Here is a 288358-nt window from a genome sequence, read left to right as displayed (position 1 = left end):
AGAGCACCCAAAGAGAGGACCCTCAATAAAATGTGGCATACAGGCTGAAAATTCCTCTCTCAACCTGTCAGGATACCTGTGCTGGTGGCACTAACTGTTGGGCCCTGGAACTTGTGTAAAGCTCCAGGGAATCCCTACAATGGGGTGGACTCATGGGACAAAGGACAAACTGCATTGACAGCCTGATGCCCACATAGACCAAACAATCTCTAGCCTGATGCATATTAAAGCTCACTTTGCTCCATTCTCTCAATGCATCAAAACCCTTGCTGCATCAGTTTTTCCATTTCCCTCACCTTTGAAGCCAATTACCAACCTGTCCAAACCTATTCAATTTTTGTCGAAATGTTGAAATGATACATAATTCTCAAAATGGAAAATCCTTCATGTTGTAATATTTGCTACCATTTATAATGACCCATAATTGCATTCAAATAGATGTAGTCAACATTACTTTTTGATTATGGGTTTTTCTTGTTATTAGCCTTTCATATGATATGGGCGTCATTGGCTGGTCCAGCTTCTGTTGTCCACCCTCAATAGCTCAGGAGAAGGTGGTGGTGAATAGCCTTCTTGAAACTTTGCAGTTCCTGTGATGTATATGCAACCACAATGCTGTCAAATATTTTGATCCTGCAAAAATGAAGGAAAAGAAGTGTTTTTCTGTCAGATTGGGATGTGTCTAGGTGGTCTTTCAGATGGTTGTGTTCCCATGCATCTACTTCCCTTTCACTTCTAGATGAAACAGATTGATGTTAGGTACTTTGAGTTTCTCCAGTGTACTCCTGAGCTCATACACCTTTCTGTGGTAGGAATGAAAGTAATTGTATGCACCTAAACAGTTGACCAACTTTCTGATCCCTTTGGCTCCCAGGAATTATAGATGGTAATTATATGCAACAATTGAAAATGCTATTCTGGCTGAATTCTCATTTTAATTAGCATCATTGCACTTCACAATCCATCACTATCCACGCAATCATACAGCTCTATGCTGAAATTCTAAAATCGCAGTAAGTATTTTAATTCTTAACACAATACACTTTGTGCCCTTCATCTGAGAGAACAATATAAAAGACACTGAAAAACATCTGAAACATATTAATTAAATATTGTATTGGCACAATCACCTCCTGTGCCTTGATTTTACCACCCTTGTACATGTTTCTGTCATAGTTCAGTAATGCCTGGCTGCCTGCTGTATTTAGATACCCACTAAATGTCTAACAACACTTAAAGTTTGCTTTCCATACTTGCTATTATTTACTTTTCAGAACTGCTATCAGGATGTGGTTCGGTTTGTTCCTTTGAGCAGCAACTTCTAGCTCCGTTTGTATTGCAAGTTAGGTTTTGGGTAAACCTTCTTTTGTCAAACATGCAGATCCTGCTATATTCAAACAACAAAAAACAACAAGTATGTAATATTAACATAGGTAAGACTGAATGATTTGGGTTTTGATGCTTGCGATTCAAAAGCTGCCTGTAGTCTATAGACTCTGCTGTGGACAATCTGACTGACTTAATCAATGCAGGAGGAACACTGTTGGATGGTATTTACACTGAAACGTCAGAGTATTTTTAGATAAATTTTATATTTTGTGTCTTTACATAATTTCAAGCTATTAATTGCCTCAGGTTTTGTGATAGGGATTAACAATCAGGCAATCAGCACTTACTGATACTGAGGAGTAATTTAGCCAGCAATGTCTCCTGCCCCAGCATCACAGTAAAACCCAAAACTGAGCAAGTGGTTGTTTGAGCTTCCAGCATATTTATAAGCCTCTCTACATTGGTACCTCATCAAGAGACTTGGTATTTACATACAAGTATTAGGAAGGGTTTGGAGGGATATGGGCCGGATGCTGGTAGGTGGGACTAGATTGGGTTGGGATATCTGGTCGGCATGGACCGAAGGGTCTGTTTCCATGCTGTACATCTCTATGATTCTATGTAACAGGGTGAAGTTGCAATCCTTTGAATGTACATTCAGGTTTAAGTGTTAAACAGTAGTAACTATGAATTACAAAAAGCAACCTCTCTGACACTGCAATTGCTTTCATAAGCATGGAGTCTTACTTCTCCAGATTTTAATCATTGTTAGAGATTTTAAAAGAAATGAAATAAAATCATTTTTTGATTTAAACAGTGCATGTTTCAGTAATTATTTTTTCCCAATTTGATTGGTAAACCATCACATATTATTTGTGCTATTCACAAACATTCCAGATTTATTCCAAACTGTGCCACACAATTAAAGCTCCCTAATTACTACAAATCACAGTTTAAAAGCCCAAAAAGAAACACCATGCACAAATGCATGGACAGTGACCATTGAGTGCCATTTGTTTTCCACAGATTGCAAGATGTTCAATTATCAAGGGGAGATATCATTGTTATGTCACTTTAGGAAGAGCAGTATTCTTCAAACAATAACTTCTTGATTTATCCATTTAACTTGGTATCTGAAGTTTCTATCAAACTTACTGATTTCTGTTGCCACCATTAGTCTTACCATCACTTCCACCAAAAAGTTGAGCTCATTGTATTTTAGATATTTAGCAGTTTGGAATCCATATTACAGTCAGGAAGATATCATAAATGCTTCAGATCATTATTTTCATTGTGTCACTGTTTATAATGCAGAATCTAGAAACAAACAAAATGATTGCCTGACGGACAGGTCTTGCTCAGTAGTCCAAAGGTTAATTGAATTGAATTTGCTTTATTGTCACATGTACACAAATGAGAAGTCTATAAGTTGTCACTTGCAGCACCATCTCAGGTGCAAAGCTACCTAGATATTATCCTTAATTACAGGATAGAGAAATGAAGAAAAAAAAGTTACATTAGCTATACACAGCATAAACATAGGTCTGAGAAAACAAGAAGCAAAGTTAAAAAGACAAACATCACAGTTGTTTACAAAGCAAAATGGCTGCTTTCAGAAGAAAAAGCAAGGCAGCAGTTTACATCAACCTTTTTAAAACCTGTTTGGCTTCATGTGGGCAGCACGGTGGCACAGTGCCAGAGACCGGGTTCAATTCCCACCTCAGGCAACTGTCTGTGGGGAGTTTGCACATTCTCCCCGTGTCTGTTTGGGTTTCCTCCGGGTGCTCCGGTTTCCTCTCACAGTCCAAAAATGTGCAGGTTAGGTGAATTGGCCATGCTAAATTGCCCGTAGTGTGAGGTGAAGGGGTAAACGTAGGGGAATGGGTTTGGGTGGGTTGCTCTTCAGAGGGTCGGTGTGGACTTGTTGGGCTGAAGGGCCTGTTTCCACACTAAGTAATCTAATCTAATCTACACAACAATTTTGGATTATATGTCCAAAGTCTTATTCATTCAATTGCCTTCGCAAAGTATCTGTTGAATAGTAAAGGGTCAAGTTATTAATAACAAAGGAAGACTGAAAAGGTTGGACATTCAAAATAGCACATTATGCATTTGAAAACAGAAGACTGTTATAGAGCACAGAACCTTAATGCAGTCTACATTTCATCACAATTATGGACTTCCTAGTTTATTATATTTAAATTTAAAATTCACAAATTCATTACAATTTGGAGCAATGTGTCACTTATAATACCTCTTTCAATAACTCCTCACTTGTTATATATGCAAGTGTTGTAAATATCTCTATTTCAGATGATGACCTAATCACAACAGCAAAAGTGTTTGATTGTCAACTCAAAATTTGAGTAATTCATTTGCAGCTGCTCCAAATCTCAGGATACAACTACAGCAACATGAGACTCATACGAATTTAAATTGAAATATCAATGAGTCTCCCAAATGTGAACAGCCAGAGTTTGTGACAGGAACAGATGGATTTTCTTTTAGTTTTTGAAAGAAATGGAAATGAAAAAGGCAATAAATATAATATATATATCTGATTATACATTGTAAAGGAAGATGTGCAGATTTAAATTATATGTTTTGGTGTTTGAGGGGCAGAAGTTTAATGATATGAAAACCTTTTGAATTTAATGACTTCTGACATTGATACTGCCAAGGTATGTGAAGGAATACACAGTGCAGGGAATTGATGAGGTTTTCACCAAATTTAAATAATGCCAACAGATTTAGTTAGTCAACCGTCTCCCAAAGAATTCCGGAGTAGGACGTTGGGAACTTAGGACTTGGTGGCAGAAAGATGGGACCAGGTGACATGCTATGATTCCTTGTAAACTAACTGTCAGCGTAGCTTTTTACCACCTTTACAATAAATAAACAATTTAGAAATCTGCAATATCTTGTCCACATCCTCAGCGTAGATTCATTGCTGGGAACCAAACTCTTTAAGATAATAATTGGCAATGCTGACTATCTCTTCTCACATGGACAAACTGCTGTTCCATCACTCTGGGAATGAGGACTTTCACAACAAGGCTTCCCCAGTGCCTCACACGACCATTCTGACACATGAGGCTCTGGCCCAATCAAAGTTCCATCCCAGCTGCCAAAGGAGGCTGAGTCATAGCAAAGGCATTTGCTTAATTCACAGCCCCAATGTTCCCATGGGACTTAAAGTGAGAGAGCCATAGATTTTATTGCTTTTCTTCAACTGTGTACTTATTCATGGGGAAAGACATATAAACATGGGACCGAGGAGCAAGAGTAGGTCATTTGGCCTTGTGGCTCTACTCCACCATTCAATAAGGTCATGTAGATCTGCTCATGGTCTCACTCCTGATTTTCTCTGTACCCTCATAACCCTTGGCTGCACAATCTATCAAAATCAACCTCAACTAATTCAATGACCAACCTCCACTGCTTTCTGGTGGAAAGATTTCCATGTATTAATGACCTTAGAGAAGAAAAATTCTCTTCCTCTCTGTTTTAAAAGGAAGACCTGATATTCTTAAACTGTGTACTCTAATTTTATTCTCGCTTGTCAGAGAAAACATCCTTTCAGTATTCACCTTCTCAAGGTAAGATATCGCATGTTTCAATAAAATTACCATTCATTCTCAACTCTAGTTGGTACAAGCTGAAGCTGTTGAATATTTCTTCATTAGGAATTCTCTTTCCCCTCAGGAAGGAGATGATTGAATCTTCTCTGAACTGTTGCTCCAAATGCATCTCTTTTTTTCAGATAGGAGACTTTATACAATACTGCATTAATTAATTATAATGTGAATTTCCAACAATCAAAAACAAAGTACATTTTCTTACAGAATCTGACTCCTGTCTAGCTATAGAACATAGAACATAGAACAGTACAGCACAGAACAGGCCCTTCAGCTCACGATGTTGTGCTGACCATTGATCCTCATGTAAGGTAAACCTAATGTAAGAACCCTCAAATTTCTGTGACCATATGCATGTCCAGCAGACTCTTAAATATTCCCAACAACCTCGCTTCCACAACTGCTGCTGGCAAAGCATTCCATGTTCCCACAACTCTCTGCGTAAAGAACCCGCCTCTGACATCCCCTCTATACTTTCCGCCAAACAGCTTAAAACTATGACCCCTTGTGTTAACAATTTCTGCCCTGCGGAAAAAAGTCTGGCTATCAACTCTATCTATGCCTCTCATTATCTTGTACACCTCAATTAGATCCCCTCTCTTCCTCCTTTTTCCAATGAAAAAAGTCTGAGCTCAGTCAACCTCTCTTCTTAAGATAAGCCCTTCATTCCAGGCAGCATCCTGGTAAACCTCCCCTGAACCCTCTCCAAAGCATCCACATCTTTCCTATAATAGGGCGACCACAACTGGACACAGTATTCCAAGTGCGGTCTAACCAAAGTTTTATAGAGCTGCAACAAGATCTCACGGCTCTTAAACTCAATCCCCCTGTTAGTGAAAGCCAAAACATTATATGCTTTCTTAACAACCCTGTCCACCTGGGTGGCAATTTTAAGGGATCTATGTACCTGCACACCAAGATACCTCTGTTCCTCCACACTGCCAAGAATCCTGTCTTTAATCCTGTACTCAACTTTCAGATTCGACCTTCCAAAATGCATTACCGCGCACTTATCCAGGTTGAACTCTATCTGCCACCTCTCAGCCCATCTCTGCATCCTGTCAATGTCACGCTGCAGCCTACAACAGTCCTCTATACTGTCAATGACACCTCCAACCTTTGTGTTGTCTGCAGACTTGCTAACCCATCCTTCAATCTCCTCATCCAAGTCATTAATAAAAATTACAAAGAGTAGAGGCCCAAGAACAGAGCCCTGTGGAACATCACTCATGACTGACTTCTAGGCTGAATACTTTCCTTCCACTACCACTCGCTGTCTTCTGTCGACCAGCCAATTCTGTATCCAGACAGCTAAATTTCCCTGTATCACATTCCTCCTGACCTTCTGAATGAGCCTACCATGGGGAACCTTATCAAATGCCTTGCTGAAGTCCATATATACCACATCCACTGCTCGTCCCTCATCAACTTGTCTAGTAACATCCTCAAAGAACCCAATAAGATTTGTGAGGCATGACCTGCCCCTCAAAAGGCTGTGCTGACTGCATTTAATCAAACCATGCTCTTCCAGATGGTCATAAATCTTATCCCTCAGAATCCTTTCTAACACCTTGCAGATGACAGACGTGAGACTGGCCTGGTCTGTAATTGCCGAGGATTTCCCTATTTCCTTTCTTGAAGAGAGGAATTACATTTGCCTCCCTCCAGTCCTCAGGTACGACTCTGGTGGAGAGCGAGGATGCAAAGATCTATCTGCACTGACTGTTCTCCATAAACAGGTTCCACCCTCAAAACGGAGGAGAAAGTGAGGACGGCAGATGCTGGAGATCAGATTCGAGAGTGTGGTGCTGGAAAAGCACAGAAGGTCAGGCAGCATCCGAGGAACAGGAGAATTGACGTTTCGAGCATTAGCCCTTCATCATTCTACCCTCAAAACATTGAGCCCAAGTATGCAAACAAATTCCAATTGGTGAAGGATAGTTGGAGCAATTTTCAACTAGCCTTTAGCTGAATTTTCTCATTCCATTGAATTAATATTATCAAAAATTTAAAAGCAGCCCCAAGTTGACAGGATGGAGAGGTTATTTGTTGATGCGGGTGCAAATGATATGAGCTCCATTTATGTGTATGGCTGCATTTAAATTCACTCTGCATAAAATGTATGGTTTCAAATTCCTGTCCATATTTTACTATTCCTTTCAAAAGTGATTTACATTGTATCCAGGTATAGAACGTGGGTTGGGCAAACTTTGTAGATGAGGATGTTTTGAATAATAATACACTGATGGGCAGTAAGGGTTCCTCCATCTTGCTTTTTATTGTGTGGACTACAAACACAATGCAAGAAGTATAATATGCAAGGTAGATGAACTCAGAGCTTCAGTTAGTACTTGGAACTTTGACACAGTTGCGATTACGGAGATTTAGCTGAAAGAGGGCTGGTAGCTGAAGGTCCCAGGATTTGGATGTTGCAGGTGTAATAGAAAAGGATGTAAAAGGAGTCGGGGAGTTGGTTTACTAGTAAAGAAGGATCCTCACAGCTGTACTGAAGGAGGATACATCAGAGGATTCGTGCAGCAAGGCAATATGGGTGGAACTTTAAGGGCAGCACAATGGCTAAGTGGTTAATATTGCTCCCTCACAGAACCAGGGACCTGGGTTTGATTACCTTCTCGGTGACTGTGTGGAGTTTGCACTTGCACCTTGTGTCCATGTGGGCTTCCTCCAGGTTCTCCGGTTTCCTCTCACAGTCTCAAAGAAGTGCAGGTCAGGTGAATTGGCCATGCTAAATTGCCCATAGCATGACATGGGTCGGGTGGGTTACTCTCTGAAGGGTCGGTGTGGACTTGTTGGGCCAAATGGCCTGTTTTCACACTGTAGGGAATCTAATCTAATCTAAAATTCAGGAATAGGAGGTGAAATCACAATGCTGGGGGTATACTACAGGCCTTTCAACAGCCAGTGGGAGATAGAGGAGAGAATATGCAGACAGATTTTGGAAAGATATAAAAACAGCAGGGTTCTTGTCATTGGTGATTTTAACATCCCCTATATTGACTGTGATACACTTAGTGCTAGGGGCTTGGATGGGACAGAATTTGTAAGCACAATTCAGGAGGGTTTCGTGATACAGCATATAAACAAGGAAAGGGTTATATGAGACCTAGTTTTAGGAAATGAGCCAAGTTTTCTGATGAAGGGCTTTTGGCCGAAACATTGATTTTCCTGCTCCTCAGATGCTGCCTGACCTGCTGTGCTTTTCCAGCACCATTCTAATCTAGCCCCAGGTGAGTGAAGTGTCAGTGAGGAGCATTTCGGGAGTAGTGACCATGTCACAGTGAGTTTTAAGATACTCATAGATACAGATAATAGCAGTCCTTGGGTGAAGCTGTTAAACTGGGAGAAGGCGACCTGCAACAATATTAGGCAGGAACTGGAGAATGGTGATTGGAGGCAAGTTACGTGAACCTTGGATGACCAGAGATGGTCATAAAAGAAAAGGGAAGCATACATAAGTTCTGAGGATGGGAACTGATGAAGCCCTTGAAGTACAGAAGGAAAATAGGAAAAAAACCTAAACAAGGAATTAGATGAACTAAAATGGGTCATGAAATGTTGGTAGCAAACAAGGTTAAAGAGAATCTTACGGCTTTTTCTACATGTATAAAAAGATAGTAACCAGGGAAATCATTGGCCCACTCAAGGATGAAGGAGAATCTATGTGTAAAGCCAAAAGAGATAGGTGAGATCCTAAATGAATACTTTGTGTTGGTATTCAACAAAGAAGGGTTGTTTTTCAGACTGGAGGCCTGTGACCAGTGGAGTGCTACAAGGATCGGTGCTGGGTCCACTACTTTTTGTCATTTATATAAATGATTTGGATGTGAGCATAAGAGGTATGGTTAGTAAGTTTGCAGATGACACCAAAATTGGAAGTGTAGTGGATAGCAAAAAAGGTTACCTCAGATTACAATGGGATCTTGATCAAATGGGCTGAGGAGTGGCAGATGGAGTTTAATTTAGATAAATGCAAGGTGCTGCATTTTGAGAAAGCAAATCTTAGCAGGACTTATACACTTAATGGTAAGGTCCTAGGGGGAGTTGCTGAACAAAGAGACCTTGGAGTGCAGGTTCATATCTCCTTGAAAGTAGAGGACAGTGAAGAAGACATTTGCTATGCTTTCCTTTATTGGTCAGAGTATTGAGTACAGGAGTTGGGAGGTCATGTTGCAGCTGTACAGGACATTGGTTAGACCACTTTTGGAATATTGCATGCAATTCTGGTCTCCTTCCTATCGGAAGAATGTTGTGAAACTTGAAAGGGTTCAGAAAGGATTTACAAAGATTTTGCCAGGTTTGGAGGAGTTGAGCTACAGGGAGACGTTGAATAGGTTGGGGCTATTATTCCTGGAGCATTGGAAGCTAGGGGTTCACCTTATAGAGGTTTATAAAATCATGAGTGGCATAGATAGGATAAATAGACAAAGTCTTTTCCCTGGATTGGGGGAGTCCAGAACTAGAGAGCATAGGTTTAGGGTGAGAAGGGAAAGATATAAAAGAAACCTAAGATGCAACTTTTTCATGCAGAGTGTGGTGTATGTATGGAATGAGCTGCCAGAGGAAGTGGTGGAGGCTAGTACAATTGCAACATTTAAAAGGCATCTGGATGGGTATATGAATAGGAAGGGTTTAGAGGGATAGGGGCCAGGTGCTGACAAATGGAACTAGAATAGGTTGCGATATCTGGTCAGCATGGACGAGTTGGACCGAAGTGTCTGTTTCCGTGCTGTACACCTCTATGACTATGACTCTAAAAAGAAGGAATTGCTAGAGGATGGTATCAGGGAAGGGAGTGTTGAAACTCTAAGCCAAGTTGCTATTAAAAAGAAAGGTGTTGGTGTGTTTAAGAAGGGTAGCAGGGATAATTCTGGAAATTACAGGCCTGTGAAACTCACATCGATGATATGGAAATTATTGGAAATGATTCTCCATAGGCATTTAGATACAAATGGACTTGTTAGTGATAGACAGCATTATGTTTTTGTAGGGGAGGTCATGCCTCACTAACTTGATTGAGTATTTTGAGGAGATGACGAAGATGATTGCTGAGGGAAACATGGTTGATGTTGTCTACATGGATGTCAGTGAAGCCTTTGACAAGGTCCCTCATTGTAGACTGGTACAAAAAGATGAAGTCACATGGTATCATGGGTGAGCTGGCCAGATGGATACAGAACTGGCTTAGTCATAGGAGACAGAGGGTAGTGGTGGAAGGATGCTTTTCGGAATGGAAGGTTGTAACTAGTGCTGTTCCACAGGGATCAGTGCTGAGATTCTGCTTTTCGCGGTCAACATAAGTGATTTGGAGGGAAGAGTAGCTGGTCTAATTATTAAGTTTGTGGGTGATGTAAAGTTTAGTGAAGTTGCAGATAGTGAGGAGGATTGTCAGAGGATACAGCAGGATATAGATTATTTGGAGGTATGGGCAGAAAAATGGCAGATGGAGTTTCATCTGGACAAATGTGAGGTGATGCAGTTTGGAAAGTCAAGTATAGGTGTAAATTATACAGTGAATGGCAGAACCTCTCGGAGTGGTGAAATGCAGAGGGGTCTGGTGTGTGTGTCCATAGATTGCTGAAGGTGGGAGTGCAGGTAGATAAGGTTCTAAAAAAGGCTTTTGGCATACTTTCCTTCAATGGAGGGCACATTGAGTATAACAAATTATACTGCAGCTTTATAGAACTTTATTTAGGCCACACTAGGAATGTTGCATACAGTTCTAGTCACCACACTACCAGAAGGATGTGGATGCTTTGGAGAGGGTACAGGAAAGATTTACCAGGATGTTGCCTCGTAGGGGGGATTTTAGCTATGAAGAAAGGTTGAATAGACTGAGTTTGTTTTCATTGGAATGCAGGAGGTTGAGGGGGAGACCTGATAGAAGTTTATAAGATTGTGAATGGCATGGATAGAGTGGAAAGTATGAGGCTTTTTACCAGGGTGAAGGGGTCAATTACAAGGGGAGACAGGTTCAAGGTGTGGGGCTTTAAAAGAGATATGTGGAGTTTAAAAGAGATGTGTGAGACACGTTTTTCACACATAGGGTGGTGAGTGTCTGGAACACATTGTCTGAGGAGGTAGTGTGAACAGACACAATAGCAGCATTCAAGAAGCACCTGGACGAGTACATGAATGGGAAGGGAATAGAGGGACACCGTAAGTGAAGACAGTTTTAGTATGGAAGGCGAAAATGTGTCAGCGCAGGTTTGGAGGGCTGAAGAGCCTGTCCCTGTACTGTATTGTTCTTTGTTCTTAACTCCACTCAGCCCACGGGCATTTTTAAACGTCAGAATTTACATTATGCAAGAAATTTCTCCTACTTGTCTCACAAAGTGAGAGGTCCCTTTAGTTCAATGAACATCCCAGAAGGCCTCATAGTCCTGAGAGAACTTAGAGAGAACATTGCCTGGTAAAGCAGTACAAACTTTAAGGTGATTGTCAAAGCTACATTTGCATGATTGTATCACATCATAGTATATCAGCTTGCTCTGCATTAACTAACAGGTAACTCCATGATTCAGGGATTGGTCTCAGCAAGAATCTGTGTTTCAGTCCCTTTGTGAAATTGGATTGTGTCTGGATTGTCACAAAATGCACCTGCTATCTCACTGCTAGAAGTTGGCACCCAAAAGGCAAGTTTCAGGGTTTTTATGTACATCAGGATGGAGTCAGGAGAAAAATCCCTTCCTTTTCTTACCCTCAACTCATGATCCTGGTCTCCTGCTATGTCTTTGGCAGTGATCTAGTGCCTTAACTGGACTAACACACTCACATCTGGTCCCTGAGCAGAGACTCTGGGGTTGTGACTCATGTCTGCAGCTCTCTGGTACAGTCAGACCGAGACCAATGGATAAATTTCCTCAGTTTTATTCACTGGCCTTTAGATACTAAGCTGCATAAGTATCTTTAGTCAGTTGAGAGATCTGCCCTCAGAAATCACTGTTGACTAAAGTCTTGAGCCTGAAGATATTTTCATGTGTGATTCAATCTTTCTGGAAACAAATTGAACAGGAACACACTTGAAGTGATCAAATGTCTCAATAATTTTCCTGAGGAAAAATAGGATACTCGCTAATCATGCACAGGCCCTGTTAAGAGGGCATTTAATGAACTTTGAAGACTTTAGTTTTGAAAGAGTGAGGAAAATATGAATTATTTCAAGTTCGATGGTGATGCCTGAATTTTCTTTCACAAATGTCAGTAACAAGACACATTGGAACATCTTTTGTTGCTTAAAAAAGAGACTACTGGGAAATAAGATGGTTACAGCTAATTGCTGGTTTTGTTTTCTAAAGGTCACCTGACTTTGTTTTTGTCTGCTCTGTTTGGACAGTGTTTTGCAGGTTTGGAAACTGCTTTGGTTTACAGTTAGGAGGGAACAAAGCTGCTCAGTTCATCTCTCTGCCTTTGATGTTTTGAATTCAGTATGAATCCCAATTGTCCTCTTGGAAGAGCATCTAGCAAGCTCTTCAATACTGAGTCTTCGGAACAAGCTAAGTCCCACCAAGATCCCAGAAGTAGCTGCGCATGTACACTGACATGTCTATGTATGTTGATGCCAAATCAACAGTTATTTGAACAAGTCAAGCCTTATCCTTCAAGACTCCTTCAAAAAATTATCTATTATTTGACAAAAATGCTTTTCTTCCAAAAGAGAATCTCTGCAGATTTAAATCCATTTTCTTCTGCCTTCACCCAGTGTATGAATGTTTCTGTTTCTGTGTGCAGTTTTAGATTATTTAGAGGGGTAAACTGTAAGCATTATGTCTTTTTATTTTGTGTTTTTTTAAAATTGAGGATTGAAACTGGAAAGAGCTGTTTCTAAAGCAGCTGTTTGAAAGGGTGATTCTATGTTTTGAAAGTAAGTAACCCATCGTTCAGACCAAGCATCACATAAACAATTGTTAGAACAAGCAGTAATTGAAGATTCAGTTGCAGATGATTTGGAGCTAAGGGGCTGTACAGATGCAGCTCTGTTTGGCAACAAGAAATTGACTGGTCAATGGACTACTGACCAACTATCAATGTTAAAGACCTGCCTACCAACTGCGATTAGTTCTCAGCTAACCGAACATCTTGTGCAACGAGTTACACAGAGAGATAGAAGTGTTCAGTTCTTTCCCAGCTCTAGAGCAGTCTCTCTGTTCTCTGCAGTCAAAACTTACTACAAAGATGAAGAAAATCAGTTTACATTTCCGGCAACAGGTGTTGTAAGCTGTGACTTCAAATGCATAAATCAGAGACCTTTTAAAATTCAACCAGCCAACTCATGTCTCTTAGCAATGAATGCATCTGAGAAAGATGTCTGAAAGTGTTAGCCAGCAAAAGAGTCATAGGATCATCTCAGTTACCTCGAACAAAAACTACTGAACTGTTTAGGGAATTTCTCCCTGCCGTGATCTATTTTACATGTCTGTTTGCGAGTGTGTATAAGGAGGATTTTATAAGGGGATTAGAATTTGTCATGATATATTCCGATAGTTTGTAAATGTTTACCTGTAGCTAGAGTTTAACTCTCCTAATAAATAGTAGTTCTTGTTCAGTACAGAAATCTGGCCTGTGTTTTCTATCAATTTGGATCTGAAAGTCAGTTAGGTTGGGCACATTGCATACTTCGTAAAATCTTTAACTTTTGTGTTGACTTTGTGAATAGCAAGTCTCAATTTGCAGCATGATACCCCAATGAATTACAATGAGGTATTTTGATGTTGATATTACAAAATTTTGAAATAAAACTTAACTCTTGATGATGCATAATTGAATAACACGTGCAATTATTCAATTATGCATTCAATGTTATTCAATTTTCAGTGTTATTCAATTATGCATCTTCAAGAGTTAAGTTTTATTTCAAAATACATGAATAAATTTTTGTTTATTAGAGATACCTGGTTGAAAGATCACTTTATTCAAAAGTGTAATGTAGAGAAGGCGTGTGATTGGTCACACCTGGAAAAGAGTAAAAAATGTTAAATAAAGTTTATTAAAGTATCTTTAATACAATTGAATACAGAGAGATTATATTATATAATATCCATAATATATAATTATATGTTGCATATGGTGGGACTAGGAAGGAGAATGCATTGCTTCAGATTGCTCATGACATTATACAATGTGATAAATAGAAGCAGGAACAGCCACTTTCGCTTTCTCCATCATTTTAGTTAGAGCATTGTTGATCTTTCATGTCAACTGCACTGTTCTAGCATATTCTTTGATTTCTTTAACGTTCACAATACATTATCTGACATTTATTGTCTGCTCGGGTGGAGAATTTTAAAGATTTGCAATCCTCCCATTGAAGAGCATTCTCAGTATCGTCATTCTAAGTGGCTGTCCCCTTATCCTCAGATTATGCCTTTTGTTCTGGCCCCTCCATCCAGGTGAACAGTCTCTTTGAATTTGCCCTGGCAAATACTTGTTCATTTTGATGAAATCACATCTTATTCTTTGAAACTTCAAAGAAGACAGACTCAATTTATTCAGGTCCGTTCAAAGGAAAGCCCTCATTAACCAGGAATCAATCCAGAGAACATTTCAGTGAATATAGTTCTGAATAAAAGTCCTTTTTGAGTTGATGGACTACCTACTATTATAAATCTCCATTGTGCCATCTGAAGCAAGCTTACTACTTGTTCTTAGAACTGACAACTTTTGTTAACAGACTGCATTAACCCTTTACATGTTGGTACCAACAGCATGCAGATAATATTGTCATAGAAAAACCACAGATTATAAAAAGGTCACTTTGATATACAATGGGACTAATAGAGTCACAGAGTTACCAGAGTCCAAAAACAGACCTTCCTGTCCAACCAATCCATGCTGACCATAAGTCCAAACTAAAGTAGTCCCACCTGCCTGAATTTAGCCCATATATGTCCAAACATTTCTTACTCATGTACTTGTCTAAGTGTCTTTTAAATGTAGTAACTGTACCCATCTCCACCACTTCCTCTGGAAGTTGATTCCATGCATGAATCACTCTGTGTAAAAAAAATGCTTCTCATGTATTTAAATCTTTTCTCTCTCACTTTAAACATAAACCCTATGAAGGGTTGGAGTGAGGCATCTAACTGCTGGTTAGAATCTGGCATGACCCCTACTCACTTACCTTGGTCAGGAATTAGGAATTAGTCAGGGAGGATTACCCTGTCTGAAGAAAAAGCCTGCTTTAGGAGGAAGGTCGTGCATGCCTCAGTACAACTGAAGAACCAAGGGAAATATATGGGGACAAAAATGTTCCAAAGTTTATTTCAGACTCAAGCTTGGAAGCCTCAAGAAGCCTCAAGAGATGCCTAGTAGGAAGGAGAGGTGACGACCACTGAGCCTACTCCCTCCAAAGAGGGCATCAGTAGGTCTCCTACACTGATCCACAGGATGTTACTGATTTTCTGGCTGTTAGTTAATGAGATAAGTAGAGGCAATGGAGATAAAGAGGGAAATAAGTTATCTTATCATGTTCCTTTTCCATGTCTAGGGTAACATGAGTTTTTTGGGGATGGAGAACAAGGGGCCATAGTCTAATCCAATGTGGGTGGAGAAGAGATGTGGCTTTTGACAGAATATGGAACAGGAACTGATCTCAACATCTTTTGCTCTCTAGCAATATAGCAACATTGTCCTCAAGATTTGTTTGCAATCACGTAGTAAAATTCATTTCAACAGCTTAAGATACAGACATAACTGTGTTTATGACAAATATCATAATGTATCATTTTAATTTAATTAATGCTTTAAACAAAAGCTGAATAAATCCTACTGGACATTTATATAGATGATGCTCATTGCTAACTTAAATATGACTGAACTTAAAAGTTTACTATTTTGATATTTGATTGAAATAAAGATTTTACATATTGCCACTGTATCTCTGATAAAATGACTAAATTATTTTATTAGTCACTGTGGATATTGCTGAAAATGTTACCAAAGGTACAGTTTTCTATAATGTCCATGCTGAAGAGATGGATTCTGATAACAGTGTGAAGGTAGAAACGTTTTAGTGCTTAATTCTATTGTACAACATGGTTTTCATCAGCCTTAGTCATTATCTTATAATTGGGGAAAATAACACAATTCTTCAGAAACTTTGCATAAATCTTAGAATCAACACAAATTTTAAAATATAACTGTGTGTACTGCAATTGTTTGGATTGATGCAAGAATATTTTCACTTTGCAATGAAACAAGATTTCAAATAAATTACGACAAATACATACTTAATGTTTTAGATGGATATGACCCTTTGAGAATCATGGAGGTAAATCTGAAACATTGTTTTCTGACTTGTCAATTGTTGGAGTTAGAGTTAAAATGACATAAGGTGATGTGTTTATTTCAAATGTAAATTGGTGTTGAACTAAATTAGGTTTCTTGTAATATTCAAATTATCTGGTTAGTTGGCAGCCTGTGAGAACAAGAAAACTGTTCTTTGATCTAATATTCAAGTCAATTTTGTATAGTTTCTGAAATAGTACATAGCAAATGGGCTTTTGTTGGCTGGGTAGGTGTAAACATTAGCAGACAACTTCATGCAAAACATGACACCTTATTTGATTGGTTTATCACATATTGCATTTTGCTCATTGAAGTTGCTGAAAACTGTTAACCAATGCTATTACAAAGGTAGAGATTAATGAAATTTGTGGATTAGCAACTTCACCTAGCAGTGGAATCCATCCAATACCCAAGGGTTATGGAGCCACTTGTGGCATCTAAATGCTATCCTTGTCAACTTGTGAATCTGTAATGAAGGGTAAATCTTTCCTTGCCTAGACATTACTGCTTTTTGAATGGCTTGTCACCTTGTTAATGCAACCACAGTTGTTCATTATTCTTGGCATTTTTGTGGAGAGAAGTAGAAATATCTCTGAAACAGTAATGTAAAAATCTCAGACTGCCTGTTTTCCAAACTTCCTGGTATTCAAATGTACCTAAATCAGTGGAATTGAAAATTGGGGAGTCATATCACAGGATGGCTAATGGAACACTATGTAACTATACCACTCGCAAAAAGATTAATGATAATTCAAGACCACAAGTTTTTATTTTATCTGTGGGGGAGAAAGATATGCATGTTTTCATTATTTATTAAACTAGTACCGAGAGAAATGTGCAAGTATTGAAGTACTTGTTTTAGAATTTTAAATTCTTACAGTGTGGAAACAGGCCCTTCGGCCTAACAAGACCACAGACCCTCTGAAGAGTAACCCACGCAGACCCATTCCCCTACCCTACATTTACCCCTGACTAATGCACCTAACCTACACATTCCTGAATGATATGGGCAATTTAGCACAGGCGATTCACCTAACCTGCATGTCTTTGGATTGTGGGAGGAAACCGGAGCACCCAGAGGAATCCCACAGAGACACAGGGAGAATGTTTAAACTCCACACAGACAGTCGCCTGAGGCTGGAATTGAACTTGGGTCCCTGGTGCTGTGAGGTAGCAGTACTAACCACTGAGCCACGTGTTTCATGATTGCATTGTGTAACGTTTCATTTCAAATTAATTATTTGTTTCTTTTAAATATTAGTACAAGTTCAAAAGCAAACCCCCAACTGATTGGTCTGTTTCCGTGCTGTACATCTCTATGACTCTATGACTATGACTATGATTGTGGAAACCTTTTCAGCACTGATTCATTTTTTTGGTGCAGTGCTTGTTAATTCCACACTGGACAATGGTGTTGAATAGCGGATAAAATCTTTTCCGAATTGATTGTGTTACTTTCAGCATGTCCGGTATGTTAAAGTTGCACTGGCAAACAGTGCTGTGCATACCAAGTACAGCCTGCACCTGACTAGCTCGAAATCACATTCATATATAGTAACAAATCACAACTTAACAAACTGTAAAAGAAAGTGGAAGAATGAAAGTAAATCAGTCAGTCCCGGTGGATTTCTGCTGACTTGGATAAAATAACTTTTTCACATGGGATGCAACTCAGGATTCACTAGCAACTGCCAGTCTTGAAAGGTAGTTGGCTGGACCTTAGCAATTAGACTTTAATTAAAGAGCAGGGTGTTCCTCTTTAATGTAAGTCTCTATAGTGTTGAGCAGGGTAATGTTTTATGCTATTGAAGGGCAACTAGGGTAGCGACGAAACAGAGAACTGTCCTGAGGACAATAAATCCCTCACTGGCTTTCAGCATAACTTGAATACTTATTATTCACTGATCATGCACGTTATTTTAACTACACTCTGGAAGTTAAAAGATAACATATCTTTTAGCTAATAGTCACAGAAGAAACTTTAATAATTCTTGATATGTACTTACTATCTGCTCTTCCGTTAATACTTTATTATAAGAGGACCCATAATATTAATTTACATTAATCAATACATAAATTTATCTTATTATTTACTAAACCACTATTTTTTTTGCTCATTCATGGGTTGTGGGTGTCACTGGCTGGGCCAACATTTATTGTCCATCTCTAATTGCAGTTAAGACCCAACCACATTGTTGTGGGACTGGAGTCACATTTAGACCAGACTAGGTAAGAATGGCAGCTTCCTTCTCCAAAGGACATTGGAGAACCAGATGAGTTTTTCCAACATTCAACAAAGGTATCATGGTCATCATTAAACTCTGAATTCCAGTTTTTATTTTGAATTCAAATTCAACCATGGCAAGATTTGAACCCGGGTTTCAGGGACATTACCTGGATTAATAGACTAACAGCAATGCAACTAAACATGGTCTTCCCCAATACAAAAGGTAAAGTTGCTATAGTCCTACTGGATGATAGGCTACTCTCTCATTTGAGAGAGGTGACTAGTGGTGATTTAAGCTAAGGGTCACCACACCTCAAGTAAGGGGAGAAGTTGAAAAGGAGAGTCATTAATGATAACCAGTGTGGGAATTCAACCCACATTGTTAGCATCATTCAAAATTGCAAATCAGCCATCTAACCAACTGAGCTAACCATGCAGTAAGGACAGCTTGGTCCATTGTGCGGACATCTGCTCCATGGCAAGCCTATCTCAAACCAAAAAGCACCAGAAGAGAGGGCAAGAAATACATGGGAAAGGTAACACTTTTGCAAAATTGACTTGCACTGAAACAGGCAGCAACAAAAACAGAAATTACTGGAAAAACTCAGCAAGTCTGGCAGCATGTGTGGTGAGAAATCAGAGATAATGTTTTGGGTCCAGTAAACCTTCCTCAGAACAGCTGTTGATGTTTCATTCAGGAAACCCAGATCTGTGTGTTCAAATCAGCAGTTTAAACATATAAAAGTAGATAAATCCGCAGGACCTGATCAGGTGTACCCAAGAACTCTGTGGGAAGCCAGGGAAGTGATTGGTAGGCCCTTTGCTGAGGTACTTGCATCATCAATAGTCACAGGTGAGGTACCGGAAGACTGGAAGTTGGCTAACGTGGTGCCATTATTTAAGAAAGGTGGCAAGGACAAGCCAGAGAATGATAGACCGGTGAACCTGACGTTGGTAGCAGGCAAGTTGTTGGATAGAATCCGTGGGAGACTGGTTAGCAAGGTTAGATCTCATGGAATACAGGAAGAACTAGCCATCTGGATGCAGAACTGGCTCAAAGGTAGAAGACAGAGGGTGGTAGTGGAGGTTTTTTTTCAGACTGGATGCCTGTGACCAGTGGCGTACCACAAGGATTGGTGATGGGTCCACTACATTTCATCATTTATACAAATGATTTGGATGTGCGCATAGGAGGTATAGTCAGTAAATTTGCAGATGACACCAAAATTGGAGGTGCAGTGGATAGCAAAAAAGGTTACCTCAGATTACAATGGACAAAAGTGAGGACTGCAGATGCTGGAGATCAGAGTCAAGATTACAGTATGCTGGAAAAGCACAGCAGGTCAGGCAGAATCCGATGTTCATTCCTGATGAAGGGCTTTTGCCTGAAACATCGATTTTCCTGCTCCTCGGATGCTGCCTGATCTGCTGTGCTTTTCCAGCACCACTCTAATCTTGACTCAGATTACAATGGACCAATGGGTTGGGAAGTGGCAAATGGAGTTTAATTTAGATAAATGTGAGGTGCTGCATTTTGGGAAAACAAATCTTAGCAGGACTTATACACTTAATGGGAAGGACCTAGGGAGTGTTGCTGAACAAAGAGATCTTGGAGTGTAGGTTCATAGCTCCTTGAAAGTAGAGTCGCAGGTAGATAGGATAGTAAAGAAGGTGTTTGGTATGCTTTCCTTTATTGGTCAGAGTATTGAGTACAGGAGTTGGGAGGTCATGTTGTAGCTATTCAGGACATTGGTTAGGCCTCTTTTGGAATATTGTGTGCAATTCTGGTCTCCTTCCTATCGGAAGGATGTTGTGAAACTTGAAAGGGTTCAGAAAAGATTAACAAGGACGTTGCCAGAGTTGGAAGTTTTGAGCTATAGGGGGAGGCTGAACAGGTCTTTTTTCCCTGGAGCCCCAGAGGCTGAGGGGTGACCTTATAGATGTTTATAAAATCATGAGTGGCATGGATAGGATAAATAGACAAAATCTTTTCCCTGAGGTCGGGGAGTCCAGAACTAGAGGGCATAGGTTTTTAAGGTGAGAGGGGAAAGATATAAAAGAGACCTAAGAAGCAACATTTTCACGCAGAGGGTGGTATGTGCATGGAATGAGCTGCCAGAGAAAGTGGTGGAAGCTAGTACAATTGCAACATTTTAAAGACATCTGGATGGGTATATGAATAGGAAGGGTTTGGAGGGATATGGGCTGGGTGCTGGCAGGTAGGACTAGATTGGGTTGGGATATCTGGTCGGCATGGACGAGTTGGACAAAAGGGTCTGTTTCCATGCTGTACATCTCTATGACTCTATTAGAAACTTAGACAACTATTTAATGTCCCAAAAAGATATACCAGGATATTGCCAGGAATGGAGGGTTTGAGTTTTTTGGAGAAGCTGGATAGGCTGGGACTTATTTTCACTGGAGCATAGAAGTTTGAGTGGTGATCGTATAGAGATGTATAAAATCATGAGGCCATAGATAAGATGAATAGCAAAAGTCTTTTTCCTTAGGGTGCGAAAGTTCAAAACTAGTGAACATAAGTTTAAGGTGAGAGAAGAGAGATTAAAAAGGGACCAGAGGGGCAACCTTTTCACACAGAGGGTGGTTCATATGTGGAATGAACTGCCAGATGAAGTGGCAGGATACAGTTACAACATTTAAAAGGCATTTGGACAGGTACATGAATTGGAAAAGTTTAGAGGGAAATGGGCCAAACACAGGCAAGTGGGACTATTTCAGTTTGGGAAACTGAGTCGGCATGGGCTAGTTGGACCGAAGGGTCTGTTTCCATGCTGTATTATGAATGATTTTGACAAGGTAAAGAAGAATCTTCTTTCCCAGTCAGTAATTAGAGTAGCAAGATTATCAGTGAGGGAGCTAGGAGAGACAGGAGGAGAAACGTCTTTACTCAGAGGTTGCTAGGATTTAGAATGCACTGCCTGGGAGAGTGGTAGAGATGGATTCAATAGGAGCTTTCACAAGAGAGCTGTAAATATATTTGAAAGTGAACAATTTAGAGAGCCCTGAAGATAGGACTGGAGAATGAGACTAGCTGAGTAATTCTTTTGGGAGCCAGTGCAGACACAATAGGTTAATTGTCCTCCTTCTGTACTGTAAAATTGTATGATTCTATAACAGCAACCTCACATTACCTTAACGCTATCTCCTTCAGTTAATGTATCTTCATGAAACTCTTAAGGAAACTGCTAACACAGCTCACTTACTCCTTAACATGTGTTTCTTAAATTCCTGCATTTAACAGCCTTGTGGGATGTCTTCCACTGATGCCTTAAAGCCTTCTGTTTTGAACTTTTTCTTTTACTAATTTTCAGCTACTCAGGACTTCTCTTCTTCTGTCCTGGCTATTAGGACTCTTTAAAACTGCACTGCTGCTCTAAGTGACCTTTTCTCTTTGGAAAACAAACTTGCAAACTCACTAACTCTCTGGACAGTTCTCTCTTGTTAAACACAGTGTTTCTAACTTTGTTTCCTTGTGCCATTGAACACCTTGTTGCCAGGCAACAAGTCTTTCCTTCTCTCTCTTCCACCCTTATTTAGTAATGCACTAAATTATTCACCTTGAATTTTGGTTAAAGCACCATTTAAATGCACGCCAGCCAGTTTTTAAACAGCTTTGTTCAACTCTCAAAACTAATGTAAAATTAAAATAAAACCAAGCCTTTACCTTTTTAATCCACAGAATGTAGAAAACTAAAATTAATCTTAAAGCTATTCATGGTTTGTCCATTTCAGAACCCCCAAATTTCTAAATGATAAAGAAAATTATGAACTGTCATCAGACAACATTCTGCTCAACCAGCTTGTTTTGCCTGTCAAATGGATCATCGCTGATTTGTACCTTCAATCCATTTCCCACTTCGGTGCCAATGTTGTTAATATTGGCTAACAACAAGTTATCAATCTTGGCTTGAAGGTTTCCACCCTGCTTTGTGTGCGGATTTACTTTCTGACTTCACCCAATGTGATTTAAAAAATATATATAGAATTTCAACTATAGTTATCAAGTGACAAAAATGGAAATGATGCTCATTGGAAAGAATTGATTCATCATTGTGCTGGTGAGACAGAATGATCAGAGCACTGCAGCCTTTACCATTCTCTAGGATTTTAATATATAAGATTGTAATACCTATAAGCACAACAAAAACTATAATGGGAAATATTAATAGTAGAATATAATCTTGCAGGAATAGAAGGATTTGCATTGAAATTTAAGATTTTAATCATGACTCTTTAATGTATTATCACATCATTGATTCAATGAGCTACATCAATACATGAATATTTTCACTTCCTTTGTATAGAAAAGTTCTTAATGATCCAGTTCACATTCCTGAAAAAGATACTGTTAGGACAATCATTGTGGAAGTGAAAGCTCTTGAAAGAGATGAAAATGATATTGTTACTTATAGCTTTACTAAAACAGAGGATACATTTGAAATGGATAAATGTAAGTAACATTACAATTTTGTTGTTATAACATTATGCACCTTTTCTTTATAAATGAAGCTTAGAGATTTTAGTTTTAGAAAACTTTTACTGCAGCTTGATTGGGGTAGAGTATTTACTAAAATCTTCTAGTTCTGAGTTGAGAGTTTGAATGTGGAGCTATGTTGACACTTAGTAGAGGATGGATACAATAGACCTAAATATCAGATTTACCTGTCACAGGTGGAAATTTGAAGGTGGCTTAAATTTCAAGCAGTGAACTGACCCTACCTCCTGTATACAATGACATTAAAGATGGCACTGTCACCAAACTAGAAATCCAACAATCAAGGCTAATGGTTTTAAGTCAAACTGGAAAACGGTTGGCAAATTGAGAATTGAGAGCTAGTCGTCTGCAATGGTGACCCTGAAACTACGACTGATGCTAGTAAAAACTTTTCTGTTTCACTAATGTCCTTTAGCAAAGAAAGCAGAAGGAAATCTACTATATTTAGCTGGACAGGCCAACATGAGACTCCAGGTACCAACATGGTGAACTCTTGTCTATCCTCTGCAATGGTGTAGCAAGGTATTCAGTTAAATACCATTTTGAGGTGGGCAACAAATGTTGGCCTTGATAATGATGCCCTAATCCCATGAAAGAATAAATTACAAAAAGCATAATTTTTATGAATAATGGCCTTAATGATGCTGGAGATTGACTAATCCTCCAATTAGTGGTCGGGGGAAAGAGGGGGTGGGAGTGGGGGGGTGGGTGGGGGGGAAGGGAAGTAGACCATTAAGAAAGTGGCCTTTATGAATGCACAAATCAACAGCCATTCCTGTGTTTTGCTGTTCCAAAAATGAACAACCTCATGTTCAACATCACCAGGGCAAATGAATAACAAGAACCTGGAATGGCCTAGGGAATATATGATTACTAAAATGTGACGACTGTTCCATATAACCTTTCAACCACCTCATGCTGCTGCCCTGTTGCCACCAGATTGTGGCTGGTCAGCTCCACAGAGCCAGTAGAACCTTTGAAAAGCCTCAGGAAATCAGAAGGCAAGCTCCAAGATGGCCTCAAGCTGCCCACTTAACCAGGCGGGAGACAACATTCTCTTCATCAGAGTGTTTATCTGGCTTCCAAAAACCACTCATTCAGATACTAGACTAGAGTTTTACTGCAATCATAGTGGCATGTTGGATGTGGTCGCATTAATGGTGAGGTGGTTGGAGAGTGGTAAACTAAGGATGTTATTTTTGCCATGGAATGGTGTGGTTAGTTGAATAGTGAAGGGAGGAAATTGAAGCCATGCTAACCCAAACAGGGTTTGTGGGGTCACATGAAGTACTTATTGTTCTTCCCAACCCCACAAGAATGAGTAACTACTCATAATCCAGCTGTTCTATAGCTGAGCCACCATCTGATATTGCTGGAGAGTGAACAGTGCACATTCTACCAAGTATAGGTATTTCAAGTCCTATTAATGTCTCGAGACCTCAACTTAAATATCTCAGTAAGATGGAAGACCCTATAGATATCTGCTTTGGTAAATTTTCCTAAGGATCTCTGTAAACTCAGTTTTAAAATGCTGTTTTAAGGTCTATCCGTGCTCAATTCAACTTAGCAGGAAGCCTGTGAAGTCATCACTGTGATTCTGGAAAAATAATTATTGTATCACAAATTAAATCTGTACTGACAAGGATACTCTCAGAATGATATTGATTGCAGTTCCCAGAATGCATGACTCAGTGCCTGAAATGTTGCAAGTGCTAGCCATCTCACAAATTCCTCAGTGAAAATTATGTTGCAAAAGTGACTTGTGTCACATTTGTGATGTCAGTACCTGGGGTCAATGGGAAACAGCTGCAAAATGTTTCCTGTATGTTTTCATTTCCTCCTTGTTTTTTTTTGAACGCAAAGAAGCAATCCTCTTCAATTTTCGAGGGGTCATCAAGAAATGTATATTCAACATCTTTGCCCGTAATCAGATTGATGCACTGTTTTGAGAAAGGGAAGTGAAGGGAAATGAAGATCACAGAATAGTTCTGCCTGGGAGAATTAAGTATTTAGGGTACATCTGGACTTACGTGCTCACTAACTTAGTCAATTAAACCATTTAAGACCTAAACTATGTAGACTTGAAAGTTTGCATTAAGTTAGCTGGTCTCACTGAAACAGTGGTAAAAGCATTATTGTTGGTTGCATTGTCCAGGGTATCACAAGAGAAAACTCAATACTTTCCCTATTCCTGACAGCTACACACTGATAAATAGTGGAAATCTTTTTGTTTGTGGATTTCAGATGATGTTATGACCAAGCATTTCTGTGGTACACATTGTACCATTCCCTCATTTGTTTTCTAGATCCAGTTATTGAGCAGGTTTATGACAGAGGTCACAGTACATTTAAATAGAAGTGATTCTGGGATTGCAGGGAGAGGGGGGAGTGGGGTACAGGAGGAAGCATTCACAAGGAGCCCATTCCAGAATGGGCCTGATGGGCTAATTGGTCTACTCCTAGTCCTGTGTTGAGAGTTAGAAATGCAGATCTCTTTTAAGGGTCAAACAGAATAGCTCCACAATATATGAAAAGCAGACGATCCTCATTGGACTATATATGTAAGAGCTGGATTCTGTAAATAGACAGGTGATTATTGGTGGCAGCTAAAAGGAAAAATGAAAATAAAACAGACACGTGATTTTGGTGGTGGGAAAGTTACTCAGTTGTGTGTGCTTACACTTCTGGATATCAATAAAAATAAGGAAAAACGAGCTTGTTTCTTAAGGACCTCATTTTGGTCTGCTCCTGGGCCTGGTCCAGTTGGCTATTAACAGGTCCAGGCAGTGGGCTGTGGTGGGGGTCTTACTTGCTGACTCTCTGCCCTTCTTCTTCAGTTATGGTGCCTGAGTGTCCTTGCAGAAGGAGTGCGCAGTGTCCACCAACACACTGTCTCTTTCGAGGGTGACCACTGCAGGGGGTAGAGTGATTTATCTCCCCAACTCCATTTTGATTTAGCCCTTCCGTCTACTTCTCCTTCACCTTCTGATAGTTTGCATTGCCCTTAATGGGCTTTGCTTGTAAAATATTCAATTGGAAACATGGGTGGTTTCAACGTGGTGGTGAATTGAAGAAGAAAGAAGACTTGGTGATGGGGAAAAAGAAATGTCCAGTTGTGTGTAAGAGTACTTCTGGGTACAAATAAACAGCTGGGTTCTCCATCCCTCAACGCCATTTTAATTTAGTTCCTTCCCTCTGTTGCCTATTTTGTTGCACTGCTCTAGTGGGCATTACTTGTTAATTATTTGCCAAACAGCTGATTGATGATCACTTTAAAAGAAAAGTTGTGTTCTTACTGGTCATATGGTGCAGTGGTAATGTCCCTACCTCTGGGCCAGAAAATCCAATTCCTAGTTCCATCTGCCCTGGACTTGTGTCATAACACATTTATATTTCAAGCATATCAAGCTGGTTTCTCCCCTGACATTTTGCTTTCTGTTGGTGTTGTTTTGCTCCTGTTCTTTAAATGGGTGATTGGTTAACTTGGTAATGGGTTTATAAAGTCAAGAAGGAGCTAGTACAGGTAGTGAGCTGTGGAGAAGATCCTCATTCCCACTGGCTGACTCTTTTGTGGCTATGTTTGTGTCCAGATGTCCTTAGAGAGGTGACAGTTAATGTCCTGCAGTGGAAGGCCTTGAGGCCTTTAGACCGAGGTGGACACCTTGGAGACACCCCCACCAACTCAATTCTGATTTAGTCCCGCTCTATTGTTCTCCCTACCTATTTGGTTTTTGTTATAGTAAGCCTGCCTTCCTATAATTGAGAGCCAAAAATCTACATATCACTGCAATTACGCAAGTTAGGTAGTTTGGCCAAGCTAAAAATTGCTTATAGTGTCCAGTGATATGCAGGCTAGGTGGATCAGCCATGGGAAATGCAGGCTTACAGAGATAAGATAGGGGGGTGGGTCTTGGTGGGATGCCATTCAGAGGGTCAGTGCAGACTTGAATGGCCACCTTCCACATTGTAAGGATTCTATGATTCTAGTGTATGAGGACTTATCAAATGGTTATAAATATCCGTGCTTCTTTCTCCTCATGCAATATTTAAGCAGCCTCCCTAAATGAACAGATAATCTTAAACCTAGTTCTGTTAGTAGCTGAATATTATCATTATACTCAAACCTCCCACCCACTGATGAATAATGACACAGGACATTCCCCAAATCACAAAACACATGAGACTGAGCTCTTGTGACAAAAGCTTTTTTTATGTTGAAGAATTGACAGACACTTTGACATAATGAACTTCTCGTTATCTTTTCCCCTCAGATTCTGGTGACATAAGGTTGGTAACACCTTTGGATTGTACAATTCTGACTTGTGGAATATTTACCTGTTAGCTGTACTGGCATCAGACTAAGATCACAGACATACAACCACCTACACTCTGACAGTCTCCGTGGACAATATGAATGAAGCACCAGTCTGTCCTCCAGGAAGCAGGTACATTTCCTCAGATCTTATATGTATTTGGCCCTCACGTCAGTCAGCATGGATCCCGTACTTCCACTCATCAAAGTAACACTACCTCTGCCCATCCTGGGTGTTATCCCTGCCATTGTCTGGTAGCATTTAGAGTCATAGAGTCAGAGAGATGTACAGCACGGAAACATACCCTTCAGTCCAACTCGTCCGTGCCGACTAGGTATCCCAACCCAATCTAGAACCATCTGCCAGCACCCAGCCCATATCCCTCCAAACCCTTCCTATTAATATACCCATCCAGATACCTTTCAAATATTGCAATTGTACTAGCCTGCATCATTTTCTCTGGAAGCCTGTCCCACACATGCACCCCCTCTGCGTGATGAATGCAGAAAATAAGAGCAGGAATTCAGCTCATGGTGGACACCGTCAGCACTGTCCTGACCGTATGCAATTCCCCACAGGACTGACAGTCCTTCACTCGCTGGGATGTGCTCAGACATATACTAGACCACATGAGCATTCCGAGCGGATGGCCAAGCCCCTGGACATTGTGCAGACTGTGCCTGTGACTGATGCTACTGACCAACAATAACAACACCAATCCTCCCCCTACCAGCCCCTTCACTGGATTGAGGGCTGGCCATCTGGTTGAATGAATGTGCAGTGTCTTTGCTTGGCACATGCTGCAAATATTAAACTCAAGATTCAGTGAGCTGCTCACCAAAATAACCTTTGAACAGGCAGAACCTTACTGACCTGCACCCTGCCTGTGCGTTTGCATTAAAGAGCACCTCAGCAAGGAAGTACTGAGGGCCTTTGGGTCTGGCTGAAACACCAACGTGCTGACAGATACAGCAAGGCAATTAAGGGCATTTATGCTGTGAGCATGCAGGTAGGTGCAAAGGAAAGCTCCGAGGTGCAGCCTGGTTCAATGCTTGAGCTGGGAGCCTGTCCCTGCACACTGACTGTCCCTGCTGTAGCTTTCAATGCTAGTTGCCTGGGTGCAATTTGTGTTTCCCGAGCAGCCTGACATTGTTGGAGTGAGATGCCATAATGGTTGTGAGTCACTGGCAAATGTTTAGTCCCAATATCTGTGGATGAGGGGTGCATACAGCATACCGCTGTGGATCATACCTTGTGATGAAGTTTGGTCATAAACAACATGGAGATCCCTCGGAGCAAACATGAGCTGAATCTACTTGTTTCCTGCTCCGGTTTTCATGTTGATATCTAGTCTGTTTGGTTCATTTGCTAAGATTGGAAGCCACATATTAATGAGATGAATTTGTCTGTTAACAATGTGTTTAACAAGCAATAATTGATGAATTGCCGTTGGGCAGTGATAAACACCCATGCTGCTTTTTATAAGCTTACAAAATGCAGTGAGATGCTACTGACATTATAATTGGCCAGGGCCAGATTTCTTGTCTGACTTGACCACGAATCTCACCATAGCTCATGTCATTCAGACCCCTGTTTTATTCTGTCCTTTGTCTCCATGGTAACAGATTCACCCCTTCCAGATCGCATGACTCCCATGGTATTGAATCCACTTGCGTTTTCCAGTAATCAGTTTTGAAATAACAGGCAGTTTATGGGTCAGTTCAGAGCTGATCCATACAACATCTACTGATAGTATAAGTATCCTCTCAATTTGGGTTACATGGCAATGTCGCTCACCTGTCAACAAAAACAGCAAATATCCTGTACTGGTGTGTGCTGCAACTAAAACATCGTTTTGTCCAAACAGTAAAGCAGAAGTTATATTTCACCAAAACTCCTTAGATGATTTTTGAAGAGCTTTGAAGAGTAGCAAATGCTGACAATCTGTCAACTGTTGGCTTGTCAAAACATGATGCCAGACTGCTAACTTTGGTTTTGATCTTTTAGACTCCATCTTAAACTGCAAGGCCATTGTTAAATCAATATCCTTGGTTGTTCTCCACTTAGGCTGTTACTAACCGAATACTTTCTTTATTCCTTCTGATTCCATCTCACTGTTTAAAGTAAGGGGAAGTATTAAATCACAATCTGCTTATGGGTACTGGAGAAACTAAGGAGAGAGATTTGTCTTTTAATTTGTAAACTGTCCATGACAATTCGAATGAAGCGATGTTTAATAATGGTTCAATATATTGTCGACAGCCACTACAAGCTGGGACCTATTCTGGGCCAAGAGCTTTCAACACTACATCTGGCATTGCAACATTGAGCATCTGGTTCTAAAATAGTAGACAATAAGTTTTGAAAAATTAAGAGTTGTTTCAGATAAGTTATGGTTGGGAAATAATTGTTCTCAATTTAAAAAGTTAACATTGTTTTCTCTTCTCTGGAAGAGTAGTAATGGAATTGAGTAGAAAAACTACAAGGATAAATTAAGTCTGTGAAGATTTGATCCTCATATCAAACTATTGAGAATAGATTTAGTTTGGAAATTAACTTAACATGTTTTCTTATCTGGTCTGGACTAAAAATTATCTAGGGAAAAGGTTGAGTAAATTGCAGCCATAGCACACAGAGATCTGAAATGATCCTTTAGGCCATATTTTGTTTACAATATATAATTCAGCACGATTCCCCAAAGTTATTTGAAGAAGAGGTTTTGAAACAAATTTAATGACATAATTTAATCCTATGTTAGTTGGTTCCAGTCTGGCTGAACAAAGTGTGATGGGTGTTTGTTATACATTTTGAATTTATACTTTGAATGTTTTCCAGAGATAATTAATAATCTTAAGAAATGTCAATGCAATTGTATACTGAATTTATTATTTTAAGAGAATTAACTCTTGATTTCTAATTCTAATTTCTATTTTGACATTTCGATTACATGATGTGCATCATTATAGTATATAAATATTATGTAAAAATGTAGTACAGAAAAATGTTTTCCATAAATTCCAATTCTGATTTTATACTTGTTGTGTATGACACTAGTGTTCCCTTCTATCATTAACCAGAACATCTATACATTATAAGCAGGTGCCGCAACAACTATTTCAGAAGATTTCCCGTCCCTGGGACAGTGTATAGAATTATTGCAAAAAATCCTGACCTTAATAATGTCATTAAAGTGAGAAAAAAAATCAATTCTTCAACTAATTTGTGTGTTAAGTTTGAAACTTCTGTTGAGATAATGGATAGAATTTGCTTTCTCTCATGGTGAATTTCATGGAGATGACTGTTTGCTTAAGTGGTGCAGTAAGATCAGGTCTACACTTGAGTAAATGAACATTAACAGGATTTAGTCTGTGTTCAAGGGATGGTAAGGGTGGGATAGTCTGGTACCCTCTGGACTGGAATCCTAGTTGTTGTCAGTAGGACATAACTTTTAACACACTTTAGCTGTTTTGAAAGACACGGCTAATCCTTTGATCTACAAATCCCCTCGAGCTTGCTTTTCCCAAAACTGTTAAATACATGCATTATTTATAGTTTTCAGTGAGCTCCTGTCTACCAACAATCCACAGTCCAAAAATAAACCTGTCTCTTTTGTGTCTCAGTAATCTACAACAATAATCTTTGCCAGTTTGGAGAACTTGTACAATATACCTGCTTCCTTATCACTATCTTGGAAGGCAAATACATTGGTGGAAGGAGATGGAATCTTCTCTCAATGGCTAGTTCCTGGGTTGCACTGCAGTCAAGATCAATCAAGGAAAAATTATTTGATGAGGCAAAACTCCAAGACCTAAATTATAAGGTATAAACTGAACTTCACCCTCTCATGTCCATCGATGATACGTACTGAGCCATGGATGAATTAAGTGGATGATAAGAAGACCTAAGAGCAGTACAAACTTAAATCTGGAGACAAGATATTGAGGACTTCTGTACTAGCCCAACAGCAGAAGTTTCATTTTCCACAGGGAGTGCTCCTAGAGAAAAGGCACATTTGTGAAACTCCTTCCAAATATAGTCAAGCATCTGCATCATCAGCAAGAAGACAAGAGATATCTGGACCAGGATCTGTAAAATGGTCCTGTGTACAAATGTGGTCTGTAGACTGGATGGAAAGTTAGACAAAGCAAAACATTTAGAATGCATCATCTTTCCACCATCTCAATCTCAGCTAAATATGTGGATCAACCAGAAGGGTTTAAATTCTCTATTTTCTTTCTCATTTATTTCTAAACTTTCCTTCAAAAGACAATCGGCATCCTGTAGGTGATCTCCATCATTGACTTTTCTGTGATAGTCCATCCTGCCTCAAGCTTCTATGTCCATTAATCTGTGTCAAAGCCTTGAGACATCCTTCAAGCATGGCTGACAATTCGTATCTAACACTATCATCTGCGTCTTCTCCAATATTGATGGTTATAGAATAATTTGAGGTTTTCCTTAAGCTTGTTTGTGGTTGAACCATAATAAACTCTTCTTTGGCTGTTAGCCCTTCAAAGGTTAAAGCATCAACAATTGTGTCTGTGTGTGATGCTTAACCTAGGAGGTCCTTTGGTTTCAGCTGAGTTGCTAGCAAACTTACCATGGTCCCATTCTTTTCTAACTGATGAATACTGAGCACTTTCTGTTTCTCTGCGGTCCTCTAACCTTCATCATACATCAGGTATCCTTGTCTAACTGTGCTGCTGGTGTTGCTTCAGTGGCATGTCATAGATGGATTCCGTGGAATTAAGTACACAGATGTGCCTCTTTGTTACCCTCATGAGCAAAGGAATGATTCTCCTCAAAACAGACAGTACAGACTTCACAAACAATACACCCTGAATCCCAATGTACAGTAAAATTCGGGAGTTCCACGAATCAACCAGAAACTGGTAGGTTCATTCTTTGGTTTGCTCCTTGAAGGAACAAACTAAGAGCTAGAATGCCCTCTTCTGGCTGGTCACTTTCATTGTTAGCGCCTTTCTTTTCTGCCTTTAGTTCCATGGGTCAGGACACTGTTGTTACCATAGAGGAGAAAGTTAGAACTGCAGATTATTACCATGTAGTAAGATCAGGTCTACATTCAGGTGAGGCATCATTAGCAGGCTTTATTAAACATACAATAATTAAGGGAATACAAGAGAGGATGTGTCTGATATTTTACAGACCTAGGTCCCAGTTCCATATGATCTGATGTTACCATGGCCGAGTTAATTATGCACTACTCAGGAGCTATCTTTAGAGCAAGGGTATGTTTAACCCTTTACTGCACAGTTAGGAGGGTGACAGATGAGGACCCCACTCATGATCAGTTTTCGCATTCTGCTACCAACTGAAACCCTGAAATGCCCCATTAAAGCTCACTTAAAGAGCCTCGGCTCATCAATAATGGTGAGACCCTAGCAGTGGATGGGCTGCTCAACATATACAGGGAGCATATGAAGTAAACCCATTTGGGATTCCTTGTGAACAAGGGATAGAGGGGTGGGGAGTATTTCACTGGGAAAGCACAGCAGGTCAGGCAGCATCTAAGGAGTAGGAGAATCAACTTTTCGGGCATAAGATCTTCATCAGGAATGAGGTTTGTGGGCCGGTGCTGAGAGATAAATGGGAGGTTGGGTTGGGGGCAAGGTACCTGAGAAAGCGATAGGTCAGAGGGGAGAGTGATGGGACAGGTCCGGAGTTGGAGGCTTGGGATTGAGATAATGTGTGGGGGAGGGGAAATGAGGAAGCAGTTGAAATTCACATTTGTCCCGGATGGTTGCAAGGTCCCAAGGCAGAATATGAGGCATTATTCCTCCAGGGGTTGGGTGGTAATGGTTTGGCAGAGAAGGAGGAGGCCCAGGGCCTGCATGTCCTTAATGGAGCTGGAGGGGGAGTTGAAGTTGAAATGGGTAGTGGGGTTGGTGGGTGCGGATGTCCCAGAGATGTTCTCTGAAATGATCCACAAGAAGGTGTCCTGTCTCCCTGAAGTAGAGGAGACCACATTGGGTTCAATGGATGTGGTTGATGACATTGGTAGAGGTACAGGTAAATTTCTGATGGATGGGGAAAGATCCCTTGGCGCCTTGGATGGAGGTGAGGGGAGTGGTGTGGGTACAGGTTTTGCACTTCCTGTGGTGGCAGGGTAAGGTGCCAGGAGTGGGGTGTGGACTGGTGGGGGGTGTGGGCGGTTGGGGGGTGTGGACCAGATGAGGGAGTCACAGAGGGAATGGTCATTCTGGAATGCTGATAAGGCTGGGGAGGGAAATATATCTTTGGTGTGGGGTCCATTTGGAGGTGGCGGAAATGATGGAGGATGATGCGATGTATGCGGAGGTTGGTGGGGTGGAAGGTGAGGACTGAGGAGGTTTGTCCTTGTTGCATTGGGAGGGGTGGGTTCAAAGGCGGTGGTACGTGAAGTGGAGGAGATGCGCTGGAGGGCATCGTCAACCACATGGGAAGGGAAGTTGCGATCATGGAAGAAGGAGGCCATTTGGGGCTTTCTGAGGTGGAATAGGTCATCCTGGGAACAGATGCGGAGGAGGTGGAGGAATTGGTAATGAGGGATGGTGTTTTTTACAGGAGGTAGGGTGGGAAGAGGTGTAATCCAGGTAGCTGTGGGAGTAGGTTGGTTTGTAGTAGATGGCTGTGGTTAGTTGGTCACCAGAGATGATGATGGAGAGGTCCAGGAAGGGGAGGGAGGTGTCCGAGGTGGTCCAGGTGAATTTGAGTTCGGGGTGGAAGGTGTTGGTAAAGTTAATGAACTGTTCAACCTCCTCATGAGAGCACAAGGCAGCGCTGATACAGTCATTCGATGTAGCAGAGGAACAGGTAGGGGTGGTGCCGGTGTAACTGCGGAAGATGGATTGTTCCACATATCTGACAAACAGGCAGGCATAGCTGGGTCCCATGCGGGTGCCCATGGCTACCCCTTTGATTTGGAGGAAGTGGAAGGATTGGAAGGAGAAGTTGTTAAGGGTAATGACCAGTTTAGCCAGGTGGATGAGGGTGTCGGTGGAAGGGTATTGGTTGGGATGGCGTGAGAGGAATAAACGGAGGGCTTGGAGACCTTCATCATGGCAGATCAATGTGTAGAGGGACTGGATTTCCAATGTGAAGATGAGGCATTGGGGGCTGGGGAAACGAAAATCTTGGAGGAGGTGGAGGGAGTGGGTGGCGTCACAAATGTAGGTGGGGAGGTCCTGGACGAAGGGGTATAGGATGGTGTTGAGATAGGAAGAGATGAGTTCAGTGGGACAGGTAGATGCTAAGACAATGGGGTGACCTGGGGAGTCAAGTTTGTGAATCTTCAGTAGGACTGAGGGGTGGTCTCTCCTTCAGAGGTACACATTGCTAGATTGAGGGACCCTGACATTGAAAGGGACTGGGTCTGCTGGGAGACACCAACCTGTTATTGATGTTCTCCCACCTGTGAACCGATTCCATCCATCAATCACCTGCAGCTTGTAACCCAGCAATAAGCCAGTTGCCGCCCTAATGACACTGATAATCAACGGAGAATGATTTTACCTCCCTGACTGCTGCTCACTAAACGGTAGCTGCATTTGGATTGCATTTATAGGTTTATATCCCCATTACTGCTTGATTCTTATTTGTCACCAGTTTAACTGTGCAGCCGGAGCAGCTTGCTAAAAGCAGCACTGAATTTACTGAATAAAACTGAGTAAAGGTGGTTACCTGAAAATATTCAGAATTAATACTTAAAGGGGTGTTCTTCTGTGACTGTGCATTTCCACAGGAGAGTTTATCTTGAAGATTGCCCTTTTTCTATATTTATTCCATTACATACCCTTGATAGTCCCATAGTCTCCAGTGTTTAACCAGAACACCCAAATTACTCTGCGTGCTATCCTTTGCATTTAGTCCATATCTGAGAGAACTTCCTAATACTGCCCACTTCCTGAAGATGTTTGGTGGCCCTTATCAACATTAGAGAGAAAGTGAGGGCTGCAGATGCTGGAGATCAGAGCTGAAAATGTGTTGCTGGAAAAGCGCAGCAGGTCAGGCAGCATCCAACGAACAGGAGAATCAACGTTTTGGGCATAAGCCTGAAGCTTATGCCCGAAACGTTGATTCTCCTGTTCCTTGGATGCTGCCTGACCTGCTGCGCTTATCAACATTAGGCCTTTTATCCAGCACCTTCCAACAACCACTCTCTCATGGTTAGAGTCATACCTGACACATAGGAAGATGGTTGTGGTTGTTGGAGGTTATTCATCTCAGCTGCAGGACATTTCTGCAGGAGTTTCTCATGGCAGTGTCCCAGGACCAGCCATCTTCAGCTGCTTCATCAGTGACCTTCCCTCCATCATAAGGTCAGAAGTGGGATGTTCTTTGATGATTTTACGATGTTCAGCACCATTCACAACTCCTCAGTCACGAAAGCAGTCTGTGTCCAAATGCAGCAAGACATGGACAATATCCAGGCTTGGCTGACAAGTGGCAAGTAACATTTGTGCCACACAAATGCCAGGGTATGACCATCACTAATAAGAGACAATCAAACCACCTCCCCTTGAATGTCTGGGAACTATCATTGAACAGAAACTCAACTAGACTCACCACATAAATGCAGTGGCTACAAGAGCAGGTCAGAGGCTAGAACTACTGTGGCGAATAACTCACTTCCTGACTCCTGAAAGCCTGTCCACCATCTACAAGGCATATGTCAGGAATGTGATGGCATACTCCTCACTTGCCTGGATGAGTGCAATCCAACAACACTCAAGAAGCTTGACATCATCCAGTGTAAAGCAGCCCACTTGATTGGCACTGTATCCACAAGCATCCACCCTCTTCACCACTGATGCTCAGTAGCAGCAATGTATACTATCTACAAGATGTAAAAATTCACCAAATATCCTCAGACAGCACCTTCCAAACCCAACAACCACTTCCATCTAGAAGGACAAGGGCAGCAGATATATGGGAACACTCTAATCCACTAACCATCCTGACCTGGATATTGCCATTCCTTCACTGTCACTGGGTCAAAATCCTGGAATTTCCTTCCTAATGGGTCATACCACAGCATATGAGCGGGTCAAGAAGGCAATTCAACACCACCTTCTCAAGGGCAACTAGGACGGGCAATACATGCCAGCCAGTGACGCCCACATCCCACAAAGTGAATTTTAAAGAAAACTTCCAAAAACATTTGTCTTTCCACTCGTCTTTCATTGAGGACATGCTTTACTTTGCTGGATATTTCCACCCCTTTTCCCCTCACCCCACGCCTTCCAGTCACTGCTTCAGGCATGTTGCTTCCCTCAGAGGTCAGAAGTCATTTTGAGATTGGCTCATATGTTAATCCACCCAATTATTGCTGAGAGCAAATTTAATGTCGAGTTGGAGGGGAAAGCTTATCGATCCCTGACCACCCTGGCTCCTTTGCTCAAACCCATCTCTCAAATCCCTTCATGGTCCATATTGAGAAAGATAGCTGGGAATTGTGAAATAGCTGGAAACCACTATCAGTATCATAAACCTCATGACAAAAGTGAGGACTGCAGATGCTGGAAATCAGAGTTTAGATTAGAGTGGTACTGGAAAAGCACAGCATGTCAGGCAGCATCCGAGGAGCAGGAAAATCGATCGATGAAGGGCTTTTGCCTGAAATGTCGACCTTCCTGCTCCTCGGATGCTGCCTGACCTGCTGTGCTTTTCCAGCACCACTCTAATCTAAACTCAAAAACCTCATGATCTGTTGAGAAAGGAATCTGAAGATGACATAGAAAAGGACAACACCATCTCCAACTGTTCCTAATCTAACTCACCCCTACTTATTCTCCATTTCACCACTCAGACATTCTCTCACCATGCCTACCTCCAATTATCGCTCACCCGAGCCTTATAATGCTGCTTGAGCTGAATACACATTCTAGATATGAAGATTAACACTCCTCTTTCCTCAAAGTTTTCAAGTTTTGTGCCAACTGAAATTGTGTGCTATGGATGGAAATATCAGTGTGTATAAAGTTTCCTCACTCTATTTATAAACTACACATTGGAAGATCAGAGAAATGTGGGTAAAGGGAGGCATGGCAAGTCAATGCTTGCGTTACCACATGTTGGTTGTACATATGAACCAAATAAAGTCACAGCTGAGTTCATTAACAGTCATGTTATTTGCAGTTTGCTGCGACAAGTGACCAAAATTAAGTTTTAAAATACTTTCTTTTGAATGCTAATAGGGACAAATCAGTCAATTGATTGTGAGGATGGAATGTAGGTTTGAACAGATATTAATGGTTTGAAGATGAACAACATGATGACAAACATATTTATTCTCAGAGTAAACAGTGAATTTTCTTTGCAACAGCAATGCAAGATGATAATTTCTGTCACTGAACTGGGAAAGATTGCTCCAAAGTCTTGCACAAGTATCATCACTGTTGATATCTATGATGAATTCCCAGTCTACAGTAAGTAATATTTCACCATGTAGAAGCTCATAACATATTTATTTGGTTACATTTTGGTTAGTTCAAAGGGATGACAGAATTTGCCTCAGTTTGTCGTTTGGTTTCTACAACCAAGAAAAATCTAGCCAAGAGTCAAAATGAAAGAATTTAAATAATTCTCTCCTGTCAATTACTTAGAGCCACAACAAAGCAACAGACCACTCAAACACAAGTGGTTTGTGCCTCTTCTCATTCCACTGATCACTTTCTGCTCTGAATTTTTTGTTCCTCTGTTCAATAGCTCCTTTGTATACTCATCAAGCCTGTTTTAAATGTGAATTCTATTGGCTTTGACCACTCCAGGTGTTGGTATGTTTCACAACCTTAAAGGTCTTTGCTCACTGGCTGTCTTAGATGTATGCCCTCTTTGTTTAGAAATCACCCACAATTGGAAACAATTTGCCCACATCCACACTTTGTCCATATAAAGTTCAGACTTCTGACTTGAATAGCAAGATTTTCCTGGAACCTCTGCAGTTGGATCTCATTATATTGTTTTACTTTTTATTTTTTATTTTTATCATCTGGTTTCAGTTGTAGCTTCACTGTTCTTGATAGAGCACATTAGTCCATAATAATGAGCAAATGTTTGTAACAAGGTATAGCTATGACAATGTTTAGTACCAAAATACAGTACACTAGTTCTCTGTGCCTATTTCATGGTCAATATGTGCCTGAACATGATTTTCCTTTCTTTTTTGTAAAATTCATGCCCAACATATGGCACTATTGGCAATATCCAAACTTATTGCCCAGCTCTGAGCCTCTTCAGAAGAAATTGGTAAACTTGCTTTTTCTTGAACTACTTGATCCACTTATTCTTGCAGTATTCTTAGATAAAGTGTTTCACGTATTTGGTACCAGAAACAATCAAAGAATAAAGGAAGTAAAGCATGACAGACTGCATCAGCTTTCTTGTATTTTTGAATGGGACATGGCCCCATTGTTGCCCATCCCTGACTATTGTCAGGGATGGGCAACAATGACTTGCTTGGGTACTTCAGAGGGCAGTTAAGAGTCAACCACTATTCTATGGATCTGGAATCACATGTAGGCCAGACCAGGTAAAGATTCCTTCCTGAAGGTTCATTAATGAACTAGATAAGTTTTTTTTTACAACAATTAACAGTAGTTTCACAGTCACCAATACTGAGACTGTCCTTCAATTCTGGATTTAATATACCATGAGTAGAGTGAGGTAATAATCATAGTGGATATGATAGCTGAGTTCTAAAGTACATAATGCACAGGAACAGGCCATTTGGCACATTGAATCTCACTTTTCACTTCTGTATGAGAGTGCACTCTTCAGAAAATCTGGTCCAGAATATTTATTCTCCTGAGGTAATGAAAACCTTAACATTTTGCTGTGACTTCTCCTTGCCATGAAACTTGCTAAGAAGGAACAGACTGACAATCTGAACTGTTTCTCTGCTTATGATGATTTGCCATGTTTAGAATTAATCTCTTGTATCACACATACTTTCTATTCTAGGAAATGATATATTTAGATGTCTTGTTGTTTAATCATGTGTCTATGACTATTTGCAATGATACAAATTATAGAGATAGATAAGGTAATAATTAAAATGATCAAATAGAGCTTGCTCCATTTTCTTTTGTTTTCATCAGAAATCCTCCTGATGTTATAAACGTACCTGATGACCAGGCTGCAGAAATTGTTGTTGCTAAGTTCACAGCAACTGACCATGATGCAGATGACAAAGTCTTCTTATGAGTTTGCCAGGTTTCATGCTTGATGAAGGTGAGTGTTACTTTTTATATTTTTAGATCCACAATTTGGTCTTACATTCATTATTTTTAAATTTCTAAACAAGCATGGTTTCAGCCAGTTTCTGCTGATTAACCGTTACTATGGTGGCGTCTTCTTGCAAAAAGGATACCCAGTGTTCATGTCACTATCATGGGGACTCCTGCAAACAAACATCTAGTGCCCCTTTGGGAAAAAATCATGAGCTCCATGTCAGCAAAAAATGGCAATCTCCCAATCTCCCACCAGAGTTTCAGACAATTATAGAATCCTTGAGGAAATTGTGCAAATAGCCATTGTTGTCGTTGAAGCTTTGGGTGTTTCCGTGTAAAGGATTCACTTTTTTAAAACTTTAATTGTTTCATGTCAAATTTTGCCCATCTCAGTACCGATGGAACCAATCGTTTTCTATGTATTTTAACCGAACCTCTGATGATCTTGAAGATTTAAGGAGCGGAGATCTAATTTAGGTGTAGACCATGATGCTAAATGCTGTGAGGTTGCCAACCAATCAAAAGCCAGTGGTTTATGAGTCCTAAAGTCATTCGTTGAATGAACTATTGCAAATGTGGAGACAGAAAGAAAATAAAGATTTTGAAGAGACATTTATGAATCCTGAGGTGCCAGAATAATCTTGAAATTTAGAGGATGGGATTTAGTGTTCCCCCCCAAGGCAGTGGGTGGGAGAAGTTGGATGTATACTCATCACATTCCTAACTCCCGCCACCGATTATGTTCCTGCTGGGAAAGTTCGATAATTTTCTGCCTGCAGCAATTGAGGCTCTTAATTGTCCAACTTAGTGTTTAATCAGTTCATCATGCTGCTACTGGTATCCACAGTATCCAAATTGGAAAACATAAAGTAAACCCTAACTGATATGCCTGTTATCCAATAGTGGCTGAAGGGTGATGTGGGATATAGGTAAAGCAGTGTTACTTCTGCAATCATAATTGTTTATGCAAGGTAAATGAACTCACACCAGTGTATAATTGTTTCAGCCAAGAGCTGAGTTAACAAGAATAAAAACTATGTGAAGGAAATATATAATTGTTTTTGTATTAGCTAAAATGTGCATACAAGAATGAAATGTACCTGCAAGCAATGTTAGATGTTACAGACAAATAGATAAGGTGTTGTGAGGGGAGGGGGTTAAGCTGATATGCCTGTACAAAGAGCATCTGTGTATAAGCATCTGTTTCCCGTTTCTGCAAAAATAAGAACAAACCACAATCAAGAGGTCATAAGTTCAAACAAGTAAGGGAAACAGATGGTAGTGAAGGAGGAGATACCTAACAATGGACCACAGCGGGAGGTGGTCAAACGGCCTTGTTAGGCCAGAGACAAGGCCGGATAAGGCAAGAGATGAACAAGAGTAATGGGCGCCGGTCTTAAAAGGAGTGGGAGATGTAAACAGGGGAGGACCAATGGGAGGAAGGAAAGAAAACAAATTACATAAATATTGTGTACTTGTTGAATTCAGTGTGTGCGTGTCCCTGCCTTGTGGACAGTGGACATAACACCCCTCTTGCAAGAGCATAATAAATGATACGACTGATTCAGATCTTGTCACGGACTGAAATTATTGAAGTGCTTGAGCTTCATTTCTCACAGTGAGAAGGTAGGTATCCCTACAATATAGAAGCGCGTGCGTAACAAGATCCACCCAAACACGAAGAATCCAACTGTCCCATTAAACTGACATGCAAATTGCATCACCAGAGCCTCTCTGACTTGCTGCAGTCATCTCTGTTATCCCTGTATCTTCTTTCCTCGATGGCTCCAGTGGAAATCTGCAGGCTGGGCTTCCTGTAATATTGACAAGGATCTAGGGTTTCATGTGCAAAAATTTTTGCAAGTATTGAAACACTGACAGAGCAGTTACCAAAGCAAATGGGCTTCTGAGCTTCATACATCACCATACCAGGTACAGAATCTAGCAGGTTATACCGAATCTTTTTAAAGGTTTGATTTGCTACAGTATTATATTCAGTTTTGGATACCAATTGTGGAAGCATGAGGATCCTTGAGAAACCCCAGTCGGAATTTATCAGAATGGTTCCAGAGATAAAGGATTTTAACTGCAATGTTAGATTAGGGAAGTAAGGGTTATTCACTTTGGAGCAAATTTGATTCAAGTGTGATTTGATATGATAGATTATGATAATGATTGGTTTAGATTACATAAAAGAAAGGAAAGCTGCTTCCATTAGCCCATCATCCAATGCAAGGCCAATCTGATATTTAAGATAACAAGTACAGAGGGATTTGAGGAAGAACTTTTTCCTCAGTGAATGGTAATGATTTGGAAGCTGCAGCCTATATATGTGCTGGAATTGGAAATGATCAACTAAATCAAAAGGAAGTTGAATGGGAATTGAAGAAAATAAATTTGCAAGGCTTCAAGGACTGACTGAATTGTCATGGACTCAAGAGATGGAATAGACTCCTGTGTTATACTGAATCATAAATTGCAGCTGATTTCCTGTTGCACACTCTTGAATTTGTTGTGCAGAAAATAATAAGCATGAGCATCTGCAACTCTAACAGGAAAGCTATGCAAAGGCTTTCCATTTGTAACTTTTGTCTGATATTTATGTAGTAACCATTATCGTGCTGTGATGCGACACCATGCACAGCAAATGAATAATCCTTGAGGTATGAGGGATCTGATACAGTTAAATTGAAAACTATTCTATATTGCTGAAAGAAACATTTTGTTGAATTCATTCATCTCATCAGGACAGTTTGCAAGAATACTAATTCAAAGGGAAAACAAACTTTTATACCTTCATAGGGTGAGAGTGCTGACTGGTTGGCAAGTATACTCTGGTAGAGGCATTAACATGGAGAATGTACCCATTAATGCTGATTGTTAGTTAACTTGTTGGTTTTGTTTAAATGGTAAAACAGTGACAGATGACTTGGCAATAGGAAAATAAGCATTCAGTTCTGTGTAAAAGCACTTCTGAATAGAAATTAATAAAAGATTAAACCAGGTAGGTATTCTCTGACTACTCAGAGCATTGTTCTGAGAAATGAATTAGAGAATGGCTGTCTTCTATTTTGTTTAGTTGAAATAGGTGCAATGCATATACACTGATCTTTCTGTCTGCTGTTGGACTTTGGCTCAATCTACCAGCTTACTTTCCTCTATGTGTGAGCCGAGTCCTGCGTGTTCTTTAAATGAAGCAATAGGAGAAGATATTCGGTCTCAAACTCTTAGTTTATTTTAGCAGTAAGTGGATAAAGTATACAGAGCTCTGGGTCTAGGTCTTCCTGTCCCTGACAAACAGCAAAGTGTGTCAATTCATGAAGTCCGACGCATTCCTGTCCCTGACCCAGTCTTTTATACAGTACAGAACGTCATGCAATCACTGAGGTGGGATTGTCTTCTGATTGGCTGTAGATCTGACTCCACTCTCCGCCCCCTCACATTCCCGGATGTCTAACCCCATGTGGCCTCCTTCTGCCCGCGAAACAGAGCACCACGTGACCTCCTCTTGCGCGCGAAACAAATACATCATCTAAGGCTTCTGAATGCCGTGTGGACGAAGCCATATATTTACACTGCAAAGAACAGAGCCCTGTGCAACAATATATGTTGGTTCCAGCACACATGCAAACTGTGAATCCAACTGACTCCCCTAATTGGGTTATTTGGATAATCCTGAAAGGGTAACGCTGCATGATCAGGAGGATGAGTGCAAGATGAAAACTGTGTGCTTTTTGTTGCAATGCTGAAATTCTGTTTTAACATATGAAAATATTATACCGTTTCTAACGCAAGTACCAACTTTTGGCAGCATTGTGTATCTCAGGATACCAAAGGAATTTATAAAATCTGCATTATAAATGTACACAGATTGGTTCTGAAGGTTTAGATAATGATAAGGCAACATTCGAAGGTTTACATTTCAAACACAGAATAATAATCAGTTTCAAATAAATGAACTCCCACTTTAACAAGTAAATGAATGGTAGTTTGTACTTATCACATGTCGATCACTTATTTTAAGATTTGCAAAAGCCCTTATAATCAACTGCTGTGATGCTCTGACTTGTGTAGGCACAGATACATTGGTTGTACAAGTGACTCGTGAAAATGAATGGAATCCCAGATCACCAAATGACAGATTCACTGTTTCAGAAAAGAGCCCGATTGAAACAATAGGTTGGAGTTGTAAACTTCTCTGATGCTGTCTTCCTATTTGACAATAATGTGTAACATTGCCAGTGGAAATGATGATATCTCTCCTAAATTTTAGATGGAACCCAACACAGATTCTGTATAACTTTTAGAAAATATTTCCTAATAATTAAATAAATTTCTGACAAAACTTGGGTCGTGGGGGTTTCACTAGTTCACTGAAATGATTGCCTCCCTACAAATGGGGTAAATCAATGCTAGATTCCATATTACTGTTAAAAACTCTGAGTCCATTAAATAACCAAAATCTTTGGCCAGTTCTTACTGGGATGTTGAAATTAAAATACAAGCAGAAAATGCTTCTTCTGCACAACAGCTTGATTAGAAACAGGTTTCAGATGGGACTCTTCCTCAGAACTGGCTCAGAAAGCAGAGTTCTTAATTTCTGAGAAATCACTGGTTCACTTTTATTTCAGGTGCACATTTTTAATAAGTGAATGTCTCTTCAAAAATATATATATCCTGAAATAAGTTATGACTGATAAATGCTCCAATCACAAATTTTTGTATGTAAAATGCATGAAATAAACCTAAGATCGTTTACACATGTGATTAGCATTGAATTCCTTGAATATTTTTTAAAAAATGGCCCAAATCTTCTCATTTTGGGAAGTGTTATCCTCCAATGTCAGAGGACTTGTTATCAGTTAGGAGGTATGGGGGAGGGGTATGTGATGGGGTGGTGGAGAGGCAGGGATGGGAGACAAGAATGAACACTGTTACCCCCTCCTCAACCCCATCCAGATGCCTTTTAATTACTGTAATTGTACTAGCCTCCACCACTTCCTCTGGCAGCTCATTCCATACATGCACCAGCTACTGTGTGAAAAAGCTACCCCTTAGGTCTCTTTCAAATCTTTCTCCTCTTACCTTAAACCTATGCTCTCTAATTTTTGACTACCTTACTCTGGGAAAAAGACCTTGGCTATACATCCATAGCCCCTCATGATTTTATAAACCTCTGTAAGGTCAGCCCTCAGCCTCTGATGCTTCAGGGAGAAAAGCCCCTGTCTATTCAGCAGCTCTCTATAACTCAAACCCCTAGTTCCAGCAATATTCTTGTAAATCTTTTCTGAACCCTTTCAAATTTCACAACATCCTTTCTATAACAGGGAGACCAGAATTGAACACAGTATTTGAAAAGTGGCCAAACCAATGTCCTGTACAGCCACAACCTGACATCCCAGCTCCTATACTCAATGCACTGACTAATAAAGGCATTTGCACCAAATAAAAGCATACATACCAAATGCCTTCTTCACAATCCTATCTACTTGCAACTCAACTTTCAAGGAACTATGTACCTGTATCCCTAAGTCCCTTTGTACAGCAATACCCTCCAGGGGCCTAATATTAAGTGTATATGCCCTGACCTGATTTGCTTTACCAAAATGCAACACCTCACATTTATCTAAATTAGACTCTTTCTACCACTCCTCAGCCCATTGGTCCATCTGATCAAGGTCCCATTATACTCAGATATCCTTCTTCATTGTCCAATACACCTGTTTTGGTGTCATCTGCAAACTTAATAACTTCCTATATTCACATCCAAATTATTTATATGAATGACAAAAAGCAGTGGATCCAGCACTGCATCTCCTTAACAAATCCATAGTCAAGAGAATTTTATATGTCTTCACGTCACAAATAATTGTCCAGCTGAGAATGGTCACATCCTTCGATTATATGCTCCTATGTAGAATGTAAATGATAAGCCTCCAAACTGCAAACCAGCATACTATGAAACTAGCATGTGCTCTGCAATTAAAACTGTCTTCTTGTAATTTTACTGTTCAGACAAAGATTCTACAAGTGATCAACCTCATTATGTGATTGTGGGAGGTAAGAATAGGTTCAATGGTTCAAATTTTATTTGTGGTCCACTTTTTACCAGATGTCTTTTGGTACTTTTTGAATCTAGACAGTCTATTAAATCTGTTGCATTCAGATATAATGCATCCTTTATGCACCATTACTATGGGATAATTCTTTGTTACACATGGTCCAGATTCTGCTGTTTTATTGAGCTAACTGGAAGATGGATATCTCTCATGTGTGCTGTATTATCGAGGTCACATGACTGCAGGAAACCAGAAGGTACATTAGTATAGTATTGTGTTTCTATTTTAAACATCTCCTTTTTATAAAAAGAACATAAGAATATTGTAAACTTTCCTTTGGAAATTGCCTACCATATCCATTGTGCGCACGATTGTTCTGAGATATTATCAGTTTATTTTTATTTGTGTCTACACAAGCATTGCACGCTGTCTTTAAATCATGCCAGTCTTTTAATGGAATGTCTATGCACAATTGTTGGCTGTTAAGCTTGATGATGTTCCTTCCTTAAGTTGTTCATTAGTTTCTCTTGTGTCATTTGTTGTTGCTGCATTAACTGCTGTTTCATTTCGGTTGTTGAGGTGCTGTAGACCTCTGGGACAGATTGTTGATCAGTAGTCTCTTCAGAAGGTTAGGTAAGGTCTTCCTGATTGGCCACCTGCAGCTGAGGAACAGCTTCTCCAATGGTGCATGTGTGCCTGAAATTGTGATAATATATCTGGTCATTCAGTTCAAGATGAAAACTGCTCCACGCAAGCCCCAAGTTACCACTTGTACTCGCTCTTGTTGAGAGTGTTGAAGATTTATATCCTGACTGACTCAACAACGATCTGCAGCCTTGTTAAAATGACATATGGCTTTCTGCCTTTTTTAACCCTGATATTGTCACTCACTTTTGTTAGACTTCAGTGGCCTTTTGCTGCTGGCAGAATAGTGTGGTTGTTGTGTACTTGTACTGAACTGCTTCCCAGGCCTTCAGTGGAGTGATTCATCAGAATCTTCAGTTGATATCTCTCTAATGATCCTCAGTATCTGCTTGTGTTTCCTTCTCGCCATACAATTGGTGTACAAAACAATTTGGCTTCTTCAGTGAGTACACTGTTTTCCCCATGTTACAAATGCCTTCTTTGCCTTTGTGTAATGTCCTTCATTGTATTTCTAACCTTTTTATTTCTCGTGATCTTCCTGCCCTTTCAACTAGAATGTCTGTCAGCAATGTGTGAAGACTGCTCAGATCTGCCATGAATATGGTTTGCATCAGATTTACAACTTCTGCAGATGCTAATTACTTTCCTGAGAGCACACACCTTCTCTGTCAGTAGACGATCTTGCACTGTGGGATCTCATGCTTATAAAACATCGTAACTTTACTGAGATCACCTTTGGTTGCACAAATTCACTGAATTCTTAAAGCTATGTTACTACGGTCAAAAAATGACAGATTCTATTTCACTTTGGTTTCTAATATTAAACACATTCCATTCACAAGTTGCATTCAATTGACATTTGAAGAATGCCTTCAAAGCTTTAAAGTTTCTGCAGTTTTTTTTTAACTTTGGTTCTTTAGAGAAATTCAGGGTGAAATAGACATTGAAACAGTCTCTTCCCAATATGAATAATAATGTAGTTGTTAATTAAATTTGCTGTAATTCTGTAGTTTTGCTATTGCACATAGAGAAAAAAAAACCCTGCTATTTCTATTTCACATGATCTTTTATCTTGATTGGTGCAAGAAGGTAGAAACAGTTTCAGCTTTGGCCTATTTCTATGATCCTTTTCAGTCGTTTTAGCAGATGTTTAGCAGACTTCATGGCTCTTAACATTCCTGCATTTGTTTTCTAATAACTGTGTTTTTATACAGTTCTTCAACATTCAATCTCAGCTTCACTCTGACACCATGTTGTGAACTCATAGTGCACAGTGGTAGGTTCTTGCAGTGTCTTGATTGGACTGGCTGTAATGTAGATATCTCCAAACAGTGCCTTATGGTAGAGGTCACATGAGGCACATTAGTATAGTATTGCATTTCTATCCTAAAAATCCTTAATTTTTTTAATAGACATCTAGATTCAAGATAGATATATGACTAATTTTCTTTATAAAGTCAAAATTACAGACCACTACATACATTATTTATAAAATCAGTGTAAAATATTCTCATAAAGAAAGAACTCATTAGGATTTTCCTTTAATTAATCATTTCTGAGGAGGGGCTTAAATTATGAAGGGAACCTCTGATCACTCAAAACGCTACATAGGCTACCTAGGTCATAAGCAGTTTCAAAGTGTAATACCTTTTATAATTGTTAATTATATAAGTATGAAGTTGGTATATTAGCACATTGCTAATACCTAAGGTACATGCATAAGTATACAAAGTTATTTAAGCAAACTCTGCTGACTCACTGTAAGGAACTAGTGAGGAGTATGATGCAATGTCACTGTTTGCTTGAATGGGTGCAACTCCAACAACATTCAAGAAGCTCAATATTCTGCAGAACAAAACCAGCCAATAGGATTGATAACCCAGCCGCGATCTTACATAGTCATTCCCTCCACCATTGATGCATAACAGCAGCAGGGTTTTCTTTCTATATGATGTAATTTAGCAATTCACCAAGGCCCATTCAACAGAACCTTCCAAACTGAGAACCGCTACTATCCAGAAGGAATCAAAGCAGCAGGCACAGAGAACCCTCCAATCCACACCCTATCATGACTTTTAGCTGTGTCATCTTGTGTTCACTGTAACTGGAGGAAAGGAAACCTACAACTGCCTTCCTATCACATTACTATGGACCAGCCCAAACCCCCTTTTCTTATTTTTAATTTATTTTAAAGGCAAATGCCAGGCATTCGATTAGTCAAACGATCAAATTTGAAGCAAAACACACTTTATTTGTACACTATAGTTAAGATACAATAAAAGAAGAAATTGGAATAACTTTCTCTATTGGAAAACTTAACAGGATGTTAGATTATTTACCCACTAAACAGCAACTGTTCCAGTATAGTAACATCCCATAAGCACACCTTGCACAAAAGGAAATTCAGTAAAACAGATTGCCTCACATGCAATTCGATAGTCCAGCAGGAAAAAACATCAGTAGAAAGCTCTGTGAGCAAGAGACAGAGAGAGAAAGAGAGAGCAACAGGGAGAGATGTACAGCAGCTTCCAAATCTAGCTTCAAGACTTCAGCCGCTACGATTGAAAACTAAAACTAAAATCCTGGTTCTGTGGGTGCTTGATCCCACCTGCTTCTATTGTTTCAATTTAAAAAAAAAAACAAGGCCTCACAAACTATTTACTCTTGTGTTTCTGGGTAGACCGCTGTAAACCTCTCAGTCAACCTTTCTTCATTTAAAAATAAAATACACCTTTTAAAGCCATCGTATCATCACAACATTGACTGCAGTGGTTCACCACCACGTTCTCAAGGACAACTGGAGAGTACAATAAATTTATAGCATCCACAGTTCTTTTGGTCTTTAAATAAATAAATGCTGGCCTTGCTGGTGATTCTCCAATCCTGTGAACAAAGTTTTGAAAATTGAAGCTAAAATGCATTCTTGTAATGAATCTATAACCTTCTAATTTGAAAAATACAAATTATATTCTTAAGATTTCAATGTTTCTTCTTTTTTCTAAAACTCGATACCGAACATCCTTAATGCTTGGTAAAATTCTTCTATCTTCACTGTTGACCATCTTCAGTGTTTTAATATCTCCCTGCAAGAGAGCACTAAGTCATTGAGAATGTGCCTTAGTGATGTTTGGATAGGACTGGTCTATAGTGTAAAATTACGTTTTTAGTGCCTATGGACAGTATGCACATTGTGGTCTTATGCTGTTTTTAAATATGTCATCTTTGAAAATATAGCCTGGCAACAGAACTTCACTTTTACACACAAAGTTATATTGCCAACTTGCACTAAAGATGGAAACTTTCTGAATTGGAATGTCAGGCGTTTTATTTTGCATTCTGTTAATTTTTCTATCAATGGTGCTTACCCTTCAGCCTTACAAACAATTGTTTTATGCTGCACAGAACAAATTTCAGTCTACCATCTGTGGCTAGAACTCAGGACTTCCAGTTTGACATCTTGAGAGGCATACAGTGTCAGAATGACTATCAACTGTTAGTTTAAGTCAAGGATGAGCTTAGTGGAATCAAAGCACACCAGCTGACTGCCACAGGTGTTATTCATGTAATCCCATGGCGAACTACAGAGTCAACCACCTTAAAACCAACCACCCCAGTCAATATGTCACCACAATATGTCATTGATTTTTCTACAATAACATCATTATGCATTATGCTATAACAGTGTGCCACGATTTTGACAGTTTGAAGTAAAATTTAGCATTGGACTTCCTACTGTTTAAACCACCTTTGTTTTTTCAACTTGAATTGAAATAAGATTAATTCAACTGTAACAAACATGGGCCTTATGTTAAAAATGAAACAATTCATAAATAGAAAAGAAAGTTTATGAAGGTTTAAATGATAAAACAATTTTGAAGGGAACAAACACATTACTTTGTTTAGCTGCCTGAATGCAATGCAGCCAATTTGAGGCACAATCTTATGCTCAAATGGTTTGTTACAATAAAGAATAGTCACGGATCCTATTGTTACTGAGTTCTGTCACTGAATACTAGTTTCTTGAAGGAATTTCAGGCTCAATTGGTATCACTCCTGCTTCTAAGTTGGAAAGCAGTGAGTTCAGATCCCACTCAGGAACATTTAAACATAAATTTATATTGACACTTCAATGGAGTGTTGAAGGTGTGCTGTAAGTCAGAGGGGCCCTGACTGCTCAAACACACATTGATATGAGATGTTTATTTGTGTATCTTAAATAAACCAAAGTTACTTATTCAAATAGACAGTGCAAAAAGATAAAAATGAGGAATGCTGGTTTACAGACACCATTGTTCACAGTGCATTTGAACTTCAATTTGTAATGTATGAAAATCCATCCTTTAATTTGAATAATTCATACTGAAGAGGTGGATTCTGATAACAACAGAAGAATGGAATGGATTCTACAACAAGAACTTAAGTTTTATTGAAACATGCTGTGTAACTCTCAAAAAGTTAGATGGGTATTAATCTTAAAACAATAGTGTGTAGGGCAATTTTAAGTTTTCTTGGTGGAAATAGTCATCAGTGTCCTGAGAAATGGGAGAAACAAATTTGCTTTCGCACTCCTGTAAGAATTCCAAGGAGTGGAACACGCTGCTGGATGGCAGATGAGTCCAGGTGAGTCCAGCAGTCTGATCCTATGGCTTTATATCAGAATGAGGTGAAATGCATGCAAGTGCATCATCTGCCTAATGTGAGGAAGGAGTTTGACAGAATAAGAGATGAGCTGTTAAGTCTTCATTTATTTTTGGGAAACCTGAAAGTGCGGGAATGGTCTAATTCTTTAATTCTCTGTATTGCTAATAGTTTACTACTGATGGGCTAATATGGACAACAGATTCCTGGAATCCAGAGGGATGGTTTACTGCTTTCCTGGTTTTAATTGGACTGTTGGCACTCCTGTTCTATGGACAGGTTTGACTTCTCTTCAAAAAGTAAGAGCTGATTTTTGCTTGGACAAAGTTTAGCTTCATGTTGTAAATTCCTTGAGAATGTAGTTGGGATAATATGTAGTTTATGACCATCTTTTAGCAAATGCTTCATTTTCTGACAGCCACCCCAAATGTAACCAATTCTTCCCCAAATAGAAGAAAGCTGTAAAAATGCATTTAATTAATATCATTGAGGCTGGCCAAAACCAACTAAAGCTTGTTCTTAATTGATTTTTGAAAGTAATAAATGCTAGAATCACATAATGAATGACATATTTGTTATTCTGGCAAAGCAATTCAGCACCAGTTACTCAAGAATCAAAAATTAAAAGCAACTCAACATGCTCCCTAGCAATTAAATGAAGGCAATTAAATTCCAATTATGTTATATTTGTACTGTATTGGAGCTTTTCTTTTCGCATTTACATTAAAGACTCTTGCTGGTTTGCACTTTAATAATTCAGGGTTGTAATTTGGTGACTATCTTGTTGATGAAAACACTATCTGTATGTAGGAGATCAATTTCTATCATTTTTTTGTGACTTTTTGACAGTACACATTTGACCAGCCTATATACTGTCTGTATTCAGTCTTAATCTTTCTGGTTAGAAATGCTTTGAAAATTCCTGCCAGATTAATTGTCCCTTTTTGGAATTTGGATCTCTTTCAGCAAAGCCACATTAATCTTTTATGAAACTTCTGATGTCAGGAAGCTGGTCAACATTACAACACTCTCTGCTACCCTCTGCACACTGTTGATCTGTGCCCACCACCTTGAAACAATATTAAATGCATGGGCAATATTTAAATGAGCCAAATGTCATTAAAGTGATGCAGTAACATGGTTTGCATTTGTTACCTGTGAGAACTGTGCTACAGGAAAAATGTAAGGTGGCAAGTAAATGGATGAGAGCTTAGGGTAAATCTGAGGGTGTCCCAGTGTGTTGATTGGTGAGTTGGGGGGAGGGGAGAAATCTTCAGCATCAATGGGGTAGGGTATGGGTAGTTTGGGTCTGGGGAGATTTGGGGATGAGGGGGGTGAGTTGATGGGAGTGTTGTGGACGGACTGGGATAGGTGAATCTTTGGGAGTTCAGTGGTTGAGTTTGTGGGGGATTCAGTGCCCATGTGCAGGGGTTGGGTCAAGTGGGGATGTTAATGGGAGATGGTCTTCAGTTTTATATTAGTCGAGAGTTAGAGTGGGTGTGGATCCATCTAACTTTGCTGGCGAACTATTTAAGTGAGTGAGTACTACCCTCCACAACGTTGGATAGTTGTTCACTGGAAGTTTAAACTTCCTGAGCAATTCCCTCAGCTGCATTTGGATATCTACATGGTCTTGACACACAGTTTCAGTGCTATGACATTAAACATTGCCTGAAAAGCGGACACAGTAGATTGCACAATGCTAACTAAATCCACCTGGTTTTCCTCCCAGGAAAGCCCAACCACTCAATCCCACTAGTAATTATTCACTGCAATGTTCAACACTCTGGTAGTAAGGGAAAAAATCTATCCCATGTCATAGTAAGATAAAGCAAACAACAGGAATGCATTGTTATCTACTGAAGGCCATGAATTGTTGAAAATGAATAATAATCAAAGTCATTTCATTACATTTACCTCTTTCTCCTCTTAGTGCTAATTTTGCACCTCAGGAATATGTTGGAGCAAAACTCCCCTGGGGGCATTTAGAAATATTGAGAGGTGGCAAGTCCATAGCTATTTTACGCTTTGCCTTCATTTTATGAAGACAAAGATGAATAAGAAAAATCATACCGGACCTGAAACATTAACTCTGTTTTTCTCTCTCTGCAGATATTGCCAGAACAACTGAGTTTCTCCAGCATTCTCTGTGTGTATGCTTCAGATTTCCAGGATCTGTAATAATTTGCTTTTATCTATTTGGTTCTGAAATATTTCAATGGAAAAGTAAATTTGGCAGAACATGAAACAAGCTGCTGACTGTGTGCTTGTCCTGCCCTAAAACCCAAGGAGAATTTCACTGCCTATGGACCTCTTTCTGTTATAAGGTTATTTATTGCCCACTGCCTTAGCAGGTAAAACCTTGGGTAGAGATTTCTATGTCATCTGTGTCTTTACTGTTGTATACCACTTCTGTGTTTATTATACTGTACAAAATTTTAAACAGCAATTAAGATTTATCACTAAAAGCTATATACATATAAAAAACAGGAGATAATTCATCTTGTATGCTTCTCGTGTTAGCAATTTCAATAAATGTGTCTCAGTCAGGTAATTAACAAAGCAAGTGACTTCTATTAAATACTGTTGGATGTTGCATCAATATGAGCAGTATTTATAATAATTGTTACACTCCTGAAACAAATGTTTTCCAAATTCTAACAAATGGATGAAAACATCCATGAAATGAAAGCAGAATTATGCACAGACAAAGTTATTTATTTCAAAGTTTAAGCAGTTGTTGTATGTCATATTGTTCTTTGTTTAGATCAGGCCAACAGAATTGGATTACATTCCATACTTGAAATTGCCAGTATGTAATTTTTGCCATACATTTCTTTGTTCTTATCACTGAACTGGAACAGTTTTCCAACACTGGTTTTAGAATTCACACACTTCAGCAGAAGTTATGACTTCATTGCTGAAAATTAGACTTAATGTTAGGAGGTGTTTGACTCTGGTAAATTTCTATTTCCTTTCAGTTTGCCAGAACTACAGTTTTAACCTTGTATTTAAGACGGAATACTTTGCTGAATGAGAGACTATCTTGGAGTCAAGGACAGTTGGTGGGGGGCAGGGTAATTTTAAACCAGCCTCTTGGACCTTAAGTTTACAGTATCATGTGAAATGTCAATTTAAGACATTCACTATCTGTTAACATCCGATGGAAAGCAAAATGATTTAGTCCGCAAACTTCATGTAACACACGATCTGACCTGTTTTTCAATGGGCTAGTTAGGTTAAATTTTCTCCAATCGTACATAACACTCATAGTTTAATCACGTACTATCAACATTTCTGATCAATTGTCACATTTGATAAGAGAGCAGAGACTTTTCTCAAGTGACCCTTCTTCAGGAGGGTGAAAGTAAGAACTGCAGATGCTGAAGATTAGAGTCAAGATTAGAGTGGTGCTGGAAAAGCACAGCAGGTCAGGCAGCATCCGAAGAGCATTCCTGATGAAGGGCTTTTGCCCAAAACGTCGATTTTCACTCTTCAGGAAGGCTCAATTCTTCCTACTGAAGGTCACCAGACACAAAATGTTGACTTTGCTTTCTCTCCATAGTTGCTGCAAGACGTGCTGTGTTTCTTCAGCTATTTTTATTTTGCTTCAGATTTCTAGCATCCACAGTTCTTTGTCTTTTGCCATGTTTGATGAACCTCCTCTAGCCTTCGGCTTCAAGTCTACAACTCTGCACCTGTGGCCATATCAATATAAACTCAGATGCTGTGGGCAAAATCTATTGTTCAGTATCTGTTCAGTTGTATAGGAGGCATATCGTTAGTTACTGTTTAATATCTCATGTTGCCCTGCTAAAAACTGAATCACCACAATAGAATTAAAAAGTAACTCTCACTATAGGTGAAGCTTTCTTCAATGTGCCCAACATAGTAAAATATGAAACGTGCTTCATGTACAGGTTTACAATTTCACTGGATCTCAGTCCAGGAGGAGATCTTGCCTTCCATTCATGACCTTTTCAAAAACGAAGTTGTTACAAGGACTGATTAACTTTAAACGATCCCTTATGTGACACAGAAGTTTCCCTTAAATGGCTTTTACATCACTAATTATTCAAATTTTAGAGGGATGACATTCATTTGAAGGGCAAGTTCAAAGTGAAAATAGCCTGAACCCACATCACAAAGCAATAGACTAATTACCATTCAAGCTGCCTCCATTGGGACCTAACCACTAAGGGATAAAATATCCCATGCAAACACATCTTTCTTTACATCTGAATTTAATTATTTATCTAACTCTTAACATCTGGTGTAAACAGAGCATGAATGAAGACATGTGGAATGCTTAACTCCCATTAAGGTGCTATTTCAGAACACTGAGCATGAATTCTATCGTATGGATCTCAGCTAACACAGTGGTGGTTGATTTTTAAAATGTGTTCATTTGAACACAGTTCTAATGACATTCTGGAGGACATGTTTTGCAGCAATTGAGCTAATTGAAAAAACTGTTATGTAAGTTTGCTAATGGATATTGATTGTGAGAGGGGCTGTTGTTGTGCATTGGTAGTATTTTTGCCTCTGAGCCAGGAAGCCTGTGTACTATGCCACCTGCTCAAGAAATTTATCTGAACAGGTTGATGACCAAATATTGATATTGTTTGTTGGAACAGACGTTGTCTTGACTGATGATGTGTGTATCAATGTCTTCATCACAGGAAGTCATCAAGTAGTCTCAGATATGAAGAGTGAGCCCATCACTGGGACTGGTTTATTAATACATGTTGTTATTTGGCACACTTTCCGAATGAAAATGATCATACCATTGTTCGTTTAACTTGCAAATTGCATGTTGCCTATTCAAGTGTATTAAAGGGTGCCATGAATACTTCATTTAATTGTTCTTTATAATTTCAGGTTTTGGATCAATTCATCAATTTAAATAATAACACATTTTGCAAGCTTCTTCCTTGCTTTTAATGAAAGGGTTTATTTTTAATGGCTGTCAGAACAAGTGAGTGCAGAAGGTGACCTTCTGACATAATCAATGAGCTAAAAAATGCCCTGGGAAATGTAATGTTTGGTAGTGTTTCATATAAGGAATAAGTATTAGGTGTAATTATATAATGCCTAAGTACTGTTTTTATGCTAATAATTATCTTTGGCCCCTGATTAATGTTATTCTGTCCCTGTTGGACCAAATTAACAGTCACAAGATCTATTGTGTTCTAAATAAGTAAACCGAGATAGTTGAGTAGTCACTAAATTAACAAATTTGAAGAACCCATTTGTAATGAATTGCAGTGAAATGCATTAATATTCTAACAATAGTAAGAGGATATCCAAATCAGACCTAATGTTCACCAGACCATAAGAAATATAAACCCCAATTTTCAGGTGGTTATCCAGAGGTCCTTGGTAAAACCATTTGAATTCAGTAACAATTTCTACATTTTTTAAAAGCCACTTGATACCTCTTTAACCACCCTGTCTCTATGTGATGCAAACTTCAAAGAATTAAGGACTTGAACCCTTAGGTCCCTCTGCCCAAGGCCCTACCATTAATTGTAAAAGCCCTACCTGTGTTTACATACCAAAATGCAATACCCTGCATTTATCTAGATTGAACTCCATCTGTTATTTTTCAGTCAATTGACCCATTTGTTCAAGATACCTTTGTAATCTTAGAAAAACTTCTTCACTGACCACTATCCACCAATTTTGGTGTTGTCTGCAAACTTACTAACCACGCCTTCAATATTCTCATTCAAATCATTTATATAAATGACAAACAAAAGAGGACCCAGAACTGATCCCTGTGGAACACCGCTGGTCACAGGCCTCCAATCTGAAAAACAGCTCTTTACTCTGTCTCATGCCAGTAAGCCAATTATGTATTCAATTGGCAAGGTCACCCTGAATCCCATATGACCTAGCTTTACTAATTAGTCTACCATGCTGAACCTTGTCAAAGACTAAAGACCAAATAATGTCTAATACACTGTTATCATCAATCTTTTTGATAACTTGCTCAAAACTCAATCAAGTTTATGAGGCAAGATTTTCCTTGCACAAAACCATGCTGACTATCCCTAATCAATTTTTGCCTCTCTAAATGTCACTCATTAGGGTTCCCAGGTTAAGTATAAATGAAGAATTTGATGAGGAGCTTTTTCACCAATCTGATGCCCTTTTCCCCCCTTGTGCATTGCTGTAGGTTTACTGGTGAGCCTATAAGCAGCAATCATGCAAGAGAAGCAGTCGGTGATTGGAGTAGTAGTAAGCAGCCTCAGGCCTGGTGTGCTGGTGATGAGTCTGTGGGATGAGTCTGGGAATAGGAGGCTTTAGGGAGACTCAGATGGCAGAGGTGAACTGTGACATGGGCCATTACAGGCGGGGCGGATGCAGAAAATGATAATTGAGCCTCCAGTCTTTTATATTCTTTCACTAAATTACATTGAAGTCTCTCAAGGGAATTAAAAAAAAACTTGGCCACTTTCATTTCAAAGCAAGAAGTTTACTGGTGGAAATTTTGAGTACAGAGCCCTATGGATTATTTTCTTGAAGTTATCGGGGGAAAGAGAAAGACTAACAGAATGGGTTGGGGGGAGGGTATTGAGAAAGAGAGAGGAAAAGGGAAAGAGGGGGAGAGACAGAACTACTTATGAGAGGAGGATCCCTCAGGCTGAAAGTCAGCTCACGTCCAACCTCCCCTCTCATGTGAATTCTCACCAAGGCCTGCTTGGAGTGGGCCCCATCTGAGGTGACATTTCGTCAGTGTTAGTGAAATTGAACCCCTCAGCTTGGCCCCAATCACCATCCTACTTCCCTGGTGACCATGGACTGGAGCTGACTCTTTAACTCTCTCAAGCTCTGCTAACCTTTTTTGGTTAAGAAGCGGAGCTATAGAGAGACAAAAAGAGACAGCTCAAGTCCATGGTCACCAGGGAAGTAGGATGGTGATTGGAGCCAAGCTGAGGGGTTCAGTTTCACTAACACTGACGATGTGTCACCTCAGATCGGGCCCACTCCAAGCAGGCCTTGGTGAGAATTCACACGAGAGGGGAGGTTGGACGTGAGCTGACTTTCAGCCTGAGGGATCCTCCTCTCACAAGTAGCTCTGTCTCTCTCCCACATTCTGATCTCTTTCCCTTTTCCTCTTTCTCAATCTTCGTGCTTTATCCATACTCTTCCCCCAACTCATTCTGTTAGCCTTCCTCTTCCCCGATAACTTCAAGAAAATAATCCATAGGGCTTTGCGCTCAAAACATTTCCACCAGAAAACCTTTAGCTTTTAAATGAAAGTGGCCAAGTTTTTTTTTATTAGGAAAAGCATATTTCATCAGCCAGACCGGACAAAGGAGATGGGTAAATTAGATCAGGTTGACAAGAAATATGACATTTCCAGAAATAACTAATGTCATTGTTTGCATCTGTCTTCAATAAGACTTTTTTAAAGTCATTTGTCCTCCCACTAAGCTCAAAGACCTCACATTTAATTTACATGACAATAATATATTAAAACATTTTCTATGAAAAGTCAGCCAAAGTATGGAGGTCATTCACTGCTGATGTCAATAAATTTAAAACTGCATTACCCAAGATCTTTAAAGGAATCCTGGACTCATTTTGACATTATGCTGTCGATCACCTCTGGCTCAGTAGGCATTTAAAGAGTCATAGAGATGTACAGCATGGAAACAGACCCTTCGGTCCACCCCGTCCATGCCGACCAGATATCTCAACCTAATCTAGTTCCACCTGACAGCACCTGGCCCATATCCCTCCAAACCCTTCCTAATCATATACCCATCGAAATGCCTCTTAAATGTTGCAATTGTACCAGCCTCCACCACTTCCTCTGGCAGCTCACTCCATACATGTACCACCTTCTGTGTGAAAAAGTTGCTCCTGAGGTCTCTTTTATATCTTTCCCCTCTCACGCTAAACCTATGCCCTCTAGTTCTAGACTCCCCGAGCCCAGGGAAAAGACTTTGTCTATTTACCCTATTCATGCCCCTCATAATTTTATAAACCTCCTATAAGGTCACCCCTCAGCCTCCGACGCTCCAGGGAAAAACAGCCCCAGCCTATTCAACCTCTCCCTATAGATCAAATCCTCCAACCCTGGCAACATCCTTGTAAATCTTTTCTGAACCTTTCAAGTTTCACAACGTCCTAGTGATAGGAAGGAGACCACAATTGCACGCAATATTCCAATTTGTACAAGAATTTAAGAGCACTCTGAGATAGAAACACCTGAGATTTAGCTTCTATATTTTAAGTAAGAAGTGCACTCTATTATCCAGATCCACTCTGTTGCTAAATACTCTGTTTTAGACAGTGTCCAAGTTATGTAATCAGGAAAGAACTAGGTTTGGTTCTGGAGATTGTTATTAGCAGAATGAGGGAGATAAAATGGAAATTGAGAGATTCTCTCCTTTAATCAAATGTTGGATGGATAATTAGTGTGTGAGGGACAGGAAAATGGCCAGTCAGAGGTAGATTCCCCACTCAATCGTCACTCTAGACAGGGACACTTTGTGGCAGAGAGGTAATGCCCCGAACGAGAAGGCAGTCATGGCTACATTCTTAAAGGATCCCAAACCCCTCCCCACCCCCTGCCACTCTTGGTCACTTTATTTTTATTAAAGGCACAAATACCTTAAATTTGAGAAAATAATGCAACCCCGGCTGAATGCTCAAATTTGCAACGTCCTGAATGAGCCTGAATGTAAATACATTGCCCCCATGGGGCTTGGTGGATCAGATGATGGGCCTGCTGAAAGTGAGGTCAATTTGTGTGGTTCTAGCATAATGAACATCCAAGCATACTGCAGTCTGCACAACAGGAGCAGGCATAGAGGGGATCTGCTGGAGGCTGCTGAGCTAGGAGAGCAGGAGCCGTCTCGAGGAGAAAGTTGAAGCAATTGAAGAGGAACATCTCCTTCACCTTAAAACAGCAGTGCTGCATCAGGCACAACAAACCAGACAGGACTCAATTGACATTGGGTTCAAATAGATGAGAGATTAGTGAGGTCATCAGTAATTAATTTACTATAGATTTGTTGTTGATCAAGGGCAAATAGTTGCTGTTCATTTCCACAAATAAATGCAGCTTTTTGTTCGCTTTTTCTTCATTTTTTCTAATCAGTGAATCGTTACAATGCTGAAGGATGCTATTCAGCCCATTGTGTTTGCACTGGCTAACGAAATGAGCATCATTATCGAGCTCCCATCTCTTGTTTTCTCCCCATGCTTTGCACATTAATTTAATCCAGTTAATCATTCATTGCCCTCTTGAATGCCTCAATTGAAACTGTCTCCACCACAGCTCCAGGCAGTGCATTCTATGCCCCAACTACTTGCTGAGTGAAAATGTTTTCCACACTTCACTGTTGCTTCTTTTGCAGATTACTTTAAATCTGTTCCCTCTTGTTCTTGTTGCTTTTATGAATAGGGACAGTTTCCCCCTATCTGTTCTATCCATCCACTCATGCTTTTGAAAACCTTTATCTGATCTCTTCTCTGCATTCTTGGCTCCAAGGAGAACAGTGCATAATCTTCAATTTTCAACCTATCCTCGTAACTGAAGTTCCTCATCCCCAGAACCATTCTTGCAAAATGCTTTTGCAATCTCTCCAATGCCATAGAAGTGTGGTGCATCCAGAACAAGGTGAGCATTAGAGACTTGCATGAGTCCCCATGAGCGCTTGTGGAGCGAAATCCCAAATCACAGAATCCTCACAATGTGGAAGCAGGCCATTTGGCCCACTGAGTCCACAAAGAGTATCCACGAAATTGATACTTTTGCCAATTTTTTGTAAAATTCAGCCCTGCATTCTAATTGCTGGAATTTTTCAACCAAAAATTGTCTTGTTACTGACAATCCATGAGATAAGGTTATTTATGGAAAATAACATGTGTTTAATCATCTTTAGAACATAGTCTTTGAAGAGGTTCTTTCAAACGCATAGCATTTTTCTAGAATAATAGTAAACATTTACATAAAATATAAATTAAAGATAAAAAGCAACATAAGGCTCCATTGGCCTAAAGTTTCCCTCCAGATGGTTGATGAGGGAGTTTTTAACTGTACTGGGGCTGTCAAACTGAAAATTTGGTATTAGGTGCCTGTTATACATTGGGTGTAATTTCAGATCACAGAGGAGTGGAGGACAAAAACTTGGTGCCGGTTGGAATCTTTCACTAAAGGAGATCTAATTTTATTTATCTTCATTGATGAATTATGTTGCTGCTTGCAAGTTCTCCTGGAAGGAAGCCTGATGTCATGGCATTCCATGTTCACCTGCCTTGCGCTATCCTTACAGGTACAAGCTATAGTTTGTCTGTAGGAGAAAGTGAGGACTGCAGATGCTGGAGATCAGAGCTGATAATGTGTTGCTGGAAAAGCGCAGTAGGTCAGGCATCATCCAAGGAGCAGGAGAATCGACATTTCAGGCATGAGCCCTTCTTCAGGAATGTTTGTCTGTAGTTTGTCTGTAGCCATTCTGTGATGAATTACAGCAGCAGAGAAACAATCACTCTCAATAAATTTGTGGAAGACATTTACACAAAATGTCCAGAAATGAATGAGTAGTCTGAAAACATTGAGAAGGCTGCCACATTAAACACCAATCACTCTGTTCCATCGGCAAAAGTATAAATGAACATTGAACTTTTTATTGTGTATATAGGATTACATATCTTGAAACATAGTCTGAATTATAGAATAATCAATCATTAAAATGTTGTAAATTCATTTTAATGCTCACATGGGAGAAAATGATCTCATCACCCAGTAAATTCCATGGTGTTTACACATTGTTCATCCATTTCCGCTGCCCTGTCTCACTGTTATACATGTACCAGTTTCCTGAAACTGAGACAGACAAGTTAAATGTCTTTAATCTCCAAGTGAATTGATAGATAGAGTTGTTACTCATGTACAAAGTTACAGAAAATTAACAGTTGTAATTAATAGTTTGCATAACATGATGTAATTACCTGGGTCTTTTGCTTGTCCATCAAACAATACCTACAATTAAAAGCAAAAGATTCATTGTAAATTAAATCAGACTTGCTAAATAAACTGATCTATGTGCTTTTTAACTCACCAACATTTCTCTGGATATTTACATCTGATGGTGTGCATTATCAAAATTAGAGAACCATCCTCTCATGCTTTTTCTGCATGAATCATTTCCTATTGAACTGCCTCTAATAATGTAAATAAGGATCTGGTGGGGAGACATTGACTTGTCTGGAATTGCCGAGAAAATTGAAGATTTCAATGGGTGAATCCTCTATACCTGGAACCCTAGAAAAATCTCCATATAAATTGGAAAATTCTGAGAGAGCCAATGAAATTAGGTAAGTTACTCAGAAAAGGTTAGACTATTAAATACATAGTCAAAGCATGAGTAACTATTCAACTAACCCCATACTTACCACATACATCACTGAATCCACCAACAGATCATTTACACCCATCAGATCCTGACCATCGTTCCCCATCCTGCTCTATTCCTCACCTGACCCCTGACCTTCCCTTCCCTGTCTCCAGCTCTACGTCTGCTGCCGGACATGTTTCTACCCCTTCCCACTCTGCACTCAAACCCTCTGCTAGGCCTGAGCAGAGCAAATCTGACTCTCTCATGTCCCCTCTGCCACTTGACCGGACCCCATCACCCTCTCGCTCACCCCAAGACCCGAAATCCATTCTCCCTCCTGGACCAGGTTTGTCTGACGTATCCCAAACACTGCACCACTTGTCTGCCCCCCTATACATCCTGCTATGCTACTGACATAGCATTCTACCTCCTTCCCAGTGGCAGCCCACCCAGCTAGCACCCCAGCCTCCCAGCACCCCTACATCTCATTTACCTCATGTACAATGGTTTGACAGCAGCTGTCAGGTCCTTTAAATGTGAGACTGCTGTGATCATCTTGCTTTAACTGCTCTGCACTACCAATGGAAGTACGACTCCACATTACTGGGTGAGCCCTGAGCATAAACTCTCCCCAGGGATGCAGAGATCCTTTCTTTCATAAAAGGACTAGAAAATTCAGTCTATGTCTTGCCAAATCCTAAGTACATTAACAGGCCTCAAATAGATTACAAATGCTTGAAATTGAATCCAATTTTCCTACAGGTTATTTGCTGTTCCACAATCCATTTACTAGACATCCAGCTTTACTCGGGCACACTGATTGTATTCTGTACCTTTCTCCCTTCACATGTCTGCCTATTTGTGGGGTGCTGCATCCATTCTGGTTACAATCTTTGCCAAGCAGAGAGAAGAACAGGAGGGAACTGCAAATGGATCCTGCCACAACTTCTGCTTTGCCAACCTGGATATTATTACTGACAATGTCCCATAGCCCTAGGATTGGAAAGAGTTTGAGAGAATAGAGATTTTATGATTTAATAGAGGAAGGTCTGAACAAAATTCAGCAAGGAAGGATATGGTGATGTAAGTAGGTTACTTAAAGTATGAGCACAGAACCAGAACATATAACAATAGCAATCTTAAACTGAGCCTAGAAGCACTACTTTTTCAGAGGAAACAGCATTATTATTTGCTTTTGATAGAAATCTACTCTAAATTGCAGAATTAATATTTAATGCGCTTGATACATCTTTGAGACTTCTGTGCATTCAGTAGTGCATAATTAGACTGGTTCTTTCTTTATACACATATGCAGAAGACATTGTCCTTTATTGTAGAGAAATGAGTGAATTTGTTTAATGATACTGCACTTATAACATTACCTCGTCTTGTTTTTCTGGGAGTTGAGACTGCTTTAGAATAGATCTTGGTTGGTTTGTGACTGATTGAGCCCTGAAATACAAAACCACATTGAGCATTCATGAGAGCTTCATAGGTCAGAGTAAATCTTTCAGGGAAGACATGAACAGTAGTTGAATGTCTTTCAACATCCAAGATTTTATCACGAACTGAAAATCTACAACATCACACACTATTTACATAAACCATTGAAAATATTGCTATGTTAAAAAGGCTGTTCAAAAATGTACACTTTTCAAAGAGAAACAGGAAATCAAAAACAAGGAAGTCGTGCTACATCTTTATAAATTAATGATTAGGAATCATCTGGACAATTATACTCATTGAATTCTGTTAAACTGAGGTTAATCACCAAACCAAATTCAGTAGTGGAGGGGGGGATGTTCATGAAAGGAGTTAAGAATGATCCTTAATTAAAAATGGAGGAACAGTGGACTTGCACACACCAAGAATATTGAAGAGGAAGTAGTGTAACATGAGTTGAAACCTAGGCTTTGAGTATTGCTTTTTGTTTGTTGCATTTACCCAATCATACCTGAATTATGTTGTTCTCATGCCTATAGCTGTAATGAGCAAAATCTTACAGGGACTGAGAGAAAGTGAGGACCGCAGATGCTGGAGAGTCAGAGTCGAAAAGTGTGGTGCTGGAAAAGCACAGCAGGTCAGGCAGCATCCGAGGAGCAGGAGAGTCACTGTATCAGGCATAAACCCTTTATCAGGAATGAGGGGGTAGGGGAAGAGGCTGAGAGACAGGGGTGACCTTATAGAGGTTTACAAAATTATGAGGGACATCGATAGGATAAATAGACAAAGTCTTTTCCCTGGGATAGGGGATTCCAGAACTAGAAGGTATAGGTTTAGGGTGAGAGGGAAAAGATATAAAAGAGACTTAAGGGGCAACTTTTTCACTCAGAGGGTGGTACATGTATGGAATGAGCCTGTGACTATTGATGATACAAATATCTCAGCAAGAGGCCCAGCAATCACTTCTCTAGCTTCCCACAGAGTTCTTGGGTACACCTGATCAGATCCTGGGGATTTATCCACCTTTAACCATTTCAAGACATCCAGCACTTCCTCCTTTGTAATCTGGACATTTTGTAAGATGTCACCATCTATTTCCCTACAGTCTATATCTTCCATATCCTTTTCCACAGTAAATACTGATGCAAAATATTCATTTAGTATCTCCCCCATTTTCTTTGGCTCCACAGTTCCTTTGCAGTTTGTGATCATTTTCTGGGATCTCTCAACCGTTGAGCAGTGCTTGGACCTCCAGCAGATGTGACCAGCTCATTTTTCTGTCAACACTTGTCAGGTCATATGCACCAGGAAGAAGCAGATACACAGCCATTTTTCACCTTGCTCCATATATTTTGTCTGATTGAAATGGACTCACAGTAAAGAATTGGTCCCCATTTAGTACATTTGAACAGCTTCTCCACTGCAACACCACAGCTAAGTTATTCTGGCCACAGTTTCCGGACACCAGTTATTACGAATCCTGTAATGGCTCTCTGACTAATAAGAGGTTGACTTGGCTTATCTGTTTGAAGGTGTTTCAATAGGTGGGTCACTGCTGGGAGAATATCTAATTGGTGACCTGGTCACAAGATGATAACCAATGGCAACACAAGTTGACCTTTTGGCCCCTCAAACCTGCTTCCCCTCCTCCCCCCCCCAATACGATCATGCCATATCTTCTATCCCTGTTCTGATTTTTCTGCCCATTCTATACATCCCTTGTTTTCCTCAGAGATCGACAATTTTGCAATTTCAATGTTGAATCTATTTGTCAGTGGATTATTGATACTCTCTGGGGTACAGATTTTCTAAGATTTGCAACACTCTCATAAAGGAAATTCTCCCCGTCTCAAATCAAAGTGATTGATCTCTGACTCAGAAGGTGTAGCCCCACCTTCTAGATACCACAGCAAGGGAAAATAACCATGCCAACCTTGTCAAGCTCTCTTAAAATCCAAGTGAATCTAGGTTACACTGGGTGGAATACAACTTGGTTGACCACAGTCTAACTACCTTTTAGTGAAGGAAGAACATGGAACCTAGTATGCAATGGAGTATAAGTTATTCCATGCTGAATAGAGAGGAGAGCATTACCATCACAAACAATGATGTTCAGTTAACCTTCTTGCTCCTACCATAGAGTGTGATTAACACATGACAGTCTAATGATTGGGCTGGTTTGATAGCAGCACTTTAACAGTTCAGACAAATGATTGCACCAGACGTTGACCTATGCTTGCTCTTCAGATGCTGTGCATTTCCAGAATTCTCTGGACTCTCCAAACATTTTGCAGACCTGGAAAAAATATAATAGTGCAATACCTACTTTTGGTAGTATAGCCAGGCTATACCAGAAACAATAAGCACTGTCAGAGCTCCAACAAGAGTCAGCACTGCAACAAACCATCCCTCTGGACTCCAGTTAAAGGAGGTTAATGTCAACACTCTGTTGGGGAACTGAGGAAAAAATGAAGAGGACAGATATCAATTAGCTTGAATCCTATTAGGGATCACTGATTTTTTTTTTAAAATCCTGCAGCAAAGCAAAGTGTACCAATCTCTTGAAAATTTTCAGTTTGTAGTATCAGAATCAGTGATAAATTGAGAGGTTGAATCTGAATCTTCTGCTCTCAGACTGAGCGAACCTGCAAACTTGCAAAATGCTCAAAGTTTAAACTTTTCAAAAGTTTGCTAATGCAGTGAAAGTGTCTCAGCTCAATTAAGTTTTACGATTTTCCTTATATGTAGAAATAAATAAACTTATATATCCAAGTAGATTATTCAGGTACTTAAATTGCAAAATTATTTCCCGAGAAATGTCTTCAAAAGTGATCTTGTAAAATTGCCTTAATGTGGAATGGGTACAACTCTGCCGGTATTATCAGTAACCATAGAATAAATTTGAGTTTTAAAAATAGAAAATGTGGAAATTTCAGGAGCATACAGGGAATGATTTTAACATGACCTGTCCAATAGAGGCCCGATGACCATCCAGTTAAAATGATTCAATGATAAAGCAAAGTAATGGTGCACAGGTCATCCTTGAATCATAGAAATTTGCAACTCAGAAGGAAGCCAATCAGCCAATGAATCTGCAATGGCCAATCAGGAGCCACCCAACCCCACCTGACTTTCCCCACCTTGGTCGTTATCGCGCTGCAAATGCATATCCAAGTACTTTTTCAATGTCGTGAGGAATTCCGCCTCTTCAATCCTTTTAGGGAGTGAGTACTAGATTCCCATCATCCTCTGGGTAAAAGAAATTCCTGCAAGTCTCCTCCTAACTTCCTACCTCTTACCTTCAATCTTACATGCCTGGATTATAGACCCCTCAAACAAGTTAAAGAAGGTACTCCTATCCAGGGAAAATTCCACATCACACCATGGTAGTCTGCGTAGTGTCAAAATAAAATTATGGTGCAAAACAATAGCAACATCTCTCTGATAAGAAAAACTAGATTTGAACTCTGTTCAGAAACTTGGCAACTCGACAATAATCCTTGTTATCCCTGTTGACTTTGAAGAGTAATTTGAAAATGATGACAAGAAGGAGATGTTACCTCTGTAACGTTGGATGTTGTAGGTTGAGTGGTTGTCCATGGCACTACATGTATCACAACAGTTGCTGTCGAAGTCAGTTGCTGATGTTTATCCCGACCAAACTCATCTGTCACTTGGATCAGCAGGGTGTAGTCCCTGGGATGTTCAATGCCTTGAAAAACATTAAACTGAAATCTCTGCGTGGAGGCCACCTTTGCAGGATTGCTGTCTGGCCTCTGAAGCTCAAACAGATTTTGCATGTTTTCTGCAGAATATTAACCAAAACATCTCAGAGGTTGGAGAGAGACATGGATTTAGAATTTTTCTGGATACATTTTCTATTTGCTGCAGAGGTGTAAAACTAGCCCTTGCATCGTAGAAATCTCTCAATTTTGACTAAAATCAATGGAATGTAAATGGGCAGTTCGCATTTGGGTGGCTGATCAACATTACGGTTTCATACCCGTGTGGCAAATTGAAAATTGACTCCACCATGCCAGCATGTAATTAGAATCCTAATCATAGAATCCCTACAGTGTGGAAGCAGGCCTTTCAGTCCATTGAGTCCACACTGGTCCTTCCCTACACCTGTAACTCCTTTATTTCCAGACCCTACCCTATCCCTGTAAACCTGCATTTCCATTTGCAAATCCACTTCACTTGCATATCACTGGATACTATGGGTAACTTAGCATGGCCAATCTGTGCATCTTTGAACTGTGGAAGGAAACCAGAGCACCTAGAGGAAACCCACACAGACACGGGGAGAATTTGCAAACTCCAGACAATCAGTGGCCCAAGGGTGGAATCGACCCTGGGTCCCTGGCACTGAGGTAGCAGTGCTAACCACTGAGCCATTGTGCTGCCCTGACTCCACAATGCCGGGATGGAATGAGAGTCCTATTTCTTTTTAAACAGACCAGACGTGGCTTGTCTAACAGTTCTGTGTCACCCTCTGCACTCAAATTCAGTGCATTAGTGCTGCTCTGTCAAAAGTGCCATCATTTGGATGAGTCAAACCGAGGCCTCATCTGCTTATTCGTGTGTAAAAAAAAATCATGTGGCATCATTTTGAGAAGTGTGGGATCTTCAGTATCCAAGGCCAATTAATTAACATAAAAAACAGTTTATCTGGTCAGTATCACATTGTAGTTTGTGGGAGTTTTCTCCACTCAATTTGACTGCTCTGTTTCCTACATTACAACAGTGGCTGCACTTCACAAAGTACTCCATAGGCTGTGAAGTACTTTGAAACTTCCAGTCATCAAAAATGATACATTCAAATCTTTCTTTCTTAATGTTGCCAGAGTTTTAATAAGTTAATGCTCCTGAAAGGTGAATTGTTCCTTATCAGTTATTTTTTGAGATCCTGTATGAACTTGACAGAAATTAATATTTAAATGATGCCCAGAATTGTAGACTTTTCTATAGTCAAAGACTTATTGAGCTGGAACTTGTCATTTTAATCTCAAAATTTGTAAAATTGGTTCATGCCAGTTTTACATCAAATCACTAATATACACGTTTGCTTGAATGTTTCTAAGATAAGTTCACCAGAACAGCTTTATAGCTTCAATCATAAGTACAGAAGGTCTGCTGTGGAAGGTTTCCTACATTAACATCAGTAATGCATTAGCACAGATTATGCCCAAAAATGAAGGTGCAATTGAATATACAGTGACCTGGTAACAGAATGATTGATGTCTGAAGTTTGATTGCAATTTCCTGTACAATTTTGTGTGTGAAACCTGAACTAATTATATCTGAAGTTCTACTGTTTTCATTATTCTCAAAAATCTTTGCACCTCCTTGTTTTCCCCACCTACCTTTAAAGATCTAAGCTTTTAAAATGAGTTTCACAATAAGCATCATTTTAATATATTCATGACAAGAATATCTGGAAAAACAGATGTCCAGTCATTTGTTCAGCTCATTCTGTTGCTACGACTGCCAGATGTACTCAGTATGAATGCTTGGCTATACTCCAAGCGTGACTGATACATTTAGCCCAGCAGGGTTTAATGATACAATTGTACAGGAAAGTGTTAACTTTATTTGATTGCAACTTTATTACCTTATAATAATTTGAACTTTATTTGGAATGGTTTTTCAATGGCTGTGTTTATTTGGATGTGATTCAATGTTTTCTTTCAATGGGGATTTTACTGCCTATGATTGTCTGACCATTCTATGAGATAGTCAGTGCAGAAATATTTTTCAAAGGCATTTTTTGATAGTATTTGTTTATGTTACAAAAAATGTCTATTTCAAGAAATGTCAATGACTTGCATGTTTCATGAATTCTGCACCTGGTCCCAATTGAGTGATTGCATGAAGGGTATGAAAGCCATATGGGAGATGTGAGGGATTGTGGAGGGTGCAGGAAAAAATATGGCATGGAGGAGATGGGGGAGTTACAAAGGGGCATGGTTTATCTGAAAAGATATGGGATATAAGAAGGAATGGCAGGGGCATGGTGGATATGAGTGAGCATTGAGGGGCAGCGAAGGGTCAGAGAACTGAGTTTTTGCTGAGCATTAAGTGATTAGGGTTGGAGTGTCTAACAATAATTAATACAACTGGAACAATGCATCAAATAATAGTGATGGGTTTTCTAACCTGTCAGGTAAAAACAATGACTGCAGATGCTGGAAACCAGTCTAGATTAGAATGGTGCTGGAAAAGCACAGCAATTCAGGCAGCATCCGAGTAGCAGTAAAATCGACGTTTCGGGCAAAAGCCCTTCATCAGGAACCCTCATCATCCATCCAACTCCATTGCTGCCTTGAGCCTGTCTCAGGTAGCAGTAAACCTGTCTCCAGTCTACTGTCACCTTTCTGAATAAGAATAGGGCTCCACCAGAAGAGTTTCAATTGCAGAGTTGGGGAAATAGCCACCTCCTCATATCCATTTCCTTAAAAAACGTTTGACCCTAATGTGCTCAAAGTACCACTGCAAAAGGTGGGTGCACATTCATAATCACCCCTATTGATTGAAAATGTGCATTTGTCTTTTACTCTATGTTGGTTTTATATCTTATTGTAGCAATTTAATTCATTGGGAACATTGGGAGGATGTTTCCATCAACTGGATGAGTACTGATATACCCTTTCAAGTATATTTTGCTGTAAAGGGAATAAGAAAAACTTCCACACTACAAATAGATCCTTTGCCTTTAAACTACAATGTATGTTTTTGTAGATGTAGCATTTTATTAAACAAGGAGCATTAATCTCCAAACAGCATCTCTGAAATGAAACAAAGTTCAGGCTTACCTCCCACAATTGAGTAGGCGAGTTCATGATCAGGTGAGTCTTTGTCAGAGCATTGCAGCTGGATGAAGGGGACTGTGATGGTAGAGTAGACGGTTTGCTCATAATAATCTGGGTCACACACTGGTGGCTCATCATTCACGTTCTGAAATTCAAATAGCTAATTAGCAAAAGCAGCTATGACAGAGGGGAAAGAATTGGTGAATTATGGAACAGAGTTGTCTTTCAACATGGGTGAAGACAAGTAAATAAATCAAAAGCAAACTTTCTCTTTATAAAGTAAGTCACTTCACATCATTCATCTGCAATAATGTCATGAAGCAAAGAGCAGTTCATTAAGACATATTACATAACTAATCTCACAGGCTAAAGAGTGATACTTTGAGAGTCATAATGGCACAGAAGCAGGTTATTCAGCCCGTTGAGTCTGTGCAGGCTCTCTATGGACCATTCCAGATACATCCCTTGCCCATTCTATTCTATAGCCCTGAAGGCAAAATACCTGAACTGAATATATTATGGATTTTCAAATATAATTTATCCGACAATATACCATGAACTGCCAGTTCAAATTGCTAAACTTCCTCATCAGGGTAAAAAATTGTGTTTCAGAATACCTGTTATGAGATATTTTTGATTGCTACTAGAACTATTTTATATATGCTTGGTGCTGTAACTGCCGTTTATATAATAATTTCTTTAAGGGTGCACATTTAAGTATTTGAGGTCAATACAAATTTATTATACATGCTTTCTGTTCAGATACTATTTGACATCTAAAATTTTTGAATACATTGCTCAGGAAAACTGGATCATGTTTGTAACAATTTGCACTTGAAGCATTAACTGCTGTTTACAAATTCAAAATGTCACTTGAATTAGAACAAAAAGGGAGTAATTTTAGAAGGTGAGATTGGAGAGTCACCAGTTTGGTGCATGTCAATTATACAAGTAAAGGTGCAGAAACAAAGTCAAATAGACTTTCACAAGGAGAATGTTCAAATAACCAGATCAGTTAACCACAACAGGCTACCTCTATGCAAGCAAGTTTGGAACAACAGAGATGGCAATTTAGGAGCAAGTTCCATTCTCATCACGTAAACATGATTTTATAAAATGTCAGTGTGGACCTCTGAATGGAAAGAACAAATGTGGCTGCTGTGTTTTACATTACATCAGTGATTGTGCTTCATTGACATAGATAGATGTTTAGGAAGTCATAAGTTATAAAAGAAATGAATGCATGTCTTTCTCCTCTTGAGAAGGGAAAATATTATTTTTGGGATGGAAAACAAAATTTTCTGTTATTTTTCTTTCCTTTTGCTCCCTTAGATTCTCTGCATCATTTATTGCCCAGATGAGGAGGTGACACCTGGCCTTTGTCAACGTGTCATAATTCATAAATGTTGGGCATACTGGCTGAGATTCTTCTCTTTGTGGCTGGCCTCAAAGTTCCACTGCAACCTCGACCCATTTTCCTGGGAAGAGCATTATTCCCTGTATACACTGTGCCCCTGTCAGGATTTCTGTTGTTCAGCAAGAAGACTGAAGGTCAGGTATGTTCAGAGCATAGTTCCAACAGGTATGTAAGAGCAGTTTTCCAGTCAGGCAGCAATAGACTGCCCGTTGTCTAATTTTATTGCCATTTCTGTCACTGTCCTGCCCAATTTCCAGTGTGGCAGCAGAGTAAAACTCCAACTATCTTCACTTTCCAACAATGAGAAGCTTCTGTTTTTCGTTCAGTGTTTCCAACAATGATGCCATAGCTAAGTCCATTAACTCATCAGTGAAGTAACTGGCAGCAGAATCAAGCTTAGAAAACTTCAGCACGAAGTCTTTTTTGCCTACTGTTTTAGTTCCCATTTAATTCATAAACTGTTCCATTTCTCTGTTTTTCCTCAATACCCTTTGTTAGTTTTCTTCTTCAAAGGCATGTCAAACATCCTTGAAAACGTTATGTTTGATTAGCAGTGATGAGGCACATTCTATATTGTAATAATCCATTCCAATGCAAAGATTCTTTCATATCATCTTTTTATGCTTCCATGCATTTTTGTATTTGTCTTTGGGCAGTGGGTGACAACAGCATAACACTACTTTAATGTTCATCCTTAGTTTCCATGGCAACACCAAGAGTCAACATATATTGTTGACCAGACCAGAAACAGCAGGTCCCATCCCTTAAAGATCCCTAAAAGTTCAAGAGTCATAGAGATGTACAGCACGGAAACAGTCCATTTGGGTCCAGCTCGTCCATTTCGACCAGATATCCTAACCTAATCTAGTCCCATTTGCCAGCACTTGGTCCATAACCCTCAAACCCTTCATATTTATATACCCAACCAGCTGCCTTTTAAAAGCTGTAATTGTACCAGCCTCCACCATTTCCTCTGGCAGCTCATTTCACACACACCACCCTCTGCATAAAAAAGTTGCCCTTTAGATCCCTTTTAAATCTTTCCACTTTCCCCCACCCCAGGGAAAAGACCTTGTCTATTTACCCTCTCCATGCCTCTCATGATTTTATAAACCTCTTTAAGGTCACCCCTCAGCCTCTGACACTTCAGAGAAAACAGCCCTAACCTATTCAGTCTCACCCTATAGTTCAAATCTTCCAACCCTGGCAACGTTCCTGTAAATCTTTGTCTGAACCTTTTCAAGTTTCTCAACATTCTTCCAATAGGAAGGACACCAGAATTGCATGCAATATTCCAAAAGTGACCTAACCAATGTCCTGTACAGCTGCAACATGACTTCCCAATTCCTACATTAAATGTTCTGACCATTAAAGGAAAGCATACCAAATGCCGCCTTCACTGTCCTATCTATCTGCGATTCTACTTTCAAGTAACTATGAATCAGCACTCCAATGTCTCTGTTCAACAACACTCCCTACGACCTTACCATTAAGTGTATAAGTCCTGGTCTGATTTGTTTTTCCAAAATGTAGCACCTCACATTAATCTAAATTAAACTCCACCTGCCCATTCAGCCCATTGGCCCATCTGATCAAGATCCCATTGTAATCTGAGGTAACCTTCTTCGCTGTCCACTACACCTCCAATTTTGGTGTCATCTGCAAACTTACTAACTATACCTCCTGTGTTCACATCCAAATCTTTTATATAAATGACAAAAAGTAGTCGACCCAGCAGTTGTGTGTTTTCTAACAAAACAAATGCTTTTTTTCAAAGAAACATGCTTGTTAGGTTTTTTTTATTGCAGTGGTCAGAACTGAACAATTTCATTGAAGTCAGTTCCTTGAATTGCCATAAGGCAGTTCAAAGGCTGCAAATCTGAAAAAAAATGAATATTGGACATTTCAGCAGGTCAGAACTATCAATAGAGAGAGGAAAGTAGAGGGCATGCCAGGCAAACTCATTGACCCTTCAGTTTCTCCCTCCTGTATATGATGTCTAACATTCAGTAATTTTATAAATGACCAAGATGTCCACACATGGTTTTGAATACATGATCTCCACACATGGATTCACATACCCTTGCTATTGATTTACCTATCAGAATAAATAATATTTCATTTTTTTTACTCTAAAGTCCTTTTAGAAATAAAAGCACTTCCATTTAATTTGACATTAGTCTACAAGTTTTCTTTTCAGGATGCTTTAGTTGTGGTGTGAGGGAATCTCATTCACTAAAACGCTATTATTGTGCTTTAAACAGGTCCGTAAATCCAAAAGGTTCACTTCTGGCAGCTAGTCTGTGAAGACGGCAGTTCATGTCTCCCAGGAAAAAGCAGCTGTGCTAATCTGAGGCCTAGATCTCATTTAAATGAATCTGATCATGATTTATTTTCATTTTGCAACATACTACACCCTGTTCAGTAAACCATTAACATTGAAACAATGCTTACTGAGCAGTTGGCATGGTGTGCTGAGTTCTCACTAGATGGCACTGCAAGTACGTAATGGTACAGAGTTGAACAATTGAGCAGCTGTATATCTTTAAGGACTGTGAATGTAAAATTGATTGAGGAATATGTGTAGGGAGACGATTCCTCTTAAGAGGCCTTAATCTCTACCTTTAGCCTTATTTATATCTCTTGTAATTTATTGATGTTCTTATCTTTCATCAAAATCCTTAATTCCAGGAACTAAACTTCATGTTTTTGTTGCCAAGACTTAATTTGCAACTTCATCACATCTAAGTGAGTTGACAGATGCCTTAATGTACTTTCTCTCTCAAAAACCAAAGGCAATTTTTTTAATGTGCAGAATGATATGGTTGAGTATTTGTCCTATTGAGGCAATGATATACTCAGCTGTCACAAGGTGAATACTAACCCTGCTGACTATCTTGTCATTGCAGGAACAATCACATGTGGAGAAGACATATATATCAGAAATGTGCACTTAGCTCCTTCAGAAGCCCCAGTAAGTTCCTACATTCTGAACTAGGTTCAATACTGTTGATGTAAGTTCCTGATTGGTTTGTGTCCCTTAGCATTCTGTTCTGTAGTATTCACTTTATATGTTATAAGGCAATGGAGAAAAATATTCCAAAGAATCTCATAAAATCTTTGTAACAAACTGTTGTCACTAGAGAGCAAAATGGATTATGCTATGTAGAAGGAAACAATCCAGTGAATCCTTTCAGTTTAAATGTTTTATTTGAATTACCTCTGAAACTGTTATCTCAAGTTGAGTTTTGAGCGTGTGTTGTCTTACCATGACATTAACAGTTACTATAGTTGAGCCTTGTTTCCGCCTCCATCGAGCAGGCTGTGGATCATTATTCATGTCCTGTGCTCCAATTGTGAGGGTATAAGTATCTTGAGTTTCTCTATCCAGTACATTTAGAAGTCGTATCCGACCTGAAAGAGTAAAATGATAAAGGTTTAAAAGGTCAGATTCTCCATGGCACCTCCCCCCTATCAACATGCAGCAAAAAGATACAAAGAAACTACAAATAAACGAATGAATATTTCTGAAGAGAACCATGATTGGGTATTTCAGAACTGAACCTTGAGAAACATAATGAGGAGCGGTGATTTATCTGGAGATGGTTGCAATCCATTAACTTCCTGGAAAACACTAATGGTAAAAAGTTGTGACCGATAATGACTGTCCACCTCTTGTATCACAGCCGTGCATCCCATATATTACAAAATATGTAGGTAGCTGTCCCACTCTGTTCATTAAGTACAAATACAGAAGTTGCTGGAAAAGCTCAGAAGGTCTGGCAGCATCTGTGAAGAGAAATCAGGCTAAAGTTTCAGGTCCGGTGACCCTTGTCAGGACTGAGTTTGTAATGTCGTCTGGAATCTGCTTTCTAGTTCAGATTTATCAGATTTATCTTGAGCTGTACTCATTACTGTAATGTGGAATATTTCTTGAAACAATGGAATCAAGGCAAGATTTAAGGAAATTAGACATCCTGAAAGATAGGTTTCTATTTTTATCTGTTAGCTGCAGTGAAAGCTGATAATGGCTCTCTAAAGGTTCTCAGAATTAGTCTTTTTATTTTAGGACAGTCCGTTTAGTTGTTGGTCTCATCCTCTGAAGTTATGAATAATTTCAGGTTTAAATTTGACAGGTCCATTTGCATTGAAGTCTGCCTGCAACCTGTTACTAGCCATTCTGCTGATGAAACCAAAATATTAAAATCATGGCAGGACAGAAGGTCTATGTAAGAACGATAAAGTGTATAAAACTCCCAAAGACATCTTGTCTTTCTATTGGGATTACCAATTGGTTTTATACTTAACCCATAACCAAAGATGTTCATATCCTCACTGGCAAAGGATGTAAAGTTCTATTTGCTGAAATAAAAGCACAGAAACATTGCAATGAAATATAACAGTACCTGAGTTTGGTTCAATATAAAACTTAGGTGGAACATCACTGTTGCCTCCCACAATAGAATATTTCATTCTGTTATTTGGTAGGTCACCATCAGTAAATGTTGCTGTTCCAACCAGAGCTCCAATGGGGCTATCTTCAAAAATATTAAATATTCTTGAAAAAGAAAAAGGATACTCCTCATTCACTCGTATGACCTTCACTATAACTGTGGAGGTGCCTGAACAAATAGTTTACAAAATAGTTAGTGCAATGTCATATAACTTCATGGTTGCATTAGTAATCCACATTTTCTGTTAAGGAAAAGTGTACATAGGTAAAGACTTACTTGTTAATGGAGGGATGCCATTGTCCTCTACTTTAACAAGTATTTCATGTTGAAAATTAGCTGCGGCAAATGAGCTATCATCATATTGCAAACGTGACCTCCCAATCTGTAAAATAAGTAACATCAGGAAGCTTAATTATTAAAAGCAAAATATTGCAGATACTGGAAATCTAAAATAAACACAAAGGATACTGGAAAAGTTTAGCATGTCTGGCAATATCTGCAGAGAGCAATATAGGGTTAACGTTTTGAATTGGACATGACTTTTCCTGAGAACCCAAAACCCAGTCTGAAAATGATTCATACCAAATTTGAAACAATAATTATTTCTCTCTCCACAGATACTGCCAAACCTACTGAATTCCTCTAGCATTCTCCGTATTTACATATTCATATGGGTCATTGTCAGTGAATCGATATCTTATGGAATAAATTACACTTTTATTCGTTTTTTTTAATGTAACGTTTAGTTTCAGAAAAGTGATGAGTCAGTTTCAATTTAAACTTTGGGCTAGTCATTTCATTTTGTTGCAGTGAATTTAAAAGCAGTCTCCAAACTCATAGATACAGTGGAGGCTGGCAACATTTCTTTGTACACCCCAACTGAAAGGGGTTTTACTGTCAGAATAAAATTTTAATTTTCAAACCAGATACATTTTAATAAAGAAACTTCAAGAATTTGAGAATTGAGCAGTTACAAATGAATATTCACTGAATTTCTTAAATAACAGATGAAATTCCATTTTTTGATGTTGGGCATGAACATAATTAACTTCAAGATGATCCAAAAGATTTTTAAAAATCATGACTCTTTGCTCTCTGTAGTTATTCACAGTGACTCATTCTTCAAAATTTGGCTGGGTTGAGGATCAATTGTTTTAAGAACATAATTGTGTAATGGCATTGAAACATCTTTAGAGTCTTTTTAGATTACATTCTGTACAGTATGGAAACAGGCCCTTCAGCCCAACAAGTCCACACCGACCTTCTGAAGAGTAACCCACCAGACCAATTCCCCTATGTTTACCCCTGACTAATGCACCTTTCACTATGGGAAATTTAGCATGGCCAATTCACCTGGCCTGCACATCTTTGGATTATGGGAGGAAACCGGAGCACCTGGAGGAAACCGACACAGACACGGGGAGAATGTGCAAACTTCACACGGACAGTTGCCCGAGGAGGGAATTGGACCCAGGTCCCTGGTGCTGTGAGCCACCGTGCCACCCCCAATGTTGCCAGCCTTCACTGTATCTATGCGTCATTTAATGAGTTTGGAGACTGGTTTTAAATTCACTGCAATAAAAGGTACTGGAAATGTCAAACCCAAGAAGGCGAGATGCAAGGAGCAGGTCATGATAATCTACTGACAACTGACTTTTGTGAAAAGACTTTTTGGAATCACAGTGTCTTGGAATATTCTGGTGCCCAGGGAGAATATTCATGTCAGGACTGGAGAAACAATTCATCAGAAGGTAAACTGGGTTAGGTCAAATCTGTGATGCACCAGATTGTACTAGTTTGGAAGGAATGAATTTAATGGGCTTAGCAGAATTCATATTTTTCATTTCTCAAATAATTTATGAAAGTATGTTGTATAATGAGTTGACTAACACATTAGGGGAAGATTTTCTCTGCATGCATTTTTGACAAAATGAAAACTCATTCATATTTATTTTATTTGTATCTGTGTTGGAAAATACCCTTTAAAAAAAGTGCATTTAGTGCCCATCCTTTGTTGTTATCGGAAGGTGGTATTGACCTGTGCTTTGAATATTTCAATCCATGATTATGTTCCTATCATGAAGGTAGTTTGGGAGTTTTAGTCTCTTGACCCAATTATGGGTAAATGGAGATGTGGTGGTGGTGATCTAATTCATGACAATTCATATATAACTCAAATGGAAAATTGTAATTGAAAGGGTTTGTATATTTTGCTGGTTTTAACCATCTAGGTAGTAGCCAGCATTAGGTATTTGTATTAGAAATCTGTTCTACATTTTTTATTATTATGTGGAGGGGAAGCAGCAATTTTTCTAGTCTCAAGATTTTTACTAATTTGACTGCTAATTTTGCATTTTAAAACAAACCTGACATCCATATGAGCCATATTAATTTATTTTAAATTTTAAATTGAAGCATATTATTCTCATGAATTAGTTATGACGTTGTTTGTTGCTTTCGTGCAAAAGGTTTCTGCTTGACAGAAATCCTGTAAAGTTTAAGAATTAATCAATGAAACAGTAAATGAAGTGGAGTATTTGGCCAGCCTTATTAGGAGGTTTTAATGTCTGTCATTCAACAGAAAATAACACCTTTTAGCCTTTTATCATCTTAAGAAACGTAAACAGCTTTCAGTTCATACAGAGTCAGTCATAGAGACTTAAGTTGTACTTACAGTTCCAGTTTAATTGTACTTACAGTTATTTCATTGTCAGCAAGATTAAACCTTCCTGATGAATATTTATCTGGAATCATTGTGTACTTCAGGATATTGTTAGCTGCCGTTCTGTCATTATCCCAGCAGTTCAATGTCACAACTGGCGTATCTTCTGGGACGGTTTCCAAAAGTTCAAGACTGAAAAATGATTTTAAACAACGTAATAAATGTGTTTCTAATAAGATCAATAATATCTCACATTAAAACATTAATTAAAATACACATCAGAATCAGAAAAAAGAAAAAAAAGCTCTCATAGCACAAAAGCACTTGCTTAGTTACAGGGAAAGGCAGAATTGAGACTATGAATATGAAATAGTCATTCATAAATTTAATACAGAATTTGGGAATAACTTCTCTACACAGAGTGGATTGAATATGTGATTAGATCACTGAGATGCAGTCGAGAGGAAATACATGTGAGGGAGAAAGGAATAGAGGATATACAGATGGATTTAGATGAAGTGGTGTATGAGATGGGCAGAGGAGGCTCAATGGAATATAAAATCCAGTATGATCTGGTGGTACATTACAAGATCTGAGTGTTTTGTTATATTAGCCTCACTGCTGGAGAGGTGCTATTCAAGTTGGTCAATAATGGCCACCCTGTTCTGTGTCCAAATAATAGCCTTAAAGCAATGCATAGCAAATCTGTTGGACTAAGTTACCTCTTTCTGAGCTTTGTACTTTGTAATAACTGATCTACACCTTTAAGGTTCATCTTTAGTACTTGATCAGATGAGCATGATGTGTGCAGGAACAGAATATTAGATGTACAACCTCCCTATTCAATGATTGAGCAATAAAAAATAATGAAATCCCACTTTTTTTGGATTTCAAAGCAATCAGGACTCTTAGTTTTAGAACTCAAAGATTTGTAGCTTGAATTTATACTAGTTTAAGGTATACTAACGAAGGTTCCCATTTAGTTTTACAGTGCCCAGTTTTGTCCCGCAGGAACAGAAACAAACCGTATTGATTCAAAGGAGAGCCATATTATATGTACGAGGATATAATTCTGATTTCTGAGTCGAAAAGCAACAGTTGTTAACACTAACTTTTAATTTCCACAAGTAGGGACATTTTTACTGCTGGATTTACGGTTTCCTCAAAGTTTCAATCATTAGACCTACAAATATGCACCTCAGAGAACATAGAGTCATAGAGATGTACAGCATGGAACAGACCCTTCAGTCCAACTCATCCATGCTGACCAGATATCCCAACCTAATCTAGTCCCACCTACCAGCACCTGGCCCATATCCCTCCAAACCCTTCCTATTCATATACCCATCCAAATGTCTTTTAAATGTTGCAATTGTACCAGTCTCCACCACATCCTCTGGCAGCTCATTCCATACACGCACCACCCTCTGTGTGAAAACATTGCCCTTAGGTCTCTTTTATATCTTTCCCCTCTCACCCTAAACCTATGCCCTCTAGTTCTGGACTCCCCAACCCCAGGGAAAAGGTTTTGTCTATTTATCCTCTCCATGCCCCTCTTAATTTTGTAAACCTCTATAAGGTCAACCCTCAGCCTCCGACACTCCAGGGAATACAGCCCCAGCCTGTTCAGCCTCTCCCTATAGCTCAAATCCTCCAACCCTGGCAACGTCCTTGTAAATCTTTTCTGAACCCTTTCAAGTTTCACAATATCTTTCCGATCAGAATTGCACGCAATATTCCAACAGTGGCCTAACCAATGTCCTGTATAGCCGCAACATGACCTCCCAACTCCTGTACTCAATACTCTGACCAATAAAAGAAAGCATACCAAACGCCGCCTTCACTATCCTATCTACCTGCGACTCCACTTTCAAAGGAGCTATGAACCTGCACTCCAAGGTTTCTTTGTTCAGCAACACTCCCTAGGACCTTACCATTAAGTGTATAAGTCCTGTTAAGATTTGCTTCCCCAAAATACAGCACCTCACATTTATCTGAATTAAACTCCATCTGCCACATCTCAGCCCATTGGTCCATCTGGTCAAGATCCTGCTATAATCCATTGAAAGATTACAGGATTAATAACTACATTAGGCAGAGGTGGGTACTGTAGATGCTGGAGTTTAGAGTCAAGATTACAGGGGTGCTGGAAAAGCACAGCAGGTCAGGCAGCATCCGAGGAGCAGGAAAATCGATGTTTCGGGCAGGAGCCTGGTGAAGGGCTTTTGCCTGAGACATCGATTTTCCTGCTCCTCGGATGCTGCCTGACCTGCTGTGCTTTTCCAGCACCACTCTAATCTTGACAATAACAAAATTACCAACTTCCTTGTATGAATTATTATACTGCAGGAAGGTGTACATTAGATTAACTGGATAGCACACAGTTCAGAAATGGCAGAGATTTATTTCTGTTCTGGCTCAAATAGGACCAGCCCCAATAAGAGAAATTGCAGGAGAAACTCAGCATGTTTGACAGCATTGTGGAGAGAAAGCAGAGTTAATGTTTCATGTGCAGTGACCCTTCTTCAGATCTTTGATTCAGATCTTCAGCATCCAATGATCTTTGTTCTCCTTGAGGATCCGCTCCTTGTATTGTGCCTCAGAATAGGCTCAGGATGAATGTGAGTCGTAACTGAAACAAGGATCTGCTATTGGACTGAGCACTCAGAAGAAATACTATTGGAGAGGAAGGGATTGGAAGATGGAAGAACAGCTGTATTGCTGATATGAATGTTGCAAAACCCACTAAGTTACATTACATAGAATAACACTACCCTGTTCTCCACTGTACAGCTGTATACCTGGAAGTGAGGAGTTTATATACTAATAAATGATCTTAACTTTCCTGTTGCAACTGCATTCTTGGTCAATGGTCACTAGATTTAGCAAATGCTATGATGTCAAAGGAATCTATACCAAAGGAGTAAAAAAACCTCAGGAGTAGGTGGGACTTGAACCCAGGTCTCCTGAGTCAGAGGTAGGGACACTACCACTATACCCCAAGAGCCCCTCTAATATCAGAACTTTGAAATGGGAAAAAAATGTGAATCTAAGATCAGTAATATATTATCCATGTCTGGTTAGTCCATCATTAATGAATTGTTTTGCACTGCATGTCTTTTTAACATGCGTCAATGCCTTGTTAACTCCTTGTTAAAAGATTTTAATAGCTTCCCTCTTAACACACTATCAATACCTTGTTGATGTATTTTTGTATTGTATTAATGCATTGCTAGTGAATGTTCAGTGAAGGGAACAGCAATTTTTCTGCTGGGAGAAATTAAAATAAGTAGCTAACATTGGCTGGCATGGAGTTAATTCAATGTTGTAGCTTGTATACTATTTCAATTTGCTGTAATTGGCACTTTAGCTAGCTCAGTGTTGCCACGAGAGTACAAAGACTCCACAGAGAACATCAATTTACAGCAGGTTCCAAAACAATCTGCTGTGCTGCTCTACATTCAGCTGAATACTCCTGAGCTCAGAGCCACTTTGATCAAGTCAGCAGTAAATCCATCTGCTCAGATGCATCTCCTGCAAGGCCCCAAAATCTGAATGCTTAAATAAATAATTTCCAGAACGTGAATGACAGATTTAATTGCAAGGTAATTTTCAATATCAGCTACGCAAGAATGCTTGCGCACAATCTTCACAAGCTGAATTATGGTTTATGTCTGCAATTTCAATGTTTAGAAACAAATTGCATGCATGAAAACAATTAACTGATCTGCTGTTTACAAATTTTGGAAATTGCCATGGTCAATGAATTGGAAAGTACAAATTGTAGCTATACTTAAAGTCTTCGAACTCCTGCTCTCAAGCTTGACTAATATCCTTGTTAAATATTAGTAGGTGGTTTAAGCAGCTTGAGAGGAATGCAATCAGAGTTACTGGTAAGTTCTGGCTAGTAATCTTACCATTGGCACTATTTGTATCATTAAAGGACAAGATTCACACAGTGCAAAACTGAACTGATTGGTATTTCTGTCTGTTGTTATGATATGCGAAAAAGAAATTACAAGATTAACTCTTTTATTAGTATATTTGTATAAGTAGACACCATCATGGAAGATCTTTGGTTTTCATGTTGAATATACCCAAGTTATTTGCTTATAATGCAATATAGACCTTGTATTTGACACCAAAGAAGAGAAAATGCTGGAAAATCTCAGCAAGTCTTGCAGCATCTGTAAGGAGAGAATAGAGCTGACGTTTCGTGTCTAACTGACCCTTTGTGACTCAAAACGTCAGCTCTTTCCTCTCCTTATAGATGCTGCAAGACTGGCTAAGATTTTCCAGCATTTTCTCTTCTTTGGTTTCAGATTCCAGCATCTGCAGTAATTTGCATTTATTTAGACTTTGTATTTCTTGGTCACAGCTAGCATCTTTGAAGCTGAACTGTGATTTTCAGTATTTTCAGTTTAAATCAAGCAGAATTGCAAAGTACTAATCTGACAAAATACTGCATTCAGCAACATGAAATAGGTCATTTCTTGTTTCATGTAGAATCCTATAGATAAGTGACTTGAACTGATTTCTTTATTACATTTCTGGTACTTTACTGGTGGGCCGAACTGATTCTGTGTAATATCATCTTATGAGTTGCTGTGACTAAATAATACATTCTTTGGCAATATTGGGATGAGTTGCAAGGGATAACACACCAATAACCAAAAATCTGGAGGTTTACCCACACTGTTCATTTAGGTTACATTTAACTGATAGGTGGCTCAGTGGTTAGTACTGCTGCCTCACAGCACCAGGGATCTGGGTTCAATTCCCACCTCGGGCAACTGTCTGTGTGGAGTTTGCACATTCTCCCCGTGTCTGCGTGGGTTTCCTCCAGGTGCTCCGGTTTCCTCCCACAGTCCAAAGATGTGTAGGTTAGGTGAATTGGCCATGCTAAATTGCCTGTAGTGTTAGATACATTAGTGAGGGGTAAGTATAGGAGAATGGGTCTGTGTGGGTTGCCCTTCAGAGGGTCGGTGCGGACTTGTTGGGTCGAAGGGCCTGTTTCCACACAGTAGGGAATCTAACCTAATCTTCTGTAAGAGGTAGGCCTGTTCACCCTGTCAAAATCCTCATAGTCACATTTAATATTATTTGTTAATAAGTTATTGTTGTACTTCTTTCTCAATCTAGGTCCAATTTCCCTCTTTACACACAGTGCCATAGTGGTTCACTTTAATACTAACAAGGCTTATTGTTTAATTGACAGTAATACTGGAATTAAAACTCTGGCTTTTGAATGCAACATTGTTAAAATGGTACTCACATATAGAGATATCTGGAGCACTGAGGAGGATTATCATTAATGTCAGTAATGTGGACTGTCAGTGTGGCTGTGGAGGAATGAACCCTGTCTAAATCATAAGCTCTTATTTCCAGTACTGAAGTGGTCGGCGTGTTGGTATCATCATAATCCAGGGGATAAGCCATTTTGACCTCACCTGTGTCTGTAAAGGAATTGTGCAAATATTATTGCAATGTGGAACAAAAGCAAAAAATGTTAAACTGGTGGCAAATTTGTATAAAATAAACGGATCAGGGTTACTTATCTATAATATAGCATCAACATCCTGTTTGTCACATGAAAGGTGCTTTCTTCTGGGTACTACTGACATCAGCTGCTTTATTATGTGATGCATCAGTATCAATAGAATAATAAATAATTTGTTAATCTATAGGATTAACAGCACATTTCAAATTGTTCATCGAATTGCCTTTCATAGCAACCCTTCAATTATCCATTATTCAGAATGTTATTGATAATAATGAGGTACTTCTACAGACCTCCATGAAGAAATATAGTCTTCCATTTAATAAAATGAAGCAATTAAGTTTAATTTTAAAAAAAATCCTGCTTGGCAAACCTAAGTAGCATAAGGGATTCATGACTGTAAGAAGTATGTTGTTGAACTGTTTGTGTTAATGCAAACTTTCTTTGTTGCTTTGATAACACTAAGACAATATCCTTTATGAAATCATTAATTCTCCTCAAAATATTTAAAAGTATTAAAAACAGTTGTGACAAGATCAACAATAACAACATTGGTGACTACTGAGTATGGCAGAGGTCACTGTGGGGGCTGCTTCTGCTATGATGTACATCAGTGATCTAAAGGAAAATTTGATGGCGTTAAAAGCAGCCAGAACTCAAAAGTATCATGGTCAATCAATGAAATATTTCAAAATCAACTCCTCATTTCATGAAAAAGTAGTCCATCATGTTTTCTGAAAAACCCCAAAGAAACAGAAAATTGTATGTACATTCAGATGGTATGACACAGCCCAGGGCAAGTGACACTTAAGCCCAAAACTTTTGGCTCAGTGATAGAGAAACTCCTACTGCACCACAAGACTGCCTACAGGAATCTATAAACTCTAAAGCTTATTAAACATGGTTCAAAAAGGGTCATGAGAAAATGCATCTAAAAGATGCAAGAGAGGCTGATGAGGTTTGCAATGAAACCAATCACTCCATTGCTTCACATGAAAATTGAAAAGCTTTCAATAATTCAGAAATGGTGGTAAAACTACTTACTATCAATAAAACAGTGTCAAGATCATTCCTTAATGGTATGATCATTGAGAAGGAATTGAAATGTCAAATTTTAATGCTCAAAGTTTTAAAAATTATTATTAGACCTAGATAATGTGAGGGAGAAATGTAAATTACTTTGAAAAATGAAGTCTGGTCATTTGGGCACATTTTTAATCAGATAGTCAAATCTCTCTTTATTTGATTATCATTTTGTATCAATTAAGTGCTTTGTAAGGTTGATATAGACTTTGATTTAATGCCTACAGATGCATTAGGTCTTCAATGCCTATGTACGTCTGAAATGTTAACAAACATATTAGTAAATAACTTGTGATCCAAATAACTATGATCAGCCTTTTAAAAGTGAAAATAATAGTCAGCATTTGCCATTGTTAAAGTGTAAATTGAACAGTAATTTCTGATTTACCTGGGAAATAGAATGGAGCTGCCAAAGGTGATCTTTTCTCAAAGAATATTCATCAAACGCTTGCCATTCAAACAGTCTGCAATTATTATACTTAAATGATAACCACTAAATATTCCCAACAAAGTTAGAACCTGTTCATACAAGTGAAGTGAATTTTTCATGGTATAATGGTCTTAATTTCCTGCTCTTCTTTAAATTGTAACTATTGGTGGAGTTTTATATTGTTAAATAAACCTTTCATAACAACACCAGTGTAATATTTAGGTCAAATGGTAACAAGCTGAATTAACCTTTAATTTATTTATTTTAATATGATTGATAGCCCTCCACCCCCAAAACATATCTGATTGGAGATAGGGATGTGGGGCGGGGAGGGGATCAGAAAATCTAGCTCCTGATGTTGCTTGCCCTGCTTACCTGGGTCTCAGATCACTAGGACTGGCTTTGTGCTGAATTGGATTTCTAACTGCTGCAATTTCCAGTGTAAACACCCAAAGTGTTTTTAGGCATGTATGAAATTAAGGAACATCTGCTGAGTACAAATTTCAAGCCCTTAACTCATAATAAGGACTGCTGAACTTACAGAGTGACCTCTCTGTTCATTGAATACGCCATCTCTAATTCAACACTCTCCTTACTTGTGGGTCATTCAAATTAGTATGAATCAGCAGAAGTGTGTCACTGGAGGATCAGGGCACACAATGGTTTAACTCATATAGCTTGTTACCAATGCTGCCATTGCAGAAAATTCCTGCTGTTATTTTCTGAATCGGTTAGACCCAACAATAGATTATATTTCAATTTTTTAGTTCAAACAAACAACCAAACTATTAATGCTTTCTGCCTTAAATGTTGCTACATTTATCTGGTAATTCTTAATATTAATCATGAATTATTAGTGGAGATGCCTCATTAAAATTTATTAAGGCTCTGTCATACATCAAAGTGCAATGTGATAGGTTTATTGTTTAGCCTTACATTTTTGTTCAAATAATCAGTGTCGTAATGTTGTGCATTTAAAGTAATTTTATATGATCTTACCTTCTTCAATCAGGAAACCAGCATAGGTTTTCACAAACTCATAGTAAATGACATCATCTGCATCCTTGTCTGTGGCATCAACTTTTACTATCAATGTTCCTTTGGGTAGACCTTCATTAATGGTTAATGGATTTGGTGAGATTGCACTTGAAAGACATAATAAAATGGCTTGATTCTCCTATGCGTGGAATGGTGCAGCTAGACATTCGACTTCAATCAATTTTTATCATGAAACACTCTGAGAGGTAATACGTTGGACAAACCATTAGAATCACCATTATGATAAAGAACACAACTTGGATAAATGAAGTTTCTCCACTTATACGGAACATGCCTAGGTGGTTCATCACATACTCTCATTTTGTGTAAAATACAAAAGCTTTCCTTAGGACGACAGTAAAATAGAATGCACAATTCATTAACTAGATTAGCACATTTTATTTGATAATTTAACTGATTTGATACTTTAGTTTCTGATAATATCAAATAAATTGACTTTATTCTTGTGAAGAAATGTCACCAAAATAAAGAAGTGTGAGGAAATTACACCATAAAGGATAAACATTACTCAGGTGAAAATTTAGTTTTGAAAGTGAATGACAGTGGTTCAAAAGAGATCATGAAAAATAAATGCAAGTGAATGAGATATTGGTGAGCTGTCAAGGTTATATACCAGAACATTACCTGCTCCCACCAGTGGCCTAAACATTTTAGACCACTGCTACACCACTGTGAAAGATGCCTACCGCTCCATCGCCTGCCCTCAACTCTGACCACAATGCTGTGTTTCTTCTCCCGGCTTACAGGCAAAAGCTCAAGCAGGAGAACCCCTCATGGATACTGATCCAGTGTTGGTCAGAGGAGACAGAGGATCAACTCTGGTGCTGTCTGCAATCGGCTGATTGGGCCATGTTCAAACAGTCCGCAGGTACCTTGGACAAGTGAGCCACCACCGTCACAAACTTTATCACCAAGTGTGTGGAGGACTGCATACTGAGGAAGTCAATCCAGGTGTTCCCCAACCAGAAACCCTGGATGAATCAGGAGATGTAAAACTTGCTAAAAGTCAGGCGAGAGGCCTTCTGCCCATTTAAATATAAGGAATCCAAGTATGATTTTTGCAGAGTCATTAAGACAGCCAAGGACCAACACCAAATCAGACAGACACCCAGTGACTACAGGAAGGACTGAATGACATCACAGTTCTAAAAAGAGACTGTGCGAGATAGCAGACGATGACACATCTCTCCCAGATCATCTCAAGCCTTCTATGCTCGCTTTGAGCAGAATTTCAGCGGAGAGGTAACACCTATTCCAACAAGTCCTGACGAACCTATCCCAACAGTCACTGTATCAGAGGTCAGATCAGTTTTCCTTTGTGCGAATCCAAGGAAAGCGATGGGACCAGACGGAGTACCAGGATGTGCACTCAGTGCATGTGCAGATCAACTGGCAGAGGTCTTCTCAGACATCTTCAACCTCTCCCTGCAGCAGGCCACTGTTTCTGCCTGTTTCAAGAGGCCAACATCATCCCTGTGCCTAAGAAGGCTCGTGCAGCATGTCTCAATGACTACCGCCCAGTGGCTCTAACTTCGATGGTCATGAAGTGTTTTGAAAGGCTGGTCATGGCATTAATCAACTCCAGCCTCTCCACTACTCCTGACCCACTCCAATTTGCCTATCGGACCAACAGATCCACGTCAGATGCTATACACTTGCCCTTCACTCCTCCCTTGAACATCTTGACACCAAGAACAGCTATGAAGAATCCTACTCATTGACTACAGTTCAGCCTTCAACACTATTATCCCCTCGAAACTGATTACTAAACTTAGTGATCTCGGACTATGCCTGACTCTCTGCAACTGGATCCTCAGTTTCCTGACCCACAGACCACAATCAGTGAAGATCGGGGACAATATTTCATCCTCACTAACACTCAACACTGGAGTTCCCCCCCCCCCCCCCCCCCCCGGGATGTGTACTCAGCCCCCTACTGTACTCACTCTACAGTCATGACTGCGTCGTCAAATACAGACTGATACCATTTTCAAGTTCGCTGATGACACCACCATAGTTGGTCAAATCTCAGATGGTGATGATACAGACTACAGACGGGAGCTGGAAAACCTGAAAAAATGGTGCACTGAGAACAAGCTAGCTCTCAATGCTGGCAAAACCAAGGAACTCATTATTGACTTTCAGCGGGATGTTACGCATGCCCTCTACACATTAACAGCACAGAGGTGGAACGAGTGGAGAGTGTCAAGCTCCTGGGAGTGGTCATCCACAACAAGCTTTCTGGACTCTTCATGTGGACGCAATGGTTACAAAGGCCCAACAATGTCTCTTCTTCCTCAGGCAGCTGAGAAAATTTGGCATGATGGCAAACACCCTTGCCAGCTTTTATAGGTGTGCCATCGAGAGCATTCTGTCTGGATGTATCACTACCTGGTATGGAACCTCTTCCATTCAAGATCGGAGACAGTTACAGAGAGTGGTGAACTCAGCCCGGGCAATCACAAAGGCCAACCTCCCATCTATAGACTCCATCTACCAGGCCCACTGTCAAGGAAAGGCCGCCAACATTCTCAAAGATCCATCCGACCCTGACAATGTTTTTCTACAACCTCTACCATCGGGGAGAAGGTACAGAAGCCTGAACACATGCATCATCTGGTTTCGTAACAGTTTCTACCCTACTGTTGTTAGAATACCGAATGGACTTACAAACTCTTAGCATTCGCCTGTACCTGTGTTTTTGTTTTTGCCACTGTTTACCTATTATTTACTTATCTATGCTACTTAACTCTGTGATCTGCCTGTATTACTTCGAGACAAAGCTTTTCACTGTGCCTCGGTACACGTGACAATAAATTCGATTCAATTCATTATCTGTCATTGTTTTTCTGGCTGGCTGGCTGTTGCTCAGGCAGCAGAGATGCCTAAACAAAGGCATCATAATGACAAAGAACATCTTTCTACTAGTAATTATTTGGGTGCACAATCCTTATAACAGTTTTAAAATAAGCACGCTCGATGAATGTCTACCTCTACATTCATTGATGTAATACACCCACAATACAAAAGCAAAACCTCTCACCTGAATAAAGGTGATTCATCGTTGAGATTTTCGAGATTAATTGTAATGGAGCCAGTGCAAGAATTAGGGGTACTCTTTCCAATCTCAGCTACTATGACTTTCATCTGAAACCTCTGTTGTAGAAAGAATTTTAAAAGGTATGGCATTAATTTTCTTATCATTTCTATATGGGGAAGATGGTAGCACAGTGTCTGCTTTAAGATTGGTGATTCTTAATCCGATGCTGTACTGGGCAGGACAATCTCTGAGAGTGTTGTGTTCCTCAGGGATATGATCGTGTATGTGCAGGACAGGGAGTGGGTGGGGTGGACGCCTGCCTCATCAGCCTGGACCAGGCAAAGCCCTTTCACAGGATGTTGTGTACGTACGCATGGGATGTGCTATCCAAAATGAGCTTCGGGAAGGAAATACGTAATTGGATTCGACTGCTCTACTCCTGTATTGTTAGTGCAGTCTCAATCAATGGGTGGGAATCAGAAAGCTTCGTGGTCAGAGCTGGAGTCAGGCTGCCCACTCTCTCCTGCCTTGTTTGTTTGTATACAGTCTTTTGCAAGTCCTTCAGAAAGAATGTGAGCCTGAGAAGGGTGACTTCTGGTAGCAGACGCCTGCAGGTCAAAGCCTCCCTGAACATGGACGATGTCGCCATTTTCTATTCAGATCTACTGTCAGTGTGCAGACACCTGGGCATCTGGGTCCAGTTCCAACTGGCCTTGGGAGCCAAGATAAATCAAGGCAAGAGCAATGCCACGTTCTTGTGGAATTAGGCCAACCAATCCTTTATCCCCTTCACTATCAGGTCAGACTACTTGAAGGTACTACGTTTATGGCTTGGAGAGACCGGGATGTGCACTGAAACTTGGGAGGAGTGTATTGCCAATGTGAAATTCTGGGATTTACATATTAATCAATCGAAACCTGCATCCCCATTCCAAGTGATTGAAGACTTAACAGTCATCTCAGTTTGTCCAGCACATCACATCCGATGTCTTTGACTTTTTGCTTATAAATTCTGTGTCCTGCCCAACTAGCTACCTGACGAAGGAGCAGCACTCCAAAAGTTTGTACTTTTAAATAAACCTGTTGGACTATAATCTGGTGGTGTGTGAGGCAGAAACTGGGCAGATGGGAGCACTGCTCCTTCTCCATTGTGGGTAAAAACCTGGTCATTGGCTGTGAGGTACTCTTTCTCTTGTTGTACGTGGCACAGATCTGACCCACTCCACAAAACTGCAGTCACTCAAGCCATCTTCCACTTCCTCTGGAGGTCTAAGATGGGCCGTGTCTGCAGGGGCACCATGTACCAAGCTCCGGATAAGAGGGGCAAGGACATATCCAATGCCACCCTCATCTTGATGGCCACCTTTGAGTGTGACTGCATTAAGCTGTGCTTAGACCCTCAGTATGGAAACATCAAGTCACTATGTACTGAGATTCTACCTGTCACCAGTGTTGCAAAGGAGGGTTTGACCTCAGTTCCACAGAACACTCTGAGTAGTTGGACCATTCTGTATCACCAGTCCCTCATGGGAAAAATTCACAAAGAAGAACAGCCTTAACCACAAGTCAGTCAGGCAGTGCTAAAGAGTTGACCTCGAGCAAATGTTGCTGACTGGCACATTCCAAGGTCCAGGACTATGTGCTGAGGGATGTACTAAAGCTTGGGGCAGCTGTCGCCAAGGCTCAGTGGGGAAAGATCAATCTTTGGCAGTCTTTCTGCCAAAGTACAACCAGGGTCCATTCGGTTGTCAGAACCTCTCGCTGCCTCAGAATGAACATAAATAGTTTCCTGCAGAGGCAGAAAGTACCTTTGCATTTTTTTTGCAACTGTAGAGAAACTCTGAAAAAACTCAACTCAAAATTCCAATTTTATTTTTCTCTGCAAATATTGTACAGAACTGACTTAGAACATTTGTATGTACTTGGATGATTGTTTTTAATGAATAAAGGCATATATTTGAAATAATGTAAAAGCAATCCCTGGAATTGTAAACCAGAGGCTCAGGTTCATAGTCTTGGAGCATGAGTTCAAATCCCACTGCAGCAGTGGAATTTAAATTTAGTTAACAAATTGAGAATATGTAAATTAGCTAGTGGTGTCCATGACAACGGTCAGAGTTGTCATAAAAATATTAGCTGATTCACTAATATTCTTATTCAAGAAAGGAAATCTACTATCCTTACCCAATCTCAGACCCATAACTCTAGACATACATTAACATAGTTTTCTCAGAAATAGCCAAGCAACCCACTCCAGTCAAGAGCAGTCAGGGAAGGACACCACATACTGGCCTCAGCAGTAGTCCCCATATCACATGAAGAGAAATTAACAAGCTTTTAATAGAAAGTTCAATCTAACCAAGAACAGTACAATTAATGATTGCAATTGAAAACTCAACAACAACAGCTTGCATTTATATAGCATCTCTGACATAGGAACAGGAGTAGGCTATTCAGCCCCTCACATAATGTTCCAGGGAACTCAACAGCGTGGACCTGAATTGCTGGAACTTCATACTATAAATTTCCAGAAAAGAAGCAAAACTAAACCTGTTTAATCACAACTGTTGTTAGAATAGACAAGACATTTGCAAGACAATAAGTAGTTAAATCCCAGCCATTTACCGTCAAACCATCTTCATAATCTAACGGTGAAACTGAACTTCTGGAAATCAATCCAGTGTTGGCGTCCAGTGTGAAAAACTGAGCAGTTCCTGCAGTTTCATCGGTAATACTGTACTGGAATGTGAATATAGAAAAAGAATAAGTAAATGTTGCAGAAATTCAGAATATAATCTCATCGTCTGTGAATTTTCAAAGCTATAGTTTATTGGTATTTTGTTCAATCACAAAAAGAATAATGAGTTTAATAGCCATTTGACTTCTCTACGGAAGTGGAAGATTATCTAAGACTAGACAATCTCTTATGACCATTCACATAGATAATCAAAGAATTCACCGACCTTTAGCTTTGTTCCAACAGAATGCATGGTGACAATTCACTTTTTGCACAGTCACGCCAAACTTTACATTCCCACAGCATCACCCTGACCAATTAGAGTCTACCTGCCTTGGCTGAGATCAAAGATTGACAGTTAATTATTTTTGTATCTTCAGGCCCATGATGGTCCAACCAATCAACACGTTCTTCTTCCCAGCCTTTTAGCTTAGACCAAGTTTGAGTTCCAAGTTGCTCGTCATTGCTGGATCGTGATTGGAATTTGGAGGATCATCAGTTGAACTGAGCTGCTATTGGTGTTTCTTTATGCTGGCCTTTTCCTAATGGTAACTCCGTATACAGCTATGGCAATTACAAATGTCTACGCCACAAGCCAGGTGGTTCAGAACCCAGCATGACAGTGAAAACATTTGAAAAAAGAACTTTGGTTGATCAGGCCTTCTTCAGGAAGAGGATTCTCCTGGACTCTGGGCTGTACAGTCTGTTTCCCAGGACACACATCAACTGCGTCTGGCAGACTATCAAGATGTTTTTTGGTCTGCCTGAAACTTATTTTTCTTCCAGTGTGAAGAGTTGACTTCAAATGAGTGTTGCAGACTGTCACATTGTCCTTGACTTTGCAATGTGCTGTGAGATGGACTAAAATTTGGGGCAGCTGCTGCAAAGGTGCAGTGGAGATAGATCACTGTCTAAAATCCTTCTGCCAAAAGTATAACAAGAGTCTGTTCACTTATTAGACCCTCCCTCTGTCTCACAAGATAAATAAGTAGTATCCTGCATGAGTAGGATAATGCTTCTGCTTGCAACTGCAGGGAATGACAAATTTCAATTTTGTTTCTTATAAATGTAAAAACTGTACTGAATTGTTTTAGTACATTATGTAAGTACATAACCTTTTATAAAAACAATCAGCACCTTCCTCTCATGTTGTAGAAATTGGAGGCACCTTTTTCAAGTTTGCTTCTTGTATCCTAGTTTGGTCAGTTTAAGACAAAAAGCTTGACTACTTATCTCCTTTTTAAGTGGGCGTAATCCAGAAAATGCATTGCAGTAACTTACAAAGTCTCCTCCAACAGCACTTTCCAAACCCACAACCTCTGCTGCCTACAAGGACTTAGAGACACACTGCCACCTGCAAGTTCCCCTCCAAGCCACTCACCAACCCTGACTTGGAACTATACTGTGACTGGCTCAAAGTCCTGAAAGTCCATACCCAACAGTGATGTGGGCATCCCTACATCTCAGGGACTGCAGTGGTTTAAGAAGGCAGCTGACCAACATCTTCTCCAGAGCAATTAGGGATAGTAATTAATGTCAGCCTAGCCATGGACAACCCTGTCCTTTTAACAAGTACATTTTGACAAAAAAAACATGCATTCATCTCAGATTTATAACGCCAGTAGGTTTTTGTCCTGTAATGGGGAAGAAATCTTACAAATTTCATATTAGGGCGGGACTTCTATCAGAATTTAAATCTGACTTCAAGCTTAGTGTCAAGATTACTGTGGTGCTGGGAAAGCACAGCAGGTCAGGCAGCATCTGAGGAGCAGGAAAATCGATGTTTCAGGCAAAAGCCCTTCATCAGGAATCCTAGCTTAGTGTGCCCACCTCTTGCTTTTTACCAGCATTAGCCAATTAACAGCTCCCCTCTGAGCTCCCTGACTAATTAGGGTGCAAGCCTGGGAGATTCTATTATCGAATTAATTCTTAATTAAAGGGAATATGGTGAGTTTCAGTAAAGATCATGATGATTGGGATTTTTGATGCTGCTTCAAGGGCAGCAATGTTTGCCCCACTATTCCCATTAGGTCCTGTGAAATCTGAGGAAGTTAAGAGCCTCTCCAGCCAACTGAAGCAATGGAAAGAAGCTGCTGACAGTGACAGGCACTTTGTTGGCCATTGGGAATGTGTTCCCACCTGCTCCAAAAGGAAGGAAGTCCTGTTCCAGAGAGTGCCGATGATCTGCACAGACAGCCTGATACACTTGAGGCACTGTTGCTCTGACCTATTGAGAGAAGCAATAATCTGTCTGTACATTCTATGTTGGGGATCTTATTTCCTTCAAACTGGATCTTGCAGTGTGATATGCAGCCAAAGAGAAGACATGTTGCTGGAAGTGGTGAGGCTTGTGTTGCTGTCTTGGAATAAAGGTGGAAAATGGGGCTGATATGATGGAAGCTGGGGACAGCGCAGTGAAGTGTTTTCCAACAAGTTGACAATCAACTGTAAAACAAGTGATCACACTCACTAAAAGATGAAATGTTGTAAAAGGTAGCCTCCATTGGCCACTGCTGGAGCCCTTCAGTTTCTCTGATCCAAGCTTTTCCAGCCAATCAGTTTGAAGCAGCTCTTGCTAGTACACTCTTGTGTCAGTGACCTTGGCAAGTGGCTGATTGAGAAAGAAATAACTTCCACATTTGGAAGGCCAAGATCTAAAGCTGGAGGCCATCTTAACTGGCTTCTTAAATTTAAGAAATTCTTCATTACTTACCTCTCGTATCCAAGAGCGTTCCCGGTCAACTTCAATCTTCCCATACCCGCACCTCCCCAAAGAAAAGTCTGGAGAGGACAGGATCCCAACCCAATATCGTATCCTGTAAATTTCCCACTGGGTTCACCCCTGAACTCACTTCTGACAGCCAGGAAAAAGCTTGCCATAAATTTTGTTTGAGAGGGTACATTCAGTGTAAGACGTGAACATTATTAAGCATTACCATTCTTCTAACTGGCTTCTGTGGACTATAATGTAACATTTATTACTGGTGGTTTCTGTCAGAAAATTAATATACTCTGAGTTACTTTGTTACTTTAATATATCTGTTCATCAACTTTAAAGTAACCTGGTTAATAAAATTAAATTGGTTACATATATCACTGAAATTAATTACATCCAGTTTGGAAACATGAGCAACAACTTACATTTATATTGTGCCTGTGACGTAGCAAAATGTCGTAAGGTGCCTCAAATGTGCAATCATGCAAATATAGACACCAAACTAAAACATTAAGTTGGATACTGAAAACCTGGTCAAAGAACTAAGCTTTAAGGTTGATCTCAATGGAGGAAAGATGGAGGGATCCAGGGAAAGAGAATTATCTAAAGGAAGTAGGACCTATGGAGATCTGCACTCTCAAGTACTATATACACTTTTATTTTCTTCCCATAACAACCAATGAATAAACATAATTTCTTCATCCTAACTTAATTTGTATTTCCTTATTGTTCAAGTAAGAATATTAATCTGAGTTTACTCACTGTAATAGAATCATTGACATCTGGGTCAGCAGCAAGGATCTGATAGACTGATGCAGAAGTGGGAAAATTCTCAGGAATAACAAGAGAAACACCTGGTTTAAAAAGAAAAGCCATCAGATAATCTAAATGTGGAATACACTCCCATCTCATAGAGACGCCTTGAGCTTCATTTCATAATACACTGGAAATTCATCTTGTTCTTTCTTCAGTTATGTCTTTTCTCTAATTAGCTCTTTTAAAGAAGGTTAGTAAGGTTAACACAGGAGTTAATGAATTGCATAGTGTCGTTGCTCGGTCAATTCTATTTGAAGGTTGTCAATCAATTTTAATAAATTGTGGATAATCTATTGACTTCTATTTATTATACAGGAATCCTTAAACGTACAATCTGTACGTAAGGCAGTTAATCACTTCTTTTATGGATAAAGTTCTTCTGTTGATTACAATTTTAACAAAGATGGAATTTTGTGTTATGCTCATGTAGCTTTCTGCAAGACTATCGAAAGAAATTCACATCCTTCATGTACTCAAAAATTCCTAACCATGAATGGACAATCAATTTTAACCACAAACCTCCTGCACAATCAGCCAATTGTTGAATAGACTCAAAGTGAAGAAAATTGATTAGAGTAACAAAGGAAGCTGCGATGGGGCTAGATGGCATTGGGAGGGTGAGGGGAGGTGAGGACTATTCACCCTCCCATCAAAAAAGCCAGTCAGAAACTGATGACAGTAACACAACATGGAAAGGAATAACATGGGCAGCATAGCACTTTTTTCCCACACAAGTCAGCAAGCCCATAGGAGCTGCCACTTGATCTGATTACTATCAGCCCCACAAGCAGCACCATGAACTCAGCAGAAAAAACCCTGAAGGCAACCATGGAACCTGAGTTTGGGTATGTCCACACCATTAGTTGGGGGGCGGGAGAAGGAAGAGGAATTGAGGGGGGTAAGTTTTGGAGAACAGGAAGGTAGGAAGGTAGTGGGTTCCCGATTCGAAGGGAGAGTGGGAATGGGGGAGGTGCCTGTTGTGCAGAGAGTAACCCAATTCCTGTCCACCCTTTTACATTCTGTAATCCAAGGTCAGCTACTGCTCCCTTGACTGTATATCCTCAAGCATGGCTAGCATACCTTTTAACGAGCACAATGGATCCTTCGTTTATTTACGTGTTGCTGACATTGGAGCTGACACACTCTTTATTATGTGATTTGAGCTCGGATTGTTGAGAAGGTAGTGGGCTAGCAACCAGACCTAACTTATGTGCGCACCCATTGAAGCATGCCCAGTGGAGGCATTTCATATTGAGTCCTGTATAAAGGGTGGTTCATAGATATTTACACTGAAATCAAAATGTTGAACTGGGAGAACAGAGAGTTTAGCACAGTTACCAAATACTCAAAGTGGCAGTTATTAAGCTGTTTTTATTTTTGAATGAGGAAAAGGAGTCGCAAGGTTTAAGGGCTGTATGCCAGTGAGCAAAGTCCAAAGAGCTGAAATCTCAGCTGCAGTGATGGCTCGAAGGAAGGTCAGATTGCAAACAGGCCAGTGCCGCAGTGAGGATCCTCGGGAAGTGTTGAGCTGGAGTTAGAATGGGGCAATTCTAAGGAGTTAAAGCTGACAGTAAAGCAAGGTCATGCAGGCCAAATGAACAGTACGTCATACGGTGCTGAAAATGCGTTGCTGGAAAAGCGCAGCAGGTCAGGCAGCATCCAAGGAGCAGGAGAATCGACGTTTCGGGCATGAGCCCTTATTCAGGAAGAAGCCTGAAATGTCGATTCTCCTGCTCCTTGGATGCTGCCTGACCTGCTGCGCTTTTCCAGCAACATATTTTCAGCTCTGATCTCCAGCATCTGCAGTCCTCACTTTCTCCTAGTACATCATATGGTACAAGTTGCAGAATTTGGACAAGTTGGAACTTTAATAGAATTAGCATTTGGTTTGCCAGAAAGAAAGGAGTCTGGATTGTTGATTCATTTTATAGTAACTAATAGGCAGTTTCACTGAGATTGGCAATGATCAATCATTCTATAGACGACACTATACATAAAGGATATTTGACCTAAATTAAAATACATAAACTGGTTTAGCACAATCAGACAAAATCTTAATTTTAAATGGCAGAAAATTTCTACCTACTTTGCCAAAAGTAATCCTCTATTTTCTGCCTGGAAGAAAATATCTTCCTTTAATCACTTTAATTCTATTTGTAATTAATTTAGGTTTCAATCCAACTGTGTGACACTCTGCTAGCTTTTTTTCTCCCCACATTGGACTTTACAGGTTAACAGCTGGAATTTTGACCCAAATCTGAAATTCCAGATCTTCTCTTTGACTAATTATTGAAATTGAGATAGTTTTATTACTGGAATTTGCAAATTAAGAAATACATACCTGCTCCCACAGCGAATGCAGGGTCACAGACAGGTGCTTCATCCACATTATCCACTGACACTGTCAGAGTGTAAGTAGACGAGTGTGTCTGATTGTTATCGTATGCTCTAATGGGTAACAAATAGACTTTTGCAACATCAGGGCTGTCATAGTCTAGCCGCATCTGTGAAGTGATATCGCCAGAATCTGACAAATGAAAAGTGACATTTGTTAAATATTAAAATCCTAATCTTGCAATTCTTTAGGTAGTAATGAATGGACTGTGTGTCATACACTCTGCCCATTTGAACTCCTGTTGACCAATTTTTGAAGGCCCCCAGTGTGAAATTTGAGGGCAAATTTCAAAAAAAAATTGGTGGGGTCACAACTTATGCACAGCAAGATCCAACAAATAGCAAATAAATCAGAATATGTTTTATTGATGTATATATATTGGTCAGGACACAGGGAGACTTACCCAGTACTCCTGTAAAATTATATTTCTGGGAAATCTTTCTGCATGCATCTGCTACTATACAGTCAACCGCTAGAGCTGCCATTGACTGTATAGTACCCTAATCTTTGTAATTACTTGGCATCAAATGAGCATTGATACTCATGAATCACATTACTCAATTACGTACTAGGCAAAATGTCTTTTTGGCTTGACGGCAGCCTCCTATCAATAGAGAAAGCCACTTGATTTTACTACAAAGTAACAGTGTGAGATGGCTAGCATCACCTGCCCTTCAAATTTTTGAGATACTTCTTCCTGGTAATCTGAGGTGGACTCGGTCACAGCCAAAGTGGGTGTTTCATGAGTTTGTGTTATGTGCAGTGAATGATGGTTCGAGAATCAAATTTCTTCACTGTGACATTGACATGTCAGAAGTATGCTAGGGATAAAAGGTGAATGGTCATTTTATTAGAGATGCATTTTTTACAGTAACCAATGAAGATGTTAGCAAGGGCCTAGAGGGGATTTCAAGGCAACACCATTTCAGTGAAATTGAAATTGAAATTAACTGAATGAATTGTTAAGTACAATGAAAACAGATTTACACACCGTAACACATCTATATTGTTATGTTATACAGATAATCCCCAGGTTACAAAAGGGTTCAGTTCTTGAATATGCCTGTAGGTTAATTTGTATACAAAGTGAAATACTAAGATAAGAAATAAACTAGCCATTTAAATACAAGCAAATGTTTGCATATCAGATGTTTTAATGTTAATGTACCACTATATTGGGATTTTGTTTGTAAGTATGAGCATTCCCACTTTGGATATTGGTAAATCAGGGACTGCTTTTGGTAGTGTAGTGCAAATGTGAGTGATATAAGAACTCGTGGACCCAACCTGACTCTCAGCTGTTTGCCTTGTATAGTCTTTGTAAAAATTGAAGGAAAAGTGTGGAAAACTCATTTAAAGTTAATTTCATAATCATACGTGGAAAGGTATGTCACTGCATAGACAAAAGGAATTTGTCCATACATTGCACTATTTTTATTGAGAAAAAGGTTCATTATCTCTGCTGCATTGCATTTCCCATTCAGAGTTGACTTGCCTTGGTTTGAGTTTGTTTTAGTCAACTGTGAATGATAATTCCTGTTGCATCTCAGTGCCAATAATGGTGGTTGTTTTTGTAATGCTTTTCTCTTGTTGTTTAAGTTGGCGTTACCTCACCAAGTTGAATTCCTTGCATGTTAATCCAGATTAGTGCAAGACATAAAGCTTTGACTTTGTGTTTCTTTTTTAGCAATGTTTCAGTTCCTTTCCCTGTGTGCTTTGTTGATGCTCATGTTTTTGCTGCAAGCGAAAACAGACTTACCAATGTCTATTGAGAAAAAAGGTTGAGGATCAATAAACTCAAAGGAAACATTATCACTTTCATCCAGGTCAGAAGCTTCCATCTTCACCAGCAGAGTACCAATAAACACTTCCTCTTTTACATGAATTGTGTCCGAGGGGATTGGACTGTTAAAAGAAAAAGTTTCAAATGTTCTAAAAGTAAATATTTAGTAAAGTTAAACTTAATACATATAGCATGAAGACTCATCAAATGTATTGCTGATTTATCAATACTTCATTCTATGAAATTTCTGCTTAGAGTAGACTTGATAGCTCTCCAGCATGACTTATGGCAGTTTTACATTGCTACAAGAATTCCAGTGTCAGATTACCTGAAGCAACTCTTAGTAAGTGAAATTCAATCTATTTTGTATAATGTGCAACAGTGGACCAGATTTTTATCTTCTACTGGAGGCTCAATTTAATCTTAAAAAGCTGAACTTACATTTGCTGGAAAATCTATTTTCCTTCACCTTTCAACCTGGTACCATTTTTGTGTGGCCTTTCTGTAGATTGAAAAGGCCTTGGGTGCAAAATGTGAATACACCTCTTCTGAGGAGTGCCAGAAAATTGTATTTGCTTCTGCACACAACTTCCATGAATTGGTGCAGGTTGTGGAAGTGCTGAAAAAGACACCTCCGAAAAAGTGTTCGTGACAACTGGGCGAAACCATGCTGAGAAGTCAGACCATTCTGTCAATTTGAAACATCATCATTAAATGCTATATTGTCATGAAGATGTGCTTTCCATGTAATTATTTATTTCAGGCCACAGAAAATCCGGTGCAATTTGGCTGCATGTGACATAACTGACCATTGAGGCACTGATCTTGTGTCTTCTGTTTGAATATCTTTAAGTTTTAGCAAGAACTGACAACACGGTAAACTCTCTGCCATCACTTAACTGAGCCCTCAACAAGCTGTTTTCCTTCGTAATGGTGTATTCAGAAACAAGAGTTGGTTCTCAAGAGCTTTCAGTCATATGCCTGTGATATTACTGTCTGTCTGCTCATCCTTAGTCTCCAAAATGAGTCAAAGAAGAGTCGTAGAGATGTACAACACAAAACAGACCCTTTGGTCCAACTCATCCATGCCGAGCAGATATCCCAACCTAATCTACTCCCATTTGCCAGCACTTGGCCCATATCCCTTTAAACCCTTTCTATTCATGGACCTATCCAAATGCCTTTTAAATGCTGTAATTGTACCAGCCTCCACCACTTCCTCTGGCAGCTCATTCCATACACGCACCACCCTCTGCATAAAAAAGTTGCCCTGTTTTATATCTTTCCCCTCTCACCCTAAACCTATGCCCTCTTGTTCTGGATTCCCCCACCACAAGGAAAATACCTTGTCTATTTATCCTATCCATGCCCCTCATGATTTTATAAACCTCTATAAGGTCACCCCTCAGCCTCTGACACTCCAGAGAAAACAGCCCCAGCCTATTCAGCCTCTCCCTATAGCTCAACTCCTCCAACCCTGGCAGTAAACAAACTTTTTTTAAAAATCAGCCTCTGCTTGACTAAGGTATCTATGCATTACAATCTCTCTGATCAAAAGGTTGGTAGAAGCCGAAGATCTTTCCATATATAGAAGTACTCTGGATGTTTCCTTAAAACATTGTAAACTGCGTGGCTGCAAACCTATTGCAGGAAGGTGAGGTTAGGCTGGAAAGGTTGTTAGGGACAGGTATGAATGGACATGATGGGTTACAAGGCCACTTTATGTACTGTAAATTTTCTACCATATCTAATGATAAACAATTGATATGTTGACAGCCATCCTCTGTACAATTTAAACTTCGATTTATAGCTTTTCTCTAGAAAATTCACTTCTTTCATGTTCAGTACTTGTTTCTGTAATGTCAGTTCCTATAAACATCATAACATACAATAAACAGATCATACTCTGCAGAGTTAGGGATAGAGTTATGGCAGTTGTAGTCATTTCTATTAGCTGGTGAGTAAGCAACATTAAGATTATATTTGTTTTACTTACGTAAATATAGGTGCTTCATCATTCAAATTATTAACTGTTATAGTCAGAGTTCCTTTGCATGACATCTGTGGAGGGGGACTTCCTTCATCATTTGCCACAATCTTTAGTGTGAAAAGCTATGCAAATCAATAGGAAAAGAATAAGCAATGTATTTTTTTTTAACAATCTGCTTTTGTGGCTGTATTCCATACATCTGTTCTATCAATTAGACTTCTTTAAAATTTACAGCAGTTAAATTGATACCAGTCAAATTGAGTTATATTTGAGGTTCAACAATGCAAAAGATATTGCTGCTTGGCAATGAATCCTTGCTATATACAGCTTTTAACACTTTGCAGTTTCCAGTTCCGACATCCTGTTCATTTCCTTTTGAGGGAAAACAGTTGCTGATGCTGCCAGCAAAATGGCCGCTGTCTTACATGATGAGGTGCCTACCCAGCCTTAAATCCTGCCTTGGGGTAATGGCATTAAATTATGCTTGGGTCTCTCTGTGCTTCGTTAAATGCAGCAGTGCTGTGACATTGCACATCTGTGTCTTACTGCTGTTGTTGAATAGATTACAAAATAAATGGTGCTGTGATCTTAAAATTTTATTGTTTTATCAGTAGGGAAAAAGCTGGAGTCCATAATAGGACCATAACATATAGGAGCATAATTAGACCAGTTGGATCATTTGATCATGGCTGATATGTTTGTCAACCCTATTCTCTTGCTGTCTCCCTGTAATCCTTGATCCCCTTATCAATCAAGAACCCATCTATCTCTATCTCAAATATACTCAATGACTTAGCCTCCACAGCCCTCTGCAGTAAGGAGTGCTACAGATACACCACCCTCTGGCTGAAGAAAGTCCTCCTCATCTCAGTTCTAAAGTGTCATCCCTTCACTCTGAGATTGTGCCCTCAGGGCCTAGTCTCTCCTATTAATGGAAACATCTGCTCCATGTCCACTCTATCCAGGCCTTCAGTATTCTGTAAGTTTTAATCAGATTCCGCCACATCCTTTTAAACTCCATCAAATACAGACCCGATTATAAAAGATATAATCACTAAAGATTACTCCTCACTAGAGAGGAAGAAAAGGACAACCAACTCCCATTCCTAGACGTGATGGTACAGAGAACACCGAATGGAGAATTCACCACAAAGGTATACAGGAAAGCCATACACACAGACCAAGTCCTGAACTGCGAAAGCAACCACCCCAACACACACAAAAGAAGTTGCATCAAGACACTGTTCAAAAGGGCCACAACACACTGCAGCACACCAGAACTGCAAAAAGAGGAAGAAGAACACCTCTACAATGTATTCGCTAAAAATGGATACCCCCGCAATTTCATCAACAGATGCCTAAGGGAAAGACAATGGAATGAGGACATGCCACAACCCAAAGGACTAGCCACGTTACCATACATCAAGAACATTTCTGAACTGACAGCCAGACTACTACGACCACTAGGACTTATAACTTACAAACCAACAGCCACTCTCAGACAACAACTCACTAGGACAAAGGACCCGATACCCAGCATGAGCAAAACCAACATAGTGTACAAAATCCCATGCAAGGACTGCACAAAACACTACATAGGACAAACAGGAAGACAGCTAATGATCCGTATCCATGAACACCAACTAGCCACGAAACAACATGACCAGCTGTCCTTAGTAGCCACACAAGCGGATGACAAGCAACAGGAGTTCGACTGGGACAACACTACTATTATAGGACAAGCCAAACAGAGAACAGCCAGGGAATTCCTAGAGACATGGCACTCATCCACAGATTCTATCAACAAACACATCGACCTGGACCCAATATACCGGCTACTGCAGCGGACAGTTGGAACCGACAACCGGAAGCGGCAGAGACAAACCACTATAAATGCCGGAGGAAACAACACAGAAGCGCTTCACAGGAGGCTCCCAAGCACTGAGGATGTCACCTAGACAGGGGACGAAACGTCTGCAACACAAATTCCCAGCTCGGCGAATAGAACCACAATAACGAGCATTCGAGCTACAAATCTTCTCACAAACTTATAAAAGATATAATAGTGAAGCACTTAAAAAATAGTGACAGCTTTAGATAGAGTCAACATGAACTTCCAGAAGGGAAATCCTGCTTGACAAATCTATTGGAATTTTTCAAGATTTGATAAGGGAGAGTCAGTGGATATTGTTTATTTGGACGTTCAGAAGGTATTTGATGAGGTGGCTCAGTGGTCAGCACTACTGCCTCATACCATCAGGGATTTGGGTTCAATTCCAGCCTTGGGAGACTATCTGTGTGAAGTTTGCACATTCTCCCTGTACCTGCGTGGGTTTCCTCCGGGTGCTCCGGTTTCCTCTCACAGTCCACAGGCATGACGTTTAGGTGGACTGGTCATACTAAATTGCCATGGTGTCCGGGGATATGCGGGTTAGCCGTGGGAAATGCAAGGATAAAGATAGGTGAATGAGCCTGGGTGGAATGGTCTTCAGAGAATCTGTGTGGACTTGTTTGGCAGAATGGCCTATTTCCACACTGTAGGGATTCTATGATTAGAAATCAAAAGGTCCCAAATAAGAGATTGACATTACATTTGTGTTCTTCACCCAACGTAGGGAGTGAACTGGAAATTGAGAGGAACACAAAATGAGGTGTGATAATAGAGTGTATTGGACAGGTATTGCCACCTGGGGACACTGCCAACTATACCCTGGCTACCTCATTGAGGGGCTCCGATAAGGAACAGGCCACCTGAATGGGCAGCCTGTGCCTTACAGAGGGAGCCATCCCTTCAGTAACAAGGACTTTTCTCGGGGAAGACCATCCCACCTTTCGTATCAATGCCTTGCTCCCTCACTGGGGCCTGCAAGTATATTCCCATTGATACCCCAATTCCATTTAATAGGTCTCTGGGCCTCCTTTGACTGACCTACAAGACACCAAAAGCTTGCTGAGCCTCTGCCTTACGGCTGTTGGGAATGGACTAGCCTTTGTTAGAGGAACTAAAGTTGCAATGGTAGGCAATTAATTGTCGGGTGGTCAATGTTAAATCTAGATGGGACTTCCAGAGTCAACTCAGTTGAGGCTGCCCCTAATATTCCAGTCAGAGGAGCAGGGCCACCTTAAAATTCTGACCAGTGCTTTTGCCTTTTTATATTCACTCACAATTTATAACAAAAATAAAGCCTGGTCATGCCTTCTGCAGCTGTTTTAAATTATTTTTTTTTAACAAAAACAATGTAAACAGTTCTCATAAGTTATATACAGTCTTGAGGTTAAATGATAAATCTGATTGAGCAAGCGAGTGATTGTTCACTCCTGTCATTTAGTTTTAACTAATATGCAAATACTAAGAATCCATGGCCTATTTCGGGATTTGATCTCCTCAGTTCTGTAAATAATAAAACAGAAATAATATACATTGTTACTGGTCTATTAAACTTTCCTTACATGATATGTGTTGTCATAGTCTAATGCTATTGTAGAGTTTCTGAACACGATTCCAGTATCAGGATCAATGCTGAACAAATATCCTCCTATAACAGGACTAGACTCCTGGGAATCAATACTAAACTGAGAGAAAAAACAAAAAAATAAATACTCATTAGTTGTTATTCAGAATAAATCATGTTACTAACATTTCATCCAGATGTCGTTACGTGGTGTTTTCAGTATAAGTTCAGAAGATGAATCAAACACTGTCACTTTGACCTTGAGAGAGGGTGGAATAGAAGGATTGTTGATAGGGTGAAATGTGGCAAATGATGGGTTGTGGGGATCGGTGAGGGTCGTGGGGGAGCAGAAGTAGTATCATTGACCTAAGGCTTGAACAAGGTAGTTTTATGCTCAAAGTTTGGTTTGAAATTGCGTAAACTACTGCTTTAGATGCAAAATTTTGATATGCTTTTTGGAAGGCACACTGGGCCACATTTCCAAAATGGTCCTGTGTGAATATCTATTTGTACGATTCAGATATTAGGAAAAACCTACTGTCATTGAATCTTCTACATCAGGGTCTGTCGCAGTAACTTGGTAGATGGACTTCAGATTTGGGTAGTTCTCATCAATGTTCACTGTGGCTGCAAAATAACCACAATTTTTGACAATTTTTAAATGCATATAACATTTACAGACTGGTCATCATCTCATTCCTCTCACCACCACCACTACCTCCCATTGTCTGACCTGTCGTTAGTGAATTTCATCTTGCTGTTCTTCTTGCTTCACATTTATCAAGCGGATTCTTCACAGACTTTGCTTCCAATAGTTCAGTGGTTAGCACTGCTGCCTCACAACACCAGGAACCTAGGTTCAATTCCATCCTTGGTAAAAACAATGACTGCAGATGCTGGAAACCAGATTCTAGATTAGTGGTGCTGGAAGACCACAGCAGTTCAGGCAGCATCAGAGGAGCAGTAAAATCGACGTTTCGGGCAAAAGCCCTTCCTGATGAAGGGCTTCACTAATCCAGCACCACTAATCAATTCCATCCTTGGGCAACTCTGTATTCTCCCTGCATCTGCTCTGGTTTCCTATCACAGTCCAAAGATGTGCAGGTTGAGTGGATTGGCCATGCTGAGTTGGCCTAGAGTGCCCAGGGATGTGCAGGCTAGGTGGGTTAGTCATGAAAATGCAGGGTTGTGGGGATAGGGTAGAGGGATGGATCTGGGTAGGATGCTCTTTGGAGGGTCGGTGTGATTCGAAGGGCCAAATGGTCTGTTTCCATACTGTCGGGATTCTAATGTAACTTGTATTTCATACAATAAAATGCATCTTATTAAGATGAGAGCCTCTTCGAAAGATTTACTTGAGATTGATGCCCTTTCACTCTAAAGCTACTAGGCCCTTCCACACAGTCAAGAAAAAAGGAATGGTGGCAGCATTCTTCTCCCCATTAAAAATGATAAAAGTTAGCTTTATGCTCACCTGTTCCCTGCACAAATGCTGGAGATGTACACACTGGAGGTTCATTGACAGGTTGTAATAATATAGTCAGTGTCACTGTGACAGTATTGAAACCCTTGTCAATGGCAAACACTTGGAGTGAATAGGATCGTTGTGTAGTGCTGCTATCATAATCTAAAACTTTTATTGTTGTCAAGATCCCTGTGACTAAAGACAAAAAAAGAAAATATTAATTTTCAGCCTACAAACCCGTAAGAGAGCAGCTTAGAATCTCAAAGGAATAAGACCCAATATTCAGGTCCTCCTTATAGTTTCAGTAACAATGCCCATCATACCAGTGTACCTTATAGTTAATTGCTATCATGCAAAAAACATGATGATTTGGTAGAACAGCAAGTGTTTGAATTCTCTCCCACACCAGGCCAAGTGAACTATGTTAGTCCTGACCCTGAAACAGGATGGTGACAGCAAAGCTTCCCAAAGTGAGCAACATTACAAACAGCAACATTATAAACAATCTAGTGGTGTAGCAGTTTCAGGGCAATCCCCAGTTTTAAAAGGAAAGGCCTGCAGAAAATGGCCTTTTGTGAAAAACTGGTCAACCTGGCATCTGTGCAGGCAGGATTTCCCAGCAGGCCTGCCAGAGTAAGGGCACACCTTCTTCCGGGGACAAAGATCCTCAGATGTATGAGACAACTCGACTAACAAAATGGCACCCGTCAAACATTACATCAAGGGACAGAGATAGAAATGGTAAAGAACCCCAAAACTGTGAACAATTGAGCATGTCTAGTTAGTGAGATATCGATTTACTCTAATCTGAAAACAGTTTGGGAGGCTCCATGAAGTCATCAAAATTTCAGTTAATTAAATTTGGGATGGTATCGACTCTTTTGTTTCCACAACTGACGAGATTAAGCCGGCCCCAGCTATCACCAGAGATGTTTTGTGAAACGGAATTACCTGAGGGGCGGAGGGGCGGAGCTGGCTGGCCCTTTGGAATTGCAAAGGTAGAGGGGGCAGCAGGACCAGCTATCAGGGCTCTGTTCCTTTCTCATTCTCCTCGCTCTGAGCTCGCTGTGTCTCTGGACACCAACCCTTTGGGGCTGAAGACATCGATCCTGTCTGTGACCTCGGACTTCAGAAGTCCTCAACAACACCTCAGGCAGAGAGCGAGCCCCACTGGACAAGCAAAAAGTCCCTCTGAGACTGGAAGTACCCTTTTCAGGCCAGGGTCACTGTTACTCTGGGGTAGTTGGTTAGGCATGGGGGGAGGATGGTTGTGTAATTCTTAAAGTATAAGTATCCTGTAAATTGTGTAAGGTTAAAGATTTAGGTTGTGTCTGCTCCATTCTCTTATATTTTATGTCATAGTATACAGTATAAGTTTCATCGAAGTGTTGTACAGATTGGGCAAGTTGAATTTTTTCTGTAATAACGTTCACTGGTAATGTTGAACTCATATTTGAGTCTGTCTGTGCTTCTTCTGGGTACACCAATTCAGGCTGAGTTCACAACAGATCCCAGACTATAATTCCAGTGTCAAGGACCAAAGGGTGGTCTTTGTGATTCGAACCACCCACTCAAAAGGGATTGCTGGCCAGAATAAGCAGTTTGATCTCTCTCTCTCTCTATCTCAGGGGTACTGCCCGAGTGGGTAGTTATTAGCTGGCCGTTGTCCCACCAACAGGAGAGGGAATCGCTCAGGCATTGGTGGGCGTTCACAATTACTGTGTAGAGATAAGTTCTAACTCGCTGGTCAGGCTTTCAACAGTGAGCTCAGTTCAGCTCTCTCTCTCCAGCGGAGTTGTCTGAGTGTGGTATTCCGGGTTTTTGAAGTTTCAGAGCCTGCTGGAGAGAGACCATCACAATACTCGGACAAGCCCAGACACCAGCCTGAGTGCAGAGTAAAGGAAAGAGGCCCTTCCACAGTGGTCAGTGGTGAAGATTACTCATACACAGCAGCAACAGTGAGGTGGAGAAAGAAACTGACTCAGCCTTGGAAATGATAGGATAAAACTAGAATGGGAGAGTAACAATGACAGGAAGTACCTGAATTGAGATGGCCTCAGGAGATGAATGAGAGTACACATTGGGAAGTCAGGCTAGAATTGCTCATAGCCTGACCCACCCATCAGCTGATTGTTACAAATTAACAAAATATGCCTAAGTGCATCTACAAGTTTATATATGCTTACCTGGATCAATGGAAAACTCATCAGATGGACTAGCTAATTTGAAAGATACAATATCACCAGCATCCTTATCAGTAGCATTCATCTGCAGTACCACTGTTCCATTCAGAATATCATCTGTGATATTGATTGGATTTTCAAGGCTGAAATTTAAGATTAAGGATGGATTCGTACATTCACTCATTGAGATTAACAATACACATTGTTTTTTCAGCTCAATGTTTCAACAACATATTTATCTTTAAAGAATAAATAGACAGTGCAAGTAAATTAATTCTAATATTTCGGGTAAAGTTCAATTATAAATGACTCTGTGTTCTTAAGAAGCTAGTACATTCAAGCCTTTCAATATCTACCTTACCTTACAATAGGAAGTTCATCATTCTCATCAATGATGTTAATGGTCAGAGTTCCTTCACAGGATTTTTGTGGAGCTGGGATTCCTTTGTCTTTCACTGTAATTTCCAACTTGAAGACCTGCACATGATCAGCAAAACAGCTGCTAAACAATGACTAAGGTAATCTAACCTTACCTGTTGAATTCTAATTCTATTTGACAATTACAACAACTTTCAGTCTCTGCCTCATATTAAACTTCTACGTAATAAAATTTAGATTAGATTAGATTACCTACAGTGGGAAAACAGGCCCTTCGGCCCAACAAGTCCACACTGACCCTCCGAAGAGCAACCCACCCAGACCCATTCTCCTACACTTACCCCTGACTAATGCACCTAACACTACGGGCAATTTAGCACGGCCAATTCACCTAACCTGCACATCTTTGGACTGTGGGAGGAAACAGGAGCACCCGGAGGAAACCCACGCAGACACAGGGAGAACGTGCAAACTCCACACAGACAGTTGCCCGAGGCAGGAATTGAACCTGGCTCCCTGGCGCTGTGAGGCAGCAGTGCTAACCAATGAGCCACCGTGCCACCCCCATTGTGAGTTTACCCCAGCCTTCACAGTTTGCTGAGACAAAATTGCTTCACGTTGTTTAGAAACCTTCAAACACTAGTTACGTTTTGGAGAATCACTTGCTAGGAGGTGAAGATTAAAAACCTGGAGGTAGCCAAAGAAATGGCGGCACGGTGGCACAGTGGTTAGCACTGCTGCCTCACAGTGCCAGCAACCCGGGTTCAATTCCTGCCTCAGGCAACTCTGTCTGTGTGGAGTTTGCACATTCTCCCTGTGGCTGTGTGGGTTTCCTCCCAGAATCCAAAAATGTGCAGGTTAGGTGAATTGGCCATGCTAAGTTACCCATTGTGTTAGGTGTAGGGGAATGGGTCTGGGTGGGTTGCGCTTCAGCGGGTCGGTGTGGACTTGTTGGGCCGAAGGGCCTGTTTCCACGCTGTCAGTAATCTAATCTAAATAAAAGGGTGCTAAACCTCATTATATTTCCAGCTTGCATAAATACTTGTTTCTTTTATTATAATAGTTATTTCTGCATCCATTTGCTGAACTGAGTGGCAGGCAAATCTGGTAAGGACTGGTCAATTCTGCAAAGCATTGTCCATATCCACACTTAAGGAAATGGGAAAGCGTCAGTGGTTCACACCAACCCAAGTTCTCGATGCTTTGAAAGGCTTTAGCAGAACTCCTGCAAAACTGTTGGATTTTTCCATGAACAGCTTTTAAGGGATCAGGTATCGCCCAGCCTGGCACCAAACTGTCAGACAATACCGTGTCCCTGAGTCCTGCTACATCCTTATTTGCCAGCCAGCTGTACTCAATGGGCAGGCAATGTTTCTCCTCAGTGGACTGACAGAGGGTGGCAGGCAGTTTACTGAGGAAATGTAGACAGACCAACAATTATGCATAACAACAATTTTTTGGGATGCAATGGTCAGACCACCAACATCACTTCCATTAGGCTATTAACCCTATGTTTCTTTTTAACAGTCTTTCCCAGTAGTAACTTTTTATTTTACTCTGGCTGGTTAAACCTAACTAGAAATTAATAGCCCAGAATTTGCATCAAAACAATGCTATCATCATTCTTATAGAATAAATCTGACAGTAATTTAAAGGGTCTGAATCTAGATATTGTTGTCACATCTATTTCGCTCCTCCATTTTGTGGTGCATTAGGTTTGACACTGTGGCACTCACCCACTAATCACCTACTCATCACCTACTAAACATGCCAGAAAAGTTAAAACTAGTGCATTCAGTCTCGATGGTGCAAATGATTTTTGCAGCGCAAACAGCAATTTATGGGCAGCATGGTGGCTCAGTGGTTAGCACTGCTGCCTCACAGCGCCAGGGTCCCAGGTTCAATTCCAGCCTCAGGCACTGTCTGTGTGGAGTTTGCACATTCTCCCTGTGCCTGTATGGGTTTCCTTCGGGTGCTCTGGTTTCCTCCCACAGTCCAAAGATGTGCAGGTTAGGTGAATTGGCCATGCTAAATTGCCCATAGTGTTAGGTGCATTAGTCAGAGGGAAATGGGTCTGGGTGGGTTACTCTTCGGAGGGTCGGTGTGGACTGGTTGGGCCGAATGGCCTGTTTCCACATTGTAGGGAATCTAATCAATTGCTGGAAAAACTCAGCAGGTCTGGCAGCATCTATGGAGAAAAGGCAGAGTTAACATTTTGGGTACAGTCACCTTTCTTCAGAACACTAGCAGACCTGCTGATCTTTTCTAGCAATTTCAGGTTGCATTTCTGATTTCCAGCATCCACAGTTCTTTTTTTTCGTAAATGTTGTGTGAAAATTGATAGGTAGCCTTTAAAAGTATTAACGCCAAGTGTTGCTTATTTATCACTAGAGTATTCAGGCCATTATTGTTACTGTATTGTGTTTGCTGTGATATGCTCTTAAACAAACATTATATTAGTGCTTTCCTAAAAACTCTATTTTTCTCACTAATTTGGTGTTTATTCACTCTTGGCCTCAACATTCGCAGAATTCCTGATTTCTAACATAAATGCAACAATGGATTGAGAAGAGAAAGCAAGCTGCTCAGTTCATTTGCTGCTACAGTGTGTCTATTTACGAAACATTCTGCAAACTCATTAAGAACCATTCCATTTACTCTTCATGAAATAACTCATCAGGTGTTCATTTTAAATAGAGGTGAGTAATTTATCAAAATGCCCTTTCGGGGGAAAAAAATCTGCCATCCTTAACTGGTCTGGCCTACCACAGTTAATGTGGTTGACTCTTAATTGCCCAGAAGATGTTTATAAATGCAGGCCTAGCCATTCGTTGTGAACAAATGATTTTAAAATCCTGAAATCAAACAAAAGCCCTTGAGTATAAAGAAAACAGGGAACATATTGAACGAGAAATTAGAAGGGCTAGAAGGAGCCATGAAATGTCCTTGGTAAGTAGGATTTAAGGAAAATCCAAAGGCATTTTATACGTTTATACGGAGCAAGAGGATAACTATAGAAAGGGTGGGCTCATGCAAGGACAAAGGAGTAAATTTATGCATGGAGCTAGAGGAAGTGGTTGAGATCCTTAATGAATACTTTGCATTGGTATTCACCAAGGAGAAGGACATGGATGACAGTAGGTTAGAGAGGGGTATGTTGATGTCTTAGTGTACATCAATATTAAGAAGGAGGTGATGACCCTAATGACTTATCTATCTGAAGGAGGCATGGGAAGGGATTGCTGGGGATTTGACAGAAATCCTTGTATCCTCTTTAGCCACAGGGAAGATCCTAAAGACTGGAGAATAGGCAATGTTGTTCCTTTGTTTAAGATGGTCAAGAAGGATAATCCAGGGAATTATAGGCCGGTGAGCCTTGTATCAGTGGTAGAGAAATTACGGGAGAAGATCCTTAGGAACAGGATTTACTCACATCAGGAGTAGAATAGATGTATTAGAGATAGTCAGTCAGCATAGCTTTATAAGGGAGGCCTTGTCTTTCAAACCTGATTGAGTTTTTTGAGGAAGTGACAACGATGATTGTGGGGAGGGCAGTGGATTTTGTCTACAAGGACTTTATTGAAGCATTTGACAAGATTTCTCATGGTAGGCTGGCCCAGAAGGTTAAGTCACATGGAATCTGTGGTGAGTTGGCAAGTTGGTTACAAAGTTGGATTGGTCAGAGAAGCTTGTTGGTGAGACCATATGCAGCAGATGGGATTAGTTTAGAATGTTATCATGATCAGCAAATATGGTCATATTAACAGTTAAGGAAATTTACATGGTATCCTGAATCATAATCCAGTGACATTGAAGAATTTTGATAGACAATTCCTGTTCCTGAATCAATACTGAAGAAATTTCCTCCTGTAACTGGACTTGATGTCTGGGATTTGATGTCAAACTGAAAAGAAACAAAAGGAGAGCATTATTTTCTTTCATGCAAATTTCAAAATGACATCGTTGTTATTGGATGTATCGCTCCTCACACCCACATTTTCTCCTGTTCCCAACTCAAGACAGCAATTTTTATTTGAATGAGAGCAGACAAATGAGACACCCCCAACAGTGGTTCTGAGATGCAAGCATTAACATTTCTAGTGAAGCCTGATCATGCCCCTAACCAATTGCAGCACACATTGGTCACTTTAACAAAAAATGGCAGTAACCTTAATGTTGAGCTTGACAGCCAGGGGGAACCCCATCCTTGCTGTTTGTGGGACCCTCAGCTCATTTTGGTCATTAATTAGTTCCCATCAGGGCACAGTCCCTTTAAAAGACAGGCACCTACCCACTGGAGTCACTGACCAATTGGAGGGCAAACAGTTCAACAGTTACAGTACCTCCATCTAGTGTGGTGGTGACTGCTGGAACTGCACCTAGAAAATAAGGACTCCATGGAAATAGGCACCCTCGTCAGAGGCCTCTGAGGAGTTGACAGCTCTGGTGAGAGTTGGGTTTACTGAAAGCCTGGGAGGTATTGGCACTGGGATAGCCATCGCCAATGCAGGGCCACTTCTTGTCTGGATACAAGGGCCCTCCCACCCAATCTCACAGGCACTGCATCATGTTTCACCAGGAGGCCTCATCAGATGGCATAAGACCCAGCTGCCATTCTTAATGTCAGTGGTCATGGTAAGAGGTCCTTAATTGGTTACTTAGAGTCATAGAGATAAACAGTCCCTAGGGTTCTTATTAAAATCTTTCACCTTAACTCTATGCCCTCTAGTTTCGGACTCCCTTAATCTGGGGAAAAAGACCATGGCTATTCATTCTATCCATACCCCTTATGATTTTATAAACTTTGATAATGTCACCCCTTAGCCTCCGAAACTCCAGGGAAAAATCTCCAGTCTATTCAGCCTCTCCCTCTAGCTTAAACTCTCCAACCCTGGCAACCTCCTTGTAAATCTTTTCGGAGCCCTTTCAAGTTTAACATCATCTTTCTTAGAGCAGGGAGACTGCAATTGAATGCAGTATTCTAAACATGGCCTCATCAATGTTATGTACAGCCACAACATGACCTCCCAATTCACTGACCAATGAAGGCAAGTGTGCCAAATGTCACCTTCATTATTCTATGTACCTGCGACTCCATGTTCAAGGAAATACGCACCAGCACCCTAACATCTCTTTGTGCAGCAACACACCCCAGGGCCCTAACTTTAATTGTATAAGTCCTGCCCTGGTTTGCCTTAGTAAAATGCAACACCTCATATTTATCTAAATTATACTTAATCTGCCACTCTTCGATTCATTGGCCCATTTTATCAAGGTCCCGTTGTACACTGAGATAACCTTCTTCATTGACACCAATTTTGGTGTCATCTGTAAACTTACTAACCATACCTGCTATGTTCAGATCCAAGCCATTTATGTAAATGATGAAAATCAGTGGATATAGCACCAGTGTCCTTGCAGCACACTGCTAGTCCCAGGCCTCCGGTCTGAAAAACTATCCTCTGTCTCGTACCTTCAAGCCAACTGTGTATCAAATTGGTCAGCTTCCCCTGGATCCTATGTGATCTAATCTTGCTAATTAGTCTATCATGTGGAACCTTCTTGAATGCTTTGCTGAAGTCCATCACTCCGACCTTCCTCAATCTTCTTCATCACCACTTCAAAAATCTCAATCAAGTCAGTGAGACATGATTTCCTACATACAAAGCCATGCTGACTATCCCTGATCTAGCCTTGCCTTTCCAAATACATATAAATCCTCTCCCTCAGAATCACCTCTAACAACTTACCCACTACTTACAACAAGCTGACCGGTCTATACTTCTTTGGCTTTTCCTTACCATCTTTCTTAAATAATGGTATCATATTAGCCATTCTCCAGCCTTCAGGCATCTCGCCCATGGCTGTCAATGATACAAATATCTCAGCCAGGGGCCTGGCAATCACTTCCCATGCTTCCCACGAAGTTCTATGGATACACCTCATCAGGTGCCAGGGATTTATCCACCTTTATGCGTTTTAAGACCTCCAGACCTCTGAAATATGGACACTTTTCAAGACATCACCATTTATTTCCCAAGTCCCTAGCTTCCATGTCCTTCTCCACAGTAAATAATCGCGTGAAATATTCATTTAATATCCTACCCATCTCCTGTGGTTCCACAAATAGATGGCCTCTTTGATCTTAAAGGAGCCTATTCTCACCTTAGTTACTATTTTACCTTTAATGTATTTGTGCAATCTCTTTGCATTTTCTTTAACCCTATTTGCCAAAGCTATCTCCTATCCTCTTCTTGCCCTCTTGATTTCCCTCTCGGGTATACTCCCACTGCACTTGTACTCCTCTAGGGACTAACTCAATTGGCAACTGAGTGGGAGGGTCATTTTCCAGGCTCTCTGCCACTGTTACAATGGCATGGTCTCGGGAATAAAATGGACACTCCCTGCCTAGCTATTTTATGGGCTCCCTGTCTCCTGTGCCATCCCTAGAAAGCATCATTGCATGTGAGGTCGGATCAGTTTCCTATTAAACAACACTTCGAATCTTCATGAGTTCAATGGCAACAAAAATGACAAGAGATGTGTTACTTGCAGCCAGCCAGATACTGCCCCATTACCAGCAACATAGAAAAATAGCAGCAGGAGAAGACCATTCAATCCATTTAGCCCAATTCTGCCATTCAACATGATGAAGGTGCATCTTCTCTCTCAAAGCCATTATCCTGCTTCTCCCCATATATCTTAACAACTTTAAGTTCTAGGGATACATTTCTTTATTTCCTAAACATATTTATTAAGTTGGCCTTCTCAATCTGCTGTCATAGAGAATTCCACAGGTTCACTAAACTCTGAGTGACGAAATATCTCCTCTTCTCAGACCATATGACCATAAGACATAGCAGCAGAATTAGGTCATTTGAGCAACCGAGTCTGCTCTGCCCTTTGATCATGGCTAATATATTTGTTAACTTCATTCTCCTGCCTTCTTTCCATAACCTTTAATCCCTGACTTATCAAGAATGTTCTATCTCTGCCTTAAATAAACTCAATGATTTTCAACGTGTTTCACAGAATCACCACCCTCTGGTTGAAGAAATTCCTATTCATCTCAGTTCTCAAGGATCATCCCTTCACTCTGAGGTTGTGCCTTTGGGTCCTGGTCTCTCCTACTAGTGGAAACATCATCTCCACGTCCACTCCATACAGCCTTTTCAGTATTCTGTAAGTTTCAATGAAATTCCCCCCCCATCCTTAAAAAATATATCGAGAACAAACCCAAAGTCCTCAACTGTTCCTGATACGAGACGATCTTCATCCTTGGGATCTTTCTTGTAAACCTCCTCTGGACTTCTTCCAACACCTGCACATTCTTCCTGAGGGATGTGGCTCAAAACTGCTCACAATATTCTACATTTGGTCTGGTATACAGCCTCAGCAGTACATCCCTGTTATTGTATATTAGCCCTCTCAAAGTGAATGTTAATGTTGCATTTGATTTCCCAACTGCCAACTGAACCTGCATGTTAACTTCAACAGAATCCTGAACTAGGATTCTTAAGACCCTTGCACTTCAAATTTCTGAAGCCTTTGCCCTTTTAGAAAATAGTATACACCTCTGTTCTTATTAGCAAAATTTAACCTTACACTTTGCCACTTTGTAATGAATTGGCCACTTCTTTGCCTACTCTCCAAGCCTGTCCAAATCCTTCTGCAGTCTTCTCGCCTCCTCAGCACCACCTATCCCTCCACCTATCTTTGTGTCATCTGCAAACCGAGCTACAGTGCCCTCAGTTCCTTTGTTCAGATTATTAATGTGTAACATGAATAGATGTGGTTCCAACACCGACTCCTGTCTGTGGAGTTCCACTAGTCACTGGCTGCCATCCTGAAAAAGATCAGTTTATCCCCACTCCATGCCTTTTGCAAGTCCACCAATTCTCTATCCATGCCAGTACCTTGCCCCAACATCATAGGCTCTTATCTTATTTTGCAGCCTCTTGTGTGACACCTTGTCAAAGGAATTTTGGAATTCCAAGTAGATCATTATCTCCTCAAAGAATTCTAACAGATTTCCCCTTGACAAAGTCATGCTGCCTTAACCCAATTTTACCATGCATTTCCAAGTACTTCACAATCTCATCCTTAACAATGGACTGTAAAACCTTACCAATGACTGAGGTCAGGTTAACCGGCCTATAATTTCCCATCCTCTCTTTCCTTCCTCACTTCTTAACTATTAAGTTACATTAGTAATTTTCCTGTCCTCTTGGACACTCCTTGATTCTAGTAATTCCTGAAAGATAACCACCAATGCCTCCACAATCTCCTCAGCTAGTCCATTCAGAACTCTGGGGTGTAATCCATCCAGTCTGGGTGATTTAACCACACTCAGGCTTTTTAGCTTCCCCAGCATCTTCTTCTTAGTGATGGCTACTACACTCACTTCTGCTCCTTGACTCTCCTGAATCTCTGGTGCACTACTAGTGTCTTCCACTGGAGAGACTGATGCAAAGTACCTGTTCAGTTCATCTGCCATTTCCTTGTTGCCCATTATTACTTCTCCAGCTATTTTCCAGTGATCCAATGCCCAGTCTTTCCTTTCTCTTACCCTTTTGGATATCTAAAGAAGTTATTGCAATCTTCTTTTATATTACGAGCTAGTTGGCCTCATATTTCATTATCTCTCTCCCTATTGTTTATTTAATTGTCTTCTGCTTGTTTTTAAAGGCTTCCCACTCCTATGGCTTCCCACTAATCTTCTCCACATTGTAGGCTTTATCTTTTGCTTCTGTGCTGCTCCTGACTTCCCTTGTCAACCATAGTTGACTGTTCCTCCCCTTAAAAAAAGTCGCCATAGGTGAAGTTACCATAGCCTTTGCAGACCAACAGCTGCTCTCTCACTAAACAGAAATGACTGGTAGTGGTTGAATCAGAAGGCCACCACACCGCAGATGAGGGGAGATGTTGAGAAGGAGTATCCTTCCACACCAGCTGGTCTGGGATCTGAATTCGGGTGCCATTGCTCTGTATTGCAAACCAGCTGTCCAGCCAACAGATCCCTAAACTTTATATATCTCCTCTCTAGATCTAAGACAATCCTTAATTTCTTTTGTTAACCATGGTTGGGTCACTTTTCCTGTCTAATTCTTAGACGTTGGAGTGCAGGTTCATAGTTCCTTGAAAGTAGAGTCACAGATAGATAGGATAGTGAAGACGGCTTTCCTTTACTGGTCAGAGCATTGCATGTAGAAGTTGGGAGGTCATATTGCAGCTGTACAGGACATTGGTTAGGCCACTTTTGGAATATTGGATACAATTCTGGTCTCCCTCATATCAATAGGATATTGTGAAACTTGAAAGGATTCAGAAAGTATTTACAGGGAATGTTGCCAGTGTTGAAGGATTTAAGCTATAGGGAGAGATTGAAAATGCTGGGGCTATTTTCCCTGGAGCATCGGAAGCTGAGGGATGACTTTATAGAGGTTTATAAAATCATGAGGGGCATAGATAGGATAAATAGGCAAGGTCTTTTCCTTGGGATGGGAGTCCAGGACTAGAGGGCATAGGTTCGAGGTGAGAGGGGAAAGATTTAAAAGGGACTGTAGGGGCACTTTTTTCACACAAAGGGTAGTGCATGTATGGAATGAGCTGCCAGAGGAAGTGGTGGACACTGGAACAATTACAACATTTAAAAGGCAGCTAGATGGGTATATGAATAGGAAGGGTTTAGAGGGGTATGGGCCAAGTGCTGGAAAATGGGACTAGATTAGGTTAGGATATCTGATCGGCATGAACGAGTTGGACCAAAGGGTCTGTTTTTGTGCTGTACATCTCTGTGACTCTATGTTCCTTAAATGTCAGCCATTGCATATCGAACATCATGGATTTTGATGAAATTACTTAATTTATCAAGCCAACTCACTACTCATACCTTTATAGTATCCCTTTTTTTATTCAGAACTATAATTTTGAATTGAACTATTTCACTTTCCAAACCAAAGAAGAGTTGTATCGTGTTAGGGTCACCTTTTCCCAGAGGCTCTCTCACAACCAGATCAGTTAATAAGCTATTCTCAATGCTTAAAATCAAACATAGGGTAACATATGTCCTGATTTGTTCCACAATATACTGGTCTATAAAACTATCTCATGTACACTCCTACAAGGCTGATCATTTCCTGAATCCTTTCTCATTTTTGCACTAATTATATTTTTACTAGCCATGCCACCTCACCTCCTTGTCCTTTTTGCCTGTCCTTCCTGCAGTTTGAACCCCTTTGGATGGTAAATTCCCAGTTTTGGTTACCCCACAGGCATTCCTCCATTTTCAAAATCATACCATACCTTGTTACAACTAGATACAGTCAGTTCTGCCATAACGTGGTAGTTCTGTTCTCATGCAATCCCATGAAGTAAGAAAATTGTTTAATAGCAGCACCATTTAAACTAATGGGGCCAGAATCGTGTCATAACCAATACAGACTTTAAAAGTTCATGCTTTAGAAACAGTGTCCCCAATTTGTCAATTGCATTATAGTGAATTCACATTAATGAAATGTGTGTTATACCTGTACACATTAATTCATCTACCTTATTGCAAATGCTCTGTTAAGTCAGGCATAGTACCACATAGACTTTTTGATATTTTTACACATTTTTTCCCAGCCCAAAAGCCCTAATAAGTGCTAGCTGTCATTCCTGCTGCCTTCCATTTTTGTGGTTTTTTTAGTTTTCTTTGCCTCCCTACTTTGCTCTTGCATTGAAATGCAGAGCAGGCTTGATATATAGAACACCTTGCTCCTTCTTGATGTTGCACTGAAGTTGACTCCTTTCTGACATCTATGGTCTGTTATAGGGAGTATATTCATTTCTCAAAGAAGGTGCTGAAATTAAGTTGTGATGTAGCTTTGGTCCCTTCATGTTGTGATCCTGAACAGTCGTCATTAATTGACACAATTACTACCAATTCCTATAGATCATTATTTTCAGGCATATAGCAACTAAATTAACTTAATAATGTAGTAATTATCACACTAGGAAAACCTTACTGTTAAAGAGTCCTCAAAATCTGGATCTGTTGCAGAAACCTGGTAGATGGCTGTTAGGTCATCATTTGTCTCATTAATATCGACTGATGCTGCAATTGAAGAACAAACAAGAATAGCGGTCTGCTCACTCTTGATGTTTCTGCATCTAATATATGTTCACTATCCGAGAGTTGCATTTCAGATGCGATGTTAATCTGCTTGCTACTTTAATGGCGACAGAAGAGGAACTTTTTATTGGTCCACATCAGACCTGGTTTAAGAATTTCTGTTATTACACTCCCACCCAGTTCCATCCTGGGATATTTCATCAACAAGGGGTGCTGTGTTTTGGAACAGTGAGACCATTATCAGGGTTCTGAACAAATGCCCTTTTTATTATTATTTTCTAACTTGAAGACTGAGTGGACAAAACACTAGGGCTGTGTACTGGTATATTTAACTGGGGAATCTTGGTGATCCTTTCTGCCATTTATTAGAGTCTGCTCCAAGGTGTCTTGGCTTGGATTGCATATGGACCTTACAGTGTTTCAGCTCTGTAAACTGTATATTGTTTCAATTGCTGAAGTTTGTAGTTCTGCACACTGAGGAATGCTAGAAGAGCTCAGTATAATCCCAATTGGGGAGGTAACCAGTTGTAGAATCCCAACAAAGCATAAAGAGGCCATTCAGCCCATTGAGTCTGCATTAATGCTCTGAAGAGCACCCCACCTAGACTCAGACCACTACCTTATCTCTGTAATCCCATATTTACTATGGCTAAACCACCTAACTTGTACATTCCTGGATATTATGGGACAATTTAGCATGGTCAATCCACCTAACCTGCACAACTTTGGACAATATGGGCATCATCATGCAACTCCATTCACTGTCATTTCCCCTTTGAGCCCTGAGAATGACATTAGGTCATGTAGAGGCTGTAGAACAACCATTTTGCATTTTAATTGTTTGCAGTAATGAATCAATAATGCAGTTTCTGAAATGTGGGCTATCAATATAGGGCTGTAATTATAACTATTTATGTTAGTCTCTTGTAAAATAGTGTACAAAGGTAATTTGTCTCAACATTAATATTAGAAACAGTAATCCTGTACCAAATGGTTCTGCTTGCGTTTACACCAAATAATATTTATTGTCTACATTTTAATTGTAGATGGAGCTTCTGTGCTCCTTGAAGAATTATTTCAGGTGCAATTTTTTTTGTCATGTTTATAAGTCAAAACATCACCTTTTAAACACCAGACCTCATATTTCATAGACCCTCTGGCATGGATTTTAGTTTCAGGGGTTGGAATATTTTAATCAATGTGCACCTAACAGTGTAATAGTTAAGTCAGATGCATTTTTTTCCAAAATACGAAAAAAAAATGCTGGCACTCAGCAGATCAGGCATCTGTGGAGAGAGATGGAATTAAGACTTCTGGTTCATGACCTTTCATCAGTGCAGCTGTTAGATAGAAATGCAACAGTTTTTAAGCCAGTTTCTAGGATAGGTGTTGGAGGGAGAGGAGCAGAAAGAACTAAAGGGAACATCTATGTTGAGGAGTAAGTCGAGGGTCATTAATCAACAAAAGACTTTGTGATATGAAAGAAAAGAGAATGTCGATGAATCTCCAAATATGCAAAGGTTCTGTCTGTGATAAGCACGTGAATGTAAAGAGCAGCCATATGATTGCATTGTGAAGAAAGAATTGAACCATCAAAATGGCACAAACAAATAAAGATGGAGGTTATGAAAGTTGCTGAATCTAAGCCCAGAAGGCTGAAGAGTGTCAGAATGGAAGAGAAGGATCTGTTCCTTGAGTGTGTGTTGAGCCAAACATATTTATATTCCTTTCAGATACATAATTAACTCTTTCACCATCAGGATTAAACAAAGTGAACAGTCATGATGTGGCAGAATTCTTTTTGATTTCCCAAAACTGAAACTTACAAGTGTCATATTTTTACCAAATATCACCAATAGTTCAGACACTGAACTTCACAATCTTATGCTGCATTTTACCTGGAAGCCATTATGAGGACAGACTGTTGCTGGAAAAAAAAACTTGACTCAATGTTATCAGAGCAAAGTCAAATTCATTGCAATCATTATTCAACTAAATATTACGATTAATAATTTAAGTATCTTCACCTGTCCCTGCTGTAAATACAGCATCACATATTGGATCTTCATTGACTGCAATCAATGAAATACGCAGGGTGCAAATTGCTTGGTTCCCTCCTAGGTCTTTAACGACCACTTTTAATGTATAGAATATGGCCACAGACACATTGTCATAGTCCAGTGTGAATGTATTGGTGATTATTGCAGTGTCTCCAACTGAAGGACAAAAAAGAAACACGCATTTCAGCCAGATAAAACTCAGGAAAATAGTATTTCCTTATTAACATAACAAAATGACAGCTGGAAGTGCCGATTGTACTGGTTTATAAATTATAAGTCGAGAAGAACAATTGACAGAGAGTGTGAGCAAACCAAAATATTACTTGAATGGGAAATGAAATGTCACAAAAGAGGGATACGCTTGAAGATTCTATATACTCAGAGAGTAGCAAGGGTATGGAATGCTTTGCCTGCAATGGTAGTGAATTCGCCAAGTTTAAGTGCATTTAAGTTGTCATTGGACAGGCATATGGATATACATGGAATAGTGTAGGTGGGATGGGCTTCAGATTAGTATAACAGGGCAGCGCAACATCGAGGGCCGAAGGGCCTGTACTGCGCTGTAATGTTCTATGTTCTATAACTCTCATTAATGGCCGGGATTTATTCGTCTGAACCCTTCTGCAGGTTTGTGCGGCATTACTTATTTTACAATTTACCCGGTTCTTTCTCTGACCCATATCAGAGCAAAGGTACACAACCAATATATTAAATGGCAAAATAATGGCATAAAATACTACTTGAACTATACAAATATTCATCATTGAGAGAGAAAAGTTGCATAAAGGAAAATTGGAGTTAAAAAAACATACATATAAAGAACAATATCATAAATTTGCCCGAACAATCCGGACTCAAACTAAACTGAAATATCAAATGAAATGGTGCAACATGCAAATATCAGACACATCATGATAAAGAGTGATCATGTGCACTGATGTGCTCGTATACAAATAAACAAAATCAAATAAGAAACATCACATCCACAAATAATATCCAAATAGCAGATTAAAGACCTACATAACTCAGGACAAAGAAATGTATAAATGAGCCTCAAAAACAGGAATAAATAATTACGCATAATAAAACAAGAAATAGAAAAGTCTCATGCAAACCTCATCAGTATCCTATGTATAGTTAATTGCATTCCTACCTTGGGAAATTTGAAAGGAAGGATCATTTACTGCAAAGCTATAAGTTAGTCCATCACTGTTGTCACTATCTGAAGCAGATAAAGTTGTCAGTAATGTCCCAGGAGCCACATCATCATTAAGGGTTAAGGTACTTGTTGGACAGTTGCTGAAAAGGTACACAATTTTCCTATTTAGTAAACAATGGACCATTAATGCAAGTGAGAACTGGTCTTGTCTAATAACATGGTCATGATGTACCTGATGATGGGAACTTCATCATTTACATCAGTAATTGTGATCGTTACTGTGCCTGTGCAAGAGAGGCTTGGAGATCCCGTGTCACTAATAGATACCACAGCGTAGAAAAGCTGAAGGCAAAGAACAAAACTCAGGATTACATCAATTAATGAGATCTCTGTGAATGAAGACAGTAAATTGAGTTGAACAAGGTATCTGGGCTGAAGATTCTCTTCTTAATCAATAATAAAAATATATTTCATACCATGTCACCATTTTCAAAATCCAAAGCAGCTGCTGTGGTAATCTGACCCACGTTGTCCAGGTTAAATAGTGCAGTGGTTCTTGTGGAGGAACTTGACAGAAAAGAATACTTGAGAAAAAAAGGAGAAAGTTATATATCTGTCAGTTAATATTCAATTCTTTTGGTGAGCATTTGGATGAACTTTACATTCTGCCTTATTTGAACCTGAATTTGGTCAGATCAAACCAAATTGAAGTTATGGTTTCTTCCAGATTTAGATTTGGATCCTGTTATCTGCAAGTCTCCACCTGAATCTCTGATAATCAATTCCAAAGTGAAAATCGATGACCTACGAAGTGATCTCTTGTGCTAGTGTTTAGGGAATGTAAAGACTTTTGCAATGTTTGAGGAGATACCAGAAATGAAATGGAAAAATGAGGATAGAGACTGTGGGACAGGAATTGGAGAAAGTATGGAATGTGGGAGAGAGGACAAGAGATGAAGTGATGTGACAAATGGGGATGGATAAAAGTAAATAAACAGGAAAACTTTAAGGTAAATGTGAAGAGAGCAAGAAGAATAAAGAAGAAGGTAGCACAGTGGAGAGGGGTCTGTGGGAAAATGGGCAATAAGGGAATGAGGGAATGTTCAAATATTAAGTTGGGAAGATATGTGGAAGAGAAAGAGAGTGAAGAAGGTGGAGTTTGGGATTTAGAATTGAATGGACAATGAGGGCAGGAAGGCAAACAGGAGAGATTGAGGAAGAGGAAGACAAGGAAAAAGATTTGATGGAGAATGATCATTTCCAAGAATGTCAGTTCCTCTCTGTCAGTGCCCCTACGATCAATACCTTTGAGATCTCCATTTAACAGAATTTTAATTTAGTTATAAACCACATGAACACTATCACTGTGAGAATGTATACTCCCTGATTCTCCCCTGATCTCTGACTATTCTCTATAAACCATCATATACATATTACTGGAAAAAGCCGCAAAACATTTTAAATGAGGTTCCAAAGTTGACTTGCCTATCTTAAATATAATCAAGATCAAAAATGCTATTTATGTTTTAGGAAAAGACTTACTTGTAAAGGATCTTTATCAGGATCAGTTGCAGTTAACTTATAGACAGAGGCACCAATAGTAATAGTCTCTGGAAGAGCAACAGATGGTCCTGTACCAAAGGAAATATGCTTCATGCAAACAGCATTGTATTGATGATAAGTGATACATTAATGGCAGTAAATTTGATTATTTTTCTGATAAAATATTTGAATAACATCTTCACTTTCTTGGTGGCATTTATCCCAGTGGAAAAGAATATTTGCCATGATCATTGAGGATTCGAGATTTTGTGACCTGATTTAATTTTTCTTGGTGACTACCTTCCTGAATAGCCATCATCTGATAGCAGGGAACAGAGCTGAGTATTACTTTTGAACTTGGGTCACCTGCTGATCATCATCAGGAGGCTGGATTCAGAGATTGTTTGGGGTGGCACTTACAATCAGAGAAATTTAAGGTGGTGAGGCTACTGTATAGGTCAGAGCTCAGAAATCAGGATCCTTGGAGGAGGAGTGCTTGTGGGGAGGGTGTGAGGTGGAAATATTACAATAGCTGGCTGTTTTGGCAGGCTGAGAGAGAAAATGCTGCTTTCTTTTAGCTCACACCTTCAATGCTGGTAAAACACTTCCTAGTTCAAAATGGCTGCTCTCACTACTCTTTACTTGCCATGCTTCGTCCACACTGGAACACCAGGCAGACAGCCATTAAATTTAACATATATATTTGCATTGGTCTGGATAATTGAAATATGAGCCTTTCAGATCTTTGATTGGAGTTTCTTTTGAGTGCAGATAATTACTGAAAATGTTTAAGTTATAAATTTCGCCTAATACACTGGCAGCAATATGTTTTCCAGGTCATTCCCTCTTATGCACAATCAGACTCTTGTTCCCATTATGTCAGAACTCCTGCTATGCAGTATGATAGTGCAAGAATTGCAACAATATGAGTCCACTTCAATGTGGCAGACTTCTATCTTCCTTCTGCTGATGTACAGAAGAATGGTACAGAACAAATGAATGAATTTATATGCATTCTAAATTAATAATTGATTCTTGAAAGACAAAACATGATTAGACATAATTTGTTAGTCGATGTAAACCTAATTAATTATAATCACTATTTAGCATATGTCAAGGCTAATAACTGAAATATCTTCACCTGTCCCCGCTGTAAATATAGATTCGCATATTGGATCTTCGTTGATGGGAATCAATGAAACGTTCAGGTTGCACGTTGCTTGGTTCCCGCCCAGGTCTGTAACTAACACATTTAACGTATAGAACGAGGCCACAGACCCATGGTCATAGTCCAGTGTGAATGTATTGGAGATTATTGCAGTGTCTCCAACTGTAAAACAAAGAAGCTTCAGTTTCAAGTATAATTCGACATTATGGCATGAGGATTTGAAAGTACTGATAGATTCTATCAATAAGTCATAAGCAATGGAAAGCAATACTCAGGTAGTGTCAGGGGAATGAGGTTTTCCATGCGAGAGAAATGAAGTGCTCGTTAAAAAGTTTGCAACGATCACTGTTGTCAAGGTAACCACATTTGCCCTTCAGAACAAATTACTGAATTGGCTTTTTTATGTCACTGACTCAGATATGTTTCTCTGTGGACCCTTCTGAAAAGGTCTTCTTTATACAACACATGCACATTATGATTGATTATGATAGTTCTCTGACTTATTACAGGAAAATAAAACTAATAAGTTCATGCTTTGTTCTATGTCAACCTTTTTTATTAGCTCAAACACAAGGAATTGGAATTCAGGTTTTTTCTTATTCAAATTCTGATTTTTGTTAACCAGTGAGTCTTCCACCCTAAACATCTTTAAAAATAATGACGCACAAATTGCCACAACTTATTTTAGATTCACTAAACAGAAGAGTTGTACAAAGAAAAAGCACTGCAAGAAACAGTAAAAATAGCACAAAAATCTGAGAACTCTGAGCTGTAGGACACATAGTCATTGCAGAGAACAAATTAGCACTGATTAGCACTGACTATAGGGAGAGGAAGACAGATATGCCCACAGGAGCCATATGCTAACAAAAAGTAAGAATAATTTTATACATGCACAGGAAAAATGAAACTTGAAGTAAGAAAACATCATATTCATAAATCCAAGGACACAAACATCAGAGGAATGCAAAACATGGCATCAAACAAAGAAACACACATGAACAAAAAAGGGGAGAAAATTGACACCATCAGACCCACAGACAAATATATTATGCACCCATTTCATCATGACAAATGTCCTATGAAATTTGCAATAATTACTTGTGTTCCTACCTTGGGAAATTTGAAATGAAGATTCATTTGCTGCAAATCCAAAAATCAGATTATCAAAGCTGTCACCATCTGAGGCAGATAAAGTTGTCAGTAATGTCCCAGGAGCCACATCATCATTAAGGGTTAAGGTACTTGTTGGACAGTTGCTGAAAAGGTACACAATTTTCCTATTTAGTAAACAATGGACCACTAATGCAAGTGAGAACTGGTCTTGTCTGATAACATGGTCATGATGTTTAATGTACCTGATGATGGGAACTTCATCATTTACATCAGTAATTGTGATCGTTACTGTGCCTGTGCAAGAGAGGCTTGGAGATCCTGTGTCATTAATAGATATCACAGCGTAGAAAAGCTGAAGGCAAAGAACAAAACTCAGGATTACATCAATTAATGAGATCTCTGTGAATGAAGACAGTAAATTGAGTTGAACAAGGTATCTGGGCTGAAGATTCTCTTCTTAATCAATAATAAAAATATATTTCATACCATGTCACCATTTTCAAAATCCAAAGTAGCTGCTGTGGTAATCTGACCCACGTTGTCCAGGTTAAATAGTGCGGTGGTATTGGTGGAGGAGCTCGGCAGAAAAGAATACTTGAGGAAATATAAAAGTGGAAGTTATATTTCTGTCAGTCCAATATTCAATTCCTGAGGTGAGTGTTTGAATACACTTCACTCTTTGTTCTATGTCAATCTTTTTTATTAGCTCAAACACAAGGAATTGGAATTCAGGTTTTTTCCTGATTCAGATTCTGATTTTTGTTAACTAGTGAGTCTTCCACCTTAAACATCTTTAATAAACTTCAAAGTGAAGATCAACGGTCTGCTCTAGACTATTCCTTGTGCTGGTATATTTTGAAAGACAAGACCCAGCGAGGTAACTCTATCAGGAGAATTGCGTTGTTTCCTATTCGATTCTCTACCTAAAGGCAAATCAATCATTCAGAGAACCATGCAGTAAGATCCATAATTTTGTTTTAAGCCAAGAAAAATTAGGCTCCCACTGAATCTTCGAGTCAGATCCATGATTGAACCCCATGCTGTTCATTTTAATCTGTTGACCATCTAGTCAAATGAGCTAACTACACTCCATGAAAGAATAACTTACGTGAAATGATGATAGGGGACATGTGAGGATGGAGAGAAAGGCAGAGAATTTGGAAAGATGAGGAGGGGTCAGAGAAGGATTAGAAAAAAATTAAGAAGGTAGTGGAGGAGAAAAACAGAATAATAAAGGTGAATGAGAAGGGGGAGGTGGAGAAAAGGGGTATCTTTGGGAATGGGTAATGGGAAATGAAATAAAGATAATGAAGGAAGGACAGTAAGAAAATTGACTGGAAAACAGAACTCAAAATATAGGGGATGGTGAACGAATTCACATCAAAAACCTTGAAAATGCTGGGGAAAATCAAATCACAAGAGCATCCAGAGAAAGGACAACCCCATATTAGATTAGATTACTTACAGTGTGGAAACAGGCCCTTCGGCCCAACAAGTCCACACCGACCCGCCACCCACCCTTACCCCTACATTTACCCCTTACCTAACACTACGGTAAATTTAGCATGGCCAATTCACCTGACCTGCACATCTTTGGACTGTGGGAGAAAACCAGAGCACCCAGAGGAAACCCATGCAGGCACAGGGAGAACATGCAAACTCCACACAGTCAGTCGCCTGAGGTGGGAATTGAACCCGAGTCTCTGGCGCTGTGAGGTAACAGTGCTAACCACTGTGCCACCGTGCCGCCCATATGAGAGAGAGAAAAAAATCAGTAAGGAGCTGCTCCTCGAATGACAGAGTCTGTGTTCATCATGCTCCTTCAAATTCAGATTGTATCTCACTCACATTTGCAACTGATAGGTTATCCAGTGGGATTAGCAGCAGCAGCACTTACAGGAGAGAACTACTCTGCTACTGATTGAGCAGCTACAAGCTAACTGCTGCTGGGGACATGCTGATGGAATTGCTATGCAATTGGTGTGGAGGTGCTATATCTTGGGGTGAGGATAGGGAAAAGCAAGAAGGAGGCTGCTGGGTAGGAGCATAGTTGCAGACTGGTGGGGAGAGGAAGGAGGCTGCGGAGCAGGAGATGGGGAGGAAGAGAGCTGCAAAGTAAGGTAGTGATGACTGTAAGGGCAAGGCTGGGGTAGTCGGGAACTGCAAATGCAAGAATCAGGCATGCAGTATATATATATTATATATGTATAATAAAACAGGGCAATTCTGAGAGAATTAAACAAATAACTACAGGATACACATTTGTGCAAACTATTAAAATTTACTTCTATTAATTCCTAAAACTAAGCACATAGTTCAGCAGGTATTCACTGAACATTCTCCACTCTGGTCGTAATTTTCTGTAATCTATCAACACTAACATAGTCTAGCCAACATCATGTGCTATTAACACCATGAGTTACAAGAAGAAGGAAGCTACAACTGCAAAGGGGGCTGGAGAAGGAAGCTGAAAGTGCAAGAAGCACTTGAGAGAGAGGGAACAGCTTTAAACCCATCAGTAAAGGGCTAGTCAGCTAACTGGGAGCAAGGAAACCTGGAAATCACTAAGGTGATGAATTCCTTTGAAATGAATGTGGAATTCCTGGTTTAACACTGCACTGGTTCAAGAGCTTTGATGTGGGAAAGAATGTAATGGATGTTATTAGAACAAAGTGTCAATTGTTAAATTTAAATTGGAGGTTGAGGTTTGAGATCCAATAAAAATAATAGAAACTACCTAGTTAAAATATTTTCGCTTTGTGCATTTGCGATGGGAACATATTAGCTGTGACCTCACCAAGCTGCAGAAAAATCTGTTTCGGGTGATGTCTCCTTTTGTGTAGAAGCACAAATCAACTGTTTCAATAAACCTCTGTTACAAATTATGCCTGTTGTCTTGTGCCAATTTAATTACCCTGATGTTTAGGTAATTAGTGCATCCTTTGCCTGTCATGGCCTGTCATAGAAGAGATGACAATTGAGGATTTTGACAAATTATTCTAATTCTAATTCTGTTTGAGTCCAAGTAAGCCACATATAAGCAATACATTTGTTACTTAAATATTGTGTTACCTAATAAATGAGGTAGTGAGAATGAGAAAGAAAATAAAAAAAAGACTCCAAAACCAAAAGGTAGAACTCATGAAACTCTCAAGAAGAGCATTTGAAAAGAAATATTTTGACATCTGCTGGGAAAGTGGAGAGAGCTCAATGTGGGTGAGGAAGGGAAACAGGAGGAATGTAAGGAGAAAGGCCAGGAAGAGGACTGCACTGAAAATGGAGATGTGGAAAAAGAGGGTTAAAAATCAGCAAGTTCTCCTTAACAAGTTCTCCTCATGGTTATCTTCGGAATCTCCATGAAGCAGAAAGTCAATCAGATTGCCCCTGTTAATATTATTGATACAAGCAGGACAAGTGCCTGGCTCTATGATGATTAGTGCTTCAGTTCTAATTACTCAATATTTTACAATTCCCCACATAATCCATCATACACATACTGTAGTCACAAGGACCAAAGTAATTCCAAATGTGGGTGAAAGCTTTGGTTGTACGCCTTAAGCTTAATCAAGTTTAAAACACTTTTTAATTGGCAAAGACTTACTTGTAAATTACCATTTTCAGGATCTGATGCAGTTAACTTATAGACAGAGACACCAACAGCAGTAGTCTCGGGAATTGTGACAGAAGGTCCTACACCAAAAGAAATGTAATTAATCAAATCTGTATTATGTCATGTATAAGTGGTGGTATTAAGGGCAATAAATTAATTGATTTTTCAGGCATAAAAAGAATCACGTAGTTCAACAGCTTAAATACAGAATTTGACATTCACATTAAGTTTAATACTAATGTAAACCATAAATAATTTGTAATTGCAAAACAAAGGGTTTTGTGCCCTATTCTACTCCTTCTTGACAACAAATTTTAATTGGAAAGCTGTTTGATGAGTCATGTTTTGGATTGCAAAGGAGAAAATGTTAGTTAAAGATTTAAGGTTGTTCAGATCAAAGCCAGGAATTCTGGGAAGGCTGTCTGTCAGTCTGGTAAAAACCAAAATTAATGGGGACAATGTGTATTTTGACATAGAAGTGAGGAGGGAGGAAGAGATGCCAGGATTGAATGATTTCAGGTGAAAGGGGAACGATGATGGGGCAGGGAATGATTCCAGCACAGGTTGTGCTTGAGAACCTGAGGGAAAAGATCCTGCTCTTCCTGTAAACTTGTATGAAAAATCATTGTAACATACTGGCACCTTTTAATGCAAACAATGCTGCCTGTTGGACATAACTGATTTCATATTCCCATTTGTACAAAACCTTAATGATACATTAACATAATATAAAAATTGCAACAAGTAGAATGTATTCCAACATGGCAGATTTTCTATTGATTTCTATTTGCTGGTGTCAGGTACAAAAAAATGGATGTTATAGCACCACATCCTCAAAATGATGGATTTATGGGCACTGTTAAGTGACACATGAGAATAAAGCTAGGGATAGACAGAATTTATTAAATTGAAACAAGTCTAACTGATTGTAATATGGATCAGGATTAATAATTGAAATATCTTCACCTGTCCCTCCTGTAAATACAGCATCACATATCGGGGCTTCATTGATGGGAATCAATGAAACATTCAGGTTGCACATTGCTTGGTTCCCTCCCAGGTCTGTAACGACCACATTCAATGTATAGAATGTAACAGCAGACACGATGTCATAGTCCAGTATTAATGTATTGCTGATTATTGCAGTATCACCAACTGAAAGACAAAATAAACATCTGTTTTAACCAAATGTTGTTCAGGCAAATATTATTTTCTTGTTAAACATTGTCATGTGTATGGTTGAATTTCTGATATACAGAGGTGTACGTTATGAGCAGCGAGGAGCAGATGGTGTAGGAAGAATCCCATTTACCATGATCAGCTCCTGGGGATTTATCCACTTTTAACCATTTCAAGACCTCCTCTGTAATATGGACATTTTGCAAGATGTCACCATCTATTTCCCTACAGTCTATATCTTCCATATCCTTTTTCCACAGTAAATACTGATGCAAAATATTCATTTAGTATCGCCCCCATTTTCTGTGGCTCCACACAAAGGCCGTCTTGCTGATCTTTGAGGGGCCCTATTCTCTCCCTAGTTACCCTTTTGTCCTTAACATATTTGTAAAAATCCTTTGGATTCTCCTTGATTCTATTTGCCAAAGCTATCTCATGTCCCTGTTTTGCCCTCTGATTTCCCTCTTAAGTATACTCCTACTTTCTTTATACTCTTCTAAGGATTCACTCGATCTATCCTGTCTATACCTGACATATGCTTCCTTCTTTTTCTTAACCAAACCCTCAATTTCTTTAGTCATCCAGCATTCCCTATACCTACCAGCCTTCCCTTTCACCCTGACAGGAATATACTTTCTCTGGATTCTTGTTATCTCATTTCTGAAGGCTTCCCATTTTCCAGCTGTCCCTTTACCTGTGAACATCTGCCTCCAATCAACTTTCGAAAGTTCTTGCCTAATACCGTCAAAATTGGCCTTTCTCCAATTTAGAACTTCAACTTTTAGATCTGGTCTATTCTCTTCCATCACTATTTTAAAACGAAAAGAATTATGGTTGCTGGCCCCAAAGTGCTCCCCCACTGACACCTCAGTCACCTGCCCTGCCTTATTTCCGAAGAGTAGGTCAACTTTTGCACCTTCTCTAGTAGATACATCCACATACTGAATCAGAAAATTGTCTTGTACACACTTAAGAAATTCCTCTCCATCTAAACCTTTAATACTATGGCAATCCCAGTCGATGTTTGGAAAGTTAAAATCCCCTACCATAACTACCCTATTACTCTTACAGATAGCTAAGATCTCCTTACAAGTTTGTTTCTCAATTTCCCTCTGACTATTGGGGGGACTATAATACAATCCCAATAAGGTTATCATCCCTTTCTTATTTCTCAGTTCCACCCAAATAACTTCCCTGGATGTATTTCCAGGAATATCCTCCCTCAGCACAGCTGTAATGCTATCCCTTATCAAAAATAACACTCCCCCTCCTCTCTTGCTCCCCTTTCTATCCTTCCTATAGCATTTGTATCCTGGAACATTAAGCTGCCAATCCTGCCCATCCCTGAGCCATGTTTCTGTAATTGCTATGATATCCCAGTCCCATGTTCCTAACCATGCCTGAGATCATCTGCGTTCCCTGTTAGGCCCCTTGCATTGAAATAAATGTAGTTTAATTTATTAGACCTACCTTGTCCCTGCCTGCCCTGACTGTTTGACTCACTTCTGTTCTCAGCTGTGCCAGTCTCAGATTGATCTCTTTCCTCACTATCTCCCTGGGTCCCACCCCCCCACCTTACTAGTTTAAATTCTCCCAAGCAGTTCTAGCAAATTTCCCTGCCAGTATATTAGTCCCCTTCCAATTTAGGTGCAATTCGTCCTTCTTCAACAGGTTACTTCTACCCCAAAGGAGATTCCAATTGTCCAAAAATGTGAATCCTTCTCCCATACACCAGCTCCTCAGCCACGCATTCATCTGCTCTATCCCACTATTCCTGCCCTCACTAGCTCGTAGCACTGGGAGTAATCCAGATATTACTATCCTTGAGGACCTCCTTTTTAAATTTCTGCCTAACTCTCTGTAATCTCCCTTCAGAATCTCAAACTTTTCCCTTCCTATGTTGTTGGTTCCAATGTGGACAATGACCTCCTGCTGGCCCCTCTCCCGTGGGAACATTCTGCACTCTCTCTGAGACATCCTTGATCCTGGCACCAGGGAAACAACACACCATTCTGCTTTTTCTCTGCTGGCCACAGAAGCGTCTGTACCTCTGACTACAGAATCCCATAACACAATTGATCTCTTGGAAGCCGGCATATCCTTCGTTGCATTAGAGCCAGAAACTTGGCTTTTCGTGCTATGTTCCCCTGAGAATCCATCACCCCCTACATTTTCCAAAACAGCATACCTGTTTGAAATGGGTATATCCACAAAAGACTCCTGCACTAGCTGCCTACCTCTCTTCCCTTCCTGGAGTTAACCCATCTATGTGACTGTATCTGAGACTTTCCCCCCTTCCTATAACTGCCATCCATCACATACTGTTGCTGTTGCAAATTCCTCATTGCTTCTATCTGTCTCTCCTACCAATCCACTCGATCTGAGAAGATTCGCATCCAACAGCATTTATGGCAGATATAATCCGCAGTAACTCTGAAACCCTCTTTAAACTCCCACATCTGACAAGAAGTATATATCACTGCAAAGGCCATTTTTGCTCCTTCACAATCTTCAGACCCAGAAAATAACACCGTCTTATTCCTCGACAAACACTGCCCCAGGTTAAATTAATAGCTATGGCTTATATTTTAAGTTTAATCAAGACATTTATCTCCAAAAACATATAATCAAGAAAGAACCCAGTATACTCACTACTGAAGCCTTTCTCTTGGACAGACTTAAAACAACAAATAACTTATCTGATTCTGTGCTGTGAACTTCGCCCAACAGGTCCTCCAAGATTAGTTGTGAATTCACTGTTTGTTAATTTTCCCAGATGCACTCTGATGTCCAGCGATACATGAAATCAAACAGCAAAGGTGGAAACTGTGCAGGTTTTCTTTTCTTTCTCTCTCTCTCTCTTTCCTGCACTATCCTCACCATGTGCTTCCTTCTGGAATATTATATCCAGTTCTGGTCGCCCAGTAACAGGAAGGATATTATTAAGCTAGAGAGGGTTCAGAAGAGATTTACCAGGATGTTGCCTGGTGTGGAATGTTTAATTATAAAGAACAACTCGATATGCTGGGACATTTTTACTGAAGCGTAGTGCCCTGATAGAAGTTTATAAAAGAATGTGCCCTGATAGAAGTTTATAAAATAATGAGAGTCTTGGATAGAGTTATTGGTAGTTGTCTTATCCCTAGGATGGAAGATTTTAAGACTAGGGAATACGTTTTTAAGGTGAGAGGAGAGAGATTTAAAAAATACATGAGAGGCTTTTTTTTTACACCAAGGGTGGTTTGTGTATAGAATGAACTTCCGGAGAAAGTGATTGATGTGGCTACACTTACAACATTTAAACGACATTTAGACAGATACATAAATAGGAAAGGTTTGAAGGAATATGGGCCAGGAGCAGGCAGGTGGGACTAGTTTAGATTGGGATTATGTTTGGCATGGACTAGTTGGATCAAAGGGTCTATATGCTATGTGACCCTATGACTCCTTCCACAGACCAGTGAAGTCAAAGCTACCATTTCATATGCATAAAGTTTAAGTATTTTAACCAGGTGCTTATTACCCTTTTTACTGCCACAGATTTAAATTTAACAATTGACAGAATCGTCATTAGTGTAGAATCCACATCACCATTCCCATATAGTACCTTTTGAACACATGCAGCCTTGAACTAGAGATTCCACAATCATTTTAAAATTAATTAATTAATTACTTCGGGGATCTCATATTTCCTGATACTGAATTTCTTCATTGCTCTTCTATTGTCACATTTAAAATGGTTCTCTCTCCTTTGTAATCTTCTCTTATGTGTCAGCATCCCCTCTCTCACCACCACATGTGCAGCCTCCTGTTTCCTGACACACTGTCTTTCTCTTTCAGTGTTTCTCTTTCCCTGTACCCTATGTGCAATCTCTGCATCTCAACTTTACAGCATCTTTCTGCTCCCCTCATTCCACATGATGTTTCTCACCTTCCAACCTCCTTCTCGCTTATTTATTACCTTTTAGCCTTTATCTTCCCCTTACGCCTCTTTCAGTTTCTTTGACCACTACCTCTACCAATCCTCATGATTTCTTTCTTACTCCTCTTTCTCTCTTGCACCTTGGTCGATGCACACTCTCAAACAGACACAGGAGATGGAACTCCTAACAGATGGCTACCCAGTCTGGGCATCCCGATCTTGGCGCCACAGTGAAGGCTCTGGTCAGCAAACCATTTCCTTCTCTTTCTTTCGTGCATACCCACTTGCTGTTCCTCCAGTCACAGCCTATGTCTGTCCAGTGTTTATTACAGACACGGAAGCAACACTGTGATTGCAGGAGCCACCTCTCCCAAGTTCTATTCATGCCCTTTGTAGAAGTTTTCTCTGACATCCCCTGAGATTGAATGGGAATTTGTTTTTTGGGTGAATTCACTCATCATCCTCATACATTTTGCATATTGATAAGAATAGGTCACACTGAATAACAAAATGTAAGATCTATACAATAAAAAACAAAATGAGAGGTTTGCATAGATACACAACATTATGATCTAGTATAAGAGAATCCATATTCCAAATACAGAAACAATCATCCGACTTAAAAATAAATCACAGCACATGGACAGGTAGCAACCAAGAAGACTAACACAAAAGGCACAAAAATTATATCCAGAGTTTTAACATGACAAGTGTCCTGCATGATTTGCAAGAGTTAATTGTGTTCTTACCTTGGGAAATTTGAAAGGAAGGTTCATTTACTGCAAAGCTGAAAGTCAGGTTGTCATTGCTATCACCATCAGAAGCAGATAAAGTGATCAATGTTGTCCCAGCAGCCATTTCTTCATTAGGGGTTAAGGTACTTGATGGACAGGAGCTGAAAAGGTTCAAAGTATTCCTATTTAGTTAGCAAAGGACAATCTGTGTAAATGTGAACTAGTCTTGACAACATGGTAAGAATATTTAATGTACCTGATGATGGGAACTTCATCATTTACATCAGTAATTGTGATCGTTACTGTGCCTGTGCAAGAGAGGCTTGGAGATCCTGTGTCATTAATAAATATCACAGCGTAGAAAAGCTGAAGGCAAAGAACAAAACTCAGGATTACATCAATTAATGAGATCTCTGTCACAGGTCTGTAGATTGAGTGGAGTAATGTATCTGTGCTGGAGATATTCTCATTATTCATAGCAAAAATATATTTCATACCATGTCACCATTTTCAAAATCCAAAGCAGCTGCTGTGGTAATCTGACCCACGTTGTCCAGGTTAAATAGTGCGGTGGTATTGGTGGAGGAGCTCGGCAGAAAAGAATACTTGAAACAGAAGAGAACATTATATTTCTGTCAGGTCATATTCGATTCTTTTGTTGGTGTTGAGATAAATTTTACTTTCTATCCTATTTGAATCTGATTTTTTTGAGTTCAAACACAAGGAGTTGGAATTCTAGTTTCTTCCCAATTTCAGGTTTGATTCCTGTTATCTGGTGAGTGCCCTACTTAGATCTTTTTTAATGAACTGAAAGGTAAACATTGACCATCTACAAGGTAATTCTTTGTGCTAATTCACATAGGAAGTGAATACTGTACGTAGTATTTAAGTCCTTGGATTACTGTATGAAAAATTCATTGAAGTCAAATGGGTTAGGGTAAATCAGGGAAAGAGACAGACATGTTGAAGAAGAGAGGAAGTCAGGAGAGTGGACAAGGAGTGACTGAGAAGAAAACCTGATTGACAGAAGTTAATGTCAAAAAGAAGGTGGAAAGTTAGCTAAGAAAGGAAGTGAGTAAACTGAGCCATCAAGGCAAAGGAATTGTGGGGAAATCAAGGGAAAATTGGAAATGGGAGAAAGAGAATGGAGAAAAGAGGTTAAGTGATTATGCTGGTATCGGAGGAAGTAGAGAGGTGATAATGAGATGAATAAAGGCAGATGACTAGGGATAGTAGGGGAGGCAAAAGTGAGGACTGCAGATGCTGGAAACCAGAGTTTAGATCAGAGTGGTGCTGGAAAAGCACAGCAGGTCAGGCAGCATCCGAGGAGCAGGAAAATCGCTGTTTCGGGCAAAAGCCCTTCATCAGGAACAGAGGCATTCTGCTCCTCGGACGCTGCCTGACCTGCTGTGTTTTTCCAGCACCACTCTGATCTAAAAAAATAGTGGGGGAGTCATTTAGAAAGGGAAATGAGAGACGGAAGGTGAAGGCAAGGTCAGAAGTTGAAGTTACAATGAACTGCGCCAACAATCAAGACCCCACCATCAAATAGCCTCTAAACAGTACATTGATAAATGAACCACATTAATACTGTAGATATAAATATGGAGAGAGGTTTGATTCTATATGATCACTGTTTCACATTTGACCTCTCTCTCCGGCTATCCCTACAAACGACCATCATATGTATACCATTATCACAAGGACTAAAATATAAAAATAGAGTCATAGAGATATACAGCTTGGAAACAGACCCTTCAATCCAACCATTCCCTGCCAACAAGATATCCTAACCTAATTTTGTCCATGTGCCAGCACTTGGCCCAAAACCCTCCAAATCCTTCCTATCCATCCAGATGCCTTTCAAATTTTGGAATTTGACCATCCTCCACCACTTCCTCTGGCAGCTTATTCAATACACGGACCATCATTTGCATGAAAAAGTTGCCCCTTAGGTCCCTTTTAAGTCTTTTACCTTTTACCTTTCACCTTAAACCTATGTCCTTTAACTCCGGGCTCCTCTAACGCAGAAAAAAGACTTTGTTTATTTACCCTATCCATGTCCCTCATGATTTTATAAACCTTTATAAGGTCGCCCCTTAGCCTCCAAAGCTCCAGGGAAAACCGTTTGTGGGCGAAAACTTTGATTGCATGTTTTCAGCTCAACTACAATCAAAAACAACTTGTCATTAGATAACGAGAACTTACTTGTAATGTATCTCCATCAGGATCAGATGCAGTTAACTTATGGACAGGAGTACCAACAACAACAGTCTCTGCGATTGTGACAAATGGTCCTGTATCAAATGAAACATGTTTTGGGTTAAGATATTAAATTGATACAAAAATGTATGTGCCAATGGTAGTAAATTAGATCATGTTTCAAAAATACCAATGTTTAATTCTTTTGATGGTTTATTCAGAGATTTGTTGGTAATTGTTGGTATTATTCTCAATGCAACTGGTAAATGTGTGGCAATTGCCCTCATCACATCAATGTAGTCTTTTGGAAATGTAGAGCTTGAGTGTTGCTGCAAAATTACACCTTATTGAAAGTTTTCATCTTTGATTCAAAACAATTTGCAAGAATTACCAATAAAAACAGAAAATAACCGGTTTCCACTGTATGAGAAGAGAGTACTGATTGGTTGGCAAGCAGAATCTGATAGAGATATTGCTTAGGAGTATGCACAAAATTGATGATGAAAATGTGTTGCTGGAAAAGCGCAGCAGGTCAGGCAGCATCCAGGGAACAGGAGAATCGACGTTTCGGGCATAAGCCCTTCTTCAGGAAGAAGGGCTTATGCCCGAAACGTCGATTCTCCTGTTCCCTGGATGCTGCCTGACCTGCTGCGCTTTTCCAGCAACACATTTTCAGCTCTGATCTCCAGCATCTGCAGACCTCACTTTCTCCACAAAATTGATGATGCCTTACAGTTTGCTGCCCAATTTTGTTTAAATGTTAAACCAGACAGTTTGATGCTGTTTAGCTTTTACATTGCAGTAATAAATGAACCAGACAATGACTGTTACCTGTTTTGTTAAATTAAAACAGGCAAAAGTTATGTCCATGCTTTTTCCTCTGCAATGAACAGGACCCTGTGTATTAACAGACTCACCTTCAATGTGCCATGCAACAAGCTTAACTGACAATCTTAAATTGGTCATCAGCATAATTCCTAGTTCACTCAGGATTAATCGCAGAAATAGTGGTCCAAACATGGAATCACAACTAGTGTTAGCGATGTTTCAAATCTTGCAAACACAGACTGGTTGGGTATTTGAAAGAATTCAAGGAATATTTTGTTTAATATCATCCACCAATGTTTTGAACATATGGCCTACAATATATACCAGCATACAATTTCATGTACCACATTCCTCCTCTGTGTGATAAGCAGAATGTCTTTTTGGCTTGATGGCAACATCATGTTAGTGGTAAACACCACTCGACTTGTTACTGCATACTAGTGTGGGAAATGGTTACCTTCAGTTGGTGTTTAGATTTCTGAGATATCTTAGTTACTCCTGTTCATGAGTTTGCACAATATGTAGTGAGAAATGATCCAATCAGGTAGCTATTATCATGCAGGATGGCTTTGATGTGCCCCATTTCAGCTTGTAGCAAATTGCTGGGACCCTCTTTCTGAGTTGTCAATAAGGCTAATTTTAAAGACTGTGTCTGTAGGAATCCCAATGCATATATTGACCAGTGACTCACTGAGAGCTGAAGTTTTTGCATTTTTTTTTACATTCCTGACATCCAGTAAATCACTGTCTTCATGAAAATCTATTTGAAAAATCAAGCATTGGATGAGGAAGCAGAGGAGCATGCATGGTTTTTGAAAGTTGGTCTACGTCAGCTTGATGGCTTCAGCTGGCACCACTAGGGGACTACCCCTGACAAACAAACTGTGGGTTGGTGGGCATCGTGTATAGTTTGGCCACAGTCAATGCTGGAAAAACACTTAGCTACTTGTTCCACGTTCTGAATATTACTTTTTTTTTTACATTACTTACAGTGTGGAAACAGGCCCTTCGGCCCAACAAGTCCACACCAACCCGCCGAAGCGCAACCCACCCATACGCCTACATTTACCCCTTACCTAACACTACGGGCAATTTAGCATGGCCAATTCACCTGACCTGCACATCTTTGGACTGTGGGAGGAAACCGGAGCACCCGGAGGAAACCCACGCAGACACGGGGAGAACGTGCAAACTCCACACAGTCAGTCGCCTGAGGCGGGAATTGAACCCGGGTCTCTGGCGCTGTGAGGCAGCAGTGCTAACCACTGTGCCACCGTACCGTCCACAAATATGCCAGTCTTTCTGAGCCCTGGGATATCAGATGGGCAATCATTAAGTTTATTATTTCACATTCCCAAAAAATAAAGCTGGGTAACTAGCATGAGAATTTTGCAGTCCAGTCTTAGACCTGAGGTCCTCTTGAGTTCAGATAATTGCAGCAGATAATTGACTCCTAAATGTACCCTCAAATACTGACAAGAGTTCTCCAATGTCCCAGCCTTTTCGAGATGACTGAATAATGCCTTGATTTGGATAGAACTCGAGCAAAACATTAACATAGCATGCGGGTCACAGCGAATAGACTACATAGTCCAACATGGCAAATTTTTCACTGAGCTCTACCTGTTGGTGTTGTGTGCAAAAATAGCTGCCACATCACCACATCCCCAGTGATAGATTACAATGCATTGATTAGTGAATCATGAATTAAAACAGGAGTTGCAGAATTTGCTAATCAAGAGAAATCTATTTCACTGCTACCACTTCAATACAGATTAATAATCTAAATATCTTCACCTGTCCCTGCTGTAAATACAGGATCACATATTGGAGATTCATTCACTGAAATTAATGAAACATTCAGTTTGCACATTGCTTGGTTCCCTCCGAGGTCTGTAACAATCACATCTAAGGTATAGAAGGTAGCAGTAGACGTACTGTCATAGTCCAGTATTAATGTATTGCTGATTATTGCAGTGTTTCCAACTGAAAGGCAAAATAGACATTTATTTTTACCAAATATACCACAGACAAACAATATATTCTTGCTGAACACTATCACATGAGGGTTTGAAATTGCGGATAGCCCTGGCCTGAAGTGACGCATAGTGAGGAAAAATGCACATACATTGGGGGGAGAATAAAATGTAACATGATAGAGAAATGCAATTTTTTTTTGATAACCGGGTACTGTTTGTCTTGGCAAGGTGAACAAATTTGCCACCCAGGGAAAGCAGCTGAAGTTCCTCTTAAGTTACTAATGGTCTGCAAATGTTCATATGTGATCCCTCCTGATAAAGGACTGTGCTTTGAATTGACCTGGTTTCATCTCTTATTCATTAATGAGCAAATTAAGAACAACCTAACATCAAATGGTAAAATAACGACAAACAACTATTCTTAGGGCAAAAATGCATTAACAAATACAACAATATAATAAAATAAAGCACTGCATAAAAAGAATAAATATAAAAAACTGAAGAAACTCAAATCGAAGACAGTTATATAGTAATGTATGAACACATGACGTCAGACCAATCAGTAGAGTTCACATTGAAAAAGATCTGTGAGGTAATCATGTCATTTTTGTTACAATCCAGCTAAGGACTGTAGGTATTTAAAAATGAAATCGAAGCACCTTTTTTACCCATCAAGTAAACAAAAAGAATAAAATCTTGTTATATACAAAACATTAATCAGTCGTACATGATTAACAATACAGTTTAATCCTGTGTATACAATGCACCAGGTTTACTTCTTACTTGACTCAAAACTGTTCTTAGAAAATACAACAACATTAAAACTATTTACTTCTGTCGGGACTATCTAATGGTCCATTTGCATGTCACTGTCCATGGAGAATTTTCTTTAGCTCCAGTTATTCTCAGGATAAAGCTTTCATTTACCTTCTCCTGAACATGAAAGGCTCAGTACTTGTTATTTTATTATATATTTCCAAGGTACTCTTCTGGTTACTTCCTTTTTCCAATATGACATGACCATGCTGTTGGGATTTATTTTTGGGTTTAACGTCAAACCTCATTATCGACAATTATTTTAGGGAATTGCAGTTCTTGCAAAAGGGATAATTCACTAACTTAAAGGGCACATGATCACATTATATAGGATAATGAAAAAAAGTATTTAATATTCTGTCAGTTGAGGCATGAGGTAATGCAGAAGATCAATGCATGTTGGTCAGTCTCTCCTTGGGTTTCAGAATGTCTAAGTTTTCTTGGATCCTCAGGCTGCTCCTTTAGTGTCTTGACTTAACAATCTTCCCTACAACTTTAAAAATATATGCTTAATTTTACAGTAATGATTTGGAAGAGCCAGTGTTGGACTGGGGTGTACAAAGTTAAAAATCACACCACACCAGATTATATTTCAACAGGTTTATTTGGAAGGACTACCTTTCAGAGCGCTGCTCCTTCATCAATTTTACAGTCTACCCTAACTGCCAGAACTTCCAGCCATTTTCACTGCTGGAGATGCACCCTCTACACTTGCTGCACACTTTCTTTCACATTGTCTCCCTCCAGTTATACTATTTGCTGCTGCCTCCTTGTGTCAGTCTGTCTCTTGCTTCTTGTTACTCCTGAATATGAGCTCCTTTTAACACCCAATCAATAATTACAATTCTCCATCAATCAGAAAGGTGTTATTAGCCTTTCACAACAACTTAGACCATTTCCCTTGAGCCAATCAATTTGTGAACTTTCTAACTGCTCTTACTGTAACTAAGAAAGATTATCCTAGAACACCTAGTGGCCTTGTTCCTTCTGGACCATAACTTCAGTTATCCTGTTAAAGCCTCGTCCAGTTTAAGGTTTTTCATACAATAAACATATGCACAGTTCAATATGCCAATTTTCGATCCCAGTGACTACACAAAATATCTCCCACTCAAATGAATGCCAACAGAGACATTCTTTAGACTCTCCCATTCACTTCAAAACAAACATCTGTTCTTCAAGATTCAAACTGAGATTAAGTTTCACATGTCTTCCACAGGGTGAAGTTAATGTGATACTGATCTTAACAGGACACATCTCTCTAATTGTCATTAAATTTAGCTAATTTCTCTCAGTGAGCTACAAACCATATGAGAACCATAGAGTCATAGATTCATAGAGATGTACAGCACGGAAACAGACCCTTCAATCCAACTCGCCCATGTCGACCAGATATCCCAGCCTAATCTAGTTCCACCTGCCAGTACCTGGCCCATATCCCTCCAAACCCTTCCTATTCATATACCCATCCAAATGCCTTTCAAATGTTGCAATTGTACCAACCTTCTCCACTTCCTCTGGCAACGCATTCTGTACACACCTACCTCTGCATAAAAAAGTTGTCCCTCAGGTCTCTTTTATGTCTTTCCCCTTCTCACCCTCTAGTTCTGGACTTCCCCACCCCAGGGAAAAGAATGTATATCCTATCCATGTCCCTCATGACTTTATAAACCTCTATTAGGTTACCCTAAAGCCTCCTACGCTCCATGGAAAACAGCCCCAGCCTATTCAACCTCTCCCTATTGCTCAAATCCTCCATCCAGGTAAAATCCTTGTAAATCTTCTCTGAACCCTCTTAAGTTTCACAACATCCTTCCGCTAGGAAGGAGAACAAAATTGCAAGCAATATTCCAAAAGTGGCCTAACCAATATTCTGTACAGCTGCAACATGACCTCCCAATGCCTATACCCAGTACTCTGACCAATAAACCAAGTTACAACTCATATCAGCTCCCAGGCAAATTGAATATAGGGAGTCTTACTAAGATCCATCCATCCTCTGATTTATCCCTAAAACTGGATTTTATTAATTATCCCTCATTTACTTTATCTGATCAAAGAAGAAATTGTGATATTTTAGCAGATGTTCAAGGTTTAATTCCAGGATTCGAAACAAAACATTATAGCTTTTGTGGTAGAGTGATGGTGGCCCTCTCTCTGAGCCAGGAGTACTGGGTCCAACTCCTACCTGCTCCAGGGATGAGTAATAAGATCTCTGAGCAGGTTGCTTAAAAAACACACATCTCTCTAAGCTGCCATTTTAGCAAGGATTGCAGACATCATTCTCTAGCTAAGTGAGCTCACCTGATATTTTATCGCTTTCCTCATTCTATGCTGACCTTTTTAACCAACAACTTAAGATGTCCCACAGTAAATGTTACATTTTTATAATCCATGCAAAGCCTGAGCCAGATTTTCACAATCCAGTGGACAGAAAAGCACATTCATAGATACATAAATCTCTATATAGACATCACATTCTCAGATCCAGGTAAAGAATCAGATATGCGAAAACAGGAAATAAATTGTAATAAAAGGAAACACCCAGAAGCCAGGAAAAAAATGGAGAAAAATATTGACACCACTGTAATACAGTTAAAAGAAAGGTATACAAAATCTCATCAGGATAATGCACTGTGTAACTTGCAATCGTTAACTCTGTTCCTACCTTGGGTAATTTGAAAGGCAGGCTCATTGACTGCAAAGCTGAAAGTCAGGTTGTCATTGATATCACCATCTGAGGCAGATAAAGTGATCAGTGTTGTCCCAGCAGCCATTCCTTCATAAGGGGTTAAGGTACTAGATGGACAGGGACTGAAAATATGAGATAGATTCCTATTTAATAAATCAAAGAACTATTCGTGCAAACGACAATTGATCTTGTCTTAACATGATGTTTAACGTACCTGATGATGGGAACTTCATCATTTACATCAGTAATTGTGATCGTTACTGTGCCTGTGCAAGAGAGGCTTGGAGATCCCGTGTCATTAATAGATACCACAGCGTAGAAAAGCTGAAGGCAAAGAACAAAACTCAGGATTACATCAACTAATGAGATCTCTGTGAGTGAGGCCTGTAAGCTCAGTGTAATAAGATAACTGTGCTGAAGATACTCCTATTATTCAGTAATAAAGATGTACTTCATACCATGTCACCATTTTCAAAATCCAAAGTAGCTGCTGTGGTAATTAGACCCAAGTTGTCCAGGTTAAATAGTGCGGTGGTGTTGGTGGAGGAGCTCGGCAGAAAAGAATACTTAAAAAAAAACAGAACATTGTATTTCTGTCATTCCAATATTCAATTCCTAAGGTAAAGTCATTTTTCTCATGGTTCAATTATAATTTTTTGCAGTGGAATAAAGGAAATTTAAATGTCATTGGTTCAAGATTCGGATTTGATCTATTTATCAGTGTCCTTGATCTGGATATTGTATAATAATCTCCAAAGTGATGCTAATCCTAATGTTTTGATCTACAGGAAATAGGAAGAGCTTGTGCTCTGTTTTGATCTAGCAAGGTTATACATGGGGAAGTAACTGGGAAAAGTGTGAACCAAGAGAGTGAAATAAAAGCAGTTAGAGTGGTGAAGCCATGTGGGAGAGAGGAAGAGAATAAAAGAGGGGATGAGTAAGGAGATGAGTAAAGGAATGGTATGAATGAGATGGTGAGTAGGAAAGTGAATCGATATGAAAGGGGAAAGCAATACTATGAAGGAGGTGTGCAATGAGTTAGACTGCGGATAATGAGAAGGAGAATGAAGAATGAGATGAAATGTTTAAGCTGAGGAATGGAAATAAGCTGATGGTGAATGAAGGGCATGAAAACAGAGGACTGGAGATGGATCAAGAAGGGAGAGAGAAGGAGGCAGATTGGGAGGAAGAATGCATAGAGAACCATTAACTCCAAAAGAAAAGGTGGACTCGCTCCTCTGATTGACAATACTCCACCAATAACTACTTAGCAATCTATTATCCAGAATGTATTTTGGCTCAACTATGAGAACACTGTGCCTTTGATCAAGGTAGGGACCTAGATATCTCTTCAGGGTTTCCACTGTGATTTGACAATAATCTGTAATTCCTTGCAAAACCCATCATACACATGCAATTGTTACAATTTCTCACTGAGGGTAAAAGCATTGCTTGCATGTCTTGAATATAACCAAGGTCAGAAATGCTGTTTCATTGGAAGAACGACTTACATCTAATGTATTTCCATCAGGATCTGATGCAGTTATCTTATAGACAGAAGCACCAATAGAAATAGTCTCTGGAATAGTGACAGATGGTCCTGTACCAAAGGAAATTTGGTTAATGTAAACAGCGTTTTGTTGATGTATGAAATATCATACCAATGGAAGTAAATTAGTTCATCACATTAATAAATTTCAGACACATTAATAAAGTTTCAAAAGTTTGAGCAATGTATTTCATTTTGTATTCCCAATGCATAAAAAAGTAATTGTATTGTAATTGCTATGAATATGAAGAGTTGAAGATTGGATACATAATTGTATTTCTTTTCAATAATTTCTTCTTAGCTGTGCTGCCTCACTGCGCCAGAGACCCGAGTTCGATTCCAACCTTGGATGACTGCCTGTGTGGAGCTTACATATTCTCCCTGAGTCTGCATGGGTTTCCTCTGGGTGCTCCGGTTTCCCCACACAGTCCAAAGATGTGCAGGTCAGGTGAATTGGCCATGCTAAATTGCCCGTAGTGTTAGGTACATTAGTCAGGGGTAAATGTAGGGGAATGGGTCTGGCTGGGCTATTCTTCGGAGTGTCGGTGTGTACTTGATGTGCTGAAGGGCCTGTTTCCACTCCGTAGGAATTCTAATCTAATCTAATCTAGTTAAATAATTTATGGCATCATGAAATCCAATACTCGGGGATACTGAAGAATGGTACGTCATTTTTATGGAAAAACAAAAAGTGCTAGAAATACATGGCAGCTTCAGAGTTTGTTTTCACTTCAGAGTTTTAGCACCTGCATTATTTCACTGCTATGTTTTTGAAGACTGGTGATCACCTGTACCAGATACTACAGAGAACTGTAGGGATAATAACAGTTGGCAATTAGTGAAGATATAGAGTTGGTTCTGACAGTGCATGACTGTTAACATGGAAGTGAAGAGGCTGGTATAGATTGTGGGAGGCTGGAGCAGTTGTGGAGGGAGACGGAGAGTTTGTAAAGTGGAAGAACTTCTGCTCTTTCGGGCCCACGAGCAATGCTGAAAAAACAATTATCCTGTCTGCCAGGCAGTCCATGTTGCCTTTTTGTTGCCAGATATACTGATCCCTGGGAATGCACAGTCAGTAATGTTTAATTTGTAATCGCATACTCCCAAAAAATGGCACTGGATTAGATAATTAATATGAGAGTCTTTCTAATATGTCTGTCATACAAGTTTCTGTGGAGTTGAAAATGTGTTGCTGGAAAAGCGCAGCAGGTCAGACAGCATCCAAGGAACAGGAGAATCGACGTTTCGGGCATAAGCCCTTCTTCAGGAATTCCTGAAGAAGGGCTTATGCCCGAAACGTCGATTCTCCTGTTCCCTGGATGCTGCCTGACCTGCTGCGCTTTTCTAGCAACACATTTTCAGCTCTGATCTCCAGCATCTGCAGTCCTCACTTTCTCCTCGAAGTTCCTGTGGAGTACCAACCATTGCTGAAATATTTAACTTCATTTTCCTATCCTAACATGTTGATGCTATTTTATTTAAGGACTCTTCCTCTGAGACACCAACAGCTCATTTTAGGGTGTAGACATTCCATGCTAGGCCAGCATGTTGTCATCCCATTGTTGCTCTTGAAAAGCGCTATAGTCTTAATTGGATAGAACTCTAGCTATTACAGCAACGTACCATGGGAGAAATTGTATTTGCTCCAAAGGAGCAGATTTTCTACTCTCTTCGACCTGTTATCTGTCAAAACGGCTGCCACATTACCACACCACCAATGGAAAGATCTACCTGCACTCTAAATTGATAATTGGTGAATGAGGAGTGACATTAAATGAAAAGAATTTGCTATGAGTGAAAAAGCTATTTCTTTGCAATCGCTATCCAATTTAGGACAAGGCTAAAAATTGAAATAATTCACCTGTGCCTGCTGTAAATACAGCATCACATATTGGACTTTCGTTGACCGGAATCAGCGAAACATTCAGGTTGCATATTGCTTGGTTACCACCCAGGTCTGTAACTACCACATATAATGTATAGAATGTAGCAGTAGACCCATTGTCATAGTCCAGTGTGAAGGAATTGCTGATTATTGCAGTGTTTCCAGCTGAAAGACAAAAAAGTCATCTGTTTAAATGAAATGTGGCTGAGGCAAATAATATTTTCTCACTGGACATTATCAATTAATTTGACACAGCTAATAGATATAATCAATGAGCAGTAAAGAGCAATAGACGGATAGTGTGGGAGGAATAAAGTCTATGTAAATATCATTTAAGAAAAGTACCTATTTTAACTACTAAAATTATATTGGTTAATTCTTTACATATGAACAGATATGTTTAATAAAGATAAAATGTTGATACATTTCTTTCAGCTCTGCATATACTGACCCAAGTTGAAAAAGAACAATGGATAAATCTATAGAAATAGCGAAAGTAATGTCTTACATAATATCCTCAAACATTATCTTTGAAAGGTATTAGTAAAATCAGTATTATGCAAAATTTATTTCACATCTGTTTGATACATTAACTGCAATGTATTATTAGCAAGACCAACACTTAGTGATTAACCATCTAACCAATTACTATTTACATCTCAAACATGAAAGTGAAATGCATTGCTCTGTTATTAGGATATATTAAACTCTCTCATGAAGACAAACACATCAGAGCCCTGTAACTTGAACTTCCACATTTTACATCACTGTTGTCTGGATATGATTTTTTATGCAGCTGCCTGTTAAGGTCTGTGTTGTGCAGCATGTAACATATTAATCTGGATTACACTCCATCACATAATAGTGAAGAATGAACAGAAAGAAACATATCAAATGGCAAAGTAGATGCAAACAAATTATCACAAGATATTAATAACATATATTGCAATACAGAAAAGTACCAGAAAGCAAAAAAAAACTACAAAAAAAATGTTTAAAAACTAACAAAAGCTGAGCGCGGTATGACACACATCCATTGATATACAGCATTGAATTAAGATAAACAGTACACATAGAAATAACAAAAATCTGTGTAGGAAAACATCAGAAACACAGATTCAATTACTGAAGTAAACATTAGAGGGCAGACTAGGATATTGTGTTCCCACAGTTATGTGGATCCTGATTGTCTTCTGTATTCCAGGTGTTTAAACTAATCACATCCTAGGTTGAATTGGAAAGCTTTGATCACTTTGCTAAATTGTAAATTTCCATTCTGCTTGGTAGAAGATTTCAAAGGCTGGTGTTGGGTGACACAATAGCTGGCTCTCCAGTGCAGCCATGAATGTTGTCCATTGGAAACAAATACACAGACAACTGATTCCTGACTAATTAGCTCCTCACACTTAAACGACTATTTAGCAAAGTATAATATCCCTCTTCCTTTAAAACATAATACTTCCTCTCACTATGACTGTTCCAGTCATTAACTTGTCTAAAATAAAGAAGATCAACAATTAACTTTTGTTTTAAAATAAATAAACCCCTGTTTAGAGTGTTTTTTTGGCACATATTTTCCTCTGCAGGTATTATTCATGGAATTTTTTATCGTCTTCCACCTTGGAGATTTAGTATCCATTGTTCTCAGTGAGGAATTGGCAAGCTGTGCAGGTGATGTGTGTGTGTTGCACCTAGTGCTGCAGGAGACATGCTTTCTGCTGTTAATGTTATTACCCTGGACAGTGGTGCTTCCTGTGCTTTGTTGATTGTCTTCCTTGTTTTCCAGCTCATGTGTAGGTCAAATGTTGATTCTATTATTTCTTCTCATTTCCTTCTTGGTTTCAGTCTCAATAATGTATGACCTTGGGTCCTTAGCTTCAGCAACATAATTTGCAGAACTCCATATTTTCATGATTGAAATCTGTAATTGTGTACATTGCTGTTATAGCAGCTCAAATAGTGATTTAGCAAGTATGAAGTGCTAACTTCTTCATCCCTGTCTTCAGCGAATTGCTGCCTCAGTTTCTTCTAGTCACTTGGAAGATGTGTTTTGATTGGCACGTGAGTCTGACTTTGTTTTTCATTCAACAGCTCTGAAGGTGTTTTCATGTTGGCCTTGAGAGGTATGAATTGGAGTGACAGTCAGACAAGGATTGGGTCTTCCTTGGCCTCAGCATTTCACAAGGGCCCCTTTGGCAATCTGGATGTGTCATTCTACAAACCCTTGTCTCCAAGGGTGATGTGGTGATGAGATGATGAAGTTGAAACTTTTTGTTCAGTGAATTATTTAAATTTGTTGGATGTAAACTAGGTTCCATTGTCATTTTTTAATCTTCCAGGAAACTCTTGCTTGACAAAAGGACTCATACCATTGAAATGATTGTTCTTTCATCTTCAGGATAAAATGGCACTTTGAAGTGTAGTTTGTGATTATGAGACACGATTTTTAATTATGTGAAAAACTCAACACCCACAATATTCCATGATCTGGTTTAGTAGCTGTTACATCCTCTTTCTGCCCTGTGTTTCACTCCTGGCATATAATAGTTATAGACACCATAGGCACGATCTTCTAGGGGGTCTGAAAAACATGCTATGGAGGGATTTGTGGCAGAATTGGACAAGTAGTCTGACAATGTGTGTCTCAATTTTGGGAGCATCTCTATCTTTATTCACAAGATGGCATGGCAAGATTCTTGCTAGGCAGCCAAGACCTGCCAATTAAAAGCAATCATTAGTTGTTAAATGCCTTTTTGATGCCCGAAATTGCCTGATTAATATTCAGCTTTCTATCTTACCAAGCTCACGAAACACGTTTGATGTTGAGAAAACTCGACATGGAAATCAGAATAGGGACCCGACAAATTCAGCTCCCTGTTTGCTCTGACAGGCCTCCATGTTGGACAGCAGGCGCCAATATCTCAGGGCACACACCATGGACATTAACTGCTGCACACACCCCATGTTGAAGGACATTGGTATCTGACATGTGCAAGCCTCGATGAACCCTCCTGGCACTTCTCCAATCCACTTACAGGATGTTTCTGGACTCCAATGCTCAAAGGCTAAGAAAAGATAAAGTGTGCAATGTTCAGTTAACAATCAGTCTGGCAACCTGGCTCATGTAGATGGACATTACCAACAAAACCAGTAATTGCTGGAATCTTGGTAGATGCAGTTTGCTCATGAAACATATCAAGAAATCTTTAAGAGGAAAATCAGGTTTTGGGCTGCTTTCACCACAAAGGTGATTCTGGAACAGGAAATGCAAATGCAGTAGCTCTTTTCTTTCAGCAAGTTTCCCTAACTGAAATTGAAAACCATCACCACACTGCAAAACACTATTCAAACAGACCAGCCACTAAATCCAATCATTAATAAGTCAGGTCAAACAATGAAAATGAGCAATTATCTGAACCCATATGGTTTTTGAAGAAATGCCTTGTTTAAGAACAAAGTTTTACTGACCTTTAATTGATCTTTTTAAAAAAACCCATCTATCTCCACATTCCTTCAAACTCAAGTCTATAAAAATCACTAAATAGGTCGCTGTCATAACAGCTAGAGTGACAGACCTGACTTCTTGTCAATTGCCATTTTGAGTTTGTTGAACATCCTGTCATATGACTGTATTGATTGGTACTGTACATCTTTTCTCAAAGCTCCTGCATGTTTGCTTGGGCCATGATACATGTCAAGGTAACGCCTCTATGCTTTTGTATCTTTTCAAACTTCCACCGCAAGGTAGTCATGATTTTTTTCAGGACTCAGCTTGACTCTGTCAAGTGTGAATATTATTTTGAGCAACTTGCATTTTGTCAGTTTCAAATTGAATTTGTGTTTGACTTGATCTCAAATTCCTACTGTAGATGTTTTCTCCAAGATCTCATGTAATTGGCTATCATAGTCTTTTCTATCTACACCTTACACCTGTTGTGCAGACTGCTGTTTTGCATCTCCTTCATGATGTGTCCTTTTTTTGTTGCACTGTATCCTGGATCACTTTAAGGCCAAACGGGCTTTGGTGGGTTTTAGGTTCAATTTGATTATTGCTAACAGATACTGCCTCAGACAAAAGGCTTTCAATTTTCATAAAAAGCTTGTACAATGAAAGGGGAGTGGCCAGTTCTCCCAGCTCAGCTTTTCTCTGGATCCATCTGACTATTCACTGAGAGCAGTCAGTCGGTGGTGAAGCTGCTGGACCCAGTGAAGATAGATCTAGGCCGATCCTCCTCTCTCACTGACATTCCTCCTGTAAGACTCTGGGCTTGATTTTACCTTTTGTGCCAAGGGGTCTTTATTGGGATTATTGTAAATATTTGGAAGTGTGATTAGGTGGGTATAATCTGTTTGGTTTTCAGTTAGGTTACACTATTCTGTTCTCTTTCGTTTGTGTTTCATTCGGTAATCTTGTCAATAAATTCTGTTTTGTGTAAAACTCAGTAGTTTGACCAGCTGTTTCACTCCTGGAATATCAATATTACACCTGCTTAAAACAACCAGCAAAGTTAGGGTCTGGGCTACCTTCTTCAAATGTATTGAGGGGGTATGGCCTGGTCCAGAACGCAAGTATCAACAGTGAAAATTTGTCATCTCACTTTACTTTCCACTAGCCATTCCAAGTAACAGGTTTGCTAAAAACTTTTGTCCATGGTGAAATCACTTTCAGTGTTGGGAGTAGGGAAATGATCCTGCTTTCTGTCTTGGTTAAGATCTTTCTGATTCAGGCAAATTCGTGGCTGTCTATTTGGATTGTCTCTCACTGTGATTGAATTTGTCAAATGTGTTAGCTTTGTGATTCTGCAAAACCCTAGCTTCTTCCATCTCTCAATCTTCTTTGCATCTGCTTGGAAAGTGTGTCTCAATGAGTGTATTCTCTTTAATCTTCAGTGTTGCCTTCTTTATCTCATGGTTTACTGAAACAGTCTTCAGCTCTTCACAACTGTTCAAGCCCAGTATAGCAGCACCATCAGTTTCAGTGCTGTTGAATATACAGTTAATATTATTTTTTTTGTGTTCCCCTGATTTAAGTTGTTCCTTGTCGTTGAATCTCAGTTTCAGTATACTATCAGCATGATTTCCTTCAGTTTTAGAACACCTTTCCCTGGAGAACTATTTTCTTTTAAAGTTTCAGGAAATACCCTCTAGTACAGTTTGAGTGGGATGTTGTTACTCTGTGCTCTGGTATCAACTGTCACCTTCAGAATTATCATTGTGGTTTATTTCTTACCTTCTTCTGATCCAAAAAGTTGTATACATTTCTTTTTTCGAAACTGTTGTATCCAGACATTTTATGCATTTGTGTGGTTCCTCTGCCTATTGTATCTTCAAACGCATGAGTATCTTCGAGGGTATGATTTATTTTGCTTCTATTCACTCTGTTGCCTTATCTCTGGAAACTCATCTACATCATTCTTCCACATGTTTTTCCAGTGATTGGCCAGTCCACAAGTCTTGGAGTTTAATCCATATGTGAGACATTTTCTTCTATTTTTAAATTCATGTCGTCATTCATATCTCCTACATGTCTATTTCTCTCCCTTCACTCCCAGCACCTTCCCTTGTCACCGCAAGAGGTGTAAAACCTGAACCTACACCTCCCCCCTCACCTCCATGCAGAGCCCCAAAGGATCCTTCCACATCTGACAGAGGTTTTCCTGCACCCGCACACACTTAATCCATTGTGTCCACTGCTCTCAGTGTGGTCTCCTCTACATTGGGGAGATAGGACACCAACTTGACATTTCAGAGAACATCTCTGGGACACAAGCACTAAACAACCCCACTGCCCAGTAGCCGAACACTTCAATTCCCCATCCAACTCTGCCAAGGACATGCAAGAGCTGGGCCTCTTCCACCGCCAAATTCTAGCCACCTGACATCGGAGTAAGAACATCTCATCTTCTGCCTTGGGACCCTACAACCACACGGGATCAATGTGGATTTCACTACTTTCCTCATCTTCCCTCCCCACAACTTAATCCCAGATCCAACCCTCCAACTCGGCACTGCCCTCTTGAACTGTCCTAACTGTCCATCTTCCTTCCCAATTATCCGCTCCACATTCCCCACTGACCTAACACAATCACCCTTCAACTGTATCGAGCTGGGAATGAGAACTGAATCATAGAAAGCTTTTGGTTAGATTTCTGCTGTTTTATTCAGTAAATTGCCTATGTTAAATACATTTAAATCTTCATCTCCAACTTACAGAATGATTTAAATAGTCCACTCTTCATTCTCAGAGCCTATAACAAAACTACTAATTGCCAGGCGGTAATTTACTTCAATCTTCTCAAATCCCTCCATCATATCACCCACGCTCCAATGTGTTATTAGCTATGGAATATGCTTTCATGCCGCATCAGTTGGCATTTTGTTTTTTCATTATTGATTCAATTTTTCCCCTGTCACTGATATAGGTTGATTTTGCAAAACAATGTTAAATTAATTTTAAATGTTTTAAGATTGCTCACAGCTACCAATGCATTTTCTTTTTAGCTTGTCTTTTGATTTTCAGATACTTGAAAAAAAAATTATTTTAAGCTCGTTAAACCTTAAATTAAGCTTTCTTTAATTCTCGTTCATTATGCTGATTGGTGGAAGACTTTCTGGGCTGCTGTCTGAATACACAATCGATGACTCTCCAGTGCAAGCATGAATGTTCCTCAGTGGAACACTTGCAATTATATTCTGGCTAATTGGATTATCACTCTTTGTACTCAGTACAACAATTGTATCACCTACCTTGGGTAATTTGAAAGGCAGGCTCATTGACTACAAAGCTGAAAGTCAGGTTGTCATTGCTATCACCATCTGAGGCAGATAAAGTGATCAGTGTTGTCCCAGCAGCCACTTCCTCATAAGGGGTTAAGGTACTTGATGGACAGGGACTAAAATAATGAGAGAGATTCCTGTTTAGTGAATCAAAGAACCATTAAAGCAATCAAGAACTGATTTAATATTTAACGTACCTGATGATGGGAACTTCATCATTTACATCAGTAATTGTGATCGTTACTGTGCCTGTGCAAGTGAGGCTTGGAGATCCCGTGTCATTAATAGATACCACAGCGTAGAAAAGCTGAAGGCAAAGAACAAAACTCAGGATTACATCAACTAATGATATCTCTGTCACAGGTCTGTACATTGATTGGAATAAAGAATCTGTGCTGAAGTTATTCTCATTATTCTATAATAAAAATGTATTTCATACCATGTCACCATTTTCAAAATCCAAAGCCGCTGCTGTGGTAATCTGACCCACGTTGTCCAGGTTAAATAGTGCGGTGGTATTGGTGGAGGAGCTCGGCAGAAAAGAATACTTGAAAGAAAAAGAGAAAGTTATATTTCTGTCAGCTAATATTCAATTCTTTTTGTGAGGTACATGAATCAGTTAGAGTTTTGACTTGCTGCAGTCAAACAGAAGGAACAGGAATTCAACTTTATTCCAGATTTAGGGTTGGGCCTATTTATCTGTGACTTACCGACCTAAGCTTATCATTGAAACTCAGAAGTGATGATCCACTGTGGCGACTGTTGTGTAGAGAAAGCATAGCCTTGTGCAGTGTATAGGTCAAGCAAATTTAATGCACAGGAAATAATTAGAGATGAACAACATTAGAATAGCAGAAGAAATTCAGGAGTTGCTGAGAGGGGATGGGGTGTTAGAGAGTAAGTGGAGATCAGAGAAAATGGGACATTAGGGAGGAAAACCTGAAGGATAAAGATAAATTTGAGGTGAAAGGGGAGAGAAGAGGAAGAAATAAGCAGATGAGGTGAAAATAGTATGGAGGGTAGGGAAACATGGAGAAGTAGGATTGGTGATGGTTTAGGTTTAGTTGAAGATTGGTGCTTCAAGATTAGTTTACATATAATCACACAATTAAAGTATATTCACTGATGAACCTGACATTATTCTAACTGTAACCTATGTAGTCTTTACCATTTTAATATTGTGTGACTCTGTTTAGTCTCATTTGACAAAGAATTGCACCATGGGATTTCACAGAGATACATTTCTTTTACTTTCAACCTTCAAGTCTGAATGAGCTGACATTGTTGTGGCTCATTGATTCCTTGTCAGAATTCTCTGGTATCATCAATAAAGGAAGAGTAGAAGAGTGTTACAGTGAGAAGGAGGAGAAAAGAAATTGTAAGAATTGTGCTTTACATTAGCTTTGTTTTAATTTCTAGTAATTTAGAAAAGAAATGTTTACATTTGACAAAATGTTAATTCCAAACTAAGACATTATGGTCAGAGCATCATTCACAAAGACAAGGTGGTATACATCCTATTTCCTGTACAAATGAAAAAGAAGGTATCATAAAATGTTTGCATATCCCAGTGGTAAGCTTTAACATTTTATAAAATGACAGGTAGAAATTGAATGAACTGGTGCGGCACTGCCAGGGAATGATCCCTTAAAGGATCAGGCAGTAGGTAATAGAAGGTTATGTTTAATGGCTTGCTTTACTTTTAAAGAAACCAAACCGAAATTGGGCATACATGCCCCAGCCAATCCAAGACTGACCATGAACTGTTCGTTCACTTTGCATGCATCACATATCCAATTAAAAATCTGTTCATTCAATGCCTAAACCAATCACAGTTCAGAAATATCTCTGATCGTGTTATAATTTGCAGTTTGGAAAGGGGTAAAAAGGCCTACTTTTCAACAGTTGTGCATGCAAGAACGAAGAACAAAATACGCTAGCCAATCTCAGTCTAGGGTTAACTTCTGTTGTCCTTGTGTTGATAACTTAATACATTGGTGAACACTGTCTAAACACTCTTATTCCTACAATGGTCAAACCCTGACTCTATGATTCAAGTGAAATTAGATTTCAGAACCTAACAAGTGGGAATGGGAGAATGAAAGCGAGGGAGAAGATTAGGATAGTAAATGGGGAGGAGGACAAGCGGAGAGCATAATAAAGACATGGAGCCAGAGGATTAGAGATATTTGGATGGAGACAGGAAGAGAAGCAGAAAAGAGGGGAAAGGAATAAGTAGAATGAGGATGCAGGCAACAAATATCTCCAAAAAGAGGAGGAGCAATCAGCTATCCTAATTACTGAGCCCCAGTTTGGATCAATCAATTATCACCATGGCGACAAGCAGCACAGAGGTGTAATTATTGGAGCACCTCTCACTATCCTGCAATTCCCTACACTTACATACAGTTGACACAAGGACTAAAGTGTTTAAATTGAAGGTGAAAACTTTGATTTCATGCCTTAAGGCCAGAAATGCTGATTCATTGGTAAAGACTTACTTGTAAAGTATCTCCATCAGGATCTGTTGCAGTTAATTTATAGACAAAGGTACCACTCGTAACAGTCTCTAGAACAGTGACAGATGGTCCTGTACCAAAGGAAACATGATCATTATACTGTATTAATGTACAAATGAAGGTGCTAATAGCAGTAAACTAGTTCATGTTTGAGATGGACCAGTGATGAAGTATGTCAGTAACGTGTAGAATTTATTACTTTGCCATTGATATTGAGATGAACTATATTTGGACAATATAGGCCTTGTCAGCAAAACCCAAGTCTCATGAAAGAATTTTTAAAAATCATTATGCAACAAGTCAATGTGTGGTACTTGCTTCAATAACTGAGCACTGCACATTCTATGGTCTTAATACATTTCTTCTCAAAATCAAAAGGTCATGACTTCTACGAGAATTGGTTTGGATAGCTAATTTTAGCTTTGAGGCAGTGAAGCTGTGTTTATTTCTAAATGCTGGTCATCAGCTGGTTGCTAAAGGGGGCAGCAGGCTGTAACCATGGATGATCAGGAAGAATAATTGGAAACTAGAAATGTTTAGGGTTGGTGAGAAGTGGGGGCTTTGGATGTTGGAAGTGAGAAGAGAAGACAGCAAAGATCAAAGAGGTAAAAACAATGACTGCAGATGCTGGAAACCAGATTCTGGATCAGTGGTGCTGGAAGAGCACAGCAATTCAGGCAGCATCCGAGGAGCTTCGAAATCGACGTTTCGGGCAAAAGCCCTTCATCAGGAATAAAGGCAGAGAGCCTGAAGCGTGGAGAGATAAGCTAGAGGAGGGTGGGGGTGGGGAGAGAGTAGCATAGAGTACAATGGGTCAGTGGGGGAGGAGATGAAGGTGATAGGTCAGGGAGGAGAGAGTGGAGTGGATAGGTAGAAAAGGAGCTAGGCAGGTCGGACAAGTTCGGACAAGTCAAGGGGACAGTTTTGCTGGAGGTTAGAAACTAGGATGAGGTGGGGGAAGGGGAAATGAGGAAGCTGTTGAAGTCCACATTGATGCCCTGGGGTTGAAGTGTTCCGAGGCAGAAGATGAGGCGTTCTTCTTCCATGCGTCTGGTGGTGAGGGAGCGGCGGTGAAGGAGGCCCAGCACCTCCATGTCCTCGGCAGAGTGGGAGGGGGAGTTGAAATGTTGAGCCACGGGGCAGTTTGGTTGATTGGTGCGGGTGTCTCAGAGATGTTCCCTAAAGCACTCTGCTAGGACGCGCCCAGTCTCCCCAATGTAGAGGAGACCGCATCGGGAGCAACGGATACAATAAATGATATTAGTGGATGTGCAGGTAAAACTTTGATGGATGTGGAAGGCTCCTTTAGGGCCTTGGATAGAGGTGAGGGAGGAGGTGTGGGCACAGGTTTTACAGTTCCTGCGGTGGCAGGGGAAAGTGCCAGGATGGGAGGGTGGGTCGTAGGGGGGTGTGGACCTGACCAGGTAGTCACGGAGGGGACGGTCTTTGAGGAAGGCGGAGAGGGGTGAGGAGGGAAATATATCCCTGGTGGTGGAGTCTGTTTGGAGGTGGCGGAAATGTCGGCGGATGATTTGGTTTATGCGAAGGTTGGTAGGGGGGAAGGTGAGCACCAGGGGCATTCTGTCCTTGTTACGGTTGGAGGGGTTGGGTCTGAGGGCGGAGATGCGGGATGTGGACGAGATGCGTTGGAGGGCATCTTTAACCACGTGGGAAGGGAAATTGCAGTCTCTAAAGAAGGAGGCCATCTGGTGTGTTCTGTGGTGGAACTGGTCCTCCTGGGAGCAGATACGGCGGAGGCGGAGGAATTGGGAATACGGGATGGGTATTTTTGCAAGAGGTAGGGTGGGAAGAGGTGTAATCCAGGTAGCTGTGGGAGTCGGTGGGTTTGTAGAATGGGAGAGATAATATGGAGACTTAAAGGTATTCAGGGCATGAGAGATTGGCAAAACATTTCTGAGAATTTAGGGAGAAGGACTCGTGTTCATCTTGACCCAGAAACCACAGTACACATGCAGGTACCCTGCTGGATCTGTTCACTCCTACTTCCTTTTCATTTCCAGGTTTCCCAAAGCATGAGAAATTAGCCCCACAACCATTACATTGAAATGGTTCCAGAATCTTCAGAAAACCTATTCATTCAAATATTATAATCACTGGCACACCTTTCATAAACCCTTTACTTAAATACCGCTGAATTAAGCATCATAAACTAAAAAGAGCCACAAGTACATGGGATGGTGTTGGGTTTCATATTTCTATCGGAGACAATAGGTTGAAATTCTGCCATATGATGATAAAATTCCCCAAATTACCTTGATATTGTAATGGATGCGGCCTCCTCAAACAATTAAAAACCAAATAAAATGTTGCAAATTTAACTGCAATACCTTGCAAAGCCCAACCTTCAAGAAATCACTGTGCTTTTATAAAGACCGGATCACTTTGAACAAAGATGAAGCTGCAATATACATTTGTCAAGTATTTGTCTCAGAATGAACACAACCATCAGCTTCACCTGGTTATAAATGCATGATATGTAGAGCAAGCTGGACTGGACTAGCATTGTAAATACAGTGGCTACAAAAGCAGATAAGATGCTAGGAATCCTGCTGTGTGTAACTATCCTCCTGTCTTCCTAAAGCCTGTCCATCATCTACAAGGCACACATCAGGACAAAGCCGCCTGCTTGATTGGCACCACATTCACAAAAAAATACAGCCTCCACCATCAATGTGTACCATCTATAAAACGCAATGTAGAATTTCCCCAAGGCTCCTGAGACAGTGCCTTCCAAATCCATGGCCACTTCCAGCAAATATATGGGAACACCTCCATTTACAAGTTCACCTTCAAGCCACTCACCATCCTGACTTGGAAATACATCACTGTTCCTTGAATGCCACTGAATCAAAATCCTTGTACCCCTCTCTATAACAGCTTTAACCACATCAAAAAGACTGCAGCAGTTCAAGAAAACAGCTCACCACCACCCTCTCAAAAGGCTGGCCCAGCTGGTAATGCCTATGTCTCATAAAGGAATATAAAAAAGCATGTATTTCTGTCAGGAGTGGCCTCTTTACCCAACAGCATTTCAAAGTAATTGAGACTTGCCCTTCTACTCCATAACACAGACCCCACAGATTTGAGCCAAAAATGTCCAAAAGAGACAGATTTACTCTCACATATACCAGATTGATGGTCAGTGTACTGATTTGTACTCCACTTGTCACAATTGAGTGATACTCACCTGCTACAAGCAGAGGATCACAAAGAGGAGCTTCATTTACAGGATTTAAAGACACAGTCAGGCTACAGGTAGTGGTATGAGGTGCCATGTCAGTGACAACGATATTTAGTTGATAGTCCGTGGAACTAACTGTGTCATAATCCAGCGTGGAGTTGGTAACAATCCATGCATCATTTCCAACTGAAAGTGAAGAATAGATTGGATCATATTGATCATCACAAAATGTCTTTATGATATTTCTGATTTTAGTATAATAGGGATTTTATTTTGACATTAACTGATTATTAAAGTTATCTTGATCCAGTAGCTCTAACTACTTTGTGAAATTAGTTTCTTGCATTTTTATGTTGCGTTTGGTTAGAATGTTGGGAATGTTAATAAGTCCTGCTGTGACCATATCTAGTGTGCCAACACTGCTTCATTCTGGAAGAGCTGCACTTCCTATGAGAAAGGATGCAGGTTTAATACTCAAATAATTCTCAAATAAAATGAATTATGAAATTGTTGAAGTTTAGCACGCAACAAGAAAATGGATTGCCATAACATAGAAACAAAAAGTCTGGAAAAACTCAACAGGTCTGGCAACAGGCAGAGAAAAAAAATTGAGTTAATGTTTGGGGTGCAGTGACCCTTCGCATTTGTTATCACTAAAGTCTTACTGAAATGCTATTTTTAAGGCTGCAATGACTCTGAATGAAGCTGAGGAAAAATCAGTGACGGAAAAAAAACAACAAGATATAGCACACAATTAATTTACAGAATTCCAGTTGCAAAGTCTTTCTAGAACCTTTGTCTTTTAAACTGCGCTAGTCACAGGGATAGAGAGTTGTACAGCATGGAAGCTGATCTTCAGTCTAACTCGCCCATGCCGGCCAGGTATCCCAATCTTAACTCGTTCCATTTTTCTGCATTCGGTCTATATCCCTGTAAACGGGTCCTATTCATGGACCTATTCAAAAGTCTTTTAAACATTATAATTATATCTGCCTCTACCATTTCCTCTGGCAGCTCATTCAGTACACGCACCACCCTCTCTGTTACCCGTCAGCTCCCATGTATTAGCTTTACTTCATCAAGTGTGCCTCGGTAGCACCATCTACTGACCAAGTTGCTTCAGTCCTAAAGGACAGGCTTGGCACCGCAGTAGGGGTGAAGGAATCATCAAGAGGGGAAAACATATTTGATCTCATTCTAATCAATCTGCTTGCCCCAGATACACATGTCCATAACAGTATGGATAGGAGAGACCACGTTCAAGGAGACAAAATCCCAGCTTCATTTTGAGGATTCCCTGCATCGTGTTTTATGGCAAATCACTTCAAGACTGGAAATCAATGAGGTGCTGTGGTCTGGCAGAATTGTACTCAAACACAATCTGCAATCTCATGGCCCAGCATATACCCTGCTGTTCCATTACCATACGGATCCAGAGACAATCCTAGTTCAATGGAAAGGAGGATATAACAAGAACAGCACCAGGCACATCAAAAAATGAGGTGTCAGTTTGGTAGAACTACAACACAGGACTAATTGTGTGTTGAACAGCTTAAATGAAATGTGACAGAGAGAGCTAAGTGATTCCAGTACAAACAGTTCATATGTAAGCTCTACAGCCGTGCCGTATCCAATCATGAATGGGATAAATAGTTCGCCAACTCACTGGAGGGAAGTGCACAAATATCCTAATCCTTGATAATGGGGAACAAAGCATATTGGTGCGAAAGATAAGGTTTAAGCATTCGCAACGAAAAGAAAAGCCAAGTGGATGAACCATATGGGTCCTATTCTGAGGCCCACAGCATCTCAGACATCAGTCATCACCCAGTTTAGTTCACTCCACGTAATATCAAGAAATGGCTGAAGGCACTGGATATTGCAAAGGCTCTGAGCTCTGATTACATTCAACAAAGGGTACTGAAGGCTGGTGCTCCTGAATTTGCTGTACCCCAGTCATGCTCTCCCAATGGGGATATGGTACTGACATCTGCTTAACAACATGGAATATTGCCCAGGAATGTCCTGTAGAGGAAAAGCAGGATAAATCCAACCCAGTGAATTACTGGCCCATCAGTCTATTGTCAATCATCAATAAAGACAGGAGTCATCTATAGTGCTATCAAGCATCAGTTGCTTAGCAATATCTGACACCTTGATGCTCATTGATTTGGGCTTCAGAAAGGCCACATAGTTCCTGACCTCATTACAGCCTTCATTCAACCATGGTCCAAAAGGCTGACCTCCAGAGATGAGGTGAGAGTTACTGCCATTGATTTCAAGGTAGTGTTCAACTGGCATCAAGGAATTGTGGTAAATTCACAGTCAATTGGATTTGGGGAGAGGGGTGGGGAGTATAGTTTTAACTGTTGGTGGTCAGTCATATTAGCTTCAGGTATCTCTGCAGGAGTTCCTCAGCGTAGTGTCCTGGACCCAACGATCTTCACCTGTTTCACTAGTAACCTTCCCTCTATTATAAGGATCTTTGCTGATAATTTTACAAAGTTCAAATCGTGCCAACTCCTCAGATACTGAGGAGGATGATGTCCGAGTGTGTCAAGATCTGGAAAGTGTCAAGTAACATTCACACTAAACAAGGGTCAGATAACAACTATGTCTAACAAGACAGAATCTCACCATTTGTCCTTGATGTTCAATGGCACTACCATTGCTGAATTCCCCAATTTCAATATCATGGGGTTATCACCGATCATAGACTGAACTGGACTATCCATACAAATGCTATGGCTGCAGGAGCAAGTCAGAGGTTAGGAATCTTACAATGTGTAACTGACCTCCTCACCTCCTGAGTGAAGGGGCGGCATGGTGGCTCAGTGGTTAGCACTCCTGCTTCACAGCGCCAGGGACCCAGGTCCGATTCTGGCCTTGGGTGACTGACTGTGTGGAGTTTGCACATTCTCTCTGTGTTTCCTCCAATGGGTTTCCTCCGGGTACTCCGGTTTCCTTCCACATTCCAAAATACGTGCTGGCCACGTAAACTGGCCATGCTAGATTGCCCATAGTGTTAAGCATTAAGTGCATTAGTCAGGGGTAAATGGAGGGAAATGGGTCTGGGTGGGTAACTCTTTGGAGGGCTGGTGTGGAATTGTTGGGCCAAAGGGCCTGTTTCCACACTGCAGGGTATCTAATCTAATCTAATCCCAAAAGCATGTTCACCATCGACAAGGCACAAGTCAGGAGTGTAATGAAATACTCCTCACTTGCCTGAATGGGAGCTGCTCCAAAAACATTCAAGAAACTTGACACCAGTCGGGTCAAAGCAACCCACTTGATTTGCATCACATCCACACCATTCACTTCTTCCGAAAGTGTTGTTTAGTCGTTGTGGTGTGTCCTGTCTGTAAGGTGTAATCACCAAGGCTCCTTAGACAGCACCTTCCAAATTCTCAACAATTACCATTTAAATGTACAATGTAAGCAGATACATGGAAACATGACCATCTGCAAGTTCCTCTCCAAACCACTCATAATCTTGACATGGAACTGCATCACTGTTCCTTCCCTGTCGCTGGGTCAAAATCCTGGAACTCACTCCCTAATGGCATCATGAACATACCTTCACCAAAGGGATGCAGTGATTCAAGAAAGCAATGCACCATTGTCTTCTCAAGGACATTAGGGATGGAAAATAAACGTCAGCCTAGCCAGCAAAGCCCAGACCTCATGAATTAATAAAATCTTCTCAGCAAATAAATGGGATCTCTCACTTTATAACGTTTTATTCTCTATCTGTTTTAATTTGTTTTCAGAATAGTTTACAACCTCAGAAACCTTCCCTCCTCATGTAAACTATGCTTCTAATAAGATATTACTCCACAGAAGTATTTTTATTTACGTTGAAAGCAACCTACAATGGAATCATGACAATATGATTATTTTAAATTTATTTTTACCATTCTTCCAGAAGTGTTAATATTCGCAATTTACTCTCCTTAACATATTAATGCAAAAGAATGCCTTGTGCATCTTTTATCCTTTAATAGTAGCTTTTATTTTAAACTTCAGACAGGATATAACTGTTGCTACAATGTCCTTGGCATAAGATACAAGTGAATCGCTATGAATGAATAAAGTAGTTTGTGCTTATCAATTATTGTCAGTCATTTTTTTAACACATTCTCAACATATTCATACTCTGAACTTTCATTTTAAAGTGCATATGCCAATATCAGCAGATCATTGGTTGAAAAGACAAAGTAAAACAGTGTAAAAAAAGAAAATAACACTCCAATTACTCTCCTTGAAATGATTACAAGCAGAGATGTCAATCTCCTTACCTTGAATAATATCGAACTCAGATACAGGGATTGCGAAGGAGAAAGTCAAAGTGTCAGTGCTGTCATTGTCAAAGGCTGATAAAAATGCGACATTTGTGCCAATATTTACTTCCTCATCCACCAAGACTGGACTCGAAGGGCATAAACTAGAAAGTGATAATTCATTGTTAAGTTACAATCTGGGATCTTTAGATATTCATCTTAATTTTCAGTTGTTTTAAATAATATATGTTTGAGAAAACATTCTAAATATAATAAACTCCAGGAGTGCAGAATGAAAGTACTATTCAATCCAAGTATCAAGGTATTCTGATGTGAAATAGCCTGATTTGCAGTCTATTTGTTGCTCATGACCTATTCGTCAATTCTCATGCACTCTGGCATTTGCACACTTACATTCTATTCTTTTTAAACTTGAGGTGATCCAAAGCTCTGCTGCCACGCCTTAATTGAGCAGTCGGTCTGATTCCCCTATTCCCCTTGCAGTTGATCACCCAAATTGGCTCTCAATCAATATGTTGACTTAAAAATTCTCATCTTTCTTTTCAAATCCCTTTTCTGCTTCCTATCGCTGCCATCCCCATCAGGCTACAACCCTCCGAAGTATCAGCACTCCTCTCATTCTGACCTCTATCATTCCCAATTACAATTACTCGATGATGAAGGACCAAACTTTACATCACTTAAACGGCGATCATCTGAATGTAACATTGTACTTTGATTTGTAATATCTGCTGAGCAGTTTGGTACATTTCATTACGTTAAAGATGGTTTATTATCAGAAACTGTTGTATGATTCAGGAGAAGGATATGTGATCCACAATGAGAATATAATTTGCAATGCTTATCAGAATGTGAAGTTGATTATGCAGAACAGGAATGTTTCTAATTACTTCCACAGTCACAATAATCATGAGCTGTTATCTGAGGATGTAGTGCGCTTTCCTTTCTCATTGTCTGAAACTTGGAACACATTTTCTTGCTTGTGTTTCTTCCCTAAGCATCCTTACAAACATAAAACTCACTGTATCACATTCTTTTTCACTCATTAGTTCTTAGGACCTGAGAACTCCATAGCTCCATGAGTCTTCAAATCTATAGAGTTTCACAATGGGCTTTGGCAGATCCTAATCATTTCTCTCTTCATTCACTTCCTTTCTTTCTCCTATTCTTTAAGCCTGGTCATATCCTCCATTCATAGTCTTTTCCCTCAAGGGTTTTGTATTTTAACAAAGGCAAAATTTTAAAACCAGAGAGACAAAGCTACAAACTAGTCATATGATGTGTCTGATCTGATTTTCTTTTTATTTTTTAAAAGACATACCAAAAAGTGGGAAAAGAAAAGGTTCTGTAATTACTAAGGGGGAGTATACGTTTAAATTCAGAATGGCTGATTCTCAGAATATATATAATGACAGTAACAAAGCTAATTATTTTTCTTAAACATGTTAATAATTGAAATTGTGTATAAAATAGTTTAATAACAAACCTTATGACAGGAGCTTCATCATTGACATCAGTGATATAGATAGTGACAGTGCCAGTGCAGGTATTTCCTCCTGGATCAGATACAGAGACCACTGCATGATACTGTGTCAGCTACACAGGGACAAAATGCAATTGCATTTTCATTAATAGATGGAACCATTCTAATTGTTTCAATTCAGTAAGTATTCATATTGTGTCATTAAACCTCTGCTGACAGATGAAGAAATTATTACTTTACTTACTTGCAGTGTGGAAACAGGCCCTTCGGCCCAACAAGTCTACATCAACCTGCCAAAGCGCAACCTACCCAGACCCATTCCCCTACTTTTACCCCTTCACCTAACACTACGGGCAATTTAGCATGGCCAATTCACCTAACCTGCACATTTTTGGACTGTGGGAGGAAACCGGAGCACCCGGAGGAAACCCACGCAGACACGGGGAGAACGTGCAAACTCCACAGTGCTAACCACTGTGCCACTTATCTTGGGCGGAAGACTGGATGGATTGAAACCTGAACAATTAGAACATCGAATACAGAACACTACAGGTCAGAAATGGAATCTTCTAAATTAGTGTTATGAAATGTTATTCTAAATTAACCCCATCTACTTGCATATGATCTGTAATGGATTTAAAACAATATAATGCTGATGAAAGTAATCCCCCTTTCTGTTTTCATGCAGTTTTTCAGAATTAGCCCTGGTAACCGTGTAAATTATGACTATCCAAGTGAACTGGGAGACTTTTCCATTTAATGTACTGAATAGGTTATCATTAGTCATACCTGATCAACAGCTTCATAATCCAATGAACTTATTGTAGAAATATCACCAATTGCATTAATATCAAAAAATGTAAGTGTACCAGACGTGGATGTTGGGAGAATTGTATACTGTAAAAATAAATGTAAAAAGAACACATAAGCTGTTGTGAAAGGTGCAAGCAGGACTGTTTTGAATAAATAAATAGTCATACAATCGGTGCAAAAGATATAATGGCTTTCACTTTTGCATTGATAAATATTAAAATGCACATGTTGTATACATTAGTTAGGTTGGACTGATTTCCGAGCAAAAGTTAATGAAGTTTGAAAATGAAGTTAATGTATTGTAAATTAATGCTGTTTTTGCAGATAGATGTCACAATTCAGTATCTGACCACATCAGTTCTGTTAGAGGTGTGCACTAGGAAACAGTAGCACTCTCAATTAATTACCATGATTATATCTAGGGCGGGGCTGCTTGCTCATTATTTAAGTGCCTATTCACAGCTCCTCTCCACACTGCCATCTGCCCCTCACACTGCCACCTGCCCCCTCACACTGCCATCTGCCCCTTCACACTGCCGCCTGCCCCTTCACACTGCCACCTGCCCCTTCACACTGCCGCCTGCCCCTTCACACTGCTGTCTGCCCCTTCACACCGCCACCTGCCCCTTCACACTGCTGTCTGCCCCTTCACACCGCCACCTGCCCCTGCACACTGCCATCTGCCAATTCACACTGCTGTCTGCCCCTTCACACTACTGTCTGCCCCTGCACACTGCCATCTGCCAATTCACACTGCTGTCTGCCCCTTCACACTACTGTCTGCCCCTTCACACTACTGTCTGCCCCTTCACACTGCCACCTGCCCGTTCACACTGCCACCTGCCCCATCACACTGCTGTCTGCCCCTTCACACTGCCGCCTGCCCCTTCAAACTGCCAACTGCCCCCTCACACTACCACCTGCCCCTTCACACTGCTGCCTGCCCCTTCACACTGCTATCTGCCCTTCACACTGCCACCTGCCCCTTCACATTGCCGCCTGCCAATTCACACTGCCGTCTGCCCCTTCACACTGCCACCTGCCCCTTCACACTGCCACCTGCCAATTCACACTGCCGCCTGCCCCTTCACACTGCTGTCTGCCCCTTCACACTGCCACCTGCCCCTTCACACTGCCACCTGCCCCTTCACACTGCCACCTGCCAATTCACACTGCCGCCTGCCCCTTCACACTGCTGTCTGCCCCTTCACACTGCCACTTGCCCCTTCACACTGGCACCTGCCTCTACACACTGCCACCTGCCACCTTCACACTGCCGCCCTGCCCCTTCTCACTGCCATCTGCCCCTTTCACACTGCCACCTGCCTCTCACTCTGCCACCTGCCCCTTCACACTGCCACCTGCCCCTGCACACTGCCACCTGCCCCTTCACACTGCCGCCTGCCCATTCACACTGCCACCTGTCCCTTCACACTGCTGTCCGCCCCTTCACACTGCCACCTGCCCCTTCACACTGCCACCTGCCCCTTCACACTACCACCTGCCCCTTCACACTGCCGCCTGCCCCTTCACACTGCCACTTGCCCCTTCACACTGGCACCTGCCTCTACACACTGCCACCTGCCTCTACACACTGCCACCTGCCCATTCACACTGCCACCTGTCCCTTCACACTGCTGTCCGCCCCTTCACACTGCCACCTGCCCCTTCACACTGCCACCTGCCCCTTCACACTGCCACCTGCCCCTTCACACTGCCGCCTGCCCCTTCACACTGCCACTTGCCCCTTCACACTGGCACCTGCCTCTACACACTGCCACCTGCCTCTACACACTGCCACCTGCCCCTTCACACTGCCACCTGCCCCTTCACACTGCCGCCTGCCCCTTCACACTGCCACTTGCCCCTTCACACTGGCACCTGCCTCTACACACTGCCGCCCTGCCCCTTCTCACTGCCATCTGCCCCTTTCACACTGCCCCCTGCCCCTCACTCTGCCACCTGCCCTGTCACACTGCTGTCTGCCCCTTCACACTGCCACCTGCCCCTTCACACTGCTGTCTGCCCCTTCACACTGCCACCTGCCCCTTCACACTGCCACCTGCCCCTTCAAACTGTCACCTGCCCCCTTCACACTGCCACCTGCCCCTCACACTGCCACCTGCCTCTACACACTGCTGTCTGCCCCTTCACACTGCCACCTGCCCCTTTCACACTGCCACCTGCCCCTTCACACTGCCACCTGCCGCCTTCACACAGCCGCCCTGCCCCTTCTCACTGCCATCTGCCCCTTTCACACTGCCACCTGCCCCTCACTCTGCCACCTGCCCCATCACACTGCTGTCTGCCCCTTCACACTGCCACCTGCCCCTTCACACTGCTGTCTGCCCCTTCAAACTGTCACCTGCCCCCTTCACACTGCCACCTGCCCCTCACACTGCCACCTGCCTCTACACACTGCCACCTGCCCCTTCACACTGCCACCTGCCCCTTTCACACTGCCACCTGCCCCTTTCACACTGCCACCTGCCCCTTTCACACTGCCGCCTGCCCCTCACACTGCCACCTGCCTCTACACACTGCTGTCTGCCCCTTCACACTGCCACCTGCCCCTTTCACACTGCCACCTGCCCCTCACACTGCCACCTGCCTCTACACACTGCTGTCTGCCCCTTCACACTGCCACCTGCCCCCTCGCACTGCTGTCTGCCCCTTCACACTGCCACCTGCCCCCTCACACTGCTGTCTGCCCCTTCACACTGCCACCTGCCCCTTCACACTGCCACCTGCCCCTTCACCCTGCCATCTGCCCCTTCACACTGCCACCTGCCCCCTCACACTGCCGGTTGCCTCTGGATACAGCACTGGATCAAACGCTTTGTGCTACCAACGTGCAATGCATCCCGTTTTCCTTTCTTAATTTTGCTGCTGGAATTTAATCCATAATAAATGGAACACCAGTACATGGACAGGGTTCCAAGGTCACATTCAGCACTGGAGCCATTACTAATGTGATGAACAAGACACAAGATGGAACGATTCCTAACACAGCTCTGAAAGACCACTTTCAGCTGTGCAAAAGCTGGTGGGCAGGGAGACAAATCCAGGAAGCTTGACACAAGGGGATAGCAGCAATATAACAAGCCCAAAAACCTGGTCAAGTTCAGTGAGTGTGTCTTCTTATGATGCATCCTCTTGACTGTACCACTAACATCTCTTACTGCTCTTTACGCTATATCTCAACCACTGACAGGCACTAGGACTTAGCAACAAGCAACCGGACATTTCACCTCACCTTAAACATTTAGCAATACTGTGAGCTTTATACCAAACTCTCACAGCCTCCACCTGGCAGCACGTCACCCAAACACAGCATTTAGTAGTTACTGACACCCTGCCTTCTCTTTCATGGTACTCTGGCAAACAGTGGAAAAGACCAGATCAAATCCAGTGCTGAGGGAAATGTATGGGATGAGGTGAGTAAGGGCCCTGTATCTCCTCAGTCGAACTACAGGATTTGGTTGACTATAGCATGGGACCATCAGGAACAGAGTCTGATGTCTGACATTGCTGAGGACATTGGAGATGTTAACGTGCTCAAGTCATATGCCCCTTCACAACTCCCAAAATGCTCTCATCTTGCTAAATGGCATGATGAGTAAAGTTCACCTGGTCTAATAATAGGATCCTTGCTTGTTACCACACTCTTCTCCCCTCACACCAGCCTCCCACTTCTGCGTTCCTGCTTTCAGTTAGCCAAGAATGACCACAAGCTCAGTGCAGAAAGCACAAAGGAGAAAATTCGGCATCTGTGAGTCAACCCCATCACATGATCTGATATTCTCTGTCACAAACTCCGAGACTGAGTCTGTGTTTCTCCCTTAGACAACATTCTGGAATTGAGATCAATGCGTGTCAAGTCAAACTGGTGAACTGCAGCCAGGCGACAGGTAAAGATTGATTCAGTTGTCAGCTCACAAGAGGATGAAGTTGTTCAGGAGTTCTTGATACCAGGAGAAAGTGAGGACTGCAGATGCTGGAGATCAGAGCTGAAAATGTGTTGCTGGAAAAGCGCAGCAGGTCAGGCAGCATCCAAGGAACAGGAGAATCGACGTTTTCGGGCATAAGCCCTTCTTCAGGAATGAGGAAAGTGTGTCCAGCAGGCTAAGATAAAAGGTAGGAAGGAGGGTTCTGTCCTGGTGGCGGTTGGAGGGGTGGGGCTCAAGGGCGTACAACCCAGATGCCCTCCTTCTTCAAGGACCGCAATTTCCCGCCAGACGTGGTCGACGATGCCCTCCACCGCATCTCTTCCACTTCCCGCTCCTCTGCCCTTGAGCCCCGCCCCTCCAACCGCCACCAGGACAGAACCCCACTGGTCCTCACCTACCACCCCACCAATCTCCATGTACAATGTATCATCCGCCGTCATTTCCGCCACCTCCAAACGGACCACACCACCAGGGATATATTTCCCTCCCCTCCCCTATCAGCATTCCGAAAAGACCACTCCCTCCGTGACTCCCTCGTCAGGTCCACCCCCCCCACCAACCCAACCTCCACTCCCGGCACCTTCCCCTGCAACCGCAAGAAATGCAAAACTTGCGCCCACACCTCCCCCCTTACTTCCCTCCAAGGCCCCAAGGGACACTTCCATATCCACCACAAATTCACCTGCACCTCCACACACATCATCTATTGCATCCGCTGCACCCGATGTGGCCTCCTCTATATTGGGGAGACAGGCCGCCTACTAGCGGAGCGTTTCAGGGAACACCTCTGGGACACCCGGACCAACCAACCCAACCACCCTGTGGCTCAACACTTTAACTCACCCTCCCACTCCACCAAGGACATGCAGGTCCTTGGACTCCTCCATCGCCAGACCATGGCAACACGACGGTTGGAGGAAGAGTGCCTCATCTTCTGCCTGGGAACCCTCCAACCACAAGGGATGAACTCAGATTTCTCCAGTTTCCTCATTTCCCCTCCCCCCACCTTGTCTCAGTCAAATCCCTCGAACTCAGCACCGCCTTCCTAACCTGCAATCTTCTTCCTGACCTCTCCACCCACACCCCACTCTGGCCTATCACCCTCACCTTGACCTCCCTCCACCTATCGCAATTCCAATGCCCCTCCCCCAAGTCCCTCCTCCCTACCTTTTATCTTAGCCTGCTGGACACACTTTCCTCATTCCTGAAGAAAGGCTTATGCCCGAAACGTTGATTCTCCTGTTCCTTGGATGCTGCCTGACCTGCTGCGCTTTTCCAGCAACACATTTTCAGTTCTTGATACCAGGGACAGGATACCAGGCAGCACTGGTAAAGCATGTACAATAAGATCCTGGGTGCATTGACTGACCTGGCAGAAAGCCCCCTGTCATTGCCAAGGAGCTTGGAGGAGTCTGGTCCCAACTTACAGAAGGAATAATCCAGCACTTGCCCGCATCACCACTTCTGCTCCATCTCCCTGATGTGTTGTAGGCAGCAGGGAGCTGCCTTTCGGCCCCCAGGCCCATTGTAATCATCGTGTACACAGGTCACCAAAGCATCTGCTCTCCTTAGCAGGCTTCAGCTAAGCTAACTCATGACCACACACCTTCAAAGGCATGTCAGAATATTAGCAGATGGTTTATAATGTAAAAGCTCCTAAAACTAATCTACCCTTCCACTTGTGTGCCTGGCTTTTTAAGGATTTGGGTTTAGGGACAACTTACAGTTTAAAGCTTGTTGTTTGTGGATGGTTGATTAAATGATTTACCTCAATATATCAAATTAAATTCTGACATTGTATCAGCTGTTGGGCAGTGTGACTTCAGGACCTTCCACACAGACTGTGTATCCCTGCGCAGACTGCCTCTGCAGTTTCACCAGGTGATGAGGTGTCTCAACAGGTCATGCTAGAAGCAACTGACAGTTCAGGAGAGAATTTTGAAGGTGGTCCACTCTAAGCAGGGTTAGGGAGAATTGATGATGATAAAGAGGGCAGTATAGGCTAGATGACCTCTGTTGTGTTATATCCCATGGTCAGTAAGAGACATTTGTATAACATCACCACTGTATGTGCCTAAAGGCATAAACGGCTCATATTCCATCTTACCTAACACCACTTGAAGCATGCTTCTCTATTATAACCTAAGAGTTTAATATTAGCTCAGGCATATATATACCTGCCAAATGTAAACAGTAGTTTGATGTAATAAATATCTGTCAGATTCTTCAACACTACAATATGCATGCCTAGTTTCTTCATTATAGGAGATTGCATAACAATTCCACATCAGGAAAATTACCCTAGTAGAAGCAAACGCATAGCACTGAGAGCAATGATGGAAAGTCCCTGTTGGTGGGGGAGCTCCCACATCTCCAGGCAATGTGAAAGTAGAACATATTCCTTCACAGCGGAATACTTGATGCAAGCAAAGCCTGTGTTCTAATATTTATAACGGATTTTCATTCTTTGTTTTTTTTTTCCAAAATCAGGTTAGAATTGCTGAGGGAGACAGTGAATGGGTGACCAAAAGAGAGAAAAAGAGTAGGAAGGCAGTTCAGGTGTCTCCTGCGGTCATCTCCCTCCAAAACAGATATACCGTTTTGGATACTGTTGGGGAGGGCAGCAGTTGCCAGGATCATGGCACTGTGGCGGGCACTGCTGTTCAGAAGGGCAGGAAAAAGACTTGTAGGGCCATAGTCATAGGGGATTCTATTGTGAGGGGAGTAGATAGGCAGTTCTGTGGCCAAAAACGGGACTCCCGGATGGTGTGTTGTCTCCCAGGTGCTTGAGTCAGGGATATCACTGATCGGCTGCACAGCATTCTAAAAGGGAAGGGTAAACAGCCAGTTATCTTGGTGCATATAGGCGCCAATGAAATAAGTAGAAAATGAGATGAGGTCCTGAAAGAAGAATTTAGGGAGCTAGGAGAGAAATTAAAGAGGAAGACCTGAAAGGTAGTGATCTCGGAATTACTGCCAGTGCCATATGCTAGCCAGAGTAGAAATGAGAAAATAGGCAGGATGAACACATTGGTTTGAGAGATGGTCCAGGAGGGAGGGGTTCAGATTTGTTGGACATTGGGACTGGTTCTGGAGAAGGTGGGACTATTACAAAAGGGACGGTCTACATCTAAACCAGACCGGAACCAGTGTCCTTGGGGGAGTTTTTGCTACTGCTGTTGGGGAGGTTTTAAACTAATGTGGCAGGAGATTGGGAATCAGAAGAGAAAACAAGTAGGCAGCGAGGTGGAGACTGGAGACTGTAAGAATTATGAAGATAGCATTAATAAAGGAAAGAGTAGGCAGAGAGCAGGTGAGCGCAAAAGAACTGGTGGCCTGAAATGCATCTACATTAATGCAAGGAGTATAGTGTGTAAGGCAGATGAACTTCCGGCTTGAATTGGTGCCTGGGAGTATGACGTTATTGCAATCACAGAGACTTGGTTGAAGGAAGGGCATGATTAGATTAGATTAGATTACTTACAGTGTGGAAACAGGCCCTTCGGCCCAACAAGTCCACACCTACCCGCCGAAGCGCACCCACCCAGACCCATTCCCCTACATTTACATCTTCACCTAACACTATGGGCAATTTAGCATGGCCAATTCACCTAACCTGCACATGTTTGGATTGTGGGAGGAAACCGGAGCACCTGGAGGAAACCCACGCAGACACGGGGAGAATGTGCAAACTCCACACAGAGAGTCGCCAGAGGCGGGAATTGAACCCGGGTCTCTGGCGCTGTGAGGCAGCAGTGCTAACCACTGTGCCACCGTGCCACCCACAATGATTAGCAATTAAATGTTCCAGAATATAGACGCTTCAAACAGGACAGGGAGGAAAGTAAAAGGGGGGGGTGGGTGGAGTTGCAATGCTGGTCAAGAACGATATCACGGCTGTGCTAAAAGAGCAGAATATGGAGGTCTTGCCTAGTGAGGCATTATGGGTGGAGCTGACAAATAAGAAGGGTGCAGTCACACTGTTTGGGCTGTATTATAGACCTCCCAACAGTGAGCATGAGGTAGAAGAACAAATAGGTAAACAGATTATAGAAAGATGTAGAGGCAATAGGGTAGTGGTGATGGGAGATTTTAATTTTCCCAACATTGACAGGGATACACTTAACGTCAGAGGTCTGGATGGGGTAGAATTTGTAAGAAGCGTCCAGGAAAGTTTTCTAGAGCAGTATGTCAATAGTCCGATAGGGGAAGGGGCCATATTGGACCTGGTACTGGGGAATGAGCCAGGACAGGTGGTAGAAGTTGTGGTGGGGGATTTCTTTGGGAACAGTGACCACAATTCTGTAAGTTTTAGAATACTTGTGGATAAAGAAGAGAGTAGTCCTAATGTAATGTAATGTAAAAAAAATGTAATGTAATGTAAAAATGTAATGTAAAAGATTACTAAACTGGGCCAAGGCCAATTATATCAAAATTAGGCAGAACCTTGGAAATGTGGATTGGACATGGCTATTTGAAGGGAAGTCCACATTTGAGATGTGGGAGGCTTTCAAAGATAGGTTAACTGTAGTGCAGGATATAGATTCATGAACCGTGGATGACAGGAGAAATTGCACAATTAGCCAAGAGGAAAAGGGAAGCATACATAAGGTCTAGGCAGCTAAGAACAGAACGAGTCCTGGAAGAATATCTGAAGAGTAGGACAAGTCTTAAACGAGGAATCAAGAGGGCTAAAGGGGTCATGAAATAGCTTTAGCAAGCAGAATTAAGGAGAATTCCAAAGCATTTTATTCTTATATAAGAAGCAAGCGGGTAACTAGCGAAAGGATTGGTACACTAAAGGATAACGAAGGAAGGCTGTGTATCGAACCTGAGCGAATGGGTGAGATTATGAATCATTACTTTGCATCAGTATTCACTGAGGAAAGGAACATGATGAATGTTGAGATTAGAGATAGAGGTTTGATTAGTCTGGATCACGTTGACATAAGTAGGGTAGATGTGTTGGGTATGCCAGAGGTTATTAAGGTGGACAAAACCCCAGGACTGGATGGGATCTACCCTAGGCTGCTGAGGGAGGTGAGAGAGGAAATAGCTAGGGCCCTGACAGATATCTTTGTGGCATCCTTAAATATAGGTGAGGTGCCAGTGGACTGGAGGGTTGCTCATGTTGTTCCCTTGTACAAGAAGGGAAGTAGGGACATTCCGGGTAACTACAGACCAGTGAGCCTGACGTTAGTGGTGGGAAAGTTGCTGGAGAAGGTACTGAGGGATCAGATCTATTTATATTTAGAGAAGAATGTGCTTATCAGTGATAGGCAACATGATTTTGTGCGGGGGAGATCGTACCTTACCAACTTAATAGAGTTCTTCGAGGAGGTGACGAAATTGATAGATGAAGGAAGGGCAGTTGATGTCATATACATTGACTTTAGTAAGGTGTTTGATAAGGTTCCCCATTGTAGACTAATGGAGAAATTGAAGTCATTTGGTGTGCAGGGTGTTCTAGCTAGGTGGATAAAGAACTGGTTGAGCAACAGGAGACAGAGAGTAGTTGAAGGGAGTTTCTCAAAATGGAGAAAGGTGACCAGTGGTGTTCCACAGGGATCAGTGCTGGGGCCACTGTTGTTTGTGATAAACATAAATGATCTGGAAGAGGGCATTGTCGGTATGATCAGCAAGTTTGCAGATGACACGAAGATTGGTGGAGTAGCAGAAAGCATGGGGACTGTCAGAGAATGCAGGAGGATATAGATAGACTGGAGAGTTGAGCGGAAAAGTGGCAGATGGTTTTCAATCCAGACAAATGTAAGGTGATGCATGTAGGTAGGACTAATTCTAGAGCGAATTATACAATGAATGGAAGAGCCTTGGGAAAAGTTGATGGGCAGAGAGATCTGGAACTGCAGGTCCATTGTACCCTGAAGGTTGCTGCACAGTTGGATAGAGTGGTCAAGAAGGCATATGGTATGCTTGCCTTCATTGGAAGGAGTATTGAGTATAAGAGCTGGCAAATCATGTTAACATTGTACAAGACATTGGTTTGGCCGCATTTAGAATACTGTGTACAGTTCTGGTTGCCACATTACCAAAAGGATGTGGCCGCTTTGGAGAGAGTGCAGAGAAAGTTTACGAGGATGTTGCCTGGTATGGAGGGTGCTAGCTATGAAGAAAGGTTGAGTAGGTTAGGTTTATTTTCATTAGAAAAGAGGAGATAGAGGGGGGACCTGATTGATGTTTACAAAATCATGATGGGTATAGACAGGGTGGATAGACACAAGCTTTTTCCCAGGGTGAAGGATTCAATATCAAGAGGTCACGCTTTCAAGGTGAGAGGTGGAAAGTTTAAGGGGGATACATGTGGCAAGTACTTGATACAGAGGGTGGTGGGCGGCTGGAACGCATTGCCAGCAGAGGTGGTAGAGGCAGGCATGGTAGATTCATTTAAGATGCATCTGGATAAATGCATGAGCAGGTGGGGAGCAGAGGGATACAGATGCTTAGGAATTGACCGACAGGTTTAATCAGTACATTTGGATCGGCTCAGGCTTGGAGAGCCGAAGGGCCTGTTCCTGGGCTGTAAATTTTCTTTGTTCTTTGTTCTTTGTTCTATCATAAAGAATAAAACTCTCTTTCTGAAAAGATGAAAGAAGCAGAGCTGTTTAAGGCAGTGATGGATTGCCCCTTGTTAAACAAGGGGTGAAAATGTATCAGGGTTGGTGTGATACAGATTTCAAGTTTCAATCCAAACAGCCATCAACATATTAAATAATGGAGCAGGCTCGATGAACTAAGGAGGTTAGTCCTTCTTTGTATGTTCAAAAAGAAAACTCACATTTAACACAGCACTTTCAGGGTCTGATGCAGAGAATGTGTAAACAAAATCTCCAGATTTAATGGTCTCGGAGATAGTCACGCTAGGTCCTGTATAAAACAGTAGAAAGCATTGGTCAGTACTAATTATAACTAAAATTATAACAATTTTATAACTGATTGTATTTTATTCATTTATCTCTTGTCTAAAATCAGCACCATGTTCTCTGTGTAGTCACTCAATGTTTGATTTCTGATTACCTGACACTGTGTACAGGTATTGTACCCGGGTGTACTGCTATTTTAGTTGAAGTGTCAATAATAACATTAAAAGAATATTTCAACAATTTGTATCAAATAAATTACACCAGAAATGTAATTTTAGACGTTACCACACCACCAATGGAAAGACTCCAAATTGATAATTGGTGAATGAGGAGTAACATTAAATGAAAAGAATTTGTTCTGCAATAAAAATCTATTTCTTTGCAATCGCTATCCAATTTAGGACAAGGCTAATAATTGAAATATTTCACCTGTAAATACAGCATCACATATCGGACTTTCGTCGACCGGAATCAATGAAACATTCAGGTTACATATTGCTTGGTTACCTCCCAGGTCTGTAACTACCACATATAATGTATAGAATGTAGCAGTAGACCCATTGTCATAGTCCAGTGTGAACGAATTGCTGATTATTGCAGTGTTTCCAGCTGAAAGACAAAAGAGTCATCTGTTTAAATGAAATGTGGCTGAGGCAAATAATATTTTCACACTGGACATTATCATTTAATAGCTTGAAACAGCTAATATATCTAATCAATGAGCAGTAAAGAGCAATAGACAGTGTGGGAGGAATAAAGTCTGCCATTAAACTGGAATGTAAATATCATTCAAACAAAGTACCCATTTTAACTATTAAAATTATATTGGTTAATTCTTTACATATTAAAAAATGTGCTTAATAAAGATAAAATATCAATAGATTTTTTTCAGTTCTGTATATACTGACCCAAGATGAAAAAGAGCAATGGATAAATCTATAGAAACAGCTCAACTAATGTCTTACATAATATCCTCAAATATTTTTTGGAGTGACATTAGTAAAGTCAGTATTATCCAACAATGTTTTCACATCTGTTTTAAACATTAACTGTAATATATTATCAGCACGACCAACACTAAAAAACTGAAAAAATTTAAATTAAGAAAAGCTTAGTGCGGTATGACACACATCCATTGGTATACAGCATTGAATTAACATATGAAAACACAGGAATTAAACCGGGCACATAATGAGTTAGAATTACGGGAATTACATCTTGATAGATAGAAAGATAAATAGTACACAAACAAATACCAAAAATTAGTGTAAGAAAACATTAGAAACACAGATTCAATTATTGAAGTAAACATTAGAGTGCAGACTATTGCGTTCCTACTGTTATGTGGGTCCTGATTGTCTTTTGTATTTCAGGTGTTTAAACTAATCACATCCTAGGTTGAACTGGAAAGCTTAGATCACTTTGCTAAATTGTAAATTTCCATTCTGCTTGGCAGAAGACGACAAAGGCTGGTGTTGGGTGACACAATAGCTGGCTCTCCAGTGCAGCCATGAATGTTGCCCATTGGAAACAAATACACAGACAATTGATTCCTGACTAATTAACTTCTCACTCTTAAATGACTATTTAGCAAAGTATAATATCCCTCTTCCTTTAAAACATAATACTCCCTCTCACTATGACTGTTCCAGTCATTAATTTTTCTAAAACAAAGTAGATCAACAATTAACTTTTGTTTTAAAATAAATAGAACATTTTGAGAGTGCTTTTTAGCACATGTTTTCCTCTGCAGGTATTATTGATGGAATTTTTTATCGTCTTCCACCTTGGAGATTTAGTATCCATTGTCCTCAGTGAGGAATTGGCAAGCTGTGCAGGTGATGTGTGTGTGTTGCACCTCGTGCTGCAGGAGACATGCTTTCTGCTGTTAATGTTATTACCCTGGACAGTGGTGCTTCCTGTGCTTTGTTGATTGTCTTCCTTGTTTTCCAGCTCATGTGTAGGTCAAATGTGAATTCTATTGTTTCTTCTCAATTCCTTCTTGGTTTCGGTCTCAATAATGTCTGACCTTGGGTCCTTAGCTTCAGCAACAAAATTTGCTGAGCTCCATATTTTCATGATTGAAATCTGTAACTGTGTACATTGCTGTTATAGCAGCTCAAATAGTGATTTAGCAAGTGTGAAGTGCTAACTTCTTCATCCCTGTCTTTAGCGAATTGCTGCCTCAGTTTCTCCTAGTCACTCGGAAGATGTGTTTTGATTGGCCTGTTAGTTTGACTTTGTTTTACATTCAACAGCTCTGAAGGTGTTTTCATGTTGGCCTTGAGAGGTATGAATTGGAGTGACAGTCAGACAAGGATTGGGTCTTCCTTGGCCTCAGCATTTCACAAGGGCCCCTTTGGCAATCTGGACGTGTCATTCTACAAACCCTTGTCTCCAAGGGCGATGTGGTGATGAGATGATGAAGTTGAACCCTTTTGTTTTGTGAATTCCTTAAATTTGCTGGATGTAAACTGGGTTCCATTGTCATTTTTTAATCTTCCAGGAAACGTTTGCTTGGCAAAAGGATTCATACAGTTGAAATGATCGTTGTTGCTCACAAGTCTTTCGTCTTCTGGGTAAGAGTGTATTTTGAATAGTAGTTTGTGATTATGAGACACCATTATTAATTAAGTAAAAAACTCAACACCCACAATATTCCATGATCTGGTTTAGTAGCTGTTATATCCTCTTTCTGCTCTGTGTTTCACTCCTGGCATATATTAGTTATAGACACCATAGGCAGGATCTTAAAAGCATCTGAATAACATTCTATGAAGGGATTTGTGGCAGAATTGGGCAAAGTAGTCTGACAATGTGTGTCTCAACATTGGGAACAGCTCTACCTTTATTCACAAAATGTCATGGCAAGATTCTTGCTAGGCAGCCATGACTTGCCAATTAAAAGTGATCATTACTTGTTAAATACCTTTTTGATGCCCAAAATTGCCTCATCAATATTCAGTTTTCTATCTTACCAAACTCACTAAACATGTTTGATGTTGAGAAAACTCGACATGGAAATCAGAATAGGAACCCGACAAATTCAGCTCACTGTTTGCTCTGACAGGCCTCCATGTTGGATAGCAGGCGCCAATATCTCAGGACACACACCATGGACATTAACTGCACACACCCCATGTTGAAGGACATTGGTATCTGACATGTTCAAGCCTTGATGGACCCTCCTGGCACTTCTCTAATCCACTTACAGGATGTTTCTGCACTCCAATGCTAAATGCATCTGGAGTCCTAGCATCCTGGCGGTGTAGATGGACATTACCAACAAAATAATTTGTTGCTGGAATCTTGGTAGATGCAGTTTGCTCATGAAACGTATCAAGAAGTCTTTAAGAGGAAAATCAGGTTTTGGGCTGCTTTCACCACAAAGGTGATTCTGAAACAGGAAATGTAAACAAATCAGCTCTTTTCTTTGTTTCAATAAGTTTCCCTAACTGAAATCGAAAACAATCTCCGCACTGCAAAACACTATTCATACAGAACAGCCACTAAATCCAGTCATTACTAAGTCAGGTGTTCTTCCCAAAGTAAGGTCAAATGATTAAAATGAGCAATTATCTGATACCACATGTTATTGAAGAAATTACGTGTTTAAGAACAAAGTTCCACTGACCTTTAATTGACCTTTTTTAAAAAAAAACATATATCTCCACAATCCTTCAAACTCAAGTCTACAAAAATCACTATTTAGGGCGCTGTCATAACAGTAGTGTGACAGACCTGTCTTCCTGTCAATTGCCATTTTGAGTTTGTTGAAATTCCTGTCATATGACTGTGATGATTGATACTGTACATCTTTTCTCAAAGCTCCTGCATGTTCGGTTTGGCCTCTGATACATGTTGGATAAGGAAGCCATGGAAATGTCTCTGTATTTTTTCATTTTTTCAAGCTTCCACCCTCGAAATAGCCATGATTCTTTCAGGACTCAGCTTGACTCTGTCAGTTGTAAATACTATTCTGAGCAACTTGCATTTTGTCACTTTCATAATGAATTTGTCTCTGTTTGACTTGATCTCAGATTCCTACTGTAGATGTTATCTCCAAGATCTCACGTAATTGGTTTTCATAGTCTCTTCCATCTACACCTTACACCTGTAACTTGCGTGCTTAGCAGACTGCTGCTTTACACCCCCTTCATGATGTGTCCTTTTTCTGCTGCACTTTATCCTGGATCACTTTAAGGCCCAAAGGTAGATGAAGGAAGTTGATCCATGATTACACTGCTCTTTTAACAAGGGTATGTTGTCCTTGTTTTTTTATCGGGAAGTCATTAAGACACAGGTTCCTAAACATTTGGGCTTGGATGGGTTTTAGGGTCAATTTGATTATAACTAACAGATACTGCCTCAGGCAAAAGGCTATCAATTCTTTTTAAGAAAAGCTTGTACAATGAAAGGGGAGTGGCCAGTTCTCCCAACTCAGCTTTTTTCTGGATCCATCTGCCTATTCACTGAAGGCAGTCAGTCAGTGGTGAAGCTGCTGGACCCAGAGAAACAGGTCCAGGCTGATCCTCCTCTCTCACTGACATCCCTTCTGTAAGACCCTGAGTTTGATTTCACCTTTTGTACCAAGTGGTTTTATGGGGACTATTGCAAGTATTTGGAACATCATCATTAAATGGGTATAATCTGTTAGGTTTTTGGATAGGTTAAGTCTTTCTTTTTCTGTTCTCTTTAGTTTGTGTTTCATTTGGTAACCTTGTCAATAAATTCCGCTTTGTGTAAAACTTAGTAGTTTGACCAGCTGGTCCAGAACACAAATATCATCAGTGAAAATTTGTCATCTCATGTTACTTTCCACAAGCCATTCCAAGTAACAGGCTTCCTGAAAACCTTGCTCTATGCTCATACTGGTGAAATCTCTTTCAGCGTTGGGAGTAGTGAAATAATCCTGCTTTTTGTCTTGGTTAAGATCTTTATGATTCAGGCAGATTCTTGGCTGTCTATTTGGATTCTCTCTCACCATGATTGAATGATCCCCGACATTCCTGATGATGAACTAGCGCTCAAAATGTTGATTTTCCTGCTCCTCGGATGCTGCCTGACTAGCTGTGCTTTTCCAGCACCACACTTTGTGACTCTGATCTCCAGCATCTGCAGTCCTCAAACTCTCCTGTCTATCTCTCTGTATGGTATATATTCTATTGATGCTGTTTCACTGCACCAATCCCTTCACCTTTCTCTTGGCTTCACTAAAGGCCAACCATTGGGTCATCAACATTTGTCTCTGGCTGCTTGTGGTTTCATGTCTTCTGATCTTGTTTATAGCTTGTGAAACCATTAATTTGTCCCTTCAGATTTTCACTTTCAGTACCTCATACAGACCACCTAACGTGGGATACTTAACCTTTTATCTGTGTCCTTCAACTTACATTTTCTCCATATAATTTTCAGGTGAGATATGAAATTACCAATAGGCTCGCCCAGTTCCTGGACCTAAAGATTCTATTTTAGCTCAAGATGAGAACTGAGTCACAGAAAGCTTTTGGCTAATTTCTGCTGTTTGCTTCAGTAAATTCATTTATCGAGTTTTGAGAAGACTTGTAGCTCAGGTTGAGATCCAACTGGAACTCTTTCAACAAATACATTGTCTTGGATCCCATTTACCACCCCCTGAGAAAAAGAACAAGAAATGACATCACTACAGGAAATGATGTCACTACAGGAAATGACAGGATAGACAAGATCTAACAGTTGAAGTTCTAAATTGGAGAAAGGCCAATTTTGATGGTATTAGGCAAGAACTTTCAAAAGCTGAATGGGGGCAGATGTTTACAGGTAAAGAGATGGCTGGAAAATGGGAAGCCATCAGAAATGAGGTAATGAGAATCCAGAGAAAGTATATTCCTGTTAGGGTGAAAGGAAAGGCTGGTAGGTATAGGGAATGCTGGATGACTAAATAAATCAAGGGTTTGGTTAAGAAAAAGAAGGAAGCATATATCAGGTATAGACAGGATAGATTGAGTGAATCCTTAGAAGAGTATAAAGGCAGTAGGAGTATACTTAAGAGGGAAATCAGGAGGGCAGAAAGGGGACATGAGATAGCTTTGCAAAAAGAATTAATGAGTATCCAAAGGGTTTTTCACACAGAGGATGGTATGTGTATGGAATAAGCTCTCAGAGGAAGTGGTGGAGGCTGATACAATTGCAACATTTAAAAGGCATTTGGATGGTTATATGAATAGGAAGGCTTTGGAGGGATATGGGCCTGTGCTGGCAGGTGGGATGAGATTGGGTTGGGATATCTGGTTGGCATGGACAGGTTGGACCGAAGGGTCTGTTTCCATGCTATACACCTCTATGACTCTATGACTGTATGACATCACCAAACAAAGGAAACTCAAACATATAAATAGAAAGTGGGCTATACAACCAATGCTTCATTCAGAGGCTCACTGAAAATGTTACCTTCTATGGTGACAAAACATCTGAAAATGAAAATTCCCTAATATTAAATACATTTAAATCTTCATCTCCAACTTACAGAATGATTTAAATAGTCCACTCTTCATTGGCAGAGCCTATAACAAGACTACTAATTGCCAGGCGATAATTTACTTCAATCTTCTCAAATGCCTCCATCATATCACCCACATTCCAATGTGTCATTAATTATGGAATATGCTTTCATGCCGCATCAGTTGACATTTTGATTTTCATTTTTTCATTATTGATTCAATTTTTCTCCTGCCACTAATAAAGGTTGATTTTGCAAAACAATGTTAAACTAATTTTAAATGTTTTAAATTTGCTCACAGCTACCAATGCATTTTGTTTTCAGTTTGTCTTTTGGTTCCCAGATATTTGAAAAATCCTCATTTTAAGCTCGTAAAACCTTAAATTAAGCTTTCTCTAATTCTTGTTCATTATGCTGATTGGTGGAAGACTTTCTGGGCTGCTGTCTGAATACACAATCGACGACTCTCCAGTGCAACCATGAATGTTCCTCAGTGGAACACTTGCAATTATATTCTGGCTAATTGGATTATCACTCTTTGTACTCAGTACAACAATTGTATCACCTACCTTGGGTAATTTGAAAGGCAGGCTCATTGACTACAAAGCTGAAAGTCAGGTTGTCATTGATATCACCATCTGAGGCAGATAAAGTGATCAGTGTTGTCCCAGCAGCCACTTCCTCATAAGGGGTTAAGGTACTTGATGGACAGGGACTAAAATAATGAGAGAGATTCCTGTTTAGTGAATCAAAGAACCATCAAAGCAATCAAGAACTGATTTAATATTTAACGTACCTGATGATGGGAACTTCATCATTTACATCAGTAATTGTGATCGTTACTGTGCCTGTGCAAGAGAGGCTTGGAGATCCCGTGTCATTAATAGATACCACAGCGTAGAAAAGCTGAAGGCAAAGAACAAAACTCAGGATTACATCAACTAATGAGATCTTTGTCACAGGTCTGTACATTGATTGGAATAAAGTATCTGTGCTGAAGTTATTCTCATTATTCTTTAATAAAAATATATTTCATACCATGTCACCATTTTCAAAATCCAAAGCCGCTGCTGTGGTAATTTGACCCAAGTTGTCCACGTTAAATAGTGCGGTGGTATTGGTGGAGGAGCTCGGCAGAAAAGAATACTTGAAAGAAAAAGAGAAAGTTATATTTCTGTCAGCTAATATTCAATTTTTCTGGTGAGGTAAACTTATCAGTTACAGTTTTGACTTGTTGCAATCAAACAGGAGGAACAGGAATTCAAGTTTATTCCAGATTTAGACTTGGGCCTATTTATCTGTGACTTACCTACTTCTTATCAAAGAAACTCAGAAGTGATAATCCATTGTAGCAACTGTTGTATGGAGAAAGCATAGCCTTGTGCAGTGGACAGGAAGTAATTAGACAGGGACAACATTAGAATAGCAGAACAAATTCAGGATTAACTAAGAGGGGATGGCGTGTGAGAGAGTAAGTGGAGATCAGAGAAAATGGGACATTAGGGAGGAAAAACTGAAGGATAAAGATAAATTTGAGGTGAAAGGGGAGAAAAGAGGAAGAAAGAAGCAGATGAGGTGAAAATAGTATGGAGGGTAGGGAAACATGGAGAAGTAGGATTGGTGATGGTTTAGGTTTAGTTGGAGATTGGTGCTTCAAGATTAGTTTACATATAGTTACACAATTAAAATATATTCATTGATTAACCTGACATTATTCTGCCTATGTAGACATTACTACTTTAATATTGTGTGACTCTGTTTAGTCTCATTTGACAAAGAATTGCACCATGGAATTTCACAGAGATACATTTCTCTTACTTTCAACCTTCAAGTCTGAATGAGCTGACATTGTTGTGGCTCATTGATTCCTTGTCAGAATTCTCTGGTATTATCAATAAAGGAAGAGCAGAAGAGTGTTACAGTGAGAAGGAGGAGAAAAGAAATTGTAAGAATTGTGCTTTACATTAGCTTTGTTTTAATTTCTAGTAGTTTAGAAAAGAAGGTTTCACATTTGACAAAATGTTAATTCCAAACTAAGATATTATGGTCAGAGCATCATTCACAAAGACAAGGTGGTATACATCCTATTTCCTGTACAAATAGACAAAGAGGGTATCATAAAATGTTTGCATATCTCAGTGGTAAGCTTTAACATTTTATGAAATTGAATGAACTGGTGCGGCACTGCCAGGAAATGATCCCTTAAAGGATCAGGCAGTAGGTAATGGAAGGTTATGTTTAATGGCTTGCTTTACTTTTAAAGAAACCAAACCGAAATTGGGCATACATGCCCCAGCCAATCCAAGACTGACCATGAACTGTTCACTTTGCATGCATCACTTATCCATTTATGCAGGCAGAAAGAAAAAAAATTGTGAAGTACTCCAGCAAAACTGAAGATTATTATTCCAGTCTAAATGTAACTTCTGTTGTCCTAGTGTTGATAACTTAATACATTGGTGAACATTATTTTGACACTTTTTTACCTGCAGTGGTCAGGTACTTAGTCAAATCCTGAGTCTATGATTCAAATGAAATTAGATTTCAGAACTTAAAAACGGGAATTGGAGAATGAAAGCGAGGGAGAAGATGAGGATAGTAAACAGGGAGGATGACAGGCAGAGAGCATAATAAAGACATGGAGCCAAAGGATTAGAGATATTTGGATGGAGATAGGAAGAGAAGCAGAAATGAGGGGAAAGGAATGAGTAGGATAAGGATGCAGGTAATAGGTATCTCCAAAAGGAGGAGGAGCAATCAGCTATCCTAATTACTGAGCCCCCAACATTCTGGGGATCTCCATAGTCAGGCTGTAATTTGGATCAATCATTTATCACCATGGCGACAAACAGCTCAGAGACTGGATACCATGCAATTATTGGAACACCTCCCACTTTCCTGCAATTCCCTACACTTACATACAATTGCCACAAGGAATGAAGTGTTTACACTGAAGGTGAAAACTTTGATTGCATGCCTTAAGCTTACCCAAGTACAAAAGTGCTGATTCATTAGTAAAGACTTACTTGTAAAGTATCTCCATCAGGATCCGTTGAAGTTAATTTATAGACAAAGGTACCACTCGTAACAGTCTCTAGAACAGTGACAGACGGTCCTGTACCAAAGGAAACATGATCATTATACTGTATTAATGTACAAATGAAGGTGCCAAAGGCAATAAATTAGTTCATGTTTGAGATGGACCAGTGATGAAGTATGTCAGTAATGTGTGGAATTTATCACTTTGCCATTGACATTGAGATGAACTATACTCGGATACAGGTTTACTCACTGAGCTGAAAGGTTTGTTTTCAGATGTTTTGTCACTGTACTAGGTAACTTCATCAGTGAGCCTCCGGTGAAGCACTGGTGCTATGGCCCGCTTTTTATTTATATATTTAGGTTTCCTTGGGTTGGTGATGTCCATCTCTGTGATGATGTCCTTTCCTGCGATTATGTAATTTCCTGTTATTTTTCCCAGAATGTGGTAAATCGGATCCAAGTCAATGTGTTTGTTGATCAAGTTCCGGTTGGAATTCCATGCTTCTAGGAATTCTTGTGCATGTCTCTGTTTGGCTTGTCCTAGGATGGATGTGTTGTCCCAGTCAAAGTAATGTCCTTTCTCATCTTTATGTCAAGATACTCATGAAAGTGGGTCATATCATTTTGTGGCTAGTTTTTGTTCATGTATCCTGCTGGCTAGTTTTCTGCCTGTTTGTCCAGTGTAGTGTTTATGACAGTTCCTGCAAGGTACTTTGTAAATGATATTAGTTTTGCTCGTTGTCTGTGCAAGGTCTTTCAAGATCATTCGCTGCTGTTTTAGTGTGGTTGGTGGGTTTGTGGACTACCATGATACCGATGTATCTGAGTAGTCTGGCAGTTTTTAGATCAGAGTAGTACTGGAAATGCACAGCAGGTCAGGCAACATCCGAGGGGCAGAAAAATTGACGTTTTGGGCAAAAGCCCTTCATCAGCCGTGCCTGAGTAATCTAGCAGTCATTTCTGAGATGTCTTTGATGTAGACAAGGATGGCTAGGGTTTCTGGATGCTTTTTGTCTGCTTGTTTGGGCTTGTTGCTGAGAAATCTGCAGACTGTGTTCATTGGGTACCCATTCTGTACTTAAATAGAATGGGTACCCAATCAACAAGGAATGCAGATTTCTCAGTAACAAACCCAAATAAGCAGACAAAACACATCCAGAAATCCTAACCACTCTCCCATACATCAAAGACATCTTGGAAATGACTGCCAGACTACTCAGACCCCTTGGTATCATGGTAGCCCACAAACTCACCAACATACTAAAACAGTAGCTAATGAACTTGAAAGACCCTATACAGACAACAAGCAAAACTAATATCATTTACAAAATACCTTGCAAGAACTGTCATAAACACTGCACCGGACAAACAGGCAGAAAACTAGCCAGCAGGATACATGAACATCAACTAGCCATAAAATAAATGACCAACTCTCACCAGTATCTTGACATACTAATGAGGATGGACACCACTTTGACTGGGACAACACATCCATCCTAGGACAAGCTAAATAGATACACGCATGAGAATTCCTAGAAGCATGGAATTCCAACCGGAACTCTATCAACAAACACATTGACTTGGATCCCATTTACCACCCCCTGAGAAAAATAGAAGGAAATGACATTATCACAGGAGATGACATCACCACAAGAAATGGCATCACTGACCCAAGAAACCGTAAACATAGAAATAAAAAACAGGCCATACCACCAGTACTTCACTGGAGGCTCACTGATGATGTTACCTAGTATGGTGACGAAACGTCTGAAAACAATCCTTCCAGCTCAGCAAGCAAACTTCCATCCAGAATCTCAACCTGAGCTACAAATCTTTTCAAAACTCGCTGTGAACTACATTTGCACAACAAAGCACTTGTCAGCAAAACTCAGATCCCATGAAAAATTTTACAAAATCATTATGTAATAAGTCAATGTGTGATACTTGCTTCAATAACTGAGCACGAAACAATTTATGGGTCAATACATTACCAATCAAGATCAAAGGGTAAGAATTAGTTTAGGAAGCTAATTTTAGTTTTGAGGCAGTGAAGCTGTGTTTATTTATAAATGCTGGTCATCAGCTGGTTGCTAAAGGGGGCAGCAGGCTGTAACCATGGATGGCCAGGAACAGTCACTGGAAACTGGAAAAGTTCAAGGTTGGTCGAAAGTGGGGGTTTGGATGTTGGAAGTAAGAGAAGACAGGAAAGATCAAAGCTGGGAGAGACAATATGGATGCTCAAAGGTATTCAGGGCACAAGAAATTAGCAAAACATTTCTGAGAATTCTCAGGAGAAGGACTCGTGTACACATGCATGTTTCCTGCTGAATCTGTTCACTCCTACTTCCCTTTCATTTCCAGGTTTCCCTAAGCATCTGAAATTAGCCCCACAACCATTACACTGAAATGGTTCCAGAATCTGCAGATCCATTCAAGTATTATAATCACTGGCACACCATTGAAACATTTTACTTAACTACCGCTGAATTAAGCATCATGAACTGAAAAGAGCCACAAGTACATGGGGTGCTGCTGGGTTTCATATTTTTATCGCAAACAATAGGGTAAAATTCTGCCATATGACGATAGGATTCCCAAAAATATCTTGATACTATCATAGATGTGGCCACCTCAAATAATTAAAAACAAATTAAAATGTTGCAAATTTAACTCCAATACCTGGCAAAGCCCAATGAGATCATTGTGCTTTTATAAAGACCTGATCACTTTTGCCAAATTTGCCAAATATTTGTCTCAGAATGAACACAACCATCAGGATCACCTGGTTATAAATGCATGATGTGCAGAGCAAGCTGGACTGGACTATCATTGTAAATACAGTGGCTACAACAACAGATAAGACACTAGGAATCCTGCAGTGTGTAACTCCCCTCCTGACTTCCCAAAGCCTGTCCATCATCTACAAGGCACAAATCAGGCATTTAATGAAATATTCCCCAGCTGCCTGGATGGGTCCAGCTTCATCAACACTCAAAAAGCTTGATACCATCCAGGACAAAGCCACCTGCTTGATTGGCACCACATCCACAAATATTCACACCCTCCCCCATCAATGCTCAGGAGCAGCAATGTGTACCATCTATAAAACACAATGCAGAATTTCCCCAAGGCGCCTGAGACAGTGCCTTCCAAATCGATGGCCACTTCCAGCAAATATATGGGAACACCTCCATTCAAGCCACTCACCATCCTGACTTGGAAATATATCACTGTTCCTTCAACGTCACTGAATCAAAATCCTTGAACCTCCCCCGCTATAACAGCTTTAACTACATCAAAAAGACTGCAGCGGTTCAAGAAAGCAGCTCATCACCACCCTCTCAAAAGGCTGGCCCAGCTGGTAATGCCTATGTCTCATAAAGGAACATGGCCCAGCCAATAATGCTGATGTCTCATAAAGGAATATAAAAAAGCATGTATTTCTGTCAGGAGTGGGGTCTTTACCCAATAGCATTTCAAAGTGATTGAGACTTGCCCTTCTACTCCATAACACAGACCCCACAGATTTGAGCCAAAAATGTCCAAAAGAGACAGATTTACTCTCACATATACCAGATTGATGGTCAGTGTACTGATTTGTACTCCACTTGTCACAATTGAGTGATACTCACCTGCTACAAGCAGAGGATCACAAACAGGAGCTTCATTTACAGGATTTAAAGACACAGTCAGGCTACAGGTAGTGGTATGAGGTGCCATGTCAGTGACAACGATATTTAGTTGATAGTCCGTGGAACTAACTGTGTCATAATCCAGCGTGGAGTTGGTAACAATCCATGCATCATTTCCACCTGAAAGTAAAAAATAGGTTGGATCATATTGATCATTAAAAATGTCTTTATGATATTTCTGATTTTAGTAAAATATGGATTTTATTTTGACATTAACTGATTATTAAAGTTATCTTGATCCAGTAGCTCCAACTACTTTGTGAAATTAGTTTCTTGCATTTTCATGTTGCGTTTGGTTAGAATGTTGGGAATGTTAATAAGTCCTGCTGTGACCATATCTAGTGTGCCAACACTGCTTCATTCTGGAAGAGCTGCACTTCCTGTGAGAAAGGATGCAGGTTTAATACTCAAATAATTCTCAAATAAAATCAATTATGAAACTGTTGAAGTTTAGCACGCAACAAGAAAATGGATTGCCATAACGTAGAAACAGAAAGTCTGGAAAAATTCAACAGGTCTGGCAACAGGGCAGAGAAAAAAAATTGAGTTAATGTTTGGGGTGCAGTGACCCTTCGCATTTGTTATCACTAAAGTCTTACTGAAATGCTATTTTTAAGGCTGCAATGACTCTGAATGAAGCTGAGGAAAAATCAGTGATAAAGAAAAACAGTAAGATATAGCACACAATTAATTTACAGAATTCCAGTTGCAAAGTCTTTCTAGAACCTTTGTCTTTTAAACTGCGCTAGTCACAGGGATAGAGAGTTGTACAGCATGGAAGCTGATCTTCAGTCTAACTCGTCCATGCTGACCAGGTATCCCAACCTTACCTCGTTCCATTTTTCTGCATTTGGTCTATATCCCTGTAAACGGGCCCTATTCATTGACCTATTCAAATGTTTTTTAAACATTATAATTGTATCTGCCTCGACCATTTCCTCTGGCAACTCATTCAGTACATGCACCACCCTCTCTGTTACCCGTAAGCTCCCATGTATTAGCTTTACTTCATCAAGTGTGCCTCGGTAGCACCATCTACTGACCAAGTTGCTTCAGTCATAAAGGACAGACTTGGCACCGCAGTGGGGGTGAAGGAATCATCAAGAGGGGAAAACATATTTGATCTCATCCTCATCAGTCTGCTTGCCCCAGATACACATGTCCATAACAGTATGGATAGGAGAGACCACGTTCAAGGAGACAAAATCCCAGCTTCATTTTGAGGATTCCCTGCATCGTGTTTTGTGGCAAATCACTTCAAGACTGGAAATCAATGAGGTGCTGTGGTCTGGCAGAATTGTCCTCAAACACAATCTGCAAGTTCATGGCCCAGCATATCCCCTGCACTTCAATTAGATTAGATTAAATTACTTACAGTGTGGAAACAGGCCCTTCGGCCCAACAAGTCCACACCGACCCTCTGAAGAGCAACCCACCCAGACCCATTCCCCAATATTTACCCCTTCACCTAATACTACGGGCAATTTAATGTGGCCAATTCACCTAATCTGCACATTTTTGGACTGTGGAAAGAAACCAGAGCACCCAGAAGAAACCCACGCAGACAATTGGAGAATGTGCAAACTCCACACAGACAGTTGTCTGAGGCGGGAATTGAACCCGGGTCTCTGGCGCTGTGCCACCATGCCGTACAATAGGGATCAAGAGACAATCCTGGTTCAATGGTGAGGGAAAGAAGGACATCTCAAGAAAAGCACCAGGCACATCTAAAAATGAGGTGTCAATTTTGTAAAACTACAACACAGGACTAATTGTGTGTTGAACAGCTTAAGTAAAATATGACAGATAGAGCTAAGTGATTCCAGAACCATCAGTTCATATCAAAGTTCTGCAGCCCTGGCGTATCCAGTTAATGGGTTAAATAGTTCACCAAATCACTGGAGGGGAAAGTGCACAAATATCCTCATCCCTGATAATGGGGAACAAAGCATATTGTGCACAAGATAAGGTTGAAGAATTCGCAGTGAAAAAAAACGCCAAGTGGATGATCCATGTGGGTCCCATCCTGAGGCCCACAGCATCTCAGACATCAGTCATCACCCAGTTTGGTTCACTCCACGTAATATCAAGAAATGGCTGAAGGCACTGGATATTGCAAAGGCTCTGAGCACTGACTACATTCGACAAAGGGTACTAAAGGCTGGTGCTCCTGAATTTGCTGTACCCCAGTCATGCTCTCCCAATGGGGGTATGGTACTGACATCTGCTTAACAACATGGAATATTGCCCAGGAATGTCCTGTAGAGGAAAAGCAGGATAAATCCAACCCAGCGAATTACTGGACCATCAGTCTATTGTCAATCATCAATAAAGACAGTTGCTTAGCAATATCTGACATCTTGATGCTCATTGATTTGGGCTTCAGAAAGGCCACATAGTTCCTGACCTCATTACAGCCTTCGTTCAACTATGGTCCAAAAGGCTGACCTCCAGAGATGAGGTGCGAGTTACTGCCATTGATTTCAACTTAGTGTTCAACTGGCATCAAGGAATTGTGGTAAGTTCACAGTCAATGAGATATTGGGCGAGAGGGTGTGGAGTATAGTTGTAGGTGTTGGCGGTCAGTCATATCAACTTCAGGCATCTGAGCAGGAGTTCCTCAGGGTAGTGTCCTGGACCCAGTGATCTTTACCTGTTTCGTTAGTAACCTTCCCTCCATTATAAGGTTGTTCTCTGATGATTTCACAAAATTCAAATTGTGCCAACTCCTCAGATACCGAGGAGGGCCATGTCCGAGTGTGTCAAGATCTGGAAAGTGACAAGTAACATTCGCACCAAACAAGGGTCAGATAATGACTATGTCGAATAACACAGAATCTCACCATTTGTCCTTGACATTCAATGGCATTACCATTGCCGAATTCCCCAATTTCAATATCATGGGTTATCACCGATCACAGATTGAACTGCACTAGCCATGCAGGAACAAGTCAGAGTTAGGAATCTTGCAATGGGTAACTCACCTCCTGACTCCCCAAAGCCTGTTCACCATCGACAAGGCACAAGTCCAGAGTGTGATGAAATACTCCTCACTTGCCTGAATGAGTGCCGCTCCAAAAACATTCAAGAAACTTGACACCAGCCGGGCCAAAGCAACCCGCTTGATTTGCACCACATCCACACCATTCACTTCTTCCGAAAGTGTTGTTCAGTGGTGGTGGTGTGTCCTGTCTGTAAGGTGTAATCACCAAGGCTCCTTAGACAGCACCTTCCAAACTCTTAACAACTACTATTTAAATGTGCAATATAAGCAGATACATGGAAACATGACCATCTGCAAGTTCCTCTCCAAGCCACTCATAATCTTGACTTGGAACTATATCACTGTTTCTTCCCTGTCACTGGGTCAAAATCCTGGAACTCACTCCCTAATGGCATCATGAATATACCTTCACCAAAGGAATGCCGTGATTCAAGGAAGCAACGCACCATTGTCTTCTCAAGAATGTTCTCAAGAATAATGAACATCAGCCTCGCCAGCAAAGCCCAGGTCTCATGGATCACCAAACACTTCTCAGCAAATAAATGGGATGTCTCAATTTATGCCTTTTTATTCTCTGTTTTAATTTGTTTTCAGAATAGTTTACAAACTTAGAAACCTTCCCTGCTCTGGTAAAATTTGTTTTGTCTCTGTTGTTATTTTGAAATTGAAGTTCCAAAGAGATCTCCCCTGTAAACTAACACCATTTTTTAATATTAAACTATGCTTCTAATAACATATTACTTCACAGAAGTTTTTGTTTAAATTGAAAGCAACCTACAATGAAATCATGACAATATGACTATCTTAATTTTTTTTACCATTCTCTTCAAGCCACTCATAATCAATCCATCCAAAAGTGTTAATATTTGCAATTACTCTCCTTAACCTATTAATCCAAGAGAATGCCTTTCTCATCTGTTATCTTTTAATAGTAGCTTTTATTTTAAATTTTACACGGGATATAACAGTTGCTACAATGTCCTTAGCATAAGATACATTTTGAAAGCAAGTGAGTGGCTGTGAATGATTAAAATAGTTTGTGTCTCTCAATTTTTAACCCGTCCTCAACATATTCATACACTGATCTTTCATTATATAGTGCATTATATGTGGCAATATCAGCAGATCATTGGTCGAAAAGACGAAGTATAGCAGAGTTAAAAAAAATAACATCCCAAGAACACACCTTGAAATGATTATAAGAGGAGATTTTAATGTCCTTACCTTGAATAATATCGAACTCAGATACAGGGATTGCGAAGGAGAAAGTCAAAGTGTCAGTGCTGTCATTGTCAAAGGCTGATAAAAATGCGACATTTGTGCCAATATTTACTTCCTCATCCACCAAGACTGGACTCGAAGGGCATAAACTAGAAAGTGTCAATTCATTGTTAAGTTACAATCTGGTATCTTTGGATTTTCATCTTATTTTTCAGTTGTTTTGAACGAATGTATATTTAAGACAAGATTTTAGGATTAGAATCCCTACAGTGTGGGAACAGGCCATTTAGCCAAACAAGTCCACACTGACCCTCTGAAGAGTAACCCACCCAGACCCAATCCCCTACCCTATATTTACTCCAGCTAATGCACCTAACCTACACATCCCAGAACACTATGGACAATTTAGCATGGCCAATTCACCTAACCTGCACATCTTTGGATTGTGGGAGGACACCGGAGCACCTGGAGGAAACCCACGCAGACTCAGGTGAATGTGTAAACTCCACACAGACAGTTACCCATCGCTGGGAATGAACCAGAATCCCTAGCACTGTGAGGTAGCAGTGCTAACCACTGAGTCACCGTGCCGCACTAGAACATGGGGAGTAAACTCCCTCCTTTTTGCCCTCAGTATTTTAGATATAATAAACCACTGGAATGCAGAATGAAAGTACAGCTCAATCTGATGTGAAATGGCCTGATTTGCAGTCTATCTGTTGCTCATGACCTATTCACCACTTCTCATGCACTCTGGCATTTGCATATTTACATTCTATTCTTTTTAAAGTTGAGGTGATCCAAAGCTCTGCTGCCACGCCTTAACTGAGAGGTCGGTCTTATTCCCCTACTCTCCTTGTAGTTGATCACCGAAATAGGCTCTCAGTCAATATGTTGACTTAGAAATTCTCATCCTACTTTTCAAATCCGTCCAATGCCTTTCTGCTTCCTATCGCTGCCATCCCCTCCAGCCCACAACCCTCTGAAGCACTAGCACTCCTCTCATTCTGACCTCTATCATTCCCAATTATAATTTGGATACTGGGTAATCTAAGATGGAGGATGGGAAAAGTTTCTGGCTGTAATAGCTGCTCCATGTTTGAGGTGTTTTAGGTGAAGGAGGTGACATATTTGAATTCCAGGAGCAGCAATTACTGTTTTATATGCTGTTGCATTGTTTTGGAACTTTAGAGAAAAAAAAGTCAAAACAACAGCACTTTTAAAAGGGAGAAGAACAGACTAAAGAAGCAGATGTTGAGGTGAGTGCAGGAGAGAGACAGAGAGAGAGAGAACCCACATTGCTAACTGTTCGAGTTAGCAATTACTGCCTTTGCTGTTGAATTCATGTATCGCTGGACAGCGGAATGCGTCTGGGAAAATTAAAAAACAGTGAACTTCACAACTGATCTTGGAGGAACCTGTCTGGGAGCGGTTACAGCACAAAAGCAGAGAAGTGGATTTTAAGTGCAGCCTTAAACTGAGTCTGCAGTAGTGAGTTGAGTAGGTTCTTTCTTGATTATTACTTTTTATTGAGATATATCTCTTGATTAAGCTTAAAATATATGCCATAAGTATTAATTTAACCTGGAGCTGTGTTTTGGAGAGGAATAATAGACTGAAAGAAGAAAAAATGGCCTTTAGTAGACTGATATGCTCTTCTTGTCGGATGTGGGAGTTTAGGGAGAGTTTACGGGTTACTGAGGATTATATCTGCAATAAATGCCGTTGGTTGTGAATTCTATCAGATCGAATGGATTGGTTGGAGAGGCAGTTAGAGGCACAAGAGCAAGGGGATGTGATGGATGGCAGTTATAGGAAGGGGGAAAAGTCTCAGATACAGTCACATTGAGGGGTTAACTCCAGGAAAGGTAAGAGAGGTAGGCAGTTCTGTGGCTATCCCCATTTCAAACAAGTATGCTGTTTTGGAAAATGTAGCGGGTGATGGATTCACAGGGGAATGTATTACGAACAGGCAAGTTTCTGGTATTGAGACTGGCTCGAATGTAATAAGAAGTACATCGGGTTTGAGAGATCGATTGGGTTAGGGGACTCTCTAGTCCGAGGCATAGACAGACGTTTCTGTGGCCAGGAGAGAAAAATCAGAATGGTGTGTTGCTTCTCTGGTGCCAGGATCAAAGATGTCTCAGAACAAGTACAGAATGTTCTCAATGGAGAGAGGGGCCAGCAAGAGGTCATTGTCCACATTGGAACCAACAACATCGGAAGGGAAAATGTTGAGATTCTGAAGGGAGATTACAGAGAGTTGTGCAGGAATTTAAAAAGGAGGTCCTTGAGAGTAGTAATATCTGGATTACTCCCGGTGCTACGAGGTAGTGAGGGCCAGAATAGAAGGATAGAGCAGATGAATGCATGGCTGAGGAGCTGGTGTATGGAGAAGGATTCACATTCTTGGATTACTGGAAATTGTTTTGGGGTAGAAGTGACCTGTATAAGAAGGACAGATTGCACCTAAATTGGAAGGGGGCTAATATACTGGCAGAGAGATTTGCTAGAGCTGCTCGGAGGAGTTAAACTGGTAAGGTGTGTAGGGGGGGTGGATGTGGTGGTGGGACGCAGGGAGGTAGTGAGGAAAGATTTCAATCTGACACTGATACAGTTGAGAACAAAGGCAAGTCAAACCATCAGGGCAGGCAGGGACAAAGTAGAGAAGAAGGTAAGACTGATAAATTAAACTCCATTTATTTCAATGCAAGAGGCCTAACAGGGAAGGCAGATGAACTCAGGGCATGGTTAGGAACATGGGACTGGGATATCATAACAATTACAGAAATGTGGCTCAAGGATGGACAGGACTGGCAGCTTAATGTTCCAGGATACAAATGCTATAGGAAGGACAGAAAGGGAGGCAAGAAAGGAGGGGGAGTGGCATTTTTGATAAGTGATAGCGTTACAGCTGTACTTAGGGAGGATATTCCCGGAAATATATCCAGGGAATGTATTTGGGTGGAACTGAGAAATAAGAAAGGGATGATCAACTTATTGGGATTGTATTATAGACTCCCTAATAGTTATCAGGAAATTGAGAAACAAATCTGTAAGGAAATCTCAGCTATCTGTAAGAATAATAGGGTAGTTATGGTAGGGGATTTTTAACTTTGCAAACATAGACTGGGACTGCCGTAGTGTTAAGGGTTTAGATGGAGAGGAATTTGTTAAGTGTGAACAAGAAAATTTCTGATTCTGTATGTGGATGTACCTACTAGAGAAGGTGCAAAACTTGACTGACTCTTGGGAAATAAGGCAGGGCAGGTGACTGAGGTGTCAGTGAGGGAGCACTTTGGGGCCAGCGACCATAATTCTATTAGGTTTAAAATAGTGATGGAAAAGGATTTAAAAGTTGAAGTTCTAAATTGGATAGTCACAGATGAGGTGCCGGAAGACTGGGTTTTGGCTAATGTGGTGCCATTGTTTAAGAAAGGTGGTAAGGACAAGCTAAGGAACTATAGACCAGTGAGCCGAACGTAGTGGTGGGCAAGTTGTTGGAGGGAATCCTGAGGCACAGGATGTACATATATTTGGAAAGGCAAGGACTAATTAGGGATAGTCAACATGGCTTTATGCATGGGAAATCATCTCTTAAAAACTTGATTGAGTTTTTTGGAAGAAGTAACAAAGAGAATTGATGAGGGTAGAGCAGTAGATGTGATCTATATGGACTTCAGTAAGACGTTCAACAAGGTTCCTCATGAGAGACTGGTTAGCAAGGTTACATCTCATGGAATACAGGGAGAACTCACCATTTGGATACAGAACTGGCTCAAAGGTAGAAGACAGAGGGTGGTGGTGGAGGGTTGTTTTTCAGACTGGAGGCCTGTGACCAGTGCCACAAGGATCGGTGCTGGGTCCACTACTTTTCGTCATTTATATAAATGATTTGGATGTGAGCATAAGAGGTATTGTTAGTAAGTTTGCAGATGACACCAAAATTGGAGGTGTAATGGACAGTGAAGAAGGTTCCCTCAGATTACAACGGGATCTGGACCAGATGGGCCAATGGGCTGAGAAGTGGCAGATGTAGTTTAATTTAGATAAATGTGAGGTGCTGCATTTGTGGAAAGCAAATCTTAGCAGGACTTACTCACTTAGTGGTAATGTCCTAGGGAGTGTTGCTGAACAAAGAGACCTTGGAGTGCAGGTTCATAGCTCCTTGAAAATGGAGTTGCAGGTTGATAAGATAGTGAAGAAGGTGTTTGGTATGCTTTCCTTTATTGGTCAGAGTATTGAGTTGGGAGGTTATGTTGCAGCTGTACAGGACTTTGGTTAGGCCACTGTTGGAATATTGCGTGCAATTCTGGTCTCCTTCCTATCGGAAAGATGTTGTGAAACTTGAAAGGATTCAGAAAAGAGGTTGCCAGGGTCGGAGGATTTGAGCTATAGGGAGAGGCTGAACAGGCTGAGGCTGTTTTCCCTCGAGTGTCGGAGGCTGAGGGGTGACCTTATACAGGTTTATAAAATCATGAGGGGCATGGATAGGATAAATAGACAAAGTCTTTTCCCTGGGGTGGGGAGTCCAGAACTAGAGGGTGTATGTTTAGGGTGAGAGCGGAAAGATATAAAAGAGACCTAAGTGGCCAATTTTTCACTCAGAGGGTGGTACTTGTATGAAATGAGCTGCCAGAGGAAGTGGTGGAGGCTGGTACAATTGCAACATTTAAAAGTCATCTGAATGTGTATATGAATAGGAAGGGTTTGGAGGGATATGGACCAGGTGCTAGATTGGGTTAGGATGTCTGGTCAGCATGGTCGAGTTGGACCGAAGGGTCTGTTTCCATGCTGTACATCTCTATGACTCTATAATTGCTCGATGACTGAGGACTAAACCTTTTGCCATTTGACCCGCGATCACCTTAATGTAATACTCTACTTTGATTTGTAATATCTTCTGACCGTTTTGGAACATTTCATTATGTTGAGGATGGTTTATAAACAGAAACTGTTGTTGTATGATTCAGGAAAAGGATATGTGATCAAAAATGAGAATATAATTTGCAATGCTTATCAGAATCTGAAGTTGATTATGCAGAACAGGAATGTTTCTAATTACTTTCACAGTCACAATAATCGTGAGCTGTTATCTGAGGATGTAGTGCGCTTTCCTCTCTCATTGTCTCAAACTTGGAATGCATTTTCTTGCTTGTGTTTCTTTCCCTAAGCATCCTTACAAACATAAAACTCACTGTATCACATTCTTTTTCACTCATTGTTTCCTAGGACCTGAGAACTCCATAGCTCCATGAGTCTTCAAATCTATAGGGTTTCAGAATGAGCGTTGGCAGATCCTAATCATTTCTCTCTTCATTCACTTCCTTTCTCTCTCCTATTCTTTAAGCCTGGTCATATCCTCCATTCATAGTCTTTTGCCTCAAACTTTTTGTATTTTAACAAAGGCTAAACCAGAGACAAAGCGACACACAAGTCATATGACATGTCTGATCAGATTTTCTTTTTCTTTTTCAAAAGACATACCAAAAAGTGGGAAAAGAAAAGGTTCTGTAATTACTAAGGGGGAGTATAAGTTTAAACTTAAAATGGCAGACTCTCAGAATATATATAAGCAACAAAGCTAATTCTTTTTCTTAAACATGGTAATAATTGAAATTGTGTATAAAATAGTTTAATAACAAACCTTATGACAGGAGCTTCATCATTGACATCAGTGATATAGATAGTGACAGTGCCAGTGCAGGTATTTCCTCCTGGATCAGATACAGAGACCACTGCATGATACTGTGTCAGCTACACAGGGACAAAATGCAATTGCATTTTCATTAATAGATGGAATGATTCTAAATGTGTCAATTCAGTAATTATTCATATTGTGTCATTAAACCTCTGCTGACATATGGAGAAATTATCTTGGGCAGAAGACTGGATGGATCGAAACCTGAACAATTAGAACATCGAATACAGAACAGTACAGGTCAGGAATGGAACCTTCTAAATTAGTATAATGAAATGTTATTCTAAATTAACCCCATCTACTTGCATATGATCTGTAATGGATTTAAAACAATATAATGCTGATGAAAGTAATCCCCCTTTCTGTTTTCATACAGTTTTTCAGAATTAGCCCTGGTAACCGTGTAAATTATGACTATCCAAGTGAACTGGGAGACTTTTCCATTTAATGTACTGAATAGGTTATCATTAGTCATACCTGATCAACAGCTTCATAATCCAATGAACTTATTGTAGAAATATCACCAATTGCATTAATATCAAAAAGTGTAAGTGTACCAGACGTGGATGTTGGGAGAATTGTATACTGTAAAAATAAATGTAAAAAGAACACATAAGCTGTTGTGAAAGGTGCAAGGAGGACTGTTTTGAATAAATAGATAGTCATACAGTCGGTGCAAAAGATATAATAGCTTTCACTTTTGCATTGATAAATATTAAAATGCACATGTTGTATACATTAGTTAGGTTGGACTGATTTCCGAGCAAAAGTTAATGAAGTTTGAAAAGGTGGGTTGTAAATTAATGCTGTTTTTGCAGGTAGAGGTCACAATTCAGTATCTGCCCACATCAGTTCTGTTAGAGGTGTGCACTAGGAAACAGTAGCACTCTCAATTAATTACCATGATTATATCCAGTGCTGGGCTGCTTGCTCATTGTTTAAGTGCCTATTCACAGCTCCTCTCCACACTGCTGCCTGCCCCTTCACACTGCCACCTGCCCCTTCACACTGCCACCTGCCCACTCACAATGCCACCTGCCCGCTCACACTGCCACCTGCCCCTTCACACTGCCACCTGCCCCCTCACACTGCCATCTGCCCCCTCACACTGCCCTCTGCCCCTTCATACTGACATCTGCACCTTCACACTGCCATCTTCCCCCTCACACTGCCCTCTGCCCCTTCACACTGCCCTCTGCCACTTCACACTGATACCTGCCCCTTCACACAGCCAACTGCCCCCTCACACTGCTCTCTGCCCCTTCATACTGCCACCTGCCCCGTCACACTGCCACCTGCCCCATCACACTGCCCCCTGCCCCTTCACACTGCTACCTGCCCTTTCACACAGCCAACTGCCCCCTCACACTGCCCTCTGCCACTTCACACTGCCACCTGCCCCATCACACTGCCACTTCACACAGCCACCTGCCCCTCCTCACACTGCCATCTGTCCCGTCACACTGCCACCTGCTCCTTCACACTGCTACCTGCCCTTTCACACAGCCAACTGCCCCCTCACACTGCCCTCCGCCCCTTCACACTGCCACCTGCCCCATCACACTGCCACCTGCCACTTCACACAGCCACCTGCCCCTCCTCACACTGCTGTCTGCGCCTTCACACTGCCACCTACCCAGTTCACACTGCCACCTGCCACTTCACACTGCAATCTGCCCCTTCACACTGCCACCTCCCCCTTCACACTGCCAACTGCCCCTTCACACTGCCACCTGCACCCTCACACTGCCACCTGCCCCTTCACACTGCCATCTGCCCCTTCACACTGCCAACTGCCCCTTCACACTGCCACCTGCACCCTCACACTGCCACCTGCCCCTTCACACTGCCATCTGCCCCTTCACACTGCCAACTGCCCCTTCACACTGCCAACTGCCCCTTCACACTGCCACTGGCCCCCTCAGAATGCCACCTGTCCCTTCACACTGCTGCCTGATCTCTCACACTGCCACCTGCCCCTTCACACTGCCACCTGCCCCTCACACTGCCACCTGCCACTTCACACTGCCACCTGTCCCTTCACACTGCCACCGGCCCCCTCAGAATGCCACCTGTCCCTTCACACTGCTGCCTGCCCTTTCACACTGCTGCCTGACCTCTCAGACTGCCACCTGCCCCTTCGCATTGCCACCTGCCCCTTCACACAGTAACCTGCCACTTCACACTGCCGTCTATCCCCCTCAAACTGCCACCTGCCCCTTCAAACAACCACCTGCCTCCCTCACATTGCTGCCTGCCCACCTCACACTGCCACCTGCCCCTTCAAAAAACCACCAGCACCTTCACACTGCCATCTGCCCGTCAAACAACCACCAGCCATTTCACACTGCCACCTGCCCCGTCACACTGCCACCTGCCCCTTCACACTGCTACCTGCGCTTTCACACAGCCAACTGCCCCCTCACACTGCCCTCTGCCGCTTCACACTGCCACCTGCCCCATCACACTGCCACCTGCCACTTCACACAGCCACCTGCCCCTCCTCACACTGCTGTCTGCCCCTTCACACTGCCACCTGCCCCTTCAAACTGCTGCCTGCCCCTTCACACTGCCACCTGCCCCTTCACACTGCTGCCTGCCCCTTCACACTGCCACCTGCCCCTTCACACTGCCACCTGCCCACTCACACTGCTGCCTGCCCCTTCACAGTGCCATCTGCCCCTTTGCACTGCCACCTTCCCCCCTCACACTGCCACCTGCCCCTTCTCACTGCAACCTGCCATTTCACACTGCCATCTGCCCTTTCACACTGCCAACTGCCCCTTCACACTGCCAACTGCCCCTTCAACTGCTGTCTGCCCCCTCACACTTGCCATCTGCACCCTCACACTGCCACCTGTCCCTTCACACTGCCACCTGCCCCTTCACACTGCCATCTGCCCCTTCAACTGCTGTCTGCCCCCTCACACTTGCCATCTGCACCCTCACACTGCCACCTGTCCCTTCACACTGCCACCTGCCCCTTCACACTGCCAATGGCCCCCTCAGAATGCCACCTGTCCCTTCACACTGCTGCCTGAACTCTCACACTGCCATCTGCTCCTTCGCATTACCACCTGCCCCTCACACTGCCACCTGCCACTTCACACTGCCACCTGCCCCTTCACACTGCCACCGACCCCCTCAGAATGGCACCTGTCCCTTCACACTGCTGCCTGCCCTTTCACACTGCTGCCTGCCCTTTCACACTGCTGCCTGACCTCTCACACTACCACCTGCCCCTTCACACTGCCACCGACCCCCTCAGAATGCCACCTGTACTTCACACTGCTGCCTGCCCTTTCACACTGCTGCCTGACCTCTCACACTGCCATCTGCTCCTTCGCATTACCACCTGCCCCTCACACTGCCACCTGCCACTTCACACTGCCACCTGCCCCTTCACACTGCCACCGACCCCCTCAGAATGGCACCTGTCCCTTCACACTGCTGCCTGCCCTTTCACACTGCTGCCTGCCCTTTCACACTGCTGCCTGACCTCTCACACTGCCACCTGCCCCTTCGCATTGCCACCTGCCCCTTCACACAGTAACCTGCCACTTCACACTGCCGTCTATACCCCTCAAACTGCCACCTGCCCCTTCAAACAAACACCTCCCTCCCTCACATTGCTGCCTGCCCCCCTCACACCTTCACCTGCCCCTTCTAAAAACCACCAGCCCCTTCACTGCCATCTGCCCGTCAAACAACCACCAGCCATTTCACACAGCCATCTGCCCCTACACACTGCCACCTGCCCCATCACACTGCCATCTGCCCGTCAAACAACCACCAGCCATTTCACACAGCCATCTGCCCCTTCACACTGTTGCCTGCCCCTTCACACTGTTGCCTGCCCCTTCACAATGCCACCAGCCCCTTCACACTGTTGCCTGCCCCTTCACACTGCCATCTGCCCCTTCACACTGTTGCCTGCCCCTTCACACTGCCATCTGCCCCTTCACACTGCCACCTGCCTCCTCAGACTGCCAGCTGCCCCTTCACACTGTTGCCTGCCCCTTCACACTGCCACATGCCCCTTCACAATACCACCTGCCCCCTCACACTGCCATCTGCCCCTTCACACCGCCGCCTGCCCCTTCACACTGCCATCTGCCCCTTCACACTGCCATCTGCCCCTTCAGACTGTTGCCTGCCACTTCACACAGCCACCAGCCCCTTCACACTGCCACCAGCACCTTCACACTGCCACCTGCCCCGTCACACTGCCACCTACCCCTTCACACTGCCACCTGCCCCTTCATACTGCCACCTGCCACTTCACACAGCCACCTGCAACCCTCACACTGCCACCTGCCCCTTCAAACAACCACCTGCCCCCCTCACACTGCTGCCTGCCCCTTCACACTGCCATCTGCCCCTTCACACTGCCACCTACCCTGTCACACTGCCACCTGCCACTTCACACCACCACCTGCCCACCCTCACACTGCCACCTGCCCCTTCAAACAACCACCTACCCCCCTCACACTGCTGCCTGCCCCTTCACACTGCCACCTGCCCCTTCACACTGCCACCTGCCCCTTCACACTGCCATCTGCCCCTTCGCACCGCCGCCTGCCCCGTCACACTGGCATCTGCCCCCTCACATTGCCACCTGCCTCTTCACACTGCCACCTGCCACTTCACACAGCCACCTGCAACCTTCACACTGCCAACTGCCCCTTCAAACAACCACCTGCCCCCTCACACTGCTGCCTGCCCCTTCACACTGCTATCCGCCCCTTCACACTGCCATCTGCCCCTTCACACTGCCACCTGTCCCTTCACACTGCCACCTGCCACTTCACACAGCCACCTGCCACCCTCAAACTGCCACCTGCCCCTTCAAGCAACCACCTGCCCCCCTCACACTGCTGCCTGCCCCCTTCACACTGCCACCGGCCCCTTCAAACAACCACCAGTCCCTTCACACTGCCACCTGCCCCGTCGCACTGCCACCTGCCCCTTCACACTGCCACCTGCCACTTCACACCACCACCTGTCCACCCTCACACTGCCACCTGCCCCTTCAAACAACCACCTGCCCCCCTCAAACTGCTGCCTGCCCCTTCACACTGCCACCTGCCCCTTCACACTGCCACCTGCCCCTTCACACTGCCATCTGCCCCTTCGCACCGCCACCTGCCCCGTCACACTGGCATCTGCCCCCTCACATTGCTACCTGCCCCTTCACACTGCCACCTGCCACTTCACACAGCCACCTTGCAACCCTCAGACTGCCAACTGCCCCTTCAAACAACCACCTGCCCCCCCTCACACTGCTGCCTGCCCCCTTCACACTGCCATCCGCCCCTTCACACTGCCATCTGCCCCGCTCACACTGCCACCTGTCCCTTCACACTGCCACCTGCCACTTCACACAGCCACCTGCCACCCTCAAACTGCCACCTGCCCCTTCAAACAACCACCTGCCCCCCTCACACTGCTGCCTGCCCCCTTCACACTGCCACCTGCCCCTTCAAACAACCACCAGCCCCTTCACACTGCCACCTGCCCCGTCACACTGCCACCTACCCCTTCACACTGCCACCTGCCCCTTCACACTGCCACCTGCCACTTCACACAGCCACCTGCCCCCCTCACACTGCTGCCTGCCCCCTTCACACTGCCACCTGCCACTTCACACAGCCATCTGTACCTCCTATAACTGCCACCTACCCCCTCAGACTGCCAACTGCCCCTTCACAATGCTGCCTGCCCCCCTCACACTGCTGCCTGCCCCCTTCACAGTGCCACCTGCCCCTTCAAACAACCACCAGCCCCTTCACACTGCCACCTGCCCCCCCACACTGCCATCTGCCCCTTCACACTGCTGCCTGCCCCTTCACACTGCTGCCTGCTCCTTCACTCAGCCACCTGCCGCCTCACACTGCCACCTGCCACTTCACACGGTCACCTGCCACCCTCAAACTGCCACCTGCCCCTTCAAACCAACACCTGCCCCCTCACACTGCTGCCTGCCCCTTCACACTGCCACCTGCCCCTTCAAACAACCACCAGCCCCTTCACACTGCCACCTGCCCCTTCAAACAACTAGCTGCCAATTCACACTGCTGCCTGCCCCTTCACACTGCTACCTGCCCCCTCACACTGCTGCCTGCCCCTTCTCACTGCCACCTGCCCCTTCAAACAACCACCAGCCCCTTCACACTGCCACCTGCCCCTTCAAACAACTAGCTGCCAATTCACACTGCTGCCTGCCCCTTCACACTGCTACCTGCCCCCTCACACTGCTGCCTGCCCCTTCTCACTGCCACCTGCCCCTTCAAACAACCAGCTGCCAATTCACACTGCTGCCTGCCCTTTCACACTGCTGCCTGCCCCTTCGCACTGCCACCTGCCCCCTCACACTGCCACATGCCCCTTCACACTGCCGCCTGCCCCCCTCACACTGCTGCCTGCCCCCTCACAATGCCACCTGCCACTTCACACAGCCATCTGTCCCCCCTAAAACTGCCACCTACCCCCTCAGACTGCCAACTGCCCCCCTCACATTGCTGCCTGCCCCTACACACTGCCGCCTGCCCCCGCACACTGCTGCCAGCCCCTTCACACTGCCACCTGCCCCTTCACACTGCCACTTGCCACCTCACACTGCCACCTGCCCCTTCACACTGCCACCTGGCCTTTCACACTGCCACCTGCCCCTTCACAATGCTGCCTGCCCCTTCACACTGCCACCTGCCCCCTCACATTGCCACCTACCCCGTCACACTGCCACCTGCCCCTTCAGACTGCCACCTGCCCCTTCATACTGCCACTTACCCCATTACACTGCCGCCTGCTCCGCCACAGTGCCACCTGCCCCCTCACACTGCCCCCTGCCCCGTCACACTGCTACCTGTCCCTTCACTCTGCCACCTGCCGCCTCACAGTGCTACCTGCAACTTCAAACTGCCACCTGCCCCTTCACACAGCCAACTGCCCCGCTCACACTGCTGCCTGCCCCCTCACACTGCCACCTGCCCCTTCACACGGTCACCTTCCACCCTCAAACTGCCACCTGCCCCTTCAAACCAACACCTGCCCCCCTCACACTGCTGCCTGCCCCTTCACACTGCCACCTGCCCCTTCAAACAACCACCAGCCTCTTCACACTGCCACCTGCCCCTTCAAACAACTAGCTGCCAATTCACACTGCCACCTGCCCCTTCTCACTGCTACCTGCCCCTTCAAACAACCAGCTGCCAATTCACACTGCTGCCTGCCCTTTCACACTGCTGCCTGCCCCTTCGCACTGCCACCTGCCCCCTCACTGCCACCTGCCACCTCACACTGCCACCTACCTCGTCACACTGCCACCTGCCACTTCACACTGCCACCTGCCCCCCTCACACTGCTGCCAGCCCCATCACACTGCCACCTGCTACTTCACACTGCCACCATCCCACCCTCACACTGCCACCTGCCCCTTCAGACAACCACCAGCCCCTTCACACTGTCACCTGCCCCTTCAAACAACCACCAGCCACTTCACACCGCCATCTGCCCCCCTCACACTGCCACCTGACCCTTCAAACAACCACCTGCCAATTCACACTGCTGCCTGCCCCCTTCACACTACCACCTGCCCCCTCACACTGCTGCCTGCCCCCTTCACACTGCCACCTGCCCCCTCACACTGCTGCCTGCCCCTTCACAGTGCCATCTGCCCCTTTGCACTGCCACCTTCCCCCTCACACTGCCACCTGCCCCTTCTCACTGCGACGTGCCCCTTCACACTGACACTTGCCCCTTCACACTGCCATCTGCCCTTTCACACTGCCACCTGCCCCCTCAGAATGCCATCTGCCCCTTCACACTGCTGTCTGCACCCTCATACTGCCACCTGCCCCTTCACATTGCCACCTGCCACTTCACACTGCCATCTGCCCCTTCACACTGCTGTCTGCTCCCTCACACTTGCCATCTGCCCCTTCACACTGCTGTCTGCCCCCTCACACTTGCCATCTGCAGCCTCACACTGCCACCTGCCCCTTCACACTGCCACCTGCCCCTTCACACTGCCATCTGCCCCTTCACACTGCCACCTGCCCCTTCACACTGCCACCTGCCCCATCACACTGCTGCCTGACCCTTCACACTGCTGCCTGATCTCTCACACTGCCATCTGCCCATTCGCATTATACCTGCCCCTCACACTGCCACCTGCCCCTTCACACTGCCACTGGCCCCCTCAGAATGCCACCTGTCCCTTCACACTGCTGCCTGCCCCTTCACACTGCTGCCTGACCTCTCACACTGCCACCTGCCCCTTCGCATTGCCACCTGCCCCTTCACACAGTAACCTGCCACTTCACACTGCCGTCTATCCCCCTCAAACTGCTACCTGCCCCTTCAAACAACCACCTGCCTCCCTCACATTGCTGCCTGCCCCCCTCACACTGCCACCTGCCCCTTCAAAAAGCCACCAGCCCCTTCACACTGCCACCTGCCCGTCAAACAACCACCAGCCATTTCTCACAGCCATCTGCCCCCCTCACACTGCCACCTGCCCCTTCACACTGCCACCTGCCTCCTCACACTGCCACCTGCCCCTTCACACTGTTGCCTGCCCCTTCACACTGCCACCTGCCCCTTCACACTGTTGCCTGCCCCTTCACACTGCCACCTGCCCCTTCACACTGTTGCCTGCCCCTTCACACTGTTGCCTGCCCCTTCACACTGTTGCCTGCCCCTTCACACTGCCACCTGCCCTTTCACACTGTTGCCTGCCCCTTCACACTGCCACCTGCCCCTTCACACTGCCACCTGCCCCTTCACACTGTTGCCTGTCCCTTCACACTGCCATCTGCCCCTTCACACTGCCACCTGCCTCCTCACAATGCCACCTGCCCCATCACACTGTTGCCTGTCCCTTCACACTGCCATCTGCCCACCTCACACTGCCACTTGCCTCCTCAGACTGCCACCTGCCCCTTCACACTGTTGCCTGCCCCTTCACACTGCCACCTGCCCTTTCACACTGTTGCCTGCCCCTTCACACTGCCACCTGCCCCTTCACACTGCCACCTGCCCCTTCACACTGTTGCCTGTCCCTTCACACTGCCATCTGCCCCTTCACACTGCCACCTGCCTCCTCACAATGCCACCTGCCCCATCACACTGTTGCCTGTCCCTTCACACTGCCATCTGCCCACCTCACACTGCCACTTGCCTCCTCAGACTGCCACCTGCCCCTTCACACTGTTGCCTGCCCCTTCACACTGCCACCTGCCCTTTCACACTGTTGCCTGCCCCTTCACACTGCCACCTGCCCCTTCACACTGCCACCTGCCCCTTCACACTGTTGCCTGTCCCTTCACACTGCCATCTGCCCCTTCACACTGCCACCTGCCTCCTCACAATGCCACCTGCCCCATCACACTGTTGCCTGTCCCTTCACACTGCCATCTGCCCACCTCACACTGCCACTTGCCTCCTCAGACTGCCACCTGCCCCTTCACACTGTTGCCTGTCCCTTCACATTGCCACCTGCCCCTTCACACTGCTGCATGCCTCTTCACACTGCCACCTGCCCCCTCACACTGCCATCTGCCCCCCTCACACTGCCACCTGCCCCTTCAAACAAGCAGCTGCCAATTCACACTGCTGCCTGCACCCTTCACACTGCCACCTGCCCCCTCACACTGCCACCTGCCCCTTCACACTGCCACCTGCCCCGTCACACTGGCACCTGCCCCGTCACACTGCCAGCTGCCCCCTCACATTGCCACCTGCCCCCTCACACTGCTGCCTGCCACTTACACTGCCACCTGCCCCCTCACACTGCCACCTTCCCCTTCACTCTGTCACCTGCTCCTTCACACTGCCACCTGCCCCCTCACAATGCCACCTGCCCCCTCACAATGCCACCTGCCCCCTCACAATGCCACCTGCCCCCTCACAATGCCACCTGCCCCCTCACTCTGCCATTTGCCCCTTCACACTGCCACCTGCCCCCTCACACTGTCACCTGCCATTTCATCCTGCCATCTGCCCCATCACACAGACACCTGCCCTTTCACACTGCCACCTGCCCCCTCACATTGCCACCTTCCCCTTCACACTGCCACTTGCCCTTTCTCACAGCCACCTGCCCTTTGACACTGCCACTTGTCACCTCACACTGCCACCTGCCCCTTCCCACTGATGCCTGCCCCCTCACACTGCTACCTGCCCCTTCACCTTGCTGCCTGCCCCTTCACACTGCCACCTTCTCCTTCACACTGCCACCTGCCCCCTCACAGTGCCACCTGTCCCCTTCACACTGCCATCAGCCCCTTCACACTGCCACCTGCCCGCTCACACTACCACCTTCCCATTCACACTGTCACCTGCCCCTTCACTCTGCCATCTGCCCCTTCACACAGCCATCTGCCCCCTCACACTGCCGCCTGCCCCTTCACACTGCTACCTGCCCCTTCACACTGCCACCTGCCCCCTCACAGTGCCACCTGCCCCCTTCACACTGCCACCTGGCCCCTCACACTGCCACCTGCCACTTCACACTGCTGCCTGCCCCCTCACACTGCCATCTGCCCCTTCACCTTGCTGCCTGCCCCTTCACACTGCCACCTGCCCCTTCACACTGCCACCTGCCCGCTCACACTATCACCTTCCCATTCACACTGCCGCCCGCCCCTTCACACTGCCATCTGCCCCTTCACCCTGCTATCTGCCCCTTCACCCTGCCATCTGCCCCTTCACACTGCCATCTGCCCCTTCACCCTGCCGCCTGCCCCTTCACACTACCACCTTCCCATTCACACTGCCGCCTGCCCCTTCACACTGCCATCTGCCCCTTCACCCTGCCATCTGCCCCTTCACTCTGCCATCTGCCCCTTCACCCTGCCATCTGCCCCTTCACTCTGCCATCTGCCCCTTCACTCTGCCATCTGCCCCTTCACCCTGCCATCTGCCCCTTCACCCTGCCACCTGCCCCCTCACACTGCCGGTTGCCTCTGTGTACAGCACTGGATAAAACGCTTTGTGCTACCAACGTGCAATGCATCCCGTTTTCCTTTCTTAATAGTAACTGTCCCTATCAAAGTGAAACCACAGTGAATTTTGCTGCTGGAATTTAATCCATAATAAATGGAACACCAGTACATGGACAGGGTTCCAAGGTCACATTCAGCACTGGAGCCATTACTAATGTGATGAACAAGACACAAGATGTAACGATTCCTAACACAGCTCTGAAAGACCACTTTCAGGTGTGCAAAAGCTGGTGGGCAGGGAGACAAATCCAGGAAGCTTGACACAAGGGGATAGCAGCAATATAACAAGCCCAAAAACCTGGTCAAGTTCAGTGAGTGTGTCTTCTTATGATGCATCCTCTTGACTGTACCACTAACATCTCTTACTGCTCTTTACGCTATATCTCAACCACTGACAGGCATTAGGACTTAGCGACAAGCAACCGGACATTTCACCTCACCTTAAACATTTAGCAATACTGTGAGCTTTATACCAAACTCTCACAGCCTCCACCTGGCAGCATGTCACCCAAACACAGCATTTAGTAGTTACTGACACCCTGCCTTCTCTTTCATGGTACTCTGGCAAACAATGGAAAAGACCAGATCAAATCCAGTGCTGAGGGAAATGTATGGGATGAGGTGAGTAAGGGCCCTGTATCTCCTCAGTCGACTACAGGATTTGGTTGACTATAGCATGGGACCATCAGGAACGGAGCCTAATGTCTGACATTGCTGAGGACATTGGAGATGGTAACGTGCTCAAGTCATATGCCCCTTCACAACTCCCAAAATGCTCTCATCTTGCTAAATGGCATGATGAGTAAAGTTCACCCGGTCTAATAATGGAATCCTTGCTTCTTACCACACTCTTCTCCCCTCACACCAGCCTGCTTTCAGTTAGCCAAGAATGACCACAAGCTCAGTGCAGAAAGCACAAAGGAGAAAATTCAGCATCTGTGATATTCTCTGTCACAAGCTCCGAGACTGAGTCTGTGTTTCTCCCTTAGACAACATTCTGGAGTTGAGATCAATGCGTGTCAAGTCAAAATGGTGAACTGCAGCCAGGCGACAGGTAAAGATTGATTCAGTTGCCAGCTCACAAGAGGATGAAGTTGTTCAGGAGTTCTTGATACCAGGGACAGGATACCAGGCAGCACTGATAAAGTATGTACAATAAGATCCTGGGTGCATTGACTGACCTGGCAGAAAGCCCCCTGTCATTGCCAAGGAGCTTGGAGGAGTCTGGTCCCAACTTACAGAAGGAATAATCCAGCACTTGCCCGCATCACCACTTCTGCTCCATCTCCCTGATGTGTTGTAAGCAGCAGGGAGCTGCCTTTCGGCCCCCAGGCCCATTGTAATCATCGTGTACACAGGTCACCAAAGCATCTGCTCTCCTTAGCAGGCTTCAGCTAAGCTAACTCATGACCACACACCTTCAAAGGCATGTCAGAATATTAGCAGATGGTTTATAATGTAAAAGCTCCTAAAACTAATCTACCCTTCCACTTGTGTGCCTGGCTTTTTAAGGATTTGGGTTTAGGGACAACTTACAGTTTAAAGCTTGTTGTTTGTGGATGGTTGATTAAATGATTTACCTCAACATATCAAATTAAATTCTGACATTGTATCAGCTGTTGGGCAGTGTGACTTCAGGACCTTCCACACAGACTGTGTATCCCTGCGCAGACTGCCTTTGCAGTTTCACCAGGTGATGAGGTGTCTCAACAGGCCATGCTAGAAGCAACTGACAGTTCAGGAGAGAATTTTGAAGGTGGTCCACTCTAAGCAGGGTTAGGGAGAATTGATGATGATAGGTGATCCTGGGGTAAAGAGGGCAGTATAGGCTAGATGACCTCTATTGTGTTATATCCCATGGTCAGTAAGAGACATGTATAACATCACCACTGTGTGTGCCTGAAGACATAAACGGCTCATATTCCATCTTACCTAACACCACTTGAAGCATGACACCCTACTGGAAGCATGCTTCTCTATTATAACCTAAGAGTTTAATATTAGCTCAGACACATATATACCTGCAGAATGTACTGTTAAAATGTAAACAGTAGTTTGACGTAATAAATAGCTGTCAGATTCTTCAACATCACAACATGCGTGCCTAGTTTCTTCATTATAAGAGATTGCACAACAATTCCACATCAGGAAAATTACTCTTGTGGAAGCAAACGCATAGCACTGAGAGCAATGATGGAAAGTCCCTGTTGGTGGGGGAGCTCCTACATCTCCAGGCAATGTGAAAGTAGAACATATTCATGAAACTTTTCTTTCACAGCGGAATACTTGATGCAAGCAAAGCCTGTGTTCTAATATTTATAATATTAATATTTATAATATAGATCTAAATCTAATATTTAGATTTTCATGAAATCACAACAAATAAAACTCTCTTTCTGAAAAGATGAAAGAAGCAGACATGTTTAAGGCAGCGATGGATTGCCCCTTGTTAAACAAGGGGTGAAAATGTATCAGGGTTGGTGTGATACAGATTTCAAGTTTCAATCCAAACAGCCATCAACATATTAAATAATGGAGCAGGCTCGAGGAACTATGGTGGTTAGTCCTTCTTTGTATGTTCAAAAAGAAAACTCACATTTAACACAGCACTTTCAGGATCTGATGCAGAGAATGTGTAAACAAAATCTCCAGATTTAATGGTCTCCGAGATAGTCACGCTAGGTCCTGTACAAAATAGTAGAAAGCATTGGTCAGTACTAATTATATTAATTTTATAACTGATTGCATTTTATTGATTTCTCTCTTGTCTTAATTCAGTAGGAGGGACTGAGAAATCAGCACCATGTTCTCAGTGCAGTCACTCAATGTTTGATTTCTGATTACCTGCCACTGTGTACAGGTATTGTACCCAGGTGTACTGCTATTTTAGTTGAAGTGTCAATAATAACATTAAAAGAATATTTCAACAATTTGTATCAAATAAATTACACCAGAAATGTAATTTTAGATGTTAGCACACCACGAATGGAAAGATCTACCTGCACTCTAAATTGATAATTGGTGAATGAGGAGTGACATTAAATGAAAATAATTTGCTATGAGAGAAAAAGCTATTTCTTTGCAATCGCTATCCAATTTAGGACAAGGCTAATAATTGAAATATTTCACCTGTAAATACAGCATCACATATCGGACTTTCGTCGACCGGAATCAATGAAACATTCAGGTTGCATATTGCTTGGTTACCTCCCAGGTCTGTAACTACCACATATAATGTATAGAATGTAGCAGTAGACCCATTGTCATAGTCCAGTGTGAAGGAATTGCTGATTATTGCAGTGTTTCCAGCTGAAAGACAAAAAAGTCATCTGTTTAAATGAAATGTGGCTGAGGCAAATAATATTTTCACACTGGACATTATCATTTAATAGCTTGAAACAGCTAATAGATCTAATCAATGAGCAGTAAAGAGCAATAGACAGATAGTGTGGGAGGAATAAAGTCTATGTAAATGTCATTCAAGAAAAGTACCCATTTTAACTATTAAAATTATATTGGTTAATTCTTTACATATTAAAAAATGTGTTTAATAAATATAAATTATCAATACATTTTTTTCAGTTTTGTATATACTGACCCAAGATGAAAAAGAGCAATGGATAAATCTATAGAAACAGCTCAACTAATGTCTTACATAATATCCTCAAACATTATTTTTGGAGTGACATTAGTAAAGTCAGTATTATCCAACAATGTTTTCACATCTGTTTTAAACATTAACTGTAATATATTATTAGCACGACCAACACTTCGCAATTAACCATTTAACCATTTACTATTTACATCTCAAACATGAAAGTGAAATGCATTGCTCTGTTATTAGGATATATTAAACTCTCTCATGAAGACAAACACATCAGAGCTCTGTAGCTTGAACTTCCACATTTTACATCACTATTGCCTAGATATGTTTTTTTCTATGCAGTCTCCCATTAATGTCAGTGTTGTGCAGCATGTAACATATTAATCTGGATTATACTCCATCACAAAGTAATGAAAAATGAACAGAAACCAACATATCAAATGGCAAAGTAGAGGCAAACAAATAATCACAAGACATTAATAACATATATTGCAATACAGAAAAGTACCAGAAAGCAAAATAAAGCAGAAAAACTGAAAAAATAAAAACTAAGAAAAGCTTAGTGCGGTATGACACACATCCATTGGTATACATCATTGAATTAACATATGAAAACACAGGAATTAAACCAGGGCACATAATGAGTTGGAATTACAGAAATTACATCTTGCTAGACAGAAAGATAAATAGTACACAAACAAATACCAAAAATTAGTAAAAGAAAACATTAGAAACACAGACTCAATTATTAAAACAAACATTAGAGAACAGACTAGAACATTGAGTTCCAACTGTTATGTGGGTCCTGGTTGACTTTTGTATTCCAGGTGTTTAAACTAATCACATCCTAGGTTGAACTGGAAAGCTTAGATCACTTTGTGAAATTGTAAATTTCCATTCTGCTTGGCAGAAGACGACAAAGGCTGGTGTTGGGTGACACAATAGCCGACTCTCCAGTGCAGCCATGAATGTTGCCCATTGGAAACAAATGCACAGACAATTGATTCCTGACTAATTAACTTCTCACTCTTAAATGACTATTTGGCAATGTACAATATCCCTCTTCCTTTAAACATAATACTCCCTCTCACTATGACTGTTCCAGTCATTAATTTTTCTAAAACAAAGTAGATCAACAATTAACTTATGTTTTAAAATAAATAGAACATTTTGAGAGTGCTTTTTAGCATGTTTTCCTCTGCAGGTATTATTGATGGAATTTTTTATCGTCTTCCACCTTGGAGATTTAGTATCCATTGTCCTCAGTGAGGAATTGGCAAGCTGTGCAGGTGATGTGTGTGTGTTGCACCTCGTGCTGCAGGAGACATGCTTTCTGCTGTTAATGTTATTACCCTGGACAGTGGTGCTTCCTGTATTCTGGATCAGTGGTGCTGGAAGAGCACAGCAATTCAGGCAGCATCCGAGGACAGGCAAAATCGACGTTTCGGGCAAAAGCCCTTCATCAGGAAGGGCTTTTGCCCGAAACGTCGATTTTGCCTGTCCTCGGATGCTGCCTGAATTGCTGTGCTCTTCCAGCACCACTGATCCAGAATCTGGTTTCCAGCATCTGCAGTCATTGTTTTTACCCAGTGGTGCTTCCTGTGCTTTGTTGATTGTCTTCCTTGTTTTCCAGATCATGTGTAGGTCAAATGTGAATTCTAATGTTTCTTCTCATTTCCTTCTTGGTTTTGGTCTCAATAATGTATGACCTTGGGTCCTTAGCTTCAGCAACAAAATTTGCTGAGCTCCATATTTTCATGATTGAAATCTGTAACTGTGTACATTGCTGTTATAGCAGCTCAAATAGTGATTTAGCAAGTATGAAGTGCTAACTTCTTCATCCCTGTCTTCAGCGAATTGCTGCCTCAGTTTCTCCTAGTCACTTGGAAGATGTGTTTTGATTGGCCTGTTAGTTTGACTTTGTTTTACATTCAACAGCTCTGAAGGTGTTTTCATGTTGGCCTTGAGAGATATGAATTGGAGTGACACTCAGATAAGGATTGGGTCTTCCTTGGCCTCAGCATTTCTCAAGGGCCCCTTTGGCAATCTGGACGTGTCATTCTACAAACCCTTGTCTCCAAGGGTGATGTGGTGATGAGATGATGAAGTTGAACCCTTTGGTTTAGTGAATTCTTTAAATTTGATGGACCTAAACTGGGTTCCATTGTTATTTTTTAATCTTCCAGGAAACTCTTGCTTGGCAAAAGGACTCATACCGTTCAGATTATCATTGTTGCTTTCAAGTCTTTCATTTTCAGGAAAAAAGGGCACTGCGAATAGTAGTTTGTGATTATGAGACACCATTCTTAATTAAGTGAATAAATCAACACCCCCAGTATTCCGTGGTATGGGTTTAGTATCTATTATCTCTTTCTGACCTATGTTTCTCTCCTAGCACATATTGATTTCGACAACATAGGCAGGATCTTGTAGGGGTCTGAATTACGTGCTATGGAGGGATTTACGGTAGAATCGGACAAGTAGTCTGACAAGGTGCGTCTCAACATTGGGAAGATCTCTATATTTATTAACAAGATGGCATGGGAAGATTCTTGCTAGGCAGCCATGACTTGCCAATTAAGCGTGATCATTCATTGTTAAAGCCTTTTTGAGGCCTTAAATTGCCTCATTAATATTCAGCTTTCTATCTTACCAAACTCACGAAACACGTTTGATGTTGAGAAAACTCGATATGGAAATCAGAATAGGGACCCGACAAATTCAGCTCACTGTTTGCTCTGACAGGCCTCCATGTTGGACAGCAGGCGCCAATATCTCAGGGCACACACCATGGACATTAACTGCACACACCCCATGTTGAAGGACATTGGCATCTGACATGTGCAAGCCTTGATGCACCCTCCTGGCACTTCTCCAGTCTACTTACGGGATGTTTCTGCATTCCAATGCTCAAAGGCTAAAAAACGACAAGGTGTGCAATGTTCAGTTAACAATCAGTCTGGCAACCTGGCTCATGTAGATGGACATTACCAACAAAATCAGTTGTTGCTGGAATCTTGGTAGATGCAGTTTGCTCATGAAACGTATCAAGAAATCTTTAAGAGGAAAATCAGGTTTTGGGCTGCTTTCACCACAAAGGTGATTCTGAAACAGGAATTGCAAACAGATCAGCTCATTTCTTCCTTTCAATAAGTTTCCCTAACTGAAATCAAAAACAATCTCCGCACTGCAAAACACTATTCAAACTGAACAGCCACTAAATCCAGTCATTACTAAGTCAGGTGTTCTTCCCGAAGTAAGGTCAAGCTATGAAAATGAACAATAGTTTGAAACCATACGGTTATTGAAGGAATCACTTGTTTAAGAGCAAAGATCCACTGACATTTAATTGACCTCTTTATAAAAAATCCATATATCTCCACAATCCTTCAAACGTAAGTCATAAAAATCATTAAATAGGTTGCCATCATAACAGTAGTGTGACAGACCTGTCTTCATGTCAATTGCCATTTTGAGTTTGTTGAAATTCCTGTCATATGACTGTGATGATTGATACTGTACATCTTTTCTCAAAGCTCCTGCATGTTCGGTTTGGCCTCTGATACATGTTGGATAAAGAAGCCATGGAAATGTCTCTGTATCTTTGCATTTTTTCAAGCTTCCACCCTCAAATAGCCATGATTCTTTCAGGACTCAGCTTGACTCTGTCAAGTGCAAATACTATTCTGAGCAACTTGCATTTTATCACTTTCATAATGAATTTGTCTCTGCTTGACTTGATCTCAGATTCCTATGTAGATGTTTTCTCCAAGATCTCACGTAATTGGTTTTCATAGTCTCTTCCATCTACACCTTATACCTCTAACTTGCCTGTTGTGCAGACTGCTGCTTTACACCCCCTTCATGATGTGTCCTTTTTCTGCTGCACTTTATCCTGGATCACTTTAAGGCCCAAAGGTAGATGAAGAAAGTTGATCCATTAAAAGCATGATTACACTGCTCTTTTAACAAGGGTATGTTGTCCTTGGTTTTTTTTCGGGAGGTCGTTAAAACACAGGTTCTGGGCTTGGATGGGCTTTAGGGTCAATTTGATTATAGCTAACAGATACTGCCTCAGGCTTTCAATTTTTTTTAAGAAAAGCTTGTACAATGAAAGAGGAGTGGCCAGTTCTCCCAACTCAGCTTTTTTCTGGATCCATCTGAAGGCAGTCAGTCAGTGGTGAAGCTGCTGGACCCAGAGAAACAGGTCCAGGCTGATCCTCCTCTCTCACTGACATCCCTTCTATAAGACCTTGGGTTTGATTTCACCTTTTGTACCAAGTGGTTTTAAGGGGACTATGGCAAGTATTTGGAACATCATCATTAAATGGGTATAATCTGTTAGGTTTTTGGATAGGTTAAGTCTTTCTTTTTCTGTTGTCTTTAGTTTGTGTTTCATTTGGTAACCTTGTCAATAAATTCTGTTTTGTGAAACACTCAGTGGTTAGACCAGCTGCTTCACCCTGCAATATCAATGTTGCACCTGCTTAAAACAACCATCAAAGTTCAGGTCTAGGCTACCTTCTTGACATGTTTTGACTGGATCTGGCATGGTCCAGAACACAAATATCATCAGTGAAAATTTGTCGTCTCATGTTATTTTCCAATAGCCATTCCAAGTAACAGGCTCGCTGAAAACCTTTGCCCATGCCCGTGCTGGTGAAAGCACTTAGTTTCTGGAGTAGGGAAATGATCCTGCTTTTTGACTTCAGGCAGATTCTTGGCTGTCTATTTGGATTCTCTCTCACCATGATTGAACTATCCCCAACATTCCTGATGAAAAACTTGCACTTGAAATGTCGACTCTCCTGCTCCTCGGATGCTGCCTGACTGACTGTTCTTTTCTGGCACCACACTTTGTGACTCTGATCTCCAGCATCTGCAGTCCTCACACCCTCCTGTCTATCTCTCTGTATGGTATATATTCTATTGATGCTGTTTCACTGCACCAATGCGTTCACCTTTCTCTTGGTTTCTCTAAAGGCTAACCATTGGGTCATTAACATTTGTCTCTGGCTGCTTGTGGTTTCATGTCTTCTGATTCTGTTTATCATTAATTTGTCCTTTCAGATTTGCACTTTCAGTACCTCATACAGACCACCTAATGTGGGATTCTTAGCCTTTCACCTTTGTCCTTCAACTTACATTTTCTGCATGTAATTTTGAGTCTTGATATGAAGTTACCAATAGGCTCACCCAGTTCTTGTCTGGGACCAAGAAAATTCATAATGGCAGATGTAAAGATTTTATTTTAGCTGGAGATGAGAACTGACTCACAGAAAGCTTTTGGCTAGATTTCTGCTGTTTTCTTCAGTAAATTCCCTTATCGAGTTTTGAGAAGATTTGGCGCTCAGGTTGTGATCCAACCGGAACTCTATCAACAAACACATTGACATAGATCCCATTTACTATCCACTGAGAAAAAGAACAGGAAATGATATCACCACAGGAAATGATGTCACTACTGTAAATGACTTCACTGACCCAAGGAAACTCAAAATTATAAATAGAAAGTGGGCTACACCACTAGTGCGTCATGAGTATGCAACCGAGTATGGTGACAAAATGTCTGAAAACAAACATTCCCTAATGTTAAATACATTTGAATCTTCATCTCCAACTTACAGAAAGACATAAATAGTCCACTCTTCATTGGCAGAGCCTATAACAAAACTACTAATTGCCAGGCTGTAATTTGATTCAATCTTCTCAAATCCCTCCATCATATCACCCACATTCCAATGTGTCATTAATTATGAAATATGCTTTTCTGCTGCATCAGTTCGCATTTTGTTTTTCATTTTTTCATTATTGATTCAAATTTTCTCCTTTCACTGATACAGGTTGATTTTGCAAAACAATGTTAAATTAATTTTAAATGTCTTAAGTTTGTTCACAGCTACCAATGCATTTCTTTTCAGCTTGTCTTTTGCTTCCCAGATATTTGAAAAAAACTCATTTTAAGCTCATAACTCCTTAAATTAAGTTGCTTTAATTCTAGTTCTTTATGCTGTTTGGTGGGAGCTTTTCTGGGCTGCTGTCTAAATACACAATCGATGACTCTCCAGTGCAAGCATGAATGTTCCTCAGTGGAACACTTGCAATTATATTCTGGCTAATTGGATTATCACTCTTTGTACTCAGTACAACAATTGTATCACCTACCTTGGGTAATTTGAAAGGCAGGCTCATTGACTGCAAAGCTGAAAGTCAGGTTGTCATTGCTATCACCATCTGAGGCAGATAAAGTGATCAGTGTTGTCCCAGCAGCCACTTCCTCATAAGGGGTTAAGGTACTTGATGGACAGGGACTAAAATAATGAGAGAGATTCCTGTTTAGTGAATCAAAGAACCATTAAAGCAATCAAGAACTGATTTAATATTTAACGTACCTGATGATGGGAACTTCATCATTTACATCAGTAATTGTGATCGTTACTGTGCCTGTGCAAGTGAGGCTTGGAGATCCTGTGTCATTAATAGATACCACAGCGTAGAAAAGCTGAAGGCAAAGAACAAAACTCAGGATTACATCAATTAATGAGATCTCTGTCACAGGTCTGTACATTGATTGGAATAAAGTATCTGTGCTGAAGTTATTCTCATTATTCTTTAATAAAAATATATTTCATACCATGTCACCATTTTCAAAATCCAAAGCCGCTGCTGTGGTAATCTGACCCACGTTGTCCACGTTAAATAGTGCGGTGGTATTGGTGGAGGAGCTCGGCAGAAAAGAATACTTGAAAGAAAAAGAGAAAGTTATATTTCTGTCAGCTAATATTCAATTCTTTTTGTGAGGTAAACTTATCAGTTACAGTTTTGACTTGCTGCAGTCAAACAGAAGGAATGGGAAATCAACTTTATTCCAGATTTAGGGTTGGGCCTATTTATCTGTGACTTACCGACCTAAGCTTATCATTGAAACTCAGAAGTGATGATCCACTGTGGCGACTGTTGTGTAGAGAAAGCATAGCCTTGTGCAGTGTATAGGTCAAGCAAGTTTAATGCACTGGAAATAATTAGAGATGAACAACATTAGAATAGCAGAAGAAATTCAGGAGTTGCTGAGAGGGGTTGGGGTGTGAGAGAGTAAGTGGAGATCAGAGAAAATGGGACATTAGGGAGGAAAACCTGAAGGATAAAGATAAATTTGAGGTGAAAGGGGAGAGAAATAGAAGAGGTGAAAATAGTATGGAGGGTAGGGAAACATGGAGAAGTAGGATTGGTGATGGTTTAGCTTTAGTATCATCAATAAAGGAAGAGCAGAAGAGTGTTACAGTGAGAAGGAGGAGAAAAGAAACTATAAGAATTGTGCTTTACATTAGCTTTGTTTTAATTTCTAGTAATTTAGAAAAGAAGGTTTCACATTTGACAAAATGTTAATTCCAAACTAAGACATTATGATCAGAGTATCATTCACAAAGACAAGGTGGTATACATCCTATTTCCTGTACAAATGCACAAAGAGGGTATCATAAATGTTTGCATATCCCAGTGGTAAGCTTTAACATTTTATGAAATGACAGGTAGAAATTGAATGAACTGATACGACACTGCCAGGGAATGATCCCTTAAAGGGTCAGGCAGTAAGTTATGTCATAAGTGAGAAGTGCAGATACTGGAGATCAGAGTCTAGATTAGAGTGGTGCTAGAAAAGCACAGCAGGTCAGGCAGCATCCGAGGAGCAAGAAAATCGACATTCCGGGCAAAATATTTAATGGTTTGCTATATTTTTAAAGAAACCAAACAGAAATTGGGCATACATGCCCTAACCAATCCAAGACTGACCATGAATTGTTCATTTGCTTTGCGTGCATCACTTATCCAATTAAGAATCTGTTCATGCAATGCCTAAACCAGTCAACAGTTGAGAAGTATCTCTGATCATGTTATAGATTGTGGTTTGAAAGGGAGTAAAAAGGCTTACTTTTCAACAGTTCTGCATGCAGAAAGAAGAAAAAAAATTGTGAAGTACTCCAGTCCACTGAAGTTCAGTATTCTAGTCTAAGTGTAACTTCTGTTGTCCTTGTGTTGATAACTTCATACACTGGTGAACATTATTTAAACACTTTTATACTTAGGTACTTAGTCAAACCCTGACTCTTTGTTTCAAATGAAATTAGATTACAGAACCTAACAAGTGGGAATGGGAGAAGGAAAAAGAGGGAGAAGATTAGGATAGTAAATGGGGAGGAGGATAGGCAGAGAGCATAATAAAGACATGGAGCCAAAGGATTAGAGATATTTGGATGGAGATAGGAAGAGAAGCAGAAAAGAGGGGAAAGGAATGAGTAGGATAAGGATGCAGGTAATAAATATCTCCAAAAAGAGGAGGCGCAATCAGCGAGCCCCCGACATTCTGGGAATCTCCATGGCCAGACTGTAATTTGGATCAATCATTTATCACCATGGTGACAAGCTGCACAGAAGTTGGATATCCTGTAATTATTGGAGCACCTCTCACTATCCTGTAATTCCCTACATTTGCATACAGTTGTCACAAGGACTAAAATGTTTAAAGTGAAGGTGAAAACTTTGATTGCATGCCTTAAGCTTACTCAAGGTCAGAAATGCTGATTCATTAGTAAAGACTTACTTGTAAAGTATCTCCATCAGGATCTGTTGCAGTTAATTTATAGACAAAGGTACCACTCGGAACAGTCTCTAGAACAGTGACAGATGGTCCTGTACCAAAGGAAACATGATCATTATACTGTATTAATGTATAAATGAAAGTGCTAATGGCAGTAAACTAGTTCATGTTTGAGATGGACCAGTGATGAAGTATGTCAGTAATGTGTGGAATTTATCACTTTGCTGTTGACATTGAGATGAACTCTAATTGGATGTAAGTTTGCTCGCTGAGCTGAAAGGTTCGCTTTTACACGTTTCATCACCAAACTGGGTAACATCATCAGTGAGCCTCGAGTGAAGCACAGCTGGTATGGCACTTTTTTTTATTCATGTGTTTAAGTTTCCTTGATTTGGTTAGATCATTTCCTGTGATGATGCCATTTCCTGAGGTGATGTCATTGCCTATGATGATATCATTTCCTATTGTTTTTCTCAGCAAGTGGTAAATGGGATCCAAGTCAATGTATTTGTTGATAGAGTTCTGGTTGGAATGCCAAGCTTCTAGGAATTCTCGTTTGGTTTGTCCGAGGATAGATGTGTTGTCCCAGTCAAAGTGGTGTCCTTCCTCAATGATATGTAAAGATAATAGTGAGAGTGGGTCATGTCTTTTTGTGGCAAGTTGATGTTCATGTATCCTTGTGGCTGGTTCTCTGCCTGTTTATCCAGTGTAGTTTTTTTTTACAGTTTTTGCAAGGTATTTTGTAAATGATATTAGTTTTGCTTGCTGTCTGTATACAGTCTTTTAAGTTCATTAGCTACTGTTTTAGTGGGTTGATGGCTTTGTGGGCTACCATGATGCCAAGAGGTCTGAGTAGTCTGACAGTCATTTTTGAGATGTCTTTGATGTAGGGGAAGGTGGCTAGGGTTTCTGGGCACATTCTGTCTGCTTGTTTGGGTTTGTTGCTGAGAAATTGGAGGACTGTGTTCATTGGATACACATTCTGTATTCAAAAAGAATGGGTACCCAACGAACACAATCCGCCGATTTCTCAGCAACAAACCCAAACAAACAGACAAAACACACCCAGGAACCCTAGCCACTCTCCCCTACATCAAAGACATCTTGGAAATGATTGTTGGACTGCTCAGACCCTTGGGCATCATGGTAGCCCACAAACCCACCAACACACTAAAACAGCAGCAAATGATCTTGAAAGACACTATACAGACAACAAGCAAAACTGATATTATTTACAAAATACTGTGCAAGAACTGTAATAAACACTACATTGGACAAACAGGTATAAAACTAGCCATCAGGATACATGAATATCAAGTAGACACAAAAGGACATGACCCACTCTCACCAGTACCTTTACAAACAGATGAGGAAGGACAACACTTTGACTGGGACAACACATCCATTCTAGGACAAGCAAAACAGAGACATGCACCAGAATTCCTAGAAGCTTGGAATTCCAACCAGAACTCTATCAACAAACACATTGACTTGGATCCCATTTACCACCCCCTGAGAAACAGAACAGGAAATAACATCATTACAGGGAATGCTATCACCACATGAAATGACATCACAAACTCAACAAAACATAAACACATAAATAAAAAGCATGCTATACTACCAGTGCTTCACCGGAGGCTCACTGTTGATGTTACCTCATGTGGTGACGAAACATCTGAAAACAAATCTTCTAGCTCAGCGAACAATCTCAAATCCAGAACCTCAACCTGAGCTAGAAATCTTTTCAAAACTCACTTGAACTATCTTTGGACAACAAAGCACTTGTCAGCAAAACCCAAATCCCATGAAAGAATTTTTAAAAATCATAATGCAACAAGTCAATGTGTAGTACTTGCTTCAATGACTGAGCACTAAACAATTTATGGTCTTAATACATTTCTTCTCAAGATCAAACGATCATGACTTCTGTGAGAATTGGTTTGGGAAGCCAATTTTATTTTGAGTTTATTTCTAAATGCAGGTCAGCAGCTGGTTCCTAAAGGTGGCAGGTCTGTAACCATGGATGGCCAGGAACACTCACTGGGAACTAGAAAAGTTCAGGGTTGGTGGGAAGTGGAGGCTTTGGATTTTGCAAGTGAGAAGAGAAGACAGCGAAGATCAAAGCTGGGAGAGATAATATGGAGGCTTAAAGGTATTCGGGGCACAAGAGATTGGCAAAACATTTTTGAGCATTTTGGGGAGAAGGACTCGTGTTCATCTTGACCCAGAAACCACAGTACACATGCAGGTACCCTGCTGATCTGTTCACTCCTACTTCCCTTTCATTTTCAGGTTTCCCAAAGCATCTGAAATTAGCCCCACAACCATTACATTGAAAAGGTACCAGAATCTGCAAAAAATCTATTCATTCAAATATTATAATCACACCTCTTAGAAACACTTTACTTAAATACTGATGAATTAAGCATCATAAACTAAAAAGAGCCAAAAGTACATGGGTTGGTGCTCGTTTTCATATTTTCACCAAAGACAATAGGTTAAAATTCTGTCATATGAAATAAAATTCCCAAAATTACCTTGATATTGTAATAGATGTGGCCTTCTCAAACAACTAAAATCAAATGTTGCAAATTTAACTCCAATACCTGGCAAAGCCCAATGAGGTCATTGTACTTTTATAAAGATCTGATCACTTTGAACGAAGATGAAGCTGCAATATGTATTTGCCAAATATTTGTCTCAGAATGAACACAACCATCAGCATGATGTGCAGAGCAAGCTGGACTGGACTAGTGTTGTAAATACAGTGGCTACAACAGCAGATAAGATGCTAGGAATCCTAGAGTGTGTAACCCCCGTCCTGACATCCCAAAGCCTGTCCATCATCTACAAGGCACAAATCAGGAGTTTAATGGAATATTCCCCAGCTGTCTGGGTGGATCCAGCTTCATCAACACTCAAAAAGCTTGATACCATCTAGGACAAAGTCACCTGCTTGATTGGCACCACATCCACAAATATTCACACTCTCCCCCATCAATGCTCAGGAGCAGCAATGTGCACCATCTATAAAACACAATGCAGAATTTCCCCAAGGCGCCTGAGACAGTGCCTTCCAAATCGATGGCCACTTCCAGCAAATATATGGGAACACCTCCATTCTAGCCACTCACCATCCTGACTTGGAAATATATTACTGTTCCTTCAACATCACTGAATCAAAATCCTTGAACCTCCCCGCTATAACAGCTTTAACTACATCAAAAAGACTGCAGCGGTTCAAGAAAGCAGCTCACCACCACCTTCTCAAAAGGCTGGCCCAGCTGGTAATGCCTATATCTCATAAAGGAACATGGCCCAGCCAATAATGCTGATGTCTCATAAAGGAATATAAAAAAGCACGTATTTGTGTCAGGAGTGGCCTCTTTACCTAAGAGTATCTCAAAGTAATTGAAACTTGCCCTTCTACTCCATAACACAGACCCCACAGATTTGAGCCAAAAATGTCCAAAAGAGACAGATTTACTCTCACATATACCAGATTGATGGTCAGTGTACTGATTTGTACTCCACTTGTCACAATTAAGTGATACTCACCAGCTACAAGCAGAGGATCACAAACAGGAACTTCATTTACAGGATTTAAAGACACAGTCAGGCTACAGGTAGTGGTATGAGGTGCCATGTCAGTGACAACGATATTTAGTTGATAGTCCGTGGAAATAACTGTGTCATAATCCAGCGTGGAGTTGGTAACAATCCATGCATGATCTCCAACTGAAAGTGAAGAATAGATTGGATCATATTGATCATTAAAAATGTCTTTATGATATTTCTGATTTTAGTAAAATATGGATTTTATTTTGACATTAACTGTTTATTAAAGTTATCTTGATGCAGTAGCTTTAATCTCTTGTGAAATTAGTTTCTTGCACTTTCATGTCGCGTTTGGTTAGAATGTTGGGAATGTTAATAAGTCCTGCTGTGACCATATCTAGTGTGCCAACACTGCTTCATTCTGGAAGAGCTGCACTTCCTGTGGGAAAGGATGCAGTTTTAATACTCAAATAATTAGAGTCATAGAGTCATAGAGATGTACAGCATGGAAACAGACCCTTCGGTCCAACTTGCCCATGCCGACCAGATATCACAATCCAATCTAGTCCCACCTGCCAGCACCTGGCCCATATCCTCCAAACCCTTCCTATTCATATACCCATCCAAATGCCTTTTAAATGTTGCAATTGTACCAGCCTCCACCACATCCTCTGGCAGCTCATTCCATACACGTATTACCCTCTGCGTGAAAAAGTTGCCCCTTAGGTCTCTTTTATATCTTTCCCCTCTCACCCTAAACCTATGCCCTCAAGTTTTGGACTTCTCGACCCCAGGGAAAAGACTTTGTCTATTCATCCCTTCCATGCCCCTCATAATTTTGTAAACCTCTATGAGGTCTCCCCTCAACCTTCGACGCTCCAGGGAAAATAGTCCCAGCCTGTTCAACCTCTCCCTGTACCTCAGATCCTCCAACCCTGGCAACATTCTTGTAAATCTTTTCTGAACCCTTTCAAGTTTCACAACTTCTTTCCGATAGGAAGGAGACCAGAATTGCACGCAATATTCCAACAGTGGCCTAACCAATGTCCTGTACAGCCGCAACATGACCTCCCAACTCCTGTAATCAATACTCTGACCAATAAACGAAAGCATTACAAACACCTTCTTCACTATCCTATCTACCTGTGACTCCATTTTCTAAGAGCTATGAACCTGCACTCCAAGGTCTCTCTGTTCAGCAACACTCCATAGGACCTTACCATTAAGTGTATAAGTCCTGCTAAGATTTGCTTTCCCAAAATGCAGCACCTCACATTTATCTGAATTAAACTCCATCTGCCACTTCTCAGCCCATTGGCCCATCTGGTCAAGATCCTGTTGTAATCTGAGGTAACCCTCTTTGCTGTCCACTACACCTCCAATTTTGGTGTCATCTGCAAACTTACTGACTGTACCTCTTATGCTCGCATCCAAATCATTTATATAAATGACAAAAAGTAGAGGGCCCAGCACCGATCCTTGTGGCACTCCACTGGTCACAGGCCTCCAGTCTGAAAAACAACCCTCCACCATCACCCTCTGTGTTCTTTCTTTGAGCCAGTTCTGTATCCAAATGGCGAGTTCTCCCTGTATTCCATGAGATCTAACCTTGCTAATCAGTCTCCCATGGGGAACCTTGTCGAACACCTTACTGAAGTCCATATAGATCACATCTACTGCTCTGCCCTCATCAATCTTCTTTGTTACTTCTTCAAAAAACTCAATCAAGTTTGTGAGACATAATTTCCCACGCAGAAAAGTGAGGACTGCAGATGCTGTAGATCAGAGCTGAAAAATGTGTTGCTGGAAAAGCGCAGCATGTCAGGCAGCATCCAAGGAGCAGGAGAATTGACGTTTCGGGCATAAACCCTTCTTCAAGAATGAGGAAGGTGTGCCAAGCAGGCTAAGATAAAAGGTTAAAAATCACACAACACCAGGTTATAGTCCAACCTGTTGGACTATAACCTGGTGTTGTGTGATTTTTAACTTTGTACACCCCAATCCAACACCGGCATCTCCGAATCAAGATAAAATGTAGGGGGGAGGGACTTGGGGGAGGGGAGTTGGGAATGCGAAAGGTGGAAGGATGTTAAGGTGAGGGTGATAGGCCGGAGAGGGGGTCGGGTGGAGAGGTCGGGAAGAAGGTTGCAGGTCAAGAAGGCGGTGCTGAGTCTGAGGGTTGGGACTGAGATAAGGTGGGGGGAGGGGAAATGAGGAAGCTGGAGAAATCTGCATTTATCCCTTGTGTTGACATCATTTACTGCATCCGCTGCACCCGATGTGGCCTTCTCTATCTTGGGGAGACAGGCTGCCTTTTTGCGGAATGTTTCAGAGAACACCTCTGGGACACCCGCACCAACCAACCCAACTGCCCCGTGGCGGAACACTTTAACTCCCCCTCCCACATGCAGGTCCTTGGCCTCCTCCATCGCCAGACCATGGCAACACGACACCTGGAGGAACAGCACCTCATCTTCCACCTAGGAACCCTCCAACCACAAGGGATGAATGCAGATTTCTCCAGCTTCCTCATTTCCCCTCCCCCCACCTTATCTCAGTCCCAACCCTTGGACTCAGCACCACCTTCTTGACTTGCAATCTTCTTCCCGACCTCTCCGCCCCCACCCCCTCTCCGGCCTATCACCCTCACCTTAACCTCCTTCCACCTATCGCATTCCCAACGCCCCTCCCCCAAGTCCCTCCTCCCTACCTTTTATCTTAGCCTGCTTGGCACACCTTCCTCATTCCTGAAGAAGGGCTTATGCCATCAATTCTCCTGCTCCTTGGATGCTGCCTGACCTGCTGCGCTTTTCCAGCAACACATTTTTCAGCTATGATTTCCCATGCCATGTTGACTATCCCTAATCAATCCTTGCCTTTCCAAATACATGTACATCCTGTCCCTCAGGATTGCCTCCAACAACTTGCCCAACACCGAGGTCAGGCTTATTGGTCTATAGTTCCCTGGCTTGTCTTTACCGCCCTTCTTAAACAGTGGCACCACGTTTGCCATCCTCCAGTTTTCCAGCACCTCACCTGTTCTCAAATAAAATCAATTATGAAACTGTTGACGTTTAGCACACAACAAGAGAATGGATCGCCATAACATAAAAACAGGAAGTCTGGAAAAACTCAACAGGTCTGACAACAGGGCAGTGAAAAAAATCAAGTTAATGTTTGGGGTGCAGTGACATTTCATGTTTGTTATCACTTCAGTCTCATTGAAATTGAAATGCTATTTTTAAGGCTGCAATGACTCTGAATAACGCTGAGGAAAAATCAGTGGCGGAAAAAAATCAACAAGACATAGCACACAATTAATTTACAAAGTCTTTCTTGAACCTTTGTCTTTTAAACTGCGCTAGTCACAGGGATAGAGAGTTGTACTGCATGGAAGCAGACCTTCTGTCCAACTCGTCCATGCTGACCAGGTATCCCAATCTTAACTCGTTCCATTTTCCTGCATTTGGTCCATATTCCTGTAAACAGGCCCTATTCACTGACCTATTCAAATGTCTTTTAAACATTGTAATTGTATCTGCCTCCACCAGTTCCTCTAGTAACTCATTCGGTACATGCACCACCCTGTATGTGACAAATTTGGCCCTCAGCTCCCATATATTAGCTTTATTTCATCAACACTGCCTCAGTAGCACCACTACTGACCAAGCTGGTTCAGTCCTAAAGGAATTATCAAGAGGGGAAAACATATTTGATCTCATCCTCATCAATCTGCTTGCACCAGATACACATGTCCATAACAGTATGGGTGGGAGAGACCACCTTCAAGAAGACAAAATTCCATCTTATTATTGAGGATTCCCTGCATCGTGTTTTGTGGCAAATCACTTCAGGACTGGAAATCAATGAGGTGCTGTGGGCTGGCAGAATTGTACTCAAACACAATCTGCAATCTCATGGCCCAGCATATCCCCTGCTGTTCCATTACAATCGGATCAAGAGACAATCCTAGATTAATGGTGAGGGAAAGGAGGACAGCTCAAGAACAGCACTAAACAGATCTAAAAATGAGGTGTCAATTTTGTAAAACTACAACACAGGACTAATTGTGTGTTGAACAGCTTAAATAAAATGTGACAGAGAGAGCTAAGTGATTCCAGAACCATCAGTTCAGATCTAAGCTCTACAGCCCTGCCTTATCCAATTAATGGATTAAATAGTTCATCAAATCACTGGAGGGGAAAGTGCACAAATATCCTCATCCTTGATAATGCAGAACCAAGCATATTGTGCACAAAATAAGGTTGAAGCATTCGCAACGAAAAGAAAAGCCAAGTGGATGATCCATGTGGGTCCCATCCTGAGGCCCACAGCATCTCAGACATCAGTCATCACCCAGTTTGGTTCACTCCACGTAATATCAAGAAATGGCTGAAGGCACTGGATATTGCAAAGGCTCTGAGCACTGATTACATTCGACAAAGGGTACTAAAGGCTGGTGCTCCTGAATTTGCTGTACCCCAGTCATGCTCTCCCAATGGGGGTATGGTACTGACATCTGCTTAACAACATGGAATATTGCCCAGGAATGTCCTGTAGAGGAAAAGCAGGATAAATCCAACCCAGCGAATTACTGGCCCATCAGTCTATTCTCAATCATCAATAAAGACAGGAGTCATCTATAGTGCTATCAAGCATCAGTTGCTTGATACATTGATGCTCATTGATTTGGGATTCAGAAGGGCCACTCAACTCCTGACCTTACTACAGTCTTCATTCAACCATGGGCAAAAAGCTGTCCTCCAGAGATGAGATGAGAGTGACTGCCATTGATTTCAAGGTAGTTTTTAACTGAGTATGGCATTAAGGAAATGTGGTAAATTCACAGTCAATGAGATTTGGGACGAGAGGGTGGGGAGTATAGTTGTAGTTGTTGGAGATCAGTCATCAACTTCATGCATCTGTGCAGGAGTTCCTCAGGGTAGTGTCCTGGACCCAATGATCTTTAACTATTTTATTAGTGACTTTTCCTCCATTATAAAGTTGTTCGCTGATGATTTCACAAAGTTCAAATCATGCCAACTCCTCAGATACTGAGAAGGGCCATGTCCGAGTGTGCCAAGATCTGGAAAGTGACAAGTAACATTCGCACAAAACAAGGGTCAGATAATGACTATGTCGAACAACACAGAATCTCACCATTTGTCCTTGACGTTCAATGGCATTACCATTGCCGAATTCCCCAATTTCAATATCATGGGTTATCACTGATCACAGATCGAACTGCACTAGCCATGCAAATACTGTGGCTGCAGGAGCAAGTCAGAGGTTAGGATTCTTGCAATGGGTAACTCACCTCCTGACTCCCCAAAGCCTGTTCACCATTGACAAGGCACAAGTCAGGACTGTGATAAAATACTCTTCACTTGTATGAATGGGTGCCACTCCAAAAACATTCAAGAAACTTGACACCAGTCGGGCCAAAGTAATCCGCTTGATTTGCACCACATCCACAAACATTCACTTCTTCTGAAAGTGTCGTTCAGTCGTGGTGGTGTCGCCAAAGTATTTGTGTGGCTAGTCCAATTCAATCTGTGTCCTGTCTGTAAGATGTCATCACCAAGGCTCCTTAGACAGCACCTTCCAAATTCTCAACAATTACCATTTAAATGTACAATATAAGCAGATGCATGGAAACACCACCATCTGCAAGTTCCTCTCCAAGCTACTAAATCTTGACTTAGGAACTGTATCATTGTTCCTTCCCTGTTGCTGTGTCAAAATCCTGGAACTCACTCCCTAATGGCATCATGAATATACCTTCACCAAAGGGATGCAGTGATTCAAGGAAGCAACGCACCATTGTCTTCTCAAGAATGTTCTCAAGAATAATGAACATCAGCCTAGCCAGCAAAGCCCAGGTCTCATGGATCACCAAACACTTCTCAGCAAATAAATGGGATGTCTCACTTTATGCCTTTTTATTTGTTTATATTTTGGTTTTAATTTATTTTCAGAATAGTTTACAAACTTAGAAACCTTCCCTCCTCTGGTAAAATTTGTTCTGTCACTGTTTTAATCATAATAGTGCTTTATACCAATTATTTTGAAATTGATGTATCAAAGAGATCTCCCCTGTAAACTGACATCTTTTACGTATTAAACAATGCTTCTAATAAGATATTACTTTACAGAAGTATTTTTGTTTAAATTGAAAACAACCTATAATGAAATCATGACAATATGACTATCTTAAATTTATTTTTACTATTCTCTTCAAGCCACTCATAATCAATCCATCCAAAAGTGTTAATATTCGCAATTTACTCTCCTTAACATATTAATGCAAAAGAATGCCTTTCTCATCTGTTATCTTTAATGGTAGCTTTTATTTTAAAATTTAGACGGGATACAACTGTTGCTACATTGTTCTGGATTAGTGGTGCTGGAAGAGCACAGCAGTTCAGACAGCATCCGAGGAGCAGTAAAATCGATGTTTCGGGCAAAAGCCCTTCATCAGGAATACAGACAGAGAGCCTGAAGGGTGGAGAGATAAATGAGAGGAGGGTGGGGGTGGGGAGAAAGTAGCATAGAGTACAATAGGTGAGTGGGGGAGGGGAAGAAGGTGATAGGTCGGGGATAGGGTGGAGTGGACAGGTGGAAAAGAAGATAGGCAGGTAGGAAGCAAATCTGGCTGTGGTAGCGAGTTTGTTTCAGGACATGGTTGAAGAGCTTCAGGGCAGAGGAAATGACCTGGGAGTTGCAGTGGGAGAGGGACTCCCTGAGCTACAATGTCCTTAGCATAAGATACATTTTGAAAGCAAGTGAGTGGCTGTGAATGATTAAAATAGTTTGTGTCTCTCAATTTTTAACCTGTCCTCAACATATCCATACACTGATCTTTCATTATATAATGCATTATATGTGGCAAGACGAAGTAAAACAGAGTAAAAAAAGAAAATAACATCCCAAGAACACACCTTGAAATGATTATAAGAGGAGATTTTAATGTCCTTACCTTGCATAATATTGAACTCAGATACAGGGATTGCGAAGGAGAAAGTCAAAGTGTCAGTGCTGTCATTGTCAAAGGCTGATAAAAATGCGACATTTGTGCCAATATTTACTTCCTCATCCACCAAGACTGGACTCGAAGGGCATAAACTAGAAAGTGATAATTCATTGTTAAGTTACCATCTGGTATCTTTGGATTTTCATCTTATTTTTCAGTTGTTTTGAACTGATGTACATTTAAGACAAGATTTCAGAATTAGAATCCCTACAGTGTGGGAACAGGCTATTTAGCCAAACAAGTCCACACTGACCCTCTGAAGAGTAACCCACCCAGACCCAATCCCCTACCCTATATTTACTCCAACTAATGCACCTAACCTACACATCCCAGAACACTATGGACAATTTAGCATGGCCAATTCACCTAACCTGCACATCTTTGGACTGTGGGAGGAAACCGGAGCACCTGGAGGAAACCCACGCAGACTCAGGTGAATGTGTAAACTCCACACAGACAGTTACCCATCGCTGGGAATGAACCAGGATCCCTAGCACTGTGAGGTAGCAGTGCTAACCACTGAGTCACCGTGCCGCACAAGAACATGGGGAGCAAACTCCTTCCTTTTTGCCCTCAGTATTTTAGATATAATAAACCACTGGAATGCAGAATGAAAGTACAGCTCAATCTGATGTGAAATGGCCTGATTTGCAGTTTATCTGTTGCTCATGACCTATTCACCACTTCTCATGCACTCTGGCATTTGCATATTTACATTCTATTCTTTTTAAAGTTGAGGTGATCCAAAGCTCTGCTGCCACGCCTTAACTGAGCAGTCCGTCTGATTCCGCTATTCTCCTTGTAGTTGATCACCCAATAGGGTCTCAATTAAAATATTGACTTAGAAATTCTCATCCTACTTTTCAAATCTGTCCAATGCCTTTCTGCTTCCTATTGCTGCCATCCCCTCCAGCCCACAACCCTCTGAAGCACCAGCACTCCTCTCATTCTGACCTCTATCATTTCCAATTATAATTGCTCAATGACTGAGGACCAATCTTTTCATCACTTGACCTGCGATCACCTGAACCTAATACTGTACTTTGATTTGTAATACCTTCTGACCACTTTGGAACATTTCATTATATTAAAGATGGTTTATAAACAGAAACTGTTGTTGTATGATTCAGGAAAAGTGTATGCGATCCAAAATGAGAATATAATTTGCAATGTTCATCAGAATCTGAAGCTGATTATGCAGAACAGCAATATTTCTAATTACTTTCCACAGTCACAATAATCATGAGTTATTATCTTAGGATGTACTGCATTTTCTTCTTTCAAAATCTGAAACTTGGAATTCATTTTCTTGCTCATGTTTCTTTCCCTAAGCATCCTTACAAACATAAAACTCACTGTATCACATTCTTTTTCACTCATTGTTTCCTAGGAACTGAGAACTCCATAGGTCCATGAGTCTTCAAATCTATAGGGTTTCAGAATGAGCGTTGGCAGATCCTAATCATTCCTCTCTTCATTCACTTCCTTTCTGTCTCCTATTCTTTAAGCCTGGTCATATCCTCCATTCATAGAGGATTTTTGTATTTTAACAAAGGCTAAATTTTAAAACCAGAGAGACAAAGCGACATACAAATCATATGACATGTCTGATCAGATTTTATTTTTATTTTTAAGAAGACATACCAAAAAGTGGGAAAAGAAAAGGTTCTGTAATTACTAAGGGGAAGTATACATTTAAATTCAGAATGGCTGATTCTCAGAATATATATATATTTATAGTAACAAAGCTAATTCTTTTTCTTAAACATGGTAATAATTGAAATTGTGTATAAAATAGTTTAATAACAAACCTTATGACAGGAGCTTCATCATTGACATCAGTGATATAGATAGTGACAGTGCCAGTGCAGGTATTTCCTCCTGGATCAGATACAGAGACCACTGCATGATACTGTGTCAGCTACACAGGGACAAAATGCAATTGCATTTTCATTAATGGATGGAAGCATTCTAATTGTTTCAATTCAGTAATTATTAATATTGTGTCATTAAACCTCTGCTGACATATGGAGAAATTATCTTGGGCAGAAGACTGGATGGATCGAAACCTGAACAATTAGAACATCGAATACAGAACAGTACAGGTCAGGAATGGAACCTTTTAAATTAGTGTTATGAAATGTTATTCTAAATTAACCCCATCTACTTGCATATGATCTGTAATGGATTTAAAACAATATAATGCTGATGAAAGTAATCCCCCTTTCTGTTTTCATGCAGTTTTTCAGAATTAGCCCTGGTAACCGTGTAAATTATGGCTATCCAAGTGAACTGGGAGACTTTTCCATTTAATGTACTGAATAGGTTATCATTAGTCATACCTGATCAACAGCTTCATAATCCAATGAACTTATTGTAGAAATATCACCAATTGCATTAATATCAAAAAGTGTAAGTGTACCAGACGTGGATGTTGGGAGAATTGTATACTGTAAAAATAAATGTAAAAAGAACACATAAGCTGTTGTGAAAGGTGCAAGCAGGACTTTTGCATTAATAAATATTAAAATACACATGTTGTATTGATTATTTAAGTTGGACCGATTTCCGAGCAAAAGTTAATGATGTTCGAAAAGGTGAGCTATAAATTGATGCTGTTTTTGGAGGTGGGGACCACAATTCAGAATCTGACCATATCAGTTCTGTTGGAGGTGTGCACTAGGAAGGACTAACACTCTCGATTAATTGCCATGACTATGTCTAGGGCTGGGCTGCTTGCTCATTGTTTAAGTGCCCAGTCACAGCTCCTCTCTGCACTGCCACCTGCCCCTTCACATTGCCACTGGCCCCTCCTGGGGTAAAGAGGGCAGTAGAGGGTCTGTGTTGTGTTATATCCCATAGTCAGTACGAGACATGTTCATAACATCACCACTGTACATGCCTGAAGGCATATATATCTCATATTCCATTTTACCTAGCATCACTTGAAGCATGACACCCTACTGGAAGCATGCTTCTCTATTATAACGTAAGAGTTTAATATTAGCTCAGACACATATATACCTGCAGAATATAATGTTTATGTGTAAACAATAGTTTGATGTAATAAACATCTGTCAGATTCTTCAACATCACAACATGCGTGCCTAGTTTCTTCATTATAGGAGATTGCACAACAATTCCACATCAGGAAAATTACTCTTGTGGAAGCAAACGCACGGCACTGAGAACAATGATGGAAAGTCCCTGTTGGTGGGGGAGCTCCTACATCTCCAGGCAATGTGAAAGTAGAACATATTCATGAAACTTTTTTTTCACAGTGGAATACTTGATGCAAGCAAAGCCTGTGTTCTAATATTTATAACAAATTTTCATGAAATCACGACAAATAAAACTCTCTTTCTGAAAAGATGAAAGAAGAAGAACTCTTGGATTTTTTTAAGGCAGCGATGGATTGCCCCTTGTTAAACAAGGGGTGAAAATGTATCAGGGTTGGTGTGATACAGATTTCAAGTTTCAATCCAAACAGCCATCAACATATTAAATAATGGAGTAGGCTCGAGGAACTAAAGGGATTAGTCCTTCTTTGTATGTTCAAAAAGAAAACTCACATTTAACACAGCACTTTCAGGATCTGATGCAGAGAATGTATAAACAAAATCTCCAGATTTAATGGTCTCCAAGATAGTCACGTTAGGTCCTGTACAAAACAGTAGAAAACATTGGTCAGTACTAATTATGTCAATTTTATAACATTTTATTATTTTATTAATTTATCTCTTGTCTTAATGCATTAGGAGGGACTGAGGAATTAGTACTATGTTCTCAGTGTAGTCACTCAATATTTGATTTCTGATTACCTGCCACTGTGTACAGGCGTCACACCTGGCTGTACTGTTACTTCAGTTGAAATGTCAATAATAATATTAAAAGAATGTTTCAACAGTTTGTATCAATTAACTTTCACCAGAAATGTAATTTTAGACAATAATTTGACAATAGTTACTGCCAGTTAAATGATTTCATATAAAACAAATCTATTTCATGGATATGGAATAGTTCACCTTTTCTAAGATAATTAGCAATAGGCAATAAATTATGGCTTTGCTCACAATGGCTACATCACAAGAATGAACAATACAAATCAATCACCAACTAGTTATCCCAAATGCCTCGATAAATGGAGAACCAAATTGTTTTAATTCCAAGTGGTTCTTTTTTCTTCTGAAATGAGATTTAGAATCATTTCATGAACAATTGCTGACATTTCTATAAAGATGATTGTCTATTTCCTCTTGTAAAAGTATTACTGAGTCCTCTGCTTTCTGTTAAATAGGGATGACATTTTAAAAGAAGTTATTTTGCTGTTCTTTCACAACCTGCCCTACCTGTTCCACTAATGACTGAAGTGCATTCAGGGGGTTCGTCAATATCGAGGATTGATATTGTCAGAGTTTCAGAGGCACTGTATGACCCATTTGCAGCTTGCACCACAAGAATGTATGTTTTAGGTATAGGGTCTTCATAGTTCAAACTTACAGTTGATTTAATAATTCCAGTTGCTGAAACAGAAAGCATAACAAAATGATTTTATATCATGCTACTTGAAAGGCTGCACCTAAACTTAAAAAACAATTAAGGAATAATTTTCATTAATTTGACTCTGGGAACTCAAGGGCTTCTCAAAGCAATGTAGCCTGAGTCTGTATGCGTGTCTAAGATGCAAACAAAACATTCTTACTAAAATATGATCATAGAGGCAGTCCAAAGCTGCTTAACAATCCATGCAAAGCAACTCAGCGGGTATGTTCCCGATGACTTTTGGCTGAATCATTGTTTTTGCTACTACCCTCAGCAAACAGCATTAGTTGCTAGACGTTGACTTACAGAGATGTCTCTCAGCTGTACAGCTGTGGTCAGATTTTTCCTTGCTTTTTACCATAATAAGCAAGTCAGACTTTGAGTCTGCACTTTGACCATGTCCAAACCATGCGTATGACCCAACACAGGAACATGATTTGATCTTTCCTATGGCAATTCCAACTGGGGAAAACCAAGCTATGTAGTTGTTTCAAAGGTTTCCTGGAAAGTCACCAAAAATAGAAGAAAAGTACCACAAATACTGGAAATCTGAAATGAAAACAGAAAATTCTGGACAACCTCATCTGTGCAGGGGAAAACTGAATGTAATGTTAAGAGTTCAATGTGATCCTTCTTCACAATTCTCATCCAGAAAGTAGGCTGATCTCTTTTGCAAAAGCAGAAGATGCTGGATGTTCAAAGGTCACTTAATCTGCTCAAACTAACTTCCACATTCTGATTGGTAAATTTGTTAGCCCTGAGTTGGCTGAGTGGCTGTAATATGCAAGTGAAGGCCCATTTTCCCAGAGTCTACGGGACATGCTTACGTCCTTAGTACACTTCCCTTTGACTTATCCATCAATCCTTGTAGGTACACACCTCTGACCTCTTCTTTCGGCACCATGGAATGAGTGATAATGTATAAGGGTTTAAAACTGCCTGGCCAATGCAGCTGCATCCACATCTTCCTTCTCTCAAGCTACAACTTCCGCAAGCAAAGTTCACAGATACTTTGAATCATATATATTCTTCCCTTCTATCTGAATCAGTGATTAAGGTGAAGGTGGTGTCTGTTTTTGACAGTTCTAACTTTTTTAAAGGAGCGATGGTGTAAAAGAAAGCAGATAACTTCTGGGGTCATTCCTGATGAAGGGCTAATGCCCAAAACATCAATTCTCCTGCTCCTCAGATGTTGCCTGATCTGCTGTGCCTTTCCAGCACCACACTCTCAATTTCTCGGAGCAGTTCCAAGAGATTAATGAGGCACTTTTCCAAGTGAATCCCATGGACAGAAAACAACAAATACTGGAGATTAAAGTGGGTCAGGCAGCATCCATGGAGAGAGAGCAAACTAACATTTTGAGTCTAGATGACTAATCATCAGAGTTGAAGTGAAGTTGGAGGGGACAGCACGTATGCTACAGATCGGAGGGGGGGGGTTGCGGGGTAGTTGGCATAGGGTGCTAGTAGAGAAAAAATGTTAGTAAGTTACATTAAGTGTTTGGAATGTGAGAATGGCAGAACAATGATGTGTCTCCTGCCAGACCTAAAAGGACAGTGGGGGAGGGGAGGACATAAATACAAACTAAAAGAAAGGAAAGAACTGGTTCACAATTTGAAGGTGTTGAACTCAGCATTAAGCCCAGAAGGCTGTAAAATGCCTAATCTGAAGTTAAGATGTTGTTCCTCCAGTTTACGCTGTGATTCACCGAAATACCACAGTATGCCGAGAATAGACATGGAGTGTTGGTGGCCAATTGTTAAAGCTACCAAAAAGATCGAGGAACCACATATCTTGTAAAGTAAAGGTGCATAAATGGTGTAAGGTGCTAATTTCAAGCTTCCTCAGTTTTTTTTTTAACATTTGACCAGGAGGATGATGCCCTTAAATCGTATGCTAGGACAACATTACTATTGAACACGTTCTGCTGTGTGTTTAATGTTGGGCTTAACCTGAGTAACAAAATCCAAAATAGCAGGATGATAATTGTGAAGCTATTAGATGCTGAGTGACATTCCCAACGTTTCATTGTGTAGACCTCTAACACATACATGTAACTCCTTCGCTGGTCCCTTCAACAACATGGCATTCAGCATGGGCCACAGCAGAAGGTGTTTGAAGCAGCACTTTTCCAGCACCCACAATGCTGAAAGCACTGCTGTTATAGAGACCCTAATTGCATGTGTGACTGATTTATACATATAAGGCTGTTGGATTTTGAAGCCTGTTTGTCCCTTTCAACGTGGGATTAACTCGAGAAAAATTTGACTTTAACTGATGTACAATTGAATATGCATGCAATTAACAAAACATTAGATAATTGCTGAAAATTTTCCAGTCTATATCACTTTACTGGAAAATTGTCGCTAAACCATAAATACTGCTCACCATTTTCAATATTAAAACGTGAATTTCCTCCGAGAATGATAAATTCAGTAGCACCAAAATCATTAATTGTTGTTGTAACTATGCTGCCAATGGGTTCCTCCTCAGGAATTGTGACTGAATTTGATGGGAATGAAACATTTATTGCAGTGATTTCCCAAATTCCTGTAAAACAATAAGGAGTGGAAATGCTTTTTTGAAATGCAACTTTTTATGAAAATATTGAGCTTAAGTCTTTCTTTCCAAGCAGTGCTGACTATAGATCCCCTGATACTTCTTCAATCAGAACTAATAAACTCACAATTCGAATTAATGTGTCTTAAATACTACTTTTACATTTGAGCTAGGGAGACACAAATCTATTAATTCGAATAGGTAATCATAAATGCTGATTGAAGGTTGTATCCACAATTCTTCCATTTAACTAAAGGCTTAGAAACGCTTACATACCTTGAAGTGTAAGTACTGCTATAATCAAAATATTCATTTTTAAAGGCTTTAGAAGAAATAGTCACTCTGCTTCAGCCAGTTTCTGTGATCTTCTGCAAAGCGCGTTCTTCATTCCACAGACATAACTCAATTGAGTCTAATTATTGTCATATAACACCACCTTAACTTCAGCTTTTAAAGAGTTATTTGTGAATGACAAGAATAGACGAACATCTGATTACAGAACTGCATAACGACATTGGAGAACTAAGAACTATTAAGGTATTGTATATCTCTTGTGAATTAAACATATTGTATTCCATCTCCTAGAAACGCTTCTAAATCACTAAAGCAAAAACAATTGAGAGTTTGCTATTATTGTTGGTTAAAAAGTGACATGTAATTTGAGGGCCAAATATTGATCAGAATATCAGGGACGACTCTCTTCAAAGAAATACATATATGAGAAATTTTTCATTAAATTAAGAGGACAGATGATGTGTAAATGTTTTCACAGAAATATTTGGAATGAGAATTGGCAACAAATTTAATCAAAATTGCAAATTATTGCTTTGATAAAAATGTCAACCTCTCTGTAATTTAATAATGTGTTGTCATGAATTTGTTATATATGGGCTGTTAATCTTTAATCACATCGACTGATTTAAGTCTTGTGACTTTCATTTGAAGGAAAATAACTTTAATTGAAGCAAGACACACTAGTTTTTAATGGCTACACAGGTCTCCTTACTTTCAAGCGAAACCAAGTTTCTTGAAAGTGCTGATGTCAATTGACAGTAGACATGTCTGGATCAATGGTGCTGGAAGAGCACAGCAGTTCAGGCAGCATCCGAGGAGCTTCAGCAAAATCGACGTTTCAGGCAAAAGCCCTTCATCAGGAATAAAGGTAGACAGCCTGAAGCATGGAGAGATAAGCTAGAGGAGGGTGGGGTGGGGAGAGAGTAGCGTAGAGTACAATAGGTCAGTGGGGGAGGAGATGAAGGTGATAGGTCAGGGAGGAGAGGGTGGAGTGGATAGGTGGAAAAGGAGCAAGGCAGGTCGGACAAGTCCGGACAAGACAAGGTGACAGTGTTGAGCTGGAGGTTTGAAACTAGGATGAGGTGGGGGAAGGGGAAATGAGGAAGCTGTTGAAGTCCACATTGATGCCCTGGGGTTGAAGTGTTCCGAGGTGGAAGATGAGGCGTTCTTCCTCAATGCGTCTGGTGGTGAGGGAGCGGCGGTGGAGGAGGCCCAGCACCTCCATATCCTCGGCAGAGTGGGAGGGGGAGTTGAAATGTTGGGCCACGGGGCGGTTTGGTTGATTGGTGCGGGTGTCTCGGAGATGTTCCCTAAAGCGCTCTGCTAGGAGGCGCCCAGTCTCCCCGATGTAGAGGAGACCGCAAAGGATACAATAAATGATATTAGTGGATGTGCAGGTAAAATTTTGATGGATATGGAAGGCTCCTTTGGGCCTTGGATAGAGGTGAGGGAGGAAGTGTGGGCACAGGTTTTACAATTCCTGCGGTGGCAGGGGAAAGTGCCAGGATGGGAGAGTGGGGCGTAGGGGGGCGTGGACCTGACGAGGTAGTCACGGAGGGAACGGTCTTTGTGGAAGGCGGAAAGGGGTGGGGAGGGAAATATATCCCTGGTGGTGGGGTCTGTTTGGAGGTGGCGGATGACGGATGATTTGGTTTATGCGGAGGTTTGTAGGGTGGAAGGTGAGCACCAGGGCGTTCTGTATTTGTTATGGTTGGAGGGATGGGGTCTGAGGGCGGAGGTGCGGGATGTGGACGAGATGCGTTGGAGGGCATCTTTAACCACGTGGGAAGGGAAATTGCGGTCTCTAAAAAAGGAGGCCATCTGGTGTGTTCTGTGGTGGAACTGGTCCTCCTGGAGGCGGAGGAATTGGGAATACGGGATTGCATTTTTGCAAGAGATGGGGTGGGAAGAGGTGTAATCCAGGTAGCTGTGTGGGAGTCGGTGGGTTTGTAAAAAATGTCAGTGTCAAGTCGGTCGTCACTAATGGAGATGGAGAGGTCCAGGAAGGGGAGGGAGGTGTCAGAGATGGTCCAGGTAAATTTAAGGTCAGGGTGGAATGTGTTGGTGAAGTTGATGAATTGCTCAACCTCCTCGCGGGAGCACGAGGTGGCGCCAATGCAGTCATCAATGTAGCGGAGGAAGAGGTGGGGAGTGGTGCCGGTGTAATTACGGAAGATCAACTGCTCTACGTAGCTAACAAAGAGACAGGCATAGCTGGGGCCCATACGTATGCCCATGGCTACCCCTTTGGTCTGGAGGAAATGGGAGAATTCAAAGGAGAAATTGTTAAGGGTGAGGACTAGTTCGGCCAAACGAATTAGAGTGTCGGTGGAAGGGTACTGTTGGGGACATCTGGAGAGGAAAAAACAGAGGGCTTGGAGGCCCTGGTCATGGCGGATGGAGGTGTAGAGGGATTGGATATCCATGGTGAAGATGAGGCGTTGGGGGCCGGGGAAACGGAAGTCTTGGAGGAGGTGGAGGGCGTGGGTGGTGTCTCGAACATATGTGGGGAGTTCCTGGACTAGGGGGGATAGGACAGTGTCAAGGTAGGTAGAGATAAGTTCAGTGGGGCAGGTGCATGCTGAGACAATGGGTCGGCCAGGGTGGTCAGGCTTGTGGATCTTGGGAAGGAGGTAGAACCGGACAGTGGGGGTTCCCAGACTATGAGGTTGGAAGCTGTGGGTGGGAGATCTCCTGAGGTGATGAGGTTCTGTATGGTCTGGGAGATGATGGTTTGGTGATGGGGGGTGGGGTCATGGTCGAATGGGCAGTAGGAAGAGGTGTCCTCGAGTTGGCGTTTGGCTTCAGCGGTGTAGAGGTCAGTGCGCCAGACTACCACTGCGCCCCCTTTATCCGCTGGCTTGATGGTGAGGTTGGGATTAGAACAGAGGGATTGGAGGGCTGCGCGTTGTGAGGGTGAGAGGTTGGAGTGGGGGAGGGGGGTCGACAGGTTGAGGCGGTTAATGTCCTGGTGGCAGTTGGAAATGAAGAGATCGAGGGCAGGTAATAGGCCAGTGCGGGGTGTCCAGGTGGATGCAGTGTGTTGGAGGTGGGCGAAGGGGTCCTCGGAAGGTGGGCGGGGGTCCTGATTGTGAAAATAAGCTTGGAGGCGACGGAAGAAGTGTTCGATGTCACGGTGTGTATTAAATTCATTGATGCATGGACGGAGGGGGATGAATGTGAGTCCTTTGCTGAGGACTGATCGTTCGTCCTCAGGGAGTGGGAGGTCCGGGAGGATGGTGAAAACTTGGCAGGGCTGGGAGCTGGGATCTGGTGTGGGTATGGAGCTGGGAGTAGGGGCGGAGCCAGTTTACCTGGAGTGGGTGTGATGGTGGGGGGAATGGGGGTGGAGGCATGAGCAGGGGTACCTAGTAGACATGTCTGGACAGATCTCCTGCAGAATTTCACACACTCCATTGTTTGAACTATTAAATATGCTGGGACAGGAAGTCAGTGTTACTGACGTCATTGATGTGTGCCTGGAACAGGAAGCAAGCCTCCACTTTGCTGGTAGGCACGTACCTGGTTTTACTGACACCACCTCAAGCCTGCACTTGTAGTTATTGTAGTTACAACTCCTTCCATCCTCTGGAGCTCTGCTTATTGCCTGGGTTCCATACTCAGCTGTTTGCCTACCTCAGTGTTTGGCCCACCCTTCCAACTCAGTTATTGGCTCAATACCCCATTCGAATCTCAGCTCTTTGCCAGCTCTATGCCCAGTTAACCACCCCATTTAACACTGGCCCCACAACCCAGCTTGGCACTCCAATTACCATCTCACTCATGCTTGGCTCAACACCGCATTCACTAATCTGTTCTATGCTTAGAGGCCCTCATTTATGCCTATATGATTTTTAGGGGACTTGACAGGGCAAATGCTATGGGACAGTCTAACACCAGAGGGCGTTATCTCAAATAAAGGGGTCACCAAATTCAGACAGAGATGAGGAAGAATTGCTTCTCTCAAAGGGCAATAAATGTTAAAATTCTTTGCCACAGAGAGTTGTTGAGGCAAATTGTTAAGAATGTTCAAGGTTGAGATAGATAGATTTTTAATCAGTGAGGGAAGTAGCGGTTATGGGGAAATGGCAGGAAAGTGGAGTTGAGGATTAGCAGATCAGCCATGATCTCAATGAATGACAGAGATGACTTATGGGCTGAATGACCTAAGTCAGCATGTATGTCTTACAGTCCAGAGAGATGGGGCTATCGCTGGCTGGACCAACGTTTTTTTTTTCCTTACACACAGTTGACTTTAAAAAGGTGTGTGTGAACTGCCTTCTCAAGATATTGTGTCCATTTGTGAAAGTGGACCTACAGTGCTGTTAGGAGGGAGGTCCAAGATTTTGACCAAGTTCCACTGAAGGAACAGTGATATATTTCCAGGTTAGGATGGTGAGTAACTTGAAAGGATTTGGAGGGGAACTCGCAATTGATGGTATTCCTATGTATCTGATTCCCTCATCCTTCTAGATGGCCGCAGTTACAGCTTTGGCTGGTACTGTCTATAAACCCTGTTGAATTTCTGCAATATGTTTTGAAGATAGTGCAGATTGGCACTACTGAAGGTGGTGGAGGGAATAAATGTTTGTGGAAGTGTGGCAATCAAGTGAGCTGTCTTGTCCTAAATGGTGTCAAGCTTCATGAGTGTCATTGGAGCTGCAAATCCAAGCAATTGGGAATGTTCTATCACACTTCTGGCTTTTGCCTTGTAAATGGTGATCAGGCTTTGGAGAGTCAGGAGGTGAGTTGCTCGCAGCAAGATTCCTTGCCTCTGGCCTGCTCTTGTAGCCCTTGCATTTATGTAACAAATTGAGTTCAGAATGGCAACCTCAAGGAATTTGATAACTATGGATTCAGTGATGGTAATACCATTGAATGCTAATGGGCAATTATTAAATTCTCTCTTGCTGGAGTTGGTCATTTCCTGCCACTTCTGTGGTACAAATGTTATTTCCAATCTATTAGCCCTAAACTGAATTTTACCCAACAATTACTGCATTTGGACATGTGCTGCTTTATTGCCTGAGGAGTCGCAAATGTTATTGAACATTGTGCAATCATCAATAAACTTGCTGGATGGCCCAGTGGATCAGTGGTTTGCACTGCTGCTTCACAGTGCCAGGGACCAGGGTTAAATTCTACCCTCAGGTAACTGTCTGTGTGGAGTTTACATGTCTCTCTGTGTCTGTGTGGGTTTCCTCAGGGTGCTTTGGTTTCTTCCCACAGTCAAAACATGTGCAGGTTAGGTGGATTGGCTGTTCTAAAGTGCCCACAGACTAGGTGGATTAGCCAATGGGCAATGCAGCGTTAGAGGGTAGTGGGGTGGATCTGGGTGGGATGTTCTTTGGAGGGTTTATGTGGACTCGATGGGCTGAATGGCCTGTTGCCACATTGGAGTGATTCTATGATCCCCATTTCTAATTTTATGATGGAGCAATTGCTGAAGCTGTTAAACATGATTGAGTCAAGACACTACCCTGAAGCACTCTTGTGGACATATCCTGAAGCTATGATAACTGACCTTAACAACAACAGCTAATTTCTTTGCGCCTGGTATGACTCCAACCAGCAGACAGGTTTTCATTAATTCTAGTTTTCATAAAGCTCCTTGATACCACAAATAGTCTTGGTGTCCAGGGCAGCCACTCTCAAGAATTCAGATTTTTTGTCCATGTTTGAACAAAGTCTAACAATGTCAGGAGCTGAGTAGCCCTGGCAGAACCCAAACTGGCCATCAGTGTGTAGGTTATTGCTAAGAAACTGCAATCTGGTTGTACTGTTGATGAAATCCCTTGCTTTACTGATGATCAAGAATAGACTGGAGCTGTAATTGGCTGGGTTCGATTTGTCCTGCTTTTTCTCAACAGGACATACCTAGGCAACTTTTCATGTTGTCGGGGAGATGCTGGTATTGTAATTGTACAGGAACAGCTTGGTTCAGGATTCAGCAAGTTCTGGAATATGCCTTCAGTACTATTTCCAGAATGTTGTCAGGGTCCATAGTGTTTGCAGTATCCAATGCTTCCAAATATTCCTTTAATATCACATAAGTGAATCAAATTGGCTGAACACTGGCATCTGTGATGCCTGAGGCCCTCTGATGAAAGCCAAGATGAAGCGTCCACTTGGCACTTCTGACTGAAGATTAATGCGAACACCTCAGCCTTCATTTTGCAAGCTGAGCTCTCTGTCATTGAGGATGAGGATATTTGTGGAGCCTCCTTTTTCAGTGAGTTGCATATTGTCCACCACCATTCATGATTGAAAATGGAAGAAAGAGTTTAGATCTAATCAGGCAGTTGTAGGATCACCTAGCACTGTGTTATGTTGCTTTGGTTGTTAAGCAATTTTGCATTGTAGCTTCATCAGTTGGCACCTTATATATTTTAAGTATGCCAGGTGCTGGTCCTGACATTCCCTCCAGCATTCTTCATTAAACCAGGTTGTACCCTTGGCATGAAGTAAGAATAGAGAGTCAGAATTGCCTAACCAATGGATTACAGAACGTGGTTGAATATAATTCTGCATTTGTGATGGACCACAATATGTCCTGTATGTCCTGTTTTGAGTTGCTGACCTGTTTGAAACTTAACCCATTTAACACTGTGCTAGTGTCACACAATATGATGAAGGGTATTGTCCATATGAATTTGGGACTTCATCTCTCCAAGGATAATACGGCAGTCATTCCTAAAGTGCTGCCATGTACAGACACATCTTTGACAAGTAGGTTGGTGATGACAAGGTCATGTAAGTTTTTTTCCTCTTGTTGGTTTCCTCACCACCTGCTTAGACCCAGTCTAATAGTTAAATCCTTTTGCTCAGTCAGTACTGTTGCTACTGAACCATTCTTGGTCATGGACATTGAAGTTCCCGTCCAGAATCAATTCTTTCCCCTAGAAACCCTCTGTGTATTTTTAAGTTGAAGTTCAACATGGAGAAGTACATCAGCAGAGGGGGGGGGTGTCAGTAGGAGCAGGCTTCCTTTTCCTGATGCCATGAAACTTCCTTGAGTCTGACGTCAGCGTTGAGTACTCCCAGACTAACTCCCTCCTGACTTTACACCATTGTGCTGCCACCTCTGGTGAATCCATCCTGACTGCGAAACAGGGCCTGCCAAGAGATCATGATGATGATGTCTGGGACATAATCTATATGGTATCATTTCAGAGGTATGACTGTCAGACAGCTGTGGGACAACTCTCCGAGATATTAGATAGGAGGATTTGCAGGGTTGATAGGGCTGTGTTTTCTATTGCCATTTCTAATTGCAAGGTTGATGTCAGGTGATCTTTTTCATAAACTTTGTAACTGAGTGACTTGCTTGATCTTATCAGAAGGCATTTCACAGGCAACCAGATTGCTGAAAGTCTGGGCCCAAAGTCACAGATATGTGAGACCAGGGAAGGACAACAAATGGATTTCCCTGAAGAGTCAAATAAACTTTGGAATGACAATGGTGTGGTCATCCTTACAAAGTTTTGAATTAAAGATTTTACTAGTTGAATTCAGATGTCACCATTTGATTTGCTGGGATTTGAACCCATGTCCCAAGTTTATTTGCGTGAGGTTCTGGATTACTAGTCTAGTGACATTGCTACTATTCCACTGCCTCCACCATTTGTATCTGTATCTCATAAAAATCTATCAGTCTTGAAAATTTCAATTATTGTAGCATCCAGTCTTTTGAGACAATTTTTCATATTTTTAATACACCTTGTGTGGATACTTTTTCCTGATTTCCTCGCAAATGACCTAATTCTATTTTTAAGACACTTTTTCTTGATGCCCCATCAGAGGAAATGGTTTTGCTGCATTACACTATTGAACCCTTTTGTAATTTTAGAAATCCTAATTAGAAGGTCCCTCAGCTTTATAAGCTCAAGGGAATTCAAAACAAGTTTGAATAGTCTGTCATCTCAATTTAGCATTTAAAACTCCAACTTTCTGTTAGCCTTTGTTTTACTTGCTTTTATAAATCTCTTTGCTGTTCCTGTCCTCAGTCTTTTTGGCATTTTGAAAATCCATTTGCTTATCTATTTCACAGGTGTAGGACAGGTTTATGCCACACATTGTGATAAAGATTCATGTTAGTATTATTATTTTGAGACTTGCGCTGTGAAGTGGACTGAACCGTGTATACTACAAAGTTTGATCTGGTTTTCTATTTTGTATGGATTAAGGATTTTAATTTGAGTTCCGTGAGTGATAAAAAAGTGTCTGAAATTTTGATTATAGCCATCTAAATGCAGTTTTAAAAACTTGATGTTCAGTGCCTTGGTAACAATGGAAGAGAAGACTATAAAATTATTGCAGCAATGTATCGGCTGACTCAGAAATCAAGTCTTTTAGAAAAGTAAAACCATCCAGAACATCAATGAGTGGGCTGGCTTCCTTTCAGGACAGTGTGCAATCTTCTTCAGGAGAAAATGGTCTGTCCTAGTTGTTTAGCAGTCTTCAGAATAATCAAGGCGGAAGAGAAAGTTCTGAGAAGTTTAGGTGTTAGGAAAAGAAGACCTGCAAAAACTGGAGGCTGTGCAAGAGGTGTTTAAGGAATCTGCACAAGAAATCAGTGAGTTCACCCGGGAAGTGGGATTATATTAGGTTGGGATATCTGGTCGGCAAGGATGAGTTGGACCGAAGGGTCTGTTTCCGTGCTGTACATCTCTATGACTCTATGAGTTCTGCAGACTAAAACCTCTACCAAGTTAGGTTTTAGTCTGGTATCTGGCTTGTCCAGTATCACCTTCAGCTGAGGCCATAGATCTATTATGAATTCCTCTTGGTGTCTTATTAGTTGATAGAACCTTGTCCTTGCAGCTGTCCTCAACTACCATCAGTCTGATATTTTTCAAAGTAGTCAAATATTGAAACCTGTCAGTAGCAAGGCACCTTGGAAATATGAAACCTTATCACAGCTTGCTTTTCCATCTAATCTTTACTATTAATCATACTAAGCAAACACTGTGCAATGTTCATAGATTGAGCTGCTGCCTGAGTAAATATTTGCTCAGAAATTTCAATATTAGAAACGAACTCCGTTCATATTTAAGCTGAAAATTCGCCCCACTAGAGACCTCAAGGGTTACTTCAGTTACTGAAGAATAAACTATTCGTCTATCCAGCCTACTTATTAAAACATTCTCGAATATATTTTTGAAGGTGTGCTTTTATTAGTTTCTGTATATATATATCTACATATTTCTTATATTTCCTTGTAATAAAAGTCCATCTTAATTTCCTTTACATAACTGAGAAAAGAGCCAAGAAACACATTATCAGTCAGTGCAGGATAATTGAATGTCTAGTGTTTCTGCAATGTACAACATGCAGTGAATTGTGGGATAAAATACCTATGGTTCCAAGAATAAAACCTTTTAGTACAAGCTGCTGATTTATTTTAACTAAAGACATTTCAGAAATCATATTGGAGTACTGTCAATCTAAAGAGCTCAGATGTCAACTAACTTTTACCGTGAAGGGAAAACGTTAAAGTTACGTGAGAATGTTTTAAACTTCCATTTGTCCTGCAGTTGTATGATGCTGAAATGCAGTCAGGAGACTGGGCTTTTTGGTGGCAGCTAAGAGCAGAACACATTACTTGAACTGCCATACATAACTAACCTGAGAAGTCTTTATGTCTGAAATACTATACATTGCAATTTCCAGTCATAAAATCAGCACAAAAATTAAACAGTTTAAAATGTTGTTATGGTAGCCTGCTAATTTTACAGGCATTAAGGGGTGAGGCAGTCACAATGGGGTAAATCAGATTAAGTTACGAATGGTCTGTTCTGTAATATATAAATATGCACATCTGGGACAGCAGTATACTCCCCTGGAGATGCCATTAAACTTTTAAACCTATGTACAATCTCCTTTTCCTTGTTTTGATCTTCATTATTAATTGTTCAATTATTGATTCTCTATTTAGAATTATATTTCATGTTTGCATTATATAAAGTTTAGATTTTTTTTAAAATTGTAAATCAGATAAGAATGGCCTATAATTACAGGCAAGTGCTTTACATTTATTTTATTGCACTTCATTACAGAAAGTTTCTGGGAAAATATTTGCTCAGGCACCAAGTCAAACTGCACACACACTGCACAATGAGATGAATAATTAGATGAAGTAAATAAGGGAGCCCAGTAGTGCAGAACTTTTATGTCACATTGGAGCAAGTCAGAGATGGAGTGGGTGAAATTCATTTATGCCATGTCGCTAAGAAGGTCTACATAATATATTCTTGCTGAATGTCAATCTTACACCCACACCATGTGCCAGCAGCTTCTGCAGCTAACATGCTGCAGTGCAGCAAGCCAGGTCTCAACGTATTAGGGGAGTGGTCCTCACCAAGGTCCATGGAGTCACCCATAAGTCAGGGGTCACAGCACAGTAAGTGGAAGGCAGCCTCCACTACCAGAGCAAGGGATTAGCCAAGGTCAGGAAGTCTGTGGCTCTTCAGCCCAGGAGTTGGGTCACAGTCCACCCTGTAGTACTGTGGCTCCATAGCAGGCAGTTTGGGGAGCAGGGCTAATGTTAGTCAGGGAGATGAATAGGGATCTGGTAGTTCTCATCTGGGACTATCCAGTTAGGTCACTCAAAGGTGTGGACTGTGTCAGTCTGTTGGGTCTATCCACAGAAACTAAGGGGAACGGGTTGTGAGGGGCAAGGGGTTTAGGGCCAGTACGAGAGCCACTGATGGTGACTCAGGGACCTATTTTTAGGCATTGGCAGCTGCACCCTGGTGGGAAGGGGAGGGGATAATTGTGAAGGGAGCAGTTGTATGTGTGAAGGGGAGAATACAGTAAAGAACAAATGGGAATGGGGTCATGTGGGAGGGGAGCTTATCCACATTCAGGAACACCCTGGCTTCAACAAATGGCCACACATGGCCTGGTCACCTTAGATGCCAGGAGCTGAGAAGGTAAGGTGGGCAGGCACATACAGACAGGTTAGGTTCAGATCTGGGGGAGGTGCGGAGCCAATGAGATCAGGAAGAGCTTCCAGAAAAGTCATCTGAACATTTAGGATCTCAGTGGCTTTTCAAGGCAGAGGCGGGAAGCCACTGGCCAGAGTGTTCACTGTCGCCTTTCATCATGCTGGAAATTGAAAGCAAGGGGCTGCAGGACCACTCATTTAAGGTTCCTTTGAAGGGAAACTACATTACACACAGACTATGTACTGTACAGGACACAGACCTGCAGAGTCCCTAATTAATGCTGATATCTGCAAGACCGAAGGTTAGGAAGGTGTCACAGTCAACATTTAGAAGTGGTGTGCAAAGAATAATACTGGCAGCAGAGTTAATGTGAGAGTTACAGTGGATTGAAGCGTGGTACTCACTCAATTACCAAAACATGGATGTCTCTGCATCCCAACAGGAACATTACTGGTCTACTCCTGGCCTCCTTTGTCTCCTTAAAGGTGGTTGAAGAGTTTAATGTTGGGCACACCTTCATCTGTCTGCACCCTTTCTGCTCTCTTGTGGGTAGTCCTCACTTTGTTGGAGAAAGGGAGGGACTGAGTGAGATGAAAGGTAGTGTTACTGATGGGACAAAGGTGAGGTGTTCAAAGGGAGTGAGTAGGCAGCACAGAGGAGCTGCAGGGTTAATAGTATGAGAGATCTGAAGTGAACATCAGTGAGTGAGGGAAGATGTTGAGATGTTGCAGGCCATACTGAGAATGGTAGTACTTGCGCAAGGGAGGCAGGTGCAATAACAGAGATAGAGTGAGTGTGAGATAGCAGAGAGAAGAATCCTGAAGAAGGATGACACCCAAAACATCGACCTCTGCATCTCTTGCTGCTGCCTGGCTTGCTGTGTTCTTCCAGCTTCCTGCCTGTCTACTTACCCTGGCAGAGCACAGAAGATCAATGACTTTCTTATGGCACGGCTGGCCATTCCTCCAGACTGTTTATACTACACTGACCTGGATGGCGACCTTGGACCAGGCTGCCAGGGTCTGGTGGTGTGGCCACTCCACTGATCCTAGGGGAATCAGATGTCCCTCCTTTGCACCAACTCATTCATGAGGACGTCCAGGTTCCTGACCACCTTTCCCTTCACCAACATGTTCCAATCCTGTCTGTGACCAAACAGGGTAACTTCACAATATGTTAGTGCTTACCCAATGGCACAGTGGCCTTTTAAAGATGGCACCATGGATGCTGGAGGTTATCCAGTGAGTGCAAGATGTTCTGAGAAGAGCGTGTGTTAAGGCGGGGCAAGATTCAGACATGAGGAACACCATAGGATCAAGGTTGATAGTTAATGAAATGAATTTGGTAAGATACTGCAAGAAATCCTGCTTGGCCTTGTGGTGAGAAACCATCAAAAATATTCAACCTAGCTTGCCCTTAGCCAAAAATAAAATAAGATTCAACTGCTATTTGGAGGTGTCTTTAATGGAGCTCATGAATTAATCCTGTCACAAATACACAATGCAAAGTCTAATATAATCTGCTCTCTGGTCTGTTTAGCTCTAAGAAGCTACTTAGAAAACATTCCATGAACTTATCAACCCAGTCTGAATTTTCCAGTTTAATGCAGATTAAAGTCGCACATGATTATTGCTACAACTTTGTTACAAGCATGCAATATTTCTTCTTATGTACTTTGTCCCACAATAACCTGGAGCCTCAGTGAAAGCAGAGGAATCCAATGGCTATGAATATAACTCCTCTGTCTTTATCCCTTCATGTTCAGGCAGTAACAAGTGATATCAGCAGCATCTTGCAGTTCCTCAGGCACCAAAGCATCAGGGAAGTCCAGAGCTCTCAGTCTAAGAAGTGAAGACTTGACCCTCCCGTCCCTGAGAATGGAGGATCAGGATGCAAGGGCACAAGGAGATAACAGGACCACAGGCTCCTCGATGGTGTTACTGCACTATCAGCAGATCATATATGGACCTGACATCAATGGGACAGCATGCTGCCATCATAATGTGCATTTAGTTTGAGAATACATCAAGGAGTTCATCTAGGTGAAAGTCTGCTTTTCTGCAAGCACTCACAATGTTTTTATACATTGTCAGTCAGCAATACCCACCATCATGGATCTCCAATAGTTTCTAAAGGATGGTCTCTTGATGATAAACATTACTTCTCCCCACAAATGGAGCTGGATTTTATCTTTACCTTCCCTGCCAACGTGTTTGAAGGCCAGGGAGATAGTACCATGTAGCCTTCTGCCAACCCTGCTATTCCTGTCCGCTGACCTGAGTTACCTCTCATTTAACAGTGGGTTGGTTTCTAATTAGCGCAGAGAGCTAACAAACCACAGTCCCTGTTCCCAAAACCCAGAACAAATAAAATTCTCACCCTGAGAGCTGCCTTTTGTCTCTAGCTACAGAAATGACTGAAAAATCTTGTTGGTCAGTAAAAATGAGATGGTGGGAGAAAAAAACAATTCATCCCATCAAGACAGAAGATAATGTTTAGAAAATCAGAGTATAAATGAAACCTTTCTTGCACAACACCCAGTATTTAGATGCCAGCTCATTGCCTATTCTAACACCTTTCCTATCGCTAACTCTTCCAGCAAGGTGATGTTACTTGCCATTTGGATAATTAATAAAGAATAAGAACAAAAGGTGATAGTTGCGTTGAGTTGTCTGACTGAACACAGGTGACCTTTAGGGGGTGCTGGAGGCCAGAGTTTGCTTCTAGTAGCTTAAGGCTGCTCTCATTGTTATAGTTCTCCATTTTGTTTTCTTTTGGAGATGTTAGACAGGAGTCAGAGATGGAAGCCGGTCAAAATCCAATTGCTTCAGTGCAAATGAATGCCTGTTATATTATGGGAGAGTGATATAACAAACGCTTTGGAAGGAATCTTGGCTAGAACATCAAGGTTATTTTCAATTCTTTGGTGGAATGGAATGGAGCCATTACTATCTCCCAAAACATGAAAACTGAAATTCAGTTCAATATCCATCTGGAGACAAGCTGATCAAAAATTTCAGCAAATGTCTGATAGATGATATACAGATCATTGTTGTTATTATTTCAACTGTATTCTTAACTGGAATTGTCATCATCCTGACATTTATTATTAACACAAGACAACAATGTGATTGTTCCAATAAAATATTTCACCATACACAAAGTATATTACAGGCCGAGTTAATTTAGCTTGAACATATTTGTGGGATAGTTTGCTTTGAATCTTAGATTGATAATGTTATAATTCAGACACTCTCCATCTGTAAGTGTGGCACTTTGTTCTTAGCCAATCAGCTTGATTCTGGGTTGTTTACCACCAACATATAATTAATGTAACAATGGACTCCCCTTTTACAGAGTGACAAACAAATGACTCTCAATTTAGAAATAAAATTAAGCAAACTTTCGAGGTAAATCAGCAAAAGTATTTTCTGCATGCACTCACCTCCCTGTGATGCCCCCTGGCCATGGAAGATAGTTGTATTATGGATCTGATGGAATAGCTTCTACATTGTTAACCACTTGAGAATATATTATGATACATTCCTGGGGTAGGTTCAGAGGTAGGGACACTACCACTGTGCCACAAGATCCTACCTGCCAGAGAAGATCCTAAACGTTTCAACAAGATAGCACATGCCCCATTCAGAGGGTGACCTGTGGTCTTGTTTCTCAGCCGGTGTTGTGCTTCTATCTTAATGTATGCCATTTGAGAAGAAAACACAGTATTCTGTGCAAATCACATGCCCCTTCACACTCTTCAGCCTGCTTACTCTCTTCCTTCAACAAATGCTCTACACATGATAACAGTATGAATTTAACACCTCATTGGCAAATTATTTTCTTGATGGTAATTCATTCAGAGCTTTGCTGGTGATGCTATCATGTATTGTCCATCCTTAGTTACCCTGGTACTGAGTGGCTTGCTAGACCATGTCAGAGGACAGTTTTGAGTCAACCACATTGGAGTGTACCTGGAACCCTGTGGAGGCCAGACCAGCTAATGATGGTGGATTTCCTTTCCTGAAGGACAATAGTGAAACCTTTACAATTAACAGTGGTTACGTGGTCACCATTAAGATAGCTGTTTCAGGTCTTTTTGCAAATTGAATTCAAGTTTCGCTATCTGTCAGGATGGGATTTAAACACACATCCAGACAACTGCACTGTGGAAATTCCAGTGGCGTTAACACCACATCACCAACAACCACCTACACAGCATCAGATTAATGTCATGGAGGCTGTTATTACATATATTGGAGCTGCTGCCATATGAGCACAAGAATGTATTTTAGATAATATGCATCGATACAATCTTATAGTTTTGATGTGAAAGTTCCAATTCCTCTCTTTTTAGTTGACCTAACAATATCATTCTGTACTTTTATTTTTGTTGGTACAATCCATGAGAATAGAATGGACAGCCAGCCTATGAATGTTAGAATCATTTGAATCTTCATTGGAAATCCATCAGCAATACTGAATACAGTGTATGTCTAATCAGTTCTTACTTTGGGAAGGGTGGTGCTGAGTGAATAGTGTTCAACAAAACTGCTCCCCATGCAACGGGCAGGACTAAATACATCATGGGACAAGAAAGAAAGTCCTTTTTTTGTATTGAATTGGCTGTCCTGGTCTGCTCTAGCCATGCAGCAGACATCTTAAGCTTCACTTCACTAAAGTCCAATGTTTAAGACACCACTGCTTTGTGCACTTGAAACATGATGGTAGATTCGGGTGAGTGTCCAGAACTAAAATTAAAAGTTCAGCTGCAGAGAAAGAAAAACAAAACTCACAATGAAAACACTGATTAAGTGAGAATGGTTGCAGTTTCTCCCCTACCAGCTCCTGTTCAAATGTCATGGGGTTTTGTAGCAAAACTGGGAATTCTTCTCTGAACAATGGTAGAATTATGTAATAGCTACAGATTTGTTGAGCAAATCATACAATTTTCTACATTTGTATCACTGTGGGGAAAAGAATGTTTCAAAATATATTCCACCCTAAAACTCTCTGAAGAGTAGACAAAACACATGGCAGGAATTAAAAAGCATTGAATGCAAGATTTGAGCCTTAACTTAATGCAATGTATGAATGGTATGTATTCAAGACTAGGGGAAAAGAGTCTATTGATCATTATGTAACATCATTAAATCAGCTTGCAAAAACCTGCAAGTTTGCACAATTAAAGTATAAGCTAATTAGAAACAGGGTTGTATTATGAATAAGCGATTCAAAACAGAAACAACATTACTGAGAGAAGACAAACTTATTGTCAGGAGAGTAATTAACGTGCAGGTTGTAAATCAGCAGGTAGACCATATACATGACCAAACAGATCAGGTCTTGCATTGTTCGGACAGATACTGCAGGCACACAGAGCAGAACAATTATAGACAAAGGACTGAATGCAGATTTTGCAGAAACATTGAGCAAAAGAAACAGTCACTTCCAGCGTGTGGAAGCCAATGCTCTCACTGTAAAAGCTGAAACGTTTTGCATACAGACATATGGCAAAAAGGTGGCACAAAAAACAAGTAGAAATTATTATGATTCTGTTAGAGCAAAGGGTAAGGCTGGTAAGAATAGGCAACAAAGGATGCATAGAGATATCGTGGTCAAAAGGAATCAGAAGGAGGCATATGTTAGGTATAGACAACCAGGATCAAGTGAATCTCTTGAGGAGTATAAGGCAGGTAGGGGCACTCTTAAGAGGAAAATCAGGAGGGTAAAAAGCAGACATAAGATAGCCTTGGCAGATAAAGTTAAGGATATTTCAAAGAAATTCTCCAAGTACATTAAGAGCAAAAAAGCAGCTGGGGAGAGAAGAGGGCCCCTTAAAGATCAACGCAATTGTTTAGGTATGGAACCACAGGAGATGGGAATGATACTAACTTAGTATTTTATATTAGTTTTTACTGTGGAGAAAGAGTGGAGGCTAGGGAACTTAGGGAAATAAATCTTGATGTCTTGAAAGCAGTCCACATCACAGAAGAGGAGATGCTGGAGGCCTTCAAAAACATAAAGCTGGTTAAATCACCAGAATTTGATCAAGTATATCCCAGGACATTGTGAGAAGTTAGGAAAGAAATTGTGGGGCCCCTAGCATAGATATTTGATTCATCTAACGCCAAGAGTGAGATGCCAGAGGACTGGAGGTTGGTTAATGTTGTGTCTTTATTTAAGAAAGGCTTTAGATTAGATTACTTACAGTGTGGAAACAGGCCCTTCGGCCCAACAAGTCCACACCGACCTGCCGAAGCGCAACCCACCCATTCCCCTACATTTACCTAACACTACGGGCAATTTAGCATGGCCAATTCACCTGACCTGCACATCTTTGGACTGTGGGAGGAAACCGGAGCACTCGGAGGAAACCCACGCAGACACGGGGAGAACGTGCAAACTCCACACAGTCAGTCGCCTGAGTCAGGAATTGAACCCGGGTCTCTGGCGCTGTGAGGCAGCAGTGCTAACCACTGTGCCGCCCACAAGGCGGAGAAGTCTTTAAGGAGAAGTCTGGAAGTGATAGACCTGTGATAGGTAAGTTGTTGGAGGGGATTCTGAGAATTTTTATATACATGCATTTGGAGAGGCAGGGACTGATTAGAGATACTCAGCATGGCTTTGTGCATGTGAAATCATGATTGAATTCTTTGACAATGTAATTAAAACCATTGATGAGTGCAGAGTGATAGATATTGTCTACGTAGACTTTCATAAAGCCTTTGACAAATTTATGCATGGTAGACTGATCAGTAAAATTAGATCACATGGGATTCAAGAAGCATTTGTCAACTGAATTCAAAATTGGTTTAATGGTAGGAGAAAAAGGGTAGTGGTGGAAGGTTGTTTTTTGGACTGGAGGCCTGTGACCAGTGGTGTTCAGCAGGAACCAGTGTTGGATCATTAATGATTTGGATGAGAATTTATAAGGCATAGTTAGTAAGTTTGCGAATGACACCAAAATGGTTGATATAATCGACAGTGAAGAAGGTTATCTAAGGCGACAAGGGCATCTTGATCAATTGAGTCAATGGGCTGAGGAGTGGCAGATGGAGTTTAATTTGGATAAATACAAGGTATTGCATTTTGATAAAACTAACAAGGGCAGGACTTATACAGTTAATAGTAAGGTTTTGGGTAGTGTTGTCAAACAAAGAGATCTAGGGGTTCAGGTACATTGTTCTTTATGTCACAGGTAGTCAGCGTGGTTAAGAAGGCATTTAGCATACATGAATTTATTGCTCAGACCATTGAGTATAGGAGTTGGGACATCATGCTGAGGTTGTACAGGACTTTGGTGAGGGCACTTTAGGAGTACTCTGTACAGTTCTGATCATCCTGCTGTAAGAAGGATAATATTAAATTGAAGAAATCCACCAGAACATTGCAGGGAATGGAGGGCTTGAATTATAAGGACAGGCTGGGTAGGCTGGGACCTTTCTCACTGGAGCACAAAAAGTTGAGGGGTAACCTTATAGAGGTTTATAAAATCATCAGGGGCATAAATAAACTGAATAGCAAAGGTCTTTTCCCAAGGGTGGAGAGGTTCAAAACTAGGGGGCATATTTTTAAGGTGAGAGGAAAAAAATATAGAAGGACCTGAGGGACAACTTTATCACTTAGAGGGTGGTTCATTCGTGGAAGGGATATGGGCCAAGCACAGGTAAGTGGGACTAGTTTATTTTGGGAAACTTGGTTGGCATGGACGAGTTGGACTGTTTCCGTGTTGTATGTCTCTGTGACTCTAAATGACTACTGGAGAGACAGAGGCTGAAGATTCTGACAAATAACTTTGCACCATGCCAGAGGTTGATTCCGTCAGACTGATTTATGATGTCTTGTTTGTGACTATTGGAATAAGGACTGCAGAGGTGAACATCAGGTCAACATAAAATGTTAAATAGATAACAGTATATCATGCAACGCCATGACTTTCACAGACCTATGCCAGGTAGCTCAAAATAGTGATCAAAAATGAAGCCTTTAAAAATGAGACTATACAATGACACGATTGTTCTGCCAAGCCTATTGCATTTGCAATATTGAGGATCTGGAATTCCAGATCATAAACAGCCAGCACTACTCAGTTCATCCAGAGCAATTTGAAAGTTTAGATTTGTAATCCTCAACAAGCTGAGAGACAATTGTTAAGTCGCAGCACAAAACCATTGACTGTGGAACACATTTCAGAGCAGGATGTATTCATGCTATTAACATGCCTTCCAGGAGAATATTGTCCGAAGGTTACAAGACCAATTCAGCATCTTCCAAGGAATGTTCTAGATGCCCTCAAGGCCAGCCTGGAAGATAAAATAGAAAGCAGGAAAAGAATAACCATGAAAGTGAAAATTTCAACAGAATACATTAGCAACATGGTAGCAGTGAAACAGTCTGAAAAGCTAAGAGTATTGATCCAATGCATCAAATGGAAGCCCTGAAGTGATCGCACTCCTTTTTGTGAACAATTGAAGGAATTTTGCTTCAATTAGCAAAGATAAAAAGCTTTGCCATCCTAAATGTGATGAATGGTTGCTGGCAAGTGAAGCTAGATGAAAGAAGAAGCTTTCTAACTACACAGTGGACGTCCTTCAGGTGATTCAAATGACTGCATTTCCATTACTCTGGAAGAATATCAACATACACAATAAGAGACATTTAGCAATATTCCAGGAGTGGAAACTAAAATAGATGATCTATTTTTTTATGAATGCGGAGACACTATTGCTGACCAGAATCAAAATCTAGTGTGACTGCTCGACAGAGCTCACTGGTGAGCCTGAAATTGATATCAAAAAGTTTACAATTAGATTGTTGATGTTAAGGACATACCTATGCCCTGACTGCAAAAGGTCATCTCCTGCACCGTAAAAAGGTGAGAACTGTAGCAGCGATGCAACAACCAACAGACATAAAAGCAATGCAACAATTCGTTGGATTCATCAACCATTTGTTGCAATTCTTGCCCAATTTGTCATCAGAGTGTGAACCATTTCAATGATTCACAGCCAAGGACATGCAGTATTTAGGGTATGGAACAAGAACCAGCATTCATTAAAATCAAAAACTAGAGATGATGATGCCAGTGCTGCAGTAGTACAATCTAAATGATTAAGTCAGTCTGCAGTGTGATACCAGTGAGACAGGTCTTGGAGAAACCTTAATGCAGGAAGTATAACCAGTTGTATTTGCCTCCATATTGCTAATACAAACTGAAAGACTCTATGCCTAGTTCTAGAAAGAGTGCCTAGGCAATGTCTTTGCTTGTGAACATTTTCAATAATATCTTCTTGGAACAGGCAAAGTGAAGTCGAGTCTAACTATAAGTCCCTTCAAAGCATTTTCTTCAAGCTGCCACTATCTTCTCCAAAGCATCTGGAATGAATATTCCTCTGGTGACAGAGATATCATCTGGATATGAACTTGCAAACAAAAGAAAAGTAGATGCATATTGCAGAGATGCTGCCAAAAGCAGTCGCTCTGATGAAGGAAGTGGGAGATACCACAACAGAGTGTGACATCTTCCAGACTGAATGTGAAGCAGCAGCCCATCATGCACTGGGAGCCATCAACTCAGCAGGAGATAGTTAATAATTTAATAGACTGACAGCTTGCTCAAACCAAGCAAACTATCCAACAAAATGCAAATCTCCAACTGTTTGATTTGTAGTGACAAAAGAATGGCCAGAGACTATCAAGGACATGTCTATTTCCATATTGTGGCTATTGAGCATACACAGATTAACTGACAGCCTGAGGTGGCATATTGTACAAAGGACATAGAGTAAATATCTTAAAATATTTGACAGAAGAGATATTAACATTCATCCACATAAACTACCAAGGGAATTAATCAAGTCTAAGGAAGGCAAGAAATGTGATCTACTGGTCAAGTATAAGGAATAAGATCAAGGATGACTTCAACCAGTCCAGTACTTGTAATGAGTAGCAAGCAGGCAAAACGAGACATATGACATCCCAAACTGACCAGGGTGAGTTTGGACTAAACTTCTTCACTCTCACAAGAACTGATTATCTGATTACAGTAGATACTCTGACTGTAGGGATATGTACCAATTAACTTCAATGACCATTGCTGAGATTGCTAGATATTTAAGAACACACTTCAGCTGGTATGGCACTTCCTTCATTGCCATGAGCAACAATGACCTCGTTTGCAAGTGAAGGGTTCAGTCATTTCCTGAAAGGTTAAGGAATTCAACACCACACACCTTCATACCAACCTCGGACAAATAGAAAGGTTGAGGCAGTGTGGAAATCACTAAAGGAATCATAAGGAAAGTGAACAAATCCCACATAGATGTATGCAAGCTAATCCTCAAGAGGAGAAAAAAATCCACTGATTGCATGGGATGTAGACCCAGGTCATCCTGCACCCAAACTACTCTTCCAATAGCAAACAAATCACTGAAGCCAGGTGTGAGTAAAAAATCAAGGTGGAATGATTAAAAATAGAAATAGAACGTAGAACACAGAACATTACAGCGCAGTACAGGCCCTTCAGTCCTCGATGTTGAACTGACCTGTTCAACCAATCTGAAGCCAATCTGACCTACACTATTCCATGTTCATCCATATGTCAATCCAATGATCATTTAAATGCTCTTAAACTTACGGAGTCTACTACTGTTGCAGGCAGCGCATTCTACACTCCTACTACTCTCTGAGTAAAGAAACTACCTCTGACATTTGTCCTATATCTATCACCTCTCAATTTAAAGCTATGCCCCCTCGTGTTAGCCATCACCATCCGAGGAAAAAGGCTCTCACTGTCCAACCTATCTAACCCTCCGATTATCTGATATGTCTCAATTAAGTGACCTCTCAATGTTCTCTCTAATGAAAACAGCCTCAAGTCCCTCAGCCTTTCCTTGTAAGACCTTCCTTCCATACCAAGCAACATCCGAGTAAATCTCCTCTGAAACCTTTCCAAAGCCTCCACATTCTCCCTATAATGCTGTGACCAGAACTGTACTCAATACTCCAAGTGCAACCGCACCAGAGTTTTGTACAGTTGCAGCATGATCTGGTGGTTCTGAAACTCAATCCTCTACCAATAAAAGCTAACACACCATATGTCTTCTTAACCACCCTATCAACCTGAGTGGCAATTTTCAAGGATCTATGTACCTGGACACTGAGTTCTCTCTGCTCAACTATACTACTAAGAATCTTACCATTAACCCACTACTCTGCATTCCTGTTACTCCTTCCAAAGTGAATCACCTCACATTTTTCTGCATTAAACTCCATTTGCCGCCTCTCAGTCCAGTTCTGCAGCTTATCTATGTCCCTCTGTAATCTACAACATCCTTCGTCACCATCCACAACTCTACCGAGCTTAGTGACTTCCGCAAATTTACTAACCCATCCTTCTATGCCCTCATCCTGGTCACTTACATAAATGACCAATAACAGTGGACCCAAAACAGATCCTTGCTGGACCCCACTAGTAATTGAACTCCAGGATGAATATTTCCTATCAACCACCACCCTCTGTCTTCTTTCAGCTAGCTAATTTCTGATCCAAACCACTAAATCATCCTCAATTCTATGTCTCCGTATTTTCTGCAATAGCCTACTGTGGGGAACCTTATCAAATACCTTACTGAAATGCATATACACGACACCAACCGCTTTACCCTCATCCATCTGTTTGGTCAACTTCTGAAAGAACTCAATAAGGTTTGTGAGGCATGACCTATCCTTCACAAAACTGTGTTGACTATCCCTAATTAAATTATTCCTTTCTCGATGATTATAAATCCTATCTCTTATAACATTTTCCCAACACTTTACCCACAACCAAAGTAAGGCTCACTGGTCTATAATTAGCAGGGTTATCTCTAATCCCCTTCTTGAACAAGGGCACAACGTTTGTTATCCTCCAGTCTTCTGGCACAATTCCTGTAGACAATGATGATATAAAGATCAAAGCCAAAGGATCGGCAATCTCCTCCCTGGCTTCACAGAGATTCCGAGGATAAATCCCATCTGGCCCAGGGGACTTATCTATTTTTACACTGTCCAGAATTGCTGACACCTCCACCTTGTGAACCTCAATCCCATCTAGTCTAATAGCCTGTATCTCAGTATTCTCCTCAACAACATTGTCTTTTTCCTGTGTGAATATTGATGAAAAGTATTCATTTAGCACTTCTCCTATCTCCTCTCACTCCACGCACAATTTCCCACTATTATGCTTGATTGGCCCTAATCTTACTCTTGTCATTCTTTTATTCCTGATATAGCTATAGAAAACCTAAGGGTTTTCCTTAAACCTATCCGCCAATGACTTTTCATGTCCCCTTCCAGCTCTTCTTAGCTCTCTCATTTGGTCTTTCCTGGCTAACTTGTGACTCTCAAGTGCCTTAACTGAACCATCACATCTCATCCCAACATAAGCCTTTTTCTTTCTCTTGAAGAGAGATTCAACCCCCTTAGTAAACCACAACTCCTGCACTCGACAATTATCTTCCTGCCTGACTGATACATACATATCAAGGACCCGCAGTAGCTGGTCCTTGAATAAGCTCCACATTTCAATTGTGTCCATCCCCTGCAGTTCCTTTCCCATCCTGTGCATCCTAAATCTTGCCTAATTGCATCATCATTTCCCCCCAGCTTTCACTCTTCCCCTGTAGTATATACCTATCCCTTTCCATCACTAAAGTAAAAATAACCAAATTGTAGTCACTATCTCCAAAGTGCTCACCTACCTCCAAATCTAACACCTGACCAGGTTCATTCCCCAGTATCAAATCCAATGTGGTCTCACCACTGGTTGGCTTCCTGCACACATTGGATAAAAACTGACCCATCTAAACTACTTGAATCATAGTATTCCCAGTCAATATTTGGAAAGTTAAAGACCCCATAATGACTACCCTGTCACTCTGGCTCCTATCGAGGATCATTTTTTATATCCTATACTTATATCTCTGGAACTATTTTGAGGCCTATACAAAACTCCCAACAGGGTGACCTCTCCTTTTCTGTTTCTAATGTCACCCCATATTACCTCAGTAAATGAATCCTCAAACATCCTTTCTCCCTCCGTAATACTGTTCTTAACTAACACTGCCACACCACCCCCTCTCTTACCATTTCTCTGTTCTTACTGAACCATCGAAATCCTGGAACCTGCAATAACCATTCCTGTCCCTGATAGAAACCCAAATTCCATTTTGTCAAGACTGATAAACTGTTGACAGAATTCATTGCTGGAGATTCAATCAGGATACAAACATTTAACCATCTCAACAAAAGCCAGGCCAAGTGTCAACTTGGGACCTAAATGAGGAAGTTACCACCTCAATTGTCTTCAGTGGAACTGAATGACCAGCTATACCATCACAATGGCTGGCAATCCACCAAACTGGAGAAGGTTTTCCTCAACTGCAGGCTGCTGTGCAGGAATAGGTGAACCTACCACTTTGTAAAGATAGAGGTCCTCAGCAACCAGAGATCAATAGAAATAGAACAACAGCAGCTATAGCAGCAACAACAAATCAGGCAGGAATGACAGACTCATGCTGTTGTTCCAACCACAAAACCAGGGCCAGTGAGGCTAATAATGGTGATGGATTTACAAACACATGCGGAGCAACTGAACATCAAATAGGCGCCATCACACAAATGCTTGTGATTTTCTGAACGTGACTTTTGTATTGAGATCTATGCTACTACTCAGTAACTGCTTTCAGACAATCTGCTTGAAATTCATATTTTTAAAATGGTGATCCCTCAAGGGCTTTAAACCATGTGGTGAATTGCTGTTTATATTGCTGAGTCTGTAAAATAGGCACTTCATTAGGAATATTGTAGGTCCACTGGGGGCATTTTCCAACCTGAGCACATCTTGTCTCATTATGTGTTATACTGCATACATAACAAGTTATTTCTTCTGGTGGGCACTATGCCACTGATGCTGTAAAATATGAGTATGCAGGGTGGGTTCTTCCCTCAGATCACACACATGGGCACTAGATCTACTGTTGCTAACTTTTGGCTGATACCAGCACCAAGTTTGCAGTGTTTCACAGACTGCCATGTAAGATATTACAGTTGTAGCCTGGTGCATCATATGTCGCACAGCAAACAAATTCAATCAGTTTGGTCCTGTTAATATACATATTAGCATTGGTCTGATTGGGGATGCAACACCCCCTGCTGGCACTGTCCTATTGTCCTGTTAAGAGGAACATGGACTGGTGTGATCTGTAGTCTAGTATTTTTTATTTGTTCATGGGCCGTGGATGGCATCTTCCCAGAGGAATGGCAGAAGAGGCTATGCCACCAGACCCTGCCAGCCTAGTCTGAGGTTGCCACCTGAGACAGTGCCATCTCCAGTGGTCAGAAACAGCCAACAGTGCTGAAGAAAGGCCAATGATCCTCTCCGCTGTGCCAGAGTGAGTGCTGGTAACTCTGCTCCCTGTTCCCTCACACTCATTCTGTTTCTGCCATTGCAACGACCTCCAAACCAAAACTCACGCTCTGCCACTTTCACAACTGCATGCAACACCATTGTCTCCCAACTTCCTACTCCACTAATCCTGCAAGCCCTTTGCACCACCTTCTGAGTCGCTCAAAGCACCTTGCCACCTTTCCCAGCGCTACTATTTGTGGCATCCATTGTAAGCTCAATCACTCACCCTCTTTCTGCCATTACAGGAGAAGACAGTCCATAACAGGACTGAGTGAGGCTGGACAGGTTGTGGTTCGTAATATTTGGCTCCTCATTCCCAACAATAGGAGAATCCTAGATCTTACAGGAGAATTCCAGGACCATTCCTATGGGATGCAGACACGTCCTTCCCCGACCAAATTAGTAAGTATCACTTTGGAAGCAACTGCTAATCTCCTATTAATTGTATTGTCAGTCTCTTTCATTGCACACTATTTACCACCACTGGAAAGGATGTCTTCTCTCTCTCTTGTGCCTTGCCTTCTCTTCCTGACATCTGCAAAGAAAGACCAAGCTCCTGCTGGATCTCTGACGATAACAGTGCTAGGGCCTCAGATAAGCATCAACAAGGCTGTCTCCTGTGCTCTTTACCAAGTCAGGAATAGACACTTCAATGAGAATGTTGGAATGTGGGACCATAAGCTGGTGAGGACCTCACTGTGACAGCTCTGCAGCTTGTCAAGGAAGAACGAGGAAGGGAACCTTGACCCCAATCCATGTCCTCAAAAGGGGACTGAATAGTGCCAGGAAGATATCCATTCAGAGGGGAAAACACAAAAAAATCCCTCAGCAATTTCCTCTTAGGATGCTGCAGAGGTGGCCAGGCTCTCCATCTCTGCCCTACTTGTCTCCCTCTGACACTTCAGGACGAGGAGGGTACGTTTACCTCTGGCAAGAAGACCCTTGTCCATTCAGGCCTGTCCAGGCACAAGCATGCCCTGGATGGACCCATCAAAACTCTAGAGCTATTAGCCTCCACCTGTCAGGTAGGTTCTCTCCATCCCAGCTGCGAAACAAAGGAATACAGTAAATCGCAGTGTGATTGAGAAAAAGAAGAACACCTATTGGTGTTTGTTTGCTGGAACTGGTGACAATGACTTGTGTGTGGCTTTCAACTTATGTAGAAATGTTGGTGATAGCACTGCACATATACTTGTTAGTCTCTCTGTGTAGGGTCTCAATGTATTGTTACAACTTCTGGCAATAGATGGGGCTCAATGGATGGAAGTCTGCACTGAGGGTCTACTGCATTATCTGCAAGCAGGAAGAACACTGTGTACATGTCAATTTGGGTCCTCTGTCCCTCTTAATTCAACATCCTTAATGCCTGGCTCCCTCCCTGTGAGAGAGTGTAGGGGTTGAGCATTGGTGGGGGCAATCAGGTGCCGGGGGAAGGGCAGAAAGCAGTGAGTTAAACATCCAGAAACGGTCAGTGTCTGGGGAGAGAGATGGGCTTGTATCGGTTGGGGGGGGGGGGAGGTGTGACAGATTTTGAGTATTTAGGGAGTATAATCAATGCGAGTGATTGGGGACTCACTTATATCATTGGTCATAAGTTATAAGAGCATAACATAACATAACAGTTATATCATTAGTCATAAGAGCAGGGTTTAATCCATCTAACCTTTCCTGACTAGCTAAAGGACAAGTGAGTCAGCACCTTCTGACAGATTTGAGGATTTTTCCAGAAGGCTTTAGATACAAGGTAAATCCCCATCAGTAGTTTAAACTTTCCAGATAATTACCATATAGACAGTGTATTGAAACCTCTGTAATGCATCTGTCAATGTACATCTGGCCTCTAACCATCTGGAGACTGGAAGATCATATGTCTCTCATATAACATAACGTAACACCTCTGGTATGATTGAACTTTCTCCCACCCATCCTTTCATCCTTCCCTTGCATCTGTTAAAGATTCAGAATGGAACCATAACTGATATCTGTTTTAAGCATTTAGGTGCAGCAATGAAAATTCCACTGATACAGGTTTATGTAGTATTTCACTGGAAGACGACAGAGTGTCTGCTCTTTATCACTGTTTTATATGCTGGAGCAAAGTGCATTCCTGATCAAAGAATTAAAAAGGAATTTTGGCATGTATTTATTGCCCCAATTTGTGTCTGTTGGTTAAAGCCTTCTACCTAAGCCATCTGTTAACCGTTTGCTATGGTCTTCAACATTCCAAAGTTTAGTGTTTAAACTGGACTACATGACCACAATTGTGTGCATGGAGAATTTAAGCTCTTGGTTGCACCAGTTGAGCCAAAAGCAATTGTTCAGTCTGCAACCTCACAACAAAACATACATGAGGATGCCCTCCAGCCATAGTGGAGCTTCCAATCCAAGGTAGGCATCTTTTGCTGTTCTGAATTAGTAAGGCTCTAGCCAAATCAGTGAAATGTAGTCACTTTCCTGACATCTATGGAACATGTCTGAGATCCTCAATGACTGAATTATCCTCAGAGCAGAGAAGGCATAAAAAAAGATAATATGCCCAGTCTTGTTAGGGCTTGATCTTGAATTTGTGCAAAGTAAACTGAAAGCTATTGAAACAGTAGCCCATTTTCCAGCCATCCCCATTTTCCTTTCCAATACTCCTCTCATACAATTGATGTTCTCAAAGCTTTCAAATACAGCAAGACACGTTATACAACCTTATGAATATCACATCCAGGTCCTGCATACTGTTGACAGTTAAGGACTGGATGGTGTATTGGTGCAAAGTATTGAATGCTTATTATTTATTTTCACTATACACAGATGCATCCTTGAACAGGATTGTATGAGAACTTCTTTCACACAGGTCCAAGCGCTATGTGATCTGGCACCATCTCACATCACTCATGATGCTGTCTAGCTATTAGCATGTAGCAAATAATCCCATATATTACAGCTGTGCCCCCCCCCCCCACCCCCACCCCCACCCCCACCCCACCTCCACCCCACTTCTCCCCACCACCTCTTTCATTCTATCTATTAAACTACTTACATTATGCTACTTTCTCTCCTCACTTTCTCCCAAAGTTATTGAGCTCATTCCTGAGTGATTGAGATGGATACTGCGGTAATTTGACTCATTGTTCTGATTATTACAATTACTTCATCATACTTGAGTTAGAAACTGTAGGTTTACTGGGTACTACATAGAAGGCAGAAAGCTTTTGTTACAGCTGTAAGAAGCAATATCCATTAAAGTTTTTCGAATCTTTGGTAAAAAGTTAAATCTGTGACTGAGAGGTTTTGTGTGGCTTGAGATGGGACAATACCTCCTTGTCCTTTGAGGGGAACAAGATCTGCCAATATTCCCTCACCTGCTCCAATAGCACCTCCAACACTGAATCAGAGAAGCAAAATGTCCTCTCCTGAGACTGGCTGAAGTAGAAGAATATCTTGGAGTCAGCACTACATTAATCTGCCTTGAATGACTCTATATGAATGCATTGGAACTTTAAATGGATGGTGGATCTGCAGTGAATTCTGTCTCCTTTTAGCTGGTTGGAAAAATGTGAGCAGTCAATGTAAATTCCAGTTGACAAAATGGTGCGAGTCTGAAACATTGCAATTTGTTGAGCAAGTTGATTGTGCTGCAGGCTGGCTCCCCAAAAACTGCCCATGGTTGAAGTTGGCCCTTCTACATGCAAGTACGTAACTAAACATTTGGTTTGTATTTAACTTTTCTAAAACGAAGTCAGATTACTAATGCTCAAAAACAGCAATTTTCTAAATCTGTTTAAAGTTTTTCAGAAATATAAAATTTCAGTTTTGTCATCTTATTAATACATTTCTATCCAATAGAAATATTTACAATTTAAATAATGGTCAGTAAAGCTATTAAGAGTAAGCTGGATATGTCAATATGTCATTGAAGCTTGAGTTAATAATATAAATGCATACACTGCAGAAAAATAAAAAATGTTGACACAGCATTGTCATTAGAGAGGAATTGCACAACAAAATCTGAAGCTCATTTTAAGTGTTATCTTCTAAACTTTGGAATTGTTTATAATTTAAAACACAATGTTTCATAACTGAAGGAAATATCAAATGACCTGAAAAAAATTCCCTACAATTTTCATTAAAATTAATAAAAAGAACGTTTCTTGGCATAGATATTTTATAGTGATTAGAAGCTATTATTACCATTTTCACATGTAAACATTTAGGACTGATTGGAAATTGAATTAGAAATTAATCTCACTTGCAAAGAAATGTATCAGTTTGAGGTAATAAGGATAGGAAATAAAAAAAAAGAATGAACACAGCCTCAAATTTCACTTTATAAATCTAACAAAAAATGTTCTTGAGTTTGCACAAAGTTAGACATTGCACAAGAGAGGTTTTAAATTTAAATCGTATTGTGTGAACCAAGCTGACAAAGAACATGACCACATGTTGTATGTATACCACATATGTATATGCATAGCTGTGAGAGTAATTAACACTTCTGTCTGTTTAAAAATTGAAGAACCATTATATGTATTACCAATCTATTCTTATTTATTCTGGACACTGATCGTGCATTGCAATTTGTAACCTCTTCGTTGCTTTTCGGGTTAGGTCATATTGACTCTTTATTTGTTGGAATAAATGATACATCTGCAGGTGGAAAGGAAAGAATATTACTTCCTGGCACTGTCTAAAATCAACTGCTTTTGCACTCACCCTGGAGTATAGAGCATAAATATCCCCAGCCTGCCAAATGCAAAGTGTACTTAAACTTTGACATATCAGTCTGAGTGCCCTTTAAACTGATTGAATCACCACATCCTTTGAAATGCTAGATATTAAGCACAACTTTCTTGATCCTTCAGATAGATATTTATAGCTCTGTTCAGAATATGAGATTCTGCAGAATTCATTTGCCTCAATAATCAACCCCAAACTCTCTAAAGTGGAACATAAACCAACATGAATGTTTTACTAGATGTTATAAATGCAGGCGACATTTGATGTGACAAAATTGATTCCAGTTGGTAAATTGGCTCTTCTCTTTGGATGTTGCTATTAACTAATGAGACACTTTCGACAATTTTCTGTGATGCTAATTGAGCTTGTAAGCACCATTCTCCAGAACCTAACCAAAAAAATCGAAAGTCAACACAACCTTGACTTTGATTAGATTAGATTCCTTACAATATGGAACAGGCCCTTTGGCCCAACATGTCCACACTGACCCTCGAAGAGCAACCCATCCAGACTCTTTCCCTTATCCTATATTTACCCCTGCTTAATGCACCTAACACTATGGGCAATTGAGCATGGCCAATTCACCTGACCTGTACATCTTTGGATTGTGGGAGAAACCAGAGCACCCGGAGGAAACCCACGCAGACACAGGGAGAACGTGCAAACTCCACACAGACAGTTGCCTGAGGCAGCATTGCTAACCACTGAGCCACCGTACTGCCCTTGACTACAAGAACAATTGTAACATAGTTCAAACAAGGCACATAAATGGCTTATGCCTGAAACATCGGCTCTCCTGCTCCCCAGATGCTGCCTGACTTGCGTTGCTTTTCCAGGCACCACACGTTTTGACATAAGAACATTGATGCACTGGATGTAAGTTAGCTCGCTGAGCTGGAAGGTTCATTTTCAGATGCTTCATCATCATCTTAGGTAATATCATCAGTGAGCCTCTGGTGAAACACTGGTGTTAGTGACAAGCTTTCTATTTATGTGTTTAGGGATTACTAACATCAGTGCTTCACCTGAAGCTCACTGATGATGTTACCTAGTAATGTGACAAAACGTCTGAAAATGAACCTTCCAGCTCAGCGAGCAAACTTACATCCAGAACTTCAACCTGAGCTACAATTCTTCTCAAGACTCGCTAACAGTGATGCACTCAATCCATATCTAATATTAAGTACAGTCATTCATGAGGGCTGAAATAGATCGAGGTCTGTCATTCTACTCGAAATCAATTAAAGAATCTTGTTGAGGGGATCTCTTTCCAGCTAGACATTCACGCTGCCTCTTTTCAGGTAAACTCACTGAGCTATAAGCCAATTGTGAGAGCCCTGCTAGGCTTTCCTTTGGAATTGTAACTGGGTAAGGAGGTATGTTTCAGCTCCCTGCTTTATAATCCCTTCTCTATCAGTTGGAGCAAATATTTTCATTTTTGTAAACATGCAACTATCACACACCAATGAAAATGCAGGACTAGACAAAATTATAGTGCCAACTACAAAGCTTTCTAGAGTGAAGGAGAAAGGAACTTTATTTCAACATTTCTTGTCAAATGGGGGAGTTATTCTGTCTCTTCCTTTTGCGAGAATGATCTCCTCTCATAAGTCTAATTTATTTATGACTAAATGTACACATTCGTGAATGAGAGATTAAAATTTAAATTTATTTTTGTAAATTTCACAATAGAGATAGTTTAGTTAAAAATAAAGCTACATTTCCTCTATATCTTATGGATGTGAACAGATGCAATAGTTACCCATGGTTTTGCAACTCCTGTGTTCTTCTAGTCAGTCAATATCCCTTCTTCTAATTTTCCAGTTATAGAGTAGCTTACTCTTACTCATGACAGTGAATGCAGTTCAGATTATCCACCTGGACTTCAATGTGGGAATAGATGATTGTGAGCAGTATGATGGAAAAAAGGATTGGGAAGAGATAGAAAGAATCCCACTTAAAAAAAAATCTGGATTTTAAACTTCAGTTATGAATGCATAGGGGTGAATACCTGTAATTTTATAATTGTAGTAATGGATTCAAATTTATTTTTTCAGTCTTTGACACCAACACGAAGTAGCAGCTAAAACTGGACTGTTGAATTTCGCTAAGGCTTCTCCAGCAGTACCTTCCAAACCCAGATACCTACCATCAAGAAGGATAAGGGCAGGAGATGAGTGGGCACACCCATTTCGAAGTTCCTCTCCAAGTAAAACACAATCCTCACTTAGATCACTACAACATTTCTTCATAGTTGCTCGATCAAAATCCTGGAACTCACTCCCTAACGCTGTGTGCCACATGGACTGTAGTCATTCAAGAAGGCAGCTCTTCAGGCAATTAGAGAAAGGCAATAAATGCTGGCACATCCTGTGTTGCCCACATACCACTAACAATTAACAAAATGCCCCCGTAGGCTAGTGATGCTTTACATCCATTTTGTGGTCGTTGCTGTCTGGTTTGTGTCTGTATCCCCAATCTCCGCATTGCTCGTTCATAATAAACTAGGAGCGGTACCTTCGTCTGATCTCTGTTGGTGTAGCATTCAGTCTGCTTCTTTTTATGGAACAGTGGCCTGGAAAACTTAGCCCAGTATCATTACTGTAATTGGAATCAAGCTATGATTTTACAAGTATGTTCTAAAGAAAGGGTTAAAATTAAAAGCTGAAAGTAAAGTTACTGATCTCAATTATCGTGAAACACTGGAGAAAATTTCAAGTGTAAACCTTTTAATTTGTAACTCACTTCAAGAAGAATAAAAATGTGTTCATTATTTTTCAGCACACTTTTTATTAACCGGCACTAATGATACCAGGAGTGTGCTGGGTAATCAAATATTCTGGATAATCAAGAGGTCGAAATAATCAATACAGAAATACAGGCTAAGTTATAGAAATGTAACGCATCACCATTTCCCTCACTTACACCCTCAACTGACTGTTCAGAAATCATGGTATTTGAGGAGAAATTGAATCAAACTTTAATCAGCTGTTTACATTTTGTGTCACTATTTAATTAAACAGCAAATATATTTACACTGAGATAAATAAATCAACAAAGCTATAATAATTGTAGAGAATAATACAGTAAACCATGGAGTTTGAGGTATACAATTTTTGCCAGTTTACCAAGACTGCCAGTTCATAAGGTGCCGGTTACAACAAAGTTTGCTGTAATAATAATGCCAAATTTTCAAAGTCAGAAATGGACAATTGCATCAACTTGCTGCAAGCATCTGAAAGAACTCAAAAGGCCTTGGAGACCTGTTTGCATGTCGATGGGTTTCCTGAGTGGGCTGCTCTGCTTCACCTTAATCTTTTCTAGACACAACTTCCACTGCCCAACAGATATACGTTCCCAGTCGAGATTCTCCAGGTCTGATGTGGAACTATTTGTACAGAATTGTACCTTCAATACTTTTTTCCAGGAAGCTTCATGTGCTCCAGCCCATTTGTAATTGTTAAAGCCTGCATCAGTCCATGTTCCACACATTCACAAAGAAAAAGAAGTTGGAGCCTTTATTATGCAAAGGGACTTCTCCGTCTCTGGTTCCTGATCCTTGGCCAGCCAATGCAGAAGGACGAGCAATTCATTGCCTCTGCTCCAGGACCTGACCAAGGTGGATAACCACAAGGCCAACTTGGATATTGTTTTAAGGACACTTGATCTGACTGCCTGCCTCTCTTACATGGATGTGTCCTTTTCTAAGGATCCTTGGAGATGAAGCTCATAGGATCCTGACAGTGTGGAAGCTGGCTATTCGGCCCATCTAGTCTACACCAACCATCAGAGTATCCCGCACAGATTCAACTTCTTTTTTTATCTCTGTAACCCTGTATTTCCCATGACTAATCCACTTATCCTGCACATCCATGGACACTACCGGCAATTTAGCATGACCAATCTACCTAACCTGCACATCTTTGGACTGTGGGAGGAAACTGGAGCAACCAGAGGACACAGGGGGAATATGCAAACTCCATACAGACAGTTACCCGACGGTGGGATTGAACCCAGGTTCCTGGTGCTATTAGGCAGCAGTGCTAACCACTGATCCACCATTGTATCTCCTTTTGTGATAATTGGGCAACACAAGGACTGGAGCGTGTAATTAACAATGTAAAGAATAATATGATCAGATTTGAAAAGTTTCCTTTCATTTTTCGTGTGGTTTAGGTGTTTACTGATTTCACCCTGAACCTTTTACAGTTTTTTTTCATATTGCTTACATTTGTTGTTTAGTTTGATGACCTGATGGGGAATGGTGATGGTTGTCAGGGTGCAGAGTTAGAGTTGTCATCCTAATTGTCTAAATGAGTTGAGAGTGTGATTATTTCCATGTTCTTCTGAGTTTCAGTGGTTATTAAAAGTTAGCATCACAAAAGTTATGATCATCATCAACGTAGTGAACATCATTATCCATTGTATAATACAGAGCAATTAGCAAAGACTACAACCTGCTTACTCGACATGAGATAACATATCAGAGCATTGAGAATCTGAAAGAAATATTTTTCAGTACAATACATCTTTAAGAACCTTGCAAGGCCTGAAATGATTCAGCTATTGCTTCCCAAAGTCTGCTATTACTCTACCAATGTTGCCAATTAAAAGTCATGTTTTTATCTCAGTTTGGCTCTATCAGTATCACTTCTACTGCATTCTTGACTTTTTAGTTGTAAATCAAATTTACCAACTTTTTTTTCTCCTAAGATGTTCAGTTTTTCCCCATGAACTTTGCTTAAGCTATATTCATTTTGTAATTTTTCTTTCTATATACTTCATTGTATACCATATTTAAACATATAGGGGATTAACCTGTCCTGCCAACATTTTCATACTATTGTGAGGCAGGTAGTAATGAAGGTGCATTGAAACAATGGAGCGTTCTATTACTCCTCTCCATAAAGTATGTCACTATTTTAGTTACTAAGCAACAGCTAGCAATAACACAGTGTCTAAACTGCAATACACAAAGTGGTGATAAATGACTTAACTCCCACTGCAAACTAATTCACTCATCAATAATAACATGTGGCTAGTTTAAAAGTGCAGAATATTATGATTGAGCTAAGTATCATGGCCAAGTCAGCTTTTCATCTATGACAGGTTTACAGATATAAATTGGCCTGGTTAAAATGAACAGCCTGTTAAACAGAAAAAAAAGTAATATTGACTCCAATTGAATTCTAACTAAGATTAAGAAATGAATATAAAAAATTGGCTGCTTTTTTTCTGTCATTCAATAGCCAAGCACTCCACATGTAGGTTTCCAGCATGCTTGTTCCATAATTATTTAAACATTCTTTGTTTCAAGCGTCATAAAAGCGAAACATAAGAACTAGGAGCAGGAGTTGGCCGTCCGGCCCTTTGAGCCTGCTCTGCCACTCAATAAGATCACTGCTAATCTTTTTGTGGACTCAGCTCCACTTACCTGCATTTTCACCATGTCCCTTAATTCCTTGATTTTTCAAACAAGTTTCTACTTTAGCTTCAAAAGCGAATACTGAAGTTGCATCAACTACCTCCCTTGGCAAAGACTTCCGTAGATTAATAACCCTCTAGGTGAAGAAGTTCCTTCTCAGTTCAGTTCTAAACCTGCTTCTTCTAATCTTGAGGCCATGCCCCATTATCCTAGTTTCACCTATCCATGGAAACATCCTATCTATTTCTATTTTATCAATTCCTTCATAATGTTAAATGTTTCTATAAGATCCCCCCTCATTCTTCTTAATTCCAATGAATATAATCCCAATCTACTCAGCCTCTCTTCATAAAATAACCCCCTCAACTCCGGAATCAACCTAGAGAACCTCCTCTGCACCCCCTCTAGTGCCAGTACATGCTTTCTTAAGTAAGGAGGCCAAATCTGCACTCACTACTCCAGGTGTGGCCTCACCAGCACCTTATACAGCTGTAATATTACCCCTCTGCTTTTAAACTCAACCCCTTTAGCAATGAAGGACAAAATTCGAATTGCCTTCCTAATTACCCATTGTACCTGCAGACCAAATTTCTGTGATTCATGCACAAGGACACCCAGGTCCCTCTGCAAATCAGCATGCTTCAACTTTTTACCATTTAAGTAATAATATATTTTGCTGTTACTCCTACAAAAATGGATAATTTCACATTAACTAAAATTGTATTCCATCTGCCAGACCTTTTCCCACTCACTCAAAGTATCTATGTTCCTCTGCAAAGTTTCACAGTCCTCTGCACACTTTGCTCTGCCACTCATCTTAGTGTCATTGGCAAATTTTGACACCATATTCGTGGTCCCCAACTCCAAATTATCTATATAAATTGTAAATAATTATGGTCCCAACACTGATCCCTGAGGCACAACACTAGTCACTGATTGCCAGCCAGAATAGCACTCATTTATTCCCACTCTTTGCTTCCTGTCAGCCAACCAATCCTCTGTCCATGTTAATACTCTACCCCTAACTCCATGCATCGTTATCTCATGCAGCAGTCTCATGTGTGGCACCTTGTCAAAGGCCTTTTGGAAATCTAGGTACCCCACATCCACTGGGTCCCTGTTGTCCACTTTGCTTGAAATGTCTTCATAGAATGCCAAACGATTTGGGAAGTGTGACCTGCCCTTCATGAACCCATGCTGCATCTGAAAATAGGAACATTTCTTTCAAGATGCCCTTCTATTTCTTCCTTGATAATAGACTCAAGCATCTTCCCTATTACAGAAGTTAAGCTCACTGGTCTATCATTTCCCATCTTTTGTCTACTTCCCTTTTTAAACAGTGGTGTCACATTTGCTTTTTTCCAATCTGCTGATCAGAGTTCAGCGAATTTTGGAAAATTACACCATTGTACCTGCTATTTCTCCTTCCATCTCTTTTAGTACCCTGGAATGCATTCCATCAGGGCCAGGAGACTTATCTATCCTTAGCTCCATTAGTTTACCCAACACTAGCTCTTTCATAATAATAATTGTTTCCAGGTCCTCACCTACCTTTGGCTCTGCTTCACTTACTGGCATGTTATTAGTATCCTCCACTGTGAAGACTGATGCAAAATACCAGTTGAATGCCTCATCTATTTCACAATATCCCATAACTAACTGCTTCTTCTCATCCTCGAAAGGACCATCATTTACTTTAGCCACTCTATCTTTGCTTTATGTATTTATAGAAATTTTTGCTTTCTGGCTTTATATTCTGTGCTATTTTTTTCTCATCTCTATCTTACTTTTCTTTATAGCTCTTTTTGTGACTTTCTGTTGACCTTTAAAGTTTTCCCAATCTTCTGGATTCCTGCTGTTTTTGGCCACTTTGTAGGAGTGGCTAATTGTTGGAATCAAGCAAACTGAGATTTTTAGATTTGATGATGAAAACATCTATTAAACTCAAATTTCCATTTATGCATGAAATAAACAACATCTTAAATTTTCGATAAAAACATTTCCCTACCCAATACTGAACTCAGCAGCAGAATGTGACATGGTGGGAGGAGAGTGCGGGGAGAGGGCAGCTGATGGAATTCCTGATACCACATTTAGATGCCAACAATCCTCCAAGGTAGCCAAGATGGAGTTCTGAAATATTGGCTTTGTGTATAGCACATGATGCCATTTTGGTAAGGGAGTTAAAGCTTCCACTGAGAACAGTTGCCTCAAGGTTTAACAAGGGACTGGCTATCACCAGCAAACAGATATTTATGCATAAGCACATTTTCAAGCATGACTTGAAGGGATAATCACCATTTTATATCCACTTGATGCTGGAGCCAGGAGAAGGACCTTGGAAACGTACTGGGAGACTTCTTGAGACACTTTGTTAACAATTCTCTAGCAATACCTATTCAGGAATGTCTCACAGAACATCACTTTAAAATGAATGACTGTTGTGATACTCTATCTGGTTGTACATCTTAAAAGAATCCCCAGGAGAAAGGGTGTGCTTGTTAACTCACATCGTCCTAGGAATCCCCCTTAGTCTGTGTGATATCTTTGCATGACAGATTTTTTAAAAAGTGTGCAGCACATGAAAAGATAATGCTGAACCAAACCTGTTTATTCTGATGTAAACATACATAAGAATGGCTACAGAAGGAGCAATTGCAGTTCGGATGGGGAATTGAGGAAGAGCTCAGAAACAGGCAGAGGAAAACCAACCACCTTAGGAGAGAGGGAGAGGAGAGTATTGTCCTTGGATACTGGACATCCTTACCTCCTCTGGAGCATTTCCACCAGATCCTGTCCTGGTGTGTCTGAGAACCGGTGAGCTGTTCTGTCTCAGTTGCTAATCTATATTACAGCACGCAATTATGTTCAGCCATTGCACTCTTAATCAATGAAAATGGGTAGGAGGAACCCATACAGAGTGCTCCACAAAAATCACATCGAAACAACATTTATGCACTAAACCTAAAGGTGTCCATGCTCTTCCTTGCAAGTTCAAATTAGGGTAATTAACAATTAAAATCAAAATTGTATGCTAAACGCAAACTTTCACACAGACATGCATTAGTTGCACAATTCCTGCTTGTCACGTGTTTTCCCACTTTTACCAAAATAAACTCCTTGATATTTGAGTGGATCAGGAGCAACACAAGACTTAACTACTTTGTAAGTCATCTTTACACACACACAATTTATATATAAATTGTACATCCGGGCTTTACTTTGTTTTTTGTTTTGATTATTAATTCCAAATAATGAGATTGATTGAAACATTTAAATAGATATCTGTGGTGGTGTGATTAACAATATTAATTGGTTGGTCTGTTGTGATTGTTACACTGTTGTAATTTTCTCCATATCTTTGGCATGAGGCTCTCTCTCCTCTTGATCATCTGTTCTACAGCCCCTATCAGTGCAACTCTCAATTCACCAGAGGAAGTAAGTGAAACCATTCTTTCTGAATTTCCCCTTTATCCTATAATGACCAGCCAACATTTCCTCCTCCAGCAGAGAAATCTTTCGAAGTCAGGAATAACAGGGCTGCAAGTTTCTGTCAATGCACTTGGTGGTGCTATGCTCCCTAACTTTCAAATTCTTACTTCATGTTGTTCTGGGTATCAACTCTTCTGTTCAATTTTCAATATAGCAAGTGTTTTTTTTCTAAATTATATTGACAAGGCCCCTTGAACTGTCCTACCTGTCCATCTTCCTTCCCACCTATCCACTCCACCCTTTGCTCCAACCTATCACTCCCGCCTTCACCTATCTATAGCCTTCCACGCCACCTTCCCCCAGCCCCACCCCCATCCTATTTATCTCTCAGCTCCTTTGGCCCCTCCCCCCAGCATTCTGATGAAGGGCTTTTGCCTGAAATGACGACTCTCCTGCTCCTCAGATGCTGTCTGACCTGCTGTGCTTTTCCAGTGCCATACTTTTTGAATAAGTATCTACATTTAATATTCTTCGGTTTGTAACAGTAAGACAATATGAGTGATTCAAAATTGCTCATTCAAAATCACAATAACAATGTTATTGTGTTTAAAACATGAACAAGTTGTTAAAAAAAAGATTTCCATCTTTGAACAAGATTGAAATGTAGACTCCAGAAGAAGTAACAATAAATTCATAACGTTGATTATTCAAGTCAAATCCTGCACTTGCCACTTCCGATTAATTCCAACTACTTGAAAATTGACAAATTTACTTACTTGTTTTCTTTGATTCAGGATACGGGAAAAATTTCTGGCTGTAAGAGCTGCTTCTTTTTGTGAGGTATTTTAGGTGTTGGAGGTGATTTCCTCGAATTCCAGGAGCAGCAATTACTGTTTTATATGCTGTTGCATTGCTTTGGAAATTTGGAAAAAAAAATCAAAACAACAGCAGCTTTAAAAGGGAGATGAACAAACAAAGGATGCAAATGGTGAGGACAGTGCAGGGGAGAGAGAGAGAGAGAGGGAGAACCTACATAGTTACTGTCTTTGCTGTTTTTGAATTCATGTGTCGCTGGACATCGGAGTGCATCTGGGAAAATTAACAAACAGTGAAATTCACAACTAATCTTGGAGGATACGGTTTGGGTGAAGTTCACAGCACAGAATCAGTTAAGTTAATTGTTGTTTTAAGTCTGTCCAAGAGAAAGGCTGTATTAGTGAGTACAGTGGGTTCTTTCTTATATGTTTTTGGAATCAAGACTCTTGATTAAACTTAAAATATAACCCATAGCTATTAATTTAACCTGGTGCAGTGTTTTGTAGAGGAATAAGACGGTGTTATTTTCTGGGTCTGTAGATTGTGAAGGAGCAAAAATGGCCTTTGCAGTGATATGTACTTTTTGTCAGATGTGGGAGTTTAAAGAGAGTTTAAGGGTTACTGCGGATTATATCTGCAATAAATGCTGTTGGATGTGAATCTTATCAGATCAAGTGGATCGGTTGGAGAGACAGATAGAAGCGATAAGGAATTTGCAACAGCAACAGTATGTGATGGATGTCAGTTATAGGAAGGGATGAAAGTCTCAGATACAGTCACATAGATGGGTTACCTCCAGGAATGGTATGAGAGGTAGGCAGCTAGTGCAGGAGTCTTTTGTGGATATACCCATTTCAAACAGGTATGCTGTTTTGGAAAATGTAGGGGTGATGGATTCTCAGAGGAACATAGCACGTAGCACGAACAGCCAAGTTTCTGGTATTGAGACTGGCTCTAATGCAACGAGGGGTACGTCAGCTTCCAAGAGATCAATTGTGTAAGGGGATTCTGTAGTCCGAGGTACAGACAGACGTTTCTGTGGCTAGCAGAGAAAAAGCAGAATGGTGTGTTGTTTCCCTGGTGCCTGGATCAAGGATGTCTCAGAGAGGGTGCAGAATGTTCTCACGGGGGAGAGGGGCCAGCAGGAGGTCATTGTCCACATTGGAACCAACAACATAGGAAGGGAAAAGATTGAGATTCTGAAGAGAGATTGCAGAGAGTTAGGTAGAAATTTAAAAAGGAGGTCCTCAAGGGTAGTAATATCTGGATTACTCCCAGTGCTACAAGCTAGTGAGGGCAGGAATAGGAGGATAGAGCAGATGAATGTATGGCTGAGGAGCTGGTGTATGGGAGAAGGATTCACATTTTTGGATCATTGGAATCTCCTTTGGAGTAGAAGTGACCTGTTGAAGAAGGACGAATTGCACCTAAATTGGAAGGGGACTAATATACTGGCAGGGAAATTTGCTCGAGCTGCTTGGGAGGATTTAAACTAGTAAGGTGGGGAGTTGGTGGGGGTGGGACCCAGGGAGATAGTGAGGGAAGAGATCAATCTGAGACTGGTACAGTTGAGAACAGAAGTGAGTCAAACAGTCAGGACAGGCAGGGACAAGGTAGGACTAATTAATTAAACAGCATTTATTTCAATGCAAGGGGCCTAACAGGGAAGGCAGATGAACTCAGGGCATGGTTAGGAACATGGGACTGGGATATCATAGCAATTACGGAAATATGGCTCAGGGATGGGCAGGACTGGCAGCTTAATGTTCCAGGATACAAATACTACAGGAAGGATAGAAAGGGAGGCAAGAGAGGAGGGGGAGTGGCATTTTTGATAAGGCATAGCATTACAGCTGTGCTGAGGGAGGATATTCCTGGAAATACATCCAGAGAAGTTATTTGGGTGGAACTGAGAAATAAGAAAGGGATGATCACCTTATTGGGATTGCATTATAGACCCGCCCCAATAGTCAGAGGGAAATTGAGAAACAAACTTGTAAGGAGATCTTAGCTATCTGTAAGAGTAATAGGGTAGTTATGGTAGGGGATTTTACCTTTCGAAACATTGACTGGGACTGCCATAGTGTTAAGTGTTTAGATGGAGAGGAATTTCTTAAGTGTGTACAAGAAAATTTTCTGATTCAGTATGTGGATGTACCGACTAGAGAAGGTGCAAAACTTGACCTACTCTTCGGAAATAAGGCAGGGCAGGTGACTGAGGTGTTGGTGGGGAGCAGTTTGGTGCCAGTGACCATAATTCTATTTGTTTTAAAATAGTGATGGAAGAGGATAGACCAGATCTAAAAGTTGAAGTTCTAAATTGGAGAAAGGCCAATTTTGACGGTATAAGGCAAGAACTTTCGAAAGCTGATTGGAGGCAGATGTTCACAGGTAAAGAGACAGCTGGAAAATGGGAAGCCTTCAGAAATGAGATAATAAGAATCCAGAGAAAATATATTCCTGTCAGGGTGAAAGGGATGGCTGGTAGGTATAGGGAATGTTGGATAACTAAAGAAATTGAGGGTTTGGTTAAGAAAAAGAAGGAAGCATAGACAGAATAGGTTGAGTGAATCCTTAGAAGAGTTTAAAGGAAGTAGGAGTATACTTAAGATGGAAATCAGGAAGGCAAAAAGGGGACATGGGATAGCTTTGGGCAAATAGAATTAAGGAGAATCCAAAGGGTTTTTACAAATATATTAAGGACAAAAGGGTAACTAGGGAGAGAATAGGACCCCTCAAAGATCAGCGAGGCGGCCTTTGTGTGGAGCCACAGAAAATGGGGGAGATACTAAATGAATATTTTGCATCAGCATTTACTGTGGAAGAGGATATGGAAGATATAGACTGTAGCAAAATAGATGGTGACATCTTGCAAAATGTCCAGATTACAGAGGAGGAAGTGCTGGATGTCTTGAAACGGTTAAAGGTGGATAAATCCCCAGGAGCTGATCAGGTGTACCCGACAACTCTGTGGGAAGCTAGAGAAGTGATTGCTGGGCCTCTTGCTGAGATATTTGTATCATCGATAGTCACAGGTGAGGTGTCGGAAGACTGGAGGTTGGCAAGCGTGGTGCCACTGTTTAAGAAGGGCGGTAAAGACAAGCCAGGGAACTATAGACCAGTGAGCCTGACCTCACTGGTGGGCAAGTTGTTGGAGGAAATCCTGAGGGACAGGACAAACATGTATTTGGAAAGGAAAGGACTGATTCGGGATAGTCAAATGGCTTTATGCATGGGAAATCATGTCTCACAAACTTGATTGAGTTTTTTGAAGAAGTAGCAAAGAAGATTGAAGAGGGCAGAGCAGTAGATCTGATCTATATGGACTTCAGCAAGGCATTTGACAAGGTCCCCTATAGGAGACTGATTAGCAAGGTTAGATCTCACGGAATACAGGGAGAACTAGCCATTTGGATACAGAACTGGCTCAAAGGTAGAAGACAGAGTGTGGTGGTATAGGGTTGTTTTTCAGACTGGAGGCCTGTGACCAGTGGAGTGCCACAAAGATCGGTGCTGGGCCCTCTACTTTTTGTCATTTACATAAATGATTTGAATGCGAGTATAAGAGGTACAGTTAGTAAGTTTGCAGATGACACCAAAATTGGAGGTGTAGTGGACAGCGAAGAGGGTTACCTCAGATTACAACTGGATCTGAATCAGATTGGCCAATGGGCTGAGAAGTGGCAGATGGAGTTTAATTAAGAAAATTGCGAGCTGCAGCATTTTGGGAAAGCAAATCTTAGCAGGACTTATACACTTAATGGCAAGGTCCTAGGGAGTACTGCTGAACAAAGAGACCTTGGAGTGCAGGTTCATAGCTTCTTGAAAGTGGAGTCGCAGGTAGATAGGATAGTGAAGAAGGCGTTTGGTATGCTTTCTTTTATTGGCTAGAGTATTGAGTACAGGAGTTGGGAGGTCATGTTGCGGCTGTACAGGACATTGGTTAGACCACTGTTGGAATATTGCCTGCAATTCTGGTCTCCTTCCTATCGGAAAGAAGTTGTGAAACTTGAAAGGGTTCAGAAAAGATTTACAAGGATGTTTCCAGGGTTGGAAGATTTGATTATAGGGAGAGGCTGAACAGGCTGGGGCTGTTTTCCCTGGAGTGTCGGAGGCTGAGGGGTGACCTTATAGAGGTTTACAAAATTATGAGGAGCATGGATAGGGTAAATAGATAAAGTCTTTTCCCTGGGGTCGGGGAGTCCAGAACTAGAGGGCATAGGTTTAGGGTGAGAGGGGAAAGATGTAAAAGAGACCTAAGGGGCTCGAGAGTGCCATTGAATCTACTTCCATGCAGTTACATGGCAATGGTACCTAATCTCACCCCATTAATATGCAATTTCCTATTCTCTGATGTGCCAGTTAGGAACTAGACCAACACTTCCCAACATGAAAGCCAGGATGGCATTTAGTGGCACCAGCTCCCAGTGTTCTTCCAAGCCTCCATTTGGACAGCAGTCCCCAACATTTCCAGACATAGTTGATGGACAAAAAGGTTAGTAGCGAACAGGGACCAGCCTCATCATATCATCACAACATAGCTCTGACCCACTTACAATACATTTCAATGCTGCACTTGAGAGCACATGGACACCATTCATTGCAATGCTGTTGTCAGAACATCTTGCCACCAGGTAAAAGCACCCAAAGCAGGGATTGAACCAAAGT

General features: G+C 41.2%; 1 protein-coding gene and 2 long non-coding RNA genes across 3 annotated transcripts; all 3 read right to left on the bottom strand.

The window, feature by feature from the left end:
• Positions 1-61543: 61543 nt before the first annotated feature.
• Positions 61544-249781, bottom strand: LOC122561461 (protocadherin Fat 4-like). Its single transcript, XM_087999295.1, has 58 exons — positions 249766-249781; positions 243424-243585; positions 240842-241015; positions 216295-216383; positions 203170-203277; positions 202639-202748; positions 196995-197140; positions 162133-162312; positions 158907-158995; positions 156845-156952; positions 156603-156712; positions 156376-156521; positions 149605-149793; positions 147706-147794; positions 146653-146760; positions 146409-146518; positions 146171-146316; positions 142505-142693; positions 139886-139974; positions 138175-138282; positions 137934-138043; positions 137693-137838; positions 132809-132997; positions 131834-131922; positions 128719-128826; positions 128475-128584; positions 128230-128375; positions 127090-127278; positions 125949-126037; positions 124883-124990; positions 124639-124748; positions 124401-124546; positions 123215-123403; positions 121081-121169; positions 113853-113975; positions 110055-110170; positions 109697-109836; positions 107520-107705; positions 106584-106672; positions 106044-106166; positions 102600-102715; positions 100580-100725; positions 98767-98952; positions 96372-96463; positions 92782-92895; positions 90160-90272; positions 87057-87202; positions 84320-84500; positions 79080-79236; positions 76659-76764; positions 76335-76550; positions 75197-75342; positions 70515-70656; positions 67260-67504; positions 66026-66156; positions 63639-63708; positions 61871-61901; positions 61544-61745 (listed from the first exon to the last, which is right to left on the bottom strand). The coding sequence occupies exons 1-58, from the start codon at positions 249779-249781 to the stop codon at positions 61681-61683; spliced, it is 7464 nt and encodes a 2487-aa protein (XP_087855421.1). The 3' UTR covers positions 61544-61680.
• On the bottom strand, positions 179526-186690 carry LOC148145861 (uncharacterized). The gene is made up of 3 exons (XR_015761215.1): positions 186602-186690; positions 179984-180163; positions 179526-179558 (listed from the first exon to the last, which is right to left on the bottom strand). It is a non-coding gene; the product is annotated as an uncharacterized LOC148145861 (long non-coding RNA).
• On the bottom strand, positions 225913-236564 carry LOC148145860 (uncharacterized). The gene is made up of 3 exons (XR_015761213.1): positions 236439-236564; positions 229460-229639; positions 225913-225990 (listed from the first exon to the last, which is right to left on the bottom strand). It is a non-coding gene; the product is annotated as an uncharacterized LOC148145860 (long non-coding RNA).
• Positions 249782-288358: the final 38577 nt, after the last annotated feature.

This window comes from Chiloscyllium plagiosum, unplaced genomic scaffold (assembly GCF_037043375.1).
Source record: "Chiloscyllium plagiosum isolate Xiang-an unplaced genomic scaffold, Cpla_swu_hap1 HiC_scaffold_23, whole genome shotgun sequence".
Classification (NCBI taxonomy): domain Eukaryota; kingdom Metazoa; phylum Chordata; class Chondrichthyes; order Orectolobiformes; family Hemiscylliidae; genus Chiloscyllium; species Chiloscyllium plagiosum.
This window is presented reverse-complemented; position numbering and strand designations above follow the sequence as displayed.

Bases quoted from the DNA above. Each gene is read 5' to 3' on its own strand.
- LOC122561461 (XM_087999295.1), bottom strand. The intron at 96,464-98,766 runs GTATGTATTTCT...TTTTTAAACCAG, and splicing joins TGCATTCGCTGTGGGAGCAG to GTGTTTCTCTTGTTATTCCT. The intron at 63,709-66,025 runs GTAGGTATTGCA...TTTGTATTTCAG, and splicing joins GCCTGGCTATACTACCAAAA to GGCTCAATCAGTCACAAACC.